Source organism: Lethenteron reissneri, chromosome 40 (genome assembly GCF_015708825.2).
Source record: "Lethenteron reissneri isolate LAM-NWPU_2019-01 chromosome 40, ASM1570882v1, whole genome shotgun sequence".
NCBI classification, from domain to species: Eukaryota; Metazoa; Chordata; class Hyperoartia; order Petromyzontiformes; family Petromyzontidae; genus Lethenteron; species Lethenteron reissneri.
The window spans coordinates 12,576,124-12,811,133 of record NC_083818.1 but is presented as its reverse complement, the minus strand read 5'-3'; the positions used below and the strand labels follow the sequence as shown (position 1 = coordinate 12,811,133).

Sequence of the window (235,010 nt, the reverse complement as noted above, 5' to 3'; positions counted from 1 at the left end):
TCATCGTGGTGATAGCGATCGGACTTTAATCATTTACGTACTTTGTTGCGTTTTCCAGTTGTATCCTTCCAACCATTATTTGACAGGGTGCTTAAAAACAACGTGAACACTTCCGATCATTTGCGACGCCACCACGAGAAACGCGCGTCCCCTCCGGGCTCTGGAGGGCACCTGGAGAAGATTCCAGGCACGCGTTGACAACGATGGCGAACACGTGGAGACTTTTACTTCTTGAAGCGATTAATATACATTTGTTATGTTACAGGATATTACCCGTTTTTTTTCCCATTAAAAACGATAGTCCTGTATAAGTGTTAACATTTTTGAAGCACTCTGTATTTGACTAAGCTCAGTCGCCGTGTGATATGTTATGCTCAATTATCTTTCGCCCAGATTCTCCACCGTTGCTAATTTCTTCCATCTATGACTCGTAACCATTAGTTGTTATAATGACTATGCCGTCAGTATATACGAGATGGTGAATGTATTATCTTATATTCTCGGTTCTTTCAGTAACGTCACGTAGATAGGAAATACAAATTAAGAGCAAAAAAACATCTGAACAAGACCGCTTGTGTTGCGATCTAAACGTCGTGGGTTTTTTGCTTTTAATTTAGATTTTTGTTTTCTCTCTACGTGACTTTACCGAAAGAACCGAGAATATGAATTCCTGCAGTCACGAAAGTTTTAAGTGTAAAGAATGTATTATCTTTAAGCCTTCATTTCTCCAATCCAATTTGAATCATCCAATGTTGCTGTGGACAACCATCCTGAAACCATACCTCTTACCCAGACTCCTCTTCTCGTTTGTATTTTGCTAATTTCTACAGCCAGTCTAAGTTTAGCAATTCTCTATAAATGGTTTTGATATTTTCTAAAAAAAAAATATTAAATCTTTAGATTGTGAGAGTTTGAAAGAATCAAATTCATCTTTATTTATTTTATGGGTCTTTCGGTAAAGCCACGTAGATAGAAAATAAAAAAATATCACGTTTCGATCGCAACACAACACAAGCCATCGTCTTCTATATTCCTACAATACTTGTAGAGAGGCTCTCTCACCTAAAGACTATTGCTTGTGTTGCGATCGAAACGTCGTGATATTTGTATTATTTTTCTATCTGCGTGGCTTTACCGAAAGACCCATAAAATGTGTATTCCTGCAGTCGCAAAAGCTTCAAGTCAAGATCCATCTTTATTGTCGACAAACACCAGGCATTATGTTTTTTGATATTAATTTGTATTTTCTAGAATCTGATTCGTAGTCAATATGTGGTAAATAGTAGAACATGATTTTAAAAAAATATATATAAATACAGCTTGTTCACATCATTGACCTCTTAATTGTCCATTATATGGTTTCCTATTATCATCGTGAAAAATGTAAAGTTTATTTTTAATGGCGTCATTCGTGCAAATTGCATCTCAAAACACCGAAGTAGGATTTGCAACGATTTGTAACGAATTGTAACGTGTACAGATTTCTCATTGAGGTGCGGGAAAAGTACAGACAAGCTGAAAGGCAACTCTAACCGGTACCAACAATTGCCCAAGCTCTATGTCCTGTGTTTGGATGTTTGGCCTTCCCCATTAATGATTGTTCTATGCATGTGGGAGGACACCTGGAGAAGAGTCGCGTGAGAGAGGTGAGGGGGGATAACACCCAATTCACAAACAGATGGAGGAGACATGGAAATTCACCCACTTGTTGTCCTGCCATCATACCCCGGCAAGCCAGGAGATGGCACCCTTTGGTAGGAACTGGAGAGTTTCGCCAATGCGTGGTCCATCCGAGCTCAGCGTCACACACTGCTGGGTCACAGGCGTCTGCGAAAGTGAGATGTAAATGGGCCAGAAATATTGATCATCAGTTGTCCCCCTTTTCAATAGAAGACAGATGTATTGCATCGTTCTAATATTGAGGGATTCTTATTGGTATTGATGTAAATACGTCTGCTAATTTTGAATCAACAGTTGGTCCCATTATGTTGATGTTCATAGACTGCACATGGCACATAGCTCTCCATTTAATTCATATTGCAAATGGCAGTGGTAAATGCTCTTTTAACAACACGTCTACACTCCTACAATACTTCTACACTAATATAATACTTCTATAAAACTTCTAGACTCCTACAACACTTCTATAAAACTTCTAGACTCCTACAACACTTCTGCACTCCTACAATACTTCTACACTCCTACAATACTTCTACAACACTTCTACACTCCTACAACACTTCTCGTTTACTTTCTTACTTTGCCCACTACCATCAATGGACTATCTATAACAGTGTTATTTATTCATTCTTTAAAGTGGTGACATCCGTTTAATCATTTTGCCTCGTGATGGATTTTAATCTGTTGCTTCGAATCAGTCTTACTTCTGCTACCTCCTGATCTAAGTTTTTAATATTAACTATTTTGTTTTACTTGCATTTAGGTCTGTCCTCTGATAATATTGGAGAGTAATTTTCATCACCCCAGCCTGTGATCACTGTGATGAAATGTTCTGAGGACAGAAATGTCTCTGACAATCTGGGGCTTGCTCGTGGGAATGAAGTAAATTCGATTTCTAATCTCTCCATGTGTGCTGCTCCATGTCCATTTTTAAAAGGCGTTCATAATCTGTTTATGTCCCTGCTGAGAGCAAACTCAGACATGGTCCTATGTGTTGTAACAATCAGACATTTAGCTAACCACACAGTGTCACTGCTGTTAGCTTTCTTTACAGACAGGAAAGCATTGACCATGAAGCCTGAGACCAGCCAGGGAGTAGGTGGCGCTGTGGTGCGCTCCACTCCAACCCGGTACGGTGTGTACTTGCACAAACTTAAAGAGAATATGAGTTAACAAATCTAGCATGCCATTTGTGTCCTAATTATATATATAACAATGTCGGGGAAGTAATTACTTGTACATAGGATTTAAATGAATGTACATGCAGGCTAATTTGAACGTTATTCCTGCGAGCGAGTAGGCAGCGTGCCGATGCAAGTGGAGCGCTGCTCCTGCTGCTCATGATTCCCTGACCCATTACCTCTCGGGCAAATACGATGCGGAGTGCGCTCCTTGTATCTTTACCAAGGAAATTCTGTGATGTATTGTTCGTGTAGGATTTTTGTGTATATATTTTTTAAAACACTGGTTTTAATGTAAACTTGGTAAATGCTGCAGAACTCTCCTCGAGTTATGATATTAGGGCTTGACACCTGTTCGGTATTGACAGTCCCAGGAATTGGCATCTGTATTCGAGTGGCAAGGATTGAGTTGTACTAAGATCTGGTACCGGTGTTGCATTGCACTTGATTCCAGTGTACTGCACAGTTTTGATAACAGACCTCGACTGATGGAAATCTATCTGAGTTCTGTGGAAAGGTTGGCAACCCCAAGTAGAGTCCTTAAAGGACTTTGCGAATCCAGCAGCCTACACTATTCTATTCCAATGCGTTTCTGAGCGGGTTATGAGTGTCTCTGCCTAATCATGATTCAGACTTATTGCAAAGTTGAATTTAAAACTTTGAAATAAAATGTTTTAAACTCTGTCTGCCTTCTGCACATTTAGAAATTCTACATTATTCTTAAATAAAGTGGTCGGAATGTATATGTAGGTGGCTCCATTGTGAAACATTTTCATCGGGCAGCCCATGGCACGAAGTGTTATCCTTTGGCGAAAGATTGGACTGGTGACCACATCAGCATAGAGGCACTTCCACATGCCTTGAAAAAAGTGTTTTGGAAGTATTAAATAACTCTGCAACAACTTCTTATCTTCTCAGATCGATATTCACGGAGGCGTCTCTGACATTCCAATCCCAGTAATTGATGAGTGTCTTTTTATGATTTGCATGTGGTCCTCTTCTCCATGTGGTCCTCTTATCCATGTGGTCCTCTTCCTGTCTCTCGGTTTCATTCACAGCATGCAACTCGCCACGCATGCCATCTAGCAACCCTCATGACCAACTACACGTCCTCAACGACTTCAGTATCACAGTGGCACCCACTGTGCCAGTCACGAAGGTGGCACCGGAAACTACAGCCCTGTGCGGCCGAACGGAAACCCTGAACGTCTCCTCCTTGTGTGAGCTCACTGGTCAACCGACCCATCACGGGCTCTACAAGAGGAAAGTCGTGAATCGGCTCACCCGATGACCACACAGACGAGAAGGAGATCGACCACATGCTGCCCGTGGACCCCCTCGCTGTTCACACAGTTCGGGTGCACAGAGGCACTGGACCGCCACCAGCAACCTCGGAGCACCGTCAGTGCTTGAGCTAAACCCACATTCGAGACTCGATGTCATGCTGCTCTCTGCAGACGATGCATTATTGTCAAATTAAACATCGCGATCACAAACCGCGTCCAGGCACGGGGCCCCGCTGGGGCCAGCAGCAGCATCCCGCTGCTGCCGCACGGCGCGCCCTCCGTGACGCCACTCCCCACGCAACTTCGCCGGTGCTCCGTTTAACGCGTAGGCTGTGTCGGGTGGCGGCGGGTTTTAACGACACATTTATATATTTACGCGATCTAACCCATGCTGAAAGGCCACGAAGCCGGCCCTGGCTCTCCATGGAGACAATGGCCCACACTGGACCAGAAGCGTGCTGCCTGTCTCAGAGAGGACCAGGCAGAAGAAAGAAACCCGAAGCGAGTCTTGAAAGTAAAGGAGACAGACTTGGAGGAGTTCTGCGGAAAACCGGCAGAACAAAGAGGCGAGCCCGAGACACCTCGGTCACAAACGTGCATGGCAGGAGCTCTCCGAGCTGACGCTTCGTCGCCTGGCAGCCGGACCATAGCCTGCCCTGGGCACGCGGGCATCGGCCTCCACTCCGGCACAGCACGTGCCACCTGATGCCCCCAGCACTTGGAGAGGTGTTTTTGTTGGGTGCCAAGTGTAGAGCGGTCCCCAGTATGACTCATCATTCTCACTACATTATGCCATCAGATCCTCTCACCATTAGTGCGGTCTCGTCATGAAAAATGTTTGAAGGCTATATATGTCTGGAATTAGCACACTTTATGCCAATTTAGTACCTCCTAATGGACCTTAACACTCGTGGTACAATGAACCGCAAGGGGATTTAATTCCATTTTAATTGGCAAACGTGTCATTATTTTTAAATATATATTCTACACTATGCGCTCATGAGCTTTTACATGAAGAAGTACCAATGGTCATGATTATTATTGTACAATGATAATTGTACAATGATGATTATCACAATTATCATATAATAGAATAAACATTATTATGCACAATTATGGTTGAATACATTTCCAGATCTTTATTAATGAAGAAAAACACTTGTTAGTTTAAAATGTATTTAAATGCTCCTCATCTCTATCATTATCAACCATGATTTATCCACTGCTGAATGAAGGCCTCCCCATCTTATTGGTCCTGCCAGACCACACTCCATCTCACTCTTGCTATTGTGAATCAAAATAACCCCAAAATACACTCCTATGTACAAAATTACTCTGAATACTGTACTGTTTACAGCAAGGCCGTAGCCATGGAGTCAACATTGGGGGGAACCAAATCTTCCTGGGTGTCTGGAGGTCCCAACCTAGAAAAATATCTAAATTTGAAAACTAATTTCCTGCCTAAAATATTAAAAAAATTCACTAACACATGGGATGGACTTTTCATTTATTTTTCACAATAATGTATAATAGTGTATTGTATTACATTGATCTGTTTTTACTTTTTTACATTTTCTTGTTTCATTGTATGTAATGGCAGAGATTAGAGATTAATAAAGTACAACCATAACCACAATCATATAAACATAAATCTATGCATTGATTTATATTAAGACAAGTCCAGATATTGTGGCCAAAGTTTAGAAAATTGTTATTTTTATTTACATAGCATAGCAATTATTTTTATAGTAATATATTGGAGGGGGGGGGGACATTTTGAGCATATTTGAATATTTGGGGGATGTCCCCCCCCCCCCAATACACAGGATTGTGTGATTGGATCATTTTACTTTCTGTGTAAATATGCATAATTTCCGCGATTAAATATTGCACATTTCAACAAATGAAAACAAGTCAAAGGACGTACTCCACATTCGCTCATGCATTCAACATTGTGCAAATAATGTGAATGAAGTTTAACACGTAGCAGGCTTTCGCGACCAATATCAACCATAATAGAGGTTTTTGGGTTAGATCACGTAAATATATAAATTTGTCGTTAAAACCTGCCACCACCCGACACAGCCAACTAGTAAGAGTTGTCACGTAAACAGAACGTGGCCAATTGGTTACTAGTACAGCACACCGGTGTGTTGGAGAGCCAAGCCACAACATTTACAATCTGAGTACGACGTTTCGCCAGTAATTACAACTAGCTTCATCAGGCGACAGACAGATTTATGGAGAAGTCTGTTTCGTTCCTAATATAGAGGCGTAGATGTGGTGACCACTCTTCTGAACACCAAAACCAAATCAAAGAAGAGCATTGAAACTGCCCAAGTAATTAAAACGATCAAAATGCCGTACATTGCGGGAGTAACTGATAAACTCGCCAGACGTTTGGAAAAACAAAACATCCGAGTCAGATTTGGCACCGTACATAAAATACAGAAATTAATATCTGGTACAAAAGATGCATTACCGAAGCTATCAACAGAAGGTGTGTACAGGATTAACTGCACGAGTGGTAAATCTTATTATGTTGGGCAAACAGGACGAATGATCAGCACGAGACTAAAAAGAACATCAGAGAAATATGAAATACTCCCAAATACAACTGTCAGCAGTAGCAGAACACACGTGCCAACAAGGACACTCAATTTATTTTGATAATGTTGAAGTTTTGAGCAAAACTAGCTAGTACTGGCAACGACTAATTATAGAATCTATTTAAATTGAAAGAAATCCAAATAACTTTAACCGTTCGGATAGCTACCGCCTTAGTGCTGCGTGGAAACGAATTATCAAATAAAACATTATTTAAATGCATGCCTACAAAGGGCAGCATACTTCAATAATGTAAGGATATTTTATTAAACACAATAGACAGGAAGGACAAGTTCAAAGGGCTCGCATCATGCACATGTATAATGTACGTTGCCTCAGTAATTTCTCCCCCACATTGTGCAAGAGCGCAGAAGGGTCGTCAATACATCTACGCCTTTAAATTAGGACTTCTCCACAAATCTGGCTGTCGCCTGATGAAGCTAGTTGTAATTACTGGCAAAACGTCGTACTCAGATTGTAAATGTTGTGGCTTGGCTCTCCAACACACCGGTGTGCTGTACTAGTGACGAATTGGCCACGTTCTGTTTACGTGACAACCCTTACTAGTTGGCTGTGTCGGGTTGTGGCGGGTTTTAACGACACATTTATATATTTACGCGATCTACTCCAAAAACCTCTATTATGAATGTAAATGAAGTTATACTTGCTAATACCATTGTCATTGCATTTTGAGATGTCCATCGATAGAATCTACATAAATCCACATTACAAAGTGGCTTGAGAAGTATCAGCTTATATGTACATTGTCATTTGTGATTTTATTTCTGACAGATTTTATATTGGGGGAAAAGCACAAGTTTAATGATAAAGTATGTGTAATTATTCCGACGTGTTGTGCTATCTCATTATTTCACAAATTGCACTGCTTTCATATTTGGAGTTGTTAGGTTTTAATTGGTGTCATCTGCACAGGCCATCAAACTATTCACTTGAGAATATCATAACGTATATAATAGGCAGGACGTGTCCCATGATTTGCCAGAGCTGAGGCAGGATATTTGAAGTATCGTAAAGTGGGTGGGTACGTTTATCTAAACACTCTAAGGTAAGTCCATCTACCTCGTCAGTACATTTACATGTTTCACATTTGCACGGATTAACCTTTACTAGATAAATAATGATCACTACGTCAAAATGTTTTTCAGTGCTTATAGAATCAGTTTATGTTGAAAGGTTCAAACACTAAATTGTTACAATAAAAATCCCCCATCATCATCCACGGTCAATCGACTGCTCTGTGGAGGCCTCTTCAAGCCATTCCACCACTCGCAATCCCACAATGCAACAAACCATCCAGGATGCCCTGTTTGACCTATTTCATTCATTGGTTGCAACTCCATTATTATTCTTGTTAGTATTCTACTGATTTGCACACAATAGATCACTGCATCATCCTTGAGCTTCTCCATGGCCTAAGCATCTCCAAAGACGATGGAGGTATCTCTGGCACACCTCTCTCTGAGCTGCTCCAATCTTTCGAACCACTCCTCCTACGTTTTAATTTCACGAACTGTCTCTTGTCTTCCTCTCGGAACTCCTCTGCTATGCTGTCCGACGAGGCTCCACTCTCGGCCCCCGATCTACTCAATATATCTCCTCCCTCTTGGCAAATCATCTCCAGTTTTAATGTCCACTATGAGTTATATGTTGATGACACCCAACACTGCATCTCCACTGTCTCTATGAACCAAGCTTCACTGCCTACTCTATCATTTTGCCTGGGCATGGTCTCATCTTAGATTGGTTCTAACTACTACAGGATAAATGCTGTCAAAATGGAAGTCCTCCTTTACTTCATAATAACACATTAACCTCCAATAACGTCTCCAAATAGTATGCAACACGTTGGAGTTGTCACTCATCCGAGGTTCTCGTTTTCTTCCCACATCTTAGCTCTGTAGAACTCACTCCTACATGAGGGTGACATCTCCTGTAACTGCCACCGCCTTATCCCAACTACAAATGTGACCCTCACCCATACCTTCATCGCATTTTGAATAAAACATTCGGCTGCCAGATTCCTCACCCGGACCAGTAAAAATGGCAACACCACCCCCATACCCAAATCCCTCTGATGGCTCTCATTCCAATGCCAGATCAATTTCAAGATCCTTCATGGACTCGCCTCTGCCCGACTCTCCCCTCTCATCTCACTGTATCATCCTCCGTGCATTCTCGGACGTTTCTCGTCTCGTCTCACGCTACTCCCCTCCACGCACTCTTCGCTCCAAAAAACACGATTTTCTGCTGAAATCTCTAATGAATGACCTTCACTCAGTGAATGACCTTCACTCAGTGGAAGGTCACTCATTCTCCTCTGCTGCCCACAGTCTAGAATTCCCTTCCCCCATCCATCGGTGCTGTTGACTCCCTGCCCATGTCAAGCCCAGAACCTTGCTCTTCTCCTCCATGACTGACTGCCTCTATCTAAAAAGCAGTCTACAATTCTAAAAAAAATGCAGAATCATTTAGCCGCAATGTAAATCAAATTTGTATTGTTGTCAAAAATGTATTGGTCTTACGAATTTATGCTGATCACATTCACCCAAAAAAAATAACAAATTTCGTTATTGTTTAGAGATTATATATTTGCACGTACATATTTGGCAATAATTAATGTGTTGTTGGAGTGCATTTCTCATTGTTTTCCGACTTAACAAAATAATACCAATGATTACGTTATAGAAATGTTTGTATACGTGTTATTACATGTTTGCTTTGTGTTAACTGACACTGGATGCAATTGCAAACCAGGTGTTCGATCTTTCGAATGTATGTAAGTAAAATATCTTAACTAAAAAAATGCAATGCAAGCTGATACAGAGCCAATATAGATTCTCCAATAAATCAGTAAATAACGTGATAACCTTTAAAGATTAGTTATATCACAGTGCCTGCGTTTATAAAAAGTGAATGTTTATATGTGTGACAGGATGCAGCCTCAATCAATACACTTTTAGTAATCAGCAGACAAACCGATCCGTGAGAAATTGATCAAAGTTCCAGAAAGCTGCACCCTGCAATCACCGACCAGGCAGCTCTGTGGCAGAGTGAACAGCTCGCCATTGGAAGGTGAGGAGCTCACATCTTGGTTGGGGTTAGACTCAGTCCGTCATCCCTCTGAAGTTGAGGAAACGAGTACAACTTTGTTGGGAAGTCATCAGTGGTTGTCCTATGAATATATTAGCCCCTGCCATAGGAATGTGGAGTTTCTAGAGCTGGTGCGAACGACATCACCGACCTCGACCTGCCGTTTCGAGAACATCTTACTCAGAATTATCAAACAATTATTTCTCTTCACCCAGAATCAAGGCAAGGATATCAACCTCATCACTAGCATCACTGTCATCGGACAGATTCAAATACAGATTATCGGAATGAAATGGTAAGAGACAATAAGATTATGTAAGGAGCCTATAAGTAAAATATGAAAGTCTATGTACTCACATGGTGAAGTAACTACTAATGAACACACTTTATTTTGTTATAAGGTATCAGAACAATTGCTCAGAATGTACCAAGGATGTATTGCATGTGATAGATTCTATAGATTCTCAACCCTAGAGAATCTACAGCAGAGGTTCCAACCTGTGTTATGGGTACTGTTAATGAATGCGGTCACATGAATTCATATCTTTTACGTAAAAAGGTAAAAACCTGGAAGTTTGTGGATAATAATGCAAATGTTGTTAATATGTTTCATTTTGCGTTTCAGATTTTTTTGTATACATTGAAGATGAATATATGGCTTACAAAACATATGTAACATTGAGCGGGTACAGTGATAGACAGTTGAACGTGGAGCCATAGCAAATGCAATTAAATACCCGAATTGTTATTTTTTATTTTATTTTAATTGTCAGCAGTTGAAATTAATTCATTATATTGCCCAGTAAAATTTAACACTACAATACTTTAGTGCATTACGTGATACAACACCAAGTCAATTTGTTAGTTGCAGAAAAAGTGTAGACTTTGTTAATAATTCTGAAATGAACAGCACATTGATCAAATGTATCATCACGTATTACAATTTAAATTGTACTACACCACATTTATCCTATACACACGGTTTAGTGGTGCAAGGAGTTTTATTATTTTTTATTATTTCAACAATATTAGGCAATATGCTTGTCATCGCTTCTATAATGTATTTTAAGCAATTGCAGAGCCACACCAACAGTCTAACGTTATCGTTGGCCGCAGCAGACCTGCTGGTCGGCTTGGTTGTCATGCCCTTTAGCATGATGCGCACAGTGCATAGCTGCTGGTTTTATGGGGCATTATTCTGCAAGCTACATTGCTCATTGGATTACATTTTCTCCACCGTATCCATCCTCCACCTCAGCTGCGTAGCGTTTGATCGTTACATTGCAATATGCGACCCACTGCATTACACTTCAAGAGTAACCAACAATACCGTGGCGTTCATGTTAATTATTTGCTGGACTTGTCCATTGGTATACTTTGCTCCGTTCTTATTGGGCTGGAACATCATTGGCATAGAGGAAATGGTACAGAGTCGCATCTGTGCAGATACCTGTGCCATCGTCAAGAATGTATGGTTTGCCTATGTGGACACATGCTGCGCGTTTATAACTCCAATGGCAATAATGATAACGACGTATGCCAAGATCTATCGGGTGGCACGCAGACAGGCACGGCAAGTCAGCGCTGCCAGTGTCGCCCTGCAGTTGAACGGGCACGAGAGGCAGCACCAGTGGGCCCTCATGAAGCGGGAGCACAACGCCACCAAGACCCTGGGTATCATCATGGGCGGCTTTCTGTTTTTTTGGTTACCAAATTTCGTAGCGAGTTTAATTGATCCAGTTAATGATTTTCAGACAGATCCTCTGGTTTGGAATATTGTAGTGTGGCTTGGCTACATTAATTCTACGATAAACCCGCTTTTGTATGCGTCATTTAATCGCCCGTTCAGAAAAGCTTTTAAAATCATGTTTAGCTTGGAAATTACACATTTAAGTACAAGAAACAAAGATTTAGACTGACATTGTGTTAAATATTGCTACTTCATGTGAACGAGGTTCCGTTGTGTTTGTACACATTTAAGTCGAATATAATCTGTCAACCCGACTTTAGTCTCATCCATGCTGTGTACGATCACCACACTGCAACACACAACACTGCTGCTTCTGCGTCTCGTCATATATATCTATCCACTTTGCAATTTCCTTCCATTGCCTCTTTTCCCAAGCTCTTATAAACTCGCATAATTCAAGAAACATGTCAACTGTCATCTATTATAACTTTGATAGTGATGTGTGTTGCTGGTCGCTTGACGCTCGGGGCCTGTTCTCAGCAACGGTGTTAAAAATATATTTTAAATTGGTCTTTGAGAAGAGATGCTGGATGGTCCTCATCGAGGTCACACAATTATGCGTTCCTTAAATGTTTATAAATGTCAAATAAATGTGAACATTTTACTGTTTTCAACGGAATTCACAAATTCTTCGCACACGAAGTCAAAGCTCATGATTTTAAAATGGTAAAGCATAAATACTCCTGCTTCCCATAGTTGTCCCTCCACATAAAAATAAAACATCCTATCCGCTATAAGACCCTCTGGGAGTGCATCATTTCAACAGGATTAGTTTAACACAAGCATACTCTAAAGATGAGTTTTGACATTGTCATGAATAAAGTCAGGCTTGCTTGAACTTGTATACGGGTCAAACATTTGTTGTGACATCACGCACGTCGGTCACGGTGACGTGGTGAAAGCAGTCAAGATTAAGGGCCACAGAGGCCTGAATAAGTATGTGAACATGAGTATGAGCGAAGGGTAACACTACTGTGCTGTATATGAATGTCGGTACGGACACGGATTGCATCGGCCACAAGTCGCATTGGAATGGGAGGATCGCGAAAGGCAGTCGGACCAACTGGGTGAGTCACGGCGATCTTAAACGGAGATCCCAAGGCTGAGGTCTTAGAGATCTCCTGCTGGTGTTTGTGTGTTAATCACGCCCCTTCTCAAATGAAGATCCCATAACAATATTAGAGGCTGCAGTGCAGTACACAAGACCTATAAGGTAACACGAGTTCACCGATCGGCTGGCCTGATGATATTGAGAGGGGGTTTTGTTTCACGCCACTCACACCAAGATAACTCAATCATAATGCATTTCCTATGCCAATATCGCCCTCGATAAAGTAGGCGGACTCAATGTTTGTCTTATAGAGATTTGCGAACATGAACATAATGTCATTCATTCTGTCGCTGATTCATCCTGTCCTGTTGCAGCGCCCTAAGAAGTGTAATCAACGTTTCCCGGGATGAGCAATGACCCAGCTCAGTTTCTCTCCCAGTCTCATTCCGGGACTCTACTGCAGAGTTCGCTCCCCGACCTTCCACTCTGCCCCGCGTGTCGCTGCTGTCCGCCGCAAATAACTCGCCTCTGGGATTGGGCCACGCAGGACAGCAGAGTGGAGGCTATTTCCCTCACAGGGGCCCTCTTTTAACACGAGCTTTAGGTGCGCCCTACATCTTCACTAAACCATAACTCCTAAGTAATATTGGTTCTTTCGGTAATGTCACGTAGATAATAAATAAATAAGCCGTTTTTATTTTGTATTTTATATCTACGTGACTTTACAGAAAGAACCAAGAATATGAATTCCTGCAGTCAAGAAAGTTTTAAGTCAAAACATAACTCCTAAGCTCAGACAATCCAGTACATGGCTACATGTTGCCATCGCGTGGCTATATTCAGTACTACAGCTTCTACAACTGCATGCCTCTTTAACTGCATGTGCCATACGTCGATAGTGATTGACACTGAGCAGATTAAAGGTATTGCGATTTCTTGTACCCTATGACTAACCCGACATGTACTCGATATCCATTGTGACAGGATTTCTCCAAAACTCTGGCTGTCGCCTGATGATGCTAGTTGTAATTACTGGCGAAACGTCGTACTCGAATTGTAAATGTTGTGGTTTTATTCTCCAAGACACTGGTTAGTGCTGTACCAGTAACGAATTGGCACGTTTCGTTAACGTGACGAACCTCACTAATTGGCTGTTGGGTGCTGGCGGGTTGAACGACACATTCACATGAACGTAATCCAACCCAAACACCTCTGATGGACATTCAGGTTATAAAATACACGACCCAACCATAACCAAGCAGCTTCTGTCTGATGGGATAGAAAGAGGGGCTAGAGGGGCGCGGCACGGGCTAGAGGAGGACGTGGAGCGGAGTCGACTTGCCGATCTTCTTTCGTGCGGCTGCTGGTGTAGATGTCGAGCAACGACTTCACATGCAGGTGGGCAAGCCAGATAACCGTGTCCGGAGTAGGGGAGTGTGTCATCGCTGTGATGTCTCCTTCGTATTTGTGAATCGGCATCGTGTCATTGTACGTTGTACGGTCTGTTCTGGAGGACCAGTCACATTATTACTGGAGAGTTTTTAAGTTTACGGTGGACATAGCCTCCACGTCAGTGCAGTCCTTTCCGTGCCTGTGGTGAGTTCATTTATAGCGGGCGTCCAAGTTGGTTAGTTCATTCAGCAGGCAGAGAGACACAGAGACAGGGTGAGTAGATAAGTGGGTAAGTGAATAGGTATGTTAGTGGGTGAATCTTTTAAAGCCACTTTAAGGATGGTGTTTCCTCAGACCCCCCCTAGATGCACCAAGGACCCACACTGGACCCCCAGGACCCACCCCGGATCCATCACGGACCCACAGCAGTTGTCATGCCACTCACTCCTGTGTACATATGGCAACATTGATCACAACCACAGGTATCTGTGGCTATCTTCTTGGTTCTTTCGGTAAAGTCACGTAGAAGGGAAATAATAAAATAATACAAATAAAACATAACAAAATTAATATATTATTTTATTGTTTTATTTTTATTATTTTATTATTTCCCTTCTACGTCACTTTACCGAAATAACCAAGAAGATGAATCCCTGCAGTCACGAAAGCTTTCAATCGAAATTTATCTGTGGCTGGCCTGTGAGTAGAGGCGACTGACGGAGACAACAGCCCTACGGGAGTGTGTGTGCTTGCAGGGCCTTGCTGTGGGCTGGCACTGCCACACGCACACGTGGTGGCTGCCCGGACCTCTTGTGCCTCTTCATAGTCTGCCTTCACGAAACGGAATCTGGTCCCGAGAGCGCCTCGGTTCACCAACGTGAAGGTCCTCCTTATTATGGTCTCTCCGACCACGTGGGTGTCAAAGTCAATCTTGGACCTGTCCACCGTCACCTGCACAATACACGCACGCAGTGCCATCGCCGGTATCAGTGCCTGCTGGCAGCGGACACCACGTCTATCACCGTCATCCCTTCAGCCCGTGCTGGCTCATAGATCCCCATCAGCCACGGTCTTCCCTTAGCAGAGCCTTGCGCTGTACTCACGTCACATTTCTTCGTTGTGCACTGCACTGGCACTGTGAAGGGTCCGCTCTGAGCTGCAAACTGCAGCTCTCCATTCAGGTCCTCGTTTTTCTGTTCGAGAGAGGCAATCGTTTGTAACATTTCATGGACCAGTTTGGCGTAGGCTGAAAATACTTTCCCACCATCGTCATTAACAAACACTGCCTCATAGATGGAAAATAAAGTCAGGCAGTGTTTGTTATTGACCATGGTGGTGAAGTATTTCAGTGTGTGCTCCATCATTTGTGACTTTATAATGGTCCAATATAAATGCACCAACATTATATTATGAAAAGAACAGCCCAACTGATGTCTTTGTTGAAAACAGCACTAATTATGGAATAGGAGCCTTTGTTCATTAAATCTTTTAATCAGTGACAAGTAATGAACGCACTGCATAGGATTCACCGTGATTCTAATTACTATAAATTACAAATGTGTGTAATCTGAATAGAGTAACATGACTCACTGAAAATAACAACAGGGTCTTGGCCATGACTAACAATAATTAAAAGTCTAAACATTTCAGCCAGCTGGCTTCCTTTCTTGAAGAACTTTCAACTGACTGGTCTTGTTTTTGGAAGAATGCCAATTGGCCAAAACATCTATTTTTCCTCCCAGCGAACGGTAAATATGGGCTTGTTCTGCCAGCTGAATGAGCATGCAAACAAAGCCCCCCTTGGTGCCTGGTCCCTGTGGTCGGAGTCGTTCTCCCCAGGTGAAGGGACGCTCCACCAACAACCCGTGAGAGCGAGGATGACTCACGGAGCGATGGACACGCCGAGAGCCGACTGCTCCTGCACTCCGTCAGAAGCCCTCCCCGTGTGGCTGCTGGCACTCACTGTCCCCTCGAAGGTCACCATCAGCTCAAAGGACATTCCTGCAGATATCTGTCCCGGAGGCTTGAACCTGGCGGGGCACACGTTACACGTATTGCACGGCATCCAGTCCGGTTTGAAATATTCAGCAGGGTTGTGTATTATTCTTGAAATTAGCATCTCATTCCACCTGAAGACGGAAGCTTGTGTTGCCTCCAAAACGTCGTGATTTTTATTTTATTTTACTTTTATTAATTGTATTTAAATTTTTTTACCTACGTGACTTTACCGGAAAAACCTAAGAATATGAATCCTTGCAGTCACGAAAGCTTCAAATCTAGAATTAGCATGTCATTGTTTTCTTGCTTGATCAGATTTACTTACATAACACTGCCTGCTAGCATCGGATTTGCGATTTAGACTTAAACGGCAGCTCTCCTTTGCACCCAAGCTTCCCTTGCACAGTAAACGTGCAGTCTCGATGAGCCACCTATCTCGTGTCGTCCTCATAATGGAGGGTCGATGCGCAAGGCAGCTGCTCTCCACGTGTTACATCTTCACTGTCTCTCGCGGACAGTTCCATCCTATTGGTCACATTCTCCCACCGACTCTTCCCTTCCTTTTCCCCTCTTTTTTCCCCTTTCATTTTGCTTTGTAGAATCATCTTGGTCACATCTCCCTTCAACATCGTATCATCAGAATTCCCAGTAATGATTAAACACTGATGAGCTCCCACCCGGTTGTAATTAAAAGTAACTGCCAGGAATGGAGAGGACGGCCAGGCTGTGACGGCTGCATTCACACTGAGAGCGTGAACACAGGCACAGCGCTCTCTCGACCTCTCCGCACTGGAAGGTGCCTCTGGCTTTACGAACCGCACACTGACGTAGTCCTCCAGATGTTCGCTCATGCCCTTGTAGCGGCAGAAGTTGCTGGTGTAGGACACATTGGTGAGAACCGCTTTCAACTTGTATATTTTACCAACATCAAAGTTCTGGGAAGACAGCAACATAAGAATAGTGTTTAATACAGAAAATAGTCACGTGCTAATATTATCTATCTGTTATGCTTGACCAGAGTCATACCTCTAAATGATTACATCGCTTGTTTACCCAGGAAAGCTTAACCGAGTCCCAAGACTCTTTTTCAGGAGGGTCCTGCTAAGTTATCGCAGGAGGGGGCAATGCTGCTACGTGTAATCCAAATTTAATCATTTGCAGGTAATGTCTTAGCATCGGGATGTTGCTGCTCAAAAGCACACGTAACATAGGGTTATATACTTCTGCAGTAAATAAGTACATCGGACTTAAAGCTTTTGTGACTGCAAGAATTCAAACATTATTATTATATCTATCTATGTGGCTTTACCGAAAAACCCAAAGAATAAGTACATCCGACTTACATGAAGAACAGGTAGAAAAATACTGCTGCCATTAATAGTAAATACTGTATTTTTAAATAACAAATAATGAGCCAACATTTGAGCAATCGCCCTTCATAACAGAAATAAGTAAGAAGGCAAATAACTGTGGCTTGTGTTTAAGAAACAAGGCATTGCACAGTTTCAAAGCAGGCAAACAAGGCTACAAACAGGCCGCGATATGTATAGTTTAAAGCACTCACCTAAGCGTGTGTGGAAAATAAAATACGTATCACGGGCTGGGTAAGCAAGCATCAATCACCCTTCACTGCGCACCGCGAGTGCCAACAGCAGAGCCGAGCCACCGTTGTGGCTTGATTAGGACCTGGCAAATGCTGTGTGTGGCAAGGCCAGCAGGTGTCCTGCACAGTGTCACTGGGATGTCCACCTTGAAGGCTATGACGTTGGGCTTGCTGGAAAAGGAGCGGCCCTGAACCGTCAGCCCCAGTCTGCGTTGGCCCTTTGGCTTTTCCTTCAGCACGGGGCCTCCTCCCTCTGCTTCACTGGGTCCGAACGGACGGGTTTTCATGTCCTGACCAGTGGCCTGCTCACAAGCGAGAGTAAATGTTGCAATAAATTATTAAAAGAGGTCTAAATAAATTAGCATTACAATAAAGGTAGAAATTACACGAGCTTTTGCAAGTTGTGCACGAAAAGAAAAAGCCTATGACATTATCCCGCTATATCACTTAATTTCCACTTTAAATATTTTAATGCTCAAAATGTTACGAATGAAGGTTGACCGATGGTGCGTGTGCTCTGTTAGTCTTTTCCAACCTGTCACGGACTTCTCGCTGTGGTACTTCGGGATGCCAAAGCCGACTGTTACTCACGCGTGCGTTCGTCACCAACGAGACTCACGGAATCCCGCGTTGTGCTCTGCGTCTTCCTGTTGGAGCCCACCGAGACAGACAAAACCTCTTCCTAGGGAGAGCGACACCTTGACACCTGATGTGTTGCATGGCAACGTAGACCATCGCGCTTGTAAACAAGAGCGAGGATCTACCAACGGCGATGCTCGTCAGACGACGCCGAGCGCTCTGGCGAGGTGGGCCACGCGGCGCCTGGGGGACGCCGCGTGGCTCCCAAGGCCCTCCTCCTCCTCCTCACGTGCTGGTGGCGTCCGCGCTTGCCGCATTTGTTGCTGCGTTATCTGCTGCTCCCTGCGGAGCTCCTGCTCCCTCAGCCGGCTCCCTCGCAGCTCCTCTCTGGCAACACAGCAGCAGCAGCAGCGGTAAGCTGGGACATCCTCACTCACACGCCACGGTTCCACTACGACCACAGCAGCTACAGCGCCTAAATCCTCCAGGTCATCGTTAAAGCACGACTCTACACGCAGTCGCTTGGCAATATTGACTAAGTGATCTTACTATGCGACTCCATGGAGTGAAACTAATACAGCTACAACTGCCGCGTCTCGCTGCAGCAGCAGCTGCTGTGTAAGGCTGCAGCTCCTGATTTGGAGCTTTCGTGACTGCATGAATTACTTTTTGGTTCTTTCGGTAAAGTAACGTAGAAAGAAAATAAATTAAATTATAGAATACGACGTTTCGATTGCAACACAAGCAATCATCATCAGGAAAGCTCCAAATCAAGTTTAAACCACCTCTACGGGGAGGATTTAAGCGATTTCTCTCTCTCTGTGTCTCTGTATTGTCTCTCTCTGCTTGTGTCTGTGTGTCTCCGTGTCTGTGTCTTGTCTCTTTCTCAAATTTCACACTTAACTTCTAATTTAGCAATCTTTGGAAGAACGTAATCAACCAGGCTATGCATTAATTGTGTGTTGATCGACTCTCTGTGTTGCATTGCATTACTTTCCCAAATTGCATCAAGTTTGTTTTATTAAGTTTATTTTCTCTCTCTCTCTGTGTCTCTGTGTTGTCTCTCTGGTATTTCCCGCAGTCAGGAAAGCTCCAAATCTCTCATTGACATGCTGATTTCTCTACCCCCCCTCTCTCTCTCTGCCGCCCTCTCTCTCTCTATTTAAGGCCTCGACACAGAGGCGTTGTTTATCTGTGTCTATGTTGTGTGTCCCTCTCTGTGTCTCTGCGTTGTCTCTCTGCTTATGTGTCTGTCTGTGTGTCTCCATGTCTGTGTTTTGTCTCTCTCAAATTTAGCAATCTTTGGAAGAACGTAATCAACCAGGTAAGGTGCTGACTGTTATGTTAGCCGACTCTCTGTGTTGTATTGCATTACATTTCTAAGTTTACTAGGTTTTTTTCCTCATTCATTCGTACCTGATGATGATTGCTTGTGTTGTAAAATCGAAACGTCGTATTCTATTATTTAATTTATTTTCTTTCTACGTTACTTTACCGAAAGAACCAAAGAGTTATTGCTGCAGCTCCTCTCCATAACAATGGAGTCCTGGTAGTGCCGGCAGCTCCTCGCGAACGCTCCACCAGTCAAACTACGACAGCGCCCCTCACCTTAACAGCAATACAATCCTGCAGCTGCCAGTAAAACCAAGTTCAGTGTGTGGTGGTTCTGCATGGCACCGTGATCTGCATGATGGTCGAAGAGTCTTGCAAAGTATCGAGACACATTTGGAGTTAGAGGTGACTACACAGACAATGATGTGTGTGTGATCTACTGGTAGAACAACATGACATGCTCGCTTGTATACAATGTAAGAACAACACGTAGGTAATGGATAATAAATAATCAGACAGCAGTCTGCTTCTCCATATAAAAAATATATATAGCATGTCGATCAGTCACCCAATGGGTCTTCTGGATAAATTTGCTGCAATGAAACAGCCACAGTGTTGGTCGAAGATCTTGCCTGTGTAATGTGAGGTTATATCCGGGTCGTTGACGGATTACAACTCGTCACGATGATTGGCTCTGCCGGTCCTGGTCCATAGCCAATGGGGGGAAGCCTAGGGGCGTGGCCCTGACGTAATGGAAAGGTGACAGCTGTAAGGATTGGTTCTGCTGGCTTTGGCCACAGCCAATGGGGAGATGAGTCAGGGGCGTGGTCCCGGGAGCCTACGAGGGAGCCTGGAAGATTCCATAGAGGCTAACCAGGATTGGTGGAAACGTACCACGTGACCCGGGTATTAAATAGGGGTGGAGATGAACGACACGTGGTCAGAACGGGAACGGAGGAAGGGGCCACACATGAGCAGGGCTCTGGGTTGCCACGTGGCAGTGCGTCTCTCTATCTATCCCTCTCACGCTGCTGACAGGAAAGCTGTAATGCAAGTTGAATAAAAGACCGGATTCCAGAAGTCGCCTCAACGACCTTTATTGCACCTGTAACATTAGGTAGCAGAGCAGCATTTGTTTAGCAGGCCACTCTCTGCTGATGCAACTTGCAGTTAAAACTGGAAATATGAAAATCAAGAAGATGGAAACCTAATGCTTGTGCATAGCCAGTTCGTACGAAGCGTATGTGTAGTAGGATACGTTATCAGCACACACATCTTAACGCGCGAGCAAAAGATGCAAACGGTCTTCCCACACAGCATTGCGTAACAATGGCTTATTCGAGTGGAGGGTTCATTTGTAGAGTTCAGTGACGGATTGACTTGCCTGGAGTCTAATTCCTGGCTGAGAGCCCAAGTATCTCCTTCCATCTCAGCAGCGCTGTGCTCGGTTTCCCAGGCTGAGAGCCACACACACAACAGCGCCCATTCATTGCCTGAGCAACACCAGCAATGGGAGCTTCATCATCGTCACCTCTTGGCAGATATATTTTAGACTTTTACCTGTGTAGTGTGCGAATTCACACACTAGGAGGCACTCTCTCTTTTATTCCGGCATTCACAGCCTTAGGGCATAACCACACACCGGGTCGGGACAGCCAACACGCTGCCAGACCCACAGCTTGCAGAGGGCGAAGATCACAACGACGACAGCACGAGGAGTTCCACTCCAGCTCGCTGTGCCCCGACCGTGAGTCGGAGGTCGCCTTACATCCTGCCCAGCGCGGCCAGGCTCCCCTCTGGATCCCCCAGGCGGCTCCGTGCCTTGCCCACCGGTGCAGCTGTTAGAACGGGCTGCCACCACTACTATTGCCTACCAGTCTCCCAGCGGCACGCGATACAGTGACTCATCAATGTCACGACACCTGTATCCTGGAGATTGAAAACTATATATTTGGTGAAGAGAAAAATAGCGCAGAACTAAACACCATACATTTCATACACATGCTTTATAGGATTCTAAACGTTATTTCATGCAGAAGATTAGTTATCTGTTTGCATAGGTTCACTGTATAGTATAGGTGTTATACTTTAAACACAGTGGAGTGTTCACTATGCTCAGTCCATTATACAAGATTGAGCTTAAAGTCGAGACATGTCCAATTGGGATCACTGAATGGTGTCCAGGTCGACTGTTGATCATCAGCCAAGGGTGGACACCACATTCATATGTCAGTTCAGTTGATGACGTGTTTGCTGTTATATCAGAACATCAGGAAGGTTACAAACGAGAAAGGGGCATTTTCAGAGTAAATAAGGCACTCCGGTCACTCGCTCAGCAAGGGTCTATCCCCTCCTCCTCATCTCTCTTCTATTGCTGACTTCACTCTCTGTCTGTCTTTGTGTCTATATCCGTGTTACCGCTGCCTTGTGGGTAAGTCTGGGAAGACAAAGGCTAGGGGAGTACACCCTGAGATTAAAGCAACGTGCTGGTGGCGCGCGAAACATCGGTCCTCCGATAGACTGGAGCTCCGGCAGCCTCCTACAACTGTGGAAGGGTGCCAGTCGTCTTGGGATTTCCCTTTGCCACTGGATTCCACCATCTCGCAATGAAGAAGTGCTGTTGGGACTTGCGCACCCCCAAAGGCACTCTACGTTTACTCTTTGCACAGGTTTCCACTTCTGCCTCTGTAAATCCAGCATCTGGAAAAAATGTACAAAAGTCTAGCGGCGTTGGGTGGTGTGGCGATGGGAGCAGGTACGAACATACCGGGAGCTCCTCGTCAGACCCCTGCATGCCAGCGGCACAGGGTATTTGGTTGCTAGCAGCTGGGACTGAGTGGCAGCTGCTCTCGGCAGACCCCTGTGAGATCCGCACTGCCCACCTCAAATGGGGAGGGGCCTAGGAAAGGTGGCCTAAACATTGCCAACTCAAACTTACCTGGATAGGTAACCGCACCTATCGGGTTGTTCCAGTCTGCCGTGCAAGAAACCATGAGAAAATAATCTCCCTCTAACTGGCAACGTGGAATGTAAGAACCCTATAGGACGCTGACTGGGACCCCATCGAAGAACTGCCCAAGTTGCAGCAGAACTTAAGCAATATAACATTGGCATTGCTGTACTTAGTGAAACCAGACTCCTGGACGAAGGCTCTCTGAAGGAGGAAGACCAGGGTTATACCTTCTTCTGGAAGGAATACCCCCAAGGAGGACAACATCTACATGGTGTGCGATTTGCAATTAAAAACAGCCTCCAACCCAATCCCACAGAGACACTGACTGGCATAAGTGAGAGACTCATTACGATACGCATCTCGCTGGCAAAGAAGCGCTATGCCACACTTATCAGTGCCTATGCACCGACTTTACCATCAGAGAGCGAGGTTGAGGATTGCTTCTATAAAGCACTAGATGAGGCCCTCCGTCGCATCCCCAGCAATGATAAGATAGTTTTGCTGGGTGACTTCAATGCTAGAGTGGGAAAGGACAACCAATTGTGGAGTGGAGTTATTGGTAGGCATGGCGTTGGGCAAGCTAACGCAAATGGCGTGAAGTTATTGACCCTTTGCGCTGAACATGACTTGACCATCACGAACACCCTCTTTCAACTACAAGACAAATGTAAGACATCCTGGATGCACCCACGTTCCAAACATGGGCACTTAATAGATTACATCATTGTGTGACGTTCCAATATCTAAGACATCTTACTCACCCGTGCAATGAGAGGTGCTGAGTGCTGGACAGAACAGAGACTTATCACGACCAAATTACAGGTGAGAGTACGCCCTCCTATCCGCCTCTAGAAGTCAGGAAAAAACTACTTGACTGTGCCCGGCTCGGAAATACGGTGGTACGGAACGACCTTTGATGCTCTCTGGCTGAGAAATTGGAAGACGTTGAGCCTCTCCTAAGCGCAGAGGATCTTATTGATGGAAAATTATCCTCTATCAGCTAAAGGCTCTATGAGGCAACAGCCGACTCCATCGGCCACAAGGACAGAAGACACCAGGATTGGTTCGATGAAAACTCTGCACCAATAAGTACCTTACTCAAAGATATGCACAAAGCTCACAGTGCTACAATCAACAATCCCACATCAGACACATTTTGGCAGCGATGGCGAGCATTAAGGAGGGATGTTTAGCCTACATTGCGAGGCCAGGAGTCCGAGCCCTTCAGGGTGCGCACCGGCGTATGCCAGGGATGCATCCTGGCTCCGGTAAACTTAAACATCTTCCTGCTTTGTGTCACCACGCTACTGCACACAATGAGATTGAGGACAGTGGTGTTACAGTGGAATTCAGGCGGGATGGCAACTTTGAGCAGCCACGAATAACATCCAAGCCTGTCTTCTCGAGCTGCACTATGCTGATGACTGCACGCTCCTGGCGCACACACCAGAGGCAGAGTGCAGAGGGTATTTGGTTTATTCCTCCACGCTGGCAAGATGTCTTTAAAGAGGTGGAAATACAGTACAAGTTCCCCGATATCAGTTGCTTGTGAGTGATGCCATTGCTCTGGTAGGGAGTGATGCGGTCAATGATTTCGTGAGTTCGGAAGTGGAGGGCAAATACTCCTTGGTGGGTCTCTAATAGAGCTCCGTCTCGTGGATGCCCCGACTGCCATTGGCATTTTCAACGAATATTTATTTGTAACCTAGAAGTGTTTTGATATTCTTATTAAGGAAGTGTTAAACTCACATCGCTTTGGGACAGTGTCGGTACATTTCTACACATCTTTTTGTCATGTCTTCTTTAGCTGTTTATGCAATGGCACCTCAGTGTATTATTTACACTCCAGCACCATAATCGATGTTCCCTGTCCCACTGGCTTGTACTCACACATGCCCATCGTGGCACATGTTCAGTATTTTCCTTCCGACACAACCTTTGATTTTTAAATAAATGCCTCCAACTCTTGTGCCACTTGTGGGGTTCTTATATTATTGGTTGACTGGCATTCTTGCACATTATATATTTTATGACATTTTAAGTACATGTTGTTGTTTTTAAAAGTGTTCTGAATGGGGTCGTATAAATGCTTTTGTAGCAATTAGGCCTGTGTGTGTTTCCCCCAGGCGTGCTATTAAGAGGCCCCGCTTGTGGAGCTGCATTGTGCGCAAAAAAACACGTGAACGTGGCCGCACCGACTCTCTACAGAAGCCGGTCGTGCGCCGTGCGAGGAGTTCTCGTTTCGCGCGCGCACTGCGTTTCCAGACACAGCGTGCGATTGTTGCTGCTGCAGCGCGCCGGTCTGCGCCGCCGGAGCGGAGCTTGCAGTCGTGCTTGCCGTCCACTATTCGATTAAGAGGGCTTCTTTTTCCACGTAACTTCTTGCCAATTTCCTTCCCCTTGGAACAATCGGAGCAGAGTGATTTCTGAAAAGACCATTATGCAAGGCGCATGTGTGAAGCAAAGCAATGAGCAGTGCACTCTCTCGAATGGGCCCTATGTGGCGCGGCCATGCCATCCGTGCGCACGGCCAGCTGACTGACCGATCTCCAGTGTCATGCTGCAAGTGCCGCCACGCGTCTCCTAGCTGGAAAGGCTCGGCAAAGCGAAAAACGAAGCCCATCACTCCCGATGTCACCACAACCTACAAACCGGCTCACAGTCTCCTTCGCTTCTCTTGCCACTGCCACTTCCCCCCCTACAAAGAAAGGAATGTATGCTGGGTTGTGGTAGTTCGAGCAGCACATGATGGGATAATCGCCAGGGGTAATACAAATTAATTGAGAGTCTGTCAGGGAAAACATAAACTGGGTCTGCGATGCAGCATGGGACTGTGCCATGGTGGTATGGACATCCCATGAGGATATGCAGCTTTGAAATGTGATTTTGACATGAATGCTAGCATATTTTATTTGGGTCTTTTCCCCCAATTGCCGTCCGCATCACGTCATGAGATGAATCATCTATTCGGAACCCTCACAGAGCAGTGAGCTCTTTTGTGTTCAAGAATGGTCCATGGAAGCAGATATCTCAGACCTACCTCTGAATCTCTTCAAAGTGATCTCTGTTCCAAACAGTCGGGGGCAGCATTTTCCCACTCATCCTTTTTAATTTGGTAACAGGTGTACCTGTCATATAAACACTGGAATCTCAATTTTCTCCGCTGGTTCAGGAGCACGAGTGTAACTGAGTACTGCCCAAGGTAATGAATGTATCGGGGGCACTATGCATATACACAGGGGTACTCTTCAAAGGTGAAACCTTCGTGTTGTCATAAACGAGATCTCCCACCTGTTCCCAATACCTGGTGCACCATCTAGCTCTCAGTATGGAGCAGTTTGGTAAGAACCCGATGTCCACACCACCTGGGAAGGACACCTGCCAAATGTTTTTGGTAAAATGCTTTGGTCTAAACGATTCGAGAGACAATATTTATGTCATGGTTTGTAGTGATTCAAAATATATATATCTATAACCGTCAACCGAAGAAAGCCAAGCGTGTATGTGTGCACGCATACGTTCGCGCAGCAATTATTTAAGTGCAGGGACTCCGTCTTGTTTTGATAATATAATTGGTGGTGTGCGGGAAGCTTTCCAGGGCCTGGCCGACCATGTTGGATGCCAGGCGCCACCACGCCATCGTCTCTCCCCAAGAGCCAGCGTCCCAGCGTGTGGCCTCATTATTTCACGTCTTATTTTAGTGGCAGGCTCAAAGGGGACATGGCAAAGGCACGTTTTTTTCTACTCCAAAATCTTTTATAAAAATTGTGCGTGTACTTTATTTATTTTAAACTCCTGTGTATTATTTACATTCCCTGCACTTGCATATTGTTTCAGCCCCAGGTCTACGTCGAGAGGAAATGGAGCTCAACTAGTCGAAATTAGGTGGTTTATCAAATGTTTGCCACTATAAGACGTTTCATTTGTAATGTATTTTTAAAAAGATCTTTGTTTATGTATGTCAAGGTTGCTGAACACAGGCCCAAAAAAACCGCACAATAAAATGTGTGATCAGAGTTAACGTGTTTCTAGAATTGTACAAGGTTACCATTACGAGAAGAGCTTGCGAAAATCGACGATGAGAAGGAATTACAAAGTGGAGAAGGCCGAGAGAAGCAAGGAGAGAAGTGTTGTCACCCGCAGTGTGGTGGTGAGTGAGTGGGTGAGCGAGTAGGTGACTGCTTGTCTTGTGACTCCAGTATCGTGGTTGAGTGGAAAGGTGTTATTGTCACCTGCAGTATGGTGGTGAGTGCGTCGTTTGCAGTGTTGTGGTTGAGTGCTGTATTCAGTTCTTACCTCGTTAAATAAGTTTGACTTAACTTTTCCGAAGTGGTTTTCATAGCCAATCAATATCTGGCCTGCTAAAAATGCCCCTTGACCTCCTCGCAGTCCTGCAGAGCCGCTATCTGGCAAGCCACCACCTCCAGGAAACCAAATCCTGTTGGGTTGAAGCAGCAGCCTTCCACTCAGGCTGTCCGAAAATAGCATTACCTCTGACACAGTTTTTATTTTAAAATTGCATAAACATTTAAATGTATTTGAATTCGTTTTTCGATCATTTGAGTCATGGGCGGTCGTACCTGATTGCAACAGCAGAACAAGCCGCTAATATTAGCGCGGGTAAAGTGATCCATCCACTTGCTCCCAGATCAAGGCGGAAGAAGCGCTGCTGCTGTTGCGCCGGACCTCGTCGCCACGGCGAGCCACGGCGGCGGCGGGCCCATGACACTGATACGCGCGGCGGTCGCGGTCTGAGATTCCACGGCTGAGACACCGCGGTGGTGGCGGGCAGCAGCAGCAGCAGCGCCACTGGAACTTGGCAGGGGGAGTCGTCTTTTCCGTTCGCGAGTCTCCACGCTGTCAATAACGCAGCGCACCCGAGCCAAGCACCATCACTCAAGGTCTCTTGATTGCGGGGACTCCTGGTAAGGGAACAGCTTGCCTGTCACCTGTCACATGAGCAGCAGTCGCTGCTTTGTTAAGACCAGCCCAAAGTGGTTCTTTGGGCTGCCCAAAGTGGTTCTTTGGGCTGCTCTGGATATTTTCTGGATCGCCACTCGGCCAGCTTGAAGGAGTGATTATTGGTGTAAGGCGCTACCACAAGTGTACAAGGTATGTCTACCCATGACTATAATGATTTAAGTGCTGTGCTTGAGGACAGTTGGCAACTCTAAGCACCATTCGCGCAGTATCAGGACAACATAAGGTGAGATGGATATGGCTAAGTGCTGAAATAATTCCCGGAACGGCGTTCCGCTGTCCGGTTCTGGGACGCATTTCAACGAGGAATACGTTGACTGAAAGCTGTATAAGTGTGTGACTTACAGTCAGAAATAACTGGGAGCCAAGTAGATTGGAATCGGATTGCACCGAGCCCTCAAAATACATAATGGTGGGTGAGCGATGTCGTGCCATATAATGTTGAGGTTCACGGGAATGAGAACGCCACTCGTCCACCAGACGAGGTCGCACGGTGATGTGTGGCTTGGAGTGCATTCATTAATCTGTGCGCAGGTCGAGGGGCTATTGTCGGCGGTTTTACCAAAGCTTTACGTAGAATAACCTTAGTTTATACACAGCTTAGTACTGTATATTTAACATACAGCAGAAATGCAGTGAGGTGTTGACAGTGTGTCCCTGGAGAACGGCGGGCCGCGTGCCCATCACACAGATACTTTACAGCGGTTACATAAAGCTATGACGTAATGCTGCAGAACATTTGCATTGCTAATCGACCGACGTAGCAGCTCATACACGACGGGAACTTCGGTCGCCGAAGCGGCAATGGGCACATCGGTTCGGTCAAGGTCAATAGGTCATGACGGCCACTACCATTGATGTATCTACGCCTCTCAACTTCAAGATCCTGAAGCTGTTACAAAGTTGACAGGCCCACTCTTACCTATAGCCTGACCCACCCTTGTCATCGTTAAATCTCCGACACTTTCGTGGTATGTTCTAAATGAAGAGGCGGGGTGATGTCCTTGTGATTTACAATGGAATACTGTGACATTATATACCGACAAGTCTAAATGCGATCGCATCTCAAGAAGCTCGATAGAAACAGTGGGGATGTTTATTTATAGGTAAATACACCGATAAATAACCTTTCTTTTCCATCGGCAGACGGAAAAGAAAGGTTTTGAGCCAGGACTAGAACTGAGGCGAGGAGGACATGGAAGTTCAGTGAGGTGAGAGGGGGGAGGTAAGAGAGTGTGTGGAGGGGACGTGGCTTTGCACGTAGCCTGTCATCCAGCACTGTGAAGTCAGCAAGGATTGGTGTATCGGACACATTACTCAATATTGCGAGAGTCCATTCCCGTGGGCATCGAGATGCAATACTCTGGATCGCCAGCAGAATGCAGTACAGCAAAGTGCGGATGTCCGTCGCTTCTGTATGAGATAAAGTGTTGCCCACTCGCATGCGTGGGTTTCCTTCGCGTGCTGCGTTTCATTTATGTATAGACACTCACTACCTGGCTGAAAACATCGTAATGTATGGAGAACTGCAGAAAAAATGAGTTGTACCAGATCACCGGTTGGCTACATAAGGGTACAGAAATGCAATTTGCATGAGCGATGCAATAAAAATAATCATAATTTTTTTTAAATATGAGAAGTAGGAGAGTTCACAGAGGGGAGTAGAGTGAGATGAGAGGGGAGATGTAGGGAGGGACGAGTCCATCAGGGATCTTGAAGGTGGTGAGCGTGATTTTTAAATTGGATTGGGTTGGGAGCCAGTGGAGGGATCAAGTTGTTGGGTGATGTGATCTGTAATACAGATCTGTTTATACTTCTTATCCACGACCTGTCGTCAGAGAAACGTGTCTCACCGGTACTCTTTGTTAGTGCTTGGGCAGTGACTGGGTGGGCACTATCGCACCACGGCACCCTGTAAGGGTAATTGGTTAAAAGTCTTGACTCGCCATCTCCATGGATTGTTGTCTGAGTAAATGGTACACAATTTATGTTAGACATTTAATAATTGATGAATGTACATTTGTTCTAGCAGTATTGTTTTGGTTTTTGCAAACCACGTACACACAAATAATACAATTAGGCTAACGGAGCAAAGGAGGCAGCGTAAATGAGTCGGAATGAATGAGATACCATGCACAGGTGATGATCGAACCCAGGCAAAAACAATTGCCAAATACATATAACCACAACTGGCACTCGTGCGAGTTAATTGCCTCCGTCTACACGGTGTTTAGCTACGGCAGCGTTCATATGAGGCTGGCACACCGCATCAGGTATACTTCTATGACTCTGGATACTACGGCTAGTTACACGTCACCTCCTCCAGTCTACGAGCGTTCTGGGATATATCAGGTAAGAAATGAATCCCTGGCTGTAGAGCTCTGAATCTCAACTGATAGTGCTACGACTCAATTATCCTGCCCTGGTGATGCAGCGGCTGCTAGTGCGGCAATTGCTGCGCACAAGCTGTGCGCCCGCCTGTTGACAGCGTCGAGTACCGTGCTGTGGAGAAGGCACTTACTCTTAGTTCTTTCGGTAAAGTCACGTAGGTAAAAAAATGAAATTAAAATTAATAAAAAATAAAATAATGATGTTTATTATTTTTTATAAATTTTATTAATTTTAATTTCATTTTTTTTTACCTACGTGACTTTACCGAAAGAACTAAGAGTATAAATCCTTGCAGTCACGAAAGCTTCAAATCGAGAAGGCACTTGTTTGTTCGTGTCCGCTTGCTGTGGCGAAGGAATTCCGAGCGGCGAAACGTTCAAGAGCTCAGATTGTCCTCGTGCAATGCCACCACTGCCTCCCAGCAACAACTCTTGAGCCCACTTTTAAGACCCACGTCTTTGATGTACACCACGATAACGGTTCCCTTATAATCGCACACAGATGCCGTCGGATTGGACCTTTGATGATGCTGAATGTGTTTACTGGTCTGGTTTATACTCGGAAGGGATGGCTCGTTTTGCCACAGCACTCATGAAAGGAACAGACCGATCGTCCCGATGCTTTCCTGGATAAATAACAGACATCACTATTCTTAATAATACTTTTTTTAACACTTGTATCTGGCCAGCTGGCAATCGGAAGGCTGCGAGTTCAAATCCTCGTCGGGGGGTTGACCCAACTCAGTATATCTCCAGTCGTTAACATGAGTCCTACTCCAATTTACAGCTGATGGCTGTAATTTGGAGATGGCCACCAATGCCTCTTTGAGGAGCAGCAAATCGCCGACTATTTGTAGTGTCATCAGTCATAAAAAGCAGTGACTGTGCACCAAGAGCTAAGGTACAGCGAGATAAATCAGAGGCCCCGAACTCGCCGACTCTCGTGCTGCCCTCAATAGACTGACTGCAGCGTTTGCCATCAGCAATTGAGTGAACTCCGTTTAAACCACTAGAGGTTGTTTTTATTAAATCACGTACATATACATGTTTCCCGCGTGAGGTCTGCCATCTTCAATGTCTACACAAGTAACATGGCACCAACTGGGTCCCACAAATTCGTGTAGGCGGATGACCTTGCAAGCAGCCACTTTCAACGACGTCGAATCTACTCTGAACCAAGACCTAAATACCATGGGGGACGATTTCTGGAAATGAAGCGCTCAAGGCAAATCCCCATTAAACAACAATTCACTGCATTTCATATTGATAATAAGAGCGCCAAGTACGCTCCGAAAGTGGATTTCTGCGGCAACACCGTGCGACACGACCCCACTCCAACCTATCTCAGAGTGAAGCTGGACCATATGCTAACCTTACATGATCACCGAAATATGATAGCCACCAAGAACAAAACAAGGGTCAATCTGGTCCAGAAACTGGCAAGCACAAGCTGGGGAGTATAGGCACCAGTGCTATGGACATCAACGATTGCTCTGTACACCAGTATGGACCAGAAGTAGTCACACTCAACTTGTTGCTATCCAACTAAACACTGCAATGTGGTGTATCATTGGAACCCTCAATTCGACCCGTGCTGTCATAAATCTCTTCCCCACCCATCCGCCACAACCCTGCAATCCTCTGGGAGATCCTTCTCATTCATCAGGACCACAATGACGTCCCTCGTCATAGCTTGAAGTAACATGAGCCCTTTTGGACCCATGTGTTTAACTTTAAAGGATGCAAATTCAACTCCGATGACGGTTTGAGAGCTGAATGTGAATGACCCACCACAGTCTGATCTTACACGAAGATCATGGTCCACCCTAAACCGCATTCTGCACAAACCATGGTAGTAGATGCAGATACCTGATGCACAAATGGAAAATAAAAAAAACTCTCCATTAGTAGTGTGCGACTGTGGTCATCCAGAACAGACCATACAACGTGTCACGACGCAAAGCCCGATCCATAAATATGAAGGAGACATCACAGCGACACACTCCGCTACTCCTAACGCGGTTATCTGGCTTGACCACCTGAATGTGAAATTGGAGTTCTTGCTCTGCATCTACATCAGCAACATTGCTGCTATGAAATATCAACAACCCTATCCCTACCTTCACTCCATCAGTCTCAATTCTCCCGAACACCTTTTGGCATTCCCACTGCTACTTCCCCTCCTGAACCCGAACTCCGACGTTGATTGACAACGGTAGTGTTTTTCAAAGCAAAGCGGCGTGTCTTTGCTGTGGCGCCTCGCTGCCTCGTACCCCCATGCGCACAGCTACCGCACACCACCTCTTCCCACCTGCGTGTACCTCGATCCGCTGCGCCTTCTCCCGCCAGATAGCTGTCGGCACAAGCCTGCCTGCCTACCTGCGATGCAGTTGCGCTGCTCTGAGGATCCTCCAGAATATGCTGGGTCAGGAGCCAGGAGGAAGTGGGGTGGAGGACCGGGTTTGCCTTTCTCCATCGGTGTTCAGTTGAAGCTCGGTAATGTTCACAACCGCCTCCCCACTTGCGCCACCCCCGGTTTATATATAAACGTGTCCTGAAGACGCGTGACTTTGAGTGTCAGTGGACCCCAGGAGCTGCCAGCCGACGATGACGGCGGCAGGACTGTCGACGCGCGATGTCCCAGCAACTTTGGCTGTGACTCGTGATCCCCCGACCTGCCGGTCTTTAAGGACTTCGCCATCTTTGTGATACCTGGTAAACGAAAGCAAATATTTTACCATTTAAACAAGACTATTGGTTGTGCATTGCTATGTTTGTTTTAATGTTCCGATGGTCTGGGGTCCACGCCTCTGACGCTGTTTCCCTTAACGGGGTCATCGGTCTCGTTCAGGATGCGCAGGGTCAGAGCGGCGCAGGCTGAGAGATGCTCAGAGGGGGCTCAGAGGGGCACAGAGAGACTCGAAGGGGCGCGTGGTTGAGCGCGGAGCCCCACGCGCTTCCTTGCAGCGCACGGGCGCAGCGTGGGGCACGCGGGCGCTCCCGCATTGTGCCAGGGCACCGAGCCAGCGTGCCATAACTTGCAAACGGCTCAGCGAATTGCAAATTTAAAACACATCATAACCATAATAAGGAATAGAGCTGTTTATATTTCGGGAACGATTGAAAGTAAAAAAAGGCGGTTGTATTTATTGTGTGTGGGTGCTTTGTGAGCGCGGGGCGTGACGGCCGCGCAGGTGCAGGGCCCCGCTCCCCGAAGCCGAGGCTGTCTCGCTTCCAGAGCTCAAATTTTACACCGACAAGTATCACCTTTTGGAATTTTATTTTTATTTTTCCACAATTGTTTCCGTTTCTCCTCTCGGTGTCATGCCATCAGATGAATAATTCATTCGGAAGTCTTAGAACAGTTCTGCCGGCCTCGTATGAGAGAATGGCACACGTGGAATGGGTGACACTGTAACAGGAACAATTTTGCGATTTCTTCAAGTCACCTCTGACCCACATAGTAGGAGTCAACCCTTTTCAACCACCCTGTTGCGGTGTAACGTGCGTCGCATGGCAGTCAACCCAAGTAAAGTGCAGGATGACATTTGATGTCATGGTTTTATTATACAGCCACTAGTGAGATCATCAACTCGCTACACTTAACCGGTTCACTCAGGCAACTGAATCCTGGATTCGAACCCAGCGCCTCCATGGTGCCAGCTCCAATCTTCAAACGATTTGGCCTGCTACGTTTAAACACACGCCAACTTGTTAGCGTTTCCACAAGCAACCGCAAAGTCACAGTTGTGCAACAAACTATGGCCTAATAATGAGTGAGATGAGCACAACCCCAGTGGCTATACTATTGTGATGAGCGACTTCCGCGACACGACGTGTAGAGGGTACTTCTTCTTTTATTCTTACACGGGCACAACACAGGCCAACCTTATCCTTTCACTCTGAGCACAACACTTAGATATTAACGTCTCTACTGGCTACACACACGGCCGATCACTTGGCGCGGTTCCACCGTCCGCTGGCTGGCGGCGTGACGTGGCCGGACGACGGAGAGAGATGACGGCGAGCAGCAACGCAGTCCGAACCCAAGACTCCACACACGAACCCCGAGCCCCGGTCCGCCCGCGCTTATATCTCCCCAGACGCGGCTAGGCTCCGCCTCTGGCCACGCCCTCTCGTGGAACCTTCGAGCAGGTTCCCGGAGCATCTCGGCCAACCCCGCCTATTACCTTTGCCCCAGATACCTCTCCCTTTCAGACTGGATGTTGTCTTAGCAGTGCCCGTACCCGTGCTTCCATTTTCCAGCCAGCAGGTGTCATCATGTCATTACACTATCATGGTTGTTTATTAATGGAATAAACAGAGTGGGTTTGTTGTACACCTGGTCTTGAGCGAATCAGACCACTTAATTTGCATTGATATAAACAAAGCCTGAGTCTGCTGATGAAACATTTAATGGTAAAAGTGGTCCAGAGTATGGTTGTCTTGAATTAATCCTGCTGAAATTATGCATTCCTAGAAGGGCATGTTACTAATGGGATGTGCAAAAACTAATTTTATATTTTGTATGTGGAGGGACGGACATGAGAAGTGAGGTGTGTTTGCGTGTTTATTTTGTTACTATTCACAGCGAGGTGAATGATTGATAAATATTTAGGTCAAAGCAGGTTGAACGAAACGTCGTCGTACATTGATGTTGAATGCGGTCATGAAAAGTCTCAAGCCACTGGTGAGAAGGAGCGGTAGTGTAGCGGTCAGCGCGCTGCACTACAAAACCGGCCACCCGGTTTTGATCTCCGCTCACGGCCAACACCAGTGACGATTATCTGAACGGGTCCTCAAATGAGTATCTGGTGCGATGTGTAAACATCGGGGCATGGTGCTGGTCACCCACCACCCTCTTGTGCCGTTCCCGCCTTCATAGGTGCTCGCTTACAGCACTTGCCCCTACACTGTTAAGCCTATACAGAGGATCTTTGTCTTGTCTATAATACGGTGAGTGTGTGTGTGTGTTGTTGTGATCTAGTGTTGTGAGTGGGTGAGTTTGTTGTGACCTATAGGATGGTGAGTGGGTGAGTGTGTTGTTGTAACCTGCGGTCTTGTGGTCTAACACAGGGTGGGTGATGAATGTGGTGAGACATTTGTTAATGCCCGAGCCCGATTGCCAGTGTAGTCCATTAATATATGTTTTTTTTATCTTACGATTGATACACTCAGTGTAATGCACTGCAGGTGATGCATTTAGAAGTGAATTGAGACTGTCGAATGTGAAAAGTAAATCTTGAACTGTATAACATTAATACATTTAATATATCTATTGATTTTGCATCTCAGAGTAGTACTCATTGATTATGCACATTAATAACTGCTGAAACGAGGAAAGTCTTGTGGGAAATGTTTGGCTGATTTGTTTTTGAATATTTTTTGCCATGGGAGGAAACCGGAGGCCTAGGGGGAAAAAACCCCATGTACGAGACGATAAACCCTTACTCTGGGTAGGTGTCAGCAGCCTACATGCCGTACTGCTTTGGACATGTCATTGCCATGCAGACAAGTCATTCCTATGATACCGACCACTACGACACGTGGTGCAAACCTCCAACATGTGTTCAAGTGCAGGGCACCGTATGCACAGCTGATGTTCGTCAGTTCAAAAGGTCACGTTCATAAAACACTCAGGGCCCATGCTTCCTGTGCACACAAACTATTTTTAGTCGTTTTTTTAGGATCTTGATAACATTGTCCCAGATACAATCAGAACTTGCAGAACTTTGGCAGGATCTCCTGGTTTTATAAGAGAACATCAGAAGTGACCATTTGTACTGCGAAGACGTGGCACGGGAAAGAGCAAGGAGCTTGGTGGCCTTGTTTCACCAGACTCTGCACTCGCCTCTTTCTACAAATAAAAACAACGACGAAAATGTTGCCAATAACCTAGAAAAGCCTTGGATATTTTGTATCTTTAAACCATTTCAATTAATGAGTGGCGCATGGAAGGACACCAGAGAACCAGCTAGAAAACACAACACGTGTAAGAGGGGATAACACTCAACACTGCCATCTTTTTGCGACCTCACAGCAGCAATTCTACAGCACCTGGCAAGCCCTGGTGGTCACCTCTCCAACTTTTATCCAGGCTCAAACCTGTTTGGCTTCCAACGTCCAATGGAATTGGGCGCATGTTGGGTGATGTGGTAATAGGCTTCGGGCATAGCCTTAAACAGGCCCAATCTCGCCACTGCTCTGCAGTGAGAACATTCACAGGCTTCAGGATGACAAATCAGATGTGTCTGGCAGAGCAAGCATCCAAGGCGCTCATGGCTGGGCCAGGTATACTCAGAGAGAGCAGAGCAGTTGATCCCTTCAGCTACCACCATGGACCCAACTTTCCCTTAAAAAATACGTTTCATCTCAATGCGCTCTCAGCTTGTTTTAAATATAAAGCACTTTTTATGGCAAACACTTAAGAATGGACTCTTCTGAAAAATGGTCCTGAGGCTCATTGATGTTTTCGTATGTAAATATAGGACACTTACTCACATTAAATAAACGTATTGATCGATTGAATTCTGTTAAGGCCTTGACTTACTCATCATCATCTGCCATGATCAATCCTCTGCTGGATGAATACGTCCACAAACCATTGCCACCTCTCGAGGTCCCGTAATCTAGCAATCCACCAAGCATCTGCACACGAGCTAAATCCATTGCTCCTTCTCTCCACTTCATGTTCTCTCAGGCACGTTCCCTCCCTTGTCCGCTGATACTGCATTAGTCTCATCATTCGTACGAGTGACAAGTTCTGTCCTAGGCCAGTCTCCTTAACAGTCTGCTTGCAGCCAGCTATTGTTATCTCTTGTGTAGTGCGCAATGTATTCTGGTTAAGCGTGTGGGCTCTGGGTGTCTATCTGGAATGGTTGCTGGTGCTAGCGGAGTGATGAGCAGATGCTGTTGGGGGTGTCGTGCCACGCTGAAGGGCTCGCGTGTGCCCATGTGCCGCCGTCCTCTTTGTGGCCAGGACGCCGAGGAACGTCGTTCCTGTGTGCTGCTCCCGCCGCGGCCATCGCCACGACTGCTGAGCCGTGTGACGAATGGTGGCAGGAGTGATGGCTGGGCTTGCACGGAGGCAACGTGAGCTCCACGTGTTGCACCTGTAACATGGCCGTCTAAGCAGCAGTCCAGGTGAGACCCTCACCAGTGTCATATTAGTAATAATTTTTATCGCCATCATCAGGGCTTAATATTTTTACTGCATAGTTTCTGGGTCGCTGGTAGACTGGAGGAGGCACGGGACATGTCGTAGCCAGAGCCATAGTGAGAGGTATCCTGGATGCAGACATTTTACCTGGGTGGCTAAGCCATCATGTAATTTGTAAGAGGCTGATACTAGTGACATTGTTTCACCAAACGCAGGTGCTACTGGTATATGTGTGTTTCACCGTGTGTCCTGCATTATATACTGAGCTTTAATCGCGATTTACAATCAAAGCCAAGAGGCCATCGATGTCACCGCTACTCGCCATTTCTTTCTGCCGTCTGCCACATTCCGCAGATCTAAAGCCGAGAGCGGTGCTCCAAGGTTCTTTGTTACATCTCCCACCGTCTGGTTTTTGGCCTCCCCCTTGGCTGCCGACCTCTGGGTGTCACTCTGATGCCCATCTTGGTCACCTGCCCTCCTGAACCCTGCACACATGTCCCACCCATGGCCACCTCATCTGATCACATCGACAAGGCCTTGTTTAACTTTCAAGTTGCTTATCTAGCCCTTCCGTGACATTCCTAGCATTGTCCTCAAGCACCTGCATTGTACAGGCAGAAGTTCATCAAGTAGTTTTATTGTTGAAGTTTGGCTCTGTAACTCACGGAGTAACACAGCCGTTACCCCTGCCTCAACTACTCTTATAACACTAAAGCTGACCTCTCTGTCCTTTGCAGAACCATTTTATTCACAAATCATCTCAACCACAAAGGCCACAGAATTCACAATCCTTATTATCGGCAAATATGTGTCCCTGAGTCTGGCATTAATTCCGCGCTTTGTATTCGAGAAATGCTGCTGTCTTGTAATGGTCAGCACACCAGACTTGCAACACAAAGGTCGTCGGTCCACCCTCCACTCCCCCCCCCGCGCCCTGCCACTGTCTACGCGGCAGTGCAATTGTGTACACCACAGTCGGTCAGCAGGTGATGTGTGGTGGGGTAAAATGTCGATATTCTCACCTCCTCTAAGACATCTGGCCAGCGGGGAAGAGTAGACGAAACATACCTTCTCAGGAGGGCTCTCCTCGAGTGTTCTCCTGCAAGCAGTGGCACGAGCCAGCCACTGCAGGGCTCTATACCTTCATTGAAGCGTCATTTTCCTTTCACGTCGCCCTGGTCACACCGCCCTCGAGTCGCTCCTCCCGAGCCGTCATCGTGTCTCGGCTGAGTGGTGGAGTGGTTGCTCAGCTCCCCCGGTGGCCGTGTTTGTCTGTGGGCAGTAGTGGCAGGATAGGCTGGAGCAGGACACGGCCACCGTCCCATTGCGTGATTGATGCACGGGGTCATATTAATAGACGATTAATTTTTGCCGCATCTTAAGTTTCCGGGCGTTTCCGATGGCGTCCTTGTCGGTGGGGCCTCCGTGGCTACCATCCTGGTGAATCGCCGTGCCGCGTGGCTCGTGGGCCTCGTCCGAGACGTTGGAACGGGTGAGCCGGGACGTGGTCGGGACGCTTCTTCGTGCGTCCGTGGTTTTGTAAACGCGACGCAGTCGCTCCGGCCCAGCGTCGCACGGCGCACATCAGTCACGCCTTGTCATGGATCGCCAGGCACATGCTTTTGTTAAGACAACATTCGTTACAGCTGGATCCGCGGCTGGGAAGGTAACTTTGAGAAGAGAGGTACTGATTACTCCTTATATTTGTATATCGTGTTTTGTATGAATATAATATTGTCGTGTTGATTGTCGCTCATATGACGAATGACATTTTGTACGTTAATTATTCGGTTAAAAATTACATTCGACTGTGACCCATTTCTTCGACCCCTTTTACAAATGGCAGCTGTCCAAACACCCTGAAGTCGCGAGATTCCCTGCCAGCCACGCCATGCGTGACACGGCTGGTGCTGGCAGGAACCTCCTGGTTACACCAGCCCACAGGGGATTATTGTGTCCGTCCGTCGTGCAGGGAGGGGCTGGGAGGGGAGGGAGGGGCTGGGTGGGGAGGGGCTGGGCGGGGAGGGGCTGTGTGGAGGGTGGGAGGGGTGGGGCTGGGTGGGGAGGGGCTGGTCACCCCGTGGTGCCCTTATAAAACTCAACGTTTAACCTACTCACGCCGGCTTGTGCCCGCCCTCACAGTCGGGCATATTTGCGGAATACACCACGCCGCCGTTGATCCTGGCCATTGACCGAGCAACCCAACGTGTTCCGACCAGCTCCCTCCGCAGGAGGAATGTGTTAATGACTTGACCAAGACCTGTCCATCACCTCCCGTCAAGTGGCATGCATGGCAACGAAGCTGTGGCTTTTCCGCAACAATATTCGTGTAATACGATTAGCCAAGCAATGGAATGGACAGTGGGTAGAGTAATCTCTTGCATGATGGGATATCCCAACTCTCTGATGAACTCAAAACATTTGTCAACAACACTATGTCTCTGAAAATATCTATATAATGGGGAACGAGCAATGGCCCATCTTTATCGCACATACATATCCAGAGAGATAATGGGTAATAAGAGGTCGGGACTGTACTTTATACCATGGTGCCTGATTAAATATATGTTTTATTAAATGTATCTTAACTTGGCATACGAATAATGACCTATTATTAGCTATTGGGTAACACATACCCGTCAATAAGCAAGAAGTATGACTACTAAATAAACTAATTTATATTAAAAGCACAACATTTTTTTTTGTAATTGCATATCATATTGCATTGTGGGAATATTTGTTTTGTGTGGGCACAACGCACAATCCACTTGGCAACGCGTTCCTGGGCCCGGTGACGTCATCGTCACCACAGACGTGGGAGGGGGGGGGGCGTCTATCGTGGTCGCGTGCACAGCCGCCCAGGCCGACGTTACACACAGACACACACACACATACACACACACACATACACAAACATATACACACAACACACAGACACACACACACGGACACACACATACACAAACATATACACACAACACACAGACACACACACGGACACACAAACACACGCACACACACAAACACACACAGACACACACAACACACACAAACACACACAGACACACACAGACACAAACACACACAACACACACAGACACACAAACACGCACACACAAACACACAACACACACAAACACACACACACAGACACACAACACACACAAACACACACACACAGACACACACACAGACACACAAAGACACACACAGACACACACAAAGATACACACAGACACACACAGATACACACACACAAACACACACAAGCACGCACACACACACACAAACACATACACACAAACACACACACACAACCCACACACAAACACGCTCACACACACACAACACACACACACACAAACACACACACACAAAGACACACACACACAGACACACACGCAGACACATACACAGACACACACACAGACACACACAAACACACACACAGACACACGCACACAGACATACACAAACACACACACGAACACACAAACACACGCACACACAAACACACACACACGCACACACGAACCCTTCTCAATCCACTGCTAGATGAGGGCCTCGCCACTCCATGCTGGGCATTTTGGTTATTGGACGAGACTTCACCACGCTGGCCATTGCGGTTTGGCGAAGCTAAGGAACCATAAATGTGGCAGCATAGTACAGTTCAACAATGTAATTTGATGGTCTGCCCTGCAACTGCCTGTGACAACCTGACTTGTATGATGGTCGCCCATCTGAACATTATCCTGGCGCAACGTTGCTTAGCTCCACAGATCGTATGGGTTTGGGAGTATTCCGGGTGAATTCGTACGTGCTGTAAGTTACACGAATTAAATTGATTCTTTCACTCACGATTCAGGCGTCGATTCATTAATTTTATAATCCAGATATTCTAATGGAACAAACGAGACTGAACATTCAAGAGAGACATTACAACAATGGCGTACAATACAATGCAATGTGGATTTACATTGTGTCTAAATGCGAATGCATCTCAAGATGCTGTACAGAAACAATGGGCATATTCATCTCATCGAGGCAGTAAGTCACAGGCACAGGGGAAGAGGAAGATCTTTTGCCTGAACTTGAATAGGGGCAGAGAGTCGGCATGGACGGCTGTGGGTAGGGAGTTGCAGACTGGGAGCAGCAGATGAAAAGTACAAAATAAGACAAAGGAATAGGCTATTCTTGAATCAAAAGTGTTGTATTGCTTTCTGCCCTGTCTCCTGTCTGCTCATAGACCCGTGAAGGGTCTGCCGGTGAGCAGAGTGGGTCCGCCGCGTTTGATGCGGATAATTCACGATGGGGTTCGTGGCCGTTTTCTCGCTCGTTCGCTCGCACCACAGATTTTGGCAATTGCCCGCCGTTTGAGAGAACCTCTTGACCTTTTGCTTCAGCGGTATTGTGTTTAAACTTGGATTTAATTCCCCCGGGAAATCTCTTTAGATTGTTAGAGGACAAATAACGGGAAATCTGCGAGCAATGCGGCCTTTTGTTGATTGCTGGAGAAGACTCCACCCGCTTCCTCCTCTCGGCGCTGCGAGGAGACATCATCGCCACGCGCCCCTCGCTCGCTTGGCAGCGGGCCCCCTCCGCCGCTGCCACCGCCGCTGCCACCGCTGCTGCGGTGTGATGGAGACATTTTGTGCTGGGTAGCGGCGGCGTGTGCTCGTGCGTAGGCGGCTTCTGGAGCAGCGTTTCTCGGGTGTGTGTGTCCTTGCATCTGTGTGTCAATGCAGGCATGTGTTGACAGCAGCATGGAAACTGCCTTTACGGGTGATTTAAGACTCCACAGTGCTTTGTTGATCCCCAGATGGATGAAAGCTTCCCCATGCTGTCAGCCATCAGGGTAGTTTGATGATACTTAATTAGAGCAGTCAGTGCGAGTTGGTGATGAGAGGCATCGTGATCCAGTTCAGACATCACTCGCTGCTGATGGTCGCCATGGCCGGGAATCGAACCCAGGTTGCTGGGTCCATAGCATTGTGAGCTAATAGCTGTGCCATCGCTCTGACCTTTGGTGACCTTTCCCTTTGTTGTAAGTCAACTGCTCAGGGTCGCGGCTTACATAACGAACCCTCAGCAGTGCTGCCCACAGTCATGCTGTGCTCCCCTCCAGCATCACGAGAGTTATGTTCAAAAGTCACAGATAGTTATTTATTTATAGCCAAGCGAACCCCAACGAGATAACAGATCTCCTTTGAAAGGGGGGGGGCATGGGGTGGTAGAAGGTATATTGCGCAAGAGGGAGCATCAGCTGATGATATTGCTATTCTCAGGAGGGTGCTCTTGTTTTTGGATGTTTGGCCAATTCTGTCAGTGAGTGTTCAGTTTCGTGGAGGAGCAAATCAGTGCATACAAGGAGGTAATCCTCAAAGCTTCACACAGATGGATTCAACAGTCCATTATACTGCTATCTACCGGGAAACTTGGGGCGATTACGTTGACTGGGTTTCTTATGATTGCCTCCTTGCGTGGGATTTTATTTTAAAGTTTCTTGGGGTATTTTACCCCAGTTCTATCCCAATTGTGCTACCGACATTACATTGTCACAAGATGCGGTACTCTTGTAAGGAAATGGCCCAATGAAGCAGATATTACAGAGCTACCTCTCAGATCCCTTCCAGCGACCTCTGGTCTGCAAAGTAGAGGGCAGCACCTTCCAACTGCATATGCGACTGAGGTTCACTGCAGCAATCAAATTGACACTATAATTCTAAGAGCTTGGATTTAGCAATTGAAGAGCAGAACTAAATAAATGTGAATTTGTGTCAATACTCGAGGACCCGGTTTAATCACAGGCAACTGAATCCTGGATTCGAATCCAGGATCTCAGCAGTGCCAGCTCAACGCTCTGACCACTGGTCCACTTGGTCGCCTCTCCTTGTGTAGGATTCTAATTGTGAGCCAAGGGGCCGTCCTTCACTGGTTGTCTCCTGGCTGCTGACTCGATTGCCCTTCGGTCTAAAGTCTCACTTGTCTCGACCTAATCTCAATCTGCTCACGACCTGCCCGATTAGATACGGTGGTAGTATTGTCAAATGTGTGTTTTCATTGTTAAATATTAAACACCTGGCATGCTTATATTTTAACATGCTTATGAAATGTATTCCCATTCGACCACTGCTAGTGGGGAAACGTGCACCCATTGGGGGGTGGTGTAAGCCAGGGTCCACCACCAGACTTCCCCGGCAGAACCGACGTAACTTGGTTACGTGACGAAGCGGTGTTTCCCTTTGCCGTTTTGAAGCAGCTCGAGCGAAAGAAGCAGTAATCACTGGAGTTGTCAGTCGGAGAAAGAGTCATAAGCTGGTGTCATCGTTCCAAACAAGAACATGTTGGCCTCGGCCTGCGTACTGAAGGCACTCCCTTTAGTCCATGAGCCCAGCCCAGATGCCTCCTCACTCGTCGCTGCCACCTGTGGTGGCAGCTCTTTGGGGAAGTGGCTCTCCGAGTTTGGTCCCCGGATCACTGGCGGTCCGCGACAATTCTCCAGGTGGTCCGCGAGATGATGTAGATGCAGGTCGATCTGTAAATAATGGCAATGTTTTTACCTTTTGTTTCGGACATTAATTCGTATTTTACTTATGGTATTTAATTTTTAAAATAAGTTAGGTAAACTACCCTCTTCAATCAAAATCAGAGTATTTATTTATACTGGAGGAATCCGATGAGCTATAAAGTCTTGACTTAAAAGTTTCGTGACTGCAGGAATTCATATTGTATGGTTCTTTCATCTCAAAACCTTTATAAACAGCTTGCCCTCAGAGGCTAACCTCCCTGTTCCTGATGACGACCGCTTGTGTTGCGATCGAAACGTCGTGATATTTTAATTATTTTTTATTCACTTATTTTCATTTTTATTATTTTATTGTTATTATTTTTTATTTTATCCACGTGACTTTACCGAAAGAACCATAGAATAGCTATAAAGTCCTTTTTCAGAGATGTCCAGTAGGGGCGGGTCAGAACGTTACAACAACAAACAATACAAAACATGTTCGGAGCGCAAAGTATCCGAAAGTAAAAAAAATCACTAAACATTTTTTTTGTTTTTTTAAATCTTACTTGGTAAGGCCCACTGAGCTATAAGCTTCCTTTACAGAAGCAGCCTGGCCATAAATTATAGCTCAACGAAGTGGCTTCGCACGTGGAAATTTATAGCCACAAAATAATCCAAATGCTCTAAACGCACGTTTCTAAATGTGGAGAGAAAAACCAGAGGGCCAGGAGAAACAAGTAAACCCGTAAAAACAAAGTTTTTCTCTCTAAATCCTTTATATGCGTGGCGGCTAGAGTCCTCTCGTCCTCTGGCTTGAGATGGCTGCAATCTATGGGTCAGATGATTGTCTGCCAGTATTAAGCAATTGGTAATTAAATATTTAATTTGTTTTCCCTAAACAGTGTAAAATTTTGGAAAAAAATTTTTCACGAAAATTAATTGTCACACACAACGAGTCTGTGTGGAAAATGTCAGCTCGATTGGATCACGGGGAAGTGGGGTAAAAAACGAGCGAAAGATTTGCACGGTCCTAAGCAAGCAAGCAAGCGAACTTAATATAAAGGATTTAAAATATATTCGCCTGTGGAGGACGCGGGGATCGATCCCGCGACCTTTGGCATGGGAAGCGAGGGCGCTACCAACTGCGCTACTCCGCCACGGCCTGTGGAGGGGTTACGCTCTGGGCTCCTATACTGTGACGTTCAGCCAAAGCCATGAATGAGTTATATTTGAATACATGTAAAATACATTTTTTTTGCCTAAAAAGTGTTAAATTTTTTAAATTTTTTTTCACCAACATTAATTGTCTGTCACAACGAGTCTGTGTGGAAAATGTCAGCTCGATTGGATCACGTGAAGTGGGTTAAAAAACGAACGAAAGATTTGCACGGTCGTACGCAAGCAAGCACGCAAGCAAGCAAGCAAGCGAACTTAATATAAAGGATTTAAAAATACACGCAACCTTGTGTAAAAAACGTGTTTTTGTTCCTGTAATATAACTCATATACTCTTTGGTTCTTTCGGTAAAGGCACGTCGGTATCAAATAAAATAAATCACGATGTTTCGGGTGCAACACAAGCGCCCATAATCAGGTGGGAAAGAATGGTCTGCTGCTGAGGCAGTGTTTTAAAAAGAAAGAACCAAAGAGTATGGATTCCTGCAGTCATGAAAGCTTCAAATAACTCACATAGTACGAGTGGTATTTAGAGAGACAAGTGAAGGGTAGGAGGCTGGGTGGTTTGCTGAAACGTTTGCACAGATGTGGCCACAGCGGTGTTGGGCAATGAGCTGCGCGTTGATTTAATTATTAGCGATGTGGTTGCAGAACCAATTGCACAGGTGCGGTCTCGGCTTAAGACCCTTGCAGACATAGTCACCGTGAAGCTCTCCTGTCATACACTACTCCTGTAATTCGTGTCCCCAATTGCTCTGTAAATTCCCCTGATATCCGAGGATGGATTGTCCTATTATGTAGAGCCTGATGATCTGATTATTTCAATCATCGATTCCTCTACCGATTTTCGATTTGATTACTCGACTAATCGGATAACACGAACATTGTTATGGGGAAAAACTCTGACATCTGTTCTACCCACGTGTGCCGCTGAACGGGAGTTAATGGGCGGGGCTCGGCAACGCAATCGGCATCATTAGCCGTGTCCCGCTGTGCATGGCTTGGAGTGGGTTTCATGCAGCAGTATGTCTGGGTGACCATCGTTTTAAAAGAGGCCTGAGTAGTCGATCACAAACACAGTCGATTGTAATTCGTAGCTGATTATCTGATATAATCAACCGATTGTGCTGGCTGGTCTCTTATCTGTGTAGTGACATCGCAGATGTCACTGTGTGGTGCCGGCCCTAGAGGGGCTCTGTGAGCGCTGATCGAGAGCGCCGAGTGGCACCACGCTCGGCGTGCAGTGCTGTCCCCTATAGGAGGGGGTGTGAGGGTGCCGGCCATGAACGGGGTTAATGTAGGCCATGGCACTCTAGTTGACCCCAGAAGGCACGTGACGGGTAAGATCTACACAGGGGCCCCAAGCGGGGGCAAGGGGTGGTCACGTGTCGGGGCGAGATCCTGCTAGAGGATTCGAGAAGGTGGTCGTGGCCAAGGGCGGGGCCAGCCACGACCAGTGAGGATATAAGCCAGGTCCCCAGAGGGACCGGTGTGCAGCGTTGCTGTTGTTATCCTGAAGATCTACGTTCTACGTCCGAGAAGAGTCACAAACACGTGGACCTGGACCCAAGCCGGGGTCCTGTCCGTTGCAGCTACTCCCAGTGTGATTAGTGTAGTGAGCCTGGTGGTCCACCACCATAGGTTGTTATCTGGTAAAGGGGCAGTTGCCCCTTTGTGTTGGTATCAATAAATGTGTTGCCTCCAAGGAGTACATCTGCGACTCAGTTGAACTCACTGCAACTGGTGCCGAAAGTGGCGAAACGCTATTTTACTTAGCTAGCCGTTTAGACTATGTCTACGCGGTGCAGACTACGTCCCAGGACGTCGGACGACGAAGATGAAGATCTTATCCCCAAATCAGCCCCGGGGATGGCGACCCCGGAGGATGGAGGCGAAGCGCTGCCGGTGCAGCAGAGCGCCGGCCGGGCACGCGACAGCTCGATGCCAGCAGGGAGGGAGCACACGCCCGCCTCGCAGAGCTGCTCCTGGCTACGGCGTCCATCCTCGCGGAGCTCCACCCCGCGGAGCCAGCGGTGGAGAAGGGAGCAGCGGAGCGGCGCAGCCCCTCCCCCCCTTATCTATGCCCCACCCCCTCTCTATCCTCCTGCCGCCGATCTCCCCCTTGTCTCATGCGCAGCAGTCGTTTATGACTCTTGGGCTACGCCCATTTCTTCCCTTTGGAAGCTGCCTGCATCAGCAGCTTGCCTCCTCCTACCTTATATAACCTCTTGTTGCAGCAGCTCTTTCTCCTTCGTCAGCAGTTCTCCTGCTGTGTTGGTCTCACCTGATGACGGTTGCTTGTGTTGCAATCGAAACGTCGTGATCTATTATTTTTATACCTCCGTGACTTCACCGAAAGAACCAAAGAGTATCTTAAAACCTGTTTTATTGCCAGAAAGGGTAAAACTATTATCATTGTTTTTCATACTTTAATACTGGCACATAATGTCCCATGATATGTGGGAGAGCTGCCCAGATGTGAGAGTGTGTCGGCCTGTGGAGGAGGGCTGACTGCAGCTGCCATATTTAGGTTAAGTATAAAGGTTAATTATAATTTTATTACGATGCTTGTTTACTCAGGAGAGCCTCACCGTGTATCAAGACTGGTTTGTCATGAAGGTCCTCTCAAGTTTTCACAGTAGGGGATGATGTTGCTATGTGCAATCCCAATTACGCAATTTTAAGGAAAATTGGAAGCATTGGAATGTTTTGCCAAGACTAGATACGTTATGTTTTAGCTATGGGAGGAAACTGGATAACCCAGAGTGGCACCCATGCAGACCGAGGAGAACATACAAACTCAACACAGAAAGGCACCCGAGTCGGGAATCGAACCCAGAAACTTCTTGCTGAGGCACAAGTGTTACCACTGCGCCACCCTGCCACCCATTTGGAAAATCAAAACACTGAAGCCACGTGCGATGAAACAATGCGCCGACTGTACTCGGGGTTCCGTCCCGGGAGCTCCGTCTTGGCGCCAGGTTCTTACAAAATGAGGTAAACTCTTAAACACAGTCGGCTGTTTGTGATGGCCACAGACTTTTAAATAAACACTTGGACGTTCACCAATTACGTGTTTTGCTACAACAACAAAAGTAATAACTTTCACTTGCTAAAATATTTCTTCAAAACCTGTGCTGTAGAGCCCTGCTCTAAACAGAGGTAGTGTGCGTTCTGGACAATGCGGTGTGTGTGGCGCAGTGCAGCTGTGGACGACTGTTGTGGCGATGTGCGACGCTGGTGCTGCCTGTGCTCTATTTGTGCCGTGTGTACGCATTGCGCGCAATTGTTCAGCTGTCCGTGCCAACACCGCGCATGGCTGCTGTTTCTCTCGTGTGTCCACAAAGGGCTGGTGCTCCATCGTTCACGAGAGGAGCGATCTATGTACGTACTTACGTTGCTGTATCTATGTACGTACTTACGTTGCTGTATCTATGTACGTACTTACGTTGCTGTGTCTATGTACGTACTTACGTTGCTGTATCGCACTGTCAGCGATGTGCACAGTCGTCACAATCTGGGGTCACGATTCAATTCCAGAATTTATTCTTCGTGGTTGTCTTGATATTAACGTTTATTTTTTTTTTCTTGAATGAAAATTCCCATTGGTACGTTTTTGCTGTTGCTCCGGTAGCCTAAAGGGCAACAGGGTGGCGGCGCAAGTGGTAACGCTCGCACTGAACAGCAAGAAGGGTTCGATTCCTGGCTTATGCGCCTTACTCTGTGGAGTTTGTAGCTTCTCCCCCTGTTCTGCGTGGGGTTCCTCCGGGTTTTACCCATAGCTAAAACACACACACAATGTAACCGGTATTAGCCAAGCATTCCAATGCTGAAAATGTACCTCTAAATTTCTCAATGCCCCCAGAAAACTTGGCAGGACACTCCTGACAAAGAATCTTGACATTCAGTAAAGCTATTCAGGATGAATATATAATTCTTATTTTACGGTAACATTTGCTTTTATATAATTTCTTTATCCCAAATTATAAATTCTCTTGCACGATGCAATTCGCATATTGTTACAGTAAGAATCATGATAATCAAATAAAATGCAGTCGCATTTAGACGGGAAGTAAATCTAAATGCTTTTATACTAAACACATGAAACATTTATTGGTCAGCTGTTTGTGCCGAAAAACGGGAATTCTGGAGCCACAACATGCGTTGGCTTAAGGCTGGTGTTCATCATTCACCGGAGGAAGATTTTATTATGCGATGATTCCCTTTGTCTGCACCGCGATGTGGCGAGATTAAGCCTCGCATCGGGAGAAGATGAGAAGGACAGATGCAAGTGCTGCCCGACACGCGCGATTCCCGTGAAACATGCAGGGCCGAGCTGCTGGCAAGATGCCCTCTCCCGTCTCCTCGCCACTCAACACCACCAGAGCGAGTGGGTGGGATGGCGAGCGAACACTTTCTAATCAACTCCCGAGGAGCAACGCTCACTGCCGTGATTAGCAGTGTTGAGAATCCGAGGCGGCGGTGGCGGCGATCGAAACCAGAGAAGGCCTTGGGACAGGGGTCGCCACTCGCGGCACGTAAATGGGAGTGCCTCGCTTGACAAGCGGACTGACGCACTCCCTTAACGAGGGATTCCACGGGCCCCGCAGCTCCGGTCGGGGGGTGGGGGGCACATCCCGTGTTTGCATGGCTGGCGATCAGGGCAGCTATTTCTATGGGCACGCGGACGCGCATGTGACCCGCGTGACCCGTCTCTCCAATGGGCGCGTGGCCCAGTGCGCATCTCGAGAAATGGGAAACGTGTGGACAAAGGAGCATCGCTGTGTTTGTGCGCCGTGCCTGTCTTGGCTAGAGTGGTGGGGGTGTTGCGTGGAGGCACGCGTCTCTGATCGCTTGTTTACCTTATGGTTAATGGCACGTCCTGGAGCTCGGGTTTGCTCGTGGTGATCTGCGCGAAAGCACTCTTACTTTTTTTTGCGTTTTACTTACATTGGGTTTGGTGGAGGACTCCAGCAATAACATCCTCCTGGCAGCAGAGGGGAAAACAAAAAACCTCTGCCTTATTAATACACTGTTACAAAAACACTCCACCACGGATTGTTCGTTTCAGGAAAAAACAGAGAGTGAGTGGACTGCACGGGATTGGGGTGCGTGGAGAGAAGGGATTGGCAGCGAGAGGGGCGCACGGCCACCAAGTGCTGGCGCTGGGGGAATGAATGGGATTCACCAGACCTGAATTACTAGAAACAATTACTTCGCTTCATTTCGATTTTCAATTTCTAATTTCATGCAGGTATTCCTCCGATTACCATTTGTTGCATTTTATTTTATTTGCTTGGCTTTTCTTATTTTGGTGACCACCCAGGTCGCTCTTGCAAATTAGACTCCTATCCTGGTCTCTCGAGTTCTTATCTGGTCACACAAACTTGACTTTACTTATTCGAATCAAAACATGGTCATATAAACTGATTAACTTATTACTTATAAAACAAATGTAACTGTCTGTGATTGCATGGAATATGTCACTTGTAGCTTGCTTAGAATTCATATCTAGCCATGTGAATGAATGAGTGGGTGGGTTAGTGAGTTAGTTAGGGAGTGAGTATGTAATTGAATGAGCAAATGTGTGCATTCACAATTGAGCGGGTGAGTGGATTTGCGAGCAGGTAAGTGAGTGGGTGGGTGGATTAGTGAGTCAGTTGGTGACTGAGTGATTGGGTGGGTGGGCGTGCATATGAATGTGTGGATAGGTAGCTTAGTAGGTAAGTTGGTGACTGAGTATGTGGGTTTATTCATAAGCGAGTTGGTGACTGAGTAAATTAATGGGTGGGTGGGCAGGTGAGCGAGTGGGTGAGTGCACACAGCGACTGGGGTTCCCTGTGTGAGATGCGTGCGTGTCTTGAGTGAACGCTGCTCTTGTGCTGTGCAAAGGCAGCGGTGTTTGTTTAAGAGCTGCCTGTAAGGGTGGAAATGCCTTAGTAAAACAACTTCCTTATAGCTGTAAAAATTTTATGTTCACATTTCCTTTCATTTAATCCCAGCTGCGAGTGTGCTGGGATGCTGGCGTTTCGCCCGCTGGGCATCGGGATTCGTTAGGTTGCCCCAGCTGACCCCCCGGTGGGTAGGGGGCACACGGGAGCTGGGAACGGGGTCAAAGGTCAAGCTGGTTGGCTCCGATGACAGCCCACCACTGCATGAGGGCCTCCCCCATGCTGTGTGGGTTGTGGGGGTTATATGGCCATACTTCATCACGGGTTGGTGAAGGCAAAGAGTGTAGATGATGGAACATAATACAGTACAGCAATGGAATTTTCGGAAATGGCCTCTGTTGACAACATAGCCCCGCAGCAGTCCATAACGCCCGTGGTGCATGGCGGTCACTCATCCAGCGCTATCTCGGCTCAGCCTGCTTCGGATGCTTCTGGGTCATTTGGTCACATGAATCGAGTGTGAATTGAATAGCTCGAGTGTATGGATGGGAATAGAGTGAGATGAGAGGGGAGAGGTAGCAGAGTGCGTGGGTGAGAGTAGAGTGAGATGAGAGGGGAGAAGTTGGAGAGTGTGTGGAGTGGAGTTGAGTGAGATGAAAGTGGAGAGTTAGGCAGGGGTGAGGCTATGGAGGACCTTGAAGGTGGCGAGTGGGATCTTGAAAATTACCCTAATTGTGGAGGGATGGGAGTGTTGGGGGGACCTGGTCTCCTGCCATCGTCCCACCCACGCTGCCGTGCAGGGGAGGGGCGTCGAGCATGTGATCACGACGACCTGCATTCAATTCCCCTCGTTCCAATAGCGGTCGTTAAATTATCGCACCAAGCGATAACAATCTCCAAGTGTGCACTGTGTCCTGCACACTCGATCCCTTTGGAATCTAATTTCAGATTACCGTAGCAACATACAGCGCGTTACTGCATGCTAAGCACACGCAATCACGGTGAGTGTAATCTGTATGACCTGCTAGGAATACTGCGCAGGCTGCTGCTGCATGGGCTACGCTATGGGGCCCAGAGGGCAGTTCACCAAAATCTAGTGTTATACTCTACTTCTATGCTTCCCCATCTATGCTCTCCGCCTGTACCGGGGAGAGGGGTGAGTGGTTTGAGTACGTTTTGAGAGGGGAAAGAGGGGTGTGAATAGAGAGAGAGAGCGGCCAGCGGGGATGGTAGGGAGAGAGTGGTGAGCGGGGAGTGAGCTCGGAGAGAGGGTGAGCAGAGGGGTGAGCGAGGGCACGAAGAAACCCTCATTAGCAGGGGCGCTGGGACCTGGCAGACGACACTGGGGCCCTGCCAACGTCACTCCTCATTCACTGCCCTCGGGCCTCTAGAGGTCATTATAATTCTTGCTGCGCAACGCTATTAATGAATCATAGTTTAACGTTTGTGGTAAAAAAACGAGAGTTCTCTGTCCCTGAATACAAGTCAAGACGTCAGCCAAGAAACCATCCACCGAGCGGTGGTGTTGTGTCCCCTGTGTGTATGCAGTGTTGGGTAAAAGGGGAGTCTGTTTTGCTGATGGGGAAAAAATAGATTGTATTTATTAATTGTCCGAGAAAAGTGATGCCTACGTTTTGTGAATCATTCTTGGGTCAAACGGCTGCAGGCTGGGATTCTACTGCTTGAAGAGAAGTTTCCCACTTGCTTAAGTGAGACGGCAACATTGACCGTTGCAAAAGGTTATGGTTGTTTTATATTTAGGGAAATAGCTTTCCTACTGATTTACAATAAAAACTGGATTTTACACATATGACTTAAGGGAACATTTTGAATGTGAGGCAATGTTCCGAGTTGGTTTAGAATCCCAGGCGGTTGGAGCGCTGAGCCGTCACCACTTGTACCTGGGTTTCAGTCTGGGTATTAGCCGCCCATGATTCGACTAGATGCTCAAGTGTGGCGAGTTGATGACCTCAGCCCAGAGACCAATAATTTCACAAAAACACGAAGTTAAATTTGATTTTCACTCTAATTTGCGAGCATTTCTGCTCTGAAAATGTTAATAGTTTAGATTAAATGCCGTATCCTCTGTGCAGGGCGTGTGTGGATAAAAGAGGCCACTTGAATGCTTCTCAGAAGTAGTTCTGTGATATCTCCTTCCTCGGACTATTCTCTAGCACAGCATGATACATTGCGCTGCGAGTGTTCCAAAGTGATACTGCAGCTTGTGGCATGACGCCGTTAACACAGTGGGGATTGACTTGGGAAATAGATGTTTTTACTGTAATTGTGGACATCAGATCTGCTTTCTTGCTGAAGGTGGTTTCTTGAGGTCATCTCTGGGCAAGGAGGTGCTCCACGATCGTCTTTCCGTCTGTCAGATACAAACTCTCGCGTAGGCAATGGGCACGTGGGCCGATCGCCCTGACTTGGAGTCTCCAGGCTCCGGTAAAGCCACTTGTTTAAATCTGGCAAACGTGCGGCTGGAGTTTCTCGATTTTGGGAATGTGCCCTCGGTGGCTACGCGCCGCGCTCTGAGCTGCCACTTTGCCAGCGCAGCTTGTTTGAAGTCGAGCACGGAGAGCTACACTTTCGCTCCAGTTCTCGGATGCCGTGTGTCATGATGTCATGCGGAACGTAAAGGTTCATTTTTTCTTAAACTGCAGCAAAGCCAACAGCTGGTGCTGATGTAAGTGATGTTTTCCACGGAGCGGGTTGCGGAGCAAAACACGAGCATTCTCCCCGCGCGGGAAGGAACTCGCGCCGCGCCGCACTAAGATGCCGCGGAACCCTGCGCCGCCGCAGAGATTGCCCAGGAAATCTTAATCACATGACAGCACTTACAGCCTGAGACGCTGGTGGAGGAGGGGCCACCGTGCCTGCGAGCGAGGGCAAAGTCTGAGGCACACTCAACTGAGCGGAATTGCTGATGAGACTTCACACAAAATCCCCACGCTGGAACACGGCGTGGCTATCAGAGCCGTGCCAGGTGCTGTGTAATACGCGCACACACACAGGTTCCGCACAATGAGACATTGTGCGCTTAAGAAATTTACCCTATTTAGCAGTCTTGGCACACGTGTGCCTGCGGGGTTTATATTTACTGCGCGTGTATATATATTTTTTCGGCCGTCTCGTCTGGCAGGTCGGCGTGGTGAAGGCGGCGGCGGTGCTGGGACACGGCGTTGCGCCCTCACAACTGAGCCGGGGTGGCCTTCATCATCGACGTCGCTGAGAGAGAGAGGATCTCCCGACCTGGACACAGCAGCCATGGAGGCCAGCAACCGCTCTCCAGAGCCGGCGCTCAAGTACGAGCAGACTCTGGTACGTGCCGAGCCCACCGCGAACGTACTCACCGCTGGTGCGGGGGGCCAGCGGTCGTCCTCCCCGCCGCTACGTTGGCTTGCGAGCGTGCTCGGTGACTGCACGGGCTGATGCTGACACTCATGTAAGGATCCTGGCAGCTTTAGCTTGGGAGCAGTGTTAACTTTGCTTTGTGAGGTCCCACTGCTGCTGTGTCTGGTGAAGATGTTGTTAATGCTGCTGCTGCCGCCACCTCTTGAGCAGCTGTAGGGAAATCCTACGTGCTGGAGACGGTTGGTCCAGTATGGGAGCGACGCGACACGTCGAGTGCGCATGCCGAGGCAGGTGGGAGATGTTGCCTGTTCCTGTGCCACGATCCGCCTTCAACATGGTGCCCATTGGGTTACAGTTATTTCTGAACACATGACCGCGCTGGTGGCTGCATGTGTTGATGTGTTGCATAATCACTGCTTTTTTTATTATGCTGCAAACTTCTTCTTCGTCATTATGGCGTTGCTGTCATTCCTGTGGGGTTCAGCCTTACTGTTCTTCTTTCTCTACACACTTCTGTCCCGTGCCATCATCTCCACATCCACTCCACACTCCGTCACATGCTGGTCTCAGCACCTCAAACCACCTATCCCAAGGCCTGCCTCTCGGTCTCACCCTGGTGCTGCTAATGGACAAATAGTTCTTGCTGTACCATCATTCATATCTTCATCATTATTGTCACAATTGTATGTTTTGATTTTGTTTTCATTCATTGTTTTGTTTTGTAAATACAAGCACCCGGCATTCTTAGAATGTTTTTGGCTTCTGGATTCAGTGAAAATTCCAAAGTCCCCGGAGACCTCAACTAGGGCACCCTAATGATCACGATTCCCCCCGCACCGCCCACAGTAGAAGCATTCAGATTATAACAAGAAGCAGCACGGCAGCGTGAACCCGTGTGAACCCTGCGCAGCGCTCGCATTGTGGGATTGCGAGGGATCAAAGGGGCTTGTGACTGCGCACCCGGGGTCGTGGGGGAGACAACGGGAGACACGACGCTGTCCAGAGACGCCCCGTGCACCGCTTGGGAACGCGAGCCTTTGTGTCAATACCTTGAGTCGGCTTGTAAACGCGACGGCTTAAACTGCTGCGTGTGTTCGGGCTGCATGGCATCGTGGGAAGGGACCACAGTTCCATGTGGTCTGCGCAGACCTCACAAGCACGCACGCATCTGTGCAAAGCAGCATAACATGACCATGTGGTATAGATGCCCACGACGGGGAGAAGGCAACGAGGGACCATAAAAGCGCACGGATGGAGCAAACCGGGCAGAAGTAACTCTGTAGACATTACCCAACCACAGATGCGACACAAGACTGTGTCTTTATAGAGTTATTCATTTTTGTAGTGAGTCCAACTGAGTCGCAAACGTTGTCTTTGGAGCAACACTATTTATTTCACCAACTCAACACACAACATAACTGGGGCTGGCTCCGCCCCTCGCCCCGCCCACCTTCCAGATCTCTCGAGCTCTTTCCCAAAGGCTCCCGAGAGCTCCTTTATACCACGTGACCGCCCAGCGGCTCCCGTCCACCGGTGGCCCCCCTCCAATATCATCCAGTCACGTGTCGGCAGGTCAACCGGCGTATCATGCCCCAAGGTAACCCTGGCTGGCTGACGTTCCCTCTCGCTTCCTCGCCGGGAGCCCGCACCGCACGCTGCACGCGGTGCCTCCGCGCTGACCAGCGCTCACCAAAGCCCAGCTAGGGCTGGTACTACGCCCAGTAGCCGGGCTGCACACAATGACAGCACATTATCCGCCGTGGCTTCGTAAGCCCGGCACCACACAGTGACGTTCAAAGTCGCTACATATATATAGACCCACTCATAGAGTCAGTGTCTGTGAAGTATGCAAATTGCTGTGCAGCCAGCATTGGTCACATTAGTCACATGCAAACACATTCACTTTCCCTGCTATGGTTTTTGAACTCGGTCAGCTGTCATCAGTGTTTGTAGCAATGGCCATCATGGGTGTTTTGCATGGGTGGGCTTTCTCTTGCCCTGAAGCATTCTCTTTCCCTGGAGATAATCTTTGCCTAGTTTTCTTAATGCCATGAAAAATGTTGAACAAACCTCGCTTAGTGACATCATTGGGTGGATTCAACTTCTGACAAAATCGCCAAAGCAAAGTCGTTTTGGCGATTTTGTCCCATGGCTGGTGATGCATGCACTCCAAGCATCGGGGATATTTACACACGACAAGATGAGACTGTGGCCCCACACAGTTTCAAGTGGAATTGAGGTTGTGCCACGTAGATAAATGGGACCCGCTATTCACAACGACTTGTCGTAGTGACGATCTGTCACACAATTACACTCCCAGTTTCCTAAGCAAGCTCATTTCAGCGTGGTTGGCATTGACTCCTGGTGCAAGGAATGAAACGGGGGCCATGCCTGACTGATTTTCTTCGCTCTTCATTTCCTGGTGAATGGGTCATTCCGACTTGTGGCCTCCAGTGCAGTTGCACCACGTGCCACCTGCACACTGGCTGCGCCACTTGTCGCATGGAAACCGAGCGAGCTGGCTTCCCGTTTTGCCAAGGGAGCGACTCCTGCATCTCGCTCAAACGTCCACATGTGACAATGTCGCCCGGCACTGCGTAGGCAGAGTGGGAGGCCAGAGGCTTGAGCGTTCATAACTCATGCCCACGCAAAATAATGTTTTCACGCATAAAGAGAGAGAGAGCTTGGTGGAATATGCCGGCCAAGTAGACAACAGCATGTTTATGAGCGAAGACATCTCCCACATCTGGTTTGTGTTTCCCGTTGTTGGAAGCATTTCCCGTAGGAAATTAGTGCATGGCGAAGCGGCGGCAGTGGCGGTGCGCGGATTTGTCTCGCGCGCAGACATCGCTCATGGCGCCACGCGGGTCCCAGCAAGAAGGTTAACGCTGCACCGGGCAGTCTAGAGCTCCTCCATGTGGAGGACCTTCCACCATTGGTGCCACAAGCCAGCGATTATAACACTGCACCTTTAGTTGCTTTACTTCTTCACCGATTCCACGCGGCTGGAGCTCGAGATCGCTTGGCTGAGCGACGTGGGAAATTTTACTCTCATGAGTGAACGATGGGCGGAGTGGTGGTGCCACGGTTAGCGCAATGCACTATGCAGCCGTCAGTCCGAGTTTGATTCCCGGCCAGGGACAACATCCGTGGCTACTGATGAATGAACTACTCCTGTGTCCCCCCCACTTCTCCGACCCATACTGAGCAGTGCGGCGAAGTATGGTCAACCATCATGAAGGGGAGGCCTTCATCCAGCAGTGGATTGAAAAAGCGCCATCTTCTATTAGCTTGACCTTTGCTAATAACACGCAACAACTTAATTCTATATCTCAGAACAAAGTACAATCTTGACATTGACCCTATTGAAGGGGTCAATGTGGTAATTATGAGTAAATGATGACTAAATGTGTTTTTTTGTCCACTATAAAGAGCAATTCATGGCAAACAGAGATTAACAGCACTTGTTCTTGGAGGCCTTGACTTTTGCAGTTTGACCCCAATCTGTGCTTAGATAACCTTATTGTGCACATGACTGTCGCACAGCGTCTTGATAAGCGATTGCGTTTGGCTGCTTGTAAATCCTGATTGCCCTCACATTTCATTGTATGCTCACCAAAGACACGATACCCGGTCAAACGTGCACTCAACTGCCTTGATATGTGTGTGCGTGCTGTGTGACTACGTACGCGAATATGGCCACCAATTCCCTTGTGTGCTATGCCATGCTTCATGGGTGCTTATTAACAGCATTTGCCCCAACGGACTGTTCAACGTTGCACGGGGTATTTTTGTATGTGGGTGTGTGAATGTGTGGGTGAGTATGTGGGTGTGTGAATGTGCTGGTGAGTATGTGGGTGTGTGAATGTGTGGGTGAGTGTGTGAGTGCGCCAGTGGTTTATGAACTGCTCGACGATTTTAGCCACCTGGGTTCATTTCCCTGTCATAACCATCATTGGAAACTGGTATCTTAACTGTGGTGGGTTTTCTCTAGGACAAGTCGGCTCAGGTAAAGGTGGTTGGGTGTGGTGCTGGCCACTTTGCCCACTTGTTTGCCATGCCGGAATCTTGTTTGCCATGCCAATCTCAACAGGAGCTTGCTAGTCGCACTTACTCTATAGCCTCTATCGCTGTATGGGGCCTGTGAGTATTTGTACGTGTGCCAGTTATTTGATTGGCAGTGTCGCGTGTGTTGGGATAAAGTGTGGGTACTCCCACTTCTCCAAAGAAGTCCAGTCAATGAAGGAGTGTAGGCCAAATACCCTATAAAGGCCTCTCTAGAGATTATTTCCAGTGGAGTCTCTTCCCCCAGCAGTGGCGTGAACAAACTATGTCAGGGCTGCCCATTTACCTTTAACTCCTGTTCAGGCAGCACAGACCTTTGGCCAGCATTCTACAAGGGTCGTGTGAGAGGGGTGGCTGGGCTCGGACCTTCAGCGTGAGAGGGGCACTCTGTCACGTGCGCAAGTAGGTGTTACCTACTCGTGCACAGGCGTCAGGATTGGGATTGAATCCACCAGGGGAGGGAGATGGATAACATCTCTTACCACTACATCTCCTACAGTCCTGCTCAATAATAATCCACCCAGCACCTGCACACGAGCTGATTTCATCGCTCATCTCCAGAGTGGATATCCTCTCAGCGTGTTTTTTCTCTTAGCTGCCAATCGATTGATCTTGTTGGAAATGTGATCATGGGAAACAATATCACATCAGTTTTACCATTATTACTTCCATATAATTCCTGCATGGGGGAAGGGCTACCCCTCCCCACCGACAGCCGTGCGTGCAGACACGGCGGGAGGGGGGCGTCCCGAGCCGTGGCTGCGGAGCAGCGCCACGCCGGGAGCTGCACCGCACGCTGTCCCGCCAACCCCGACTCCTGCGGCGGGGCGGATTCCCGGCGGTTGCTCTGCCCGTGGCGGCAGCAGGGGGGGAGGCTGGAGCGGGGGGGGAAGTGGGGGGGGGAGCCCACCCCGCGCTGTCCTCAAAAACAATGGGCCGCTGGCCGCCCTCGCGGGGGCCACACAATAATAAAACCCCGGCGAGGAGCGACGCCGCCACGGCCCCACACCGGCGGTGACCTGGCAGCCCACCGGGACGTGACACAATAAACTCGGTGCACGGCAAGCGCAGCGCCAGCACCGGGGAGCCGCGGGTCTTCGAGCCACGAGCGCTGCCCAGCGGCGGCAGCGGCGGCCGCGACCGGTGCCGGCGGCGGTCGTCGATAACCGCGGCGTTCGTGGCGGTGGCGCTTCCCACCATTTCCCAGCACCGCCGAGCAGCGGTGGCTGCGAGCGGGCCCTCCTTGATGGACGGCGTGGCATCGCCTGCGCGCCGCAGGGATGCGTGAGCGTCTCGGCTGGTGGTGGTCGGTGGCCGAGCCGCGTGGCGGCAAAATGTCCAAGGTGTACGCGCTCGAGCTGCTGGGGCAGCAGGACTCGGGCTCCGAGTCTCAGGTGCGACTCGAGTACTGGCTCTGCCTGGACGGGCGCGACGCGAGGTCTCCCTTCCCAGCCGCCGCGGTGGTGGCACGCCAGCCCCTCGTGAGTAGTGTCAATAGTGCCTGCCGCCCGCCGGCACTCGGCCATGTGCGACCTGCCGGGGCGAGCGCCGGGAATTGGCATCTGTGTTGGGGTGGCAATAATTGATTTACACCGAGGTCTGGTGGCATTGCGTTGAACTTTTATCACAGTTTGCGGCAGTGTCGATAGGCAATTGCGTGGGTGACTCGGATTGTGCTGTGTAGCGAGTGCTGTAGAGCTGCCATGGAAAGGAGCTGTGATCGTGACGGTGTAGCCTGGCTGCTCTGTTCATGCTACGCTCATACCAGACCGGTGACAGATGGCCAGAGAGATATAGACAGACAGGGGGCCGAAGATAGATAGACAAATAACCTCATTATAACAAGGTGAGAGACCGGCAGGATAAGACTTTTTAAAAGAGGCCTAGAGCACAATGAAGACAGGAAACAAATGCCGATATTAAACAGTTGATGCAGGATTCGTGAAATAAACTCGCACATGAAATGGACAGATTCTACATGTTCACTAAACAAAGGAGGTCAGAGACAAATAAAATGCAAGATCGAATAAATACATAATATTTGTAAGAAATATATAAAAATGTAAAATACGAATTAAACATAAATACAAAATATTAAATGTTGTAACATTCAGATTCAAACGGGGTAACATTGTAAGATTTGGTTAGATATTCAGAGTAGTAATTATTATGAATTGTTATGCTTTTTTACCCAGGAAAGATTGAGTCTCAAGACATTTTTTTCTGGAGGGTCCTGCCAAAGTTTGACAGTAAGGAGCGATGTTGCGGCCTTGTGTAATCCCAGTTGAGTAACTTTCAGTCGATGTTTCAGCATTGGGAGGCCAACGTGAGTTCCACTTTGTGCTTGTTTAGCTTAAGAGTTGTGTATTAAGAATGTGAATTCATTGGGACCCGAGTTCCAACCCTGCGATAAAAGCAGGTTAATTAACACGTAGGCTTTTGCGACCAATATTATCCATAATGGAGATTTCTGGGTTAGATCGCGTAAATATAAATGTGTCATTAAACCCGCCACCAGCCGACACAGCCAATTAGTAAGGGTTTGTCACGTAAGCAAAACATGCCAATTCGTCACTAGTTCAGCACTAACCGGTGTGTTGGAGAGTAAACCCGCAACATTTACAATTCGAGTACGACGTTTCGCCGGTAATTACAACTGGCCTCATCAGGCGAGAACCAGAATTGTGGAGAAATCCTCCTGTTTCGGTTAAAATAGAGGGATAGATGTGATAAATAAATAGGGTTTACGTGATAAACTTTACTAATTGGCTGTGTCTGGTGGTGGCGGGTTTAGCGACACATTTATATTTACAACATTTAATCCAAAAATATATATTATGTATAAACTAGGTTACATTTCATAGTATAAGCTGTGCAGCAAGAATAAGTGCCCTATTGTGGTTAGGGCAGGAGAGGCAAGTGAAGGGACATCTCTTGAGCTGGTTCTGTGCGGCCGTTCCACATCGAACGCCATCACCACTACCGCCATCATCGTCATTATCAACGCGTATGACCAAAGCACCTGGAATGCATCCGATCTCATCAGATCTCGTAAGGCAAACGGTGTTGAGCCTGGATTGTTCTTGGATGGGTGATCACGGTAGATATCACAGTTGTGATAGGCTACTGCAGGCTACATTGTCTGCAGAGGATAGTGCAACAAAAACCATTGTTGTACTGCACTATGCTCAAATATCTATGCTGCTCACTTTCAGCAGCCCACACTGAACAGCACGGTGAAGTATGATCAAATAACTTCCATAACTCATGCGGTACTGGCAGCCCTCATTCAACTGCAGACTGACATTAGGTCTGTACATGTAGACCATCATTATCACCGTCAGTTGCAATAGCTATCATCTACCCACTGCTAGATGAAGGCCTTCCCCATGCCATCACCATTCCTGCTTGTTACATACTCGCATGCATGCATTTTATATGTGGCTTTTACTGCGTGTGTAGTTTATGCAGGATGTGTCATTCTTGATGTGAATTTATCCACGGACACGGCCAGGTCAAACAACCGCCGTTGGCGGCCGTGCCAGGTACAACACCGCCAATGGACCTGGAGGAAATGCACCAAGGTAGCTATTGAATCAGCCACCCAGCATAATGCAGCCATTGAAACGTGACGGCCAAGTATAATGAAGCTGTTGTCGTGAAACTTAGGTACAATGGCCGCTCCTGGCAAAGGTTGCGGCCTTAACATTGTGCACAGCTGCTTGGGCCAGGTGTGGTGGTGGCTGAGGGCCTCAGATGGCACCCCTAGTTGTGGCATATGGCTGAGGCTAACACATTTGTGCTAGACTCAAAACAGGGACACATGGTGAGCTTGGAGCAACTCCGTCAGTCCCTCCCACTTTTACAGAGCCACGCCAACTCAACCATGGCTCCACCAAGGAGGTGAGTGGCCTCTTCTCTCTTTCTGACGTCTTCGTGCCCACTGCTCATTAGTCCCACTCAACTCCTCTGCCAGCCCCTCCCACTACCCAGGTAGCTCCGCCCACTACCCAGATAGACCCGCCCATTACTCAAGTAGCCCTGTCCACTACCTGAGTAGCAAAAGCTTCACAGGGGACACAGAGACAGAAACTATGAGGACGTTTGGTAATTTAACGCATACACTGCACAGGCTGCATCTGTAGGACCAGGAAGGAACCCTGCTGGGGCCAATGTAGCCCTACTGAGCTCACCAACCCAATCTCTGCGCCAGCTAACATGTCCAGTGGGGCCTCCTTGTTGCAGTTTAAAGGGTGATAGATGGAGGTCTGTGGCCATACCGGGGCCTTAATGTACCAGGTTATGTGCATCCACATGTCACCTGGTACATAAATCTGTAATTGAATGCTTGTCAGCATTCAGGGCCTGTAGCGGTCTCCCAATGCAGCACTGCAGGGGGAGTTTTCTGCCTTTGCTGGAGAGGTTTGGGATGTCCTCGGGAGACCTGGGGTGTGTAGGGAGGTCTGGGATGTGCCTCGGAGACCTGGGTTGTCCTGGGGGGACCTGTGATGTATAGGGAGACCTGGGATGTGTTGGGAGGTCTGGGATGTCTTGGGGAGACCTTGGATGTGTAGGGAGACCTGAAATGTCCTGGAGAGATCTGGGTGGAGCAGGGAGGTCTGACGTGCCGGGGATTTTAAATTTGTGCTCGGGAGTCCTGGGATGTGCAATGGGAACTGGGAGAGCTGTGCTGCCTGTCTGGGTTCTCTGTCCGTCGCACGCGCGAGGGGCGCTGCTCAGTCTGCCTCGCTTCCTGAGCACGGGGAAACTAACAATGGCTCCTCATGTTATTCCCAAACAGAGTTTTCCCCACCGTGTTGTGACTGCTCCACCAAGCGGGGATGTGCCGCCGGCGTGCGCGGGATTATTGTTCGGGGGAAGCTGCTGAAGAATTCTCGTGGTGTTTGTGCTACGGCGGCCGCTGTAGCTGGTTTTGCGGTTCTTATTGCGAGATAATCACGCGGTGTTTTCCCCTGAAAACGAAAACCACGCTTTGTTAGTGTTGCCTGTCATTGATTTGCATTTGCGGCTTGTGTGTAAAGTATCAACAAAGCTGGTTAAACAAAACAAACGCGGTGTTTTTATCAGCGCATTGCACATTCCTCTCTGCCCCGGGGACCACGATTTATGTAGAAACTCATGACATGGGGGATTGTAGTGCCGATGCGCCTGCACACAGGGGCTCCGTGACATCCCAGTCGTGTCGGGGCCCTCGTGCTGGCAGCAAGGTGGAGCACGTTCCCTCAGCGCTATCCTCAAGAATAGTAACGGAGTAGTAGCCAAGAGACTGAGCTCATCCAAGAGGACGTCCACTCAGAAGATGGAGTGTTGAAATCAGAAGCAGAATCAGAATCTTTATATATCCTGGAGAAATCGGATGAGCTTCGAAGATCTTTTTCACAGATGTCCAATAGGGGTGGGTGAGAATGTTACAACAGCAAACAATACAAACAACGCAAACAACGATTGGAGTGCAAAGCATAGGAAAGTTAAACAAATCACTAAAATAGTTACATTAAATTGATAAAGTATATAAGTACAAATTGCAAAAGTATATAAATTATTGTGGATGTTTCAACAATAAATTCAAGCTTGAGCAAAGCAGCAAGACAACAACAACAGTCCCAGACCACAGCAAGACTACCACACTCCCTCAATAAAATTGCACATTAAAAATGTAATATCGATAGATGGGTAATTATCAAAGTTACAAATCACATTGGCAAACGTGGTTGCATGCAGCACTAACCTTCTGCTTCATGATATTTTCCCAAGGAAGATTTACGATGTTAAGGGAGGAAACAAGTTTGTCGTTCCAAAACATTGGCGCTGCAATGGCAAAGGCTTTGTCACCTATTCCAATTCTCGTTCTTGGAATAGTTAACAGGCAATTAGATGGACGTCTTAGATTTCTTGGGTTGGACAGTGGGGTTCATGAAAAAGCGAAGTATAGTGCAAATTTGCCAATAAGGAATGTATAGATAAACAGGGCCCGTTGAGAAATCAGCTCGTGTGCAGGTGGGGGGGCTCGTGTGCAGGTGCTTTGGGGGGGGGCTTATAACGTTGCAGGACCATGAGAGGTGCTAGCCACTTGGAGAGGCCTTCAGCCAACAGGTGATTGACCGTGGCTGATGATAATAAAGCTCAGCCAATGTTAAACAAGCAGCTGTTAAACGCTAAACAGAACAAGTGTGGTTTGTTGCCTCACATGCATTCTGCCCTGGCTCTCACACCCTACCTATATATTATACAAACGTTTGTGTAATGACTGAGATTCGTATTGGGGGGTGCAGGGGGTGATCCCTCTTCCTCCTGCACCCCCCCTACCCACACGGCTCGAATCGGCATCGTCTCCCTGCAGCGCCGGGCACACGCATCCTCCACGCATTTTATCGTGCGGAGGAATTTGCAGTTCACTTTTGTTCTGAAGCATGCGACTAGAGGTTCTCCGCTGGGGGCGGGCGGTGGGACAGGAATAGCGCTTTATGAAGAGGAATACTTTGTAAACATGTGTAAACAGAGCCTTGGAGGATCAGCGGGACCCCGGGGAGGAGAGGGTTATAAGCGGAGGCTGTAAGTGGAGCCCCTCCTTGCAGGAAGTGCGCTCTGCATGGGTCGCTATCTCTCTGTGCTCTCTTCCAACCTGCGCTGGCGAAATTTAAATAAACCGTCGCGCCGAGGAAGGAAGAATCCCCTCGACCCCCGCGACTCGGTGCCGCCCATGTGACTGTTTACCCTGGACACCCGAGCAATCGAGACGTTTTATCTCAAGTGAATATTCACCTGCATTGCTGCTCTGGAGTCAGGAGCTGACTCACGTAAACGCGCTCTAGTTTAGTTTAGTTATTTGGCACCTGCACCTCCAGGTGGCCTACAGATGTAGCTTTTTGTCCTACGAAGGAGAGGACTTGCTGGTCACATAACCTCGTCGTCGCCCCTTCTGTGCCGGCGATGACGATGCGTCGAGAGAACATCGACGTACGCCATCCTTCAAATGGAGCCGCCGAGCCCGTTTCCCTCAGCGGCATCTCTCGCAATGAGTAGACCATTGTGTTCTGGTGACTCGGCCAAAAGTCTGTGAAAAAAATCACGCAGGGTTGAATGATGGCACAGAGCCTCCTGGCAAAACCCAAATGAAGGAGCAAAGATAAAGAGAGAGAAAGAGAGGAAGGAGCCTTGGGGTTTCACTACGTTTCATCTGCGGCTCTGCGGTAGAGGGAATGTGCGCAGAACGCCCGCTCTGCGGAGATGAATGCTGCTGTGGACAATGGGCTCCTGTAACACTGGCACTCGGCCGAGCTGTGGCTGGCACGCAGAGAGGAAATCAAGTGACGTTAACTTGAGCCGAATGCTTTGGCGTGGGGTAACTCCCGACTTGAGAGCAGCCACGCAGGTGAACGGGTTTCTGCGTCTCCGCTTGATTAGGTCGATACAGTATTATGGCAATACAATGCGGATTTATATCATCAGCAGCATCAGCCTTTGCCAATCCACTGCTGGATGAAGGCCTCCCCAAGTCAGTGCCATAGCTCAAGTTTCTGCTGTATAACAATCCACTCAGCACTTGCATAGGAGCTGATTCCATCGCTCAAACCCCTCCATGGACGTCCTCTCTGATGCGTTCTATACTTGGCTGCCACTATGTCACTATTCTTGACCATTGGCCATCGTCCTTTCTGGCAGCTTGTCCTGCCCAAGCCCGCTTCTTTAAAATGCAATCGCATCTCAAGATGCTGTACAGAAACAGTGGGTGTGTTTATTTTCCAGAGAGAGGGAGCAGTGGTCGCTTACAGGTGGAGGAGAAGAGGAACGTCTTGAGTCTGGACTTGAACAGAGCCAGGAAGTAGACAGCACGGATGGCAATGTGGGAAGTCTGCTCCAGTCGATCGGGGCAACAGCCCGACACAGAGGACTTCACTTGGGAGTTTCTTTGTGTTGGCTTTGAACATCCCTGATGCTGCTGTCTGTGGGTGTCATGCACGTGTGGCCGATGGAGCCCGTTGCGTTGGGTGTATGGAGGGGGGATGCACGACGCCACTCTTGCTCTGGCGGTGCTGTCTGTGCGAGCCATCCATTTGCTCCGGCAGCCTCACGGTCTCAGTTCGACCGCAGCTCAGATTTCACTTGAGTCTCCTCCGCCTTACGGCGCCACAGACAGAGGCTCGCACAATTGCTGCGTGTGCGATTGCGCCGTTGGCCCGTCGCCACGGATAGGAATAGTTTGAGTAAAGGAAGGCTTTAACAAAGCGGTATTTAATTTTCACTATGGGAAATCCACAACAAAAGGCTCTGCACACTCACTCTCACCTGTTGAAAGCCCGGCCCTCGGAGTCCTGCCAGCCGTCAGAGGCCGCCACTCGTAACAGAATCACGCCGTCTTTGCCCACCCCTTTGTTGGCAGCGTTTTGTCTGCGGAGGACATTTCTAATTAAAAATGGAGAGGCATGGCCCTGCTGGCTTGTGCCACTTCCCGCCGTATGGCCACCGCTATAGTCAGCTCCAGAGGCCCTCTAGAGGGTCTTTGGCTTATTCCTCAACACTGGAAAGATGTCTTGGAACAGGTGGGAGTACCCACACTTTGCCCCACCGCATGCGACTGCTGATAGACGGATCTACTGTGTATCCTTCAAATGTATTCTTCGGTATACGTATGTATGTTGAACTTCTTTCACACCGTACGTAGCCAACCATGCCAATCGGAGGTGCGGGGGAAGAACAACAAACTAAAGGCAAAAAACTTCCTAACATCGGAAGAGCATTCCAGACTCCCGCAGAAGCGCATCTGAACATTCCAAAGCTGCTGCGAGGATGACCAGAGTTCGCATGATGGTTTATGCTCTTGACGAGATCAGCAAGTGGTGTTGTTGCGTTGCAGCGCAGAACGCGGTCACATTGCATTGGGCGTTGATATGACGTGAAGAGGGGAAAATGCTGTCCAATGGAGGTCGTGGGTTCGATCTCAACCCTGAAGCCTGTGTATTTGGAGTTTGCGTGTTCTCCCCGTGGTCGTGCGGATTTTTCTCCGGGTCCTCCGGTTTTTTCCTCCACATGTAGAATCAAACATACATTTATCTTAATCGGCTGCTATACATTTCCACGTGATAAGCGACTACCTGGTAAAATGCAAAATATTGTTTTAACATAGAGCAGGAGGCGTGAGGTGCGGTAGGTGTGGTGCATGGTGCCCTGTGCTACAAACGCAGTGGCCCGAGTTCGATCCCTAACGATATCGCGCGATAACCACGCACGGACCTGTGGCCCTGCAGGGAGCTTACAACAACCACGGCTATTCATCGCGTCCCTCAAGGGGCAGGAGGACAAGCGAGGGAGGTGCGCATAGTTCAGCTGGAGGGGTTGAACAGGGTTATTGTCAGCAACACCGCTCAGATGTTTTGTGTCACTGGGTTTGACCGGAAGTTGTTCGGCATGGTGATCGATGTTTCACTTGAAGTGCTTCGGTTCTTCAGTTCCTCAAGAAGATCCCAGCATGTGGAGTGAAGCGTCAGATATCATGCCAAACCGCATGCGGTATGAGCCAATGACACATGGGAGAGCTGCCCAGTTATGTCAGGGTCTCGTAGTCAACATAGAATTATCATGCTTGTTTATCCAGGTGAGCCTCACCGAGTCTCAAGACTTTTTGTCAGGAGGGTCCTGCCAAGTTTTAGTGGTCATGGCCAATGTTGCTGTTAGTAATCCAAATTGAGTACCTGTAATTTGCAGGTAATTTTTCAGTCGTGGGTGGTTTTTCCAAAACCAGTAACATTGTGTGGGTTTTTTATCACTATGGGAGGAAACAGGAGAGCCCGGAGGAGACCCATACAAAACATGCGGAGAACCTAGAAACTCGACACAGAAAGGCGCCCGACTTGGACATCAAACCCAGCACGAGTGTTACCACTAAGATACCCTGCCCAAATACACATCAGGAAATTGTAATGCCCTCCTATAGTGGGGTTAATTCAGGGCTCCATATACGGTTAAATTGAGATATTGATTAATCTCTGGAACCAGACGAGAGACTTAGAAAGCTTTCCCCGCATGCTGCACTGTTAGTGAGGCTGGTGCTGGGCCACACTCTGAGAGACTTCACAACTTTGACTGTGGGAGAAATTGAACCTGATAGCGGGACCCCGGGGTCCCGAATAAACGGAAGTAGAAATCGTAATTAATTTATTTACTTTTGTTGACTCCGTCCCACCGCGCACATAAACGCCGCGACCCGCCTGGCGCGGATCGTTCTGTTGTCATGTCGTGTTCAAGCGCAGCGAGGACGAATGCGCAGAAGAGCTGAACAAGTGAATGCACTCCATGCTCCGGTATGGGCAGGATCATTAGTCTTATCCAAAGCTGCTCAAACTGCCTACACGACTTAAGTCTTTTATCTGTCACCACGGTATGCGTGATACAGCGAAACTGATCTGTTATCTTCATTATTATTTGTGACCTACCAATTTCTGCAGCCAGGATCAATCGATGACAAATCCTATTACCTGCAGATATTTAACAGATGAGCTGCGTTGCACCATTAATTCCTCCTGTTTGATAATACTTCTCTTGTCCTGTATGCATCTGTGCAGATAGGGTTTTTTTGCGGTTAAGCCATAGTCCCCAAATACCGCTCGTATCAATGCGGATAACAGGAGCGGCGACCCACTACTCTGTAGAGTAACATTGGTATATATGCTTGTCACAATATGAACAGCGCAAAGAAAACGCGTACCATTTAATGTACTGTTTACAAAGTGTGTTCACAAATCCACACTGAGAAACACGATGATTGACAGAAGGGTGTAAATTATTTTTTCAATAGTGTATTTAAATAGAGGTACTCCAGGTAAGTAGTGTTCAGTTTTAAAGGCCTAGTTTAATAAGACAACTCTTGCCACCATCCTTCAAACCCATTTGTGAAAAAGAGCAAAGTTTTTATTTACATTATAATATACTGTTTATGCGAGAGCCGGGGGCTCATGGGACCCAGCTGTCCCGCCATAAGCTTCAATTGCTGTTCGTGAGCAGCATCTCTGATGACCGGCACGGTGCACCAGGGGATGGTGCGGTGAACAATGTGCTGACTCCACACACGCCGCACGAGGGCGACTGTCGAGAGTCCACCGGGAACAGTCGTGACCGTGGCGTGGGAGGGTGGCAGTGTGTGTACTTGGGATGTGCGTATATGGGTGTGTATGTGGCTTGAGCAGTGGCGCAGAGGTTAGCTGCAAACCCGACGACCCGTGTTCTATTCCCGCTCGTGCCCAATAACAGCAGAGAATATTTTAACCGGTCCTGGGCCTCCCCTAGGTTGGTTTAGCCTTAAATGAGTACTGAATGCGATGTTTAAACATCAACACTGGGGAGACAAAGGCGACCGGGCATGGTGTTGCCAACTCCCCCACTTATTTGCCGTGACCACCTTCATAGGTAGCATATGTTATAAAGAGTATGGATTCCTGCAGTCACGAAAGCTTCAAAACAAGATTATAAAGGTCCCCTTTATAACATATGCTACAGGCCCCGCAATAGCTTAATCCGGCACTGGACGGAGTGGCGGTGGCGTCTTCGAAGACGCAGTAGACCCAAGTAATAATGATTTAAACAAAAAATCCTCGTTTTGAAAATATCTTTTCATGTTTTCTCAATGTTCTCCCAGTGGCGCTAATCGGCGTCACATTACAATTAGATGAAGGATCCTTGAGAATCGCTCAGAGAGCAGTGCAACCCTTCGTGTTACAGTCCACAGAAGTAGATGTGACAGAGCTACCTCTGAGATACCATCAAGTGAAGACAAATTGTCGAAAAAAATAAACTGGCGGTCAGTGCGTCGGTGCTCGCTTGCCGTTCATCGAGGGATTTCTGGGTAAAAGGATTGAAATTTGCGCTGAATTCAAACAGAGAGATCTGATCACAACCGACATGGCTTGAGACAAGTAAATTATTTCTGCATCTAGGTAATAACTCAAATGGAATGTTAGTTTAAACACAGATAACAAAGCCTTAAATATAATGCTTTGGCATTGAAAGAGAAATTGTTATACATTTTAGATATTATTTTGAGATGCCACTCGGTCTGCATTAAGAGCTGAGAGGTCCCTCAAGCTCGGTAACCACTGGCTGTGGCTTAGAGATTCGGCTTTGTAGAATATAAAAATTGGCAGTGAAATGCATTCTCACTCCCGTGCTGGTCTCCTCTGGCCCTGCTCTCCGGAGTAGGCAGCGTGTTCTGTGCAGTGGTGATGCTGGGACAGATGCAGCGGAGGAAAGTCTCAGGATGAGACACCATATGCGTTACTGTGCACGGCCGCAAGTTTTGGTTTCATATTTTACCGTATCGTATTATACTGTCTCCTAGTTTAGCCCTATCCTAGTTTACCGTATCATAGTTTACAATATTATATTTTACCGTATCGTATTTTACTGTCTCCTAGTTTAGCCCTATCCTAGTTTACCGTATCATAGTTTGCAATATTATATTTTACCGTATCCTATTTTACTGTCTCCTAGTTTAGCCCTATCCTAGTTTACCGTATCATAGTTTACAATATTATATTTTACTGTATCCTGTATTACCGTATCCTATTTTACCGTCCCAAATGATGAAGTCCACGCCGGTCGCAGAAAGCAGCCGCATGACATTTCGGCTCGTGGTGTGCATGGTTTTCTCGCAGCACTCTCCGCGCGTTCGCGATCTCCCTGCCACGGGAGGGTGTGGCACACGCGGGGTGACCGATCGGAAGCAGATTCACGGCGCGTGACTTGGTGCTGTCCATGCCGAGATACGCCCCGCGCCATCTGACACCTTCCCCGCATGCAGCTCGCCGGCGCACGGCGCCCCACCGAAGCAGAGTCTCTGGGCTCTGGCTCTTGGTTGAGCAACTTCATTGAGCTATCATTTGTGGCCAGGTCGCTTCTGAAAAAGAGCTACATAGCTCAGTGGGCCTTACCTGGTAAAATAAAACGTTTTGTTTCATTACCGCAATGGTTATTATGAAAGGGGTCTGCCGGATGTAACAGGATCAGTGAGATATTCCCAAGGATATCTGCCACCAGGGTTGACTGAGATGATCAATGTGAAGGATATTGCCTGAGTGGAGAGAGACCAAGAGAGAAAATTCAAGGTGCCTACTTTGAGAGAAAGAGTAGCCATCATCTGCTCACTTATAATGGTGTTGGCTGTTCGAAATTTCACACCATTTTCTCAAAGCCAGACTCACTCCTGCGATAATCAGACACCAACGCAACTCCCGTGAACATGGCTACCCGGCGCCGGAGAAGGCAGCCGAGGCGTGCGATGCCTGCCCAGGGGGGGGGGGGGGGGGGGGGGCGGGCCTGTGTGTCTCCTGGAGAGGTGCGCAAATCTGACTGCACGCATGGCCATAGGTAAGCGTCGCATTAACCAGGCCACGTCCGTAAAGCTGGCGGGCCACAGCCACGTGCCTGGGGGAAGTGATGGTGGCGCACGGAGGCTGTGACGCTGTCCGATTGCAGGCTCGGTGTATCCTGACAGGGGGACGCAGTGCCAGGAAATATAATTAGCTCATCATTAGACCTGAGAGCCGATGGCCACTGCTCCTGTTACAGGACGCCTTGAAGCGGCTGGGCTTCATGCGGGCGCTTTCCCGGCATACTCATCGTCTCTCGCCAGCCACAACAGCAGCAGCAGCAGCGTGAGGGCGCATGGGGCCGATCGCTGGAGCTGGCCATGGTGACGCAGGGCAGGTAGCAGCGAGGGCTGCCCCCCGCCTGCCCGGCAGCACAGATGTGATAGCCAGACGGCCGCATCTTGTCGCTCAGAATAGCTCTGAAATCCATACCTTGCCATCTGAGTGAGTCTCTGGCACTCGCTGTACCTGGATTAGCCGCATTGGCGGAGCAGTGCGTGCACCACGGAGAGTGAGGAGGAGGCGAGACGTGCGGAGACATGCGGAGAGACAACTCCACCGCGCCGCGCTCACTACGGTGGTGAGCGGCCGGGAGCCACCTGGGGGCCATCATGGTGCAGCCCGACGGCCTTCCATGATGGCTGCGGGGGCCGGCGTTGAAGAGATAGAGCGGTGGGCACGCGGCGAGGAGAGCGGAGAGGAGGAGGACGATGGAGCAACGGTGCCCTCGGTGAGTGAGTGTCCCTAGTGCTAACGGCTCTCACGTGCGTGCGTGTCTGCGTGCGTGTTTGCTCGTGGAGTTGTGCATGTGCGTTCATATGAGCGTGTCTATGTGCATGTGTGTGTGTGTGAGAGTACATGTGTGCATGCGTGTGTGCGTGCATGTGTTCATGGGGGCGGTAGTGTCGCGGTTAGCGCGCTGCGCTCCGAACCTGGCGACCTGAGTTCGATTCCCGCTCACGGCCAACACCAGTGACGATTATCTAATCTTGTCCTGGGCCTCCCCCAGGTCGACTCAGCCTCAAAATAAGTACCTAGTGCAGTGTGTAAACATTGGCACGTGATGTACATACATTATATAGGTTGATTAACTGTGAATAACCCAACCAATAATCGATATCCATTGTAATTTATATTAACCCCTCCCCTTTGGTCTTAGAGGGATAAATGGGATAAATACATTGAGTTTCCACGACAAACCTTCCTAATTGGCTGTGTCGGGTGGTGGCGGGTTTAACGACACATTTATATTTATGTGATCTAACCCAAAAAAAGCCTCTATTATGAATAATATTGGTCGCGAAAGCCTACGTGTTAAACTGGGTGTGATGTTGTGAGCAGTTTGGTGGTTAAACACAGCATGGATGGGACAAAACAGTGGCTGGTATAGACCAAGTCCTCAATATGGGAGGAGAAATCAACGAGTGAAGTTCACAAGAACACGAAAAGTTCACAGGAACATGAATGTATAGATGCAAGTGTGTATGTTGAACTTCTTTTCCATTTTACGTCGCCAACCATTCTAATGGTATTAGTGATAGAAGAGCAATGAGGCGACTGAGCGCCGCCTGTGCGTGACAGATCGAAGTGAATCAGTGAGCCTGAATAATACATGTGGCTGCATATTTTTAAAAAAATTTACATTTTTAAGTTTTCAGAAAATGTGGAATTTTCCCTCTTTAAGCAGAAGTGGAGAGAGCCCAAAGCGCCGCTCGGGTTTGGAACTTCACCGTCCCATGCACCTCCTCTCATTGTGCGTGCTCCCATTGTCTCGTGCTTCGTGTCTGACGGGTGCCTCATCGTCAGAGGAAACAATATCGCCTATTCATTACAACACAAATGAAAGCATCATTGTTTGATAGATTTCTGCAAGCCTTCTGTGTTGTGTTCTTAAATAATTTCCTGTAATTAATTCTCTCAGTCATGTTATTGTGTCATCAGCAAATCTCACATATGTTTGTGCTTTTATTTAGCCATTCCAATTTCTGGAGAGAAAAAAAATCGAGTGTCGTTTGTGATTAACGTCGACAAAAGTGTGGCTCCTTGACTGACCCCTTCTACCCGGGGTAAAATTAACTGATTCATTGGTGATGCCACTGCTGCATTGGCACAAGTACAAATAATACTAACTCAACACGTTCATCAGTCATACTTTGGTCTTAAAAATAAAAGTATCTTTATCTTAACTTCTATCTAATATGTGCGTTGAGTTAATGTATGATTAATAATTAGTTTGTTTTGAGTTAGATCATCGTGTAGTCGGTGTGATGTCAGCATTAACCCCCACCACCACCCAGTGCAGAGCCAATCGTGGCGTCTCGCGAGGGCAGACGCCCCAATTGCGTTGGGTTTGCAGCAAACCACCGGATTGTTGAAGAGTGTATTAGTTTTTATTTATTACAGCCAGCATCATTAGGTTTTTACAAAGCTCAGCTCTTGCGTGCGTTTGTGTTTTGCTCTCGATAAATATGAGATAAACAGAGTTGTCCTAAATAAGTTTGTTTAACGTTTGAAGATATCTGTCAGAGGCACAACTGGAAAACACATTGGAGTGCGAACACTGAGGGCTATATTGAAGTCGGACCGGGATTTGCGTGATGACGTGTAGATGTGGACACGAGCAGCTTGGAGTACTTTTGTAAAGCTGAACTGAATGAAGATGAACAAATCGATGTGCCCAACGGTGAAAGTGTTTAATGAGTGTGCATTACCTTCTTTGACATATGGATTAGAAATAATTTAATTGACAAAATACATGGTACAAAAGCTGAAAAGTTTGCAACGAAGTGTGGAGAGGTACATCCTCAGAATGACAGTAAGAGGTAGAGAGAGGGGCATGTGGATCCGAGAACGTGTGCACCGTCATCACTTCGTATTGCCAGTTCGGAGGCATCATATTGGGCAGGAGACGTCATGTCTAGAAGGGATTAGTTATTTTTATTATGCTTGTTTACCCAGGAAAACCTTTTTTTCAGGAGGGTCCTGCCAAGTTTTTGCAGTAGCAGGCAATGGTTGTTATGTAAATCCCGATTGAGTAATCTGCGGAATAGTTTCTAAAACTTGGTAAATTTGGACCGTGACACTGGCACACAATGGCCTACCCTTGCGAATGACGTCATGGGGATCTTTAGCATTCACTGTGAAGCAGACGGCGCTCAGTATCAGATGGTTCATCAGGGTGGCAGCTAGATTCAAAACGCGAACCTCTGCAACAAACAGAGCACGCGTTACCTCTGGGCCATGACATTTGCTCGTGTGCCGGAGCTGGATGGATCGTTACATCGCTGTAACACGGGCGGCAGTGAGATGCCTTCATCCAGCAGTGGCTCGATCACGGCCGATAATGATTAAAAGTAGAAGTGATTTTTACAATGCATCAACAAACGATTAACTTCTCACAGCCTCGTTGAGAAACCATTAAGCGTAAAACGTTAGGAATTTGAGTTTAAAACTCAGAATGGCTGCGCCAGTCAGAGCCCGCGTGAATACCCAGGCCGGCCTCTCTCCTCGTGTGAGCAGCGCTCTCAAGGGAGTGTGTGCGTGTGACACATCCCATGCGCGAGCTTCAGCCATCCCATTCAGCGCGCCTTCTAATGTAACGATGTCAGAATCCAACGAGAGGAGAAAATGCGCTTGCCAGGCTTCCCACAATAATGGAGCGATGCGAGCATTTCTTGTTGCAGACACGCGTCGCTCTGTGGCTGCGCTTTGTGAGCGTGAGCTCGAGTCTCCTCGTTTAAGGAGCCAGCAGCCCCTGCGGTAGCGGGCGAAGCAGAGAGTGCGTGCCCCAGGCAAGGCAGAGGGTGTCAATTTACTAACAACTTAATTCCTTATCAAATAATTATTTCAACGCTGCTCACACACTGAGACATGGTAAAACACAATGTGTCTGATCGCAAAAACTTCACGTGCACTGTCTCGGACCGTGTTTGTGAACATAAGGCAGATCTTAAACACGGTAGGACCAACACTTGGGCCGTGGCTGATCATTGTTTTAATGCGGTGGGCTCACACGAAATTGATTTCTCTAAGACAAAGGTACTTTGCAAGCCCACTGGCTATCAACAAAGATTCGTTCATGAAGCCATCCATATGTATAGAGTATAGACAGACACATTTTCAACTGAGAAGATGAGTACAAACTGAGCAATCATTGGAAGGACGTTATTAACCAGTTTAAGTCATAAGTGGCTGTGATGTTTTCATCCTACCTTTCGATGTTAGCAGTTATTTTCGTTACATTAACAGATTAAATTTCTAAATGTCTCACTCGCACAGCCACCGTTGCTCGTTTTCCTCGATGGTGGCTCTCCGATCTTACATTTAAATGCCAATTGTTCACTTTAACATGACTAGCCCTGCCCACTTCGCTTTTGACCCTTGGGCTACACCCATTTCAAACCTTTAAAACAGCCTGCCTCAGCAGCTTTCCCGCTATTTTTTCTCCTGATGCAGATTGCTTGTGTTGCGATCGACACGTCGTAGTTTTTTGTTATTCTTTGTTATTTTCTTTGAACCTATCTACGTGACTTTACCAAAAGTACCAAGAATAATAACAAGAAAATACATACTTTTCTCCATAAGTTACGATCTGTATGTTGCACTTTTTTTTCTATCATCATCATCAGCAGCCATAGCCAATTCAACGAAGGCCTTCCCAAGTCACTGCCACTTCTCGTGATTCTGCAATGTAATAATCCACTGCACACAAACTTCTCACTTCATCTCCTCGGTGTAATGTTTCTATTACCTTGTACGAACAGTCATATGTAGACCCGAAAACAGAGTGCATGGTTAAGACACACGGACGCTACAGAACACCAACATCAATACGTGAACTTAAAACTCTTGCCCCATTTCCGTGGCCACTCGGAATGTCAGCCCAGGTACAGCCGAGTTCCGGCTCAGGATCAGCACCAGTGCCCAGGTCTGGGTCACCACACCCCATGAGCTGCAGAGGCACCCATGGGCCCAGCTTCTCCCCGACGTCCCTCTTCTCCCTTCCTGCCCTCCGTGGCTGGATTGCGGTGGGATCTGGACAGCGATCTTTAACAAAATGTAGTTTAAGGTCGGCATAGGTTGGGTTAGTCTAATATTAGATACAATCTTGAGTTGAAGCTTTCGTGACTGCAGGAATCCATACTCTCTGGTTCTTTCGGTAAAGTCACGTGGACTGAAAAAATAATGAAATAAAAGTAAACACGACGATTCGGTCGCAACACAAGCGTCCGTCTTCAGGTGTGCGACCAAAACGTCGTATTTTCTTTTATTTCATTATTTTTTCTGTCTACGTGTCTTTACCGAAAATCAAAAAATGTTTGAACTTTTCCACTGTGTTACCTTAACACAAACACAGACGGGGAGTTGAACAAAATGAGTGGCAGAATCTTGCTTCGGCATTCACCCCGTGATGTCACATCTGCTTGTGAGATCGTGGAACGGTTTGGAAACCCAGGGGCCCGTTTCTGGAACTGCAATGGGACCGCTGTGGGCATGCCGGGCCACCATGGAGATTTCGGTCCTCAGACCCAGCCTGGTGCTGGCATTTTACCAACTTGGTTCTCCAAACCTTAGCATTGAGGCCTGAGATACAGACAAGGATAGTAGTCTTAGTTTGTGAGTTCAGGGCCAAATTATTTGCGTTTGTTGAGATCAAGCCTTGATCCTTGCATTACTCAGCTACTTTACACTGGACCTTACACAGGCAACACACAGGACATCACCTCTTCACATTCAGCTACTCACGTTTAATTTTTAACGTGCAGTGAATTATAATATAAATGAAAATGTATAGCCCTTTGACAATCCACTGCTATATGAAGGCCTCCCTCTGCCATTTTGGTTGTAGGGGTTGTTTGACCATACTTCCCCATGCTGGTTAGTGTGGGTTGGTGAAGCGACCACCCAGAACTGCTTTTGATACCACTGATCACTGGTGTTATCCGTGACCAAATATGTAACTCAGAACACGGAGTTCACAGTGCAGTGGTTATGGCGAATGCCAATGGTAGTGCATTGTCTAGAGACGCGAATACATCAAAGTCGTACGTCTCGTCACATTTGAAAATGACATAACACTCATCGTTAATGTTGCGTTAAGCTCATGTCAGTTGCAGGCTACACTTGTCTTTGTGTTTGCGAACGTGCAAATGCGTTATTAAATCTTAACCAATAAACCTTCAACTATCTTCATGAGTGGGTTCATCTTCGTAAAGGGTCTCCCCATCTTCATTCTGAGTTTACGACGCTTGCAGTCCATACAATCTGGATGCTTCCGTGGCTTGTAACGAAACAGAACATAATACTTAATTGGAAAAACAGTCAATGTTTATTTTTGGTGTTTAGGAAACTTGGCCTTGGGCGGTTTGCGATGCGCGCTGGTCACGCGGGAGTGGGGGTAATGTATTGATAGCGAATCGGTTTTAAATAGTTGGGTCGTGCCATCCGCCATGCTGGTGCTGAGCATGATCCAAAGTGGTCCTCCACTGTTGATTGATCGCGGTGCATTGCTGTTTATTCCCCGTAAATAAAGCCATTTGTATTTTAAAACAACATGTCCATGTGTGTAATACACGTTGGGAACGGTGGTATCGTGGTCAACGTACTGCGCTACGAAGTCAGCGATCTGTGTGATTCCCGCTTACAACCAATAAGACTGATGAATAGCACCTCCGATTAGCATGGTTGGCTACATACGGTGCGAAAGAAGTTCAATATACATATTCATATTTTACAAGTCCCGAGCCTCCCCTAGGTCGACTCATCCTTAATTGGGTGCCTGGTATGGTGTGTAAACATCAGTACTGGGGAGACAAATGTGCTGGCCATCCACCCCTTTGTCAACCATGCTGGACTGCATAAATGCTCACGAACAGCACTTGACCCACAGTATGTTAAAGGCTACATGAGGGATCTTTGTGTAATACATACCTGCATGTGTACACACAAATATACCCATGTATATATACACACAGACATACACATTGCTCAGGATGGCCATCCAGCCCAAAGGTGGAGTTTTGCTTTTCCTGTCTGAAAAAGAATTGTTTTAAATTTCACGTCCAAGTCAGTGCCAGTTTTGATATTGTAACATATACACGGTCATTGTCTAGGTAACATAATTAAAGCCCAGCACGCAGAAGCTTGTAAGTTAATGACTACATTACATAAGAGTGTTTTTTCAGCTTTCATGGTTTCTTAGTGTTCATACGCAGCAGGCTGGTTTGATAGATGTAACCGCCGCGTCTGACGTACCTGCCTGTTCCTTGACCACGCGTGCCGTATGTATATATGTTGTGCTGATGTTAGCTGGATGCGTTTGATCGACCAAGAAGCAACAATTGCACTCAATACTATGAGCATAGAGGAAATAATTAGCACTGCCATACGACAAAACGATATCGAGTAGTCCGACGTTTCAGGTAATGGTGCTTCTTCATAAGAGATAAAGAGGGCAGAGAGATTCACCAGTTTGTTTTTAGAGATCGCCTGGGACAGTAAGAAAGTTGAAAAATTAACAAACAACTTTTATTAATTGTCATTCATGATTTTCCCATCAGCAGTCACTGCTTCGGTAAACGTAGTCTTTTTGTTTAACACGTAGGCTTTCGCGACCAATATTATTTATAATATACGTTTTTGGGTTAGATCGAGTTATTTATAAATGTGTCGTAACCAACCACCACCCGACACGGCCAATCAGTAAAAAAGTGTCACGTTGACAAAGACAAATAGTTCACTACTTTAGCCCACCGGTGTGTTGAAGAGTGAATCCACAGCATTTACAATTTCTGAGTACGACGTTTCGCTGGTAATTACATCATCCAGCATCATCGGGCAATTTGCCAGAATAGTGAAGCCCTCAATTGCTCCCGGTCTTAAATAGAGCAGCCAACAGGGTGCCGTCGTCATAACAATTGACTGATTACTAATCTATTATATAATTACAATACCCCCCCTCCCTCAAACCACTGCGCCTGAATGAGTTAAATGATGACGTCACCCCGCTGCTGCTCTATTTAAGACCAGGAGCAAGTGAGGGCTTCACTATTCTGGCAAATTGCCCGATGATGCTGGATGTAAATACCAGCAAAACGTCGTACTACAAAAAATTTGTAAATGTTGTGGATTCACTCTTCAACACACCGGTGGGCTAAATCAGTGAACTATTTGTCTTTTGTCAACGTGACACTTTTTTACTGATTGGACGTGTCGGGTGGTGGAGGGTTACAACACGTTTATGAATAACGCGATCTAACCCAAAAACTTTATTATGAGTACTGTAGTCTTTTTGGTTAAACGGCGTCTGTATTCCATATTTCTTCTCATGATCGTTAATGTACAAATAGTTTACCCATTTGTAAACTTCAAACGTGAAGTAAACCATGAGAATGCACTAATAAACCAATTCGAAATAAAAGTAACATATTTTGTCGTGTGTTCAAGTAGCCGGGCAGTACTTTTTATGAAAAGTCAACATTGGCGTTTCCTGGAGGTCACCGTTGCGAACGTGCGCGGGGCGTTCATCGGTGAGCACGTTCACGCGAGGTGGCCGCGGGCTCGAGCAGGGGGGAGACATTGTTCGTTTTGTTCGTTTTGTTCGTCGCGCCCGCGGTGCCCGTCCTGGTCCCTCTGCACGCCCTCGCACCGCGGCAGCTCTAATTGTTTATTGCGCTATTCTTAATTCTTTAGCCCTCGCTCGCTCCAAACAATGATCTGTTTGGGGAAAGCAAAGGAACAAAGACGCGCGTAATCGCGGTCGTCCTGGAAATGCCCGCATAAACCCGCGTCGGGCCGCTGTGAGCGCCGTCGCCGAGTAATTGTCGTCTAACAGCAGGGGCATTGTTCTGCCGAAAATTGCGAGGAAACGCACCTCCCTGTCCTTCAAGAGCGCAGGCGCGCACTGCTTGAAAACGACTCTGCAGGGCCAAGGGGCTGGCACCTAATGAGGCCTCACCTCCATGCGTGGGGGGCACACGGAAGCTCACTGAGAACCCTCGCTCTCCGTCCTAGTCGGGGGAGACATTTCGGCAGATGAATAACGGGAGCATGTGAGAGCCAAATTTAGCGCGAGTGAGCGGCGCGCTCACCGACGCGCTCACCGACGCCTGGCAGCGCAGATGCGGGGAGAGCTGCTCACACCGTGGTGGCTGTTCGTCTGAGGAGCCGCTGCCCCTGCTGACTTCTGATCGCCAACGCTTTATAGAAGCGAAGTTTCGGCGGTAGAGGCTGCGCTGTGTTTCATTTTCGACATTCGCCATCTGAGATTGATTGATCGCGGGCAGCCGTGTCGTGCGGCGACTCGCGATCGATGATAACCCTGCGATGGGCAGTGCTGGGCGCGCACCAGACTCATCACCGCAGCTCAAGCAAAGCACTCCTGAAAAAGGAGTTTTCTAACTCCATGAGGTTGTATTTTATAAAGAGTATTGCTCTTTACCAACTGATGATTTTACACTTTGTATGTATGTTGAACTTCTTTTGCCAGGTACGTAGCCAACCGTGCTATTCGTGAGTCCCTAATCCAGAGAAAGACAATATATTTTGCGAGTGTAGGCCATAGTAATGTTTCTCTTGGAGGTGGATGTAGCTCAGGACGCAGCTATTTAACCAAACACCATCTTCATTTAAATCACAAGTAAAAATAACTGAGAGCTCTGGACTGATTTTGCTCTAGACTGAGCTCTGCTTTGGACTGATTTCTTAATTTAACCGTGTGATTGCCCGCTGAGATTAATTTCTTGCTCCAGGGAGGCACGAGTAAGGCACAGTTATTTTTATTTGTGATTGAAATGAAGATGGTGTTTGGTTAAATAGCTGCGTCATGAGCTACGTCCACCTCCAAGAGAAACATTACTATGGCCTACACTCGCAAAATATATTGTCTTTCTCTGGATCAGGGACTCACGAATAGCACGGTTGGCAACGTACATTGCAGAGTAGAGCTCTGGACTGATTTTGGTTCATGTTTATTATAAACAGCAAAAATCATTCGCTGTGATGGCGATTAGTGCCATTGCTGGTGGTGGAGGCAATTGCACCTTTTCTCTGATTACTGCACTAACTGCACTAACAGATACCGTGTTCAGCAGCATGCAGATGGTACCCTGGCTGGCTTGGCACTGTGCCATATTTTGTGACAACGGTGACAGCACCGACTTCGTTCACGTAAACTCGGCTCATTTACACAGCCGCCCTTGTGGCTTCGAGGCCAGTGCAATGGTCCAACAGTGCTGAAGTGTGGGTTCGCATCCGGGTTTCAGCTGTACATGAGAAAAACCAGGTCCTCAAGTGTAACGACTCGCTTGTCTGAGCCTTAACGCCGATGACCGTACTAAAACCATCTCATTTAACTTCTTGGTTCTTTCGGTAAAGTCACGTAGAAGGGAAGTAATAAAATAATAAAAATAAAACATAATAAAATAATTTTATTTTATTACTTCCCTTCTACGTGACTTTACTGAAAGAACCAAGAAGATGAATCCCTGCAGTCACGAAAGCTTTAAATCGAAATTCATCTCATTTAAGTTGGTTTTAAACACAATTTTGCCAAATTCCACGTCTGAGAATTAAAATAATCGGGTTGACTGCAACTTACGGCTGACTGGCATGCCACAGCGCAGTGACCAGAGCCACACACCACGTCACGGCAATTTAAGCCAAACTCTCGTTCGTGGGATTATTTCATCATGTTTCAAGTTTATTTAGTTTAGCTAGCTGTGAACTTAAGTTACCAGGATCGTCTCATTTGCAAGGGTGACCTCGGTCACCAAAATGATAAAAGCTGAACAAATAAACTTAAGTACATCAACAAAGAAAATTGTTATCAGAACAAAGAGAGCTGTGTCGTGTGATAAATCGAAATATTTCAGAAACATAAATCAATGTTAAATAATAACATTCCTATGCAGGAGAGAAAGTTTGTGTAGGGATCTTCTGCCCATGGGGGTTAGGTAAGAGGCCGCTCGGATGGATTACAGTTCTCTAACACATGATGCAACACCGATAGCACAACAGGACTAAAATTGGAAGATTTGCTTAATTTTTAAATAAGTAAATTTAATGAAGTTAGCAAAAAAAGGAATGAAAACAACATCGACATTCCCGGTCAGTAACGCCTTGAGAGGAATAGGACTGACCACGTGCTGCTGTCCCGCTCATTAAAACATCCTTCCGACGACTCCAAATAGGGAAAAGGGAGGCAGGGGGTTAGAGACCACAGCAAGGGGATTAGCCAGGAGAGAGTTGGAGTGTGGAGGATGTGAAACAGCGATGGGGATCTCCGAGACGATGGCGGTGTGGTTATTCCATCGCAGGATCGTGAGAGGTGCGGTGGCTTGGGTAGGCCTTCATCCAGCAGTGGGTTGACCATAGCTGATAATGAGTATTTAAGGTTTCGCACAATACAGTGATTGACCTTGATTACGTGTTTTATTGTATTGTGAGTGTAACTTCTGTCTCCATTTATAGAGAGCTGGTTAGCCTCCATGGGCTTTCATCTGGCTTTAACTAAGCATACTAATTAAATAATGAGACGGTGTTTTACTTCGATTTCCCGTGCCACGAAACTACTTCTGCACGTGAGAACACTGGGCCCATCTCACACCGCGGCTCACCACCCACACCACGAGTGCTACGCCGCTCGTGGCGATGAGTTGGGGGCGTCCGGGTCAGAGGGTGGCACTCCCCGCAGCGAGCGTGACTCTCCGCTGGCCGAGGCCGAGGGAGCAGGGGCTGAAGTGGCAGCCCCGTTGCCTCGGGGCAACGGGGCTGCCGCCGCCGCCGCTATTAATAGCTCAGCAAAGGCCACTGTGCCCGTGGGAGTTTCTTCCGGCGGGTGCCGGGAACTTGACCTTTCCTCCGCCGCTGTGTTTCCATTCCCGGCGAATACCTTTAGTGGAAGTGCGCGCTTTAAACAAAACACAACAAGGCTGACGCGATGGGCTTGAAGAGTCACGTGCGGAGGGTGAACAGAGGCAGCCCCGAGAGTCACGGACTTCGAGCACAGGGCTGCTGACGCTACCTCCATCATCACCATTGCCATTGTTACTGTCGTTATTGTGATCATCTTCAATTATTGCCATCATAATTAATTCGTAATATCATCATCATCAAACTATTAATCATCAACACTGTCATCATCTATCAGTCAATCATCACCATGATATCATCAAATGGAATTTGAAACCAGTGTCCGGTTGCATAAAACACCACCAGTACTTCGTTTTGTCCTTTAAAATAGTCCAAATTAATGGGGATCATCCCTTTCTGTGTTTTATACAAGAGGGCATAGACAGTTGTGGTTACAAACAGGCACCCACACTCGGCTACCTTGAGCAGCCTCAGAGTCTCGCGGGGTGTGCACCCGTTGCATTCGCAAACCCATAGATGGGGTTGGATATCAAAAGTCGAGGTTTCCCACACACGATCATAGCGTCAATGGGTATCACCATCAAATCAGTGCCTGCGGAATCCCATTAATCTCTCGCAGCCATTATTAGACTACAAATAAAACTCGGTGAGCAGGAGCCGTGTTTGTGTTCTTGCCTCTCAGCCAAGATGCTTATGTAATGTTCTCACCACACTCACCCCCACCACACCAGCCACATCATCACTTATGGCAGCAGTAACAGCAGCAGATAGAGCAGCAGACACAGCAGCTGTAGCAGCAGATGTAGGAACAGCAGACAGCATCAGTAGACACAGCAGTAGCGGTAGCAGCAGCAGACAGCAGAAAAAGCAGCAGCAATAGTAACAGCCTCTACAGCCACAGCAGCAGCATCGGTGGTTACCACACCAGCGGCATTTTAGACAGAGAGATTGCCTCTCATTCCCGAGAAGTGTATTTCTCAAGTAAGAGCTCTGAGTGACTGTACTGGCTTGCCACTCTGCAAGGCTCACATCGCTACAGAGACCCCCTCTGTGGCGATGATGGGGCCCTGCTGGCTGCATGCGCGGACACCGCACTCAGCCGACCGGGTTGAGGGACACGTGACCATGGCGGGATATTTGCGAAAATGAGCGGTGAGCGCTGCGCAACCACAACGCACGAGAAGTGGCCATACCATACTAACGTGCTTGCTCGCTCATTCGTTGGCTCGCTTGCTTGGAATTCCCACAGCGGAATCCACTCCAGACGTGAGCGGGCACGGTGCCGCGAGTGCACGGGGTGACTTTCACGTGGCCCCGTGCATCCCGGGGTAATCGGCCAGCACTGGGACTCGTCGAGAAAATTCCGGCACACGGCCGGCGCGCCCACAGAGGTGGCTCCCATCGTGCCGGGAGGAGCGTGCCGGCCGCGGTGCAGCGAGCGAGCGAGGCCCCTGGCATGGGTGCCCATTTCTGCGCGGTGCGCCGCGTGACGGATGGTGCCAAGGGCTCACTTGAGAGATACGATGATTCTCAAGAGCTTGCACGCCGTTAGCAAAGCAGGACGCTGACAGCATATGCCGGTTTTACAAGCATTGTGCGGTTAGACGGGCTGTGTACGCACTCACACAGCAAGGGTACTTGCATCTCTACAAGGAGAACGTGTGAGGTCGGCCAGGAGTGCACGAGGGATGTTTGGCGCGTTTAACTCTGTACGAAGTGCATTCCGCCGTCGAGGTTATACAACGCGTGCACACCGCCGACGCCACTTAATTGAGCACTTTTTAATCAGAGTTGGTCTGCTGACCTTATTGTGCACTGCGGTTGAGATTTCGGAGATGCATCAAATGTAGGAGGCAGTGCCAGGTCTCACCTGGTCTGCGATCCCCAGATAAATTGGCCACTTTGCTACGCCGTCTGAATGTCTTGGATCAAACAAATGAACGAGGAGTGTAATTTGGTGTAAAACGATGGGACGATGGAAGCCCTTTGTTTCTGGGAGTGAGGGGGTGTGAGCACCGGCACGATGGCCTCGCCGCACAGCCGCGCTCCCCGCTCTCGGACACCACTGCCGCACTCGCATTCCTACCGCCCCTGCCTTGGATTGGCTCCAGTTCTATTTATAGGTAAAATTGGTAATTTTTCTTGCAAATTCTGTTATTGGTCACGTCCAGAGCACAGGGCTGCACTTCCCAACAAGCAGACTGCTTCCTCCCAGATACTTCTCCTTGCTGAGCCCTCATTGGGCCTCGACGTGGTCCCGGAGACCTTCCCATATTTAATTTCTCCCAGTTGGACAGAAAACATTCTTTATTGTTTTATTCGGTGGTTTTCGAGCTTCCTGTACTTGTTTTAAAAAAAAAATCCACTGTTTTGATTATGGGTCGAGGCTGAGCATTTTTCATAAATGGGCTCTGCGGGGCTGCACTGTGAGAATGGCGAACTGTCACGGGGAGCGTCGAGGATGGGCCTCCACACTGCCACCGCCGCAGTGGTGGTGTTGGCGGCGCTGGCGGCGGTTGGACGGGGGTCGCGTGGCCAGAAGCGGTGCCCCCTCTTGGGTCATGCCCCCTGCCGCAGCCCTCGCGGACGGGACACCGTCGCTCGGAGCCGTGAGTACGACCCGTGGCTTCGCCCCCGCTCCTGCCGAGCGACGTGGGCCGCCGTCAGGTGAACGAAAGCACGTCCCTGGGAGGGCGGCGTCCTGGGCACCTGCTCTCAAGGGCCGCGTACACTTGTGCAATGCGCTTCCGAATAATGTGTAGATGCAGAATTAGATTAGCGGCATTAGCCTTAAGCTGTCTAACCCATTTAAGTGTTCCTTGTGTGTGTTTGATAAGTATGTTAATGCTGGAATTTTATGAATGTGTTATTGTTATGTTGGTATTGGACGTTCCCTTTTAGATTTGGTAAAGCACGTGCATCTGCGTTGTGTAATAAGTGCGTTATGTTGAGAAGAGGGCAAGCTCAACATGTTTTTAAGTTCATGAGATCGTCCCGTTCATAACCCTATGATGACATGAGTTCACTCTGTCGCTAGGCAGGAAGGAGAGAAATTCTCCATTCACATGTTTCTATTTCTTCTTCATATAAATAATCACTGCTGTGAAATTGATATAACAATGTCAAAAATATGTGCATGTATATACAATATTGAGTATTCTTTCTAAGTATAGCAATCAATCGTTAGGGTGCCACTCAAAATTCATGTTTTTTTTTCAAGGTCGCGCCTCCTGGTTTACTTTGTTTACTCGTGAAACTGAAGCCCTTGCAAGTTTAAAGACAATCCCTCAATATTTAATGGTTGCTGAAAGGAGCAAAAAATGCATTCCAGTCAAGACACACTCATAATAGAGGCACATATGTAGAGGAGAGGTGGAGGAGGAGAGTCCTTGGCAACTTGTAGTGGCTATGAACAGAGGAGAGGTGGAGAGTCCTAAACATTACCACCCGTCACCAGTCATCACCCGTTACCATTTGTTACCAGTCGTCACCAGTCGTTACCCATCACCAGTCGTTACCCGTTACCAGTTGTTACCAGTCGTTACCCATCACCAGTCGTTACCAGTTACCAGTCGTTACCAGTCATCACCAAATTTAGACTTAAAACTTTCGTGACTGCAAGAATTCATATTTTTGGTTTTTTCGATTAAGTCACGTAAATAGAAAATAAAAATAATAAAATAAAATTACAAATGTTCTATTTAAATAATTAAATTAAAATAATAAATTGAAAATAATAAAAGCAAAAAACCTACAATAAAAAGAAATTTCTTAAAGGTTTAAAAAAATATAGTAAAATAAAAAAAGTCACCAGTCGTCACCCGCTATCACTCGTCCGTCTAGAGGCCGACCGAAACTGAGTTTCTGGTTTTGGCCAAAACCGAAACCAGACCGAAAGTAAAAAAATTACTTTCGGCCGAAACTGAAGCCGAAACCGAAAGTTTAACTTCACTTTCGACCGAAACAGAAAGGTACATAACCGAAGTTACCGAACACAAGATTTATGAATTATGTCAGGATGCAATGCTACTTTAGTTAAAAAGAAATCTAGAACTATTCATTCAGAGCTTGCAGTAAGAGTTGCTAAATATCAAATCTTTAGGTGTTACTTGCTTAGTAATTATATCCAAACAAACGAATGTTGTAGTTAAGAAACAACAGTTTTTACGCATTCAGCCAGACAGCCTGCCATCTGTTGACCGGTCGTATATACATTAGCAGACCATGGTTGCGGCTGTAACCTCGTTCCCAAGCTGCTGCTGCTGACGTGTGTGTGTGTTTGCAGCCTATCGCATTGGATTGTCTAGCGCCGACTGACCGGCCGATAGGCAGAGTGAAAGTTTCAGTTTCATTTATTAGGTATAGCCCTGTGAGCCATTTGGCTCTTGAATCGGGTGCAACTGCAACAAACAAAAAAACATGAACAAGAAAACATCTTAAAGTGACTATGTGAATATGTGCAAACATAAAATCCAAGAAAATACAGCAAAATATTGCAGAAAAAGCACCGTACACCAACGCTGTGTGCAAAAATCCCAGTCGGATGCAAGTCAAACAACAACAACCACAAGACAACTTAGATTAAGGCCACCAGTCTAACTCCGCACAACAAATAAAGCCATAAAAGCAATGTAACAGTGTTCATAGGAACTGTGACCGAATTTTCACAATAAACGACATAAACAACATGTACCACCAAACCCTGCAGCCATAGCTGGCTGCATGAGTCACTCCACAACAGCAGAAGCATCAGTCGCAGTATCAAAAATTTTCAATGCACCTTTAAGATCAGCACACTAAATCAAAACACAGATCATACTTTGCAGCGGTCATCCGGAGCGAAACATTTTATTTTAGGCCACTGAATAGCAGTGGCAGCTAGGGGTGTACAACTCCTCTAGAGCAGTTTTGAGTCAAGATCTCATAGGTAGTGATTCAAGTTGCAGTTTATTGGCAATAGCATTCCAGACCCTGGGGGCATCAATAGCAAAGGCTCTTCCTGATAGATGTAGCACTAGCATTATATTCTAAAAATAGATCTTCAGTTGACAAATGACCGAAAGTCAATATCAATCCGAAACCGAAAGTATACCGAAAGAGGCCATTTGCCAACTTTCGGCGCCGAAACCGAATTTCGGTCGGCTTCTACATCCGTCACCTATTACCACTCGTCACCAGCCATCACTCGTTACCAGTCGTCACCCGTTAACCCTGTCGATGGGATGATGAATGGCATACAATCTCTCGCTTTCTCTTAGCGTTGTCTCTCTCCATGTCTATGTTGTCTCTCTCTCTGTATATGTGTCTCTCTCAGAGCTTGCATTAATTCACACCTGATGATGGTTGCTTGTGTTGCAATCGAAACGTCGTATTCTATTACTTATTTTATTTTATTTCTACGTGACTTTAACGATGACTATGTTTTAGGCCCAGACTGGGCTGCGTTCAAAATGCACAGCAGCAGCATCGGCCAATCGGGGGAGCCTCAACAAAACTAACATGGCTGCTTTAGCATTGTGAAGAATTTGACCACGTGGCCATAAGTGGCCAATCAGGAATCTGTGACAAAAATCTTGACTTAAAGCTTTCGTGACTGCAGGAATTCATGTTCTTTGGGTCTTTCGGTGGCTTTACCGAAAGACCCAAAGAATATGTGACAAAATGTTTTGCGTATACATCCATTGCTGGAAGAAGGTCTTCCCATGCCATGCGAGTTGTGAGTTAATTGACAAACCATATTCCGCTGATCAGCCCAGGTTGTTGTGAAGCTGGCAGGATAGGCGTGGGAGCATAGTACTGTACAATGGCAGATTTTCCTGCACTGCCTTATATTGCCCATGTCATCTGCTACCTGCCTGCAATACACGATAATTATGATGATGACCGACGATGATGATGGTTACAACAATGATGACGATGGCATTGGTGATGAAGATGCTGACGATGAGGCCCTCGTGTGCATGTGCAGATGTATGGGAGGTACACGCAGGAGCTGGGAGAATTCGCAAAGAAGGAGGCGGCACGGATCCGCGTGAACGACGCCCGGCGTGACAAGCGGCAGCTGCGGACGCGACATAGCAAGGAGCACGACACGCCACGATGGAGACGTGAGTCACACACGCACGCACACGTACATACGTCCATGGACGTACAAAACAAAGACCCCCCCCCCCATATAGCCTTTAACAAACCGTTGAGGCAAGTGCTGTTGGTGGCTGGCACCTGTGTAGACTGGCACGGCACGGGCCCCTGACTGGCTTTATCTCTCCATTGTTTATATTTACACTCTGCACCAGAAACTCATTTAAGGCCTAGTCCACCTAGGGGAGGCTCAGGACCAGTTAAAATATTCGCCGCTGTTATCTGTCATCAGCAGAAATCGAACTCGGATTGCTGGGTTTGTAGTGCAGTACGCTAACTTTTACACGGATGCACATAGATGTACGTATACAAACACATGCGACAAGGAAATCTGGATGCTCCAGTACAGATGTGAGCCACTGACATGAGGTTGAATTGAGACAATTATATAAACCCATGTGCTTTTGTATTTTATTGCTCCATCTTTAAAAAGCTCCACATGGATCTTGCCTTTAGGTCAGGTGATTATAGGCTACAGAATTTACAGAGCAGGGCCGGACTTCTTTATTCAAGGTGTGAGACCGTCACTCTTCGTGTACACGGTGACAATACCGCTGCGCACCGAGGCTGCCGTTGGGCCAGCCTCTCCGGCAGTCAACGTGAACCGTGACGCGCATGGCGATCGCCGGCGGGTCACGATTCGCGCCATTCAACGGGAATCTCAGCTTGTGGAGCTGTTTTTTTGCAATGCAGGAAGCGCTCCGGCAAAAACACAGGGAGCCATGTGCTCAAAATAAATGTACGGGCAGGATTAATGGACGTATCCTGTTGCTGTGGAGCCATGGTGTTTCTGGACGTGTTTGTGACACCAGCTCGGAGTGCCGGCAGTGCACCTCGCCGCTGTGCGATGCTATTTCTAACGCTACGCACACAGCCACTCACGCCGATCCAGAACTTCATTGAAGCAGCAAGTCGTTATGTGACACTGACAGAGTTCAGATAGAAATCTTAACGCCACTTACCGACAGACAAAGGGTAAAGGTGGGAGTGACGGCTCGGTGGTTAGCGTACCACACTTTGAAAACGCCGAGTTATATTCCGTACCATGCCTACCACTGGAAGTGAGTGACATCTAAACTTTGTTCTAGGTCTTCCACATTCACCAGCACGCACTGGTGAAGAATGGTCAAACAAACCTCACGACTGAGACTGTATGGGAAGACCTACATCCAGCTCTGAGTTGTCAATGGAGCGCAAGTTATCTCTCTGTGTAAATGTAACTTCCCTATTCTCCTGTGCAATGATGGCACCGACTCTGAGCAGGAAAGTGCCTCGTCAGAGGATGGCACAACTAACACCTTGCGGACCCCAGCCTGTGCATCAGGCATGTCATCATGGCACTCGAGCCAGATCACTGTCCTCTTACTCATTGTAATGCAACGTCGATGCAATAGCTGGCTGGTGGTGGCGGTGCACGCCAGTAATCCAGCTCAAAGTTAAATTTCGATTTAAAGCTTTCGTGACTGCAGGGATTCATCCTCTTGGTTCTTTCGGTAAAGTCACGTAGAGAATTGTTTTATTATGTTTTATTTTTATTATTTTATTACTTCCCTTCTACGTGACTTTACCGAAAGAACCAAGAGGACAGCTCAACGTTGCAAAACTCCCTTGCTGTGAGTGTCGAGGAGGTACCATACCCAGGCTCGACAGAGGAAGGCAATATGGCAAGCGGACTATCGGCATCAGGTAGGTTAAAATAAAACAAATACATTAAATCACGACGTTTCGGAGGCAACACAAGCTTCCGTCTTCAGGTGAAACCGACACAGCAATATTGCTGTATCAAGTGAAGATAAGTCCCAAGAGACCCGACCTTATATATACTGGTTGAGGGGGGAGGAGCCAGGATGGGCGCGGGAGAGGAGTTGTTGTGAGATGGTCAGTATGGCTGCTGGAACTGAGCCTTTGTCATGTAGATGGCAGAAGTAGATAAGCAAGCTTGGATTAAGCCGCCTTTTGTTATGCTGCTGGGTGGGTAAAATTCAAAGCAGGCCACCAGCGTGTGAAAAAAGAAGCTAAACATGATAAGCAACGTGTGGTGATGTTGATGGTGGTGCGTGGAGCTGGAGGTAACAGACTGGTAATATGGATATGTTTAAGAAGATACATCTAAACTGGCTGTCTATCAGTAAACTGCACTGTAACTAAAGTTTAATTTGGTTAATTACATTTTTACAATGATTGCTCAATCTGAATCCATCATCTCGGTTGAAGTTATGCAGTTTACTGATAGCCAGTTTTGTTTGATCATGTTTAGCTTCTTTTTTCACATGCTGGTGGCCTGCTTTGGATTTATTTGTTTTCATTTAACCTACGTGACATTACCGAAAAAACCAAAGAGTATGAATCCTTGCAGTCACGAAAGCTTCAAATCTAGAATGATCGGCATCAGTTTCTATCTTTCTGGGGCTAGAGTGTTGTGTGGGTGTTCTCCAGGTGCTCCGGTTTTCTGCAGTTGTATAAAAACTTATTCATTGGCTAAAACATCTTAAAATAAAAACCTAATGAAGCAGGACCATCCTGAAAAGAGTACTGCGACTCAGTATGCCTCTCCGTGATATAAAAAGTAAATTATATTTATTTCAGGTATCCGAACTGCAATTTGAAAGTCTTATTTTCTCATTTTATAAAGTTTAATCCTTGTGAGGGACAACCTGGTTACACACAGTCTAGGTATGTGCCTACCTGTGACACCATCAGCCAAATCACAGACGAGGCCATGAGCAGCGATCTAATGTAACCGAGCGCAGCATGGTTACAGTGTGGAGCTTGCTGTGGTTAATGTGGCGGTGCTGACATTGAGCCGGATTAGCGTGCAAGGGCATTGTTCCTGAGGAATTCTACCGCTCGACGCGGCTGGTGTGGCGGCCCGTGTCCACCTCCTGGGTCGAGACACACGCAGTGGTGACTCGAGGTTCCAGGTTGAGGGGGCTACATTCTCCACTCGATCTGAGTCTATGGGTCTCGATGTGAGTTCATGGGTCTCTGTGTGAGTCACTGGGTCCCTTTGAGGGAGCGCTGATGATGAAGCCACTGCCAGCATATTGCAGTTACTCAATTACTCCACCTGCATGACACGTTTTCACCTGAGACTGGAAATCCCAGGGTACAGTTCATGACCTCCTCAGCCTGGAGTCCCGAGATGCGAGTGTGCCACCTAACCAGGCCCTGCGGGCGAGATACACCTCAGAGTTCAATCAGAAAACCCGAGGCATTTTCATACAGCTTGTTATTATTCTCAGAAAGCCTCATAGAGTCTCATGACTCATGTTCAGGAGGATCCTGCTAAGTTTTCGCAGAGGTAGATAATGATTGCTGCTATGTATATTCAAATTGAGTAATTTACAGGTTACTGTGACATCACACAATGGCCTACTCTTGGAAATGACGTCATGGGATCTTTAACGTCCACTGCGCTGCTGACGATGCATGTCTTCATGTTTAATTCAATGCCTGCAGTGTTAAGAAGGTAGCCACTGGGTTCTACAACAAGCGGCGACCGCGCTTCCCCTGGGAAATGTGGGAGCGCATAAACGTGGGCTGTACAAGTGCATGAGGAATTCCCAGCCTGGCTTGCTCCATGTGTCCCTTGAGATGCAACTTCAATTGTATTTAAAGGTTGTATGTGTGCTGAGTGTCATGTGAATCCTGTGTACTTGCTGTGAGGTTTCAGGCAGGGGGTTTATGTGATGTGTGTGTAGTGGTGTGACTTTGTCCACTCGGTTTGGGAACTGGAGTCTGCGCGGTGGCGTTGCACAGGTGAACGGCCGTGGCCCTCCAGTGGGTTTTCTTGACGTGGTGCATCTGAAAGATTAATCGTAACTTGTTGGCAGTGAGTTTGAGAGTAGTTGAGTAAAATTACAAGCATTAGCAATCTTTCACTGTTCTCATATGAAACAATTGAGGAATGAATACAGTCCACATCTTGATATAGCAATTAATTTATTTGGAAAAATAGAATTAATTTACACATGAAACAATGCTATTCACGAGGCCATCATATCTGGCACACTCATAGTCTGAGTGTTTCTAGGCTGCACAAATCAGAACCTGAAGTTATTTAACTGATTGCTGACACAGGGCTGCAGTGAATAAGCATTTGTCACAACTGGATTAAGTAAAGCTTCCAAAGCTTTCCATAAACAAACTCTCTCCTCTCATTGTCTCGTGTACCCAATCCTCATCTGCACCCACGCCTCGAACTACCACCTGTAATTGCACAATCAAGGTGTCCACCTCTGGGGGTCGATCCCTCCGATCTGGAATGGCTGCTGGGATAAAAAGTTCAGTCAATCACCATGGGCATGTAAGCGAGCCATTGGAAGTGGTTCAACTCCCCATGGAGTTGAACCGCGTGTGTCTCTGTTTGTCTCTGTGTGAGTCTCTCTGCTTGTGTGTCTGTCTGTATGTCTCCGTGTCTATGTTTTGTCTCTCTCTCAAATTTAGCAATCTTTGGAAGAACGTAATCAACCAGGTGGGGTGTTGACTGTTGTGTTGGCCGACTCTCTGTGTTGTATTGCATTATATTCCTAAGTTTACTATGTTTGTTTTCTCATTCATTTGTACCTGATTATGGTTGCTTGTGTTGCAATCGAAACGTCGTATTCTATTATTATTTAATTTAATTTATTTCTACATTACTTTACCGAAAGAACCAAAGAGTTATCCCCATGGAATCTCCGGTACGGCACAAGGGCTGCTTCACAGAGGCCACGGCACTTCCGCAGTCGCACGCGTCGCGCAGAGTCGGTTTTAAGAACCTGTCGTCTCACTTGAAGTGAGCGGCTCGCTCGCGAGGTCGAGTCCGGGATCTCTGGGGGGGGGGGGGGGGGGGGGCGGCAGGAACGCAGATCGGAGACGGATCGGAGCTCCGAGGCTCCGGCTCGGACTGCGCATACCCTGGCTTGCTGGAGACCTGTAAACAGCCAGAGCATTCCTCCCCCACTTATTTTAGAACAATTACACGCACAGCCCGTACCGGGCGTCCTGCGCCGCGTCGGCGCGGGGGTCGCGAACCCGGCCGCTCGGCGTGCCTCCCCGCCGCCGCTGCCACGGTGGGGTAGGGCGGCCGCGCTGGCGGTGCCAGCCAATGCGACCGAGTTTCGACAGGTCCCGGCCGCATCGCGCCGCTCGCTCTCGCACGTTCGCCCTGTGTTCCCGCCAGAGCCCAGGCGCTCGTCCGCACCGCCGTCGTCCTCGCCGCAAATATCGACGCCGCGTAGCCACCAGAGACGGGCACGGCGGCGTGTCTGGGGGATGCGGTGCGCGCGGGCCGGAGGTGAGCGGCCGTGCGTGCGCGGGGGAGGGAGGGATTGAGGGAACGGCGGCGGAGGTTGGGTCGGCGGGCCATGCTCCTCCGGCTGCCGGCACTCGTCCTGCTCAGAGTGCTCATGTGTCACGATGCCCAGCGCACGCCCAGCAGAGGTGAGCGACACGTGCGGGTCACGTGCGCGTGCGGTGCGCAGGTGGCTCCGAGTGTGAGACTGCACAGGCGGTTCAGCAGGCAGTGCGTGTATGTCTGTTCAGGTGCCTGTGGTTAGGAGGGGTGTGTGTCTTAAGAAAATATATGCATGTGTGTTCAGGTGTACACTTGCCCCAACAGTCTGTTCGAGGCTATACGTGGGACCTTTGTCAGGTGTTTGTGTGTTAAACAGGTGTCTATAGTTAGGAGGGGTGTATGTGTAAGGTCTATATTTAGTAGGTGTCTGTGTGTGTTCACGACATGTCCACAATGTGTGTGGATTGATAGGAGATGTGTGTGTGTGTGAGCTGTGCTTGGGAGTTGCATGTGCTGGAGGTGCATCTGTTCAGCAGACACATGTGTTCAAAAGTTTACGAGTTGTATTTGTCAGTAATGTGAATATTTTCAAGTTTCTGCGTTTGTGAGGTGTGTGTGTTCAGGTGCTATCTGGGTTCATGAGGAGTGGGTCTGTGTGTGTATGTATAGTAAGTGCCGGCATTCATAGGTGCTCACTGACTACACTTGCCCCACCAGCCTGTGTAGGTTACACAGGGAACATTTGTCTTTGTGTAGGAGGTTCCATTTCTCGCTTTTAATCCATCACGCTGCTGAAGTCGTTACTTCCTTTATTATTAGCGCCCATAGATAACAGAGAGGTCCCTTCCCTACAGCAACTAGCAGTTCACCAGCATTGATTTATGAAATTCTGACTGCTGATGAGACACTGCTTATCAAATACCGGTCCAGAATTTTGCTTGTATTGAATCAATGCTGCTGAAATTATGCACTCACAGAATGCCATTGGGTTGTGGAAGAGATTTTTGTATCATTTTGCATGGACTCGGATATGTGCAGGAGACAGGCTGTCTTCTTATCTATGCTGCCACTTGGTTCTCAACACCCACGCTCGTGCTTGTCTTGTTTCGTGTTAGCCTTCATTATTCAGTTGCCTGGCATACCCATGGCTCACTGTTGTTACCAGTCAACAAAAACTCAACACGAATGTCAATAACACCATGTCTTTAAAATAAAAAATATATAAAATCAGTGACGTTTCTGGCATTGGCCCTTCATCATAGAACATAAATGTGCTACGAATAATGGTGGTTGCTTGTGCACCACTGCCAACACAGACAGCATCATCAAATAAGTTGTTAGCAGTCTATTTGGTTTCAGGTGATTTACTTAAACAGTACATTTTCGCAGAAAAAACAATAATCGTGAAAACAGAAGCAGCTGAAAGAGAAGGTGAGCGGGCAGCTCAGGGGACTCACACTTTCCCAGCTGATCTTCCGAAGCAACAGCGCCGAGCTGCCATCCCACACTCCATCCCGAGATCAAAGCGCATTCTCGAGTGCAGATCGAAATCCGAGACTGCAGCAAAGTCTCAGTCGCACGATTCATATAAACACTTAATTCCTACAAGCTCAGTTCACTACAACCTCAATGGCCGATACACAAGTGATTGACCTGCTCGCAGTGCAAGCCAGGCTGACATGTGAAGGTTGCCGATGCGAGGCATGCTTGTATAATAACGCCGCCGCCGCCGGGCCAGGCCACGGCGACGCGTGTGTGTCCACTGTTGTGCGTGGCTCGCCAGTGGAAACAATGCGAGCTATGACATGTCGCGAATCACGCGTGTCGCGTTGCGTGCGCTACGATTTGGCCACGATCCTTGTCTCGTGCTGTGAGGAGCAGAGCGTACACAATTCCACGCAAACAGATTTGTGTAAGCGCCGCCGAAAAGTTCATCAGGCAAAAAGGTGCGTGTGAGCTCCAAACAAATAAGATCTGTCATCTTACTATAATGGAGATGAGGACCATTAGGGCCCTACATTTTCTAGTCATGATAATGATGCATTGTAAAAGATGATGTCTACAGAGCAAATGGCAATAAGTTGTCCCAATGTGCTGTCGTGCCATCTACCGTAATATAGCAGCCACGGGTTGACTCTATTGAGTTGGTGCTTTAACATGGGGCTGTGTGTATTATTACACACGATTATTTCACGTGACATACAAAGCATGATGGCAGAACCGATCCTTTTGCCGACTAGAAATCACCAGTGGCATGCACATAACGTAGCCATTCTCCTCCGGTGCATGGTTTTGTTTACCAGTGGGAGATGTTCGCGCCCATCTCTGTGACGCAGGTTCGCCGCATTGTCAACTTTTATGCAGGGCGAAGGCTCGGTAACCGACCTGCATCTCACAGCGCACACCCACTTATGGCTCACTTCCCATAGGAATGGGGCCCACTTATGGATATTTTTCTGCATTTTCACGGCCATTGGAAAGCAGACCCAGTTTGTGCCGGCTGTTCTGTATTAGACCTGTGTCTGTGTGTGTGTCTGTATTGGACCTGTGTCTGTGTGTGTGTCTCTGTGTGTATGTGTGTGTCTGTGTGTGTGTCTGTATGAGACCTGTGTCTGTGTGTGTGTCTCTGTGTGTGTCTGTGGCCTCAAGGTGCACTTGGCCTGGCACAAGCGTCGTGGTGACGTTACCGCCACTTAGTGGCGAATGGCGGTTGTTGTTGTTGTTGTGTCTGTATTAGACCTGTGTCTGTGTGTGTGTGTCTGCATTAGACCTGTGTCTGTGTGTGTCTGTGTGTGTGTCTGTATCTTCGCCAGTTGGAAACATTTAGGCTGGCCTGCCTACGATCCATCCTGGGTTTTACCAGGCTGGATTGTGTGAGGAGCTCACAAATCCTTGAAAGATCTGGGCAAAGTCCCATCGGTGAGCTCCTCCGGCAGGCAAGGCTGCGTTGGCTGGGTTATGTAGCCCGCATGCCCAGCCACCGCATGCCTAAACAGCTTTTGTTCAGCCGGATCGAGGGGGCTAAACGGGCGTGCACGGGCTAGAGAAGAGATGGAGTGATGTGGTACAGGAGGACGTGGAGCTGAGTGGACTTGCCGATGACTGGTACCAGCGGTGTCAAGATCGGCCTCTGTGGAGGAGGCTCGTGAAGGATGCTACTGGGCAGTTGGAGGCAGTCGCCCTCCCACAACAACGGAGGGCGGAGGAGCGATGCTCACAACAACGAGTGGAGCGCCGGGTGGCTAAAGCACAGCAAGTTGGTACAATAGGGGGCACAGGTGGTGCATCAGCCAGTCATCTCGGTCATCTCGGTCAGTCGACCCGTGGCACCTGGGTCTGCCCCGTGACCTCCTGCCAGCGGGCGTTCGACACTTCACGTGGCCTCAAGGTGCACTTGGCCTGGCACGAGCGTCGTGGTGACGTCACCACCGCTTAGTGGCGAATGGCGGTTGTTGTTGTTGTGTCTGTATGAGACGTGTGTCTCTGTATAGGTTTTGTATCAAATCTCAGGGGATCTGACGTTATTTGTGCCTGTGCTACTCCACTGGGCCTGCGTGTGGAGGCCGGGCCTTGCGGGATGGTGCAGGTAACAGTGCACGCGGTGGCTGAGCTTGCCTATCTCTCGAGGTTTTCATAGCGCATGTTTCAGTCGATCCAGCAGGTTTTTACAACCGGCTCACATTTTGGTGAGAGGCAGTAACACAAGCCACCGGTGCGGGGGGATCTGGGTGACGCGGGTTGGTGAGCGAGAGGTGTGAGCCATGACGGGATGCATCTGCTCGTCCAAAACTACTTTTCCTGGTGCCGTCGTCACACAGCCGAAGCCTGCCTTTGAATGCAATGTCGAGATGGTGAGGGATCCCCTGGGGATTCACCCTCGGCCACAACTGGTGTCAGAGGATTTCAGTTCACTAGGAACAAATATTTCTTCTCATTTCTGGTATTTTTCCCACTTGTGTGTGATCTGCATCCCTGCTCATTTTTCTGCACTCACTCCTGTCCTGTGCCATCATCTCCACATCCACTGCGAAATCTTTCACACCCTGGTCTCGCCACCTCGAATCACCTCTCTCTAGGCCTGCCTCTCGATCTCTGCCCTAGTGCGTCCACGTCCATTGCCTTTAATCTTTCAAGATGGTTATTCTATCTTCTTACGACATCTCTCCCTAGCCACCTGAGTCGACCTTCACATCATCTGCGATGGGCACTGCAGATTTTGAAGGGATTTTTGGGGCCGTCATCCTGCTAGGCCCCATATACATACAGTGTTGTTGCAGGTGTCGTTGTCGTTGCAGAATTTTGAGATGTATTGGAAACATTTGTTGAAATCCCACTTGATTTAAGTGTTCCTTCTTTGACCACAGAGTTATGGCTTTACCAAGCCAGCTGCAGCAGCTCCAGCAGTGAAGTTTGCCCCAGCACAGGCCCCAATTAACCCCGACACCACAGACAGTGACACACACGAACCGTGTGAAGTGGTGACACTGCACCGTTTGAATTTGAGCAAGGGGGATTGTGTCGAACAGAAGATTTTATTTGACAGGAGATTGTGTTTGGCACGGGAGCCAGCAGCTCGTGGCAGAGTCCTGATCTCCATCCCAAAATAGAAGAGTGGGATCGTGAATGTGCCACGCTGGGCCATGTGTCATCGTTTCACTGCCACCGACGAAGTCTCTCTCTACAATAACTCGACCATGCTAGGAGTGTTTTCGTCTTTACCTGTAACACCTGGCTTTGAGCGCAAAGTCCTCAGCATTGGGTGAAGGAGAATGAAGTGCGTGTGTTTGTGATGAGTTTTATTTTTCATGCGCATTAGCGGGGAGCGGACTGAAACCTTGGGCTCACTGTGTTGGAGAAGTCGATTTTACGTTGGGTGATTGTCATCCAGCATCTCAGCAGGTGGATTAATCCTTTCATGGATAAAGCAGCAGCCCCCTGAGCCAACAGCAAAGAGCCGAAGGGTTTTTTTTACCTGGTAAATCAGAAGGTCAACTGACTGACGAATGAAAATGTAAGTATTTTTTTTTTTATATTTATTATGTTATCAACCACAGTTCTCCACCGTAGCCCATGAATAATTCTGCTTCATAAAGAAAAGCGTCACGGTGCCACAGCTCAAGTCCACTCGCTCGCCTTCTCGAGTCGGGACGTTCTCTCCACGGCGCTCCACACACGTTCAGCTCGTGCCACCGGCCAGACGTGGCCAATGCTCCTTTCACCACCGTAGGGGATTAGGGGATTAGCTGTTTGATTTGATTGGAGCAACGCGATTCATGAAGTTATCAATTATGTTGCAATGGGGGATTAAAATATAAAAAGGAGGTACATTTTTTTGCGAGCTTATTAAAAAATAAATCCAGAACGCTGAGAGGGAAGTGCACGTGGCGTGAGGCGGAGTGCGCAGGCCCCCGGGCTCCAGCGAGCGCGGAGCCTGGGGGCACTCCGAGTGGCTCGAGAGAGAGAGATGCGTGACGTACAGGCGACGATGGGCAGCCCAGCAAAGCGGTGCGACTTGCAAGTTGATGTATAACCACGTGAGAACTCTAAGACACCAGGGTAGAGTCTCAATTGCAAGAGTGACCCGAGTCACCACAAGGACAAAAGAAAAACTAAAATTACAGCAAAGATGCAAATATAAATCGGAGCCATCGGTGGAAAAGAAAAATGTGTCATTAGCGCAAGTCGGCTCGGGCAGATTATTTTTAAACTGCTAATAGCAGAATTACAAATAAAGTTATAGAAACATTAAACAGATATATGGTGACGGGGACATATGTACAATGCAATTGCAAATTAAGTTATCATAAAGAATCAGTAGTTAATTTAGATGGGAAAAGTGTGAACAGTGAAAGTGTAAAGGAACTGTCAAAACTCCCAAGAGCAATGGGAAGATGAAACGAAAATTAATCTTATTTCTACGTAACATCCATCTTCCATAATAGAGGTTTTTGGGTCAGATCGCCTAAATATAAATGTATCTTTAAACCTGCCACCACGCGACATAGCCAATTACTAAGGTTTGTCACGTAAACAGAACATGCCAATTACTGAACCCACGACATGTGAGCTTACTTTCCAACACACCGCTGTGCTGAACTTGTAACGAGTTGGCATGTTTTGTCTACGTGACAACCCTTACTAATTGGCTGTATCGAATGGTGGTGGGTTTAACGACACATTTATATTTTTTATGCGATCAAACCCAAAAAGCCTCTTATGGATAATATTGCTCGCGAAAGCCTATGTGTTAAACTGAGCATCCATTTTAAATAACTGCACTTATTAATTAATTGTGGACTCGGTCACTAGACCGACGATGTCCTCATGTCCACTGTGTCCAACCACCACTCTGCAGGCCACAGTAACGCTTTCACTCACCCACCCACCACACTGCAGGTCACCACACTTCTCTCTCTGCTTCTTCCCTTGCTCTGCTCTGCTTTGGAATTCCCTCCACACACCGTATCTTTTACGCGAGCTCTTATAACAGTAACCTTGCTTATTTCAAGAAACGTGTTACAAACTTAACTATCACAAATCTGAAGGTGCTGTTTGTTGCTGGTCACTTAATGTTTTGGCCCTTTAGGCCTGTGATCCGTAACCCTGTTTAAAAAATAATAAAAATTATACTTCCATTGAGCTACATTTTAGATATGGAGTTAGGGTAAAGTTTAAACGTAATTGTATTTATAACCGAGCGGGGAACCCATGTTTCTATGAGTGAGCTACTTCCTGGCTGTGTCATAGCCCCAACCACAACCTAGAATCATCCCTGAAACCAGTATCATTTATATTTATTGCTGTGTAAATACAATCACGCAAGTTTGACATTCAACAAAGAATGGCAGGCTCAGTAAGCTGTCACGACGTGGTCAAATAAAGAATGCAGATTGTGTCAATTAAGCACATCCATTGCACGGAGCCGAGCGTTTTAGGTTCAAAAGGCCCTGGGGATGTTAACGAATCAATTCAAGTGAAACATCAAGGGATACTTAAGCATTGATTCTCAAACACAAACCAAAAACTTTCATCGCATCTGTCGATGGCGCTGTTTTATGACAGAAAAACATTCATGAGGCAAAAAATTGCATGCAAAGAATTACGGTGCACGTTTGTAAGTGGTTGTGCAGTCAATACTTACAATGCAGCCAACACGTACAGCTTGAACACTGCCATATAACAGATGTCATCAATGGGCTGATGTTTCAGGCAATGGCCCTTCTTCAGGGCAGAGAAAGTGACTCATTTGTAACTGGGGGGGGCGGGGGGGGTGGCACGCTTAACAATGTTAATGATCGGGCGGTGAGGCAGCCCAGCGCAAGCACGTTCGCTGCTTGTTGCAAAGGTGCACAGCTTGAATATAGCAGCCGCCCTGGTTCTTCAAGTGTGTGTACTAACAGTAGAAACACTCCGCGCCGTCTGCTTCATATTGGACGTGAAACATTCCTGTGAAGGTTATTCGCAAGAGTAGGCCAAATTCGAAAAATTTTCCACAAATTATTCAATTTCAATATACAGGCAGTCCCCGAGTTACGTAAGACCGAATTACGGAAATTCTCCCATAAATGATGTTCTTAAAAATCAATATGTGGAAATGCTTGTGTTAGATACGTAAGCGCAAATAGTACAGCGTGGTGAGGTTGCAGATGAATACCGCTCAACCAGACGCCGCCTTCACCGAGCCTGAGCTTCACGAGGATTAAGGTAAATGGATTTTTTTTGTAGTGTTACATAAATCTTTTCCTTTTGTAGCATTGCGTAGTTTGTTTTCTAAGCTTAGAACTCTCTTTTTCCGCCATGTTTATATTGCTAGCTTTCTTAATTTAAAGTTTATTTAATGAGTTATTTACTGTATGTACTGTGTATGTGTGTGTGTATGTGTGGGTAGGCATGGGTAAAGCTACGTGGCCAGGAGTCAGAGCCATTTCCTGTTCACCTTGGGGTGCGACAGGGATGTCCTCTGGCTCACACATTATTTAACATCATCTCTGACCACGTAGTTCGAGAAGATTTCCATGGCTATACTAGAGTAAATTCCATCTGGTACAGATACAATGGGAGGCTGATCTATGCCCGGGTGCGGTCGAAGGATGGTTCCCTATTGGTCAACCACGTTATGTATGCCGATGATCTGATGATTGCTGCTCAGAGGAGCAGTTGGAGGCGCTGCTGCTGAGCCTGGAGTGTGCCACTGAGAGGTGGAGTCTTAACATCGGCCCCACCAAAACTAAGCACCTGCCTGGGTATTTTAAGCCCCTCAGCTCCCGATTGGTGAAGCAGTTGCGGAGAGAGTGGAGATTTTCCCATACTTGGGCAGTGTGCTCATGACCAGCTCATGTTTGACAGCAGAGGTTTTACTCTGGGTGGCATTATCTTTTCATCGGCTGCGTCATGCTGTGTGGACGCTACCTGGTCTGTCACTCCGCACGAAGCTGCTGCGGCGGAGGATCGTGACGAACGCTACTGGGCAGTTGGAGGCAGTCGCCCTCCAACAAGGACTGAGTGCAAAGGAGTGACGCTCACAACAACGAACGGAGCACCGGGCGGCTAAAATACAGCAAGTTGGCACAGTCGGGGGGCACAGATGGTGCATCGGCCAGTTATCTCATTCAGCGAACTCATGGCAGCTGGGTGTGTCCCGTGACCTCCTGCCAGCGGGCATTAGAGACTCTTCACGTGGCCCCAAAGTGCACATGGCCTGGCACAGGTGCCGTGGTGATGTCACTATCACTTAGTGGTGTTGTTGTTGTGAATCTAGGCCGAGCCTAATGCACGGATAACGAACATTCGGAAGTGACTGCTTTCTGTTAATGTATGTTAAAATGTTTCGTGGTATTCATAAACAATTGGATACAGTACATGTTCCACGAGTTAAATTATGGGTAGTGTTAGGGTAGATATTCTACGAAATGAAAGAATCATAGGAAGTGCAGAGCGCATGTACACCGATACGATGCAGGTAGCGATAGGAAACGGACGACAGCGTGATATGGTACTGAGAGAAAACGGTAGGGGAGGCAGAACTATTTCTGGCTATGGGTTTTCATCTTGATTTTGGGGGGAAATTGTTCAGTTTCTGACATACAGAAAATTCAGGTTACGGATCGTTCTCGGGAGCCTAACCCTTCCATAACCCGGGGACTGCCTGTACATCGCAGAAATCATCACCTCCCAAATGCGGAAACTTTGCAAGAGCCTCCTGAAAAAAAGGCATGAGACTCGGTGAGGCTTTTTGAGGTAAACATGCTAAATAATAATTCACATGCATGTATTCCCATTTGCAGCTTAGTTAATAAGCCAATTCGGTGTTGATTAATTATACAACCTCTGATTTATGTGCATTACTCCCACATCTGTCGTTACTTTCGTATGTTCTCAGGTAGTGGAATTGTTAGTTGTCCCAGGGCAGTTACAGTGAGGGAAAAAAGTATTTGGTCCCCTGCTGATTTTGTATGTTTTCCCACTGACAAATAAATGATCAGTCTATCATTTTAATGTTAGTATTATTTGAACAGGGAGAGAGAATAACAACAACAAAATCCAGAAAAACGCATGTCAAAAATGTTATAAATTGATTTGCATTTTAATGAGGGAAATAAGTATTTGACCCCTCTGCAAAACATGACTTTGTACTTGGTGGCAAAACCCTTGTTGGCAATCACAGAGGTCAGACGTTTCTTGTAGTTGGTCACCAGGTTTGCACACATCTCAGGAGGGATTTTGTCCCACTCCTCTTTGCAGATCTTCTCCAAGTCATTAAAGTTTCGAGGTTGACGTTTGGCAACTCGAACCTTCAGCTCCCTCCACAGATTTTCTATGGGATTAAGGTCTGGAGACTGGCTAGGTCACTCCAGGACCTTAATGTTCTTCTTCTTGAGCCACTCCTTTGTTGCTTTGGCCGTGTATTTTGGGTCATTGTCATGCTGGAATACCTATCCACGAGCCATTTTCAATGCCCTGGCTGAGAGAAGGAAGTTCTCACCCAAGATTTGACGGTACATGGCCCCGTCCATCGTCCCTTTGATGCGGTGAAGTTGTCCTGTTCCCTTAGCAGAAAAACACCCCAAAAGCATAATGTTTCCACCTCCATGTTTGACGGTGGGGATGGTGTTCTGGTCATAGGCAGCATTCCTCCTCCTCCAAACACGGCGAGTTGAGTTGATGCCATAGAGCTCCATTTTGGTCTCATCTGACCACAACACTTTCACCCAGTTGTCCTGTGAATCATTCAGATGTTCATTAGCAAACTTCAGACGGGCATGTATATGTGCTTTCTTGAGCAGGGGGACCTTGCGGGCGCTGCAGGATTTCAGTCCTTCATGGCGTAGTGTGTTACCAACTGTTTAATTGGTGACTATAGTCCCAGCTGCCTTGAGATCATTGACAAGATCCTCCCGTGTAGTTTTGGGCTGATTCCTCACCGTTATCATGATCATTGCAACTCCACGAGGTGAGATCTTGCATGGAGCCCCAGGCCGAGGGAGATTGACAGCTCTTTTGTGTTTCTTCCATTTGCGAATAATCACACCAACTGTTGTCACCTTCTCACCAAGCTGCTTGGCGATGGTCTTGTAGCCCATTCCAGCCTTGTGCAGGTCTGCAATCTTGTCCCTGACATCCTTGGAGAGCTCTTTGTTCTTGGCCATGGTGGAGAGTTTGGAATCTGATTGATTGCTTCTGTGAACAGGTGTCTTTTATACAGGTAACACGCTGAGATTAGGATCACTCCCTTTAAGAGTGTGCTCCTAATCTCAACTCGTTACCTGTGTAAAAGACACCTGGGAGACAGACATATTTTTGATTGAGAGGGGGTCAAATACTTATTTCCCTCATTAAAATGCAAATCAATTTATAACATTTTTGACAAGCGTTTTTCTGGATTTTGTTGTTATTCTGTCTCTCACTGTTCAAATAAACCTACCATTAAAATTATAGACTGATCATTTCTTTGTCAGTGGGCAAACGTACAAAATCAGCAGGGGATCAAATACTTTTTTCCCTTACTGTACGTCGTCGGTTTCAGTGATCCTAAACGCCGCGGTGCATGCGAGGGATGCGCGCTGCGCCCGTGCCCTCCGCATCCCCAATGCCCTCACACTTCCAGCTATGCGCCCCATCTTGCAGTTGCCACAGAGAGCATCGCATCGCACGGCGCGTCGCTGTTTACGCCACCTGGCCCTGTGCGTCTCCGTCACGCACGCTCTCCGAGGGGGGCCCGGGCATCGAGCGTCATCGCGCGATGCATCACGAGTCTGCTCGATCGACGGAGCGAGGCCTCGTGCCGGGCCCATTCCCCTCGCTACTCTGCATTACTCCCCCAAGGTCGTGCCGACACATGTTTGCGCGGATTCCCTATTGTGCTACGCTTGGCAGTGCGCTGGCTTTGTCACTTTGCATGGCTCAGTTATCTGACACCGTGCTGCCTCCTCGACTTTGTGCCACCACATTTTTAAACTTGAGCGTGGACGACAGGGCACGTAGTATCGAGGCAAGGCAGCATCCTTCCTCGGCAAGGATAGGCGAGTGTTTCGGAACGGAAGAACACCCTCGGAGTATTGCTTACTCGTCAATGTGTAGCGTACAGGCTGTCACATCTCATGAGGCCGTTGTAAGTTATCAAGCGACCTGGTGATGTTTGTGTGAGTGAGCATCCCTCCCGTGTATTTCTGGGGTTGAGAAAAGAGGAGGGCTCGTGTTGCAAAATTTTTCTGACCTTTGGGGAAGGGGACTCAGTGCTGATTGTGGAGACCAGAGACTGTGACTCTTCATGCGGCAGGGAAGAGGAAACGTTGGAGCGGGGAGAGAGGGTGGAGAGGGGGTGGAGAGAAACATTGTGAGGGTAGAGGTGCAGATGCAGACGCCGTTTCGCAGGGAGAGACAGTCACAGGCACCGCCCTTTCTGGATCTGGCAAGCGGAAGGTGCCAATAGCAAGGTGCTGAGTGGGATCAACGAAATTAGATGCGATGACCTCGTAACCCTGACCGTGCGTGCCCGTGTCACTCGTGTGCAGAGTGTGATTGGCCAGTCCTGGGCAGAGGTGACAACTCATCGCTTCTCATGGCGCTGCTGGGTTGGTTAAATTTCCCACTGAGTTGGCATTTCCACGTGCTGCTGAACTTGGTGAAAGGAAAGAAAATCTTTCGGGGCTTTGATTACCGCTGCTAATGAGTGTTTGCAGAGAGCGGATTCCGCTCACCTCAAGCGACCTGGTGAGGATTTGGATTAATCGACCGCGTGTTTATGAGGTTGCTTAGAAATGCGAAAAAAAACCAATAATGACATGGAGGCGGGTAGATTAGGTCGACGTCCCTGTGCCAGGTTAGGAGCAGCAGCATCATTGTCAGAGTTCCCTCCATAGTGCCACAGAAGCCTGCGAGGGAAAACGTGGGCGAGGTTGCAGATTATGAAAGTTTGCCAGTGGCAAATATAACTCGCTCCTGATGTTAGCTGTGGCTGGGAATCTAACCGACGTTGCCAGGTTTATAGCAGTGCACCGATGCCACCACTCCGCACGCCTGTATGTGTGTCTGCGGTTTCTGTATAGAAATTACATAAAGACTTTGTGACATCACGTGCAAGAGCATACCTTTGTGTGCCAGTGTTCAAGCACAAGTCACAGATTTGAAGATCACAAACACTTGTTTGTTTTTGTAATGACCTCGTCTCATTGCATGCCCGCCCAATCGAGTAGAGGACATTCGCCGCTAAGCGAAGCGCGACCTCTCCGCTGTGCACGGCACCCCCGCTGGCCACCTGTGACGCGGCTTCTGCCACCACTGGCGGAAAATGTCACGTCGGTCTCACGTCGGTGACGGGGAGGACAGGAAATGATAGTGAGACGATTGTCTTCTGTTCATGAAACAAAGCGGTGATGCAACGGGGCGGGAGACGTCTGGTGGCTCTGTGCGTCGTGCCGCCTGGCTCTCCGAGTCCTACGTGTGCGCGTGTGCGTGCGCGCACGTGCTTGTTATGCAGGAGCATTGTTTTTGATGGGGGGAGACAGGGTGGAGTTTGGGTTGTAAATGTCGTCGCGCGCTCACACTTGGCGTAACATATCTGCCGCGCCTCGAATTCTGGAAATTAAACAAAACGAGTAAAATGAGCACGTATGTTCTGATAAATGACGGCCATCCAGGGAATCGCGTTTTGTCCAGAACACAATGCCGCATCCTGCTTTTGTGCCACGTGCTCGCGTCGAACACGGTGCAGCACATCATGGTTTTCATTATTTTCGTTCTGACAAAACCCGTCCGGGTTTCCAGCGGTGGTCTTTGAACGCTGTGTTGTATTCCTGCTCGCGATGGGCTCGAGTCAGGCTATGGCTCACGTAGTCTCGCACTTGGGAGATTGTTGTATTATTTTATATTTTTTGTGACTTATTACCGCAAGTTCAATCACAATTGCGCCATTGGGACCAGTACACCGAGCGAAGAGTTCCTCTCCGGATGTTGCGGAATCGCCTATTTCTTTGTGGCCAAAGCCAAAAGTGACATCACTAGTCTTCACCTGGGATCCTACAATGCCATGGCTTACATAACTTCTCTTTGAGCGAGTCGTTTGGGAATCGTCAAGTTAAAATTGAAATGTCTACAAGCACGATTACAACACAGCTCTGTGGAGCCATGAGTGAGTGTTCTGTGACTATCACCTTCAAGCACGGCCTCCCATGTAGGTCACCTTCACCAACCTGCACTGCACTGGGGAGTGTGGGTTGGTGAAGGCGGGGAGCATAGAAGTATAGTACACTAATAGATTTTGCTGCACTGCCCTCTGATGCTCACAACCCCAAAGCCTATAATACCTGTTTTGCATGGTGATCTAAGCACTGTAGAGTCTCAATGCAGTTTCAATTCCGAAATCTGACAAAGTCAGATGCATATCAGGCGATTTTCTCTAGGTCGTACGTACACACACATGGATACACGCACGCACGTGTATACATACGTACCTATCAATCTTAACACAGTGTTATAAAAAGCAATTCTTCATCGCCACCTCTATAGGAGTATTCTTAGTGAGGGCCTTGTTTGCCAGCGTAGCCTGGGCACCTCCTTGCTTGCAAGCTCCAAGAGGCCAGTTATCTGACTCTGCTGTATAAATCCGGTCCTGCAGTGTCCCTTTCATGACAATACCACAGAGATACCACTTCATGCCTTAAGTATTTCACCCAACAGAGGCCCTCAACGGGGGTCTTCGCCAGGCCCTGTGGCCACCTCAAGGCCCGCGATGCAGCCCCACGCCCTAACGTGAGAGTGGGGCACCTCGCAGGAGGTACACGCAGCTGATGCCAGCAGCTGATGCCAGTATGAGCCCCTGGGTAATAAACACGATGACGATGCTGTGCAACGCGACCCGCGACCCAAAGCCACTCACTCCGCTATGCCGAGGGCACCGAGTGGTGGTCCACGGTGACCGAGTGAGAACCCGGTTTCACAGCCAGGTCCTCCACGGTGCCAGGGCAGGGCTCTGATGTGGGGGAGGCGTCACTCTTCTTGGGGATGCAGCTTCGTCCGATGCTCACGATTCGGGTTAGGGCCTTGGGGAGGTGGATCGCAGTATGAGTAAGGAGTAGAAGTTTTGTTTGGGTTAGGATCGGAGTTCCGAGTGGATTTTTTTCCCATGTGGGTGTTCATCGGGTTAGGGTTAAGAGTACGGTTAAGTTTGTCGTGAAGGGTTGTGTGACATTACGATTAAGAGTGATGGCAAGACTGTTGCTGGGTTACGGTGAGGGCTATAGTCACGAGGTTTGTGTGAGTATAGGGTGTGGCTGGGTCGCTATTATGGTCGTGTGTGTGGCGGCAAGGTGACCAAGTGGTGCACGTTCCCCAGGTTCCGTGTGCAGATCCCAGCTACGGAAGTGCCTCGTATCGCGCATCGGCGAGGACTGGATCTTCCTGCTGCTTCTCGGCCTTGTCATGGCGCTAGTCAGCTGGGTCATGGACTTTGCCATCTCTAAGAGTCTACAGGGTGAGTACGAGAGTGGGCGCGGGCTTACTCTGCTACTCACTCGCTCACCAGCTCACCCACATATGCATCTGCCCACCAACTCCCCCATCTTCTTGCCGCTTGCTCGCCTGCTCACCAAACACTCAAATGCGTGTCCGCCAGCTTATCTGTTCTCCTACCTGTCCATATGCTTGCCCATTAACCCCCTGCTTGCCCAATCGCTTGTCAGCAAGCTCAGCTGCTTGATCACCTGCACACCTACTTGCTCATCTACCTGTCTCCTCCTACCAGCCCATCTCTTGCTGGGCCGGAGAGAATAGTCCAGAAATGATTTGCCGCGGCATCACCGGTTGTGCCACGCGTGTCTCCGCGTGCAGCTCACATCTGGATGTTCCGGCAGCTTGACAACAACTTGATGCTGCAGTATCTGGCGTGGGTCACCTACCCCGTGGTGCTCATCACCTTCTCTGCCGGATTCTGCCAGATCGTCTCGCCGCAGGCTGTTGGTCAGTGCGATGGGACATGGGTGGGGGTTTGAATCCCAGGCTTCTGGTAGCGGCACGAGTATTGGTAGCACGTGGGCGACCGCCACACATAGCAGGTGCTCTACGCTGTGGGGCTACGTGGTGGGCAGCATTGTTGTACTCTACTTCTATGCTCCTGTGTCTACGCTCCCCACCTTCACCAACCCCCACTGACTAACGTGGTGAAGTATGGGGTAGGTTTATTAAAGTGGGCGCGACGAAGCTCAGGTTTGTTTCTATATAATTTGTCGTTGCTGTAGTTGAGCCGTGTGCGGTGGTGGCGGTGCACAGCTCTGATCCAGCTTTTTAAAGGCGAGGGGTTGGTGGATGAAGGAGAGATTCATGAAACGTCCAAGGCCACGAAGCTTCCAGCTCGCCATGAGATGGCAGTACAGCATGTGGGTTCGTGGGGCCAGCTGTGCAGACCTACGAGTGCTGCCCTCTCGTATGTGTGGGGTTTCTCCAGGGCACTAGTTTTCTCCCTTGAGGTGAGGTCTTCTCCCATATAAAAAACACTCCTTGGAATGGAATTTGACAAACATTCCAATGGAAGAGTCTCTTTCCTGGATAAATAAATCATATTACTAATATCAATCAAATATTGGAGATGATATTCTTTGGGTCTTTCGGAGATGATGTGAGCTGGGAGTTGGTGAGTACTGGAGGTGGTGTGTGATTGACGACGTGGGGAGTATTGGAGATGGTGTGTAATGGAGAAGACGTGTGATGAAGGATTTCCCGCACCTCCAATTAGCACGGGTGGTTCGTAGAGTGCAAAAGAAGCTCAATATAGGTACATTGAGTGCGGGGTTGATGTGCAGGGGGTGCACTGTGAGTTCCAACAGTGCCCCACATCAGCATGGGAATCATTGACAAGATTTAATGTTTTCATATTTTTAATTGCAATTCTTCTTCAGAATATATTTGCTTTTTAATTTGTACGTACTTAAATATATGTCATTGTTTGTTGTAGGGGGCGATGATTGCCTCTATGTGTATTATCCCAATTTTGTAATTTTGCAGGTGATTTTTTTCTTTTGTTATATGTGGACCCTACACAGGCCTACTCTTGTGAATAACGTCAGGGGATTTTTAACGTCTACTGTGAAGCGTAGTGTTGTTGTTGTTATTGCTCCCATAGTATTGACCAGGGCGGCCGTTGGAATTAGAACCATGAACCTCTACAACAAGCGGCGAATGTGTTAGGGCTAGGCCGCGTCACCGCCCCCATGTAACGTGGAGTGGCATGCGGATCGCTCCCAGGCTCCGGGATCCCTGAGATGAAGACGATCCTGCGGGGTGTGGTGCTCAAGGAGTACCTCACTCTCAAGACGTTTGTGGCCAAGGTGGTCGGCCTCTCCTGCTCCCTGGGCAGCAACATGCCGCTCGGCAAGGAGGTGAGGCCAATGGGTCGCGTGCCCGGCCAGCGGGCGACCGCATGGAACTGTGGGACTCGGGGGTGGCTCATGGCAGCACTGGTACAGAGGGCGCAGATGACACCGTCGGTACAGGAGGGGCACATGGCACCATTGATATAGGGCAAGGATCTTCAATTCTATTTTCCCATGAGCCACGTAAGATCATGGTGTAACCAACGTGCATAATGTACATTAAATACACTACAATATATTATGTTGTACAAAATGTATATTCAGTGACTAAAAGGCTGTTATACAGTGTAATGGGACAAGCGTTGACAGGGTGACGTGGTGAGGGGAAGCACGGGACCCATGAAGTGTAATAAGGGCGGAGGCAGGGCCAGGTGCGGTGAGCGAGAGTTCCGGAATAGGGGCGTGTCCGGGGCGTGTGAGGGCCCGGACCTGGGGGCTGTCGTCGCCTTGGAACGGGTCGTCCTCATCATCCTGGGGTGGGCGCCGTGTAATCTGACGGTGTCTCTGAGAGCTACATTACACATATTATAAAAACACACTTGAAACACTGAGCGTGCAGAGTGCTGCACCAGGCACATCGCCGAACGTCGTCGCGAGCGCCTTTAAATTGACCGATCACGCCGCTGTTAACCCACACGACAGATAGCGAGGGAGGAGGCGGTAGCGGATGAGTGAGGATTGACGCGTGACCGCGGAGCGATGCGCGGCAGCTGCAGCCACAGCTGTGTTGGGATTGGATGATGTTGAGACGACGCGGGGCACAGCGCTTAGCTGTCGGGACCTCGATAATCAACTTTCCAGCACCAGCTGCCAGATGCTCGAGCTCTTTCCACTGCATAGCTCTGCCTCACTACTTCCAGCACACATCTGTACAGAACTCGTTAATACAGCACCAATACAAAGCTCATTAATAAAAGGCTCACGAATACAGCACGTATCAACACAGCACTAATACCATGCAAACTAATACAGCACTGGCAAATACAGCACTCCCCGAGGCAGTGATAATACAGAAATAACTCATACAAAGCTCACGAATACAAGTCACTAATAAAAAGCTCGCTGGTACAGCACACGCTAATATCATGTTCACTAATACAGTTCTCATGAACACAGAGCTCAGGAATACAACAGTCACTAATAAAAAAGCTTGCTGGTACAGCACTTGAATGTCCCTGATCCCGTCAGATATTGGAAGTTAAGCAGGATTGAGCCTGGATATCTCTTGGTTCCATGACCACCAACACACATGGACACATTGTCATAGGCTGCTACTGCTGGGACACGTGGTAAGCCGCATTATTGTACTGTCCTGTGCCCCCCATCGATGCACATCGCATAGCGGTGGACTGACACCCGGGCCTGTGCTCGTCTCGCCAGGTGCTGTGCCGATGTCGTTGTCGTGTCTCGCTGACGAACCTTTTCCTCTCCATTGTGTCCGCAGGGCCCCTTTGTTCATGTCGCCAGCGTGTGCGCCACGCTGCTCAGTAAATTCATGTCGTTTTTCGGCGGCATCTACCAGGTGAGCTCGCCCACTGTGTGTCAGGTTAACCCGACGTGAGCGCCGACCACCCCCCCCCCCCCCCCCAGCATCAGCTTGCATAACTCTGGACGGTCCACGTTAATGAGCCCACTCCAGACAGCGAGAAGCCCCATCGGCTCGTAAAACTGTGTGCGCAGCACGAGAGCAAATGTATTCTACTACTAAAGGTATCGTAGGTGATACCCACAAAGCCATGCAAGCCGTGTCAGGGAGTTTACCGATTGACAGCGGTAGCCACGTGGTGACGACTGCCGGCCTGGTGTGCGCACGCGTGCTCATGTGCAAACAGCTCAGCGTCCCGAGGACTGAAGCGTGCCACGAGATGTCTGTCTGGACGCTGTAACAAGTCATTATTGCGTTAACGTGTGTGTTGCTGCTGCCTGTGAGCGCACGCTTGTGAATGTTGTGGGGGCGTCGTTACTGAGCACACGGATGGGAAGCTCATTCATCACAGCTGTACTGATGATTTGAAACATTAAAAAGGCCACACCTGCAGTCGGAGCTGGTGATCTGCTTAGGGCAGAGAGCTTAACGAAGCAGGCGGAACAAATTGAAACATGCAACGTAAACGAGACGGTGCAAACTTCATCTCGTGCAAACAACGGCACAGCCAATACAAATTGGACATACAAAATGAAACAAAAAATGTATTCATATTCTTTGGGTCTTTCGGTAAAGTCACGTAGATAGATTTTAAAAAAATGAAATAAACCAAAAAATACGACGTTTTGATCACAACACAAGCGATCGTCATCAGGAGGAACCTATCTACGTGACTTTACCGAAAGACCCAAATAATATGAATTCCTGCAGTCACGAAAGCTTTAAGTCAAGAAAAAAGTTATCATTTTTGTAATTGAATTACTACCCCAAATGTGACCACTCATGGACTCGCTGGCTGGGAGGTCCTGTTCACGCGCTCGTTGGGCACATTCCTCGTGTGGACCACGGCGGCTCTCCTCCAGTCCAGGAGACGGAAGAGGATGAAACTGTGACTCTTGAGCAGTTCGAACCCCATCCTCGCAGATGTCTAACCCACACTTGCCGGTGCATTGTTCGCGATGGCGACCTGTCGTCGTCCTTTTCAACGAGGGCATGCATCTTCCATCACCCGCTATCTGGCCGAACCTCTCCGGCGAACTCACGGCGTCCGCGCGCCATGAAACACGGTGATAACTTCACGGCCGATGACTCCTCCGATCCCTCGAGCACACACGGAGCGGGGCTCGTGCCAGCGGACGCCGCTGTGCGGCGCGAACGCTTGCCCCATGTCGGGCTGTGGCCGCTTGGCGGCGCGGCTTTGTGCCAGCACGCACCCGAGCCAACGCGTTCTCCAGCTGCTACCGCACCGCTGTTAAATTAGGAGTGTCAACGATACGAGAGTGCGTGTGGCGCACACCCAGCTCGGGGGTTAAAAGAAACTTTTCACTTGAGTTTTGTAAACAGTTTCGCTGCGAATAGAAAATAAATAGCGCTGAGTGCCCTGTTTAATTAAATAGAGCAATTGTTTCACCTAGTGCCTGGATTTTATAAGGTGCAGCTCACGTGATTTAAATGGCTCCGTTTCACAGCCAGAGAAGTTTCTTGAAAATGCGAATGAACCGCAGGGTACATCCCGCGGCTGTCGGCGACGCATTGATGCGGCGCCGCTGCTGGCACGAGGGCGCGGGCAGTGGAGGCTGAGCTCCTTCACCCTTGTTAGGGGCTTAATGACAGCGCAGTCCTTTTCACATGACAGCCCTGGGCATCTCTCTGAAGACACGATAATGCAATACCCGGGCTATTGGCAGCCTCGCCGCCACAGCCCGTGGCAGGTGCGCTTGTCGTGGTGATACAATAGCGATGCAACTCCGTGGTCGTTGCACGGTTAAGCGATTGTAGAGAGAGCGTGCGAGAGCGAAACAGAGAAAGTGGCGCTGCTGGTGAACGTGAGGTGCAGCTTCTCGGTTTCCTGGGGTGAAATTTCATTAGCGCGCATCCTGCTGTCGCCGTGTTTGGAGCTGTGCACGGAAATAGCTGGCACCGTGCTGGCCAGCGGGGCCTTAAATATACCGCTAAAACGACCGCCGTGTAAATATCGGTCAGCCTCAGCATTTCTCAAAAAGAAATATTCGTGGATGGCGGTGCTGGCATCCGTCTTGATAGTGCTCTTTGGCAGCGATCACTTCCCAGTCTCTGCTTTCATTACGATATTTTAAAATTATTTCCATAATTGTTTCCCCCAAAGGTGAGAGTATGTAAATTAAATTACGCATCTTATTCCTGTTGAGTGAAATGATTCATTTAAGCATTTTAAAATGAGCAGTCCTTGAGGCAGTTTGAGGAGGCCTTGACATGGTCATAGCATCACCCCACACCTGGGGCCAGCCTCATCTATCCCCCCTGGCCACAGGAGCCCCTGTAGTCTGCGAGGGCCCTCGGTGATCTACGAGTGTTGATGTAGAGGTGGGCAGTTCATTTATGAGCACTTATTTCTGACTCGCTAGAGCAGCAAAAGTAAGCGATACCAGCAGTTGAACCCAAGATTAATCATGAGTCTCAGGTTCTGTCAGAGTGTCTTCGCACCTAATATTATCTTTTCACTCTGTCGTGTGATATTTCATATATTTGAACTTTTCACAAATTTGGGACATGAAATTAAGCGTAATCGTTGTTGGCGTGGGCTATTTAGGTCTGCATTCTCAAGCAGTCCTACTGTGCCTTGTATTCGTAGATCAAGAAAATCTCGATTAAGCTTTATAGAATATCAGAACACGTGTTAGCAAGTACCTATTAACGATTGAATTGGGCACAGAGCCAAGCGCTATCCAGACTCATTGCTAATGTTCATTATAACGCCGCCCTCATTTTTGGCAGAGTCAACCTCGGGGAGGCTCAGATGCCTTTTGTATACAATATCACCTTTGGCAATGTGTGTGTCCAGAGATCGAACCCTGGTTTGCCGACATTGCAGCGTAGTGCAACTTACTTGGTGGCTCAGCAGTAGAGCACGCGGCTCGCAATAAGAAGATTGGGAGTCATGTCCTGGGTGGTGACTGACTCATCCTATTATCCCTCTGGGGTTGATAAAATGCATACCACTTTGTGGGGAAGTCAATAGTGATTGTCCTATGGATAGATTCGTCCCTGTCATAAGGATACTGAATTCCCACTCCTAGCTCAGGGTTGTAAACAGGAGATAGGCACTGCCTCATTGCTCATCAGCAAATCACGACCACCACTACCAAGTGCTCTTAAATCTGCTCTGTTGATCACGCGTCTCAGAGCGACCGCTTCTCCAGGCAGCTGGAGTCATCACCTCGACGCGGCTCTGTGCGTCCACAGTGGGAACTGCCCCTTCCCCGTGCTCTCCCAATGCCTTTAAAAGCAATTACCCGCGGATTCTGTAGCCACGGCAACTTAAGCACGGCTAAACCAACCTCGGCAAAATGTTTTGACACATTTTCAGCGAATTAAGGGCATGGCTGATGAAGCTTTGAGCGCGGAGGAAATGAAATGAAGACCGTGTTACATAATGTGTCCCGTCGGACATCTGGGCACCTGCTCCGTAGCACGGTGCTGCGACTGGAGAGACCGTCGCGCCCTCACTGGCCGGGCTGTGACGTTGCCGTGATGTCACCTCTTGGCCGACTTGCAATGCGACTTGGATCTGAGTGTCAATGTGCACCCCTTATTGCTGATGCACCACTGGATGAGGTCCTCCCCACGCTTTGTGTGCCCTCGAGGCTATTTGATGATACTTCACCACAATGGTCGGTGCGGTTTGGTGAATTCTGGGAGTGTAGAGGTGGGAGTATAGAAGTACAGTTCAACAATTTATTTTGTTGCAATGCCGTCTGCAGACCACAACGTAGCACTGCAGCCCACAAAACTGTCATGCATGACAGTCGCCCAGCCAAACGCTATCCGGACTCAATCTTCTTAACTTCCTAGACCGGACGAGATAGGATACATTCTGGATGATTTGGTTAAAGTCTTTCGTCTGTACGGCAGTGTTTAATTTACAACACAGCTTGAGGTTCGTGTGACAGCATCGACGGCTGCAGGAGTCCAATGCGGTGCATCTTGTACATCGCGCGGTCGCGCCGGTTCCGGCTGTGAGCGTTCACCCGAGCAGCGTGTGCCCGAGCGTCTAGCCAGTGCCGCGGGCCAAGGCATGTGCTCGCGTACTCGAGTGCGCACAGAAAGATTTGCCGGAGGAACAGGGCATTCCGTCTCCTTCCCCTCTGATCCTGACGCTCTGCGGATTAAGATCCACGCGGGGGTCACGCCAGGAACACTAATAACGTTAGCAGCAGCAGGATTAGCGCCTGTGCCAACGTCAATGCTTTGCTTGCAGAAAGAAAGGCACTTAGGTCAATTTTATTTGTTTAACTAGAGACCAGGATCAGTCTCATTTGCACGAGTGGCTTGGGTCATCAACATGACAAAATCAAAAGAAATAAACGACAGCAATAAAGAAAATAGAAATCAGTGCAAAAATAACTGCGTCACATGAGAAATTGGCGCATGATTTATGCGTTTTACCAGAAGCACCCTACTCAGTGACGTCCCGAAGAAACACAGCGGCAGAATTTGTGACAGGAAAGATGACAATAATGGTCATGTTCAAATAGGGAGTGAGTCTGTTGAGAGGGGGTCTCTGTTGAGAGGGCATCTATTGAGAGTGTGTCTCTGTTGAGTGTATGTCTTGAGTTTACTCGTCATTTGAGTTGTTTTGTCAAATGGATTAGCTTTCATAATTATAAAAAAAAAACTAACTGCATTCATTCATAGCCAAAATGAATGTCTTTTTTCCAGCGCTTAATCAAACAAGATCTCCCAGGCACAGTCTCGAAATGGTCAGACAAGTAATGTAATAGGGTGTTGAAAGCAGCCCTGTGTGTGTGTTAAACGCCGGCACACACGAGCGCGTGACCAGCCGAGAGAGACGAAGACTGCCGATTGGCCGAGACGCAACAGGCGCCCGTGCCTGTGGGGCCATTTTACTTGTTCTGCCTCTCCCACTGAATTCTAAAGTAATTAAAATTAAGTGACATTCATATTTTGTCATTTTCGTTTTCATTGTTCATAAATATCCTTTAAAAGTATATATTTGTTTAATCGAGGGGTCATAGCACTGAGCTGGCACTGCTGAGTTTCTGGGCTCGAATCCAGGTTTGAGCCACCAGGGATCAAACTGAGTCGGAGGTTGATGGTCTCAGCCTGGTCACAATTCACTGTGCACGAATTCACATTATAATGTATTAACTTCGACTTTTTACTGAATTTTGCAAACATTCCAGCTTTGAAATTTTTAACTGTCAATGAAAGTCAACATGTGAGTTTGTTTGTGATTGTGCACCACTACCAACACAGCCTTACCAAATACACTATTTATCTTTAAATGTCAAATTTGACTGACATACAATGAAACATTCTGTGGCAGGGCACGTGGGAAAATGTGGATAAGAGATCTTTCTAAGGGATCTCAGAAGGGTAATGCAGTGCTCTGTGAGAGTTCTCAGTGGACACCTCGCCATATGCCAAGAGCACAACTGGAATAAAATAAGGAAACAGACACAACGCTAACAGTTGTGTGAGTGGGGCTCACATTAAACCATCGCGTGCTGCAAGGCGCCACGCGCCACGGGGGCAGGCACACATATCGGGCACGGCCACTCTCCCGTTAAAGTGTTAGTGATGCACAGTGTAGACTGCTATTCACACACACTGTAGACTATTGCATCGATTGTTCCTTGGCTATTTTTCTACGGTTTTGACAGCTGCTGCCCAGCGCCGGTAATCTGACATGGTGCCATTGCGTGAGTGAGTGTGCTTGTGTGTGTGCAGTAATGGCTTGCTGTGTGGCTTTGCTGCCTCTAACCCCGCATGCGTGTGTGCTGTTGCCCCGGTGCGGCCATGTCGGCGCTGGTGCCCGTTGCCGGGGTGTGGGCCACAGAACGAGTCGCGGCACATTGAGATGCTGGCGGCCGCCTGCGCCGTGGGCGTTGGCTGCAGCTTTGCCGCCCCTGTCGGAGGCAAGTCCTGGGTGGCTCGGCCGCCATCTTCCTGAGTGATCATCGGGGTCAGGGGTCACGGCTCACGATACTAACCCACTCGCTTTCCACTGAGCCGTGTTACACTGGAAGCAGTGCGATGTCGGTTCATTATAGCAATGTTAAAACACGGAACCGACGATGTCTCAATTTACATCTTTGGTGGCCTCGCCTAGATTTAACCAATTCAAGTGTAGTTTGGTTTATGGTCTCAGCCTGGTCACCTTTGACTGCACAAACAAAACAATATATATTAAAGCGGATTTTGTTATCCCAATCTGAAGCAAGGCGAACGAGCTCTTCACATGGCAATAAGCAGCATCGACTTATGCTTGTGGGGGGAGGCGTGAATGGAGAGACCCTAATTGAAATGGTCTCTGTTACTCAACATAACAGGAGGCTCTGTCGCCTGTGGGAGTCATTAGAATGGAATGCGATTTTTTACAAAATCTAACGACCCTCAATTTTAAAAACGATTAACCTCGATTGCTAATGGAATCCAAAAACACGACATAAAAAAAAATGTCACTGCAGCAACCCCACGGCTCCGTCTCAAGCGAGTGTACCTCCACCCTTTGCGTCAGGAGCGTCGCCTCCTCCTTCTACTCTGCGCCGTTTGTCCTCTGTGTCCTCTATCGCCTTAACCTCGACGTGTGTTTCCAGAGGTCTCCCGTTCACCCTGTTGCTAACCCCTCCTTGCCGGCGGCGCGGCGGCCCCCTGGGCCCCTCGTGGCCTCACGCTCCTCCACTGTCCCTGCGCTGTGCTCTCTGTCCTCCCCACGGCTGCCGGGGTAGAGGCCCACGTGCCTGCCCGATGCCCTCACTGTGAGCTGTGCCGTCGGAGTGGGCTGTTGCTTCGGCACGCCCCTCGGAGGCAAGTTTACTCGCACGGCGCACACTCTCACCGCTGTACGTGGACGAGGGGAGGAATGGGGGGGAAGACGTAGTACGTACGACGAGTGTGCGGGCAGATCATTAACCCATGCGCCCTGTGGCCTCGTCTTCACACATGTCAGATTAATTTATATCCAGGGCATCATTTCAACCTGAACAGAGCCTGGAATGCTGACCCGGGAAAGAGTTTAGCGATGCGTCCATCTCGCCTTATTTTATATTTTACATGTGCAAACCTGTTAATATGGATAGGTGTACCCTGTTACTACTGTGCTCGTGCCTTATGCCGACAATCCAAGCCCAGCCCAGTAGCGTTCTGAAAAATACCGAGTGAGAATGGAGCCCTGCTTTTGCCCATGTTCTACACCTGCATGCTTTCCTCGTATTACGTTTAGTCAGCATCAAAGCGCAGAGTTAAGCATTGTTTACATTCACATCGACTATGTTTACTTTGTTCATCAAGATCTTGCACTTCCAATTCACACGGTTGGCGACGTACAATGCGAAAAAAGTTCAATATACATACATCTCCACTTTTTTTATGGTGTATTATGTAATATTCTGTTAATACCAGTAATTTTAACACGTAGGTTTTCGCAACCAATAATATCCATAATAAGTTTTTTGGGTTAGATCGTGTAAATATAAATGTTTTTAAACCCACCACCGCCCGATACAGCCAATTAGTAAGGTTTGTTACGTCAACAAAACATGCCACTTCGTTACTACTTCAGCACACGAGCGTTTGGGAGAGTAAACCCACGACATTTGTTATTCGAGTACAACGTTTTGCTGGTGATTACATCCAGCTTTAATATGTAAGTAGCCAGCATTCTGGAGATGTTTTCCTGTTTCGGTCTTAAATAGACTAAAGGTGATGTCATCACTGTGAGTCTATGGATCATGTTAATTTGAGAATATACAGCATTTATTATTGGATTGGTTATTCACAGTTAATACACATATAGTGGAATGCTTTTATGTTGAGTTTGTTGTCTTACCCCGCACCTCCGATGAGCACGCTCAGGCCACGCACGCCACGAAGGAAGCTCAACTCACCTCCATACATATTATGTTGATCTGAGAATATTGTGACCAACCTTACTAATTGGCTGTGTCAGGTGGTGGGGGGTTAACTACACATTTATATTCTTGGTTCTTTCGGTAAAGTCACGTAGAAGAAAAATAATAAATATGAAAATATTTATCGTTGAATATTTTTATTATTTTATTATTTCCCTTCTACGTGACTTTACCGAAAGAACCAAGAATATGAATCCCTGAAGTCACGAAAGCTTTAAATCAAAATAACCCGGAAAAACCTTTATTATGGATAATACCAGTCCTTAAAATTATTCATCCAGATCAGGCTCTCAGAGTTTCAAGACTTTCTTTCTTGGGCCCAGCAATTCCGACGTTTGGCCACTCATCTTTGAAGGAGTTGCTTTGCGTTTGGGAGGGAAATTGAGTACTCGGAAAATACTGACCATGCGTATGAGGGGTTAATGCTCGAGTTCCTGGCTATTAAGCTAAGCAATCACTCCAGACATAGTCATTGTTATTACCTTTAAACCTCTTGTTCCAATGCATTGTTCAGCAGAGAAAGCCACCTCACCATTTACTTTCAGCAGCAGCAGCAGCCATGGTCACCGACTGCTCCCGCACACGAGCTCATTTCATCGCTCCATCTCCGTGGTGGACATCCTCTTGGATGCATTTCATTCGTCGGGCATTACCAGGGCCACCTTGCAGCTGTAATCGTCTCACGAGAGTCTCCCGGTCCCTGATGCCCGCGAGGAGTGGGCTCCGTTCCACTGCCAGAAAACCTCCAGGAGACACGATTAGGGGCTCTCAGTGGGCAGAGCTCAGGCTAGGGTGAACACACAACACCAACACACAGTTGTATAGCAACCTGGATGTAGGGCAGTCTATGTCACACAGGCAAGTGTGGCCAAGTGTGTGAAGATGTATGCAGGGGTGAATGTGTGAGTATATATGTGTGGATGTATGTAGAGGTGTGGCTGTATGTAGTGGCCTGGCACAAGCGTCGTGGTGACGTCACCGCCACTTAGTGGCGAATGGCGGTTGTTGTTGTATGTAGTGGTGTGGGTTTATGTAGAAGTGTGAGCCACCCACCACCTCGTATACCGTGCTGGCCTTCAAAGGTGCTCGCAAACAGCACTTGGCCCAAAAGTCTGTTAAGGCTATACAGGGGATCTTTGTCCTTGCATATAAAGGTGTGGGTGCATGTAGAGGTGTGGATGTGCGTGTGGCTGGATGAGTGCACCTGACGCCTCGTCTCCCCGGCAGGTGTGCTCTTCAGCATCGAAGTGACATCCACCTACTTCGCCGTGAGGAATTACTGGCGCGGCTTCTTCGCCGCCACCATCAGCGCGTTCATCTTCCGCGTGCTGGCCGTGTGGAACAACGACGCCGGTCAGTGGCGCTGTTGTGACGCTCACGGACGAGCACGAGAACGCGAGCCGGACGCGGCCGCCGGCACGAGTGTCCCCCCACCGAGGGCGGCGCGCGGCCACCCCCGTTGATCGCCGTGTTGTCTCCGCAGAGACCATCACTGCGCTCTTCAAGACCAACTTCAGGATCGACTTTCCATTCGACCTGCAGGAGCTGCCGGCCTTCGTGGTGATCGGGTGCGCGCCTCACCCTGTCTGCTCGCACTCAGCGACACAAACACTCGCGTGCCGCCGTTAATGCTCATCGTGCAGCACCTTGCCTAAAGGATCCCGTTGCCCTGCACGAGCGCGGTCCACGCAAACTCGGGGCCGAGGGTGAAGAGCCTGTGGTGGTGATAGGGTTATAATGAGAGCGTTGCTGGTGGGTGGGTTGTTGTGTTGGTGACAGTATTGTGGTGCAAGCATTGTGTTGGTGAGTGTAGTGTTGGCAAGAGTGTTGTAGTAAGTGTGTTCTGACAGTAAGTGTTGCGTTAGTGAGCTTGTTGCGGTCAGAATGTTGCATTGAGAGTGTTGTGTTGGCGAGTGTTCTGTCGGTGAGTGTATGTTGTGGTAAGTGTGTTGTGATTGAGTGTTGAGCTGGAGAGAGTGTTGCGGTGAGCCTGGTGAGGGCGCGGTGCTGAAGCTGCGGCTGTGTCTGCGCTAGGATCTCGTGTGGTCTGGTCGGCGCGCTCTTCGTTTACTTCAACCGTAGGATCGTCCTCTTCTTCCGAAGGAACAAGGCCATCAACAAGTTCTTCATGAAAAAGTGAGGCCTTCATTTTCCCCACTGATACCTGGTCCTCCCAGTCATTCCCGGGGAAACACTGTTGTCTCAATTGTCTTTGAAATATGTGACCTATACATTCGTACACATTACAGTACGTTAGAATGTACGCTTCCAGGTTGTGTGGCCAGTGTGAAAGAGTAGCTTTTTAATACAATCTAGAGGGGCTCTCTAGTGCTTCCTCGAGTGGAGGTCCCTCTTCCAGCAATGGCGTGAGCCAGCAATTGCAGGGCTGTACCTTTACCTATACTAGAGAGCGTCTCTGCTCATGGGGCAGTTGATCCAGATTATACGATTTTGGTTTGCGTGCTGACGGCCATGCTAGCACTGTCACATGCATGCACGTATGCATTCAGTCATGCAATAGTACCTGCTATTCACCACTAAGTCGTGGTGAAATTACCACAGCGTCAGGAACTCGGTGACGCAAAGTTAGTGCCCCACGCCACTGCCCTGCAATTCTGTCTACGTACACATACACACATGCATACGGATGCACGAGAACGTACGCGCGTATGAGAATGCGTGAGTAAAGGTGGTTCCGTTGCGTGTGTGTCTCAGGCGCCTGCTCTTCCCGGCCACCGTCACGTTCATCATCGCCACACTCACCTTCCCACCTGGGTTCGGACAGTTCATGGCAGGAGAAGTAAGATACTCGGTTCCTCTCCATCCAATCAGCATCGAGGATTGTGCTGAGCGAGCGCTGGGCCAATGCTGGCAAACGCCTTCAACTGCCTCCCATCTTGAATCAGTCTCGCCGCTATGGAGGTTCATGGTCTTTTGTTTGGGATCTTTTGTAGCTATGTCTCTCCATCTGATTCTCGACCTTCCTGCGTTCCTCGTTCCCTCTCCTCGCACGTGTCGTGCCAAACATTGGTTTGGTTCTGCGTGTGTGTGTCAGCTGGGGCTCCGTGTGTAAACTACGGGCATCTGTGTGAGCAAAGTTCATAATAACGTGATGCTTGGGCCCAACCCCTATGGAGTAAAGTGTGTTTCAGGCACGTGTGAGTCTCATATCTATGTGTGAATTTACCTCTTTGTGTGTCTCTCTGTCTCTCTCTCTTTGTGGGTCTCTTTGTGTGTATCTTTATCGTTGTATCTGTGTGTGTCACTGTCTTTGTGTCTCTATCTGTGTGTGAGTCTATATGTGTCTCTCGTATTTTGGGTATTTTGCACCATCAAACACCACACCACCACGACTCCCAATTGGTAATGGGGCAGTTGTGAAGAGAGTGGAGAGTTTTCCATACCTGGGCAGTGTGCTCATGACTGGCTCTGTTTTGACAGCAGAGGTCTCACTCCGAATCAGCCGAGCGGCATTATCTTCTCGGCAATGGTCATGCCCTCCCTTCTCTATGATTGTGAAACGTGGACCCCCCTAATGGAATATCTTTGCCGGTTAGAAACATTTTGACTGCCCTGCCTGTGAGTTCCATCCTTGAAAGATCTGGACAAAGTCTCATCAGTGTGCTCCTCTGGCAGGCAAGACTACGTTGGCTGGGTCATGTAGCCCGACAGAGGGGGCTAAATGGCGTGGTACGGACTGGAGAAGAGATGGAGTGATGTGGCACAGGAGGATGTGGAGCTGAGTGGACTTGCCGATGACTGGTACCAGCGGTGTCAAGATCGGCCTTAGTGGAGGAGGCTCGTGAAGGATGCTACTGGGCAGTTGGAGACAGCCGCCCTCCAGTAACAACTGGGGGCAGAGGAGCGATGCCCACAACAACGAGCAAAGTGCCGGGTGGCTAAAGCACAGCAAGTTGGCACAGTAGGGGGCACAGGTGGTGCATCAGCCAGTCATCTCAGTCAGGCAACCCATGGCACCTGGGTCTATCCCGTGACCTGCCAGCAGGAATTCCACACTTCACGTGGCCTTAACGTGCACATAGCCTGGCACAAGCGCCGTGGTGGCGTCACCGCCACTTAGTGGCGAACGGCGGTTATTGTTTTTGTGAATCTCGTGGCTGCTGTGACCACAATCTCTTCCCATCCTCACTGCACACGTCTCTAGCATAGGACGCTGTTGCTTTGAACTGTGGGGGGTGATGGGGGACGATGGGAGGCAATGGAAGGTGATGGGGGCATTCAGGGGTGATGGGGGGCGATGGGGGCGGCTGTAGGGGTGCGGTGCGAGTGACGCCCATGCCGTGCGCTGTGCCTTGACAGCTGACGCAGAGGGAGATCATCAACACGCTGTTCGACAACCGCACGTGGGTGAAGGAGGGCGTCGCGCACGAGTTCGACCTCCTGGACAATGCTAGCCACTGGAAGCACCCGAACGCCAATGTCTTCATCATTCTTTTTGTCTTCATCATCATGAAGGTGCCACTGCGATGAGGTTTCACGACCCAGGCGCTGTCCCGGGCTCCTCCAGGACCCCACGATTATGCACACTGAGGAGGCCAGGAGATGGCAGAGCAGCATGAATTCTTGAATCTATCTGTATGAAACTTCGAGTGTTACCCTCATGGGCGTGGTGCGTTTTATCTGGGTTCCCCGGGCTTTCTCTGTCATGAAGCCAAACTCTAATTCATGGAATTGGTAAAAAAAAAAACAATATAGCAGGACCCTCCTGAAGGGTTAGATTGCTCATAGTCCTGCAACATGACACGGTGTTGGCACATCGTGCAATGTTATTGTGTGTTACGCTATGCATTTGTGCTGCACTATTCTCCCCTGCGTGGTGTGTGCTATTGTCCTGTGCTGTGCTCTGATGTGCTCTGAGCTGTCTTTTTCTGGGCTGGCATATGTTGTGCTCTGCTATAGTCTATTGCGCTGTGTTGTACTGTGCTATAGTTTGATGTGCTGGTCTCTGTTGTGCTGTGCTGCTGTTGTTGGGGCTGATAGCAGCCACTCTTCTCTCTGTGCCCCAGTTTTGGATGAGTGCCCTGGCAACCACGATGCCTGTGCCGTGTGGATCATTCATGCCCGTGTTTGTCATCGGTAAGTGATTCCGCGGCCTACACGAATGTCTTCTCCTCATTGCTCACCACCGTGCCTTTTATAGCTTCCGCACATCTCTCTGTGTATATCTGGTGCATGTGTTCCCGTGCATCTTAAAGCAATCCCGAGTGTCTTGATGTGTTCCCGTGTGCCCACATGCCTCCTATATCTGCGTGTGTCTCTGGGCCTCTTACGTGCATCACGGTGTGTCTCCGTGCCTCTCCATGCCTCTCCATGGCTCTCTGTGCAGCCTTCACTCAACTTCCGTTCCCCCGTGCAGGAGCTGCCTTCGGCCGCCTCGTCGGGGAAACCATGGCTTCCTGGTTTCCGGACGGAATCCACTCCGAGGACAAGGTCTACCACATTGTACCAGGCGGCTACGCCGTCGTAGGTGTGTACATGCACGTGCCTGCTAGGTTATCACACAAAAACAAGGATCCCCCATGCAGCATCCATAGACTTTGGGGGCAAGTGTTGTTGGCGAGCACTTGTGAGGCCGGCACGATGCACAAGGGCGTGGTTTGGCTGTAATTCCGACTACCTTTGTCTCTCTGGTGCTGATGTATATACACTGCACCAGGTAGTCATGTAAGGCTGATTCAACCGGGGGGAGACCCAGGACTGGTTCAGATAATTGTTTTTGGCTGTGAGCGGGAAACAAATTCAGGTGGTCTCTCGTCGAACGTGCGTCGATAGACAAGTGTGCCCGCATGCAAGACCGTGCCTGTGTGTGCAGGAGCGGCGGCGCTCACGGGCGCTGTGACACACACCGTGTCCACGTCAGTGATCGTGTTCGAGCTCACGGGGCAGATCTCGCACATCCTGCCAGTGCTCATCGCTGTCATCCTCGCCAATGCCGTGGCGCAGGCGCTGCAGCCCTCACTCTACGACAGCGTCATCCTTATCAAGAAACTGCCGTACCTGCCCGATCTGGGCTGGGGGAACACAGAGTGAGCGCATCAGCACACCCGGCCACCTGACCAGTGTGATGATTTACGTAGCACGTGTATAACATCACTGGTTTGGTGATGAGCATAACATAACAACACCATTAACCACTAAGTGCTGGCGATGTCACCATGGCGATTGTGCCAGGCTAGGTGTACTTTGAGGCCACGTGGAGTGTGGGAGGCTCATTATTAGGAGATCACAAGACAAACACCTCTTTTGGGTTGATTGAATGAGATTACTGGCAGATACACCACCTGCGGTCCTTGCTGTGCCACCTTGGTGTGATTTAGCAACCCAGCGTTCCGCTCATTGTTGTGAGCATTGTTCTGCCTTTTGTTGTTGCCAGACAGCTATTGGCTCCACCTAACCAGTAGTGTCCCTTCACAAGCCTCCTCCACGGAGGAGTAACTGCACCAGTCATGTAGTGACATAATACATGTCCTACTTCATCAGTGTAACAACTGCCCTCCGCGTGTAACTGCAGAGATGCTGGAGGGTGGATCGCGAGGGAACTCTGGAGCCATGATCATCTCCGATCGTCCTCGACTTGGATGATGCGTAGTCCCCGTGCTGCACCCGTGTAGCCATTATTACGCGAGAGTAACCAAAAGTTTTGACTGCACTGCGCAGGACGTACAACATCTTTGTGGAGGACATCATGGTGCGCGACGTGTGCTTCATCTCGTACGTGTGCAAGTACCGCGACCTCAAGGAGCTGCTGTGCAGCTCCAGCCTCAAGTCCTTCCCACTTGTTGACTCGTCTGGTGAGCTGGGCCTCAGGGCCGGGCCCCACAAAGGCCACCGCCAACGTCACCGACTCGTTAAAACAGAAGCCGCCTTACATACTTCAAAGAGTCACGAGATGTCACTAGATAGACCTTCTGAACCATTTTACCACTTGACATTTTACTAGGTGTTAAACACAGTAAACAGATGCAGGATTCTTAACACGCACCTGCGATCACTCTTGAATGCTAACCATCGAACAGAGATGGTTACTGCATCGCGTGCTTTCTGATGCATTTTGCGGCCATCTGCAACGCTCTTCCTTCCAATATTAGGAAGCGACTGAAGAAATGCACTTTTAAATCTACATTGAAAACGAATTGCTTTAGAACTGCTTTTTGTGTTTAGTTTGTTGTAATTCCCCCGGATCTCCATTTAGCACAGTTGGCTACGTATGGTGAAAAAGAATTTCAACATACATACATACATAGGCAGAATGTCCTCATCCCAGAACGTCGCTAGATTTGTCGTGAATTGCTTTGACAAAATTTGTTGCTACGGAATACAAAAAGGTCACGAGATTAAGCGATATAAACGCTAAGTTGGCAACTCTGTCCTCCAGTGTCCTGGCAGTGTGGGGTCAGTTCATTTTGGGATCCGTATGTCCCCCGCGTGTCCTCCGCATGTCCCCACCTGCAGACTCGATGATCCTGCTGGGTTCGGTGGAGCGCAGCGAGCTGCAGGTGCTGCTGGACCGGCAGGCCGGCCGTGAGCGCAGGCTGCAGCATTTGGAGCGTCACTCCCTCGCACCCACCACTACTGCCGCCGCCTCCGCCAGCACTGCCCCCAACAAAGCACTCAACGGCGCTGTGCTGAGCACCAACGATGATGGCAAGACCCTGCAGGTGGGGCCGAGCATTGGGGGGTTTTCTTCTTTTGTATCATGGCAGCGTTGATCAGCAAGGTTTATACGAGTCTGTAATGAAGTGTCTGTAGTTATTTAGTGTATCCAGAGACCATGCAGTGCCATGTGACTCCATGGGTATATTTCATCCCCTGCTTAAATAAAGGATATAGCAACCATATGTTCAGTGGACAGCTTCAGAAGTAGTCTGGTAAACAAGTTCAAGTGTATTTGTTTAACCAGATGAGAACTCAAGATACTAGGATAGCCACATTAGCAAGAGTGAACTAGAGTGACCTGAACATTTGAACTGCTGCTGGAGAATGACCAAATCGGACAGTGGTGTACTCTGGGGCAAATAAATGTAGATACATATTCACAAGTTGATTCATTGACTCACATAAAACAAATCCATAGACTTACATAGACACCCATTTACTTATTTAGAGACCTGCTGACTTAAATAGATAGTTCTTATTTCATGGGGTGGTGGGTTTGATGATTAAACTTTTCTATGTTCATGTCGAGGTTAGTGAGAGCCAGTGAACGGCTTTAGGGGTAGTCTGGATAATGTTTTAAGCGCTGCAGGTGAATGATTGAAGCAGGCAAGTCGCACACAATGTTGCTGTCATGCACAAACGACTCATGTTGTGGGACACTTTGCTGCCCACCTCCCACCTCCCATGAGCAGAGCACGAATGGGAAACCGCTCAAATCGGCGATGAAGCAGACGCCCAACACACTTTCAGCACAGGCCTTGGAGAGGAGGGCAGGTACAGAGTGGCGGAACACCGCACAACACAACATGCCCAACCCTCGGCCGACGTTGCGATTTTATCGCGCAAAACTTTGTTAGGCTCTGCAAGCCCGTCCTGTGCTAACCACTGCAACTTCGTTGCTTTTAGTTCAGGATGCAGTCATGAGTCACTTAGGCATGAATTTCAGGACTGTGTCTGTGTTACAAATCAGAGGCTGGGAGGCCCGAGGCTTGCCCTCCCCTCTCGCCTAGGTGGCCTGGCCCAGAAAGCCTGGCAGGAGATGTATGCAAGGAAATGTACCATTCTGGCGAATTGCCCGATGATGCTGGATGCATTTACCAGCGAAACGTCGTACTCAAATTGTAAATGTTGTGGCTTCAACACACCGGTGGGCTAAAGCAGTGAACTATTTGTCTTTTGTCAACGTGACACTTTTTTACTGATTGGCCGTGTCGGGTGGTGGAGGGTTACGACACATTTATAAATAACGCGATCTAAACCCAAAAACGTTGATTATGAATAACATTAGTCGCAAAAGCCTACGTGTTAAACTGAAATGTACCTCCTTGGTTGATGAAAAAACAAAATTACTTTCCAGACATTTGAGATACAGATTATCACAGTGTCACACATACAAATTCAGCCATGATGAGCCAGCATGCGACCATGTCACCCTGTAACATGGTCATAATGTGTGGTATGGTTTTGATAGGAATGCTGTGGCATGGTGTGACGTGGCATGACATGGTGTTTTGTGGTATGCTGTGTTGAGTGGTTGGTGTGGCATGGTGTTTTATGGTTTTGCGGATGTGGTGTTTCGTATTTTGTTGTGACGTGGTGTGCTATGGTGTGATGCTATAGGGCAGGAGAGCCCACGAGTGGCTCTAAACACCATCTTCTGCTCGAGTCCCAGTGAGGATGAGACCGAGGCAGAGGTAGGAGACACCAGATCCCTCAATACAGGCAACTCACTACAAACGCAATGCAGACTACAGACACCTCACCACAGATTCATCACTCTCGATACACGATGCTGAGCTCCACATACTTCCCACCTACTGCCTCACTCCAGACACTTCACTACAAACTCTTCACTCCATCATTGTGAATTGCTATTCCTATTATGTTACATTTACATTAATAGGTTGAAGAGTGTCTCGCTCATAATTGAGACATTTAACTCTACACTCCACACAGAATCCTTTGATCACAGAGCCACACACAGAGGAGGCCCTCTCCGTGAACCGATTCCTCTGTCACAGTGAAGTGCTGCTTATAACAGTAGAGTCGACAATTTGTAATAAAGTACACTTCATCTTCACCGCATTCCAAGACACTATGGCGCACTCCAGACAACACCATCATCATTATTTATCTTGCGCCCACCCGTGCAGTAAAGCAACACGTGATACACATGTACTGCACACATAGCATTGACCCGATGTCGCCGCTGCTGTGGAGTTGCTCGCTCACCAACGCCGTGGGCTGGTGAGTGACATTGCAGCCTCATGACAAGGCCCGGACGCCTTGTCGCGTGGGAAACGGGCATCTGTCGTGCGGGGCGCATGGTGGCGTGTGTTAAAAGAGTGCTGTACACTGCCGTGTCTCTCCTCTCCAAAGAGCTCCACCAAATGTGAGACCCTCGAAAGCCGAAAACAAAAACGGGTCAAAATATATGTCGTGGTAAGTGGCCTCTGCCCAGAGTGGCGGACGGAGCTTGCTTGTGGAGTGATTCTAGTTTGTTATTGTAACACTAAGACTAAGGCTGCTAATGTCTCTATGCATTGTGATTCTCGCTAATGCATACGCCAACGTAGATCCGCACTGCCCTCATCCTGTCGCCGTGTCCCCTCTCCTCGTGCGGTGGGGTGTCCACTGTTCGGCGTGCATAGGGCAGCACTGACCGAAATATAAATGCAAACAGAACATGAAATGGAGGCAATGCGCAGGCGGTGGGGTTAGGGGAAGCATTAGAGTCAGGGGTAGAGCTGGTGCAAGTGGCTGGTTGGCTGGTTGGTTGGGTAGTGTCAAGGGAAGTCGTAATATTAGTAGTATTGGTGGCTGGTTGGCTTCACAGTTTGAGTAAGTGGTAGGGATATGGTGAGTGCAAGGACCAAACAATACGAGTTTGCAATGCTCAGAATTTTCTTTGCATGGCCACGTTTCGTTTGTGGAGTTCACAGGAACGGCAGCCACGCCTTGGCCACTCACACATTAGCTCATTAGCACTCAGGCGTGGGCATGAGGTACAGCATGGATATAGAGCACACTACAATGTACAGGTCCCACTATGAACATGTGTGAAATAAATATATCAAAAGGGTAATATATTAGAAATACCACATTTAACATTAGGCAGTGAGAGCATGAATATCGGTGAAGTTGTGGTGCTGAAGCAGTTTCTGTCACGATAACCAGAGTATTCTTGTGAGCTAGTCGTGGTTGATAGTAATCATCAGCTGTTACTAACAATCCGCATACAGAGAGGACAGTGAGACTGTCCATATACATTCTAGATTTGAAGCTTTCGTGACTGCAAGGATTCATATTCTTAGGTTTTTTTCTGTAAAGTCACGTAGGTAAAAAATTTAAATTTAAATTAATAAAAGTAAAATAAAAATAAAAAATAAAAAATCACGACCATCACAGGCAAGACCTCTTCGGCAGTACTCAACTCAACCCAATTAGTCTCTATGGTTAAGGACATGGTACTATCTCCTGATGACATCCTCGTCAGTTTTGATGTAGTATCTCTGTTTACCAAAGTCCCAGTACCGGACACCCTAACAATAATTGAGGACTTAGTCTAACATGGATTGAATTCTGATGTACCTGCGCTGGTTAGGCATTGCCTCACCAACACCTATTTTACCTGGAATGGCACCTTCTACAAACAGAATGAGGGTACCCCTATGGGCTCCCCCTTGTCACCAGTGATAGCCAACATGTTCATGGAAAAGTTTGAATCAGACGCCATCCAGACATCCACCCAGCGTCCTTCCCTGTGGAAGAGGTATGTGGATGACACTTTCGTCATCTGGCCACATGGCCTCCCAGCATTGAACCACTTCTTGGACCACATCAATTCCAGACACCCATCCATCAGATTCACCATGGAAGTGGAGAAAGATGGTAAACTACCATTCTTGGATATTCTGCTTGAGAGGAATTTCCTTGGGAAATTCTGTCTACAGGAAAGCCACCCACACAGATTCCTACTTGAAACCGGATTCCCACCACCACCCATCTCAAAAGAATGATCTCATCAAAACGCTATACCACAGAGCCCATGGCATTTCTGACCAACACCACCTGGCCGGTGAATTAAGACATGTACATCGAGCCCTTAGGATGAACGGATACTCTGACCGAACCATCTGCCAAGCTGTTTCTCCCACCATACAGAAACAGCCACATGAAACTCCGACCAAAACTATCACGTTACCATACATAGCAGGCGTGACCAAAAAGATCTCCAAAGTTCTAAACAAACATAAGATCCAAGTCCGATTCAGTACAGTGCATAAAATCCGTGATCTGATTCCATCTGTGAAGGATGTCGTTCCTGACTTACAGTATCCTGGAGTCTACAAACTGAGTTGCAGTTGTGGTGATTGCTACATTGGAAAAACGAAACGTCATGTTTCTGATCGTGTCCGCGAGCACAAGTCAGATCTGAAACACGGCAGAACTGATTCTTCGGCCGTGGCCGATCATTGCTACAACTCTGTGGGCTCTCATGAAATTGTCTTTTCCGAGACCAAGGTGCTCTGCAAACCTCCTGGCTACCATCAAAGGTTTGTACACGAAGCCATACAAATATACAAACACAGACATAATTTCAACCGTGATGATGGTTACAAACTCAGTAATCATTGTAAAGATGTAATTAACCATGCAAAAAAGATTTAACTACACTTATTTGGACCATCTTATTTGACAGACAACTATTACAGGTTACTGATAGACAGCTAGTTTTGTTTTACCAGGTTTTAGTTTTTTCTTTTTTCACACTTTTGTTATGTAGGCTAGGCGTTAGTCACAAACCGTACCTCTCCATAACAAAGGCTCAGTCTTTTGTTATGCAGTCTATTCTTAGTCTTAAGCCTCACCTTACCATATTAATAAAAAGCGTGCCTTTCCGGGCCCTTCCCCCCTCAACCATTATATATACGGAGTGGTAGCTCTTGTAATCTCTCATTTACTTGATACAGCTGTCGTTGCTGTGACGGTTCCACCTGAAGACAGAAGCTTGTGTTGCCTCCGAAACGTCGTGATTTTTTATTTTTTATTTTACTTTTATTAATTTTAATTTCAATTTTTTACCTACGTGACTTTACCGAAAAAACCTAAGAATATGTCCATATACACTTCAAGACAGTGCACACTGATGTGAAGACAGGTGTATGTGGGTTACACACTTGTATGTTGAACTTCTTTCGCACGGTACCTAGCTAACCATGCTAACATACACAGGTACAGATGCCTTCAGTGTTGACTTAAACAGAGAGAGAAACATGGCAAGGAGAGGCCACTCCAGATTTAAGAGCTGTAGCGGAAAAACAGCAACCTCCCTGATTTGTGACAGTAGTTTCTGCAAGAGGAAGTGAGGGGGGTGGGAGAATTGGAGGAAATTGGATCAGAGGTAAAAGCTTTTAGAGGTAGGAGGAAGGACTTTGCAGAAGTGGGAGATGACTGCCACTCAGAATCATTTGTGATAACTTGTATCCCTGGTAATCATTATTGATTACTGGCAGTGGAAGCAGTGAGAGTGCTGAGCGATGAGGAGCATGTCAGTCGTGTAGCTATCGAGTGTGCAGGCAGTACAATTGGGTGAATAAGGGTGGATATTGGACAGAGGGCCTCATTCCAGTGATTGCACTCGGGCCCATTCGAAGCACGCTGCGTCACTGGGAGTGTCCGGGTCTTGGGAGGCTGAACGTGGACACCTCACCAAAACTTGCGTTGGCCTCCGTACCCCCCACGGCACTCGGCACTAACCCAGCCGGAACGGCCCCTCTGCTATCACTAACCACTCCCCGTCCTGCCGCCACCACCAGCAGCAGCATGGAAGCACAACACTAGGCTGCACTTGCTTTTGGAAACGTGTTTCCCTGCTGCGTAACAGCTGCAAGTGTGGAGATATAGAATGGATTGGTGGTGCAGAATGTGTGCCCACTTAAGAGCATATGTCCCATCATCACGGGAACACACTCCTCAAGTCCAGTTTATACTATTTGGATTTACAGAGCATCTAAATGCGAACGCGTCTCAATTGACAGAAATTTCAGCTGTCTCTTAAGGGATGTGACAAATCTCATCACATGACCACAATGGAAAAATAACTGCAAGTGAATCCTGGATTTCAAAAGAGGTGTGTGATGTGAAATGCAGCTTGTAAACTGAAAACCACAGCAAGCAGAAGTGAAACACTTTTCCAGATTCAGTGGCTGCCTGGTGTTCTGAGTTATGCCCACTGGATGATGCCTGCAGTTCTCTCCCACAGACACAACACAGAGCCGGCATTAAAATATAATGGGGAAGATCCTGTTAGTCCTTTCTCTTCTCTTCCGGTCTCTGATGTCTAAATGCTGCTGACGGAGGCATCTGTATGATCCCACAGACGGCAGTAGGGCCGCACTTCATGTTAAGGAATGAGCAAGGTGTGATTTTGTAGATGTTTTACTCGATATTTTTTACTTTTGTGCTATACGCAAGTACCCAGAATGCACCGTTCACACGAGTGAGGGGGTCTCCTTGTTGGTGTGCTAAATAACTCTCAGAGCTGGGCTAGGTGACATTCAATGAAAGATGTTTTTTGGCATTGTGCAGTCATTATAACCATAAGAGCACCTGCACTTGAGGCCCTGGCTGAAACTCATGTGGAATCTCAGGATTTGCAACCAGGGTTTCATTATTGCTGACTAAGCATACTGACATGGGTATTGGCGTCAGCCCACGAAGTCAACTGGCCTCCTCTTAAACATTTTACATTTGTTTTGATACAATATGATAAGAAACTTGCCTCTTGTTTTTGCTGCTCCGTAGCTTAGTGCGTTGCCGTGTGGCTTGGTGTAGCGTGGTGTGGCGTGATACGGTGTGTCTGGTGCACCAGTATAGTGCGGTGTAGCGCAGCCAGGGCACGGTATTGTTCTGGCCTGGAGTTGCGTAATTTAACAGTGCAACGAAGACATTTTTTACCTGTGATATTGTTGCTGATTGTTTTTTATTCTATCACTGTGCGTTGTCTTGTTCTGTCTTGTTTGTTCCATCAGCCTAAAGTCATATATATATGTTTCAATCATAAAAAGTAGATTTTTGTCAGCTGTGATCAGATGCATGCACTGCGAGTGATGAAGTGATAAATATTACATGCTTACAAATCACTCTGACCATGCAAACTGGCCCTGTTGCAGGCTCTTCAATAATGGTGGTTAATGGTGATAGTGGTGATGTGTGGAGTGGGGGCGTTAGCAGTGGTTGTAGGACAGGCTGAGCGAGAAAAGTTTCAAAGGACCTTCACGGTGCAGTATTTCTCACTGAATAGAGAGGTTGCTCACCCACCACCCCCACACATTAACAATAGCTCAGTCTTAACGCTGGCCCCCATCATGCACGCCATTCAGCATACTGCTGGGTACCGCTGGTTGACATTTTGCCACCTGTGCCACTGCTGGGCATCGCTGCGTCCCCACTGCCACTCCTGCAGTAAAAATAACAGAGCTCGGCTTCGCCACCGCTTCTACCTGCAAAACAAGCCTTGGCTCCTGCCATCTCCACCATGCTCTGACGTCCCCTCTGTGTATTTATATCAGCAGCCCTATTCTACCAGTTCTTCTGCCACTCAGATGACAAGTTCGCAGTTCAAGTCTGTGTCCATATGCCAAGTGGGCCTCGTGTGCAGTTGTCAGTAACCTACCTGAGACCATCATTCTCCACACATCTCTTGAGCCAACCAGCACTGTCACTTCTCAAACTATAATTTAGGCAGTTGGCCACATGAGTTGGACAGGCGAGGCAGGGTGAATGCAGCAATAGAGCAGGCTGAACAAGAGTGAACTGGGCGCCCTTCATACAGCGTTGATCGTGGTGACATGTGTAAGTGGTCTTGTGAGCGTGATTTTCTCTTTAGTCCATATGCCACAGTAATTTAAAACCAGTTGTGGTCACTATGTCATATTGTTGTATACTGCACGGCTTATCTTCATACGCCTCAGTCCCAGAGGCATCTTCCACTGTCAAGTTTGTGTTTTTGTCCTAGAGGTCAAGCTTTGGCTTTGTTCAACAAGGCCCAGGTCTAGACCTTGGCCTAAATGAAGGCATTGCAATTTAAGCCATATTATTCATCCAGTATCCTTTACTTAAACAAATGAGAGGTTTTTGAGATACTACTTGCTGTATATAATGTGCAGTACATTTTAAATCACAATTGATGAAAATTATTTTCCTATGAAATGATTCTGTGAAACAATTGTCAAAGCCTTGGCCTTTCTATTGATTTTGCGATCTTACACTGGAATCGGTTTCTTTGCCCTCATGGGTCCTGGATTGTCCATAACACAGAGTTACACACCTGCACCAAATGTGCACGGTCAGTGATGGTGCTGTACAATGACAGTGTAATGCCCGTGATGGAGGTTGTGATGTTGATGTAATGTCTGTCATGTTGGTATAATGCTTTGCAATGTTAAATGTAATATACGTATGATGCAATGATAGTGTAATATATGAGGGCATGATGTAATTTGATGTTGGTTTGGTGCCGTGTGATGTTGTGTGATATTGGTGTGATGTGAATATGGTACTGCTGCCATGTCGTGTGATGGCAGTATGACGTATGATGTGGATATGATGTCGCGTGATGTTAAGGGGGTGTGATATCATGCGATGTCAGGTGGACTCGGAATTAGGAATGACTACGGCACATCTCTTCACAGGAGGAGCCAGAAGTGGATTCCATGACTGAGATGGAGGTGAGAGCTCATTACAGGAACAAGAGATAATTACTCTTTGGTTGAGTCCAGGAGAACACATGCTGGGTTTACAGCTCAATCTATTACATTAAGTGATTCAATGTCGTTTTGTTTGGAAAATGTATGACAAAGGCAGTCGTTTATTTCATTATAATATTGATCCTACATTCAAACATAAAAAATATATATATTTCGTTTTCTAAATGCATTTAGGAAGTGGCTACTGAATTTTTATTTCAAAATAAGCTATACTTGACATCCAATCACAGTTATAAGGAGGACAAACGGCAAAAACAGCACGTGGACCCCAACACACAGCCCCAGCAGCGGCTGCTTATGGAAAAGACTATTTTGGAGAATGGTAAAAGTTACCGAGTAAATTTTTATTTTGAGTGAGCCGCATTGTTCCTCTTGCTTCTCGATGGAAACCCGATTCGTCACCGCCACGCTTGTCTCGGCAGGTGGAGGAGTGGGAGGAGCAGCAGTTGGACGAGATGGTGGAGTTTGACTTCTGCAGGATCGACCCATCCCCATTCCAGCTCGTGGAGCGCACGTCGCTGCACAAGGTGGGCCCTCGTCAGATTTGCGCTTAATCTGAGTTCATTCACTGTGAACGCGAGGCTCCATCAGTGCCGTCACATGGCCTTTTATTAACCTGGTGGGGCCCGATTCGCATACATTGTCTATTTCACAAGGGAGACCTGGCCACCATGTTGTAATTGTTTTTTTCTTTTTTTGTCTCGTCCAATTTGATCTCAATTGTGCAATCACGTCATGGCATAAGACGAAGAATCCATTTGGATCTCGCATATCAGTACTGCACACTTCTTGCGTCCCACAGTGTTAGTAATTTGTGAATGACATCACCATGGACTTGCTCTCACAAGCAACTCACACTGATGCGTCCTGCAAACAAGAGTCATTAAATTGAGATTTTTCAAATTCTTCATGTCACAAGACAAAGTATCTACTCGGACCTCTTGCAGAGCAGGGGCACTCTTTTACAAAATGGCCCACCGAAGCAGATATCACAGAACTACTTCTGAGATCCCTTTAAGTTACCTCTTATCCGCACTAAGGAGCAGCACTTTGTTGCCCACCCTGCTACAGAGTAATTTTCATATCCATCAACTGTCCAAAAGATTATTCAGGTTCCCCTGTTTTACTCTCTTGTTCTGTCATGCAGTGAGTTGTATCAGCCCAGTCACTGTACTTGAAAGTGAGCAAGCGGACGGTCGAGCTGGTGGGCATGTAAGTGGTGAAGTAAGAGTCACGTGTCTTGCAGACCCACACACTCTTCTCTCTGCTGGGTCTCAGCCGAGCGTACGTGACCAGCATTGGCAAGCTCGTGGGCGTCGTTGCCCTTCCGGAGGTATGACATGCCAACTGGGACATTCACACACACAGATATACACACAAATACCTGGTGCGGTGTGTAAATGTCGGCACTGAGACAAAGCGGCGGACGAATGTTCTGACCTTTATAGATGCTCACTACCAGAGCTTTTTCGAAGAACTTACGTGGGCAACATGGGGGTCTTTGTACATTCGTTTGCATGTATGTAACGCGTGTGTGTGTGTAGCTGCAGAAGGCAATTGAGGGCTCGGTAGTGACGGGGAAGGGCCTGCGCCTGCACCCGCCACTCGCCATGTTCCGTCGGGCCAGTACCAGCATGAGCGGCGATCCCGAGGCCACCGACAACCACCGGCTGTGGGAACGGCGACCGAGCTGCGCCGTGCACATCGACTCCCCGCTCACCGAAACCGATGAGCAGTCTGTGTGAGGGCTGGGCCTGGGATGCAGGGAGAGCGCCGCTGTGGTGCAGAGAGAGTGGGGTCAGGCACCAGCACACTCCACATGGAGCCTTCAGTGGGGCCGCGGGCCATTGTAGACATGAAGTCGTGTGCAGCCCCACCACGGCAGGATGTCTGGAGCCATCGCCGCACACCTGGAAGGCACTTTAAATTCTGCAGACTACCCCCTCGATTCTGGGGCAATGGCTGGAGATTGACGCTCGCAAGATTTTTTTTTTTATAACAAGAGAAAAGCGGTGCTCGTAACTCAATTCGTCCTCTGCGTGGGAGAATCACCGACCATCCTGGAGGCCCGGCTGGGCATGGTCGGGTGTTTTCTGAATCCGGTGTGGCCCAGGAAGACGCCACCGTTTTCGTCGCTCGGCTTCTGACCTCGTGTGCAATGGCCGACTCAGTGGCACCCAGCCTCGAACACTCTGCACTCCATAGGCGTGCAATATGGCGCCCGTGCGCCCACTCAATTCCTTCCAACCAATACTAAAAACATTAAAAAGAGTAACATCAGCAGTAATATCAGTAACCCGCACATGTAAATGAAACTTGCGTTTTGTACAACCCTTTCCCCTCCTCTACGGCCAGCGTCGTTGCCTGTCATGGGCCTTTTCCGTGGTGCCCTGGTCCCCACGAAGCGTGTAGCTTCCTCCTCCTCCCCCCCCGTATCTATGTTTCTGCGACGTTGTAAGTCGTGTTTGTCGCATTCAGGGTCTGTCTCGTGTTGGGATCAGACTGAGAGATGGGGAGGCAACACCCCAACACCACGTCATGCAGGCAGCGGCTGCCAGCGCCGGCTATGAATGTTAACCACTGACAAGGACTACTCGAATAACTCAGGGTCAAAATAGTTTCTCAGAGGCGTCAATGCTGGATACTGCACTGTTTAACCATATCTTATGTTACGTCGTATTGTACTACATGGAATATTGCATTGTATGATAATATCAAGCACTTTTTAATTGTAAGCGTATCATTTTGTAATCATGGAACCTCTGACTACAAATGTTGTTGGGATCAGTTTTCACGTCATGTCTGGCTCTTGAGTGGATTCTATTTTTTTACATCACCAATGACGTGCGATCACACTGAGGGAGGAGAGGCCACAAGGTGAAGAGGCGTCAATATTCCCACGACTTACAGGAGGCAGAGACTCGCACCGTATCCTTGTGGAATATCCCGGAAGACCCCACACACATCCCCTTCAATCGGGGTCTCTTCACTTGCCGTCCATATTCATGCCAGGTCGAGAATATTCAGTGTGTGTCGTCATCCAGTGCTCTTTGTTTGGTCAGGATTGTGGTTAGTTACAATAGTGTAGTTATTTTTTTACATTTAGTCGTAGGTAAAACCAAAGGGTGTGCCAAGAGCATGGAGAGATGCATGCTTCAAATTACACTCCGAGACAGGAGCACGTGGATTAGAGGACATACACAGGTAACTAACATCACAACCATTAAGGAGTACGTGGGTTTGGGCAGGATATGCTTCTAAAAGGAACGGTGGTTAAGAAAAATAATAACCGAGTAGCAGATTTGTGCCAGAAAGGTGCCATGTGTGTCAAGTAAAAATAAAATTAACATGACTTGTCAAGGAATGGTACGTTCGTGCAGGAGCTAGATGGATTGTTGCATCGTGGGACCAGAAGGGATGGTGTTGGCTTTGAGGGGCCTTGATCCAGCAGTGGCTTTATTATACCCGATGATGAGGACAATGTCCTCGGTGTACTGGACATGCAAGTGGGTACGATGTAGGTATGTGTGAGCATATAGCGTTTGTAAGGGGCGAGTCGGTGAGAGTGAGTGGAGGGTGGGGGTGTGAGTGGCTGTGTATATTGATATGAAATAACCCAGCATCTCATGGTGGTTTTTTAGGAAACTGTCCATGCAGAACCTCATGTCACGTGCTTCCATTCACGTGGTATAGTATGTACGTTTGTGTGTTGTTTATTGTTGTGGGGAGCGGTACCGTAATGCACTACAAACCCGACGATAATCGTTCGATTTCCATGCGACCAAGGCCGGTCACCCACCCTTTCGTGTGCCGTTCCGGCCTTCATAGGTGCTCGTGAGCTGCACATCCTTCGCCCGTCTGTTTCAGGCCTCTCCACATAAATACCACTCATCCCATCAGCCACACGACCTTCTGAGAGTGCATTTCTTCAGCGGCATTAATTCAACACAAGCAACACCCTGGGCAGGCTTTGACACTCGGTGTCTCATGAGCAGTAATGACTCGCTTGCACCAACACTGGTGGTCTGCCAGATGTTATTGGCAGGGACCCACTATTTGAGATGAGTCCAATTTCAGCACAGGACTTGGGTCTGGCCCTGCTGTCACTGCAGTGCACGGATACGTGGCGCCCTCTTGTGAGTGATTCTATGGCTACAGATCTTTGGGTGAAGCTGCCTTGGCAGCCGTGCACGAACGCAATAAATATAAAAACTCAACATATTCGTCAATAACCCAGTGGCATTGAAAGAACGCATACAGGCGACGTTTCGGGCATGGGCCCTTCTGTCCGAACCTGCAGCTCGCCACTTCATCAGCGAGGACGATGCCCCGAGTGGTTCCGGTAAAGGTGGTAATGGGACCTGACCCATTGAAGGATGGCTCCATATCGTTTTGGCTCGTCAGATTCACTTCTGCAGCCGTCTGGAATGTTCTTCCTTCCGATATTAGGAAGTCACTGGAGCTACGTATTTTTTTTAAAATCCAGATTGAAAATGAATTTTCTTTAGAACTGCTTTTTATGCTTAGTTTGTTGATCTTCCCCCACACCTCTGATGTACATGTACGGTGTGAAAGAAGTTCAACATACACACCAACAAGGACGCCCACTATATGACCTAACCAACATGGATACCCGCTTAATAACCTAGCCAAGATGGACGCCTGCTAAATAACTTAACCGACATGGACGATAGCTAAAGTGCTTAACCAACATGGACGATAACTGAATAACCTAATCAAGATGTGCGCCCCCTAAATAACCTAACCGAGATGGACATCCGTTATTTGACCTAACCAAGGTGGACGCCTGCTAAAAAACATAACCAAGATGGACGCCCGTTTTCGACCCAAGATGGATGCTCGCTAAATAACCGAATCAATATGGATGCCCGTTTGCCCGTTAGTTGCCCTAACCAAGATGGACGTCCGCTAAATAACCTAACCAAGATGGATGCCCGCCAAATTACCTAAGCAAGATGGACGGCCGCCGAATAACAACCATGATGGACGCCCACCAAATAACCTAACCAAGATGGACGCCCACTAAATAACCTAACCAAGATGGACGCCCGTTATTTGACCTAACCAAGGTGGACGCCCGCTAAATAACCTAACCAAGATGGACGCCCGCTAAATAACCTAACAAATATGGACGCCCGTTATTTGACCTAAGATGGACGCCCGTTATTTGACCTAACCAAGATGGATGCCCGCTAAATAACCTAACCAAGATGGATGCCCGCCAAATTACCTAACAAGATGGACGCACGCCAAATAACCTAAGATGGACGCCCGCCGCATAACATAACCAAGATGGATGCCCACCGAATAACCTAACCAAAATGGACACCCGCCAAATAACCTAACCAAGATGGGACACCCGCCAAATAACCTAACCAAGATGAACGCCCACTAAATAACCTAACCGAGATTAACGCCTTCCAAATAACCTAACCAAGATGGATGCCTGCTATATGACCTAAACAACATGGGGTTATGGATGGGGTTAGCGCAAGCGTTAGTGGTGAGGGGCTAGGGTTGGGGTTACAGTTTAGGGGTAGGGGAAAGTGTTAGGGGTTAGTGTTTAGGGTTAAGGGTAGGGTTTAGGTCGGGGTTAGAGGTTCGGGGGTTAGGGTTAGGGGGTTAGGGGTAGAGTTTAGGGGTAGGATTTAGGGTCAGGATTAGAGTTTAGGGTTATGGTTACAGTTAGGGTTAGTGGTAGGCTTAGGGGTAGGGTTTGGGGTTAAGGTTTAGGGTTAGGTGTTAGAGGTTAGGAGTTAGGGGTTAAGGGTCAAGGTTGGGGTTTAGGGTTAGGTGTTTGGTTTATGGGTTAGAGGTTATGAGTTAGGGCTAGGGGTTAGGAGTTAGGAGTTAGTGGTTGGGGTTAGGGTTAAGGTTTAGGATTAGGGACTAGGGTTAGGGGTTAGGAGTTAGGGTTAGTGGTTAGGGTTTGGGGTTATGGGTTAGGGTTAGTATGCTATGTATTATATTAAAAGTGGTACATTTGACGATGAAATGTTCACATCCCAAACAGAAAATCGGCAGACTAACCTAAAAAAGCAAATTGGCATACTTATCTATTGCCTGTTTTAACCAAAATGAGCCAAATTTTCACAGCTTTTCTTTTCAACAACAAGTTAATCCCTCCATTGTGTAATAAAGCACTTCCACGACGGGTTGAGATTTGCGTCTTTTATTAATAACTACTGGTCGGCTCCACACTCCCTTTCCGGATGGTCATCCTCCATCCCAGCGCGGCTCCCGCTCGCTCTCGCTCGCCGCTGGCTGGCGGTGCGCGGGCATAGAGTGGCTTCGCCGGCAGAGGTTGCCACGTGGCCGGTGGCGTGACGAGGTGGCAGAGATGCAGTCCTGACTCGAGGTTCCCACACCGACCCGAGTCCTCCCACTGCTGCCTCTCCTTATATCGCTCCCGGCGGAGCTAGGTTCTGCCTCTAGCCACGCCCCTCCTAGAACCTTCAGGACGCTTCCCGAACGTACCCACGAGCTCCGCCCATTATCTTTGGCCCAGATGGAACCCTGAGCTCTGATTGGCTATGAATAATGCAACAGTGCCTATGCAGCCCTTCGTCATTCCTTGGTGACGCTCTCTCATTACAATTGTATTTACCCATAGTATGCTGTGTATTACATTAAAAGTGGAAAATCTTAAGATTAAATGTTCACGTCCCAAACAGAAAATCGGCATACAAACCTATGCCGTTATCGGCATAAATTGGCCAGATGTTTATAGCTTTATTTTTCAACAAAAGTGCATTCCTCGGTTGTGTTTAGCCTTAGTATCCTATATATTACGTAAAAAAGTGGGAATTTTCATCAATGAAATTTTCGAGTATAAAAAGTTAATCGGCATACTGTGCCGATTTTAGCCAAAATAAGACAAATTGTCACAGCTATATTTTTCAACAAAAAGTTAATTCCTCCATTGTATTTACCCTTAGTATGCTATGTATTACATTAAAAGTGGAAAATTTGACGATGAAATGTTCACGTCTCAAAAAAAAAGAATCGGCATGCCCTTTTTGGCATAAATTGGCCAAATTTGTACAACTTTATTTTTGAACTAAAGTGCATTCCTCAGTTGTGTTTAGCTTTAGTATGCTATATATTACGTAAAGAAGTGGGACATTTCACCATGAAATTCTCAAGTCAAAGATAAGTGTTGCATAGTGGATAGTCCTACCGTGAAAACATTAAACAAGTTATGACATGTCACACGTGTAAAATATTTTTGGGATAGCCCGCACCTCCATATACCCCGCAGGGTCTTGTTTTGTTTGTAAAAAGTGGTATACCCCGCGGGTTATATGCGGGAAATTCCGGTACTCTGAATATATATATGAATTCATACTGCAGGAATCCGATGAGCTATAAAGCTCTTTTTATATATATGACAGATGTCCAGCAGGGGCACGGGCATCAGAATGTTACGGCAACAAACAATACAACAAAAACACGACAGAAGTGCAAAGTACAGGAGAGGTAAGCAAATCGCCAACAAAAAAAGGATACAAATAAAACCAAACTATTTTATTTGACCAGGTAAATTCCACTGAACTATGAGCGACCTGGCCACCAATAGAAGCTCAACGAAGCGGATTATCGCATGGAAATTTATAGCGGCCAAAGAATCTAAATAATCTTCAATGCACATCATCACCACCACCATCACCACGACCATCACAGAACTCTCCGCAGCAGCAGCAGTTACCGCCACAACCTCCTCCACTCTCCTCTCTACACTGAGAACCAGGACTACCGCTGAAGACAAACAGACAGAAGGACAGACGATACACGGAGGGACAGACAGATGGAAGGACAGACGCGGATCGACGCTGCAACGCTACCCATGGTGATGTCCTCCAGGTGGCCAATGACCAGGTCAAAGGGAGCGTCCACGGAGTCCGGCCTGCGGCACGCACACAAAGGCAAAGATCCCCGTGTAGCCTTAACGGACAGTTTGGGGCAAGTGCTGTTAGCGAGCAGCACCTATGAACTAGATTAACTTTTTTTTATTTTACCAGGTAAGGCCCACTGAGTTATTAGCTCTTTTTCAGAGGCGTCCTGGCCAGAAATGATAACTCAACAAAGTGGCTGATCATCACGTGGACATTTATAGTAGCCAAATACTCTGAACGCGTGATGTTGATTCGAAATGTGGAGGAAAAAACTTGAGGACGAGGAGAAAAATCCACACGACCACGGGGAGAGACATGCAAAATCTAAAGATGCAGCAGGCGTCAGGTTCAGTATCGAACCCACGACCTCCTGCGTACCAGGCGAGGGAGCTAGTATCTCGCCGGCACGGCACACGAGGGGGGTGGGTGGCCAGCACCATGCCCGCCCGGCCGCCTTTGTCTCCCGAGCGACGATGTTTACTACACGCCGCACCGGGAGCTCATTTGAGGCCGAGTCGACGGTGGCCGCGAGCGGCAATCGAACTCTGCGATTCCTCGCTTCCCGCGATTTCGCTTGAACGTGTTCAGGAACGCACCTCCTGCCCCGGGTTAAACGAGGAGCTACTGTCGTGCACGCGGTTATTGTCACAACGCTCGTGCCGCGTCAACCCGTACGGCTAATCACCGTATTATTCAACGGGGAAATTGAGTTTTCAGGTCCATGCGGTGTACAGCCGGTTTCAATACGGGCAATGAAACAAATTGAAATGTGTCTGTTTGTTTGGGTTTCTCCCCTTGTGATGGAACTTTGTGGGATGAACGTTGAGATTCATAAGGGGCACGGGGTGACCAATACGGTCTGAATTGGTCTGTAATAAGATAGACACTGATAAGGGTTTGACAGGTATGGTATAGTGTCATGTATAATGTCGTGTATATAGTCTTTCTTCTTTTCTTTTTCTTTTTTTTCCTTATATGTAAAAGTCTCCGCGCGCTCGCGCTTGCGGGGGATTTGGCTAGGGTTAGGTTTAGGGTATTGGTTAGAGTTAAGGGTTAGGTTTAGGGTTAAGGGTTAGGGGTTCGGGGTTAGGGATAGGGTTCGTGCTCGATTAATCCGACTCACTACTCTCCGGCACATCTGGCAAAAACATTACTAAGCTGCAGCGTGTACAAAATTCTATGGCAGGCGTCATAACGTGTACTGAAAAATCAGACCATGTCTGTCCAGTGCTCACCGATGTGCATTGACTTCCTGTTGCCGAACTCATACATGATTTGAAGCTTTCGTGACTGCAGGAATCCATACTTTTAAAATAGTTTGCCTCAGCAGCAGACCATGCTTTCCCACCTGATGACGGACGCTTGTGTTGCGCCCGAAACGTCGTTATATATTTTAGTTTATACCTCCTTGACTTTACTGAAAGAACCAAAGTGTATGAACTCATACATTATAAGGTTGCACTCATTACATACAAAGCGCTTGCCACAAATGAACCTTAATACCTTGCTGATATCATCAAAAAACATAAACCATCACGCAAACTCTGGTCATCCTCGCAGCAGCTTTTGGCTTGTCAGATTCACTTCTGCAGCCGTCTGGAATGTTCTTCCTTCCGATATTAGGAAGTCACTGGAGCTACGTATTTTTTTAAAATCCAGATTGAAAATGAATTTTCTTTAGAACTGCTTTTTATGCTTAGTTTGTTGATCTTTCCCCACACCTCTGATGTACATGTACGGTGTGAAAGAAGTTCAACATACACACCAACAAGGACGCCCACTATATGACCTAACCAACATGGATACCCGCTTAATAACCTAGCCAAGATGGACGCCTGCTACATAACTTAACCGACATGGACGATAGCTAAAGTGCTTAACCAACATGGACGATAACTGAATAACCTAATCAAGATGTGCGCCCCATAAATAACCTAACCGAGATGGACATCCGTTATTTGACCTAACTAAGATGGACGCCCGCTAAACTAAATAACCTTGTCAAGATGGACGCCCGTTATTTGACCTAACCAAGGTGGACGCCTGCTAAAAAACATAACCAAGATGGACGCCCGTTTTCGACCCAAGATGGATGCTCGCTAAATAACCTAATCAATATGGATGCCCGTTTGCCCGTTAGTTGCCCTAACCAAGATGGACGTCCGCTAAATAACCTAACCAAGATGGATGCCCGCCAAATTACCTAAGCAAGATGGACGGCCGCCGAATAACAACCATGATGGACGCCCACCAAATAACCTAACCAAGATGGACGCCCACTAAATAACCTAACCAAGATGGACGCCCGTTATTTGACCTAACCAAGGTGGACGCCCGCTAAATAACCTAACCAAGATGGACGCCCGCTAAATAACCTAACAAATATGGACGCCTGTTATTTGACCTAAGGCCAATATTGGCCAAACTTTCACAGCTTTATTTTTGGACAATAGTTCATTCCTCTATTGTATTTAGCCTTATTATGTTATGTATCAGATTAAAAGTGGAAAATGTTTTCGATGAAATTTTTACGTCCCACAAAAAGAAAATCGGCATACTAACCTCTGCCGTTTTTGGCCACAATTGGCCAAATTTTTACAGTTTTATTTTTGGACAAAAGTTAATTCGTCCATAGTATTTACCCTTAGTATGCTATGTATTAGATTAAAAGTGGAAAATTTTAGGACTAAATGTTCACGTCCCCAAAAAAACGACATACTAACCTCTGCTGTTTATGTCCAAAATGAGCCAAATTCTCATAGCTTTATTTTTCAACAATAAGTGCATTCCTCCATTGTGTTTGCTGTGGTATTCTACATATTACATACAAAATTAAAAATTTCACGATACATTTTCAACTCACAGAAAATCTGCACACCTTTTTTAGCCAAAAAGCAAATTGTCATACTAATCTATGCCGTTTTTGGACAAAATTGTGTTTGGGTTTGGGTGAAGGTTAGGGGTTAAGGTAAGAGGTTAGAGGAAGAGGTTAGGGGTTAGGGCAAGGGGTTTGGCGTTAGGGTTTAGAGTGAATGTTAGGGGTAGGGTTTAGGGTTTAGGGTTAGGGTCATTTAGGGGTTAGGATAAGCGTTAGAGTTTAGGGTTAGGGGTTAGGGTTAGAGGTTAGGGTTTGGGATAGGGGATGAGGTTCAGGGTTTAGGGTTAGGGGTTAGGGATAGAGGTTAGGGTTAGGGCTAGGGGATGAGGTTCAGGGGTTAGGGTTAGGGGTTATGGTTAGGGGTTAGGGGTTAGGGGATGTACGGTATATACGGTGTGAAAGAAGTTCAACATACACACGAACATGGACACTCGCTAAATAACCTAACCAACATGGACACTCGCTAAATAACCTAACCAACATGGACACTCGCCAAATAACCTAACCAACATGGACACTCGCTAAATAACCGAACCATCATGGACACTCGCTAAATAACCTAACCAACATAAACACTCGCTAAATAACCTAACCAACATGGACACTCAATAAATAACCTAACCATCATGGATACTCGCTAAATAACCAAAACATCATGGACACTCGCTAAATAACCTAACCATCATGGACACTCGCTAAATAACCTAACCATCATGGACACTCGCTAAATAACCTAACCATCATGGATACTCGCTAAATAACCTAACCATCATGGACACTCGCTAATTAACTTAACCATCATGGACACTCGCTAAATAACCTAACCATCATGGACACTCGCTAAATAACCTGACCAACATGGACACTCGCTAAATAACCTAATCAACATGGACACTCGCTAAATAACCTAACCATCATGGACACGCGCTCAACAACTTAACCAACTAGGTGCTGTAGCGCCATCTGTGTGGTCACGTGGTACAACTGCAGTGCCTGGCGCGGTGACAGTAGCAGTGTCACTGTGCGGCGTCTTGACGGCTTCATCGCAGCCAACCCGCTTGGGACTAACGCCAGGACGCCGCAGCAGCAGCGACTCACAACTGCGGGGAACGCGCGGGGTGACGTCTGACAGCGGCAACTGCTGGCGAACTGTGTTGGCCTACACTGCACATGTTCACCACATAGCAGACTTCACGAATTGAATGCTTGTGGTAGTAAATCTTGACTTGTGGTACTGCACTTGTCCACAAGAGGGCACAAGTAACACGTCAAGCGACGGAAAAAAAACTAAACTCTGTGGCTGGTTTGCACCGCAATTCTTTATTTCTTCACGGATTTTCAAGTAACAAACTACTACATTGACATCCCAAGCTGTCCCATACGTTTAAACCGTTGCATATTTGGTGAACATCGGTGCTGAAATAGTGAAACGCACTGCATTCCCAAACAGTGCGCTTCAAATCGGCAGCAATCACACCCATCATTGACTTCAATGCAAAATGCGCCCCGGTTCCACAAGTCACACAAGCAAGTGGTGTGTGCCCTTCGACTCTACTCGACAGAGTCGCGCCATATACAATTAAACTCATCTCGCTGAGACGCGTTTAAAGGCATATCTATTAGGGTTATGAATTAGGTTTAGGGTTATTGGTTAGGATTAGGGGTTCGGGTTATGGTTAGGGTGCCGGTTTGAGTTATGGTTAGCGGTTTAGGTTAGGGTTAGGGGTTAAGTTTAGGGTTAGGGACGAGGGTTTAGGTTAAGGGATTAGGGTTATGGCTGAGGGTTAGGGTTGGGGTAGTTAGGATGAGGGCACCTATGCAGTTTTATGCCAAAATCATCCAAATTTTCATATCCACATTTTCCAAGAAAGGGTGAATTCCTCCCTTTTGTTTAGCATTAGTATGCTATATATTGCATTAAAAGTAGGATATTTCACCATGAACATTTCACGTAAAAAGAAGCAAATCGGCATACTAACCTATGCCGTTTTTGGCCAATATTGGCCAAATTTTTACAGCTTTCTTTTTCAACAAAAGTGCAATCCTCGGAGTTCTTTAGCCTTATATATCCTATATAATACGTTAAAAAGTTGGAAATTTCACCATGACATTTTCAAGTAAAAAAACAGAAAATCGGCATACTAACCTATGCCGTTTTTGGCCAATATTGGCCAAAGTTTTTACAGTTTTCTTTTTCAACAAAAGTGCAATCCTCGGAGTTGTTTAGCCTTATATATCCTATATATTACGTAAAAAGTTGGAAATTTCACCATGAAATTTTCAAGTAAATAAAAGAAAATCGGCATACTAACCTATGTCGTTTTTGGCCAATATTGGCCAAACTTTCACAGCTTTATTTTTGGACAATAGTTCATTCCTCTATTGTATTTAGCCTTATTATGCTATGTATCAGATTAAAAGTGGAAAATGTTTTCGATGAAATTTTTACGTCCCACAAAAAGAAAATCGGCATACTAACCTCTGCCGTTTTTGGCCACAATTGGCCAAATTTTTACAGTTTTATTTTTGGACAAAAGTTAATTCGTCCATTGTATTTACCCTTAGTATGCTATGTATTAGATTAAAAGTGGAACATTTTAGGACTAAATGTTCACGTCCCCAAAAAAACGACATACTAACCTCTGCTGTTAATGTCCAAAATGAGCCAAATTCTCATAGCTTTATTTTTCAACAATAAGTGCATTCCTCCATTGTGTTTGCTGTGGTGTTCTACATATTACGTACAAAATTAAAAATTTCACGATACATTTTCAACTCACAGAAAATCTGCACACCTTTTTTAGCCAAAAAGCAAATTGGCATACTAATCTATGCCGTTTTTGGACAAAATTGTGTTTGGGTTTGGGTGAAGGTTAGGGGTTAAGGTAAGAGGTTAGAGGAAGAGGTTAGGGGTTAGGGCAAGGGGTTTGGCGTTAGGGTTTAGGGTGAATGTTAGGGGTAGGGGTTAGGGTTTAGGGTTAGGGTCATTTAGGGTTAGGGGTTAGGATAAGCGTTAGAGTTTAGGGTTAGGGGTTAGGGTTAGAGGTTAGGGTTTGGGCTAGGGGATGAGGTTCAGGGTTTAGGGTTAGGGGTTAGGGATAGAGGTTAGGGTTAGGGCTAGAAGATGAGGTTCAGGGGTTAGGGTTAGGGGTTATGGTTAGGGGTTCGGGGATGTACGGTATATACGGTGTGAAAGAAGTTCAACATACACACGAACATGGACACTCGCTAAATAACCTAACCATCATGGACACTCGCTAAATAAACTAACCATCATGGACACTCGCTAAATAACCTAACCAACATGGACACTCGCTAAATAACCTAACCAACATGGGCACTCGCCAAATAACCTAACCAACATGGACACTCGCTAAATAACCGAACCATCATGGACACTCGCTAAATAACCTAACCAACATAAACACTTGCTAAATAACCTAACCAACATGGACACTCAACAAATAACCTAACCATCATGGATACTTGCTAAATAACCAAAACATCATGGACACTCGCTAAATAACCTAACCATCATGGACACTCGCTAAATAACCTAACCATCATGGATACTCGCTAAATAACCTAACCAACAAGGACACTCGCTAAATAACCTAACCATCATGGACACTCGCTAATTAACTTAACCATCATGGACACTCGCTAAATAACCTAACCATCATGGACACTCGCTAAATAACCTAACCAACATGGACACTCGCTAAATAATCTAATCAACATGGACACTCGCTAAATAACCTAACCATCATGGACACGCGCTCAACAACTTAACCAACTAGGTGCTGTAGCGCCACTGTGTGGTCACGTGGTACAACTGCAGTGCCTGGCGCGGTGACAGTAGCAGTGTCACTGTGCGGCGTCTTGACGGCTTCATCGCAGCCAACCCGCTTGGGACTAACGCCAGGACGCCGCAGCAGCAGCGACTCACAACTGCAGGGAACGCGCGGGGTGACGTCTGACAGCGGCAACTGCTGGCGAACTGTGTTGGCCTACACTGCACATGTTCACCACATAGCAGACTTCACGAATTGAATGCTTGTGGTAGTAAATCTTGACTTGTGGTACTGCACTTGTCCACAAGAGGGCACACGTAACACGTCAAGCGACGGAAAAAAAACTAAACTCTGTGGCCGGTTTGCACCGCAATTCTTTATTTCTTCACGGATTTTCAAGTAACAAACTACTGCATTGACATCCCAAGCTGTCCCATACGTTTAAACCTTTGCATATTTGGTGAACATCGGTGTTGAAATAGTGAAACGCACTGCATTCCCAAACAGTGCGCTTCAAATCGGCAGCAATCACACCCATCATTGACTTCAATGCAAAATGCGCCCCGGTTCCACAAGTCACACAAGCAAGTGGTGTGTGCCCTTCGACTCTACTCGACAGAGTCGCGCCATATACAATTAAACTCATCTCGCTGAGACGCGTTTAAAGGCATATCTATTAGGGTTATGAATTAGGTTTAGGGTTATTGGTTAGGATTAGGGGTTCGGGTTATGGTTAGGGTGCGGGTTTGAGTTATGGTTAGCGGTTTAGGTTAGGGTTAGGGGTTAAGTTTAGGGTTAGGGACGAGGGTTTAGGTTAAGGGATTAGGGTTATGGCTGAGGGTTAGGGTTGGGGTAGTTAGGATGAGGGCACCTATGCAGTTTTATGCCAAAATCATCCAAATTTTCATATCTACATTTTCCAAGAAAGGGTGAATTCCTCCCTTTTGTTTAGCATTAGTATGCTATATATTGCATTAAAAGTAGGATATTTCACCATGAACATTTCACGTAAAAAGAAGCAAATCGGCATACTAACCTATGCCGTTTTTGGCCAATATTGGCCAAATTGTTACAGCTTTCTTTTTCAACAAAAGTGCAATCCTCGGAGTTCTTTAGCCTTATATATCCTATATAATACGTAAAAAAGTTGGAAATTTCACCATGACATTTTCAAGTAAAAAAACAGAAAATCGGCATACTAACCTATGCCGTTTTTGGCCAATATTGCCCAAAGTTTTTAGTTTTCTTTTTCAACAAAAGTGCAATCCTCGGAGTTGTTTAGCCTTATATATCCTATATATTACGTAAAAAGTTGGAAATTTCACCATGAAATTTTCAAGTAAATAAAAGAAAATCGGCATACTAACCTATGTCGTTTTTGGCCAATATTGGCCAAACTTTCACAGCTTTATTTTTGGACAATAGTTCATTCCTCTATTGTATTTAGCCTTATTATGCTATGTATCAGATTAAAAGTGGAAAATGTTTTCGATGAAATTTTTACGTCCCACAAAAAGAAAATCGGCATACTAACCTCTGCCGTTTTTGGCCACAATTGGCCAAATTTTTACAGTTTTATTTTTGGACAAAAGTTAATTCGTCCATTGTATTTACCCTTAGTATGCTATGTATTAGATTAAAAGTGGAAAATTTTAGGACTAAATGTTCACGTCCCCAAAAAACGACATACTAACCTCTGCTGTTTATGTCCAAAATGAGCCAAATTCTCATAGCTTTATTTTTCAACAATAAGTGCATTATGGGGACCTCATTTGCCAGTAAAAATATGATAATTGGTTCTTTACCCTTCTATCTGGCAACAAAACTGACACCTTTTTGCAAGGAGTCATGTTTGCATAGACCGCAATACCTGCAGTCATAAATACAAACAAAAGACATAACTCTGATAATGTGCACTGTCCCTGAAGTTGATTGGTCCACACCCGAGACAGCTTTCCTTCGAGCCTAGTCTCATATGGGTTGGACCAGATGACGCCAAAAGGCGCACAACTCAAGGACAATGCACCATCAGAGTATGAGAGCTCGGGGCAAGCATCTACACTATGGGGACCTCATTTGCCAGTAAAAATATGATAATTGGTTCTTTACCCTTCTATCTGGCAACAAAACTGACACCTTTTTGCAAGGAGTCATGTTTGCATAGACCGCAATACCTGCAGTCATAAATACAAACAAAAGACCTAACTCTGATAATGTGCACTGTCCCTGAAGTTGATTGGTCCACACCCGAGACAGCTTTCCTTCGAGCCTAGTCTCATATGGGTTGGACCAGATGACGCCAAAAGGCGCACAACTCAAGGACAATGCACCATCAGAGTATGAGAGCTCGGGGCAAGCATCTACACTATGGGGACCTCATTTGCCAGTAAAAATATGATAATTGGTTCTTTACCCTTCTATCTGGCAACAAAACTGACACCTTTTTGCAAGGAGTCATGTTTGCATAGACCGCAATACCTGCAGTCATAAATACAAACAAAAGACATAACTCTGATAATGTGCACTGTCCCTGAAGTTGATTGGTCCACACCCGAGACAGCTTTCCTTCGAGCCTAGTCTCATATGGGTTGGACCAGATGACGCCAAAAGGCGCACAACTCAAGGACAATGCACCATCAGAGTATGAGAGCTCGGGGCAAGCATCTACACTATGGGGACCTCATTTGCCAGTAAAATATGATAATTGGTTCTTTACCCTTCTATCTGGCAACAAAACTGACACCTTTTTGCAAGGAGTCATGTTTGCATAGACCGCAATACCTGCAGTCATAAATACAAACAAAAGACATAACTCTGATAATGTGCACTGTCCCTGAAGTTGATTGGTCCACACCCGAGACAGCTTTCCTTCGAGCCTAGTCTCATATGGGTTGGACCAGATGACGCCAAAAGGCGCACAACTCAAGGACAATGCACAATCAGAGTATGAGAGCTCGGGGCAAGCATCTACACTATGGGGACCTCATTTGGCAGTAAAAATATGATAATTGGTTCTTTACCCTTCTATCTGGCAACAAAACTGACACCTTTTTGCAAGGAGTCATGTTTGCATAGACCGCAATACCTGCAGTCATAAATACAAACAAAAGACATAACTCTGATAATGTGCACTGTCCCTGAAGTTGATTGGTCCACACCCGAGACAGCTTTCCTTCGAGCCTAGTCTCATATGGGTTGGACCAGATGACGCCAAAAGGCGCACAACTTGCAAAAGGGTGTCAGTTTTGTTGCCAGATAGAAGGGTAAAGAACCAATTATCATATTTTTACTGGCAAATGAGGTCCCCATAGTGTAGATGCTTGCCCCGAGCTCTCATACTCTGATGGTGCATTGTCCTTGAGTTGTGCGCCTTTTGGCGTCATCTGGTCCAACCCATATGAGACTAGGCTCGAAGGAAAGCTGTCTCGGGTGTGGACCAATCAACTTCCGGGACAGTGCACATTATCAGAGTTATGTCTTTTGTTTGTATTTATGACTGCAGGTATTGCGGTCTATGCAAACATGACTCCTTGCAAAAAGGTGTCAGTTTTGTTGCCAGATAGAAGGGTAAAGAACCAATTATCATATTTTTACTGGCAAATGAGGTCCCCATAGTGTAGATGCTTGCCCCGAGCTCTCATACTCTGATGGTGCATTGTCCTTGAGTTGTGCGCCTTTTGGCGTCATCTGGTCCAACCCATATGAGACTAGGCTCGAAGGAAAGCTGTCTCGGGTGTGGACCAATCAACTTCAGGGACAGTGCACATTATCAGAGTTATGTCTTTTGTTTGTATTTATGACTGCAGGTATTGCGGTCTATGCAAACATGACTCCTTGCAAAAAGGTGTCAGTTTTGTTGCCAGATAGAAGGGTAAAGAACCAATTATAATAAGTGCATTCCTCCATTGTGTTTGCTGTGGTATTCTACATATTACGTACAAAATTAAAAATTTCACGATACATTTTCAACTCACAGAAAATCTGCACACCTTTTTTAGCCAAAAAGCAAATTGGCATATTAATCTATGCCGTTTTTGGACAAAATTGTTTTTGGGTTTGGGTGAAGGTTAGGGGTTAAGGTAAGAGGTTAGAGGAAGAGGTTAGGGGTTAGGGCAAGGGGTTTGGCGTTAGGGTTTAGGGTGAATGTTAGGGGTAGGGGTTAGGGTTTAGGGTTAGGGTCATTTAGGGTTAGGGGTTAGGATAAGTGTTAGAGTTTAGGGTTAGGGGTTAGGGTTAGAGGTTAGGGTTTGGGCTAGGGGATGAGGTCCAGAGTTTAGGGTTAGGGGTTAGGGATAGAGGTTAGGGTTAGGGCTAGGGGATGAGGTTCAGGGGTTAGGGTTATGGTTAGGGGTTAGGGGATGTACGGTATATACGGTGTGAAAAAAGTTCAACATACACACGAACATGGACACTCGCTAAATAACCTAACCATCATGGACACTCGCTAAATAACCTAACCATCATGGACACTCGCTAAATAACCTAACCAACATGGACACTCGCTAAATAACCTAACCAACATGGGCACTCGCCAAATAACCTAACCAACATGGACACTCGCTAAATAACCGAACCATCATGGACACTCGCTAAATAACCTAACCAACATAAACACTCGCTAAATAACCTAACCAACATGGACACTCAATAAATAACCAAAACATCATGGACACTCGCTAAATAACCTAACCATCATCGACACTCGCTAAATAAACTAACCATCATGGACACTCGCTAAATAACCTAACCATCATGGATACTCGCTAAATAACCTAACCATCATGGACACTCGCTAATTAACTTAACCATCATGAACACTCGCTAAATAACCTAACCATCATGGACACTCGCTAAATAACCTAACCATCATGGACACTCGCTAAATAACCTAACCAACATGGAGACTCGCTAAATAACCTAATCAACATGGACACTCGCTAAATAACCTAACCATCATGGACACGCGCTCAACAACTTAACCAACTAGGTGCTGTAGCGCCACTGTGTGGTCACGTGGTACAACTGCAGTGCCTGGCGCGGTGACAGTAGCAGTGTCACTGTGCGGCGTCTTGACGGCTTCATCGCAGCCAACCCGCTTGGGACTAACGCCAGGACGCCGCAGCAGCAGCGACTCACAACTGCGGGGAACGCGCGGGGTGACGTCTGACAGCGGCAACTGCTGGCCAACTGTGTTGGCCTACACTGCACATGTTCACCACATAGCAGACTTCACGAATTGAATGCTTGTGGTAGTAAATCTTGACTTGTGGTACTGCACTTGTCCACAAGAGGGCACACGTAACACGTCAAGCGACGGAAAAAAAACTAAACTCTGTGGCCGGTTTGCACCGCAATTCTTTATTTCTTCAACGATTTTCAAGTAACAAACTACTGCATTGACATCCCAAGCTGTCCCATACGTTTAAACCGTTGCATATTTGGTGAACATCGGTGCTGAAATAGTGAAACGCACTGCATTCCCAAACAGTGCGCTTCAAATCGGCAGCAATCACACCCATCATTGACTTCAATGCAAAATGCGCCCCGGTTCCACAAGTCACACAAGCAAGTGGTGTGTGCCCTTCGACTCTACTCGACAGAGTCGCGCCATATACAATTAAACTCATCTCGCTGAGACGCGTTTAAAGGCATATCTATTAGGGTTATGAATTAGGTTTAGGGTTATTGGTTAGGATTAGGGGTTCGGGTTATGGTTAGGGTGCGGGTTTGAGTTATGGTTAGCGGTTTAGGTTAGGGTTAGGGGTTAAGTTTAGGGTTAGGGACGAGGGTTTAGGTTAAGGGATTAGGGTTATGGCTGAGGGTTAGGGTTGGGGTAGTTAGGATGAGGGCACCTATGCAGTTTTATGCCAAAATCATCCAAATTTTCATATCTACATTTTCCAAGAAAGGGTGAATTCCTCCCTTTTGTTTAGCATTAGTATGCTATATATTGCATTAAAAGTAGGATATTTCACCATGAACATTTCACGTAAAAAGAAGCAAATCGGCATACTAACCTATGCCGTTTTTGGCCAATATTGGCCAAATTTTTACAGCTTTCTTTTTCAACAAAAGTGCAATCCTCGGAGTTCTTTAGCCTTATATATCCTATATAATACGTTAAAAAGTTGGAAATTTCACCATGACATTTTCAAGTAAAAAAACAGAAAATCGGCATACTAACCTATGCCGTTTTTGGCCAATATTGGCCAAAGTTTTTACAGTTTTCTTTTTCAACAAAAGTGCAATCCTCGGAGTTGTTTAGCCTTATATATCCTATATATTACGTAAAAAGTTGGAAATTTCACCATGAAATTTTCAAGTAAATAAAAGAAAATCGGCATACTAACCTATGTCGTTTTTGGCCAATATTGGCCAAACTTTCACGGCTTTATTTTTGGACAATAGTTCATTCCTCTATTGTATTTAGCCTTATTATGCTATGTATCAGATTAAAAGTGGAAAATGTTTTCGATGAAATTTTTACGTCCCGCAAATAGAAAATCGGCATACTAACCTCTGCCGTTTTTGGCCACAATTGGCCAAATTTTTACGGTTTTATTTTTGGACAAAAGTTAATTCGTCAATTGTATTTACCCTTAGTATGCTATGTATTAGATTAAAAGTGGAAAATTTTAGGACTAAATGTTCATGTCCCCAAAAAAACGACATACTAACCTCTGCTGTTTATGTCCAAAATGAGCCAAATTCTCATAGCTTTATTTTTCAACAATAAGTGCATTCCTCCATTGTGTTTGCTGTGGTATTCTACATATTACGTACAAAATTAAAAATTTCACGATACATTTTCAACTCACAGAAAATCTGCACACCTTTTTTAGCCAAAAGCAAATTGGCATACTAATCTATGCCGTTTTTGGACAAAATTGTGTTTGGGTTTGGGTGAAGGTTAGGGGTTAAGGTAAGAGGTTAGAGGAAGAGGTTAGGGGTTAGGGCAAGGGGTTTGGCGTTAGGGTTTAGGGTGAATGTTAGGGGTAGGGGTTAGGGTTTAGGGTTAGGGTCATTTAGGGTTAGGGGTTAGGATAAGCGTTAGAGTTTAGGGTTAGGGGTTAGGGTTAGAGGTTAGGGTTTGGGCTAGGGGATGAGGTTCAGAGTTTAGGGTTAGGGGTTAGGGATAGAGGTTAGGGTTAGGGCTAGGGGATGAGGTTCAGGGGTTAGGGGTTATGGTTAGGGGTTAGGGGATGTACGGTATATACGGTGTGAAAGAAGTTCAACATACACACGAACATGGACACTCGCTAAATAACCTAACCATCATGGACACTCGCTAAATAACCTAACCATCATGGACACTCGCTAAATAACCTAACCAACATGGACACTCGCTAAATAACCTAACCAACATGGGCACTTGCCAAATAACCTAACCAACATGGACACTCGCTAAATAACCGAACCATCATAGACACTCGCTAAATAACCTAACCAACATAAACACTCGCTAAATAACCTAACCAACATGGACACTCAATAAATAACCTAACCATCATGGATACTCGCTAAATAACCAAAACATCATGGACACTCGCTAAATAACCTAACCATCATCGACCTCGCTAAATAACCTAACCATCATGGACACTCGCTAAATAACCTAACCATCATGGATACTCGCTAAATAACCTAACCAACAAGGACACTCGCTAAATAACCGAACCATCAAGGACACTCGCTAATTAACTTAACCATCATGGACACTCGCTAAATAACCTAACCATCATGGACACTCGCTAAATAACCTGACCAACATGGACACTCGCTAAATAACCTAATCAACATGGACACTCGCTAAATAACCTAACCATCATGGACACGCGCTCAACAACTTAACCAACTAGGTGCTGTAGCGCCACTGTGTGGTCACGTGGTACAACTGCAGTGCCTGGCGCGGTGACAGTAGCAGTGTCACTGTGCGGCGTCTTGACGGCTTCATCGCAGCCAACCCGCTTGGGACTAACGCCAGGACGCCGCAGCAGCAGCGACTCACAACTGCGGGGAACGCGCGGGGTGACGTCTGACAGCGGCAACTGCTGGCGAACTGTGTTGGCCTACACTGCACATGTTCACCACATAGCAGACTTCACGAATTGAATGCTTGTGGTAGTAAATCTTGACTTGTGGTACTGCACTTGTCCACAAGAGGGCACACGTAACACGTCAAGCGACGGAAAAAAAACTAAACTCTGTGGCCGGTTTGCACCGCAATTCTTTATTTCTTCACGGATTTTCAAGTAACAAACTACTGCATTGACATCCCAAGCTGTCCCAAACGTTTAAACCTTTGCATATTTGGTGAACATCGGTGCTGAAATAGTGAAACGCACTGCATTCCCAAACAGTGCGCTTCAAATCGGCAGCAATCACACCCATCATTGACTTCAATGCAAAATGCGCCCCGGTTCCACAAGTCACACAAGCAAGTGGTGTGTGCCCTTCGACTCTACTCGACAGAGTCGCGCCATATACAATTAAACTCATCTCGCTGAGACGCGTTTAAAGGCATATCTATTAGGGTTATGAATTAGGTTTAGGGTTATTGGTTAGGATTAGGGGTTCGGGTTATGGTTAGGGTGCGGGTTTGAGTTATGGTTAGCGGTTTAGGTTAGGGTTAGGGGTTAAGTTTAGGGTTAGGGACGAGGGTTTAGGTTAAGGGATTAGGGTTATGGCTGAGGGTTAGGGTTGGGGTAGTTAGGATGAGGGCACCTATGCAGTTTTATGCCAAAATCATCCAAATTTTCATATCTACATTTTCCAAGAAAGGGTGAATTCCTCCCTTTTGTTTAGGATTAGTATGCTATATATTGCATTAAAAGTAGGATATTTCACCATGAACATTTCACGTAAAAAGAAGCAAATCGGCATACTAACCTATGCCGTTTTTGGCCAATATTGGCCAAATTTTTACAGCTTTCTTTTTCAACAAAAGTGCAATCCTCGGAGTTCTTAAGCCTTATATATCCTATATAATACGTTAAAAAGTTGGAAATTTTACCATGACATTTTCAAGTAAAAAAACAGAAAATCGGCATACTAACCTATGCCGTTTTTGGCCAATATTGGCCAAAGTTTTTACAGTTTTCTTTTTCAACAAAAGTGCAATCCTCGGAGTTGTTTAGCCTTATATATCCTATATATTACGTAAAAAGTTGGAAATTTCACCATGAAATTTTCAAGTAAATAAAAGAAAATCGGCATACTAACCTATGTCGTTTTTGGCCAATATTGGCCAAACTTTCACAGCTTTATTTTTGGACAATAGTTCATTCCTCTATTGTATTTAGCCTTATTATGCTATGTATCAGATTAAAAGTGGAAAATGTTTTCGATGAAATTTTTACGTCCCACAAAAAGAAAATCGGCATACTAACCTCTGCCGTTTTTGGCCACAATTGGCCAAATTTTTACAGTTTTATTTTTGGACAAAAGTTAATTCGTCCATTGTATTTACCCTTAGTATGCTATGTATTAGATTAAAAGTGGAAAATTTTAGGACTAAATGTTCACGTCCCCAAAAAAACGACATACTAACCTCTGCTGTTTATGTCCAAAATGAGCCAAATTCTCATAGCTTTATTTTTCAACAATAAGTGCATTCCTCCATTGTGTTTGCTGTGGTATTCTACATATTACGTACAAAATTAAAAATTTCACGATACATTTTCAACTCACAGAAAATCTGCACACCTTTTTTAGCCAAAAAGCAAATTGGCATACTAATCTATGCCGTTTTTGGACAAAATTGTGTTTGGGTTTGGGTGAAGGTTAGGGGTTAAGGTAAGAGGTTAGAGGAAGAGGTTAGGGGTTAGGGCAAGGGGTTTGGCGTTAGGGTTTAGGGTGAATGTTAGGGGTAGGGGTTAGGGTTTAGGGTTAGGGTCATTTAGGGTTAGGGGTTAGGATAAGCGTTAGAGTTTAGGGTTAGGGGTTAGGGTTAGAGGTTAGGGTTTGGGCTAGGGGATGAGGTTCAAAGTTTAGGGTTAGGGGTTAGGGATAGAGGTTAGGGTTAGGGCTAGGGGATGAGGTTCAGGGGTTAGGGTTAGGGGTTATGGTTAGGGGTTAGGGGATGTACGGTATATACGGTGTGAAAGAAGTTCAACATACACACGAACATAGACACTCGCTAAATAACCTAACCATCATGGACACTCGCTAAATAACCTAACCATCATGGACACTCGCTAAATAACCTAACCAACATGGACACTCGCTAAATAACCTAACCAACATGGGCACTCGCCAAATAACCTAACCAACATGGACACTCGCTAAATAACCGAACCATCATGGACACTCGCTAAATAACCGAACCAACATAAACACTCGCTAAATAACCTAACCAACATGGACACTCAATAAATAACCTAACCATCATGGACACTCGCTAAATAACCTAACCATCATGGATACTCGCTAAATAACCTAACCAACAAGGACACTCGCTAAATAACCTAACCATCATGGACACTCGCTAATTAACTTAATCATCATGGACACTCGCTAAATAAACTAACCATCATGGACACTCGCTAAATAACCTAACCAACATGGACACTCGCTAAATAACCGAACCATCATGGACACTCGCTAAATAACCTAACCATCATGGACACGCGCTCAACAACTTAACCAACTAGGTGCTGTAGCGCCACTGTGTGGTCACGTGGTACAACTGCAGTGCCTGGCGCGGTGACAGTAGCAGTGTCACTGTGCGGCGTCTTGACGGCTTCATCGCAGCCAACCCGCTTGGGACTAACGCCAGGACGCCGCAGCAGCAGCGACTCACAACTGCGGGGAACGCGCGGGGTGACGTCTGACAGCGGCAACTGCTGGCGAACTGTGTTGGCCTACACTGCACATGTTCACCACATAGCAGACTTCACGAATTGAATGCTTGTGGTAGTAAATCTTGACTTGTGGTACTGCACTTGTCCACAAGAGAGCACACGTAACACGTCAAGCGCCGGAAAAAAAACTAAACTCTGTGGCCGGTATGCACCGCAATTCTTTATTTCTTCACGGATTGTCAAGTAACAAACTACTGCATTGACATCCCAAGCTGTCCCATACGTTTAAACCGTTGCATATTTGGTGAACATCGGTGCTGAAATAGTGAAACGCACTGCCTTCCCAAACTGTGCGCTTCAAATCGGCAGCAATCACACCCATCATTGACTTCAATGCAAAATGCGCCCCGGTTCCACAAGTCACACAAGCAAGTGGTGTGTGCCCTTCGACTCTACTCGACAGAGTCGCGCCATATACAATTCAACTAATCTCGCTGAGACGCGTTTAAAGGCATATCAATTAGGGTTAGGAATTAGGTTTAGGGTCATTGGTTAGGATTAGGGGTTCGGGTTATGGTTAGGGTGCGGGTTAGAGTTATGGTTAGCGGTTTAGGTTAGGGTTAGGGGTTAAGTTTATGGTTAGGGGCGAGGGTTTAGGTTAAGGGATTAGGGTTATGGCTGAGGGTTAGGGTTGGGGTAGTTAGGATTAGGGCACCTATGCAGTTTTATGCCAAAATCATCCAAATTTTTATAGCTACATTTTCCAAGAAAGAGTGAATTCCTCCCTTTTGTTTAGCATTAGTATTGCATAAAAAGTAGGATATTTCACCATGAACATTTAATGTAAAAAAGAAGCAAATCGGCATACTAACCTATGCCGTTTTTGGCCAATATTGGCCAAATTTTTACAGCTTTCTTTTTCAACAAAAGTGCAATCCTCGGAGTTGTTTAGCCTTATATATCCCATATATTACGTAAAAAAGTTGGAAATTTCACCATGAAATTTTCAAGTAAATAAAAGAAAATCGGCATACTAACCTATGCCGTTTTTGGCCAATATTGGCCAAACTTTCACAGCTTTATTTTTGGACAATAGTTCATTCCTCTATTGTATTTAGCCTTATTATGCTATGTATTAGATTAAAAGTGGAAAATTTTACGATGAAATTTTTACGTCCCACAAAAAGAAAATCGGCATACTAACCTCTGCCGTTTTTGGCCACAATTGGCCAAATTTTTACAGTTTTATTTTTGGACAAAAGTTAATTCATCCATTGTATTTATTCTTAGTATGCTATGTGTAACGGGTTCCGGAGACACTTGTAGAGGTAACTTCTTTATTACAATACAACACTCCAACAGTACTCCAACTCTCCAACAGTCCTGATACTCTGTTACAGCCTAGGTACACAGCCTAGCTACACAGCCTAGATACTCTACTCTGGCTACGCTCCGGAACTCGCCCTCACAAGGTCGTAGAGTCGGGAGTTCCAGGGTCCCAGCGCTGGCTCTCACAGCATCCCATGGTCTTCAGATGGCTGGTCTTGGGTCTTGAGTTACAACTGGGCCCCGATCGTCCAGGGAGCTCTCCTTTTATGCCTGGTCCAACGAGGGGTGGGGCCGTGTGCGCCCCCAGATATCCCACAGCCCCCCCCTTTGGCGGCGCCAAGGGGATTAAGCGTCTGGACCCCCTGGGAACTCAACGCCTGGCGCCCAGAGGCTTAAGCGTCTGGACTCGCCTGGGATCCCAGAGCCCCCAGCAGCCCCTCCCTTCTTATGTCACTACATTACCCCCCTCTATGTAGCCTCCAGCCGTCCCGGCTGTCAATAATTAGAAAGTTTAAATTAACGAAAGGGAGAGAAAAAAAAATACGCGAGCCTCAACAGGAAAAGAAAAGAGAACAAGAAAGCAACCATAAATACCATAACCAACCTGTACAACTCTACACTATATACAAGCATCAATCAACAAAAAGGTGAAGCAATGACATGTGAACAACGACCCGCGGCACACCTAGCCCTCCTCGGGATCTGCATAGAAAACGGGGAATTAACAACAAATATACTGATTCCGACGCGTTGGATGCACAACCAACACCGGTAATCGAACCGAAATCACACAATCACAGCATGGATGGCAGGGATCCACACCACTCTGCCAGCCTCCCATCCGTCAGGTGGAGAGAAGGCGAAGACCAACATGTCGAGCATCCCTCTACACACACTTATCCGGACGTCTGTCTACGTCCCGGGTCGAGAAGTCGTACTTCAGGGCCGACCCATGTACTGGGCAAAGAAGTTGCACTTCAGGGCTGCTCCAGTATCTACATTTTTAAATATATATATAAAATTTACATGACACAACCAAAATAAATCTGCCTGCTCCTGTCCATAAATGGTGGCCGCACGCACGAACCGCATCTCCAAAAGGCATCCCGTGCTTGCGTCCCAGCAGCCCTCAATGAGGACCACCACCGACATTACATGTCAACCGTTAGCACCCCCCGCCTTTCAAACGTGGCGTCTCCATCCTAAAACTGTGCACGTCGGCCATATCGGGGGGCTTCAACCCAGTCTCTCTCCAAGACTCGCATCGCAGCATATAGCTGTACCGACCGAGCTGAGACCCAATCTCTCTCCAAGACTCGCATCGCAGCATATAGCTGTACCGACCGATCTGAGACCCAATCTCTCTCCAAGACTCGCATCGCAGAATATAGCTGTACCGACCGATCTGAGACCCAACCTCTCTCCAAGACTCGCATCGCAGCATATAGCTGTACCGACCGAGCTGAGACCCAATCTCTCTCCAAGACTCGCATCGCAGCATATAGCTGTACCGACCGATCTGAGACCCAATCTCTCTCCAAGACTCGCATCGCAGCATATAGCTGTACCGACCGATCTGAGACGACCCATCGTTCACTCCCTGCACAACATGCACCCTAACAACTGAGGGATACAGTCCCAACGTAACGGGACAACTACACCTGAACACCACGAATCTCCAACCCACTGTTTCAACGCGCCTCGGAGTGTTTCAATCTCCGGGCTGTCAGGGCGAGCCTACTGTTCCAGACGCACCACGGAGGGTCTCAACCTCCGGGCCGTCAGGTCAAGGCGTCAGCTACTCCATGACGGGACCACACTCTCCGAGCCATGTGAGCACACAGCCCACTAGGCTAGACATGCCACGGAGTGTTTCAATGTCCGGGCTGTCAGGTCAAGCCGTCAGCCATAGCATGACGGGACCACACTCTCCGAGCCATGTGAGCACACAGCCCACTAGGCTAGACATGCCACGGAGTATCTCTATCTCCGGGCTGTCAGGTCAAGCCGTCAGCCATAGCATGACGGGACCACAACTCTCGTGTTAGACACGCAACACCCGCTGGGCCATTGTCACCATCTGAAGATAAATGCCCCATACAGTATATACATCGTTAACAATGACAGCACAAGCTATACATTAACAATCACGAACAAAGCTCAATACAAACCATACATTGTTAACAATCACAAGCAAAGTTTCGCACACACATTGGCAACACTCACGAGCTAAGCTCCACACAGTTTACCCAACAACAGTCACGACTCCCCGACGACAACGAAGAAAATGTCAACAAAAAAAATAATTAATCCGGAGCGCGTAAATGTACGAAATGTCAGGGGCCTGGTCTCCCGACCTCCAACCTTTGGCCAGAGCAGCAAAGGCGGCGACCTGCGTGTCGGTCCATGTGTGCCGGCCCCGGCGCTGGTTACAGTAAGAATGGCGCCCTCACTGTCCGGTCGCAGCGCTGATGACGCGGTGTGCTAGGTTGCAAACAGCTGTCACCCGGCGGTGAGGGACGCAGCGCTGATGACGCGGCGTCGTCGGGTAGGCCCACGCTAGGCCCGGAAGTGACGTCGCTCCCAGCGGTCACTGCTCCCCCGGCAGAAGTGACGACACACCCGGATGTATTGCGCGGCGGGAACGGCTGCCATCTTGTGTGGGAGCCGGCGGAATGGCGCGGCCGCTGCGCCGCCTCTCTCCCTGCTGCCTCCGCCTGTGAGCGACGCATGTCGTCCAGGATGGAGATGGTGGCGTGGAGCAGCTCGGTGAGGCGAAGCAGCGTTTCCTCCATTGCTGCTCCCGACGCTGGAGGAGGATCGGCAGGTGCGGTGGACGACTGCTCAGCCGGCGGTGCAGCGTCGTTGTCGGCCCGAGTTGGCTGCCCCGTCGCCGCTTGCTCTTCAACATCGCCGTCAGGACTGAAGGTACGTGGCTCACTTCTTGTCTCCATTGCCACTTCTGACGCCAAATGTAACGGGTTCCGGAGACACTTGTAGTGGTAACTTATTTATTACAATACAACACTCCAAAAGTCCAACTCTCCAACAGTCCTGATACTCTGTTACAGCCTAGGTACACAGCCTAGATACTCTACTCTGGCTACGCTCTGGAACTCGCCCTCACAAGGTCGTAGAGTCGGGAGTTCCATAGTCCCAGCGCTGGCTCTCACAGCATCCCAGGGTCTTCAGATGGTTGGTCGTGGGTCTTGAGTTACAACTGGGCCCCGATCGTCCAGGGAGCTCTCCTTTTATGCCTGGTCCAACGAGGGGTGGGGCCGTGTGCACCACCAGACATCCCACAAAGCACACACAGCCCCCCCCCCGTTGGCGGCGCCCAGAGGCTTAAGCGTCTGGACCCCCTGGGAACCCAACGCCTGGCGCCCAGAGGCTTAAGCGTCTGGACCCCCTGGGAACCCAGCGCCTGGCGCCCAGAGGCTTAAGCGTCTGGACCCGCCCGGGAACCCAGAGCCCCCAGCAGCCCCTCCCTTCTTATGTCACTACACATGTAAAAAAGAAAATTAACCCGTAAAAACAAAGTTTTTCACTATAAATCCTTTATATGCGTGGCGGCTAGAGTCCTCTCGTCCTCTGGCTTGAGATGGCTGCCACCTATGGGTCAGATGATTGCCTGCTACCATTAAGCAATTGGTAATTAAATATACATATTTTTTCCTAAAAAGTGTAACATTTTGGAAAATTTATTTCACGAACATTGTCACGCACAACGACGAGTCTGTGTGCAAAATGTCAGCTCGATTGGATCACGGGAAGTGGGTTAAAAAACGACCGAAAGATTTGCATGGTCGTAAGCGCGCAAGCAAGCAAAGCAAGCGAACTTAATATAAAGGATTTAATAAAGGATTTAAAAGTTTATTCGACTGTGGAGGATGCGGGGATCGATCCCGCGACCTTTGGCATGGGAAGCGAGGGCGCTACCAACTGCGCTACTCCGCCAGGGCCTGTGGAGGTGTCACGCTCTGGGCTCCTACACTGTGACGTTCAGCCAAAACCATGAATGAGTTCTATTTGAATAAATGTAAATAAAAAAATTTGCCTAAAAAGTGTAAAATTTTTGAATTTTTTTTCACGAATATTAATTGTCTCGCACAACGAGTCTGCGTGGAAAATGTCAGCTCGATTGGATCATGGGAAGTGGGTTAAAAAACGAAAGCAAGATTTACACGGTCCTAAGCAATCAAGCAAGTGAACTTAATATAAAGGATTTAACAAGTAAACCCGTAAAAACAAAGTTTTTCACTATAAATCCTTTATATGCGTGGCGGCTAGAGTATTCTCGTCCTCTGGCTTGAGATGGCTGCTACCTATGGGTCAGATGATTGTCTGCCAGTATTAAACAATTGGTAATTAAATATTTAATTTGTTTTCCCTAAACAGTGTAAAATTTTGGAAAAAAAATTTCACGAAAATTAATTGTGACACACAACGAGTCTGTGTAGAAAATGTCAGCTCGATTGGATCACGGGAAGTGGGTTAAAAAACGACCTAAAGATTTGCACGGTCGTAAGCAAGCAAGCAAGCACGCAAGCAAGCAAGCGAACTTAATATAAAGGATTTAAAAAGAAGCAAATCTGCATACTAACCTATGCCATTTTTGGCCAATATTGGCCAAATTTTTACAGCTTTCTTTTTCAACAAAAGTGCAATCCTCGGGGTTGTTTAGCCTTACATATCTGATATATTACGTTAAAAAAGTTGGAAATTTCACCATGAAATTTTCAAGTAAATAAAGAAAATCGGCATACCAATCTAGGCCGTTTTTGGCCAATAGTGGCCAAACTTTCACAGCTTTTTTTTTGGACAATAGTTCATTCCTCTATTGTATTTAGCCTTATTATGCTATGTATTAGATTAAAAGGGGAAAATTTCACGATGAAATGTTTACGTCCCACTAAAAAAAAAATCGGCATACTAACCTATGCCGTTTTTGGCCACATTTGACCAAATTTTTACGGCTTTATTTTTGGAAAAAAGTTAATTCATCCATTGTATTTACCATTAGTATGCTATGTATTAGATTAAAAGTGGAAAATTTTGCGATTAAATGTTCACGTCTCAAAAAAAAAAACCCGACAAACTAACCTCTGCTGTTTATGGCCAAAATGAGCCAAATTCCCATAGCTTTATTTTACAACAACAAGTGCATTCCTCCATTGTGTTTGCCGTAGTATTCTACACATTACGTACAAAATAAAAAATTTCACGATACATTTTTCAACTCACAGAAAATCGGCACACCTTTTTTAGCCAAAAAGCAAATTGGCATACTAATTTATGCCGTTTTTGGACAAAATTGTGTTTGGGTGAAGGTTAGGGGTTAAGGTAAGAGGTTAGAGGAAGAGGTTAGGGGTTAGGGCAAGGGGTTTGGGGTTAGGGTGAATGTTAGGGGTTGGGGGTAGGGGTTAGGGTTTAGGATTAGGGTCATTTAGGGTTAGGGGTTAGGGTTAATGTTAGAGTTTAGGGTTAGGGGTTAGGGTTAGAGGTTAGGGCTAGGGGATGAGGTTCAGGGTTTAGGGTTAGGGGTTAGGGTTAGAGGTTAGGGTTAGGGGATGAGGTTCAGGGTTTAGGGTTAGGGTTAGGGGTTACGGTTAGGGGTTATGGTAGGATTTGGTGGGGATTAGGGTCAATGTTATGTTTAGTGTTAGGGGTTAGGGGTTATGGTTAGGGGTTATGGTTATGGGTTAGGGGTTAGCGTTAGGGGATGTACGGTATATACGGTGTGAAAGAAGTTCAACATACACACGAACATGGACACTCGTTAAATAACCTAACCATCATGGACACTCGCTAAATAACCTAATCATCATGGACACTCGCTAAATAACCTAACCAACATGGACACTCGCTAAATAACCTAACCATCATGGACACTCGCCAAATAACCTAACCAACATGGACACTCGCCAAATAACCTAACCAACATGGACACTCGCTAAATAACCTAACCAACATGGACACTCGCTAAATAACCTAACCATCATGGACACTCGCTAAATAACCTAACCATCATGGACACTCGCTAAATAACCTAACCATCATGGACACTCGCTAAATAACCTAACCAACATGGACACTCGCTAAAATAACTTAACCAACATGGACACTCGCTAAATAACCTAACCATCATGGACACTCGCTAAATAACCGAACCAACATGGACACTCGCTAAAATAACCTAACCAACATGGACACTCGCTAAATAACCTAACCATCATGGACACTCGCTAAATAACCTAACCAGCATGGACACTCGCTAAATAACCTAACCATCATGGAGACTGGCTAAATAACCTAACCATCATGAACACTCGCTAGATAACCGCACCGTCATGGCCACTCGCTAAATAACCTAACCATCATGGACACTCGCTAAATAACCTAACCATCATGGAGACTGGCTAAATAACCTAACCAACATGAACACTCGCTAAATAACCAAACCAACATGGACACTCGCTAAATAACCAAACCAACATGGACACTCGCTAAATAACCTAACCAACATGGACACTCGCTAAATAACCTAACCAATATGGACACTCGCTAAATAACTTAACCAACATGAAAAAAGTGGCGGTTTGTCCTGCAGCGTGTATAAATAAATAACCTCACCATTTTACTGTATTCAAATTTTATTGCTGTGGATTTCACACCTGATGATGATTGCTTGTTTTGCAGTCGAAACGTCGTGATAATTTGTATTGTTTTATATTTGTACTAGCTGTACTACCCGGCTTCGCCCGGGACTTGTATCTACCACGGCCGGCCGCCTTTGTCTCCCCAGTGGCGATGTTAATACGCTACAGCAGTTACTCGTTTGAGGCAGAGTCGACCTAGGGGAGGTTCAAATAATCGTCACCGGTGGTGGCCGTGAGCGGGAATCGAACTGGGTTCGCCGGGTTGGTAGCGCAGCGTAGCGTTAAGCACTACACCCACCGCTCCTCACACACCACACACACACAGACACACACACAGACACACGCAGACACACACAGACAGAGACACACAGACACACAGACAGCACGCTAACCACTACACTACCGCTCCCCACACACCACACACGCACACACACAGACACACACACAGACACACACACAGACACACAGACACAGGCAGCACGCTAAGCACTACACTACCGTTCCCCCTACACAACACACGCGCGCGCGTCCATAGGTACACATACACGCGCTTGCTGCAGACACACACGACTTTCAGGGTGCGTACGGCAGTAAACGACTGAAATAATAAAGCGGCAATGCTGTGTAAGGAACGCCTTAGACCCGCATTACACATTTGTGTAATGCGAGCGTAAACACACAAACACACACAAACACATACACAATACACACACACATACATGCAGACACACAGACAGACACATAACACACATACATACACACACATACAAACACAGAAACACATACACACACATACATAGACACACACATACATACACACAAACACATCCACAGACGTACATACACACATACAAACAGGCACGCAGACATACACATAAACACATACAAAAAAACCCACATACATACACACACACATACATACACACAAACACATGCACACACATACATACACACATGCATACAGACACACAGACATACACATAAACACATACACACATACACATGACCCGGCTTCGCCCGGGACTTGGATCCACCACGCTCGGCCGCCTTTGTCTCCCCAGTGCCGATGTTAATACGCAACACCAGTTACTCGTTTGAGGCTGAGTGGACCTAGGGGAGGTTCAAATAATCGTCACCGGTGGTGGCCGTGAGCGGGAATCGAACTCGGTTCGCCGGGTTGGTAGCGCAGCGTAGCGTTAAGCACTACACCCACCGCTCCTCACACACCATACACGCACAGACACACACACAGACACACACACAGACACACGCAGACACACACAGACAGACACAGACAGACACACACACACAGACACACAGACAGCACGCTAAGCACTACACTATCGCTCCCCACACACCACACACGCACACACACAGACACACACACAGACACACACACACAGACACAGACAGCACGCTAAGCACTACACTACCGTTCCCCCTACACAACACACGCGCGCGCGTCCATAGGAACACATACACGCGCTTGCTGCAGACACACACGACTTTCAGGGTGCGCACGGCAGTAAACGACTGCAATAATAAAGCGGCAATGCTGCGCGAGGAACGCCTTAGACCTGCAACACATTTGTGTAATGCGAGCGTAAACACACAAACACATACAAACACATACATACACACACATACACACAAACACATACACACACATACACACACATACACACACACAGACATACACATACACACAAACACACACATACATGCACACAAACACATACACAATACACACACACATACATGCAGACACACAGACAGACACATAACACACATACATACACACACATACATACACAGAAACACATACACACACATACATACACACACACATACATACACACAAACACATGCACACACGTACATACACACATACATAGAGACACGCAGACATACACATAAAGACATACAAAAAAACCCACATACATACACACACACATACACACAAACACATACATACACATACATACACACATACATAGAGACACACAGACATACACATAAACACACATACACATGACCCGGCTTCGCCCGGGACTTGGATCCACGATGCCCGGCCGCCTTTGTCTCCCCAGTGACGATGTTCACACACGACAGCAGTTATGCGTTTGAGGCTGAGTGGACCTAGGGGAGGGCCAGGTCCGTTTCAAATAATCGTCAGCGGTGGTGGGCGTGAGTTGGAATCGAACTGGGGTCGCTCAAGCAGCTTAATGACTGTTTGTACAAAGAACATATAAAGAATCGATTATAATAACCAGGCAAGAGTCCACATTATAGACTGCCAGTACACGCACTCAGCTTCATAAGCAGGCTAGAGTGTACATGATAGAGTGGCAGTACGCTCACCGAGCTTAATAAGCAGGCTACAGTGTACATGATAGACTGGCAGTACGCTCACCCAGCTTAATGAGTATTTGTACAGTGAACATTAAAGTAATCGATTGTTGGCGCGTTGGGTTTAAAAGTAATATTAATAGCACACATTGTGGTGGGGGTGTAGTGAAGAGTAGGAAAAACTTTGATGAATTTACCTCAGAGTGGCGTGGTGGGTGTCGAGGCCTAGTAGCGTGCAAAGCCTGCGGCCTCGCCTAAAATTGTCGGCTTGGAAGAGGCAGGGTACGGGTGGCGTGCCTTCCCCCCCCCCCCCTCAGCGCTCCAACAATACTGTGTAATAGCTATTATTTAATTAAATACGGAGCTTATGAAAGTGGCGAAGGCGTGGCTAGCCGTTGGCAGGGGCAACCGCCGTCCAATGAAACTGCAGCCCTTGGCGAAGGCGTCGCTAGCCGTTGCCAGGTCCAATGAAAGCGGCGAAGGCGTGGCTAGCCGTTGCCAGGGGCAACCGTCGTCCAATGAAAGTGCGTATGGGCCGAAATCCACACACACACACACAGACAGACAGACATTCATGATTTTATATATATAGATTATTTTATTATTTTCCTTCTACGTGACTTTACCGAAAGAACCAAGAATATAATACATGGTGCTGTACCGCCACCGTGTGGTCACGTGGTACAACTGCAGCGCCTGGCGCGGTGACAGCAGCAGTGTCACTGTGCGGCATCTTCACGGCTTCATCGCCGCCAACCCGCTTGGGACTCACGCCAGGACGCAGCAGCAGCGACTCACAACTGCGGGGAACGCGCGGGGTGACACCTGACAGCGGCAACTGCTGGCGAACTGTGTTGGCCTACACTGCACATGTCCACCACATAGCAGACTTCACCACGAAATTGAATGCGTATGGTAGTAAATCTTGACTTGTGGTACTGCACTTGTCCACCAGAGGGCAAACGTAACACGTCAAGCGCCGGGAAAAATTAAACTAAACTCTGCGACGATTTGCACTGCAATTCTTTATTTCTTCACAGATTTTCAAGTAACAAACTACTGCATTGACATCCCAAACTGTCCCATACGTTTACACCGTTGCATATTTGGTGAACATCGGTGCTGAAATAGGGAAACGCACTGCATTCCCAAACAGTGCGCTTAAAATCGTCAACAATCACAGCCATCATTGACTTCAATGCAAAATGCCGCCCCGGTTCCACAAGTCACACAACAAGCAAGTGGTGTGTGCCCTTCGACTCTACCCGACAGAGTCGCGCCATATACAATTCAACTCATCTCACTGAGACGCGTTTAAAGGCATATCAATTGGGGTTTGGGATTAGTCTTCTTGGTTCTTTCGGTAAAGTCACGTAGAAGGGAAGTAATAAAATAATACAAATAAAACAATTCTCACGACATTTTGGCCACAACGCAAGCAGCCGTCCTCAGGTGAAACCAGGTCTGTCGAGGCGACAGCGTCTGAATGACGTCTGAATGACGCTGTCGCCTCGACAGACCTGGTTTCACCTGAGGACGGCTGCTTGCGTTGCGGCCGAAACGTCGTGAGAATTGTTTTATTATGTTTTATTATTATTATTTTATTACTTCCCTTCTACGTGACTTTACCGAAAGAACCAAGAAGATGAATCCCTGCAGTCACGAAAGCTTTAAATCGAAAGTTTGGGATTAGGTTTAGGAATTAGGTTAGGTGAAGTACCGGTGAGGACGCTTGACACCGAGGTTGAGGCACACGTGTATTTATTTTACAAGTCGTCACGACAGGACAGGACTAGAGGGGGTATCGGCCCCCTCACCCGTATAACTGGGGATACACCACTAGCTATCCTTGACCTACCCCGAGTCCTCCACTAACGGGCTAGGGGAGGCTGTCTGGCCCGACACTGGTGAGTCGGGCTACGGTACCCGGAATCCCAGAGTGCTGACTCTGGTTCACGGGACCACGCCGCTGGCTCGGTCCTGCGCGGCCCTGAGAAGGGCGGCGTCTCAGGGGAGTCCAGGGCTCTAGCTACCCGGGTCTTCAATCTTCCCTCCTTTGTTCTAATACTGCCCCGAGCTCTCTCTGTCATCCCTTTTTATACCCCCTCCAGGATCACAACCCCGGGCAGCCCTACCCCCAGGCTGCCCGATGCGGACGTCGTTGCGGGCACCCCCCCGCTTACTCCCGGAGCTCCGCCCACTGTGTTTGTTCGCCGTTTGATCTTATGTACAAACAGCCCCTCCAAAACAGCCCTACATCACCCCCCCCTGCATAGCTCGCAGCCGTCCCGGCTGCAACAATTTCAATAAAGGTACCTTTACCCCTTGACCCTCGTGTGTGCCTCATTTTTTTTCAACAGAACGCGAATTGAACAACAACAATAACCATACCCCTGAAGGGAGTATAAACCGACGCGCCCCCCCCCCCCCCAAATAAATACGAGATCCGTAAAAGCAAAGTATATACATTCGCCAGGAACCCCCAGCGCACACACAACACACACACAACACACACAACACACACACAACACACACACACACAACAACAACATGCCAGGAGCGCCCCACCAACGCAGCGCACAGTAACCATTACACGTGAAAATATTAAAAAAAACAATTTTTTTTTTCTTATTTCTGTGCATTACAAGAGTCTGCGCATTCGTGCGCGCGTCCTTGCCGCAGGCCCGTCACATGGGCCAACCCCAGATGGCGGGCCATCCGGTGACAGCTGTCCCTTTCGAGGTGAGTCCGCGATTGAAGTGGCGAGACCCTCGGCATCCCCCGTGTGGGTTGTTGGGCGCGAGCCCGTCATTCCTGATGTACCTGGGGGTGGAACAACCGGCAAGACGTCAGGCGAGCGCAACAGAGACGGACCCTTCGAGTCGGTCGACCCCCCACATGTTTGGCCCTGCGTGTGTGGAGTGGGGCCTCGCACCGCAACGAAGGGTTTCAGCCTAGAGGGGTGAACGAACCACCGGCGCTTCCCCCACTTGATACGAACGCACTGAGGTCGCAAAACCTCGACCACCTCGACGGGGCCCCGCCACGGCCGCACCAGCTTCGAGGAGGTCGCGAGTGGTACCTGGGGACAGTGCAGCCATGCCCTGTCCCCTGGCTTCCACTGCAGCACGTGCGCGCGTGCCAGTCTGAGGCGCTCATTCGCCTTTTGACGCCTGTCGGAATTTAGCCTGGCAGCATCCCGTGCCTCCGTGAGTTTTTCAAGGTTAAATTTAACGTGTTCGTCCAATTTTGTCTTACCCAGTGGCGCGGGGATCTGCAGCTGTGCCCGAACAGGTGGGTCATGTTCGCGGCCATACATAAGAAAGAAGGGTGAAAATCCCGTTGCAGCATGGGGGGCCAATCTATATGCTGCCAGGACCCCTTGAATTTGCAAGTCCCAATTGGTCTGTGACTCCGAAACCTGGTGCGACAACATAGACGTGATGGTGCGATGCAGACGCTCGACCATCCCGTCAGTCTGCGGGTGATAGGGAGAGGTACGAATTTTCTTCGTTCCCAGGAGATCACAAACCTGTTTGAGGAGTTTCCCGGAAAATGTTTTACCCTGGTCGGTCAGCAGCCGCTCCGGAGCACCTTTGTCCATGACGTAGCCTTGGACAAAGGCGTCCACGATGGCTGCTGCCGACTGATTGGCCAGGGGCCAGGCCATAGGCCAGCGCGTAAAGTACTCAACCCCTGTTAACAAATATCTATTGCCCCTAGGGGTGGCGGGAAATGGGCCCAGGATATCCAGCGCTACAAGTTCGTTCACCCTGGAGACTGTGATGGACTGCAACGGCGGGTTCGACTCCCGTGCTGGTGGTTTGCGCTGCGCACACCGAGGGCATGCTGCCAACAAATCCGTGACATCCCATGTCATGCCCGGCCAAAAAAAATCAAGCTGGAGCAAGGCGAGGGTCTTTTGGGTACCCAGGTGGAGGAGGCGCTCATGAGCAGCCCACACCACCTTACCCCGTAACCCAGAAGGGACCACCAGCCGGTGACGGTGGGATTTTCCGTCCCAATGCATAAGCAACCCCGCGTGCATTTCCCATGCGTCGGCATCACCCGTCCCACGCCCCCTCTCCCCGGCGCGACGACGCAACGCGAGGAGGGAGGTATCCTCCATCTGGAGGCGCCCCCATTCATTAACGGGCAACCCAAGCAGGGAATCTCTTCCCTGTTCCGCGGTATCATCGGGGAGCGATGTTTCATCATCGGCGGCGGCCGCCAGGACTGGAACCGGCACGCCCTCTGCTGGCCTGCAACGCCCCGACCCCAGGAGGCATGCACATTCGGAGGCGGTTGGCATGCGTGACAGAGCGTCCGCGTTGGTGTGGCGAACGCCCTTACGGTAGGTGGTTTCGAAATAGAAATCCTGGAGGACCTCCAACCATCGGGACAATTGTCCCGATGGCTGTTGAACCTTCAGGGCGTACTGCAGTGCCGCATGATCTGTACGGACGGTGAAATGCTGACCGTACAGATATGGGCGATACTGTTGGATGAAATAGACAATTGCCAACAGTTCCCTACGGGTGACACAATATCTTTGCTCCGCTGGAGACAACACCCGACTGCCGTACGCAACCACCCGTTCCACGCCGTCAACCACCTGGGAAAGCACGCCTCCAATACCCGTGTTGCTCGCGTAGGTGTCGAGCAAAAACGGCCTCGAAAAATCCGGGTAAATCAAGGGAGGAGCTTTCACCAGGGCGTCCCGAAGGGAGCAGAAAGCAGCATCCTCATCCCAACCCCAGTGGAACCGAACCCCTTTAGATGTTAAAGCGTGTAGGGGCTTGGCAATCGTCGCAAAATTAGCGACGAAGCGTCGGTAATACGACGCGAAGCCAATAAAACTCCTCACCTCTCCCACCGAGGTAGGAGTCGGCCAGGAGCTGACACACTGCGTTTTGGCGGGATCGGTAGCGATACCCGAGCGCCCTCCGATGTGCCCCAAATAACGCACCGACTCGCGAAACAAATGGCATTTTTGGGGCTTAAATTTCAAATTAGCAGCCCGCATCTTTTGGAAAACCGCCCGCAACCTCTGGAGATGTTCGTCAAAAGTTTTTCCAAAGACAATAACGTCATCCAAATAAATCAGGCACGACTCCCATTGCAATCCAGCCAAAACCAATTCCATCAATCGCTGGAAAGTTGCCGGCGCTGAGTGTAAGCCCATCGGCAACCGGTTGAATTGGAACAGGCCGTGCGGTGTACGGAAAGCAGTTTTAGGCTTTGAATCATCGTCCAGAGGAAGCTGCCAGAATCCCGAAAGTAAATCTAGTGTGGAGAAGAATCGCGCTCCCGCCAAGGCGTCCAGCGATTCGTCCATCCGTGGGAGCGGGTATGCGTCGGCCACCGAAATTTTATTAAGGCGCCGAAAATCCACGCAAAACCGCAACGAGCCGTCCTGCTTTTTAACCAGGACAATCGGCGCTCCCCAAGGGCTGGTGGAGGGAGAAATGATGTCGGCGGCTAACATGTCATCGACAGCCGATTTGACATGGTCCTTTTCGGCGGGACTCAACCGAAACGGATTTTGGCGAATTGGCGCGCTGTCACCCGTGTCAATATGGTGACGCAGCAGATGAGTACAACCCAAATCGTATTTATTCCGACTGAAAACGTCGGAAAATTCCTTCAGTAGCGATCTAAGCTGTTGGCGCTCTGAATTGGACAGGTCCGTCGATCCCGCACAAAGCGCGTCGAGCCACCCTTCATCGCTGTCCGAATGCGGGTGCGTCCGGGAAACAGTGCCAACGTGGTTCTCGACAGGTTCCTCGCAGGGCACCGGCGTCGCGTGAGCGAGCACCGTCCCTTGAGGAACCACTACTGTCTGCGACCCCACATTGAGGACCGCGATGAAAGGGTCCCCGTCCCCTCTTACGACGGTCTGGGCCGGAATTAAATGAGGTCCATTAACCCCGGCCCTAGACGGTCCCAGCAAAACACCCTGATCCCCAACGCCCTTAGCGAAGGGCCTACGAAGTTTCAGAGGCACTAACATTTGAGCTCCCGGCGGCACACGAACTGTTTTAACGACGAACGCCGGTACTGTTGCGAACGCCGTCCGAGCCGCAGCAGGGGAAGGCAGGAACGCCATGCGTCGCCCCGACGGAAGCTCAATGCATCCTTGGTCGATCAAAATACGAATCGGCATTTTGCCTAAGAAGTCCGTCCCCAGCAGGCACGGAACCGCCAGCGAGGAGGAAACAAAAATCGGCCCCGACAATTTGATGTCCCCGATAGAAATTTGCGCTCGAATCTGTCCCATGATGCCGAGAGAGCCCCCGTTAGCGGCATAGAATGGGACGTTAACCGGCAGTAAAGGACGGCTCTGTACAGGTAGAATATTGTAAATTAGCTCCGAAATGATTGTCGCCGATGCCCCCGTATCGACTTGGATGCGTACTTCTACTCCGTCAATGTGTCCGACCACGGCCGACGACCCCGACGACGCGGCCACCACGCGATGGGCTAACACGGACCACTGCCCGGGCTCGATTTGAGTCCCCGCAGTGATCCGTGTTGGCCCGTCGCAGCGCAACATCGGCCCCCCGTTCGTTGTGGTGCGAGAGTGTGTGACAGGTGAGTGCTTTGGCCAAACATGTGTGGTGCCGCGACTCGCCGGATCATGTTGCTGGAACTTGGGAGGAGGAGGGCCGGCGTCCTGACGAGGCGTCGTCCCGCGCTGTCGAGGAGAGCGGCACCCTGAGGCGACGTGGCCCCGGACGCCGCAGTTGAAACAACATGGGAGCGCCGTCGGAGATGATGGACGGTCGAAGCGGCTCGACCCGTCCCGGCCCGACCGTGCTCCTGTCGCCTGTTGCCGTCGGTGGTCGACGGCGTAGAGCTCTTCCGTCGGAAGGGTGGCTGCAGCCACCGCACGCCCGGCTGATGCCCTGCTGGCTTTCCGCCGCAGTGACAGAAGGTTGGCGTGGAGGAGCCACGCAGCCTGGAGAGAAGTCATCTCCGCGTCCTCCTGTGCGACGACAGCGATGTCGAGGTCGTCTGCCAGGAGGAGGATCTTTTCCGTGACCATCGCGTCCACGCCGTCGTCATCCATACGAGGAAAGGCCGTCTTCGCCATCGCCAGGAGGCTCGTCCGGTATGCCAGGGGCGACTCCTTTTCACCCCGCTTGCGATCGTAAAACTGCTGTCGGCATTCAGCTGAAGGTCCATAGACCCCGCCCAGCAGCTGTAGCGCCATCGGCAGCGTAGAACGCTTCTCCCTCGGCGCCGATGTGAGGGCGGCGAGCGCGTCGCCATCGAGGAGCGCCGGCAGCGCGCAGAGAGCCTCATCGTCCGACCAGTTTGCCATTTCTTGGTGGGCGAGGAAGCGTCGCCGAAAGCCGCCCCAGTCTCCCTCCGCGCCGACAAACTCCTTAAGCGGGGGCAGTCTCTGGTGTAGCGCAGCGGTTGTTGTAGAACCCCGCAGGTTGTTGTCACCACGACTCGGCTGTGGCTCGGCGCGAACGGCCGATGGAATCGCCTGTCGCAGCTGCGATGACGCACCCTCCGCCAGTGATGACGCGGCAGCTCCAGCGAGGCCGATGTCGGAGCCGATGTTCAAGCTGGCCACGCCCTGAGCAGCCGCCGCGTCGATGGCGGGAAATTCAAATTTCGACTCTTCTGAAATGGCGGGAAGGCGCCCCGGTCGTCGGCTCCCCTCGCCCCGTGGTGGACCACCAGCCCCCAATCGCGTGATGGTCTCTAGCGTGGCGGCAGCGGCATACAGCAGCTCCGCCAGCCTTTCGTGGGCCAGCCGTAACGCGTCTGGCTGCGGCCCCTCTTCATTCCGATGCCCCGGTAAGAAGGTGTCAGGCCCCGGCTGCACCATGTCTTGTGGAGCCGTCTCGGGCTCGACGATCTCAGCAGTGTCTTCCTCCTGCGGTACTCTGGCCCGAGCTGTATTGCGCGTTTCCATGTTCGTAGTACTTCTGACTCCAGTTGAAGTACCGGTGAGGACGCTTGACACCGAGGTTGAGGCACACGTGTATTTATTTTACATTCGTCACGACAGGACAGCACTAGAGGGGGTATCGGCCCCCTCACCCGTATAACTGGGGATACACCACTAGCTATCCCTGACCTACCCCGAGTCCTCCACTAACGGGCTAGGGGAGGCTGTCTGGCCCGACACTGGTGAGTCGGGCTACGGTACCCGGAATCCCAGAGTGCTGACTCTGGTTCACGGGACCACGCCGCTGGCTCGGTCCTGCGCGGCCCTGACAAGGGCGGCGTCTCAGGGGAGTCCAGGGCTCTAGCTACCCGGGTCTTCAATCTTCCCTCCTTTGTTCTAATACTGCCCCGAGCTCTCTCTGTCATCCCTTTTTATACCCCCTCCAGGATCACAACCCCGGGCAGCCCTACCCCCAGGCTGCCCAATGCGGACGTCGTTGCGGGCACCCCCCCCGCTTACTCCCGGGGCTCCGCCCACTGTGTTTGTTCGCCGTTTGATCTTATGTACAAACAGCCCCTCCATAACAGCCCTACATAGGGGTTAGAATTAGGGTTACGGGTTAGGGTTATGGTTAGGGTGCGGGTTAGAGTTATGGTTATGGTTTTAGGGTAGGGTTAGGGGTTAAGTTTAGGGTTAGAGGCTAGGGTTTAGGGGTTAGGGTTAGGGCTAAGGATTAGGGCACCTATGCAGTTTTATGCCAAAATCATCTAAATTTTCATAGCTACATTTTCCAAAAAAAAGTGAATTCCTCCCTTTTGTTAAGCATTAGTATGTTATATATTGCATTAAAAGTAGGATATTTCACCATGAACATTTCATGTATAAATCCTTTATATGCGTGGCGGCTAGAGTCCTCTCGTCCTCTGGCTTGAGATGGCTGCCACCTATGGGTCAGATGATTGTCTGTCAGTATTAAGCAATTGGTAATTAAATATTTAATTTGTTTTCCCTAAACAGTGTAACATTTTGGGAATTTTTTTCACGAACATTAATTGTCTCGCACAACGAGTCTGTGTGCAAAATGTCAGCTCGATTGGATCACGGGAAGTGGGTTAAAAATACGACCGAATGATTTGCACTGTCGTAAGCAAGCAAGCAAGCACGCAAGCACGCAAGCAAGCGAAATTAATATAAAGGATTTAAAAAAGAAAATCGGCATACTAACCTATGCCGTTTTTGGCCAATATTGGCCAAATTTTTACAGCTTTCTTTTTCAACAAAAGTTAATTCCTCCCTTTTGTTTAGCATTAGTATGTTATATATTGCATTAAAAGTAGGATATTTCACCATGTACATTTCATGTAAAAAAGAAAATCGGCATACTAACCTATGCCGTTTTTGGCCACATTTGGCCAAATTTTTACAGCTTTATTTTTGGAAAAAAGTTAATTCATCCATTGTATTTACCATTAGTATGCTATGTATTAGATTAAAAGTGGAAAATTTTGCGATTAAATGTTCACGTCCCAAAAAAAACCCGACAAACTAACCTCTGCTGTTTATGGCCAAAATGAGCCAAATTCCCATAGCTTTATTTTACAACAACAAGTGCATTCCTCCATTGTGTTTGCCGTAGTATTCTACATATTACGTACAAAATTAAAAATTTCACGATACATTTTTCAACTCACAGAAAATCGGCACACATTTTTTAGCCAAAAAGCAAATTGGCATACTAATCTATGCCGTTTTTGGACAAAATTGTGTTCGGGTTTGGGTGAAGGTTAGGGGTTAAGGTAAGAGGTTAGAGGAAGAGGTTGGGGGTTAGGGCAAGGGGGTTGGGGTTAGGGGTTAGGGTGAATGTTAGAGGTTGGGGTAGGAGTTAGGGTTTAGGGTTAGGGTCATTTAGGGTTAGGGGTTAGGGTTAGCGTTAGAGTTTAGGGTTAGGGGTTATGGTTAAAGGTTAGGGTTAGGGCTAGGAGATGAGGGTTATCGGTTAGGGGTTAGGGTTAGAGGTTAGGGCTAGGGCTAGGGGATGAGATTCAGGGTTAGGGTTAGGGGTTAATTTTAGGGTTAGGGGCTAGGGTTTAGGTTTAGGGGTTAGGGTTATGGCTGAGGGTTAGGGTTGGGGTAGTCAGGATTAGGGCACCTATGCAGTTTTATTCCAAAATCATCCACATTTTCATAGGTACATTTTCCAAAGAAAAAGTGAATTCCTCCCTTTTGTTTAGCATTAGTATGCTAAATATTGCATTAAAAGTAGGATATTTCACCATGAACATTTCATGTAAAAAGAAGCAAATCGGCAAACTAACCTATGCCGTTTTTGGCCAATATTGGCCAAATTTTTACAGCTTTCTTTTTTAACAAAAGTTCATTCATCCATTGTATTTACCCTTAGTATGCTATGTATTAGATTAAAAGTGGAACATTTTAGGACTAAATGTTCACGTCCCAAAAAAAACGACATACTAACCTCTGTTGTTTATGGCCAAAATGAGCCAAATTCCCATAGCTTTATTTTACAAGTGCATTCCTCCATTGTGTTTGCTGTAATATTCTACATATTACGTACAAAATTAAAAATGTCACGATACATTTTTCAACTCACAGAAAATCGGCACACCTTTTTTAGCCAAAAAGCAAATTGGCATACTAATCTATGCCGTTTTTGGACAAAATTGTGTTTGGCTTTGGGTGAAGGTTAGGGGTTAAGGTAAGAGGTTAGAGGAAGAGGTTAGGGGTTAGGGCAAGGGGTTTGGGGTTAGGGTGAATGTTAGGGGTTAGGGTTTAGGATTAGGGTCATTTAGGGTTAGGGGTTAGGGTTAACGTTAGAGTTTAGGGTTAGGGGTTAGGGTTAGAGGTTAGGGCTAGGGGATGAGGTTCAGGGTTTAGGGTTAGGGGTTAGGGTTAGAGGTTAGGGTTAGCGGATGAGGTTCAGGGTTTAGGGTTAGGGTTAGGGGTTACGGTTAGGGGTTATGGTTAGGGTAGGATTTGGTGGGGATTAGGGTCAATGTTATGTTTAGTGTTAGGGTTAGGGGTTATGGTTAGGGGTTATGGTTATGGGTTAGGGTTAGGGGATGTACGGTATATACGGTGTGAAAGAAGTTCAACATACACACGAACATGGACACTCGCTAAATAACCTAACCATCATGGACACTCGCTAAATAACCTAACCATCATGGACACTCGCCAAATAACCTAACCAACATGGACACTCGCTAAATAACCTAGCCATCATGGACACTCGCCAAATAACCTAACCAACATGGACACTCGCTATATAACCTAACCATCATGGACACTCGCTAAATAACCTAACCATCATGGACACTCGCCAAATAACCTAACCATCACGGACACTCGCTAAATAACCTAGCCATCATGGACACTCGCCAAATAACCTAACCAACATGGACACTCGCCAAATAACCTAACCAACATGGACACTCGCTAAATAACCTAACCAACATGGACACTCGCTAAATGACCTAACCATCATGGACACTCGCTAAATAACCTAACCAACATGGGCACTCGCTAAATGACCTAACCATCATGGACACTCGCTAAATAACCTAACCATCATGAACACTCGCTAAATAACCTAACCAACATGGACACTCGCTAAATAACCTAACCATCATGGACACTCGCTAAATAACCTAATCATCATGGACACTCGCTAAATAACCTAACCATCAAACTGCACTCCATTGCTGGAAAATACTACACGTCTATGGGACCACCAACACCCTACAGGGACAACCTGCATGCCCTTGCTCAAGAGATCCTACGTTAAATATGATATTATGCTTTACAGCTTCTTACATTTATTTAGGAAAATTAACCAAAGCTGATGGATGCACAAATAGAAGCATACACGGAAATCTTGGAAGACATTGAGACTACAAATCGAGTCATTTGTATCCTTGATGCACCTGCCAGTACTGGGAAGACCTTGGTTTTAAAACTGCTCCTCGCAAAGGCTCGCCAGAGAGAGAGAATTGCTCTAGCTGTGGCATCATCGGGGATTGCTGTGTAAGTCGATGTGTGAGTCGATGTGTGTCAGTCGCTGTGTGTGTTTGTCTATGTGTGTCAGTTGATGTGTGTATGTACGTCGATGTGTATGTGTGTTAGTCCATGTGTGTGTTAGTCCATGTTTGTGTAAGCCAATGTGTTTGTGTGAATCGATATGTGTAACTCCATATGTGTATATCTAAAGTCCATGTCTGTGTGAGTCCGTATGTGTGTGTAGGCCAATGTGTGTGTGTCTATGTGTAGAGGAGTAATATGGGGGTGTGACGTCATGCTCGCTGTCCAGTACGATGACGTCATGGGATGTGACGTTATGCTTGCTGGGCGAGGCGATGACGTCATGTCTCCTCTAGGTACTTAAGGAGGACCCCGTGACGAAAGTAGGGTCACTTTGGGAGCCCGGGATAGAGAGCGGTTGAATAGCCAGCCAGCGGTAGAGCTTAGGGAGTCTGGAGAGAAGCCAGCCGCAGTGATAGAAGAAGGTGCTGCTCTCCCCGGTCGGTGTTGGCTGAACCCCCGATCCGACTCGACGGAGAGAGCCCTGGAGCTCTCTTCACAGAGTGAAGGTTCGTGTGAAGAAACCTAGTGAAGGACCCCTACCCCTGGGGAAGTTATCCGAAATGCTTAATAAATAACTGGCGCAAGCCCTTAACTGAAGACCTGCCTCTGCATCGTCATTTGCACCTCAACATTTGTATGCGAGTCCATGTGTGTGTGTAAATCGATGTGTGTTCGAGTCGCTGTAGGTGTGTACGTCGATTTGTGTAACTCCATGTGTGTGTATCTAAAGCGAATGTCTGTGTGTGCGAGTCGATGTGTTTGTGTGTGTGGGTCGATGTTTGTGTGTCTAAGTCCATGTGTGTGTCTTTCGGCCGGGCAACGCCAGGTACTTCCCACTAGTACTCTTATATGAGCGCACTTAATCTATCTGTGATGAACCCTGCACTTTCCATCGTTTTCATGCAGGGGACGCTGTAAACCTACGCGCCCCCTGCATGAACGACGGAGGCACAGAGACAGACGGTCGATCGCGTTGGAATTGATCTGCAGACGGCAGTCTTCTGGCACGGCCAGCTCTGTGTCACCTCATCTCAATCCCGCGATCCCAACCAGGAGAAAGTCCGCATCAAACCGAATCCCCGGCAAGGCCATCTACTTAACGACTAGAGAAAATTCACACGAAATGTCGTTTTCAATGAAGTCTTTCAGATGTAAAATGATATAAGCTTTTATTGAAGAAACACAATTTAAAACATAATACAATTCAAAGTTGTTTCAATTTAAAACTTCAAAACGGAGCATTGGGTGCTTGCGTGGATGCGTCTTTCGTGTGCAATTTTCTTCGTGACTTTCCTGGCCCAAGGCAGTAAATGGTTGTGAGGGGCACCGCAGGCGGTCAGGCTTGCTTCAACCCATGGTTGTCAAAATCCAGACGTTAATTGGCAAGGACCATTTCTTGTCCTAGTTCGCCAACATATACGACGTCATGCAAAATTCTAATGAGTGTTGTTGTGCAGAATGTATCTACTAGATGTGCTCAGCCTTGTAACCAAATACAAATCTGTACTGTTGTATATGTTGGTTATCAAAATTTGTTATGTTGTATGCGTGCGTGGGTGAAATTATTATGTTGTATATGTGGGTTATGAATATTCAGTGAAAATAATAATAATTAAATGAAATTTGGCCAAATGTGTAATTATCCGGAAATGTTAATTTATGTAATTATGCACATTTTAATTATGCCAATTCGAGAGGTAATCGTATTAATTATGCGAGTGGGTATAATTATGATAATGCAAGTCGTTATGATAACCAGACCCCGCCTCGGTGATGAGGGTGGGTTATCGATCGGAATAAGGCAATTAATCGTATGCAGTTATGCAGGTGTGGTGTAAGTATGCAAGATTGACTTAGATTAACTCGGCATCGTTGTCTAGGTTCGTCTCATTCTCGCTTTAACATTCCCAGAGTGTGTATTTGTGGTTATATTTTAGGTCCCCGATTCACCCCGTTATCGCTTTAACATTTACTGAGTATGTGTTAGTGTGTTTATTAAGGTCACCAAGTTCAGATCTCAACGCAGAAGCAGATCTTATGCATAGATTTCAGGAAAGAATCACACAACCACTTCTGTATTGATCAATTTATTACTAATTCAACCTTAACTATGATATCGTATGCGAACTCTCAATCCCGGAACGTCAACACGGCATCAATACAGTATCATCAACGATTGTCTGATTTCACTTTGACAACGGCACATGGATCCCGCATAACGCGATGGTTGTTAGTGAGAGAGAGAGTCGTTAAAATATGCAAATACTATGCTAAGAAAACCTTAACGTTAATGAATGATTATACTCAATATTGTTCACGCAGTACCGCACTCCTTATTGATCATACGCAACCCTTATCACGTTGTTAGCACCTTGGGTCACGGGACAGTTGAATATTCTGTAGAGGATGCGAGTACGTGCGGCGATTATGACTGAAAGATACTTGAAAGATTATACGGCGATAAAAAAAACACAATCAAAAACAGTTATTATTCTTAAAGGCATCAATCTCAACAGATACATCGGCAGGTTATCTGACAACAGAACGGCTCGGAGTAAGGGCCTGCAACGGTGCTCCTTTTCCGAAGATCGTTATCTTATACCAAGTTTACTAATTGGGGACCAGATCACCTGATAAGGATCCGGTGGGCCACCACTCCCCATGTGAGCGTGGCTCGGCGGAAGGAGGTGCCAAGAATCAGTTCGTATTGATGGATCTGTTGGGAATTTATGCGATTAAGAGTACAGCCCACTAAATATTAAAGATAAAAATTACGAATACTTTTATAAACGACGGATGGCCATCACTCGGTCTCGTTGTGATGCCTTCCCAGCCACGGATGGCTTATGGGTTCGAGTGTGTTTGAGTGGTAAGAGTTGTCTTGAATAGTCGGTGTTCGGAGTCGATTCTTTATGTCAAACAGACGCCTGGTGGTCGTGTGGTGAGGGGGCGGTGCGCGTCATACGTATCAGTCGCTCCCCTGTCACCGTGATGAACTGGTTCGGATGCCCGTTGATACGCTGTCGCAGTTCGGAACTCGGTCGGTAGGTGGCGCCCACAACTCGCTCGCAGCGTGCAGTGTTGGGTCGTCGACCAGGGTGTGCACGGAGCCTCGTCGCCAAACCGCGACCCTCACCACTCCGGCGGCAGCAGAGACCTCCGACTCGGCAGAGGTTGACCCACGCAGGCCGAGTTGAGCTGTCAAGCGGGTCTTGCCCGCCTGCAGAGGAGATGGGGAGCCGCTTGAGTCGCCCCGAGAGCCGGCTTTGGTAAGCCGATCGAACTCGGCAAAGTCCCAGACGAGCTGAAGATGAGTCGAGCCGACCCGCTGGTCGCACTCGCTCCTGAGCCGACCCTCCCGGTCGGGCTCGCTCCTGAGTCGACCCGCTGGTCGCACTCCTGAGTCGACCCGCTGGTCGCACTCCCCACGTGAGCCGACCCGCTGGTCGCACTGGTTTCCAATGCTCAGGATCCTTTCCTTTATGCCGAAAAATCCCCCTGGATCCCGCCCACAAGGCGGGGCTTCTTTCGATTTTTGCTGTGTCAGGATCTGTCCGTAGGCAGGTGTGTCCATGTGTGTGTCCGTACGTCCGTATGTCCTTGTGTGCATCACTCACGGTATATTCCGTTGTCACCCTCCCTCCATAAAACCCACGAGCAAACAATCAGATGTTACAAATTGCCTCGAAGTCGTCTCTCTGTCTGGGTGCAATATTATCTCTTGTCTGGCCTTCTTCATGAACCCAAAACACAGACGTTACAAATCGTCTCATAGGCGTCTTTGTTCGTGTTGCACAACCTGGAGGGAGGGGCAACACTCTCTCCGACCCGGCGCACAAAGAAATGGTTAAGAAGTTTTAAGTTAACATTTGTCCCTTACTATTTCACAGTTATGATTCTGTATGTAACCTAAGGTCTGTCGTTTCCCATCGTGGTGCTTGACTCAAGTGGAGGTGTTTCCCCGAGCGTATACACACTCCTATCCCGCGCTGCGGGGATACAAAGACGGCCGGGATCTCCCTTTCTCTCCGACCCTGGGTTTAACATCGTTTTTTTTATTATGTATTTATATTCGACCTGGTGGTGATTCATCCCGTTATCCTGGCTTTTCCATAAGTTTTACTTTTGTCTTTTCATGCATATGCTTATTACTATTAATTTATTTCCGATATCTTAGGTTAAGGGGTAAGTTTCTTGATCCTAGGAATTCGTATTCCTTGGTGTCTGCATGGTTATATAAGCGGAATATAGTTTACGGTGAATAGCGTTAACATTGATGTTATGTACGATATTATGTATTGTGATGTCTTTAACTTAACTTGTTTGTCAGGGCTTTACTGACACGAAGTTGCATTCCATAGCCCCGCAGTCTTTGCCCCACCCTATCTCTGCTCGCCGTGGTTGTTGCTGTCCAGCTGACGCCGTTAACTCAAGGCCTCATTAATTTCCGTCACTCCTTGTAGGTGAGGGCGGTTGAACCTTGGAGTCAGTTCTGGTTTTTGTCTGCCTGCTTCTTCTTGTGTCCCCTGACCCCGGGAGTTATTATTCTACTTTTATGGTCTGTCGAAGCCCGACTCGCTGTTGCTGGGCTGGTCGTTCCCGGCTTTTTGCTTACGTTTGCAGTTCGCCGTGCTCTTAATTTCCTTCCCTCTTCAACCTTATATCGACTATTCGCTCCTGTCTGGGTGCGATTCAATTTTAACTTAGGAAGGTTCTGATTGTCATATGCTTCGGGTCGAGTTGTATAGAAAGTATTAAAGTATGGAAATAACATTTCATATTGACTTAATGGTGGTGATGGTTCAGTAGGCGTAACTTGTGGCCTGGTTTAATTGGAGTGGGTGTGAATATCAATAACTTTAGCCTACCCTGTTGTTAAATTCCGACTTTAACGTTACTTTAATAGCAATACAGAATAATTGAGCTTTTTGTCTTAACTAGGCGAACGCGAACTTCTGGTGACCCCCGCAGCCTTGTTGTTCAGCTGGGTCTGCCTCCTTGAGAGATATACACCACTCTTATTCTCGTCCCACTGTGGCCATCCAACCTTCTGCTCTGGGAGTGTTATTCTTAATTTCAGGTCAAAGGCCCCCTCACGTTCAGACGTGCAGGGTTGTTTAAATCAGCTCCCTCCCCTGTGCACGTGTTCCAACTAGCTCGGAATCCCTAAACACACAATCAGTGATGATTCCTGGCTTTCTGTGGTTGTGATTTAGACAAAGGCGCCTCTGCTTTCTTCCATTGCCTTTGAGTCGACACTGCCCTATTATTTGCCCATGTGCTGAGGTCATAGAATTCGTTTTGACTTCAGTAATATTAACATTCAGTATTGGATTAGCAAATGGGCAATGGTTCATTGATGTAGCTCGCAGCCTGGTCTCCAATTTGAGCGAGCGCGAGGATCGATACTTTAGCCTACTCTGTTGTTGAATTTCGAATTTTGACGTTACTTTAAAACCATGCAGGATGGTTGGGCTTTTTGCCTTAACTATGTCTGGCTGACACTCCCACTGTCTCTGCCGCCTGCACGGGTGACATGTGCCCGTTCATCAGGCCTTATCTTTCCTTGAAGCAAGGTTGCAAATTCTGCCATCCTAGCCCTCCTCCAGTTCATTACTTAACAACACCTGGTGTTTTGCAGTTTGCTGCGCTTTTGGTGTGTTTCATTCATTAAAAAAAAACAAGTAAAAAGATAATATATAAAAATATCATCAAATATTATTAATCTCAATTTTGGAAGAAGGGTTAGTATACAACAGTACCAAAAATGCATTCCAAATGTGCTCTTAAAATTACCTCCTTGCTATGAAGCAGATCAGCAGACACGACATCTTTCATTTATCGATCTCTCCACAAAACAAAGGAATGTTTTACATAAACTATAACAAGCACAGACTTCTGGGAGTGCGTCAATGATTCAGTGCAAGCCACCTGTGGACCCTTATTGGTGCACAGTGTCTCAAGAGCAGCCGGGCTTGCTTCAACCGATAGCTTCAAACATCCAGACGTAAATCAGTAAGGAGCATTTCTAGCCCTAGTTAGACAAAATTTGTGTCAATACGTAATACCAAATTATAATTCAAGTTGTAGAGAATGTATCTCCTCTACGTGTAACTTTTAAGTGGTATGCCTTGTAACTGATACATGATCCGAGTGTGCTCCCTATTTCAAAGACAATGAGTTGCTCCAGAGGGAGAATGCTTCCTGAAAACACAAAAGTACCCTTTGACCTATATCACAAGAACAATGAGTCTCACCTGAGTTATCTGTACAGGTTACTTCCAAAACACACAGTGTCCTAACATGACTTATTCAATGTTTGACCCTTATAGACAAAATGGTACATGTACACACACAATCAGACAAGTATTCATTAAAAATTAGTGACAGGCATATTAACAAAATTTAAAGACTGCACTGAAATATACTGCATTAGGTTACATCGCATTAAGAAGCTAATTTAAAAAAATACGCACCGTCTGCTTAACAGTGTATGTACAACATACTAATACACCATTCAAAACGAGTCGGCCATTGCATGCTGGCGTCTGGATCAAAATTGAGCAAATTCTAAACATTACCTACAAACTCCACAACTGAGATGCCACATCAACCATCGCCCATATTGACAGGCTCTTGTCCACATGCAGGCCGGTGCAGGGCCACCACCTTGTGCCACACAGGGGCAGCTGCCACTTGGGATGCTCTTCGAGTGTTTGAGACGAGATACGATGCAAAACTCAGAGTTGCCAGAGGCGATTAAGCAAGCACCATATAAATGCAATTATGCTAACATAGTGAATGCTTGGGAGCTTATTGGCTCTAACTCCTAGTTAGAGATCTACCCCACACACAGGTCCACAAAGACTGGCCGCTCTTACCCTGCAGGTTGACCTAGGAACCGAGTGTTTAACTTCACATTATTGTCATTAAAGGCCTGTGACAAAGGTGCATCTATTGGAGCGACATCGTTTCAGGCTTACACATCTACCGGGTCTCCATTCGACTTTGTACTGTCTCAGAGGAAGTCCACCCATACCTCCACTTCCACAAACTGCTGGGAGTTTCCTCGCTCTGCCTCACAGTCAAAATTCTCCTCCTGCTTCACGTTGCCTGCATCGATGTGAAGGTCCGATTTTGGAGTTGAATCTTCATCTTCATATTTTACCTTCACTTCTTCGCTCTTCATCATCACTTCTTCACATTTCACCTCTTCATATTTCACCTCATTACCTATAAAAGTGTCCAAGCTGGGATTTTCTTCCGGTTCTTGTTTCATGAGGGATGGGCTCATTGCGGAACTTTGACTTTCACAAGTTGATTTCAGACTCTGCTCCTGGTGGATCTTCTGATGCTTGTGTTTTCTCTGGTGTACATAAAGATTTGATGAACATGTAAACGCCTTCCCACACACACTGCACCTGAAGGGTTTCTCTCCCGTGTGTGTTCTCTTGTGTGTTACAAGACCATATGGATCTGAAAACGCCTTCCCACACACACTGCACTTGAAGGGTTTATCTCCCGTGTGTGTCCTCAGGTGTCTTTGAAGATGTGGTGACTGTCCAAACGCCTTCCCACACACACTGCACTTGAAGGGTTTCTCTCCCGTGTGTGTTCTCTGGTGTGTTATAAGAACAGATTGATATAAAAATGCCTTCCCACACACGCTGCACTTGAAGCGTTTCTCTCCCGTGTGTGTTCTCTGGTGTTCTACAAGACCAGATGACTGTGCAAACGCCTGCCCACACACACTGCACTTGAAGGTTTTCTCTCCCGTGTGTGTTCTCTGGTGGCCTACAAGAGAAGATGACTGTGCAAACGCCTTCCCACACACACTGCACTTGTAGGGTTTCTCTCCCGTGTGTGTTCTCTGGTGTATTACAAGATAAGATGATTGTGTAAACGCCTTCCCACACACACTGCACTTAAAAGGTTTCTCTCCTGTGTGAGTTCTCTGGTGCCGTGTCAAATTTGCAGTAGAATTCGTGCTGTATGCACACCGATCGCATTGTTTTCTTGTCGTACCGAGCTGCGCCGAGTGTCTTTGCTCCATCAGACCAATTCTGCAGAAGAAGCAACAGCCGCAGACAGAAAAAAAAAATCCACACCATCTACACATCAGTATCGAGGCACAGAGGAATGCATATACAGTCACACGTGACTTACACGTCTATATTTCGATTTAAAGCTTTCGTGACTGCAGGGATTCATCTTCTTGGTTCTTTCGGTAAAGTCACGTAGAAGGGAAGTAATAAAATAATAAAAATCAATCATAATAAAATAATTATCACGACGTTCCGGCCACAACACAAGCAGCCGTCCTCAGGTGAAGACCAGGTCTGTCGAGACGACAGCGTCTAAAAGAAAACACCACCACGCTTGGAGCGTTTATTTAAGCTGGGTTGGAAGGGGGTGAAAATGCGCATTGACAAAGGAATCTGCATATTAAGAGGAATTTAGCATATTTATGGGAAATGCAGGAATGCGATAAGTGCTACTTGTGAAATGCGTAGGAGGTGGGCGGGGGGTTTTCAAAGTCATATTATGCCCATGCATTATGCAGGATTAGCAGCATCAAAGGGAGGGGATAGGGGTAGCATTAATAAAGGGAAGGAATGTTAATAGTATGTAGCTGCAGTAACTAAACAACAACGTAAAAAGCTAAAGTATAAACTACATAGGGAGGAAATAGGGGTAGCATTAATAAAGGGATAGAATGTTAATAGTATGTAGCTGCAGTAACTAAACAACAACGTAAAAAGCTAAAGTATAAACTACATAGCATTAAATTGTATACTGTATTACTATACACTACCCTATGTCTTAGAATAATACATAGTGTAATATTACACTATGTATTATTCTACCCACCCAACTGTATACCACACTGCTGTATATTCACTATACAATTTTAATGCTATATATTACCTTATACATCGTATTAAACATTACACTTTAATACTATTAATTATTATACAATATGCTATGCACTATACCATTGACCGTCACGTGAAAGGTACTAAGAGGAAGCAATGAAAAATGTCAATGGGAGAGTGGTGGTTGGAAGCTTGCAGCAGAGCAAAGAATCAATTCCCTGCAGTGAGTTGAACGCGGTCTGAAAGTCACCGCAAACGTGGACACAATCAGTTAAGATCCGAAATGGTTAATTACGTCCTTCCAATGATTGCTAAGCCGGAATCCATCTTCTCGGTTGAAATTGTCTCTGTGTTTGTATATGTGGATCGCCTCATGAACGAATTTCTCATGGTAGCCAGATGGCTTGCAGAGAACCTCTGTCTTGGAGAAGTCAATATCATGTGAGCCCACTGAATTGTAACAGTGATCTGCCACGGCCGAGGTGTTAGTCCTACCGTGTTTCAAGTCTGCTTTATGTTCACGGATGCAGTCCGAGACATGTCGTTTGGTTTCTCCAATGTAACTGCTACCACAGAGGAAACTTAGTTTGTAGACGCCAGGGTACTGTATGTCTGGAACCACATCTTTTACAGACACCACCACGCTTGGAGCGTCTATTTAAGCTGGGTTTCCCCCCCCCTTCCAACCCAGCTTAAATAGACGCTCCAAGCGTGGTGGTGTTTTCTTTTAGACGCTGTCGCCTCGACAGACCTGGTCTTCACCTGAGGACGGCTGCTTGTGTTGTGGCCGAAACGTCGTGATAATAATTTTATTATGTTTGATTTTTATTATTTTATTACTTCCCTTCTACGTGACTTTACCGAAAGAACCAAGAAGATGAATCCCTGCAGTCACGAAAGCTTGAAATCGAAATTTAACCGCCTCTACGGGGAGGGATTCCACATAACTTTGAGATCCTTCAACAAGCTCCGTGATAAGAAGGCTCAGCTAATCGAGTCTCTCACCTTTCTGAAGAGATGCCGCGACTCTAAGGTAATACCAAACGCATTTACACTAACATCTGCTGCTGTAACTTCTTCTAATGCTAAACGAATTCTGTCTAGAACAAGCTTAGCTCTTATCTCAGAGAAAATCAGACTTACGCACACCGATCTAGATCAGTTAGACAAGACACTCTACAAATCACACTTATCTTTGAGTGCAACAATGTCCACATCGGATTGGGAACATGTAGACAAAATGACTGCCTCTTCAGCTGCCGCTATGTCGACGAAATGTAAGGACAACTTGATTTACAAATTCAACTGCCTCTCAAACAAGAGACCGGACCCACACATTGAAAAGCTAGACATTAACAAAGTCGTAATTAATCGCAGTAACAGTTCTATCTCTGAAGGTCTGAAATCCGTTTTAGCTAAAGGACTAAACTTTGCAATCACACCTAGACACATACCAGTTAATGATATAATTGCTAGAGTAGATGTAGCTCTCAAGGTCACATCGCTGCAGACGTAGCAAGATCTGAAATCTCTGAAACCCTCAAAAACGCTAAGATGGCAGCTAGCAACATCAGCAAAGATGAGTGTTTTGAATTAGCTAAATTAAAAAAGAGGGATGACATTGTCATCCTCTCAGCCGACAAAGGCAATGCCACTGTAATCATGAACAAAATAGAATACAACAACAAAATTCAAGAACTACTCAATGATGGCAGCTATACAAAAATAAAAAGACCCCACCAACAGCCTCGTCTCTAAAACCAACCAAATCATTTCTTATTCAACCACATTAATTGATCAGACCAAACAGTTCTCGTTGAAACCTTCTGCAGCCAGGCCACCAAGATTATACGGCTTGCCAAAGATACATAAAGAAGATACACCTCTTCGTCCCATTGTCTCTACGATCAACTCCCCCACATACAAACTGGCTCGTTTTTTGTCTGAAATCCTACTGCCTTTCACTGGAAAAACCACCTCTGCGGTACTAAACTCTACTGACCTGGTATCGACAATCAAGGGGATTTCCCTGTCCCCAGACGACCTGCTTGTCAGTTTTGATGTGGTTTCCTTATTCACCAAAGTTGCTGTACCTGACACCATCGCAATCATTGAAGACTTGGTTCATCAAGGACTGAATGCTGGGGTACCACCCCTGGTGAGACACTGCTTAACCAATACATACTTCACCTGGAATGGAACTTTCTACAAGCAAACTGAGGGCACCCCAATAGGCTCCCCCCTATCTCTGGTTGTAGCCAACGTCTTCATGGAGAAATTTGAGACTAATGCCATCCAGACTGCCACTCTACGCCCGACTTTATGGAAGAGGTACGTAGATGACACTTTTGTCATCTGTCCACATGGCCGGCCTGCTCTAGACCAATTTCTCGACCACATCAATTCCATACACCCAGCCATCAGATTCACCATGGAAGACGAAAAAGATGGCAAGCTACCTTTTTTGGATGTCCTAATTAAAAGGAGACCTTATGGTTCAATGAGCCACTCTGTCTACAGGAAAGCCACCCATACGGATGCTTACCGGATTCCCACCACAATCCATCCCAGAATAATTCCCTCATCAAGACTCTATAGTCTATACCATAGAGCCCAATGCATTTCCGACCAGGAGCACATTGCCAGTGAACTCAAACACGTACGCCAAGCTCTTAAGGCTAATCGTTACTCCGACTACACAATCCGCAAAGCCATCACTCCAACCATCAAGAAGGATCCTGTTGAGGAGCCTCTCAAGACCATCACCTTACCCTATATTGCTGGGGTCACAAAAAAGATCTCCAAAATCCTGATTAAACACAAGATCCAGGTCCGATTCAACACAGTACATAAAATCCGTGATCTGGTCCCATCTGTAAAAGATGTGGTTCCAGACATACAGTACCCTGGCGTCTACAAACTAAGTTGCCTCTGTGGTAGCAGTTACATTGGAGAAACCAAACGACATGTCTCGGACCGCATCCGTGAACATAAAGCAGACTTGAAACACGGTAGGACTAACACCTCAGCCGTGCCAAATCACTGTTAGAATTCAGTGGGCTCACATGATATTGACTTCCCCAAGACAGAGGTTCTCTGCAAGCCATCTGGCTACCATGAGAGATTCGTTCATGAGGCGATCCACATATACAAACACAGAGACAATTTCAACCGAGAAGATGGATTCCAGCTTAGCAATCATTGGAAGGACGTAATTAACCATTTCGGATCTTAACTGATTGTGTCCACGTTTACGGTGACTTTCAGACCGCGTTCAACTCACTGACATTGACTATATATCTTGTATTCTCCGCAGGGAATGGATTCTTTGCTCCGCTGCAAGCTTCCCACCACCACTCTCCCATTGACATATTTCGTTGCTTCCCCTTAGTACCTTTCACGCGACGGTGAATGGTATAGTGTATAGCATATTGTATAATAATAGCATTAAAGTGTAATGTTTAATACAATGTATAAGGTAATACAGTGATACCTCGGTTCACGAATTTAATTTGTGAACTGACTCTGGTCGCGAACCGAATTGGTCGTGAACCGAGGCACATTTTTCCATAGGGTTCAATGTAAATCCGGTTAATCCGTTCTGACCTTTTTTTTGGTTTTGAAGCACAAAAATATGAAACAAATTACAATACACATTAGTACTGTACAGTATAGTAATGTATAAAGAGAGAACACTAACCTTGCATGAGATGACTTCAGTAAGCACTCAAACGGGTGAACTGTACAATACAGTAAGTACAGTATTGTACAGTACAGTAGTACAGTACAGTACTGTATGTGCTAAAAAGCACACCAAAAAGCAAAAAGTCACTGAACGTGTCTTCACAGTACTCACAGTACTTATTTCTGTGTCTCTTCTTCTCTCCACGATCTTCCTACAGGAAGTCACGACCATGTGACAGCCTGGAAATAGCATTAAAATGGCCGCGGCTCCTGTTCGTGAACCGAAGCGGAGTTCGTGAACCGGAGCATATTTTTATGAACTTTTCTGTTCGTGAACCAAGTTGTTCGTGAACAGAAGCGTTCGTGAACCGAGGTATCACTGTATATAGTATCGAAATTCTATAGTGAATATACAGCAGTGTGGTATACAGTTGGGTGGGTAGAATAATACATAGTGTAATATTACACTATGTGTTATTCTAAGACATAGGGTAGTGTATAGTAATACAGTATACAATTTAATGCTATGTAGTTTATACTTTAGCTTTTTACGTTGTTGTTTAGTTACTGCAGCTACATACTATTAACATTCCTTCCCTTTATTAATGCTACCCCTATCCCCTCCCGTTGATGCTGCTAATCCTGCATAATGCATGGGCATAATATGACTTTTAAAAACCCCCGCCCACCTTCTACTCATTTCACAAGTAGCACTAATCGCATTCCTGCCTTTCTCATAAATATGCTAAATTCCTCTTGATATGCAGATTCCTTTGTCAATGCGCATTCCCCCCCCCCTTTCCAACCCAGCTTAAATAGACGCTCCAAGCGTGGTGGTGTTTTCTTTTAGACGCTGTCACCTCGACAGACCTGGTCTTCACCTGAGGACGGCTGCTTGTGATGTGGCCGAAATGTCGTGATAATTATTTTATTATGTTTTATTTTTATTATTTTATTACTTCCCTTCTACGTGACTTTACCGAAAGAACCAAGAAGATTACACGTCTATACTTAGTAATATATTTATGATATATTAAAAAATCTTGCCCCAAATTCATCACACAGGCTGTTATAGCACACAATGAGATGACAAATGGTCATAAACATGCCTGGAAGCCCTCGTATCTTCAAAATGAACGTTAACCCAAAACTCAGAGCACACAATTTCGGCTGTCTGGCTTCAAAATAAATATTTACGAAAGCTAAATTCAGCTAACATAGCAAAGGGTGTTGAAAATAATACTATTTGTGTTATGCACAAAATGCATAAATTAATGTTCAATCGCAACTGAGAGGTGTGAAGCCAGGCACAGATGTCCTAGAATGCTGGGATGAACAGTTCCGGCTTCAGCTGCAAGTGTGCTGTGATAAGTTCCTGACTCCATTCTTGCAAAGAGTTCCAGAGGAAAAACTAAAATAAACTACTGTTTTGATATAACCTCTGTGCTCAATAGTTAATAGACTTTACTGCAAATACAAACTTGACAATGTCACACACTCAAGAGTTGGAACCAGGATTTTCAGGTAGGGGGGGAAACCCCTCCAGCAATGAAAAATTACAGGAGTTGTTAGTAAGTAAGGAGTTGTTAGTAAGTAAGGAGTTGTTAGTAAGAAAGGACTTGTCTCTTGCTTTTCATTCGACGCGTGTGATCGTCATCGCGCTCCCTGAACGTATTGCCTTCAGGAAAGAAAAGTAGACTTTTCTATTTTGGGTGGGGGGGGGGGGTGGAATGACCATGAAGTATGTGGCGTCAACCCGCAACACACCTGAGTGAAGCGCTCTGCAATGCGTACCCCTACCATACGGCTCTTCGCGCGCCGTACTTCTACAGCTGTTCACAGCGTGCCAGGAGATTTTAGGTGGCGCTTCCCTCCAGGCCAATTAAGTCATTGGCTTCTTGGAGTTTCAATACATATCCGTGTGAAGAACGGGTACAACTGCTATCTTAAATATAAAGCAGAAACTACAGATGTTTGTTTGTGTGAAGCAGCAAAAACTCTCCAACGCTGAGCTCTGGCGTCAAGAAATTTGCACAGCTCACGCCTTCTGGAATTTCTAAGTGAACACAACTATTTTCCGCTCGCCAAGTCATTCCCTTTTGGAGTGGCAAAAATCGACCTGACGCAGAAGTGGGTAAAGGTTGAATTTCCTTGAGTGAAAACATCCGATTTAGGTAAATTTATTTGTTTCGGCTTCTTTCTTGCAAGCATCAATTTTTTCAGTGTTTTTCAGTGAATTATGAGGGAATATGAAGTTAATCCAAGACAAGAATCCAAGTCCCGGGCAAAGCCGGGTAGTGAAGTTAGTTACTAATAAACCCCAATGATCCTATCGAAATTAGGGATTTTCGATCGGATCATTGGGGGGGCACGTGCCACCCCACCCCCACTGGCTCCACCACTGTCACGCACTGGCACGGTTCACAGGTGGTGGTGTGTCCAGACCCATACCTGGCCACCTTCACCTGCTTAGTATTAATGCTTCCTCACTCCACCAAGCAATTCATTGAGGATCAATCAACACAGCCGAGGCTGTGTGTCTCTCTCTCCGCGTGGTCGTGTGGATTTCCTTCCCGATCCCCGGGTTTCCCCTCCACATGTAGAGAGTGAACACCACCACGCGTCTAGAGTGAACTCCGCCACGCGTCTAGAGTGAACACCACCACGCGTCTAGAGTGAACACCGCCACACGTCCAGAGTGAACACCGCCACGCGTCCAGAGTGAACACCACCACACGTCTAGAGTGAACACCGCCACGTATCCAGAGTGAACACCACCACACGTCTAGAGTGAACACCGCCACGCGTCCAGAGTGAACACCACCACACGTCTAGATTGAACACCGCCACGCATCCAGAGTGAACACCGCCACGCGTCTAGAGTGAACACCACCACGTGTCCAGAGTGAACACCACCACGCGTCTAGAGTGAACACCGCCACGCGTCCAGAGTGAACACCACCACGCGTCTAGAGTGAACACCGCCACGCGTCCAGAGTGAACACCACCACGCTGTTGATAAGCCCCACCTTGTTGTTATTGTTGTTGTGGGCAGGTCGCTTCTGAAAACAAGAGCGGTACAGCAGCTCAAGCGGGTGTGGCCTGGTAAAAAAATAAAATAAAAACTGTGTGAATATTTAAAATAAAACAAAGTTACAAAGTAGCGAGCCAGGTGAAGAGAAATGTAAACATAAGCAAGATTACTCTTTGGTTCTTTCGGTAAAGTCACGTAGAAAAAATAAATAAATTAATAATAGTTTCAGTTTCATTTATTTGGTATAGCCCTGTGAGCCATTCGGCTCTTGAATCGGATGCAACCGCAACAAACAAAAAACAAAAACATGAACGAGAAAACATCGTTGGGGGGACACGTGCCACCCCACCCCCACTGGCTCCACCACTGTCACACACTGGCACGGTTCACAGGTGTTGGTGTGTCCAGACCCACGCCTGGCCACCTTCACCTGCTTAGTATTAATGCTTCCTCACTCCACCAAGCAATTAATTGAGGATCAATCAACACAGCCGAGGCTGTGTGTCTCTCTCTCCGCGTGGTCGTGTGGATTTCCTTCCCGATCCCCGGGTTTCCCCTCCACATGTAGAGAGTGAACACCACCACGCGTCTAGAGTGAACTCCGCCACGCGTCTAGAGTGAACACCACCACGCATCTAGAGTGAACACCGCCACACGTCCAGAGTGAACACCCCCACGCGTCCAGAGTGAACACCACCACACGTCTAGAGTGAACACCGCCACGCATCCAGAGTGAACACCACCACACGTCTAGAGTGAACACCGCCACGCGTCCAGAGTGAACACCACCACACGTCTAGATTGAACACCGCCATGCATCCAGAGTGAACACCGCCACGCGTCTAGAGTGAACACCACCACGTGTCCAGAGTGAACACCACCACGCTGTTGATAAGCCCCACCTTAGGTTTTTTCGGTAAAGTCACGTAGGTAAAACATCAAAATTAATAAAAGTAAATAAAATAAAACAAAAATCACGACGTTTCGGAGGCAACACAAGTCTCCGTCATCAGGTGGGACCGTCACAGCCGTATTAGCTGCATCAAGTGAGGCAATGATTCAAGATGTAATCCCTTAAAAAGCAAGTTGAGGGGGAGGAGAGGGGAGGGGGAGCTAATCAGAATGTGGTAGCCAATGAATGGAACGTATCGGGAGGGAGGGGGGCGGGGCTCAAAGACGGCACGGAGTGCCAACGTACAACGCATCGGGAGGGGGAGGGGGGGCCGGGGCCAAAAGAATGCATTCTTTTGTACGTTGGCACTCCGTGTTGTTTTTGAGCCCCGCCCCCCCTCTCTCCCGATACGTTCCATTCATTGGCTACCACATTCTGATTAGCTCCCCCCCCCCCTCGCCTCCCCCTCAACTTGCTTTTTAAGGGATTACATCTTGAATCATTGCCTCACTTGATGCAGCTAATCCGGCTGTGACGGTACCACCTGATGACGGAGACTTGTGTTGCCTCCGAAACGTCGTGATTTTTGTGTTATTTTATTTACTTTTATTAATTTTGATGTTTTACCTACGTAACTTTACCGAAAAAACCTAAGAATATGAATCCTTGCAGTCACGAAAGCTTCAAATCTAGAATTAAGCCCCACCTTGTTGTTATTGTTGTTGTGGGCAGGTCGCTTCTGAAAACAAGAGCGGTTTAGCAGCTCAAGCGGGCGTGGCCTGGTAAAAAATGAAAAAAACTGTGAATATTTAAAATAAAACAAAGTTACAAAGTAGCGAGACAGGTGCAGAGAAATTTAAACTTAAGCAAGATATTCTTCGGTTCTTTCGGTAAAGTCACGTAGAAAGATAAAATAATAAATTAAATACTAGCATACGACGTTTCGATTGCAACACAAGCAATCGTCATCAGGTACAAATGAAAAAGGAAACAAACCTAGTAAACTTCTAAATGTAATGCAATACAACACAGAGAGTCGGCTAACATAACAGTCAACACCCCACCTGGTTGATAACGTTCTTCCAAAGATTGCTCAATTTGAGAGAGACAAAACACAGACACACATAGACAGAGATGACACAGACACACAGAGAGAGACACACATAGGCACACAGAGAGAGACACACATATAGACACACAGAGAGAGATGACACAGAGAGAGACACACATAGGCACACAGAGAAACAACGCCTCTGTGTCGAGGCCTTAAATAGAGAGAGAGGGGGGGTAGAGAGGGGGGGTAGAGAACTTAGCATGTCAATGCAAGGCCGTAGCCATGGAGTCAACATTGGGGGGAACCAAATCTTCCAGGGGGTCTGGGGCCCCCACTAGAAAAATATCTAAATTAAAAAAAACTCTTTTCCTGCCATTTCCTCCCTAAAATATATATTTAAAAATTCACTAACACATGGGATGGATTTTTTTTTATTTGATACAAAAATGTCTCATAGTGTATTGTATTACATTGCTGTTTTTTCTTTGGTACCTTTTCTTGTTTCATAGCATGTATTGGCAGAGATTAGGGATTCATGAAGTACAACGCAATCATATGAACAGAAATCTATGCATTGTTATATGAAGACAAGTTCAGATTTTGTGGCCAAGGTTTAGCAAATTGTTGTTTTTATTAACATAGCATCGCAATTATTATTTACAAATATTTTTGATAGCAATATATTGGGAGGGGGGACATTTTGAGCATATTTGATTATAGTTATTATAACATATTATAATAATTATAACATTATAATTATTTTAACATATTGTAGTTATTATATATTAGAATTATTATAATTACGGATTTGTGTCAATTAGAGATTTGGAGGTTTGGTGACTGCACTTAATCAAACAAACTTAATACAATTAGAAATGTAATGCAATGCAACACAGAGAGTCGGTCAACACACAACTAACGCATCGCCTGGCTGATTGCGTTCTTCCACAGATTGATCAACTAAGCGAGAGAATTGAAGCAAACGCCATCAGGCGAGGGCAGGAGGCAAGGCCCTGCTTTGTAAAGTTAAACCCCGGACATCGCTTCCATGCTCGCTGCTACTCAATTGACATCCCTACGAGAGAGAGAGCGAGGCTCTACCTCGGTACACAACAACCACCACCACAACCACCACAACAACCACCACAACCGCGATGAGAATTTCTCACCGTGGATTTCAGTTCCCGCGCGGAGCGGCAATTTTCCGTTACTTCGTGACGTCACGCGGCAGCAGGAGGTGACATGACGTCACGCTCAAGGGCGCGTTGGGCGGGGTGAATACCTTGGTGACATGACGTCACTAGCGAGGAACACCTCCCGCTGGCGTTTCACGCCGATGAGGTAATGCTGAGTGGTGACGTCACAGAGCGGGGTTGGAGTTTAAGATTTAGATTCATTTTCCATTACTCCCTCCCTTGAACAGAGACCCCTTGGGAGTGTGAGCTCTGCAACAACAATGTGGACATTATTGTATGTGTGTGTTCACACACACAGTGTGTGTGTACACTGTGTGTGTGTACGTACACAGTGTGTGTACATTGTGTGTGTACGTAAACTGTGCGTGTGTGTACACTGTGCGTGTGTACATTGTGTGTACACACTGTGTGTGTGTACACTGTGTGTGTACACTGTTGGGGGCACAGTCATCTCAGTCAGTCGACCAATGGCATCTTTTCACCAATTTATTTTCCAACTTTTTCATTTTATTTAGTATTTTATATATTATTGTTCGTTTTCTATCTGCGTAACTTTACCAAAAGAACCAATACTATGGTAGCGCATTCTCTGTTTCTTTCAGAGGTTCAAGGTTTAAATCCGACAGGCACACCTGGCTACCCCAGTAACATTCGCAAAAATATGCGCAGTCTGCTTAACGGCAGATGTAAAACAAAGCGTCGTGTCATTCACAACGCACAAATGCATGTTGGTGTCACGGTCAACATTGGGGTAATGCCAAACATTATCCAGAAACTACACAATAGAGATGGCACGTCAATGATCGCCCCCTACCGACAGACTCGTGTCCACGTGCAGGCCGGTGCAGGGCCACCACCTTGTGCCACACAGGGGCAGCTGCCACTTAGGGGGGGGCACCTTTAGATCGTTTGAGGGGTAGGGCTGTATGGGCTGCTCATGAGCGGCTCCTGCACCTGGGTACCCTCGAAACACTTGCCATGCTCCAGCTTAATTACTTTTGGCCGGGCATGGCAAGGGACGTGGACGATCTGCTGCAGTCCTGTACCCAGTGTGCACAACGGAAGCCGCCAGCGAGGGGAGCCAGTCCACCGCTCCAGTCTATTTCGGTCACCCGGGTTAATGAGCTTGTCGCCCTTGATATTTTGGGACCGTTTCCTTCCACGCCGAGGGGTAATAAGTACCTGCTGGTTGGCGTGGAATATTTCACGCGATGGCCTATGGCTTGGCCCCTCGCCAACCAGTCGGCAGCAGCCGTTGCGGAGGCTTTTGTTCAGGGCTATGTCCTCGACAAGGGCGCTCCGGAACGGTTGTTGACCGATCAGGGAAAGAATTTCACTAGTGCCCTTTTACACGAGGTGTGTGGCCTTCTGGGTACGAAAAAAATTCGTACCTCGCCTTACCATCCACAAACGGATGGGATGGTAGAACGCCTGCATAGGACTCTTACGTCCATGCTATCCCACCAGGTATCTGAGTCCCAAACCGATTGGGATCTACGGATCCCGGGAGACCTGGCAGCATACAGGATGGCTCCTCACGCGGCGACCGGATTCTCGCCATTTTTTTTTATGTATGGCCGCGAGGTTGACCCGCCTGTCGCGACTCAGCTGACGATTACCGCGCCTCACGCTAAATCCAAACTGGCGGACCATGTTAAATTTAACATCCTTCGGTTGGCTGAGGCACGGCAGGCGGCCATGCAAAACTCTGACTCTCGCCAGAAACAGGACGAAAGATTGCGATCGCGCCGGTCACACATGCACGAATGGCACCCGGGCGACAGAGCGTGGCTGCACTGCCCCCAGGTGCCATTGGCCACCTCGGCTAAGTTGTTGCGACCATGGAGGGGCCCCGTCGAAATTGTGCAGGTTATGCGGCCTCAATGTGTGCGCATTAAATGGGGGAAGCGTCGGTGGGTTGTGCACCCTTCACGGTTAAAGCCGTTCTTTGCTCCGCACGCTTCCTCTCATGACAATGGCCGAACATGTGGGGAGTCCACTGACTCCTGGAGGGCGGGGTCGCCGTCAGCCTCTGATCCGCTACTAACTGTCCCGTCTTCAGGAGCCCAAGGACTGAAGCCCTCTTGGCTGCCAGCCTCTCCCGAGGGGGTCGGTGCTGGCCCGTCCGGGAAGCCGGACGACCAGGCACCTGCAAATGCGACGCCTGCCGCCGACTCTACCGAGCCGGCCCTTTGTGACGGGCCCGCTGCACGAACACGCGCCAAGACGCGCCGGTTGTTATGAGTAGCTTTCCGCGCGTGTTCCGTTGCTGCCGAACTCGCTCTTTTTTTTTGTGTGTGTGTATGTATGCTTCTTTGTGCGTGGGGATGGTGAACCACGTTCTGTATATATGTTGCATTTTGGGGAGGTGGGTATTTATAGGGGACCATCGGTTGTTGTAACACTTGTCCTTGTTATTGTTACTGATAAGAGGCACATGCGTGTTGACTGTGTTTCATCTTTATTCTTGGGGGTTGAGGGATTGTTACAGCCGGGACGGCTGCGAGCTGTACAGGGGGGGGTGATGTAGGGGTTATTACGGGAGAAACGGCGGACGACAAACACAGGGTTGTCTGCACTCACACACACGGGTGGTCACACCGACGTCCGCATCCGTTATCCCCCACGCCCCCGGCCCTCTGAGGGGATCCCTATAAAAGGCGGGGAGCCAGAGAGCTCGAGGCAGTTCGACACGAAGCTGACCAGTGAAGATCGAAGACTCGGAGATTAGGCCCTGGGACTCCCCTGTTTCGCTGCCCTTGTCAGGGCCGAGCTGGGTAAGCCAGCGGCGCGGCCCAAGAGCTCCCGGACCTCTGCCCTTGTCAGGGCAAGGCCGGCTTAGCTGGTGCCGAGATCTGTGCTTGCCAGGGCCAGATCAGTCAGCCTCCCGTAGCCCATTAGAGGAGGACTGGGGAACAGGACAGAGGGCTTAGTAACTAGGGTGGGTTTCCCATAGTACGGGTGAAGGGGCCGTTACCCCTTCAACTATTGTGCCTGTCACTGAGTTAATAAACAGAGTGTGCCTCAACTCCGACCTCGTCTCCTCGAACTTATTTCAAATGCTTGGGAGCTTCATTGTCTCTCGCTCCTGCCGACAGATTTACCCAGCCTACAGCTCCACAGATACCAGTCGCTCCTATTCTGCAGGGACAGCACGCATGGTTCGAAATAAGTTCTAGATACACACAGACTCACACAGAGATCCATAGATTATCACCGTTGGTTACGTATGGTGCGAAAGACGTTCAACGTACACACAGAGACCTATAGATGAGCACGGTTGGCTATGTATGGTGTGAAATAAGTTCCAGTCGCGTGTAGTCGTGGAAGTTGAACAGGTGCGTGTTGCTACTGACAGTAGTTGAATATGGTTGGATATACGCAGTTAGAGACAACAACCGCTATTCGCCACTAAGTGGCGGTGACGTCACCACGACGCTTGTGCCAGGCCATGTGCACCTTGAGGCCACGGGAAATGTCGAACGCCCACCGGCAGGTCACGGAGCAGACCCAGGTGCCACGGGTCGACTGAGATGACTGGCTGATGCACCACCTGTGCCCCCTACTGTGCCAACTTGCTGTGCTTTAGCCAACCAACGCTCCGCTCGTTGTTGTGAGCGTCGCTCCTCCACCCTCCGTTGTTGGAAGGCGACTGCCTTGGGATGAACTGTGTAGACTCGTCCTAAGCCATCAGATTCACCGTCAGCAGCTAGTCGCTTCCATGTTTTTAGCAGTCCATGTATAGTAGGAGGGAACTTAATGGTAGAGCAGGTTGGCAGCAAATGGGTCACTTGGGCACAAAACCAAGAACGCCATCAGGGTGGTATCTAGTGGAGCCAGGGCCTGTTGTTGGGCATTTCCTTTGGTGACGTAGATGCGCTGACCATTTTTGAGGTGAAGTGCCAAATGGACGACTGTGGGGGAACGGTCATGGATGGGGAAGCCAAGAATTCAGCAAATGGCCTCATTGTTGCTGATGTATCTTCCTTGGAAAAAAAGTTTGAGCTCATGCACACTTTGCCCCTCTCTTTTGTAATGCAAAGACAGCCATGTCAGGGCCTTTGTTGATGTATTGGCAAACATATTTGATGGCTTTTTTTAGAATAGCAGAATTTCACATTAAAGTGGGCCTGGAAGATCTTGCACAGAAGAGGGCAGTAGGGAACGATCCACCGGTTGTGAACCTTAATTAGCGAGTTAGTGGCAGGTCTGAGCGTTGTCTGAAATCCACCATGCTCAGTATTTCTGTGACGATATCGAGGATAGCCATCATGGGCCGACTGAGTGTCTTGCAAGTAGTTCCGTGGATACCTCTTGGTACACCTGTGGTCTTGCATATGTAGTATTCTTGAATGAGACCGAGACTTCGTAGAGGCCACACGCTTTTATTCCAATAACACTAGTCCTCCGGACTCACTGGGGGAACAGTCCAACCACACAACCGAGGGAGGTACAGCCTCCGGCTCTATTCTCATTACTCTCCTTCCCTAGCCTACAGCTACTCTGTTACTCTCCTTCCCTAGCCTACAGCTACTCAGCTACTCTCCTTCCCTAGCCTACAGATACTCAGCTACTCTCCTTCCCTAGCCTACAGCTACTCAGCTACTCAGTCCCAGCGGGGCGGCATCCTCGAGGCTTGGGGGTCCAGGATCTCCGGCCGCACCTCCTTCAGCTTCTCGTGAGATGGACCCCTCCGCTCTCCGGGAGCCGTCTTATATCCCCTCTCTCTGAGGGGCGGGGGTGTCTCGGGGCCCTGGCTCTCGCCAGCCCCCTCCCCTCAGAGCGGTTCCAACTACCTCTCGTCCCTGCCGGTCTGGACCGGTCCAGACCGGTACGTACCTCTCCCCTAGCTTGTGTGACCTGTGTGACCTGTGTCAACCTTGGTGTCAACCTTGACCACCACACATACATGGCGCATTTGGATAGAACTGGGCGCATGGGCCATGGACCATTTGGTTGCAGACCACATAGAAAAAGGGCAGGGTCTGGATGGGGGTGAGATAGATCAACACTGATAAATGTGTCAATGTGACTTGCATCAATTGTTTCCCTCATCCATAGCGAAATGTGAGCACTAGGTGGACGACGTTTTTGCCACCCAATGGTGTGCAAGCTACTGTTTGTCTATCCAAAGACGCCGCCATCGTTAGTCATAATAAGCATCTCATAAACTTTAAGTTTTTAGACCCTAGCTAAGATGTCATGTCTGTCTGGTGGCTTTTGGATTGGATAAAGGTGAACCTGCAACTCCTTTCATTTAAGATTGCAAGTGAAGGTGATGAATCACGAAGGAATAGAAGTTTCTTTAGAGACAGTTTTGTGAGGATGTCTTTGTCCTGCAGCTTTGTAATTGGAGGAATCTTGACGTGCTACCCATCTTGGCCTTGCGACAGGAAAATGTGTTATTGTAGGGCATCGTATGCTCTTTCAGTGTCAGGAAATTGTGCGATGGTGTTTTCTTGGTATGGAAGAACAATGTCTCTCTCACAATGATCCTCACCCACCGTAAGAAAGCAAGGTCAACAATATTTGGGGCCTTGAACCTCCCTGCGTGCTCCCCGCTTTGGTGGAAAGTAAAGGTGCGGTACGGCAAAAATTAAATGGGTGATGTTCCCACGAATGTCACAAAACGATAGACGAAATGCAATGGGCTGTAGCTAAGAAAGTCCAACGTATTTAGCAGTATAACATATTAATCGGCATCGCAGTACTACGTATCAGTAAATACCGTGACGTGCGCAATCGAAACAATAGAAATGCATTGAAGAAATAAGATGAAATACGTTTACATTAAAGAGCAGCAGTACGTGCAGGTAAGTTGAGAAGCAGACCACAGTCTAGATTATAGACTGGCAGTACGCCGACTCAATGACACAAGCATTGCTACAGTCGACATAAAAAGCTGTCAATACGGTCAGCAGCTGATAAAGCAGGATACAGTCGACATGAAAGGCTGGCAGTACACCGAGTGAGGTAAAGAAGCAGGCAACAGATTATAGAAAGGCATACTCAATGCCCAAAAGCAAAATTAGCAGTGTAGATAATAGTTTAACATGTAGGCTTTCGCGACCAATATTATTTATTACAAACATTTTTGGGTTAGATTGCATTATTATTTGTGTCGTAACCCTCCACCACCCGACACGGCCAATCAGTAAAAAAGACAAAAAGTTCACCATGGGAACCTCGTTTGCCAGTAAAAATATGATAATTGGTTTTTTACCCTTCTATCGGGCAACAAAACTGACACCTTTTTACAAGGAGTCATGTTTGCATAGACCGCAATACCTGCAGTCATAATACAAACAAAAGACATAACTCTGATAATGTGCACTGGCTTTGAAGTTGATTGGTCCACACCCGAGACAGCTTTCCTTAGAGCCTAGTCTCACATGGGTTGGACCAGATGACGCCAAAAGGCAAAAAGTTCCCTACTTCAGCCCACCGGTGTGTTGAAGAGTGAATCCACAACATTTACAATTTTTGAGTAGTACGACTTTTCGCTAGTAATTACATCCAGCATCATCGGGCAATTCGCCAGAATGGTGCCAATGCACCGACGTTAATTAACGAGCAGGCAGCAGGCAACATATTTAGCAACCAAATAGTGCAACATTTTCATTGTAATATTTGCCAACTTATTTGTTTCATAATAGTAAACAATAAACCTGAGTTCTTAGCGAAAGATTAAATAAAATGGTACTTCACATTGCCGTGGTGAGGCCTAGTCCCATGCAGAGCCCGCGGCCTTGCCTAGATTGCCAAGCCGGAGGAGGTGACACATTGCCAGGCTGGGGGCTGGGCCGCTCTCCCCACCCGCGCTGCAATAATGCCATCTAAGCGCTCTAAAATTAATATCTACAGACTTTATAGCAGTAACTGCATGCATTGGGGTGGGGGAGACATAAGACTAAAGAATGAACCTCAGCATTGTGTGTATATTTTTTAAGTATTGTTAACGCGAATGAGATTTGTATCGATCGTGTGTGCGTTGCTAGGAGTGCAATTGCGTCAACACACACAGACAAAAATGACATCTATATATATAAAATCGTGAATGTCTGTCTGTCTGTGTGTGTGTGTGTGGATTTCGGCCCATACGCACTTTCATTGGACGACGGTTGCCCCTGGCAACGGCTAGCCACGCCTTCGCCGCTTTCATTGGACCTGGCAACGGCTAGCGACGCCTTCGCAAAGGGCTGCAGTTTCATTGGACGGCGGTTGCCCCTGCCAACGGCTAGCCACGCCTTCGCCACTTTCATAAGCTCCGTATTTAATTAAATAATAGCCATTACACAGTATTGTTGGAGCGCTGAGGGGGGGGGGGGGAAGGCACGCCACCCGTACCCTGCCTCTTCCAAGCCGACAATTTTAGGCGAGGCCGCAGGCTTTGCACGCTACTAGGCCTCGACACCTACCACGCCACTCTGAGGTAAATTCAAAGTTTTTCCTACTCTTCACTACACCCCCACCACAATGTGTGCTATTAATATTACTTTTAAACCCAACGCGCCAACAATCGATTACTTTAATGTTCACTGTACAAATACTCATTAAGCTGGGTGAGCGTACTGCCAGTCTATCATGTACACTGTAGCCTGCTTATTAAGCTCGGTGAGCGTACTGCCACTCTATCATGTACACTCTAGCCTGCTTATGAAGCTGAGTGCGTGTACTGGCAGTCTATAATGTGGACTCTTGCCTGGTTATTATAATCGATTCTTTATATGTTCTTTGTACAAACAGTCATTAAGCTGCTTGAGCGACCCCAGTTCGATTCCAACTCACGCCCACCACCGCTGACGATTATTTGAAACGGACCTGGCCCTCCCCTAGGTCCACTCAGCCTCAAACGCGTAACTGCTGTCGTGTGTGAACATCGTCACTGGGGAGACAAAGGCGGCCGGGCATCGTGGATCCAAGTCCCGGGCGAAGCCGGGTCATGTGTATGTGTGTTTATGTGTATGTCTGTGTGTCTCTATGTATGTGTGTATGTATGTGTATGTATGTGTTTGTGTGTATGTGTGTGTGTATGTATGTGGGTTTTTTTGTATGTCTTATGTGTATGTCTGCGTGTCTCTATGTATGTGTGTATGTACGTGTGTGCATGTGTTTGTGTGTATGTATGTGTGTGTGTATGTATGTGTGTGTATGTGTTTCTGTGTATGTATGTGTGTGTATGTATGTGTGTTATGTGTCTGTCTGTGTGTCTGCATGTATGTGTGTGTGTATTGTGTATGTGTTTGTGTGCATGTATGTGTGTGTTTGTGTGTATGTGTATGTCTGTGTGTGTGTATGTGTGTGTATGTGTGTGTATGTGTTTGTGTGTATGTGTGTGTATGTATGTGTTTGTGTGTTTACGCTCGCATTACACAAATGTGTTGCAGGTCTAAGGCGTTCCTCGCGCAGCATTGCCGCTTTATTATTGCAGTCGTTTACTGCCGTGCGCACCCTGAAAGTCGTGTGTGTCTGCAGCAAGCGCGTGTATGTGTTCCTATGGACGCGTGTGTTGTGTAGGGGGAACGGTAGTGTAGTGCTTAGCGTGCTGTCTGTGTCTGTGTGTGTGTGTCTGTGTGTGTGTCTGTGTGTGTGCGTGTGTGGTGTGTGGGGAGCGATAGTGTAGTGCTTAGCGTGCTGTCTGTGTGTCTGTGTGTGTGTGTGTCTGTCTGTGTCTGTCTGTGTGTGTCTGCGTGTGTCTGTGTGTGTGTCTGTGTGTGTGTCTGTGCGTGTGTGGTGTGTGAGGAGCGGTGGGTGTAGTGCTTAACGCTACGCTGCGCTACCAACCCGGCGAACCGAGTTCGATTCCCGCTCACGGCCACCACCGGTGACGATTATTTGAACCTCCCCTAGGTCCACTCAGCCTCAAACGAGTAACTGGTGTTGCGTATTAACATCGGCACTGGGGAGACAAAGGCGGCCGGGCGTGGTGGATCCAAGTCCCGGGCGAAGCCGGGTCATGTGTATGTGTGTATGTGTTTATGTGTATGTCTGTGTGTCTGTATGCATGTGTGTATGTATGTGTGTGCATGTGTTTGTGTGTATGTATGTGTGTGTGTATGTATGTGGGTTTTTTGTATGTGTTTATGTGTATGTCTGCGTGCCTGTTTGTATGTGTGTATGTACGTCTGTGGATGTGTTTGTGTGTATGTATGTGTGTGTCTATGTATGTGTGTGTATGTGTTTCTGTGTTTGTATGTGTGTGTTATGTGTCTGTCTGTGTGTCTGCATGTATGTGTGTGTGTATTGTGTATGTGTTTGTGTGTGTTTGTGTGTTTACGCTCGCATTACACAAATGTGTAATGCGGGTCTAAGGCGTTCCTTACACAGCATTGCCGCTTTATTATTTCAGTCGTTTACTGCCGTACGCACCCTGAAAGTCGTGTGTGTCTGCAGCAAGCGCGTGTATGTGTACCTATGGACGCGCGCGCGTGTGTTGTGTAGGGGGAACGGTAGTGTAGTGCTTAGCGTGCTGCCTGTGTCTGTGTGTCTGTGTGTGTGTCTGTGTGTGTGCGTGTGTGGGGAGCGGTAGTGTAGTGGTTAGCGTGCTGTCTGTGTGTCTGTGTGTCTCTGTCTGTGTGTGTCTGCGTGTGTCTGTGTGTGTGTCTGTGTGTGTGTGGTGTGTGAGGAGCGGTAGGTGTAGTGCTTAACGCTACGCTGCGCTACCAACCCGGCGAACCCAGTTCGATTCCCGCTCACGGCCACCACCGGTGACGATTATTTGAACCTCCCCTAGGTCGACTCTGCCTCAAACGAGTAACTGCTGTAGCGTATTAACATCGCCACTGGGGAGACAAAGGTGGCCGGCCGTGGTAGATACAAGTCCCGGGCGAAGCCGGGTAGTACAGCTAGTTTATATATAACGCACTACTTTAACTGTGATGAACGCTGCACTTTGTCGTTTTCATGCAGGGGGCGCTGCAAACCTACGTGCCCCGTGCATGAACGACGGAGGCGCAGGGACAGACGTTCGATCACGTTGGAATCAATCTGCAGACGGCGGTCTTCTCGCACGGCCAACTCTGTCACCTTACCTCGATTCCACGATCCCAACCAGGTGAAAGTCCGCATCGAACCCCCCGGCAAGGCCATTTACCTCACGACGAGAGAAAATTCACAGCAAATGTCGTTTTCAATTAAGTCTTACAGATGTAAAATGATATAAGCTTTTAATGAATACAATAATCTATTTAAAAAATAACAGTTTAAAGAGGTTTCATTTTAAAACTTCAAAACGGAGCATCGGGAGCTTGCGTGGATGCGTCGTTCGTGTGCAATTTTTTTCGTGACTTTCCTGGCCGAAAGCCGTAAATGGTTGAGGGGCACCGCAGGCCGTCCGGCTTGCTTCAACCCATGGTTGTGAACATCCAGACGTTAATCGGCAAGGACCATTTCTTGTCCAAGTTCGCCAACATATAAGACATGAAGCAAAATTATGAGTGTTGTTGTGGAGATGTGCTCTGCCTTGTAACCGAATACAAATCTGTACCAAAAATGCATTTCAAATATGCTCTTAAAATTACCTCCTTGCGATGAAGCAGATCAGCAGACACGACATCTTTCATTTATCGATCTCTCCACGAAACAAAGGAATGTTTTACACAAACTAGAACTAGCACAGACTTCTGGTAGTGCACCATTGATTCAGTGCAAGCCACCTGTGCACCCCGATTGGTGCAGAGTCTCAACAACAGCCGGGCATGCTTCAACCGATAGTTACGGACATCCAGACGTTAATCAGCAAGGAGCATTTCTAGTCCGAGTTAGACAAAATCTACATCAACACGTAATGCAAAATTATAATTCGTCTTGTAGAGAATGTATCTCCTCTACATGTAACTTTTGAGTGGTATGCCTTGTAACTGATGAACGATCCAAATGTGCTCCCTATTTCAAAGACAATGAGATGCTGCAGAGGGAGATGCTTCCTGAAAACACTAAAGTACCCTTTGACCTGTATCACAAGAACAAGGAGTCTCACCTGATCTGTACAGGTTACTTGCAAAACACACACTTTATCCTAACATCAGTTATTCAATGTTTGACCCTTAAAGACAAAATGTTACATGTACGCACACAATCAGAGAAGTATTCATTTTAAATTATTGACAATCATTTTTACAAAGTTAAATTACTGCACTGAAATATGCTGCATCAGGTTACATCGTATTAACAAGATAAACAAAGAACAGTCTGCTTAACAGTGTATATACAACGTACTATTGCGCCATTCAAAACAAGTAGGCCATTGCATGTTTAATGTAGCAAATTCTAAAAACATTATCTACAAACTCCACAACCAAGATGCCACATCAACCATCGCCCCCTACTGACAGGCTCTTGTCCACATGTAGGCCCGTGCAGGGTGTTGTATATGTTGTATTTATGAAATTTTGATAAAAATTATAAAAATTAATAATTTTCCGAAAAATGCGCAAATCTCATTATGTTAATGTGTAATTATATGCATAAATTATGATAATCACGGAGATAATCGTAGTAATTTATGCAGATGCTTGCGATTATGTTAATGTGTGCAGTTATGATAATTAGGCTTAATTTCGTTTATCCAGAGTTGTATCAATCAGGATAACACGATTATCATTGATTAAACATTTACCGACTATCCTAGTGTGTGTTATGTTATTTTTAGGTCTCCAGTTTCATATCTCATCACAGGCTACAGTTCTCAAGAATAAGACAGTTTTGCATGGACTTGGAAGGAACACTCGATATGCTTCTGTGATAAAATGTTTTATTCTAACAAGCATGTGACATTCTAGCATGCAGGTCAAACATGCGTCAATAATTCATGAGCAAGATTATGCAATTAACGAAAATGGATGACTAAAACTCTTATTCATTTGCGAGATTATGCATTTAACTAAAATGAATAACTAAAAACACTTATGCATTTGCGAGATTATGCATTTAACTAAAATGAATGACTAAAAACACTTATGCATTTGCGAGATTATGTATTTAACTAAAATGAATGACTAAAAACACTTATGCATTTGCGAGATTATGCATTTAACTAAAATGAATGACTAAAAACACTTATGCATTTGCGAGATTATGCATTTAACTAAAATGAATGACTAAAACACTTATGCATTTGCGAGATTACACAATTACGAAATTGAATGACTAACTCTTCTAACAACCGTAATTCTACTTTCCCACCAGACATCTCAGTAGTTCCCCCATATATCGAGCACAACCGGCGACTGGCGGAGTTTAAAACAGACATGCGACGATTTGTATGAAGGCAATAAAAGCACTTATTATACCCCGAAGCGAAGCATACTTCAATCGATTCATTGGCAAGATTATATCTGTTAACGGAATGTTGGAAACATTGGTGGGTGAGGGCGTGTGTGTTGGTGGGAGAGCGAATCTGGCTCTGTTTTGATTAATTCTTCGGCGAGACTCTATGACAAAGAAACCGGTTTGACAAGATATTATCTGTGCTTCCTTGAGTTTGTGTGTGTGGAAGCGATACGACCCTGTTCGGAGATTTCCTCACAGCCCGTGCGGATTGCAGACGCGACTTTCTCCGCAGGGAGTTGAGCGGCGGCGCTTGGCGGTCCTCGGTAGCTGACGGCGCGGTGGCGCGCTCTCGGAAGACTTTGACTCTCTTTCTCCACTGCGGGAAGTCGGTTTTGGTTGATGCTGGTTGATCTGGGTGTGCGTATTAAACACGCGGCACATTCGATGGTGCTGTCCTCCTCACAGCCGTTCGATCAGGCTTTCTCCACTGCTTCGCGCTCTCTGCTTTGCTCGCTTGGCGATCTCCGCCTTTCCTGCGGGTTGTTCGCTGGTCGTCACTCTGACGAGGAGTGATGCTTCGTTCATTGCAGGGTGGACGTTGGTGTCTTTGTTGGCTCGGGAGTGGTAGCTGGAGTCTCCGTCAGCTTCACTCGCAGCTCGGCGACTCAGGGTACGATTCTTCTCAGGTGGTGCAGACCTCGGCTTGTTGCTGCACGTCGCTAACCCGCGAACCTCGTCATTCTGGATGACGGAAGAGCTTCTTCGTTGTCGGCGTTGAGATGAGATGGGCTGTAGCCCTGGAGATTTCTGGTGGGGGCCTTAGCCCGGAGACGAGATGAGATGGAGGCCGAAGCCCCGTGGAGATCGGTGATGGGGCCGAAACCCTGAAGATCTGTGGTGGGGCCAGAGCCCTGACGATCTGCTTTGAATGCATTTTGCCTCTGCTTATATCGGGAAAATCCACTCAGTTTTTCCGAGTTTGTTCAAAGGCTGTGTCATAAAACATTCCTGTGAGGGTGAACACATCTGCGTCCGTGTGTGTCCATCCGTGTGTTTATTAGCTTTGAAGACACAGCTGTGTAATTATTCTGGAAGGAGGGGTGGGGGCCTCGCGACGGCGCCACCTAAGTTATCCATTAACCAGACCGACAATCCGCGTTCGCACCAAGTTATAAATCATACTCCATGTCTTTGATTATGAATAATATTGTCGCGAAAACCTACACGTTAAGCGAGCTTAATGATCCCCTCCCTTGCTCTGGGCGTTATATCTTTTGTCTCACACAGCTTAAGTTGTTCTTGGTTTGGAAGTTGAAATGCGACCCATTTTCTGCTTAGTTCCATTGTGATTTGATTGCAAGCGACCCAAGTTATGCCATAACCGTGTTCACGGTATTTCATCGTGACCTGATCTTCCATGGAAATGTTATTTGCTCGCGTGTGCAAATCCTGCTGTCCGTGTTGCGGGGAGACAAAGATGGCTGCGAGTTGCTCGCTTTTCATGGGGTGTTGTGTTTGGTTAATTATGAGACTTCTCCACCCTTAATTCTCCTAGGAGATCCACTTTAATTCCCTATTTATTATTTGACTTCTTGTGATTATTTAATCTGATATCCCGGGCTAGGGATTTTTGTTTTGGAGCGACCCTGATGCCATAATTATTCTTTGATGCTTCGGCCCGGCCGCGTAGAAACTACCAAGTGTACATAATGTCCGTATGAAATTAATACATGAGGATTCAAACCCGTCTGTGTTTTTTGTTGTTGTCGATGCTATTTTCTTTGTTAAGAATATAATTATCTTTCTCCGTGGTGCCTGGTTTTTTTGTAAGGCTTTTTAACGAAAGGATGTCATCCTAACCCCCGCCTGCAAATTCACCCCTCCCTTGTTCCTCTTGTGTGAAATTAGGGGAGTTTTTATGACATTGATTGCCCTCTTTCATGCCCTCAAGCCCTTGAGGCGAGGTGTGCGCGCATCTGTTGAAGTGGGGGAGCGGGTTTGTTTCCAAGCTGCCCCGTTTCTATTAAAAAAAAATTATATATGTTGGCAGAATAATTCTTTAAAAAAATAAAATTAAAAAGGGGTTATAGACACAACAAGGGCCACCACCTTGTGCCACACAGGGGCAGCTGCTACTTGGGGATGTTTCGAGTGTTTGAAACGAGATACGATACAAAACTCCGAGTTGTCGAGGCGATTAAGCAAGCACGATATAAATGCAATTCATAACATAGTGAATGCGTGGGAGCTTTATGGCTCCCGCTCCTGGTTAGAGATCAACGCAACCCACAGGTCCACAAAGACTGGCTCTTACCCTGCAGGTTGAACCTAGGAATTGAGTGTTCAACTTCACATTCGTCATTTAAGGCCTGTGACAAAGGTGCAGCTATTGGAGCAATATCGTCTCTGGCTTACACATCTACCGGGTCTCCATTTGACTTTGTATTGTCTCGGAGGAAGTCTACCCACACCTCCACTTCCACAAACTGCTGGGAGTTGCCTCGCTCTGCTTCACAGTCAAAATTCTCCTCCTGCTTCACGTTGCCTCCATCGATGTGGAGGTCAGATTTTGGAGTTGACTCTTCATCTTCACATTTTACCTTCACTTCTTCGCTCTTCACCATCACTTCTTCACATTTCACCTTCACCTCTTCATATTTCACCTTGACACCTTTAAAAGCGTCCAAGCTGGGATTTTCTTCCGGTTCTTGTTTCATGAGGGATGGGCTCATTACGGCACTTTGACTTTCACAAGCTGATTTCAGACTCCACTCCTGGTGGATTTTCTGATACTTGTGTGTTCTCTGATGTACATGAAGATGTGATGACTGTGCAAACGCCTTCCTGCACGGAGTGCACCTGAAGGGTTTCTCTCCCGTGTGTGTTCTCTGGTGTGCTACAAGAGCAGATGACATTACAAACGCCTTCCCACACACACTGCACTTGAAGGGTTTCTCTCCCGAGTGTGTTCTCTGGTGTGCTACAAGAGCAGATGACTGTGCAAATGCCTTCCCACACACACTGCATTTGAAGGGGTTTTCTCCCGTGTGTGTTCTCTTGTGTGTTGCAAGAGTAGATGAAAGTGCAAACGCCTTCCCACACACACTGCACTTGAAGGGTTTCTCTCCCGTGTGTGTTCTCTGGTGTTTTAAACGATGAGATGAATCTGAAAACGCCTTCCCACACACACTGCACTTGAAGGGTTTTTCTCCCGTGTGTGTTCTCTGGTGTGTTACAAGAGTATATAATTGTGCAAACGCCTGCTCACACACACGGCACTTGAAGGGTTTTTCTCCCGTGTGTGTTCTCTGGTGTTTTACAAGAGTAGATGACTTTGTAAACGCCTTCCCACACACACTGCACTTGAAGGGTTTCTCTCCCGTGTGTGTTCTCTGGTGTTCTACAAGAACAAATGACTGTGCAAACGCCTTCCCACACACACTGCACTTGAAGGGTTTTTCTCCCGTGTGTGTTCTCTGGTGTGTTGCAAGAGTAGATGAAAGTGCAAACGCCTTCCCACATACACTGCACTTGAAGGGTTTCTCTCCCGTGTGTGTTCTCTGGTGTTTTACAAGAGTAGATGAATCTGAAAACGCCTTCCCACACACACTGCACTTGCAGGGTTTCTCTCCCGTGTGTGTTCTCTGGTGTTCTACAAGAGTAGATGACTTTGCAAACGCCTTCCCACACACACTGCACTTGAAGGGGTTCTCTCCCGTGTGTGTTCTCTGGTGTGCTACAAGAGCAGATGACTTAGCAAACGCCTTCCCACATACACTGCACTTGAAGGGTTTCTCTCCCGTGTGTGTTCTCTGGTGTGCTACAAGAGTAGATGAATCTGAAAACGCCTTCCCACACACACTGCACTTGCAGGGTTTCTCTCCCGTGTGTGTTCTCTGGTGTGGTACAAGAGCAGATGACTTTGCAAACGCCTTCCCACACACACTGCACTTGAAGGGTTTCTCTCCCGTGTGTGTTCTCTGGTGTGCTACAAGAGCAGATGACATTGCAAACGCCTTCCCACACACACTGCACTTGAAGGGTTTCTCTCCCGAGTGTGTTCTCTGGTGTGCTACAAGAGCAGATAACTGTGAAAATGCCTTCCCACACACACTGCATTTGAAGGGTTTTTCTCCCGTGTGTGTTCTCTTGTGTGTTGCAAGAGTAGATGAAAGTGCAAACGCCTTCCCACACACACTGCACTTGAAGGGTTTCTCTCCCGTGTGTGTTCTCTGGTGTGCTACAAGAGCAGATGACATTGCAAACGCCTTCCCACACACACTGCACTTGAACGGTTTCTCTCCCGAGTGTGTTCTCTGGTGTGTTACAAGAGTATATAATTGTGCAAACGCCTTCCCACACACACTGCACTTGAAGGGTTTCTCTCCCGTGTGTGTTCTCTGGTGTTTTACAAGAGTAGATGACTTTGCAAACGCCTTCCCACACACACTGCACTTGAAGGGTTTTTCTCCCGTGTGTGTTCTCTGGTGTGTTGCAAGAGTAGATGAAAGTGCAAACGCCTTCCCACATACACTGCACTTGAAGGGTTTCTCTCCCGTGTGTGTTCTCTGGTGTCTTACAAGAGTAGATGAATCTGAAAACGCCTTCCCACACACACTGCACTTGAAGGGTTTCTCTCCCAGGCGAGTTCTCTGGTGCTGTGTCAAATGTTCAGGACAATTCGTGCTGTATGAACACTGGTCGCATTGTTGCCTTGTCGCACCGAGCTGCGCCGAGTGCCTTTGCTCCATCAGACCAATTCTGCAGAGGAAGCTACAGAGGAAGCGTCAGTTGCAGAGAGAAAAAAAAATATCTACACGTCAGTAGAGGCACAGATGAATACATATACACAGTCACACGTGACTTACACGTCTATACTTATTCATATATTCATGATATAGTGAAAAAGTTTCCCAAATTCATCACGCGGGCTGTTATGGCACACAATGAGAGGGCAAATGGTCACAAATTTCGGCTGTCTGGCTACAAAAGGAATATTTATGAAAGCTAAATTCAGTTGACATAGCAAAAGGTGTTGAAAATAATACTATTTGTGTTATGCAGAAATTCATAAATTCACGTTCAATCGCAACTTAGAGGTGTGTTGTATATATAGACCTTTTCCAAAAATATATATTAAGAATAATTCGACCCATTTTTTTCCTTAAATAATTAATAAATGAAACCAACACTCAACTCCGCTATCCCTCAAGCTACACCAAGCATCTGGAGGTCATTAAACAACAAACTTCGGGGCAAAGAGGGGTTCGCGACTATCTGGAAATCTCCAGGCTGGCAGATGACCATATGACATGACCTCCCCGGACGTTTTGGACAGTTCACAAACAAATCTTCAGAGCACATAGCAGAGACAAACGGACGTTACAACTCGCATTTTCTTTAACGGTAAAAGTTTGAAACTCGTCAAAAAGAACAAATCGACGTTATAGACTGCAGTCTATACGAGCGGCTTTATACTGGTAGGAACGAAGTGGACCAGACACCAATAGATTATATCGTCCGTCCGTGTAGCAACATCGCCCCCTACTGCAAACACTTGGCATGACCCTACAAAAACCTTTAGACTGAGTGACGCTATCCTGGCTAAACAAGTGTAACATTCCCTTATAATTCCCTCAGATAGCTTTTAATTAAAACATTTAAATTAATGAGGCTTTCCTGGCTAAACACGTGTAACATTCCCTTATAATTCCCTGAGATAGCTTTTAATTAAAACTTTGAAATTAAATAAAAAACTCACAGCGCCCTAAAGCCTACAGCTAGGCCTAAAGCCTAAAACTAGGCCTGAAACTCTCCCTTCGTATCGTACGCCCACGTGTGTGAAAGGGAGTTAATGTTTCACAATGTTACATTCCCTGATTTTTTGAAATAGAAACATTTAAATTTCAAGCTTTTACATTAATAATTAAAACATTTAAATTAAATATTAACTCACAGCGACCTAAAGCCTACAGCTAGGCCTAAAGCCTAGAAATAGGCCTCAAAGTCTCCCTTCGTATCGTCCGATTAGGCGTAACAACATCGCCCCCTACTGCAAGTGTAATAATACATTATGTTTATATTCTTTGGTTATTCGTTCCTACCAGCCCACCCCGCAGGGTCCTGTTTATTATTTATTTTATTTCACCCTTATTCAACTCGTATATCATTTTGTATTGTATATTTCTATCCATGTAACTTCACCAAGAGAACCAAGGAATGTGCATTCTGGTAGACAAGAAAGTGAGCGCTTGGTTATATCTCCAGCCTCGGGATATCAAAATATAATTCAAAATAAAACACCGATCCCTGGTGACACAGACTTACAACAAAGCTTGGCAAAACCCTCGGAATAATGGTAACAACGAGGGGCATTACGAATCTTGGTTAAACATGAACCAAATAATAACCACGAGATATTAGACCCGGGGTAAGTCATAAGAGGTACAAGAAATAGGTCCAACACACACAAGACCAGATAATATGTATTCCATTGAATCAAAGCCTCCCCGGCCACCTTTGTCTTCCAACAATTTGACACAAACACATGGCAGCCACAATTACGTATGAAGGGTGTCTGGCCTCGAGCTAACAAACACAACGAAGAGGGGGGGATGCCAACAAGCATAAACTTAGACATAAAACAGCCCGTCCGGGGTCATCAAGAGAAGGGGGGGGGGGGAGGACATTCAGGCGCGGCCGCGGAGAGAGGACGGTGACAGAGGGCATCTGTTTTTTTTCTCTCGCAAAAGACGCACAGAGAGGGGAGGGAATTTCAGATATAACCAACGACACAGATCATGCAATTCAGTCTTGCAAAGGGGCAAACTCCGGGGCATGGCCTCGAGATCAACCATGGGTGTCGTGTCTCGTGGAGCGAAGGGACGATGTGTTGTTAAGAGCTGCGTTCGGCATGAACTGACAGAGTATCGCTGAAAGTTTATTCTACATTCATCCTGATGTTTTGAGTCGCTTGTGGAATCGAGGGTTTGCGATAAGTTGTATTGTACCAAGCTATCAGAGTTGTGTAAGAGGTGTGCTAATACAATTTACAAGTTTTGAGAGTAAGTGATCCAGCCAGCGACGAGCAGCTCACAGCAGCAGCCCTCTTGGAAGAAGGGTGGAGAGCAGGAAAGTTGAGCAACGACAAGGCGAAGCCCCGAAGTGAGGGCGGGAGAGGTAACACAATGCCAGTGCAAAACTGGCAGCTGCACGCCAAGGGCGAAAGCAAGGAGAGAGAAAGGAGAGAGCACGGAGCAGTGGAAAGAGCCTGAGCCAGCGCAAGCCCTGAAGTAAGGGCGGGTGTCCGTGTGAAGCTGGCAGCTGCACGATCAAGGAGAGAGGACGGAGCAGTAGAAAGAGCCTGACCAGCCGCCCGTGAGCAAGAGTATCAGCGCCAGCGAGAGTGCCGTGGGTTCGACCCACACACACACTGACCAGCACCAGCTGGGAACCAATGCTAGAGTGAGGAGCGGCGACCAGCAGACAAGCTGCGCGCGCTATCTGACGACGGAATCATCGCGCACCGCCGACGGCGAGCATCATGCCAACTCAACCAGCAGTAGAGAGAGCTGCAACGCCAAGAGGAAGAGTGCCGTGTGTTTAATACACACACACGTACACACACACACACACGTACACACAGCTACACACACACGTACACACAGCTACACACACACACGTACAGTCAGCTACACACACACACGTACACACAGCTACACACACACACGTACACACAGCTACACACACACGTACACTCAGCTACACACACGTACACACAGCTACACACACACGTACACTCAGCTACACACACGCACACGTACACTCAGCTACACATACACACACGTACACACAGCCACACACACACGTACACACAGCTACACACACACGTACACACAGCTACACACACGTACACACACACGTACACTCAGCTACACACACGCACACGTACACTCAGCTACACATACACACACGTACACACAGCCACACACACGTACACACAGCTACACACACACGTACACACACACGTACACACAGCTACACATACACGTACACACAGCTACACACACGTACACTCAGCTACACACACACACACGTACACTCAGCTACACACACACGTACACACAGCTACACACACACACGTACAGTCAGCTACACACACACAGCTACACACACACACACACACGTACACACAGCTACACACACACGTACACTCAGCTACACACACACACACGTACACACAGCTACACACACGTACACTCAGCTACACACACACACGTACACACAGCTACACACACACGTACACTCAGCTACACACACGCACACTCAGCTACACACACGCACATGTACACACAGCTACACACACACGTACACACAGCTACACACACACGTACACACAGCTACACACACACGTACACACAGCTACACACACGTACACACAGCTACACACACGTACACACAGCTACACACACACACGTACACACAGCTACACACACACGTACACACAGCTACACACACACACGTACACACAGCTACACACACACACGTACACACAGCTACACACACACACACGTACACACAGCTACACACACACACACGTACACACAGCTACACACACACACGTACACACAGCTACACACACACGTACACACAGCTACACACACACACACACGTACACACAGCTACACACACGCACACACAGCTACACACACACACGCACACACAGCTACACACACACACGTACACACAGCTACACACACACACGTACACACAGCTACACACACACGTACACACAGCTACACACACACGTACACACAGCTACACACACACGTACACACAGCTACACACACACGTACACTCAGCTACACACACGCACATGTACACACAGCTACACACACACGTACACACAGCTACACACACACGTACACACAGCTACACACACACGTACACACAGCTACACACACGTACACACAGCTACACACACGTACACACAGCTACACACACGTACACACAGCTACACACACACACGTACACACAGCTACACACACACGTACACACAGCTACACACACACACGTACACACAGCTACACACACACACGTACACACAGCTACACACACACACACGTACACACAGCTACACACACACGTACACACAGCTACACACACACACACACGTACACACAGCTACACACACGCACACTGCCACACAGCTACACACACACACGCACACACAGCTACACACACACACGTACACACAGCTACACACACACACGTACACACAGCTACACACACACGTACACACAGCTACACACACACGTACACACAGCTACACACACACGTACACACAGCTACACACAGCTACACACACACACAGCTACACACACACACACACACGTACACACACACACGTACACACAGCTACACACACACACGTACACACAGCTACACACACACAGCTACACACACGCACACGTACACACAGCTACACACACGCACACGTACACACAGCTACACACACACGTACACACAGCTACACACACACACGCCGTCCCAGCGGCCCTGCTGGGAATCCGAGGTATTTTCAGCACAAGGAACGCCGTACCGCGTAATCCGCCAAGTCAACAAGTGGCAAAGAAGACACACGCACACAACACGCATATCGGGACGAATAAGATGAAAAACATTTACTGCCCATTGAGTTACGTGGATACGGTCGTTCAGAAGTATTTTAGTCATTCCTTTTCGTTGATTGCATAATCTTGCCAATGAATTAATTGACGTATACTTTTGCTTTCGGGAAATGTTTCTTTATTGCCGTTCGTATGAATATCGTCGCATGCATGTTTAAGGACGTTTTCCTATCGCCGTATATGCTCGCGTTACTCTGAGGAATTAATTGAATGTTCTGTTACCCAGTAAACAACGTAATCATTGAGGGTTAAATGTACGGATCAATGAGAACATCTCCAGGGGTACTGTGTTGACAATTCCAAGCATAAGAGTTCGAATATTAGAGTTTTATGTTTTTGGTTAGAAATTTAAATTGCTTAACACAAAAGAGTCCGAGTGGTGCCTTCCTAAGTTCATGCGTAATAATCTCAATTATGAGAACTGTATCCTGCGGTGAGATTTGAATTTGGAGACCTGACATAAAACACGAAGACACAATCAGTAAATGTTAAAACGAGACTAATTGTATTATCCCGAGTGATAATACGACCCTAGGCAACGAAGATAAGCATAATTATCATAACTGCATACATTAGCATAATTGCATACAGTTGCATGACTTAATAAGATCACCTCCCTAATTAGCATAATTTCGGATAATTACACATTTTTCCTATTTACATTTAATTTGTATTCTTTTTAATTAATTTTTCAAGGCCCAACATATACAACAGGTGTGAAGCCAGCCAGGCTCACGATGTCCTTGAATGCTGGGATGAACAGATCTGACTTCAGCTGCATGTGTGTGCTGTGTTAACTTCTTGACTGTTTCGATTCTTACAAAGAGCTCCAGAGGAAAACAAAAAAAAACAACAGCTTTGATATAACCTCCCTGTTCAATAGAGTTAAAAGACTTTACTGCAAACACAAACTTTACACTGTCACACACTGGCATGGTTAACAGGTGGTGGTGTATTAATGCTTCCTCACTCCACCTAGAAATTCATTGGGGATCAATCAACACCCCCGAGGCTGCGAGTCTCTCTCTCGCTCCCCGTGGTGAGATGTTAACTACCTCTCCTGACATACAGGAAGTCGTGGGTTCGATCCCGACCCTAACGCCTGCTGTATATTTGGAGTTTGCGTCTCTCTCTCTCTCCCCGTGGTCGCGTAGATTTCCCTCCGGATCCCCCGGTTATCCCCACTCCACATGCAGAGTGAACACCGCCACGCATCTAGAATGAACACCGCCACGCGTCCAGAGTGAACACCGCCACGCGTCTAGAGCGAACACCGCCACGCGTCTAGAGTGAACACCGCCACGCGTCCAGAGTGAACACCGCCACGTGTCTAGAGTGAACACCACCACGCTGTTGACGAGCCTCACCTTGTTGTTATTGTTGTTGTGGGCAGGTCGCTTCTGAAAACAAGAGCAGTACAGCAACTCAAGCGGGCGTGGCCTGGTAAAAAATGAAAAAAAAACTGTGTGAATATTTAAAACAAAACAAGTTACAAAGTAGCGAGCCAGGTGAAGGTTCTTTCGGTAAAGTCATGTAGAATAAATAAATACATTATATAATAGCATACGACGTTTCAACTGCAACACAAGCAATCATCAGGTACAAATGAAAGAGAAAAAAAACCTATTAAACTTAGAGTCAGCTAACATAACAGTCAACACCCTACCTGGTTGATAACGTTCTTCCAAAGATTGCTCAATTTGAGAGAAAGACACGGAGACACATAGACAGACACATAAGCAGAGAGATGACACAAAGACACACAGAGAAAGACACATAGACACACAAAGAGAGATGACACACAGAGAGAGACACACACACATAGACACACAGAGAGAGACACACATAGGCACACAGAGAGAGACACACATATAGACACACAGAGAGAGATGACACAGAGAGAGACATACATAGGCACACAGAGAAACAACGCCTCTGTGTCGAGGCCTTAAATAGAGAGAGAGGGGGGGTAGAGAACTTAGCATGTCAATGCAAGGCCGTAGCCATGGAGTCAACATTGGGGGGAACCAAATCTTCCAGGGGGTCTGGGGCCCCCACTAGAAAAATATCTAAATTAAAAAAAACTCTTTTCCTGCCATTTCCTCCCTAAAATATATATTTAAAAATTCACTAACACATGGGATGGATTTTTTTTTATTTGATACAATAATGTCTCATAGTGTATTGTATTACATTGCTGTTTTTTCTTTGGTACCTTTTCTTGTTTCATAGCATGTATTGGCAGAGATTAGGGATTCATGAAGTACAACGCAATCATATGAACAGAAATCTATGCATTGTTATATGAAGACAAGTTCAGATTTTGTGGCCAAGGTTTAGCAAATTGTTGTTTTTATTAACATAGCATCGCAATTATTATTTACAAATATTTTTGATAGCAATATATTGGGGGGGGGGGGACATTTTGAGCATATTTGATTATAGTTATTATAACATATTATAATAATTATAACATATTCTAATTATTTTAACATATTGTAGTTATTATATATTATAATTATTATAACATTATAATTACGGCTTTGTGTCAATTAGAGCTTTGGAGGTTTGGTGACTGCACTTAATCAAACAAACTTAATACAATTAGAAATGTAATGCAATGCAACACAGAGAGTCGGTCAACACACAACTAACGCATCGCCTGGCTGATTGCGTTCTTCCACAGATTGATCAACTAAGCGAGAGAATTGAAGCAAACGCCATCAGGCGAGGGCAGGAGGCAAGGCCCTGCTTTGTAAAGTTACACCCGGACATCGCTTCCATGCTCGCTGCTACTCAATTGACATCCCTACGAGAGAGAGAGCGAGGCTCTACCTCAGTACACAACAACCACCACCACAACCACCACAGCCGCGATGAGAATTTCTCACCGTGGATTTCAGTTCCCGCGCGGAGCGGCAACTTTCCGTTGCCTCGTGACGTCACGCGGTAGCAGGAGGTGACATTACGTCACTTGCGTGGTAAAAGACACTCCCCTCCCACAATGAGCGGCTCTGTAACTTAGATCAATTATGTTAATGAGCCTGGCCCAAACGTGGAGGGATGGGCCGTGGGTGCCGAACCGGTCACAACGAACTCGTGACGTCTTTCACAAATAAATTATGTTAATGAGTCACCAGTCACTGGGTGTGGCTTTGCCCAAATAAGGATAGTACTTGAACAGATAACGAAAAAGACCCCAGGCAGAGGTGACGTCACGCTCAAGGGCGCGTTGGGCGGGGTGAATACCTTGGTGACATGACGTCACTAGCGAGGAACACCTCCCGCTGGCGTTGCACGCCGATGAGGTAATTGCTGAGTGGTGACGTCACCGAGCGGGGTTGGAGTTTAAGTTGATTTAGATTAATTTTCCATTACTCCCTCCCTTGAACAGAGACCCCTTGGGAGTGTGAGCTCAGCAACAACAATGTGGACATTATTGTATGTGTGTGTACGCACTGTGTGTGTGTACACTGTGCGTGTGTGTGTACACACACGCACTGTGTGTGTGTGTACGCACTGTGCGTGTGTACGTACAGTGTGTGTGTGTACACTGTGCGTGTGTACATTGTGTGTACACTGTGTGTGTGTGTACACTGTGTGTGTACACTGTGTGTGTGTTTGTACGCACTGTGTGTGTACGTACACACTGTGTGTATACAGTGTGTGTGTGTACACTGTGTGTGTGTGTACACTGTGTGTGTGTGTACACTGTGTGTGTTTGTACGCACTGTGTGTGTACGTACACAGTGTGTATACAGTGTGTGTGTGTACACTGTGTGTGTGTGTGTGCACTGTGTGTGTGTGTACACTGTGGGGGGCACAGTCATCTCAGTCAGTCGACCAATGGCATCTTTTCACCAATTTATTTTCCAACTTTTTCATTTTATTTATTTTATATATTATTGTTCGTTTTCTATATGCGTAACTTTACCAAAAGAACCAATACTATGGTAGCGCATTCTCTGTTTCTTTCAGAGGTTCAAGGTTTAAATCCGACAGGCACACCTGGCTACCCCAGTAACATTAGCAAAATATGCGCAGTCTGCTTAACGGCAGATGTAAAACAAAGCGTCGTGTCATTCACAACGCACAAATGCATGTTGGTGTCACGGTCAACATTGGGGTAATGCCAAACATTATCCAGAAACTACACCATGGAGATGGCACGTCAATGATCGCCCCCTACCGACAGACTCGTGTCCACGTGCAGGCCGGTGCAGGGCCACCACCTTGTGCCACATGTGGTGCCACAACGACGGGGCCGCTCTGCCGAACCAGGGAGCCGCCCGGCTTCCCCCACCGCACTGCCCCCCATCACCCGCCCCACATAAGCACACATCCGCACGCATCCCCCCCCCCCCCCCCATAGAGCTGGAAGGGAAGGTCACCTGATCGACCGGTTTTTATCCGAGAGACCCTTATCGGGATTAATTCTCACGGTTTCCGGCGATCAGGGAATTGGATGACCTCCCCGTGCTACGTGGCACCGCGGCGCTGCGGCCGGCCTTAATATGGTGAGGTCGCGGCGTGGGGCATTCGGCCACCGCGGTTGAGGCGCATTTCCCCCCACACACACCCCCACGAGTCGACGGGGCAAGCAGGGGAGGCACGGGACAGCATGAATAGCGGGCTCACAGGGGCTGTTGCGCATAGTCATGGAGGGTTGGGATAATTGCGCTTGAGCGCGCAGGCCCCATTGTTAGGGAGGGTAAGGGAGTAATTAGGATTTACGCCTTGCACGCAGCACACTGATTAGCATATCAACAGCGCCCGGGAACCGCCGTGCGCGGGCTTGGGGTGCACGAGCCCATTGTTCAGCGCAGCATCCCCTTTGAGGTAGGGAGGATAAATAGAGGAGCGGAGAGGGGAAATCGCCCCTTCTCTCCAGGCCAGCGGACCAGCAGGAGTTCCAGCCAGCGACCCGGACGTCCGTGCGACGCATCGAGGTACGCTGTTAGCGCAGAAAGCAGCGAACCTCCGCGGGCACCAAACAGTGAGTGGGGAGGTGAAGTAGGGTATCGTAAGCCGATAAATAGGGAATAGGTACAGGTTTAGTGGAATAGGCCAGCCTCGTCGACTCACTGATTCAACATCAATTCGCAGGTGGCATATAATAAATCATTAATAGCGAAGCGTGGTCTCGCGTGATCTTGTCGTGCAGTGTGAGCGTGTGGGTGCGCTGTGTGCACAGTGGTTCGCCACGTGAGTGAGCGCTGCGCGGAGCTGAGCGCGCGGGTTGCGCGTGGGTACGCAGTGATTCTGTAGTGCTGCGGCTCGCCTCGGGGGAGCGCTGCGCAGAGCGGTGCGAGAGTGGGTGTCGCGTGTGTTCACTCCGTGTGTGATACAGGTGCGCGAGTATAACGTGAGTTGAGTTGGAGTGCGCGGAGCGGCGTGTGTGTGGGCGTGCGTGCGTTCGCTCCGCGTGGGTTGCAGGCGCGCGATTAGGAAAGGGAAGTATCGTAGTAGAGAGGGGCAGAATACTAATCGGTGATTAACCATGCCCATTACGTGGACCCGCGGTGGAGGGGAATCCGCGGGCGACGGCTCCCACACCATAGGTGAGGAACTTAGCAGCGGTTCGCTTAGCAGCGGGGGGGCGATTGATGATGCTAGCCCGGCCGTTAGCATTATCGAGGGAGGGATCTCGGGGGCTAGCGACCCCCACAAATTGGTGTCGGAAGCGGTACGGACCCCCGCGTTACCTCACGCTAAAATAAGACTAATATTTACCGGCCGGGGGGCCCCTTCGTGGAAGGCATTCGCCCGCAATCTCTTAGGGGCCAAGGAAATTAATGGATGGACGGACGCGCAGGCAGTACGTCAACTTAATATGAATCTTGATGGGCGGGCAGCCGATTTTGTAGAAGCGTTACCCGCGAGCGCACAGACACAGCTAGAGGAGCTGATGCGCCGACTCGATCAGCGTTTTGGCACGCGTGACGAGGAGGAAGCAAAATCGGCCTTAGAGGCGCGCCGTCGCCAACCTGGCGAAGATCTACGTGATTACGCCGAGGATGTGCGCGAGTTAACAAAGATCGCACGCCCGGGGTACGCAACTGATGTTATTGAGGAACTGGCCGCCGAGAAAATCCAGCGGTACCTGTCTCGCACGGCGTGGTGGCAGCCAGACATGAGCTGCCCACGTCTTCCCTTTAACACCCTTGTCGAGCGCGCACGTAAGTGTGAAAGAATTCACAGCGAACGCGCGCAGCTCCGGGGGCTGGGACGAGAACGCGCCATTGCGAGCCTGCTCTCGGAAGACGAGGAGGAGGAACAGGAGCTCGCGAGGACGGTAAGGGGCCGGGAAAGAGAGCCTCCAGTGTCCCGCGAGACAACCCCGGGATGGGTAGCCGGGTTACAGGCTGGCATGGGAGATATGATAACCCAAGTAGACGATAAAATGAGCCGAAATATGGCCAAGCTACAGTCTACCATTGAGACTGAGATGGGGGAACTACGCTCGACCGTAGGGGGGCTGGCCGGGAGGGTGTCCCAATTAGAGTCCGATTTGGGACAACTGCGTACTGGGGGAGGGTGAGGGAGCGGACAGGGGACCCGCTACGGAACCGCCCCCCCTCCCCGGGCATGTTATATGTGCGATCGCCGAGGGAATCTAGTGAGGGATTGTCCGGAAATCACCCGAGCTAGACAGACGCGGGGGTTAAACTCCAACGCCCCCTAGAGAGCGGACCAACTAGGGGTGCAATCGACGCGGTCCCGATACAAATAGACGATAATGAGAATAATGGCGAGCGAGTGATCTCCACACAGGTTCCAGCAACAACGCCCACAGAAACGGTGACTCCTGGCGACTGGCTACGGGAGCTGGTGGCGGGGATCACGGGGGCCACGTCGCTGGTGGAAGGGGAGGTAAACGGAGTGCGTACCCGAATCCTGCTGGACACGGGGGCGGTGGCCTCGCTCGTGAGCGCAGCGCACTGCAGCGCGATCGGGGTCGACGTGCGTCACCTGCAGGCACCGGACCGCGCGCTGCACACGGCGAGCGGAGCCGGAATGGGGCTGCTGGGAAGAGCCACCCTAGAGGTCCGCATAGGCAGCCAGGTGTGCACGCAGGAGTTCTACGTGTCGAGTGCGTTGTGTCACGAGTGTATCGCAGGCACCGACCTCCTGGAACGGTTGGGACTCAACGTGCAACCCCGCCAGCGATGCGCCACCATGGAGAGCAACGGCGAGCGGATACCGTTCCTGGGACGAGAACCAACGCGCCGCCGCTTTGCACCTGTGGCCGCTATCCTGGCGACGGCAGTCACCATCGGCCCGCTCACCGAGATGCTGGTGCCGGTGGCAACATCCCCCACCGACCCCGCGCTCCGACCATCAGGGGAGGTAATGCTAACTCCTCACCCGGAGTTGGCAAAACGGTATGGGGTTGTGGGATCCGCCACGTTGGTAAACGCAGATGGGGACCGATTGTTTATGCGGATGTTTAACCCCCACAATACCCCAGCGATACTGCGACGGCGCACCCCGATAGCCACAGTACACCCCCTGCACGCACGCCACTCTAACGACTCGGTGTTCGCACTCTGGGCTGAGGACCCCGGTCGTCCTGAGGGTGAGCAGGACCTGGCCTGGCGAGTCGGCCCGACTCCCCGAGCCGAGGTCGTTCCCCTGCTCGACGCGTTACATGTACCATGGGCGGACTTACCTAAGGGAGAGGCCGATCGGCTGCGCGAGTTACTGCGGGAGTATGCTGACGTGTTCAGCGAACACGACTCGGACGTGGGTCGGACCGACCTTGTTAAGCATCAAATTGACACCGGTGCAGCCCGACCCATCAAACTCCCTGCGTACCGAGTGGGCGCACCCGAACGCGCCCAAATCAAAGAGGCAGTTGGGGACATGCTTCGCGATAACATAATTCAGCCCTCGGCGAGCCCCTGGTCAGCCCCGGTGGTACTAGTAACGAAAAAGGATGGGTCAACCCGGTTCTGCGTCGATTACCGTAAACTAAATGCAGTCACGCTCGGCGATGCCTTCCCCATACCCCGCATCGACGACACCTTCGACAGTCTCGCAGGAGCGCGGTATTTTTCCACCCTCGATCTGGCGTCCGGTTACTGGCAGGTGGAGATGACGGAGGAGGATCGGCCAAAAACAGCATTCACCACCCCGATGGGCCTGTTTGAGTTTCGAGTGTTGCCGTTCGGACTCACTAACGCGCCCGCGACGTTCCAGCGGTTGATGGAGTTGGTGATGCGGGGCTTGCAGTGGGAACAGTGCCTGATTTACTTGGACGATGTGATAGTGTTCAGTAGATCTTTGTCTGAGCATTGGTCCAGGCTTCGAGAGGTGTTCCAGCGACTGCGAGCGGCTCATCTCAAGCTCAAGCCACGTAAGTGTTACATCGCACAACGCGAGGTGGGGTACCTCGGGCATCGCGTCAGCGAGGCAGGCGTGCACACCGATCCGGAGAAGGTACGCGCCGTAGTGGAGTGGCCACGGCCAAGGAATCTGACGGAGATCAGATCATTTTTGGGGCTCGCCACCTATTATCGTCGATTTGTAAAGGGATTCAGCGAGATTGCACGCCCCCTCACCCAACTCACCTCCCCTAAGCACCCCTATCAGTGGACGGGGGCCTGCCAGACGGCCTTCACCACTCTCAAAGATCACCTCACCCACGCCCCCACCCTCGCTTTCCCCGATTTTACCACCGATTTTATTTTGGACACCGACGCCTGCAGCAGCGGGCTGGGCGCGGTGTTGTCACAGGTACAGGATGGGACGGAACGAGTCATCGCGTACGCCAGCCGGACCTTGAGTGGGGCCGAGCTGAACTATTGCGTGACCCGCCAAGAGTTGTACGCCGTGATTTTCGCATGCAAACAGTTCCGGCCGTATTTGTACGGCAGGAGATGTCGCGTACGCACTGACCATTATGCTCTGCAGTTTCTTCTTACATTCAAGGAGCCGCGGGGGCAGATGGCCCGGTGGTTGGCGCAGTTGCAGGAGTACAACCTGCAAATCGA

General features: G+C 47.5%; 4 protein-coding genes and 1 long non-coding RNA gene across 11 annotated transcripts; 3 read left to right on the top strand and 2 right to left on the bottom strand.

Annotated features, from left to right (window-relative positions):
* Positions 1-10,098: 10,098 nt before the first annotated feature.
* LOC133352336 (trace amine-associated receptor 4-like) lies at positions 10,099-12,262 on the top strand. Its single transcript, XM_061567930.1, has 2 exons — positions 10,099-10,160; positions 10,491-12,262. Exon 2 carries the CDS (start codon positions 10,768-10,770, stop codon positions 11,782-11,784), a length of 1,017 nt encoding a protein of 338 aa, XP_061423914.1. The 5' UTR covers positions 10,099-10,160; positions 10,491-10,767; the 3' UTR covers positions 11,785-12,262.
* Positions 12,263-14,718: 2,456 nt separating this feature from the next.
* Positions 14,719-18,448, bottom strand: LOC133352514 (cilia- and flagella-associated protein 74-like). Its single transcript, XM_061568202.1, has 6 exons — positions 18,195-18,448; positions 17,806-17,961; positions 16,873-16,991; positions 15,945-16,088; positions 15,162-15,251; positions 14,719-15,009 (listed from the first exon to the last, which is right to left on the bottom strand). The coding sequence occupies exons 2-5, from the start codon at positions 17,944-17,946 to the stop codon at positions 15,236-15,238; spliced, it is 420 nt and encodes a 139-aa protein (XP_061424186.1). The 5' UTR covers positions 17,947-17,961; positions 18,195-18,448; the 3' UTR covers positions 14,719-15,009; positions 15,162-15,235.
* Positions 18,449-27,340: 8,892 nt separating this feature from the next.
* On the top strand, positions 27,341-140,381 carry LOC133352476 (chloride channel protein 2-like). 6 transcript variants are annotated; one of them, XM_061568144.1, is made up of 26 exons: positions 27,341-27,448; positions 36,873-37,036; positions 53,769-53,947; positions 89,264-89,402; positions 109,545-109,682; positions 110,039-110,167; positions 111,449-111,582; positions 113,021-113,098; positions 119,061-119,139; positions 122,362-122,487; positions 122,618-122,702; positions 123,169-123,270; positions 123,850-123,934; positions 125,455-125,610; positions 126,162-126,231; positions 126,512-126,622; positions 126,968-127,181; positions 127,813-127,946; positions 128,608-128,813; positions 129,504-129,585; positions 130,432-130,505; positions 131,191-131,253; positions 137,508-137,543; positions 138,005-138,109; positions 138,829-138,915; positions 139,127-140,381. In XM_061568144.1, the coding sequence occupies exons 3-26, from the start codon at positions 53,894-53,896 to the stop codon at positions 139,325-139,327; spliced, it is 2,688 nt and encodes an 895-aa protein (XP_061424128.1). In that variant the 5' UTR covers positions 27,341-27,448; positions 36,873-37,036; positions 53,769-53,893; the 3' UTR covers positions 139,328-140,381. The 6 variants fall into 6 exon arrangements, with proteins under 6 accessions (XP_061424128.1, XP_061424127.1, XP_061424125.1 ...); XM_061568143.1 differs by lacking the exons at positions 27,341-27,448; positions 36,873-37,036 and adding an exon at positions 53,392-53,612; XM_061568141.1 differs by lacking the exons at positions 27,341-27,448; positions 36,873-37,036; positions 53,769-53,947; positions 119,061-119,139 and adding exons at positions 71,941-72,154; positions 119,953-120,031.
* Positions 140,382-186,459: 46,078 nt separating this feature from the next.
* Positions 186,460-228,965, bottom strand: LOC133352498 (zinc finger protein ZFP2-like). Of its 2 annotated transcripts, XM_061568179.1 has the most exons (4): positions 227,681-227,870; positions 227,382-227,454; positions 219,164-221,098; positions 186,460-193,307 (listed from the first exon to the last, which is right to left on the bottom strand). In XM_061568179.1, the coding sequence occupies exons 1-4, from the start codon at positions 227,859-227,861 to the stop codon at positions 192,338-192,340; spliced, it is 3,159 nt and encodes a 1,052-aa protein (XP_061424163.1). In that variant the 5' UTR covers positions 227,862-227,870; the 3' UTR covers positions 186,460-192,337. The 2 variants fall into 2 exon arrangements, with proteins under 2 accessions (XP_061424163.1, XP_061424162.1); XM_061568178.1 differs by lacking the exons at positions 186,460-193,307; positions 227,681-227,870 and adding an exon at positions 228,906-228,965 and having other exon boundaries at positions 214,208-221,098.
* Positions 223,155-228,897, top strand: LOC133352500 (uncharacterized). The gene is made up of 3 exons (XR_009756271.1): positions 223,155-223,921; positions 227,408-227,457; positions 228,701-228,897. It is a non-coding gene; the product is annotated as an uncharacterized LOC133352500 (long non-coding RNA).
* Positions 228,966-235,010: the final 6,045 nt, after the last annotated feature.

Coding starts and splice junctions, on each gene's coding strand:
- LOC133352498 (XM_061568179.1), bottom strand. CDS start 227,861: ATGTGTGTCTCTCTCTGTGTGTCTATGTGTGTGTGTCTCTCTCTGTGT. Junction 227,455..227,680: donor GGAAGAACGTTATCAACCAG/GTAGGGTGTTGA, acceptor ATTTTTTACCAG/GCCACGCCCGCTTGAGTTGC. Junction 221,099..227,381: donor ACAACAACAATAACAACAAG/GTGAGGCTCGTC, acceptor CTTCCTCTGTAG/CTTCCTCTGCAGAATTGGTC.
- LOC133352336 (XM_061567930.1), top strand. CDS start 10,768: ATGAACAGCACATTGATCAAATGTATCATCACGTATTACAATTTAAAT.
- LOC133352514 (XM_061568202.1), bottom strand. CDS start 17,946: ATGAAAACCCGTCCGTTCGGACCCAGTGAAGCAGAGGGAGGAGGCCCC. Junction 16,992..17,805: donor CCAACGTCATAGCCTTCAAG/GTGGACATCCCA, acceptor CTGTCTTCCCAG/AACTTTGATGTTGGTAAAAT. Junction 16,089..16,872: donor GAGGACTACGTCAGTGTGCG/GTTCGTAAAGCC, acceptor GTGCCCCGCCAG/GTTCAAGCCTCCGGGACAGA.
- LOC133352476 (XM_061568141.1), top strand. CDS start 72,059: ATGATGGCTGCGGGGGCCGGCGTTGAAGAGATAGAGCGGTGGGCACGC. Junction 130,506..131,190: donor AGGATGAGACCGAGGCAGAG/GTAGGAGACACC, acceptor TCCTCTCCAAAG/AGCTCCACCAAATGTGAGAC. Junction 131,254..137,507: donor GGGTCAAAATATATGTCGTG/GTAAGTGGCCTC, acceptor ATCTCTTCACAG/GAGGAGCCAGAAGTGGATTC.